At 48.8% G+C, this 288,358-nt stretch overlaps 1 protein-coding gene and 1 non-coding gene across 3 annotated transcripts; one reads left to right on the forward strand and one right to left on the reverse strand.

Annotated features, from left to right (window-relative positions):
• Positions 1 to 5,607: 5,607 nt before the first annotated feature.
• Positions 5,608 to 192,148, reverse strand: C15H10orf90 (chromosome 15 C10orf90 homolog). 2 transcript variants are annotated; one of them, XM_077105481.1, is made up of 10 exons: positions 191,909 to 192,148; positions 170,918 to 170,990; positions 69,998 to 70,089; positions 61,178 to 62,294; positions 30,113 to 30,403; positions 27,289 to 27,473; positions 25,055 to 25,232; positions 8,889 to 8,952; positions 5,732 to 5,831; positions 5,608 to 5,646 (listed from the first exon to the last, which is right to left on the reverse strand). In XM_077105481.1, exons 1-10 carry the CDS (start codon positions 192,146 to 192,148, stop codon positions 5,608 to 5,610), a joined length of 2,379 nt encoding a protein of 792 aa, XP_076961596.1. The 2 variants fall into 2 exon arrangements, with proteins under 2 accessions (XP_076961596.1, XP_076961597.1); XM_077105482.1 differs by lacking the exon at positions 30,113 to 30,403.
• LOC143638078 (U6 spliceosomal RNA) lies at positions 138,088 to 138,191 on the forward strand. The gene has a single exon (XR_013154537.1). It is a non-coding gene; the product is annotated as a U6 spliceosomal RNA (small nuclear RNA).
• Positions 192,149 to 288,358: the final 96,210 nt, after the last annotated feature.

Here is a 288,358-nt window from a genome sequence, read left to right on the forward strand (position 1 = left end):
GTAGAGGGCGGCACACGCCAAGCCTCCTGGGCTATAAGCCCAGACCCAGAAGTGCATTTACAAAAACCATTTCCCTGGGGTGGTTCTGAATCAAGTGGCATGTGGTAAGCACGCGACCAAAATGTTTTCTAAGCTCTTATTGTTAAAAAAAACATTTGGAGTGCACTCTGGGTTCCTCTCTGTTCAGGCTCTATCTTCTGTTTAGAGGTGGCTGACCTCTGAAGCCACTTTATGCATTGGGGCCCTGGGCAGAGGCGGAGTCCTCCTCCACTGCTAATTGAGAATCGGGCTGAAACACCTACATCTGAAACAAATGCCTTAACACAAACACATTTTACCCATCTAAATCAATTCCACTATCCTATAAATATTGACATTCACACAGCTCAATTTAATCCATGCAAAATACTTAATATCCATTGTAAAGAGCCAGGCTCAGCCTTGACAATGAAATATCACAGGCTACCAAAACAAACAAAAAAATCCTAGAGAAACAGCCTAAGTTATTTTGTCATTTTTTTACTTAATAAACATTTCTGCTAAGAAAGCAAGACCTAGTACTATAATTATGTCAGCAGATAATAATTAAACCTGGTCTCATTAGCCTTCTGGTATATTTTTAAACAAAAACAAAGACTCTCTGTGTATATTCGGAAGCTTTAATGTGAAGCACACACTTGGCTGGGCAGACCTGTCAAGAGGGCTACCACCATGAGTCCGTTTGGTGGCCGTTTGGTGTCCGCGTAGACCGTCAGGCTGGAGGAGCCACAGAGGCTTTAACACAGAAGCGTGGGTTTACGTGCACGAGTTGGCAGGGTGAACAGACACTTCCTTCTCTCTGGTTACTGGGCAGGTAAGCCTGTGGCCTGCTGATTTCCATGAAAGGACAACCCTCACCATGTGTGGTGAGCATGGGTGACAGCTGTGGCCTGTCCCCACGTCCATTTCAGCTGTGCCCCCCTTGCAGGCATGCTGGGAAGATGCTGAGACAGAAGAATGCCCCAAAGCCATCAAAGGGGCACTTTCTCTGTGTTTACTCTTGGTGCCATTTACTAAAAAACCATCTAGAGAAATTCATTTTGTTCCCTTGATGCTGTTTGGACCCTCAGCTTCTCTGACTTCCCTTTCAAGCACTGACAAGAATAACCAGCACTCTTTCCAGATGCCGGACCCCGGACAGGGTCTTTCTTTCCCTCCCGTCTCCTGCTCCCGGATATGCAAAGACCCGAGAGAAGGACCATGGCTGGAAGTCAGCTTTCCAGCAGCTCCGGCAGGTCAGGCGCGTGCAGCACGTGTGTACGTGTGTGTGTGTGTGTGTGTGTGTGTTTGTGTGTGTGTGTGTGTGAGAGAGAGAGAGAGAGAGAGTGAATAAGGAGAGGCAAGGAAAAAGTGGAAGGATTTGAATGTCCGGCCTCCCCCCTCCACGCACACCCCAGACAGCTACGTCAGGCAGTCTCCTGGGGTCTGAGGCTCAGGATCTGTGCCTGAGAACAACTTGAGAGAAGGCCCTGGATTCTCGGGGAGCCCTGCCAAAGCTGTTGCTCCATGTGGCTAAAACATCTGCCTGAGTGAAGGAGCTGCCACTCCCAGGCGAGCCATTGGGCCTGGGAGAAGGGGGGCAGGAACCTCCAGGAGCTTTCCGACAGCCCGGAAACGTCCCCACAGTGTGGGACAGACAAGAGTGGCCTGGAGGGACTTCCCAGACGATTCAGTTCCTGCAGCAGACTGCTTCAGCCAGTGACAGCCAACTCCGAGAGGTGCGGCAGAGCTGGACACTCACGGGCAAGTACTGATGAAAGCAGAGTCGAGGACCGTCCTGTGCACCATCTGCTGCTGCTGCTGCGCTCTCAGCTCAATCTCAGCTCAACAGCGCAATTCCTGCGCTGTCAGTGCGCACACTACCGCCCCCCACGCGAACCCACGGCAGATCACGTTTCTAACTCATTCTTACTCTCTAACCCAGAACACTCACGTACCGATGGTCAGAGCACCCCCCTCCACCCCTCCATGCTGGGCAGCTACATCCTGTCCCCAGTTCCCTGGCTCCTGTTGGCCTCTATCTAATGCGTCTCATACTCAGACTCTTGGTCATCTGATGCGCTCAGGGACCAGCTCCACTGCCGCGATTTTTCACTAAGTGCTGAAACGGGAGAACTGCTTGAGACATGGACTTTCCAAGCCACTCTCCCACGACTGCCTGTTTCACAAATAGCTCCTCCAAAGAGCCTTGTTCCGTCTGGGCAGGCATCTGCTGACTCACCCGGGCGCACACAACTTCCAGGAAGTTTGGCTGGCAGTGGACGCTGGCTGCAAAACCAAAGTGATTGTTTTTCCATTATTCCATTACCGGCTGGCAGAGAGGACACATAACCAAAATAGGAATTTCTGCTTCAACCTGAAGTCATGGTGACCACATGGAGACAGCCTGGTGCTGTCACCACTGGGACATCCCTGTGATTCCAATCTTACCTTGTCTAAGCTCAGCTGAAGGTCTTTAGCCCCAGCTACCTGCTGAATTGTTGAGGACCTCTTTCCATGCCAGAACCAAACATCCTCAGATGCAGATAAATCAATTCCAGAACAGAATTTGTTTATTGAAGTTAAAGTGGTAAATTCCATTCAGAATTTTTAAAATTTTACAAGTCTTTCCTGAAGTCTTTTAATGGTGACCAATTCCTAAGAGAAATATAAGGGATGGCTGTTTTGACTCCTCAGGCCTTTACTTCCATATTATTACATGATTATATTCTTGTTATAACCTAATTACAACAGAGAAGAAATGCTGGCACTAAAATTCACTTGTCAGCATTAAAAGCAATTTCTACAACAATGGGAAAAGTCAGTTCAATAGGAAACCAAACTTTTAACATCTCGCCTGCCCTAAGCTGGCTGTCCAGAGGCAAGACCAGCTCAAACCAGCTGTGTGTCTTCCTGGTGAACACGCCACCTCAGGCACTTGGTTAGGGGCTGTCCCCAGAAGCACATTTTTCAGTGTATTTAATCTCAGGTTGACTTGTCTTACTCTTGACTTTAGGACTCTACAACAGGTTTGCAAAGGAGGACAAGCTCTTTCGGGACTCTCTTTCAAAGTTGGTTCCCTCTAGGTATTTTTCTTTTAAAAATGTTAGTGGACATAAATTTATTTCTTGAAAAGTGTCACACGACAGTCTGTAAGTGGTTGGGTCCTGAGTTTAAACGGTTAGGGAAAGCTTCTCTGAAGGTACTCAATAAAAGCAAGAAAAGGTGAGTCTGCCACATTAGCTAGGAAAGACTGTCCTTAAATGTCATGGACTTAAAATGTTTGTTTTAAAAAGCACTTAAGAGGCAAACTTGAGTGTAGCATCCTGGGAGAGTCTAATAGTTCAAGGAAACAGAACTGACCTTACCGCGAGCTAGCTGTGTGGCTGAAATGATCCCCAGGGTGAGACGAGCACCAGCAGGGTGAGGCACCTTTGCCAAGCACCCGCTAGTACACGGGCTGCAGCTGCAGCCAGGCAGTGAGCTCTGTGGCCTCCAAGGCTCCTCACCCCGAGGGGTTCCGGGATGAACAGCCAGCGGCCTCTTGCTCCTCCTCCCAACTTTGCCCATGACGGACAAATATTCCCAGGTGTGCTCTGGGGCCAGGGTCCTGCCACACGCTCCACTCAGGTTTATTCACTCTGTTTCCATAGCAACCCTGGGAAGGAGGCACTATAATTCTCTGCATCTGGCAGTTGAGGAAACTGAAGCAAGGTTAAATGTCTTACTGTGCCAGCTCTTGATTGTATTCTGTCACCTCCAAATTCACCCTTTTTGCTTGCTCTTTTAAAATGGATCCAGGCCCTTTGAATGATCTCCCTTTGCCTGATAGCACAGTGGTAAGCCTTTTGGTAGGAAGTGCTAGAGAGATACTGCAGGACCGGAAGGCACTGCTTTCTGGGTCCTGCTTAGCTCCGCCAGGCCCCTGCAGTGCACTCACTGGCCTTCCTGAGCTGGTGGTAGAGCAGATGGCCACAGAGAAGACTGCTCCTTGTGCAGGTTTCTGGCAAGTTCCAGAAGGTGGATTTTCAGCAAGTTCCATCTCTACAGCAGCACAGAAACTTCTGTTATCTGCTGAACCACACCATTCCCTGTCACCGGGGGCAGGAGGGGACTCTAGAAGAGGTAGCACTACTCCTTTCACCTGATGTTCCTGTGCTCTTTGGAGGTGTCTTAACTTCTCATGGTGCCCGTCCTCTGTGTGGTCAATAAGTGCATTAAACTTTCTCAAACTGCCCTGTGGGTTCCTTCTTGGATCTTGGCTGATGCCCTTGCCGAAGGCTGCAGACCAGGTGCCGGGCTCCCGAGCCTTGCTCCTGCTATCATTGTCAGCCTCTCATGGATGGGAGGGAGGTCAAGCAGAGTGAGCATGGGCAGAGCAGAGCAGGAGGGTGTCGGGAGAGAACCCTGCGGTGCAGTTCTGAAGGCAGTAGGCTAGCGGACAGGGAATGGACAGGCATCCTATGTGCCATAGAGGGTAGGGCAGGGAGGCTGACACCATGGGAAAGGGACAGAGGGGTCCTGCTGCATCCTCAAAACTTCTCTCTCATTCCTGGGGATACTTCTGGTGAGTCTGGGGGGCTTAGGATCCTAAATCTTGCTCCCAGCAGTTTTCTCTTCTCTCTTGTACGAGGTCTCTGGGAGGCGATTTTCTCCCATGGGGCATCTGGAAGCCAAGGACTTCCATGGTAGCCAGAGGGGGCAGAGGAGGAGGGTGTCACCCTGGGGTGCCCACAAAGACATTTCACACATTGTTAACCTGTCGCCATTGTTCAATCCAGATCCGCAAAATTATTTTTGAATAATTGCATTTATTTCCTTTTTGCTGTAAAAACTAGCTTTTCTTAACTTCCTGAATACATTTATAAATACTGGACATTGTAAGTGTTTGGAAAAACAAATAGCAGAGTTGGAGCTGTTAGGCCACTTTACAAAACAGCTTTTGAGGAAGGGGTGCATGTGCAGAAAACACCGATGTTCCTACAGAGTTATCAGCTGATTCTGCCCTCAGCTTCCGGTGAAACAGACTCTAGCTAGGCCAGGTCAGGCGCTGTGGGGGGCTGGGGAGAGAGGGCAGCTGAGGGAGGCAGTCTGCTCTCTCTGCAGTCTCTGGCATTAGGGGTGCATGTTTTAAAACATGCTGTGAGGACCCCCATTTTGGATTTTGCAAGAATTGGCAGATGTTGGGATTTGTATATAAAAAGTGATGGATTTTGGTCCCAGAAATTTTATTAAAAAAAAAAAAAATCCCCCAGAGACCAAAACACACTTGAGTGTATAAGGCCCATCTGCTTGGCGGAAATGGCCGGAAGAAGCCCTAGACACACACACAAAAAAAAAAAAAAAAAAGAAGGGGACAAAGACTAGCGGGTTCCATGGAGTCAATATCCCTGCAAGACTGCTGACCTAGTTCCTCAGGTGTGCTGTTTGTTTGGGTCATTCAGAAAGTGATTCTTTCCTTTATGGAAAAAAAAAAAATCAAAAGTATAATACGTGTTTTCATGTTGTGAAGGTAATGCTAAGTTTAATGGCTTATCCAGTGTTTGAAGTCTTCCCAGGTCCAGGTTGTGGTCAGCAGGGCAGCCCAGGTCAGACTGCGTTCCTTTGAAGGAGCTGGTCCAGTAATTGCTGCAGAGATGGGGAAACAGAGATGTCAAGTGCATGTTCATGGCCCTAGGCCACACGCCTCATACCTGCTGGCACGAGCGGTTACCTTTTTGAAGACTTCAGCTCGGAGTCTGTTGCTCTGTAAGATAACCCTTTTCTTTTGCTCTTCTTTCTTCTTTTTAACTTCTGGCAAGTTATTATAGATTCTGAAACAGACACAGAGAACATTCTGGATGGTAGCAGAGCTTGTGTCTGGGCACAGAGCATCCTGCCTTGTCAAAGCCTCTGACACTTCAAAGAAAGACTAGGCACATGGCCTTCCTTCACATGGGGAGATGCCAACAGAAGGCTTCCCCACTGTCCCCAGAACAGCTCCACACTGGGGACAGCACCTCGTCTCTGTACTTGTAGGGCCTGTGCAACAGCCAAGCTGGAGGGGCCAGGTATTTCCTTGGAAGTCACTTCCCTTGTCCCTCCACCCTCAGGGGTAATTAAGTAACTTGTAAATCGGGGGATTCTAAACCTTCTGCTTTGCATTCTGAGTGTTATTCAAACTTGTCCCCCAAAACCTTTTTTTTTTTGCCACCCGATGATTGCCTTCTAGAGACTTGGAAGGCAGAACAGATAGAAGTGGCAGGAATCACAATGCTGGAACAAACATGCCAAAAGGTGTGTGTGCCTCTTCTTATGAGACTGCACATCTAATTAAGCTGTTTCCAAATACATCCTGGGCACAGTTATTGTGGCCTTCTCTTATGTTAAAGTGGGAGTTCCCAAGTTACAGGCAGGGCCCGCGGGACTCTTCTTCTTTCCTCTTTCCTAACAGAAACTCTTTACGTGCCCATGTCAACCAGTATTGCTTCTAGAACCCACCGACTAGCAGGGCCACTGCAGTCAGAGCTGCTGGTTGCCATACACATGGCACTTGGCTAAAATATCTCTTTTTCCTCTCATTCTCTTTTTCTCTCAAGGTCCAAAGCAAACTGCTCAATTATCAAAACTATAGGACAAAGTACAAAGATAATGATGATAACAGTGTCAGCAGGTGACATCTTAGTTACCGGGCACCAGGCTGACCCCTTGACATGAATAAACTCAACCCACACGACCACTGGAGGAGGCAGGTGGTGTCCCATTGTTGGAAAAATGAGGAACCCAGGCCCTCATTTACCTCATTTGGTGAAGCCCTGCTGCGGACTCACAGGGCTGGCACTCAGACCTCAGTCTCTGATCCGTACCCTCTACACAGCGCTCACCCAACTAGACAGAATAAAGCTGTGGTGAGTGGGGAAATGTTGGGAACACACATCCTTCGTGTATTCCTGAATACTCCAAACATGATTCCAGAAAGGAGCCCATCGGGGATCAGAAGGAAGCGCTATCATGTCCCAAATCTCCCCAGTGGAAAGTCCTTCAGATCCACGGACGTCGCTTCCTGACTCTGGCCATCCAAATCAGCTGAGGAGTTTAAAATTCACAGACCCCTCCTTGGTTGTTTCTGATTTAGTAGTTTTTCTTAAAAGAGATCCCCAAATACATCATGGTATACCCATCCCATGGGCCATACTCTGCCTAGAGTCAAAGCCACAAGGAAGACATTCTGAGTCTTCTGACATATTACACTGTGAGAAAAGCAAGCTGTGGAGACAACATGGTATGACACCATTGTGGTCAAACACCACGTAACTGTACGTGAACAAACAAGTCTACTTCAAGGTAGAGAGAAGGGAGACACAGCTGAGGTCTTTGCAGCAGATGGGCTGGGGCTGGGGAGGAGGCTGCGAGGGGAGCAGGAGTTGTGAGGGGACTTGAGCTTTATCTCCATTGTCTCACTTTTTTCCAACTGAAAATACAATTTAACAGTAAAATTAATAACAGAGAATGCAAAAACAAGGAAAGCTCCAGGTGAGCCAGGGCCAGCACCCAGCCAGGGCACGTCTCACAGAGCAGAGAGAAACAAGCTTGCTGAATCCTTTAGAGACCAGCAGGGAGAGCAGCGACCCGGGGGTGCAGCGTCACCAGCTCTCCTGTCTGCTTTGAGCCTCAGTTTCCTCCTAAGGATGGAGCAAGACTCTGCTTCCGACGCTGCTTTAAGATCTATTATTTTAGTTGCTTGATTTGCAAAACTCCATAGTAGTGGGTCGGGGTTGAGGATTGTGTGTGTGTGTGTGTGTGTGTGTGTGTGTGTGTATGTGCGCGTGCCTGCCCACGCACACGGGGAGGAATCTGGCTATACTTTTCCCCTGCTAAATCAAAAACTAGATGCTTTTGGCAGAAGGAACACACAACTTTGTGCTTCTGAAACAGCAAGACTTCAAACCCAGCAGCCTTTTATAAACCCTGGATAGAATGCTGTGAATCAGGCCTCTGATAGAAAGGTTCACCTTCTTGTTGCTTTCATTTCCTTATTGACAAATGTGTTCCCTGGGGACAATCAAAGTGGTCTAATTATCATGGGAAACAACAAAATCACAGTAAAAGCAGAGATTTGGGGCCGGAATGTATGTGGGGTTATTCTTTCTATCTCAGTGGTGTCTCTAAGTGCACTATCAGTTTGATTTAATTATTATAATCCCTCCTCGTGCCAGATGCTTTATTGAGCCCTGACGACTGTACTTGCATGAACATGGTCTGCACTGCTGAGCTTTAGCATTTTGGTTAAGCGGCCAGGTCTCTAGAAGAATGGCAGCTTTTGTGTGCACCAGGTTGGTGAGAATTAGTGGGAGTCTTGGCAAACAACCAGCCCAGCAGAACAGGGAGAATTCGCTGACCGGGGGCCGCCAAGCCTGCCAGGGCCAGAGCGCCAGGAAAGCCGGCTGGTGGCCCCTCCAAGGCCCCACTGGCTCCCACGCTCCAGCGGCTTCCAGCTTGGATCCTGTCTTTCAGGCTCTGGTGCTGTCAGGCCCTGGGAGAAACAGCGTCTCGCCTCCATGAAATCGCCTTTAGAGGTGCAGCAACACAGCTCCAGCCCACAGCTATGATGCCCGACAGTTCCAGCTCGGAGCCAGGGGATCTCTCAGAGACTAGTACTGGATTGGTCCAGAATCAAAGACCCACCCCTTTCTATGTTTCTCCAAGAGCAGATGAGCATTCAGAGGCACACTCCTGCCGCTGTGCTCAGTTAAACCAGTGTTTTCAGATTTGCAGCCAAGAGGACCTCAGACCTTAAACATGGACCTAGAAAGTGGCCTTACTGGTCAGCGCTATCAAGTCACCCCAACTCCCTCCCCAACTTCCTCCCATGTCACATAATAACCAGGTACCTTTTAGATCTCATATGCATCTCCTTCTCTGAAATGCACCTTTCTTTGGGTTTGAACAAGTTATCTGGAAAAAAAAAAAAGGCGGGGGGAAAGATGATTAATTACAGAAGGTACAGAGTTATCACACAGCTCTGGAGTGGTGGAGTCGGCACATTCCCTGGAACTGTCCTCTTCTAAGCCACAGCCTGTGACAAACTCTGCAGGGCTCACACCTATAAATGGCTGCGCTGACCACTGAGCGGCCAGCGAAGGCCCGAGGTGCAGTGTTAACCGCTCCTCTGGGTGCTTCCTGCAGCCACGGTCGTGGTTTTCTGGGGGATGTGCCTGGGTCCATGGCCATTCCACTCATTCCACTAGATTTTCGAGGCCCCTAAGGACAAGGAAATCACCCAGCTGCCCTAGACGTTTTGAGAGCAGGAGACCTCATCACACCTGCAGTCTTCCATCCGGGCTGCTCAGCCTCTGCCAGATGAAGACCACCGTCCCACTTTTCTAATGTCAGAAAAGTCATGGACAACACCGTAGCCCTATATCTCAGTGGCCTTTGATTAAGTGCAGAGTGGCAAAAAAACCACTGTGGTACTGCAATGTTCTTCAGTGTAAGAACACATCATGATCATCATGAGGTTTACATATGGCACACTGAAAAATGCTTTTTTTTTTTTTAACGGCATGTACTCTTTTGCAATAACGGAAAACAAGTCTGAAATGCCCAAGAGAGACTCAGCCCTATAGGCACACGTGCCTGGGGTGCTTGTGGTCTGGGGTAACCTGGGAAGCTGCCATGCTTCCTGGAGCACCCAGATGGACAAGCTCACTGCATCATTTGGCAGAAGCAGACAGGGGCCCAGTATCCTTGCTAAGCTGCAGAGTAGGCGTGGGATCCCTGGGATCCCGGTGAACCCCAAGGAGCCCTGGGCTGTATTTCCGTTCATTTCTCCCCATGCCCAGGACTTTCTCCCTTGCTCATCTGACCAGTGGAGCCACCAAAGACAGCTCCAGGACATACAGAATTTTCCCAGACTATGAAAGAAGGTGGGATCGAGACAGGGCCACTAGGGAACGCCTTCCCCTCTGAGCACAACAAGTATGTACAGTATGGAAAAAAGCACAGTGGCTGAGCTCACACCCTGCCCAGTGGTTTGAACATACGTTATGACCCCACTGCTCAAAGGAGAAATGGAGAAAAAAGAAAGAAATAGGAATATTCACAACTAGAGGAAACGTCACCCGTGTTTAAAAAGGCGGTGGACTCTCAGAGAAGGAGGAAGGTGACATTGCCACAGACTCCCACCCTAGCCTCCACTCTGGACAGGACCAGGCAGGGACAGGTGCTCGGGAAAATCCCAGAAAGGAGTGTCATCTAAGTCAGCTGGGGTCTTGGGTAAGCAAATACTTGAGAATCTAGGACTCCCGCTGAGGGACAAGAAACCTCGCAGGAAGACAGGCAGGTGGGATTGGGGTTCCCCAAGAACTACTCAAGATTAGGGTGAATTCAATGTAGACAGACAAGTGTCCTGAAGGGATTAAAAAAACATACAAATTTCATTTGATTTCACAACTCAGTGATAGGTGGCCTATTCTGGAAATTGAAATTTTCTTTTTTCTTTTCAGTTTGTTCTTTACAGTACCCATACCACAATTACGCTTTGGTTTTATTTCTAAGAAACAACAACAACAACAAAACCATGAGCCCCCTGCCCCCTGCAGAGTTTGACTCCTCTGTTAAGGAGCATTCCTTAGGAGTAAGGGAGATGAACAGCTGCCTGTGGTGTTAAAGCAGATCTGCTTGTTACCGCTTGTGGATGATCACAGGCGCTCTTCAGAACAGGAACTGAGCGGCGCACACTCAGAAGTGGCTGAGGGAGCCCGGGCCAGCAATCGCAGCCCTGTGGTGGGTGAAAGATGGCAGTGCTTGGCACAGAGTGCAGCCACGGGACTCATCTACCTTGGACAGGTAGAGAGAGAGCCGTAGGGCCGGGAGACATGAATGGAGATGACTCCAGGCTTTGGGGTGAGCAACACATTCATTTGACAATTGCTGAGTTTTAATCTCCTTGGTGCTAGGCAGTAGGGACACAAAGATGAATAAAACCCAGAGCTCAGAGCCTAGGTTGAAAGTCAGATTAACAGGGCCTTTCAGAGCCAGGGCCAAAGACACAGGGAGGGGAGCAGCCTCAGGGAGGAGTGGCCAGGTCCACCAGGCAGGAGGGGGACCTGGGGAGACTCCAGAGCACAAGACAACTAGAACCAAAAAGAGGGGCCCCCCCAGCAGCCTGAGGGGTTGGGTGTGGGAGGAAGGGGGCCAGGACCACTCCACCTGCCCGAGCCCCAGGGGTCTCATTTCATGGTATGGAAACCCACCCTGTGTGGTGTGCTCTGTTCAACCTTTCAGTGAAATCTCATCAATTCTTTCTTTTCTTTTTTTTTGAGAGATAGAGAGAGTTTTTTAATATTTATTTTTAGTTTTCGGTGGACACAACATCTTTATTTTATTTGTATGTGGTGCTGAGGATCAAACCCAGTGCCCCGCACAAGCCAGGCAAGCGCGCTACCGCTCGAGCCACATCCCCAGCCCCAATTCCCTTTTAATCTAAATTCTGCCTTAATGAAATGAAAGTAGCTGGAGAGAATAATTTTCAGCCTGCTTATGGGTCTTTTAGAGATCATCCTTAAAGCTTCTCACGTGAGACTACAGTCACACTTACCTCCTACTGTTATTCACATGGAGGGTGATTTTTATTTTTTTTTCCCTGAGAGAAGCCCTAAGTCACCTATTTATACATTTTTGGGAACTTTTTCTCCTGGGAAAAAAAAAAAAAATCCTTGCACCTGGCTCCTCCCTGGACACAAACCACAGGGCCTGCTGTCAGCCGACTCTGGTGAGGCCAGGCTTCCTTAAGCCTCTGCCTGCTTCCAAGTCAGCAGACAGCCAGGTACCGAGGGGACTCAGAGCCTCCGCGAGAGACTGCTGCTGAACAATCAAAGGCCCGACAGCCGTCATTCTCCAGAAACACGTGGTATGTCTTACATGTGGCATGTGGGTCTGCGAAGCGCGTGCACAGACAGGGACAGGTGGCCCTCACATTCAAACAGCTGTCGGAGGCACCAGGAAGCAGCAAGCATCCTCTGACAGCAGCTCTTCCTCCCTTGGAAACCTGTGTCCACGGCTCCACAGCAAAGCTTCGCTCTCTCCTGGGGCAGTGACCTTGATGATAATGGAGTCCACAGGAGGCTTTAGGGGGACACCCTCCCAGGGGCTTTGTTTTCTTTAGTCACTCTGAGCTCTCAGAGACACTTCTTCCCCTACCTTAGACACTCCAAAACCAAGACACCCGACTCAGCAGCTCCTGCAATGGCTTGGAGAAATGGGGGTGTTTTAGGGGGACCTGGGGATGTGTTTCTAAGACGGCTAGGCTGCTCATTGCACTGATTTCCAAGCAATAAGCAGCTGACTGTGCGGCTGCTAGGGTGACATTCGAATGTCAAGATTCAAATTCTGTTCTGTGCACTTGGTTTCAGTTCAGCTCTCTGCGTTGGAACCTCCAACAAGTCCGATGCAAGCAACAGCAGAGTGGTCTACCTTGGACTGAGGAGCTCTGAGGAACCTAAACAGGCACCCCACCACACACAGGCACCTCAAAGATGCACAGGTTGCTGCCTCTGATGGGCTCTTGTGCTGGATAAACACTCTCCTTTCTCTAAAATCACGTCCAGCTTCAGCAGAATCCTGTCCCTGCTTGATGGTCGCATGAAGTGAGCAGCTTGCTTCACAGGTCAAGAAGGCCAGTGCTGACCTTTACATGAAAACAATGGCGCGTGCCAGTTGCCATCCAGTCACAGGAGAGAGATGGGGGTGGGGGTCGTGGTGTGGAAATGCATGGAGGCTCTGACCCTTCTGGTGAAGGAATACAGACTTCAGAAATGAAAACTAACCCAGAGGGTCTCCAGAAATGGCCATTTCTTTTGCATACTCAGTTTAAGAAGCAAGGTGTGTGTGTACAGTGGTGATGGTGGGGGGGGGGGTGTCTGGGTAGGAAAGGGTGACCCATTCTCCTTGCAGAGAGCTCACCTCCTGCACACAGAGACCGTCCTTGGGCTTAGAGCCGAATCACTGCCTCAGGGCTCCCATGAAAAGATGGGGTACTAGGGAGCTACAGGATGGACTTGAGAAAGGGTCTTGTCCCTGAGAAGGGGCGGTGATAAGAGAGGCCACCATGAACACAGCAGCCCAGCAGCCAATGGCAGATCCTCCTTTGAAAGAACCTGGATGCAACATGGGCCAGACCACAGTAAGAGGGCAACCCAGACCCCACATCAAACACGCCTGTGAAAATGGTCGTTGGAGACACATGGCTGTGTCCCCTGACCTCTCCTGCCCTGTCTCTTGGACCAATGAGCACTGTCAGTGGCCCCCTGTTCTCTGCAGCTCCCCTGGGTCTAGACTTGGTTTATAGCTGCCTGTCCACCGACCGCTCTCCCCAAGTGGAAGGAGCTCCCAGAGGATGGGAGTCTCTTCTCTGTCCCTCCCCTGCCCAGCATCCCTACTCCTTCCACTCACACTCCGTCCTGTAGAGCCCGAGGTGCTTCTCATTTGTGTCTGTTGACCGGCTACTCCTCAATGGACCCAGTGAGGGACAGAAAGGTCCAAGGATCTCCATGGGTACCCTACACACACCCTGGGTACTGCCAGGGAAGGCAGCCTGCACCCAGGTCAGACTGATCACAAGTTCCATTCACGCTGGGGTCAGCAGGATCAGAGACTCTACACTAAACCAGATGCCTATTTAGGACCAAGACTCTCAAAGTAAACCCCACTGACGGGCTTCAATCCGTTATCAAAAAGTCACAAGTCCCCAGGAAGCCCTGCAGTGGTCAGCAAAGCACTACAGAGTATTTTGTACATAGAGAACACTGTTTTCTCAAAGGAAATCCAGCTGTGAAATGGTCAAGTTCATCTAGCCCTTAGGATTTACAGACCGCTCCCCCGCCACCCCCGCCAATTCTTAATGACCTCACTCAATATGGCAGGAACTTCAGTTTCTTACATAAGACAACTGAGAGCTAGCAAGCTAACATTAAGCTGGTATGATGCACATAGGTGATTCTTTGGGCTTGCCTGGTGTTGTGCCCCTGGTACAAGCTACTCGAGCTCTCTGGAGTCCTGGTCCTCCTCTACTTAGCTGGGGCACAGGATCTGCCTTAAAGGTTCAGTTTGTAGAGAGCACTCTATAAACTGGAAAGAAGCTGATGGCATTGACAAACAACCCAGTGTCACCCACAAGGGCACTGAACACAACATTCCCACAGGGATGACACTAGCCAGCACCACTCACCATGGGGACACTAATCAGAGCCACTACCTGAGTGCCCTGTCAATGAGGCAGCAGCATTCAGCATCACCTGCAACCTTGTGACACAGGTAGGTCTGTCCCACCCCAGGCCTTCTGCACCAGGCATTCTGGGTGTAGGCCAGCTGATTCTGATGTTCGCCCACAGCTGAGGACCACTGTGGCTTTGATAGAAGAAAATAAGAGAACCTGGGAGATAGCCCAGGCCTTCCTGGGTCGCACAGCCTTGAGGTTAAATTTGCATTTCAGATTAATAATGAAACTTTTTATGGTATCATCATGTCTCAACTATTGCATGAAACACATTTATGCAAAAATTATTTCTTGTTGGTCTGAAATGCAAATTTAACCTGGCATCCAAATTTTTCACTTGATAAATCTGGCAACCCTGTTTTGAGAGAGCCTCTCCATGCCACTGCCTCAGAGCATCAGGCCCTGGCCTTAGGCCTCCCATGTCACAGTGTGAGCGGTTGCATGGGAAGGCAAAGCTGGGGACAGCAGTTCTCTACCACTGCCATGAAGTTATCAGACTGACAGCTTCTTGCTCCTTCCCTTCATTTTGTCAGCTGAGAGGTAGGGCCAGGCTTTCCCCCACCTGATAGGATTCTCTCCTTTCTGTAGTTATTTCACACGGTGACATTTGTGATGCACTTTCCAAAAGGAACGTGACTGCCACTTCTTTTTCAGAAGACTAGGCACCAGCATAGTGGCACTGTCACAAGTTTCGGGGGTCAACAAGGAGACTGCTCGGGGCAGGACCAGTTGCTGGGTGAGCTTCCAGCCACAGATGGAAATAGGTTCCACACCACACCACACCTCCCAGGGGGCTCCTGGGTCCCTCAAGCCATCACTTTATGGCATTGCCAGAACAAAGCACAACAGGTAAAGAGGAAGACCACTTTCCCACAGTCCCAGATTTCTAGGGGAAAATGACAAATTAAAACTCCAGCTGGATTTTCTTTAGCAAAGCATGGTAGATATGTAAACAAAGAATCCTATAACAATGTCACAAAACAGGCTTTTGAGAATTAGATTAAAGCATCCCAAGGTAAAGGAAGCTTAGGGAAAACAAGGTTAAATGAATTTAAGCAGTTTACTTAGCTGCAGGACTCCTACGGAAGTATAAAACTCACTGGAAAAAGTATATACATAGTCAAAATCAGAATGTTCTTAATACTATCATGGTGGTATGTAAACAGCTTACATCTTCAGTAGAAAGGTTAAAAGACAAACTATTAAAAATAACCAACCAAAACAATTTAAAGGATCCACAATATAAAATATGTACACTGTGACATCAAAAACAAAAAAAGAATATGAGAGGTAAGAGGAGAAAAACTAGAGTTTTTGTATGAAATAAAGTTGAATTGTTATGAGCCGTTTTAGTTGTTTCATGAAAGACTCATGGTAACCCCAATCCAAATCCTCTAGTGGATATAAAAGATAAAGTAATCAATGCATTCCACTGCAAAATAATCATCACATCACAAAGGTAGGTAGCAAGAGAAGAAGAATGAAACAAAGGGGTTACAAAAATAAAAGAGGAAAAGAAAATAATAAAAAAACAGCAGTAGTAAGTCTTTACTTTTTAATAACTAACTTGAAATTAAACAGATTAAATCCTTCAAAAGATATGGGGTAGATTTTAAAAGATCTATAGCTACTTATAAGAGGTTTGCTGCAGCCTTAAGGACACACGTAAGCTGAAAGTAAAGGCAAGGGAAAGATAATCCATGCAATTGGAACCCAAAGAAAGCAGGAGGAGCTATTCCTATATAAGAGAAAAGAGACTTTCAATCAGAAACTGGAATAAGACAAAGTAGGTCATCATATAATGAAAACAGGGTCAATTCATCAATAGGATAGGACAATTATAAATATATATCTATCCAATATCAGAACACCTAAATATATCAGGTAAATAACAGCTCTGAAGGAAGATATAAAGAGCAATTCAGTAGTAGTAGGGGACTTCAATACCTCACTATCAACAATGGATAGATCATCCAGACAGAAATTCAAGATGGAAACATTAGACCTGAACTGCATTTTAGACCAAGTGGACCTAACAGACATATACAGAATGTTCCATCCAAAAGCATCAAATGCAGTTTCTTCTCAAGGACACACAGAACATTCTCCAGAATAGATTATATGTTGGTCCACAAAACAAGTCTAGCAAATTTAAGAAGGTTAAAATTTATCAAAGATCTTTTTTAGCCACAATGGTATTAAACTAAAAATTACTAACAGGAGGCATTTGGGGAAATTTCACAAGTATGTAGCTACTAAACAACATAGTCTGGAACAACCAATGGCTCAAAGAATAAATCAAAAGGAAAATTTAAAAATCCCCAAGATCAGCTGGGTGTGGTGGTGCACATCTGTAATATTAGTAGCTTGAGAGGCTGAGGCAGGAGAATTGCAAGTTCAAAGTCAACCTCAGCAACTTAACAAGGCCCTCAACAACTTAGAAAGACCATGTCTCAAAATAAAAATAAAAAAAGTACTGGAGATATGGCTCAGTGATAAAGCACATTTTGGTTCATTCCCCAGTACCAAAAGAAAAAAAAATCCCAACATAATAAAAAAATGGAAACAGCATACTAAAACTTATAGGATGCATCAAAGCAGTTCTGAGAGAGAAGTTTATAGCAATAAAATAAATTTATAGCACTAAACTAAAAAAAGAAGAAAGATCTCAATCAATATAATACTATGACTCAAGCAAGCAGAAAAATAAGAACAAGCTAAAGTCAAAGTTAATATAAAAAAGAAAATAACAAAGAATAGAGAAGAAATTAATGAAATAAAAACTACAAAGACAATAAAAAGATCAAATAAACTAGGAGTTCATTCTTGAAAAGAAAGAAAATTGACAAACATTTAGACTTAAGAACTAATACACTCCTTTTCAAACTCACCCCAAAAAAGTTGAAGAGAAGGAAGTACTTCCAACCCATTTTTATGAGGTCAGTATTACACTGATATCAAATCTAGACAAGGTTACTACAAGCAAAGAAAATTACAGGACAATGTCCATGAGGAACGTAAATGTAAAACTCCTCAACAAAATACTGGCAAACTGAGCTCAACAGCACATTAAAAGAATTATTCACCACTATCAAGTGGGATTTGTCTCTGAGAAATGAGAATGGTTCAACATATACCAACTAACAAATGTAATACACACCAAAGATCAAAAACCATAATCTGACAAATTTCAACATCCTTTTATGATTCAACAAATTTAACAAATTAGGTATAGAAAAGATGAGTCAACACACAAAGGTCAGATATGACAAGCCCAAGTTAACATCACGCTCAACAATCAGGACGAGGACAAGGATGACAACTGTGTTAATAAAATTTTCATAACTATGACCCAAATACCTGCCATAAACAAATTAAAGGAGGAAAGATTTATTTTGGCTCATGGTTTCAGAGGTTTCAGTCTGTGGTTGGCTGGCTCTATTGCTCTGGCCTGAGATGAAGCAAAACATCACGGTGAAGGGTGCAGCAGAGGAAAGTTGTTTGCTCTGTGGCCGCCAGGAAGTGAGCTACTTCTTCCAACTAGGCCCCAGAGACTACAGTTTCCACCACCTCCCAATCTTGCCATCAAATATGAATCATCCCTCGATGGATTAATCCATTGATGCGGTTAAAGCACTCATGATCCCATTTCTTCACAGAGGCTCCACCTCTGAACATTGCTGCATTGGAGACCAAGTCTTCACCACATGTGCCTTCGGGGGATATTTCAGATCCAGACTATAACATCTGCATTCTCACCACTTCGGTTCACTGTGATACTAGCCAGAGCAATTAGGTAAGAAAAAGAAATTCAAAGCATCTGAGTCAAAAAACAAGTAATTTTTTCTCTGTGTGCAGATATCATGATCTCATATCTAGAAATCCCCTAGAGATGTCACCAAAACCCCCAATAGATTAAAAAACAAATCCAGTACAGTCACAGAATTTAAAATGAATATATAAAAATTACGCTAATAATAAAATATCTGAAAAGGAAACCAAGAAAATAACCTCATTCTAACAGTTTCAAAAAACAAAATACTTAGGAATAAATTTAACAAGAACATGAATGATATGCACTATTAAACACTGATGAAAGAAAATTTCAATGATTTTTTTTATAGAAATAGGAAAAAAAAAAAAAAAAAGCTAAATTCACACAGAGTCACAAGAGACCCTGACTAGCCAAGGCCATCATGAGCAAAATAGTAAGGCTGGAGGCATCACACTGCCTGATTTCGAAATCTACTATAAATCTACAGTAATCCAAACAGCATATTACTGGCATAAAAAGAGACATAAACCAACGGGAGAGAATAGACAACTCAGAAACAAACCCACGCATTTATGAGCTTTGGCAAAAAAACATCAAGGACACACCATGGGAAAGGACAGTCTCTTCAATAAATAGTGTCAACACAGTCACATGCAGAAGAATAAAATGTAAAATTGCTAGAAGAAAACAGTGGGGAAGCTCCATGACATTGGTCTGGGCTGTGTGACCCCAAAAGCACAGGCCACAAAAGTAAACACTAGTAAAGGAGTTTTATCACATGAAAAACCTACAGACAAGAAAATGGCCAACAGGACAAAGTGACCAACTGTGGGACGGGAGGAAATGTTTGCAAGTCATACAACTGACAATGAGTCGATATTCAAAATGTAGGAAGAATTAAAAAAAAAAAATCTCAGTAGCAAGAAAACCACCTAATTAAAAAATGGGCAAAGGACCTGAGTAGACATTTCTCAAAAGACGTACAAGTGGATAGCAGTGATAAGAAGAAAGGTTAATGTTACTCAACTATAGAGAAATACAAATTGAAACCACAATACCAATTCACACCTGTCAGGGCGGCCATAGAAAAGCGTGGGCAGGGGGCTGAGGATGTGGCTCATTAAAAAAAAAAAAGAAAGAAAGAAAGAAAAGAAAAGCGAGGGCAAGAGAATGGAGGAAAGGAACCTAGGGACCTGTCACTGTGCATCTGCATCAGCACAGCCATCGTGGAAAATGTGATGGAGGTCCCTCAAAAAGTCAAATTAGAACTGCCGTACGACACAGCAGCCCCACTGCAGACACAAAGGAAATGAAGTCAGTATGTCAAAGAGGTATCTGTGTCCCTGTGTTCATCACAGCAGTGTTCACAATGCCCAAGTGTCCATCGACAAATAAATGGATAATGGGATGTGATGGGTGCCCCTCCCCACCACATACTGCAATACTATTTTGCTGTAAAGGAAGAAAGAAATCCAAGACACCATGGATGAATCTAGAGAACATCAGGTTTCAGTCAGAAGTCAGTTCTGAAGATCTATCACTCAGCATGGGGACGATGATTGATAATAAAGAATTATACTTGAAAATTGCAAAGAGAGGAGATCACCTCAAAAAATTAGTGAACAACTTCATGAAAGTCCTGGTTGCTCCGAGTCCAGGGCTTACCGGCATCTTAAAGAACTCCAAACTATAATAATTTATAGATGACTAATAACCTTCATGCTCTTGGCCAAGTGGATTTATATCCTCAGAGTACTGCAAGGCTTAGTACTTAACTGCTTTATGAAATACAAAACGAAACCATTTGGAAAATAAAATCAAAGCAATTGTGAAAAGCAGTCTCTTATAGGCAATTTCCTTACCGCTCTGCAGTTTGGCTTTTGCACCTTAAGCTACTTTAATCGGAAGTAACACTTTTCTTTGTTCTTTATTCTAATTCTAACCAATAGACATAAATTAGTCTTTTGTTCCCACGTTTCTTTTAAAGATGCAACACGTTGTTGCACAGTCACAGTGTCTGAAGGGCACTAGTGATAGTGTGCATGAGAAACAGTTTTTAAGTAACTCAGGCTTCCTGTTTTCTCTGTGGATGGATAAAATAAAAAAAAATTACTTTCATCTGATAAGTACATTTTGAAATTCCTTTGTGATTAATATTGGGAGTACTAACCACAAATATTTATTTAAATGTTTTATGGAAAAACATTCATGAGATGGGTTCAGGCGATCAGAAGGATGTTGCAGCCCCTGCTCAGCTGCTGCGTGATGAACGGCACATTTTTGTTACCATGATGACTTCTGCTGCCATCTCCTATCTGCTGGGTCACATTTCCAGCTAGATGCTCTGGGAATGCAAATTAATGTTAATACAAACTCCAGCCAGGAATCATCAGTGAAGGCAGCTCTCCTGGAGAAGGAAATTTGCAGTGCCTTCTGGAAAATTCCATTCCTCTACTGGTCCGTGATTTGAATGGCTCTGACTCGGCTCCCTTTGGGTAGTGTGGATAATGCAATTCAGATTAACTCAGTGTGATGTTCGAGGTGCAGTGGGGAGTCTCGGGGCCACTGGGCATGGTGCGTGCCCACTAGTGCTTTAATGCCACTAGTGCATTATTCCACTAGTGCCCACTAGTGCTCCAGCACACCCACAGGATCCTAATTCAAAGTGAAGAGGGAAAAAGGTGATTTACAAGAACATGAGCCATGAGTGAGCAAATGGCAGTGGGGTCGGGGTCAGGGAGGATGGGGACAGGGAGGGCTTCAGGGAGGAAGGGGACGCCCCTCAGGGGTTTTCTGCTCACCAGAGAGCCATGAAGAGCACCCGACAGGCAGATAGGAAAGTAGCCAGGCCACACGGACTTTGTCTGGGCACTGTTTGGCTTTCCATGTTGTTGCAGCAGTGAGCACAGGTAGAAGCAAAAAAATTCATCCCTAGCAAAAGCTCTCAGCTGAGAAGTGAAAGGCAGCGCAGGCCAGGTCATATGTCATAGGGAGCAGAGGAAATGGCCTAGGGGTAGGAGTCCAACGGAGGGGCTGGACTGGAGCAGGCCTGTGAGGTCAGGCAGGATGGTGGGATTCAGAGAGGTGGATTGGTTCCCTAAGTGTGAACGCTCCTGGGTTAAGAAAGAACAGCAAATGGGACCAACCAGGTGGGGCTGGGGTGGCAGGGTCAGGTGGGGAGGGGCCTGGCTCCAGGGAGGCTCTGAAGCTGGGTACCCATCTCAGCGGGAGATGGTTAGGGACAAGTTTGAGGAGTTGCAGTGGGCGTAGGGTGAAGCCACAAACATGCCAATGGGATGGTGAGGGCTGCCATCCACTGGCCACAGGCACTGAACCCTGCTGCCTGCAGGGGTTGTACCCCTTCTGTCTACAGGTGCTGGACCTCTTCTGCCTCAGGTGCTGAGCTTCCCACTGGCTTTCACACTGTCCTACTTTGGATTCCATCTGCAAGGCTGGCCTCTGAACATGACCCAATCCCTGGGCACTGTGGCAATGATGGAAGAGCCTTTTTATGGCCCCTAGGTAACTCTAGTGGACTGACCCGGTGGAGCCCAGGCTTGGGCACGAGAGGGGCCCTCATGTTGGAGACTTGGTCTTGTGAGAGGCTGAAAACAAAGCCCTCCGCCACCTTCCTCCTGTCCTCCATCTCAGCTCCCCTCCTCCAGGACTCAGCCACTGTGCCTTCTCCTGAGGACACCCTCACCCGTCCTCGGCTGCACCTGACCACATCTTGCCTCAGTTCTGAGTGAGGCAGTGGCACACCACCCAGAAGTGGTGTATGCAGTGTCCGCTAGCCTCCTGGGCCTCCCGTCCCTGGAGCTCTTTGTCCTCTGCATCTCCAGCCCCTGCCCCACAGATGAACTGAGCTCCCCTGGCACCTCTCACACTGTGCTTTCACCTCCTCGCCCAAGTGCACCATGACCCGCCTCGACCTTTCTACTCACCCGACTTCATGGAGGGCTCCTCCATCAGGAGCCGGCGACTGTGGCCAGGCCCTTCATAATGCTGCCTCCTGGTCCCTCTGTCATCCCCAATCATCCATGAACGTTCCCCTGCCCCACATAGGGACTTCTCACCCTCATCAACACACACACACACACACACACACACACACACACACACACACACACAGCAATTGACCCTGAACCTCAGAGCTGCTCAGAATTCATCTGTAAACCTGAAACACCTGCCCCCTGGTCTTGCCAGAATCATTCCTGCAAACTCAGGGACTTGCATCTCCTGGCTTTGGCAGCGGCTCGAGCTCCCACCTGAACCTCCGGGTCTGTCCCTGAGCCAAGTCTGCTGTGAGCCCTGATCAGAGGCAGGGAGCCCAGCACCAAAAGCAAGCCTGAGTCTTCTTAGCAGACGCCTTGACACGGCAGCCAACGCACGCTCACGCTATGATTTATTAACTAATTTAGCAAGTAAGAAAAACATCTGCATCTCGCTTTTATCATCCTGCCAGCAGACAGGCTGAAGACGAGATATGCACTGCAGACTTGTTTAACGGGCCCTTAAAAGTCCCCTCTCACTTGCCTGAGCTCACACGAGGCTCTGATTTCAGAAGATGTCTGACTTAACTGACCTGACGCAAGCAAACGTGAAAGCAAAGCTCTCATCACACCTAAGTACCTCGAGGATGACAGGCAGGAGTGGCCACAAACCCATGCTGGCCACGTCCCCTTGAGCACATTCCAGTCGCCAGGGCTGTCTTGGAATTTGGGGTGTAAAAAGGTGCCTCAGTTAGTTAACACCACTGATGGGGCTGGATCCCCTTTTTATTATACACAGCTTTAAGATTTTCATTTATAAGAAGATGAACTTGTGAGGATAATTGTTTTAGGGGAAACATCAAAGTTGATGGATGCTGAATTGTGACCCCCTCCCCCCGCCAAGAATACATCAGAGTCCAACCCCCACCCCCTGCCTCTCAGTGTGAACCAGCTGAGGCTAGATCTTGTTGTGACCTTCTTAGAAATCTGGTCCTTGCAGATAATAGTCAAATTGAGATGAGGTCATGCTGGGTTAGGTGGACCCCAGCCCCGTGAATGAGAAGAGGAAATCAGGACACCGGAGGAGGCCGGAAGAAGACAGAGGCAGAGAGGGGAGGGAGGGAGGTGCTCCCAGCCAAGGTCAAGCTGAGAGGGGGCCATGGGACCCTCCCCCGAGTCCCCAGAAGGAGCCACTCTCTAGACACTCGATTTGGACTTCTGGCCCCAGAATGAGTGTACACTTCTGTGGTCGTAAGCCACAGCAAGTACTCCTGATGACAAGATCACATCACCTGGGCACTCGGGACACTTGAAAGCCCCAGCCCAGAAGAGAAGGAACCCATCCTGGTACCTTCTAGGTTTGGGTCTGAGTTGTGCCCCGGCTGGAGCTCTTGGAAGGTAGTGGAAACTGTGATAAGCAGGCCTAGCAGGAGGGTTCAGGTCCCAAAGAAGGTGCCTTCAAAAGGGTAGAGCCCTGGTGATTCTTTCTCCCTTGTGCTTCCTGGCTGCTGGGCAGTGAGCAACTTTTCCTGCCACACACAATTCCACCATGATGTGCCACCTATCACAGGGCCAAAAGCACCGGGGCCAACCAACCATGGACTGAAACCTCCCAAACTGTGAGAAAACACAAACCTTTTCTGTTTTTAAGTTGACTTATCTTGGGTATTTGTTACAGTGATGGAAAGCTACCAAACACCACCACACTACACAAGTTTCCTTCTGCCCCGGCTCTCTGTTCCTTCCTACACAGAGTGAAGACACTTGGCTGAAAAGGAAGACCCTTAGATCCATTAGGTCCGTGAATGTGAGTAGGGTACACTCTAAAGTGATCTCATATTGTGTTTGTTGACATTAGCTTTGGTTGCATGACCATTTTCATCAAGCAGCATCATCAGAACTGGGGAGAGTGAGTGGCCATTCAGCATGGACACCACCACCCAGCCTGCCCAGAGCAAGCCCAGCACTGCAAGACAGGACACGCCCACTTGTGGCTGGCTCTCAGTCCTTGCAGCACCTTGAGAAGTCCGTGCCTGAACCCAGTTGCTCTTTGTGGAGCTGAGGCTAGACAGTCCTCTGCCAAGGACCATGGGAGCAGCAGGAATTCTATGATAACACCCTTTTCCCCCTGTCCCCCCAATGACCCTTATGGGACCTTGGTAATGTTTGCTAAGCTGCACTTTATTGAATATGGTCATTTCCCCAGAGGAATTTTATTTAGAATTTTACTCATGATTTCACCTCCTGGGGTCCAAAACATTTTCCTAGGAAGAGAGAACTCATTCCTTTGTCCAAAGGAATAAAACTGAGGTTTCTTCAGGCCTCCTGAGCCTAACATTTGGGTTGGCAGGCTGTGAAGTGTGTGCTCTAGTGTCCCCCACCCTCGCCTCATCTTGTCTTGTGATTCTGGCTGGTTTAATAGTCTGTTTATAAGGTCCATGAAAGAAGGACTGGGGTCAGTCTTGCCCACTGTGGTGTTCCCAGCTCCCTGCATGATGCTCGCCCAGAGAAGGTTCCTGATAACTCCTTCTCCCATGAGAGTGAGTGCCCTTCCTCCCAGGGCAGCTCGACCCTGGCCTCACAGTGCCCCTCGAGCTGGCCATCCCTTGTCTGAGCTCGCCGCAGGGAAGGGGTTTCAAGATGATGAATGTTGATGTAGACAAGCTGGAGTCGACCTCTGGCCCTGAGACGTGTTTTGCAATCTATGAAGGGCAAAGGGGATCTCTTGCAAACACGAGTTAGGAGCCAGGAATGTGAACTTGCTGTCCTGGCTGCTGTGGTGGTGTGGCTTCTTTCCCAGCTAGAGTGGTAAACTGTGTCCCATGATCTTTCTGAGGAGTGAGAGGCCCGCATGGAATCTCTCAAAATGGGCTGGTCCCAGAACAGGCTCCATGACGCCAAGGGTTGCTTCTGCACGTGTCAGTGGCATTGTTGGGAACCACCCTCCCAGGAGAAGGAGAAGGCCCCAGGGTCCCCTCCCCGTCTCCTCCATCCTCCCAGCCACCTGTGGCTCACCACTGAGAGGATGGGGAACGGTGAACTGCTTCTTGTTGGCGCGCACGGGGAGCCGGCTCTGCTTCTGCTCTGGGTGCCCCGTCTGCTGGGCCTTCCTCTGCTGCACCATGCGCTCCAGCTTTCTCAGCCGTTCTTGAGAGCGAGAAATGAACTGAGGCCTGTGGGCCTCCAGCGCTTCCTGGTGGGAACACAGAAAACGTTTCATTTTTAGGATAAGTGACATCAAAAGGCAACACGTCCATCGGTTTGGCCAAGAGAAGCCAATTAGAAGTGTGACGTTCAGAGACCAAAAGCCACAGGGCAAAAACATATCACAGTTTTCTGCCATGACCTCACATAAGAGGTACAGTTGTGTGGCCAACACGGGTCCTGGTGGTCAGTTCTGGCCAGCACCCAGAGCCCCGGTGCAGTGGCACCCAGCAGAAACTAGCGCCCAGATCATGAGAACAGCTGCCCCTTTCACTTCCACCACTCAAACCGCTCCTTGCCAACAGACCCAAATCTGAGTGCCCGGTGTCCCCCATTCCAGAGAGACATGGGTGGGGGCAGAATGCAAGCTCTGAGTCACTTGCTCCTGGTGGGGGTTGAAGCCTTTAAAGCCACAAACACACATCACCCATCCAACCAGGGGGAAATGGGCCTTTCGGGAGAGGCCATGACCGTGGCTGGGGGAAAGCAGCTCTCCCCCGGGTGGAAGTGCTGGGAGGGAATCTCTGCCTGTGCAGAATGGTCTCTGGGCTCCAGGATTGGTCAGAAGTCCTACCACGCCCTGTGAGCCCCGTGCCCCCACCTCCCTATGCTAAGCCACTCACACAGGTTTGCTGAAGAGACTGAGTGCCACCCTGCCAGACCTGGCTAGGCGCTCTCTGGGGACTTGTCCCTGGGAATCCCCACATTCCTTCTGGAAGGCAGCTGTGTTTATTCCCACTGGACAGATGCAAACACAGAGGTAGCTAGTAGCTTAGAAGATTGCATGGCGCCCCTCAGCTGTGCCAGTCCTGTGCTTTTTCCTGTGCCACCTATCCTGATGTAACTCCTGGTCTCTGAATGTCTCTGCTCAAACCGTCCCCCTGCCTGAGGCACCATGCACAGCCATGCCGCTGGCTGAGTTCTGTCCCTGCTAGTAAGCCCTGTTGGATCTTCGGGTTAGGCCTGAGCATCCCAGGGCCTCACAGGCCACCTTGTGCAATGATGAATCACACCTGCTTTTCTCCATGCGAGGCTGTGAGCCCTGGAAGGCCCCGGCATGTCCCACTGACAACACCTCTCTCACAGGCCCTGCCCCGAGCTCTGCAAAGGCTCTCTGGGCATGCTGCTCTGACCCATCCTCCCCCACCCCACTGGAACTCAGGGCTCCCTGGGACAGGGCATGGTGGCTTCCATCTGTGTCACATATGTGTCCCTGGCAGCTGTGGCAGAAAAGGAGTCTCCTTGCCATATGCCAGCTGTGGCTGCTGGTGGGACAAGGCACCTGTCACTGGATGTACTGATGTCAGAGGAGGTCCCAGCTGGAGAGACGGCCCTGTGGACACCTTGCTGGCCCAAGAGTGGCCACTAGGCAGCTGACCTCCCACCTGAGGATAGCCCAGGAGCCTCAGGAAGCTTCAGGGCACCATGAACACTTGGCAGGGCCCACTGAGCCCCCAGGGTGCAGGAGCTGACCAGTGGAGCCATCTCCGCCTCTGCAGGGACAATCACAGCAGACCCAGCACCTGCCCTGGGGTGTGGCCGGCCATCAATACACCATGGCAGGTCTGAGTTCGTTTGCCCTCCTAATTTTTATAACTTAAAAAAAATGTGCACACACCATTTTTATAATTAGGAAACATCCAATCACATCATCTCTATCCTTCACGTCATGGCCACCTGTTTTTGGAAGCTTCCTTAATCTTTCAAAGTCTCATCGGAAGATGGGTTATTTAGGGACTCCTGCCTGCTGGGGGTCATTTGAGGATCAAAGGTGCTGAGGCCTATAAAGCGTCCTGTGTAAACTTTGAGCCCCTCTGTCATCGCTATGACCACTGTCACCGTGGATAGCATTTGATCCTGATTCTAACCTGTGGGGTCAGTGTCTCTAGATCCATTAATCAAACAGTGAAGCAGAGGCTCAGAAAGGTTAGGGAAACTGCCCAGTGTCCCACAGCCTCTAGGAACGGGGATCAGCTCCCAGCCTCAGAGGCCAGGGAAGGCCTCCCCGCCTGGCAGGAATCTGGCTGGACACACAGAGGCCTTACCTGCAAGGTCAAGGAGTTGCCAGGCGTTTGCTCGAGCTCAGAACCCTCTTCTGACAGGTCAAGGGTCTCTGCTCCCTGGGGGGCTGCTGGTGAGGGCGGCTCTGGTGAGGGCTCAGGCACAGTGGGGTCGTCACTCTTCTTACATTCTTTTATTTTTACAACCAGGTCACAGCACGTGTAATCTCCTAGGAGAAATTTAGAATTCCATTTAGAGGGCACCGACGACGGATTCTCGCCTGGCTCCTCAACACTATTAGACACAGAAGACAATTTTGAAAATAGAAACGCCGGTGGGTTATTAATGGTCCTCGTTAAGCCAACAAGATGAGGCCTCGTCACAGACCCTCCAGGCAGCACGGTGACGAGGAAGAACGTTCAGTCATCTCCACTTCACGACTGGCTAATTATGTCATGGAGGTACTTCCTGCTCCTGGTGTTTAGAAGGCCTTGCTCAAATTGAGAAGAAACGTTCCTGTTCTGGGCTTCCCGTTAAGTGTGCCCTGAACGTGGCCACAGTTGGGTTGCTTCAGGACAGCGTGTTCATCTGTCTCGTGGTTGCCGCGGTGATGATATGAGGACGGGGGACGGTGCTCGTTCACTCATCCTCCCCTTCATTTTCCACAGTCTGCTGCCGGCTTTACGTAAGTGATGGGAATGATTGCTCTCTCAGGGCTGGTTCCAGTCTCTTCCTGGGGCCATTTTGATTTTCCTTCGTGGAAACAGTCAGGAAATGGGTAGATTCCTCAGCACCTCAGGTAGGGCAGCCTCTGAGGGGGTAGGAGGGAGATTCGCAGCATTCACTGGCCCCTTCCTGACCAGCACTCGGCCTGGGACACACGAGGGATCTCTATCCTTAGCCCCCCCTTACCAAGCTCCCTCTGCTGCTCCGGCTGCACCCTCCCCACCCGACCACAGCCACACCACCCCTCGCCCTGGGCTCGGCAGCACCTTCCTGACCTCCCACCTCTACCTTCCAACCTCCAGGGCGCCTTCTCCCTCTCCAGGCAGAGCCCTCTCCTCCTGCCTGACTCCGCTGTGGGGAGCGGAGGGGACCACCTTACGCCCACCCAGCAGCATGAGCCAGGAGGTGGGGTCAGAAGATGCGGTTTAACCCCACCCGCCTGAGGCTCTCCAGGGGCTGGACCACGTCCTACTCAGTCTCCATCTGCCCAGAGCTCCATGCCGGGTGCTTAAAAGGAGTTGGCCCTTCTAGGAGAGGTGAGGTGGCCTCAGGAGTCTCACCTGGCCACCAGATACAGCTCATACAAACCAGGCTGTCACTGTCACTTCATCCTCTGTGGCAGGACTAGCTGTACTGTCCACTCAAAATCCATCAACATTCCCTACTCCCTATAGCCCAAGCTGACTGGACCTTCGGGCCTTTATCTCCTGAGTGTCCACCTCACTGAGATTCTCTCCCAACACCACTCCATTGGAGGCTCCCACACCATCTGTCCTTTGCTCTCGTCCTACTGGAGGACTTCCCCATGGCCCTTCCACTTTAGGAGTGACAACTAGGTCCAGTTGGCTGAGAGCTACCACTCAGCCGCGAGGCTGGCCCCCTCCCACATGCCCCCTAGGCCTTGCTGACAGGGTGTTCTCCAGCTCACGGGAAAGCCACAGGCCTCTGGCTCCCTCTCCACTGTTGTCCCGTCCTAGTAGTCCTCTCTTCCTCGCTGCTCATCATAAGACCTGTCTGTCAGATGCAGAAGGTCTCCACCACAGTACCCTTCCACCCAGGGACCCTCTGCTGCCCTTTCCTGTTGGGTCTCGGCTCAGCCTTGCCCTGCTCCTATCCACCCTCTCTGCTCCTGAGACGGTACCTTTAGAGGGAATCTCGCCGTGTCTTCTCCCTGCAGGGCCTCAGTCCTACCTTCAGTCCAGACCCCCTTGGTGGGTTCAGAAGGGTCTTCTGACCTGACCCATGGGACCCTCGATGACCACACCAGGCCCCGGCCCTGCACATGGCACCTGTGCATGCCCCTTGCCGCTCCAGTGTTAGCCCTTGCCTTTCCTCAGCTCCGGGGGCGTGAGCCTCCCCTGCCTGCGGTGCCCTCTGCCCTCGGGTCTGATTTTTAAATCTCCAAGGTTTCAGGGAAGGCTTCACCTTCTCTTCAAAACCATTTTTGAGGGGAAGACGCTTCTGCCCAGACCGTCCCTGAGTGCCAGGGCCGTCCTCGGCTTCCTCTGGTTCACCCCTCAGACGCAGCCCTGCTGCCGACCTTTCCACCTAGGATTGAGAGTCTGGAGTGGACACACTGACCCCAGAGCCTGGTATGCAGTGGCTGTTTAATAATTGCTTCTGTGATGGGCTAATGAGGGAAGAGTTAGGGATTAATTTAGGTTCCGAGTGACATAATTTTTTATTAATTATAATCAAGCCTCTTTCTTTCTGCCCTTTCTGTAGTTGTTTGAGAACATCTTTAGAGTAACAGGAAACCCTGCTCTTATGCTGACGTAACAGGCACCGCAGACCATCTCATCACACGCTTGTGTCTCTTTATACATCGTCGTTCTCTGCACATTCAGGTGGCCAGCAGCTCAACCGCCCCAGAGACTGCACCTGTGTCCTACTGGGTTCCCTCCTCTGAGAGGCCGCGAACAGGACCTGCCTTGAGGGCATGGAGGTCCCTGTGCTCATATTGATAAGTGTCACATGGCCACACCCCTACACCGTGGTCCCTGCCCGTGAATCATCCGGGGCCTGGGTTAGTCTGGCGGGCAGGCTGTCTCCCCAGCAGCCATTTCTTAGCAAAGCCAGGGAGCCTGCGCTGCCTCCCACGAGCATCAAGAAGGGACCCCCTGGACCGCCCCTGCTCCTTACCTTCGGGAAGCCCTCTTTCTATCTGAGCACCATTGTCTTCCTGCAGAGATGGCCTTGCCTCTTGCAAGGGGCACAGAAACCCAGGCATAGGGACTTTGGGACTCAGGAGGCTTGGATGTTGTCTCTCTCTGGGCTCAAAAAGGTTGCTAGACTCACAGTCATCGCTTGGTGGCCTGTCCCCATCGGGAGGGAAAGGTTTAATGGGCTTCTGTTCCTCTGGGGGAGCAGACAATGACACACACGCTGCTCCGTGCTGCTCCTTGGTGCTTCCAGAATATACTTTTGTTTCTACTAAAAATAAAATGAAAGTTGTGCTCAAAATATCGGACAAGACCACATCTGAAGTACTGAGGTCTACTGCCCCCAGCTCTGGAAACGGCGGAGAGCTTTGCAGCTTTGCAGGGCCCCATGGGAGGTTTAGCACCTCGACTGTGGGGCCAAAGTACCTGGGTTCAAATCCCATCTCTGCACTACCCAGCCTCCACTATAATGTAGGTAATAATAAATTAATAATATTAAATGGTATTCATTTAATTCTTTACATCGCTCACTTTATATAATAAAATGTAATATTTATATAGTTTACTTGTACATATCAAAAATATCAACTATTAAAGTGGAGGTACTAATATAATAATAATGCACGTGACGTGTTTGGTTCAGTACCAGCATTTAATAAGCCCTGTTATCGTTACCATTGCAGGAATGCTGAGGCCAGGCAAGGTCCTGGGGCCAGCATAGAGGTCGACCTGCCTCATCAGATCACTGCACAGTCCGCAGGCAGTGGGCCCACAGGCATGCCCAGCGTGCTGCCTGCCTCTGCGCCGTGGCGGCAGAGCTGGACACTGCCTCGCACCCACCAGCAGTGGACGGGGTCAGTAAATCGTGTGTGACATGCTTCACAGCAGTTAAAAAGAATGAGTCCATGCGGAATGATCTCTGTGACAAAAGTCGTTAGAGGACTCTCGCTCTGTTCCCTCCAGTCCCTTCTCCACAGTAAAGAAAGGGGCACAACCCCCCGCTCTGGCAACAGCAGGAGCTTCCAGCAAGGCCTTGGTGCTGCAGAGCCTCCCGGCCCGTCCGCCTGAGCCTCTGCGTCCCAGCTGAGGGAATCCACTTCTGGTGAGGCCAGGCCCTCAGCCTGTGAAAAGCACAAAGACTTTGGGACCAAGCCCCCACCCCCAGCACCCTCCTGGCTCTGGGGTCCAGCCCAGGAGAGTCAACTTGGCAGTTCAAGGTCTGATTCACCCAGGGGGTAAACTGGGTTTTCCATGTTCTTCTGAACAAACAAAATGTAGTGACGTTCGGACCAGGTTCCAGGGGGGGGTTGATACATTGAAAGGATTAAAAAGTACATAATAAAATAATAAACGAGAAAAGACCATTGTTATTAGATCCTGTCATTTGGAGAGGAGACTTATCCACTAGTGGCAAAGTTGTACTTTGCTAAATTGTACGTAAATAGCTTTCCAAACTTTTACCTCACAAGTCATCAATTCTATTTAAGTAAAAAACAAGGAGGCAGAAAAAAAGCCCTAAAACAGTCATTCCTTTCTGCACGGCCTCTTTTGATTCGAAGCTCTCCTAAAGAATCCAGAAACAAATTAGCTATCAGGGATGAGAGACTGAGTCTGGCTGATGGCATAGATCCATCTTGTGTTTGGTTCTTTAAGCTGGTGTGTTTATTCACAGACTCATGGACATAAATCTCTTCCACCTGTGTATCACCTATTGACCTTTTCATCTGTCATCTGTCTGTTGTAGTCTGGATCCTAAATGGCCCCCAAAGCCCTTGTACTAAAGCCCCAGCTGGTGCCACTGGAAGTGGTGGGACCTCAAGCAGTGGCCTCCGCTCTCCTCCACCCCAGCCCGGAGGTGAATGGTCTGCTCCCCCATGAGCTCTCACTAGGATGTGCTGCCCACCCCGCACTCAGGGCCCCAACACCAGGGATCCACCCAACTGTGGACTGCAGCCGCCCACACTGTGAGCCAGACCAGCTCTCCCCCCCGGCGCTGACTGCTGGGGTCTCTGCCCTGACGGAGACTGCCGCTGTGGTGGGTCCATGCACATTCTCCTGGGAGTGGCCCTGTGTGTGGCAGATGTTCCCCTAGCGGCTCAAGAGCGCTAAACCAATGGCAGAAAGTAGAATGGAGTTCACTTACTGGAGGAAAGAAAAACATGCTGCCAAGGAAGAGCTTTCCCACAGCCTTTTGATTGGGCCTCTTTTTGTGGACTCTGAAATGCAGAGCCGGAGGGTGTCGGCAGGCGGGCCTTCACAGGGTGAGCATGAGACCCGTCTCCGCCCTCTTTAGTCGTGCCCTGCGTTTTAAACCACCTCGCCCCAGGGAAGACCCGCGGCCACTGTGGGCTCTGAAGTGGCCTGTGTCCGGCATTTCTATTTCTCCACTAAAGCTTTGTGCCTCCTTCCTGGGTCTGGCGTGTGGCAGAGCAGCGGTAGCACAAATTTCCTTAAGAGTAATGTTCTCATGTTCCTTTTCCTAAAGTCAGTTGAGAGTCCACAGCTCCACCATCCACAACCTTGCCTATCCCAGAATTGAGCTGTGGACCAGGGTGAAAGAAAACCAATGAAAATGTTCTGTCCGACAGTTACGAATGGCTTCTACCAATTTCATATCCTTGACTCACAGAAGAGACCCTTGAACCATAATGTGGGGCCTGTCTATGCTTTCCTCAATGAAAAACGCACTGTATTTCCAATGTCAAGTTAACAGGGAACCCACACGAGCCACCTCCTAGGCGAAACGTTACCCAGGCTTCGGACATAACCTCTGAGCCCCTCCTGGGTGACACACCTGAGTCAAACATGACTTTACTGACTTCTTTTGTCTTCAGGACTTCTTAATCAAGATGCTCTTCTTACCAAAATCCTGAATAGCAATCACAAAGCCAGTTGTTTTCAGGTAAGGATGTCACTGTGTCTATTAGACAAAAGCTCCAGCAGAGAGTTCAACAGATTGGCTGAGCCATAGTGTCTTTGGGAGCACATGGATACGATTCTGGGGAAGGTATTGTAAGCCATGTCCTGAACAAGGGGGCTGACCCAGGTGAGCATCAGGAAGGCAGGTTCATGCACATTCTCCCGGGAGTGGCTCTGTGTGCGACGCTCAATGGCCCAAGGCAGGTAACTGTCACATAGAGCTCACTTTAGAATCATGGGTACACAAATCATGTGTGGTAGGTATGCTGACTGGCAGGAATAGGATCAGGAGAGTGGGCCACTCCAGATTTACTGCTCTTAACCTTGACCTGTTCAACTGAGGGCCTTGGGGATAGGTTTTAATGCAGGACATTTTCCACAGTCAAAAGCACATCCTAAGCCAACCCAAGCAGCAGGGCAGGTGTGGGAGAGCAAGCCCCTCAGCAATCCATCATCCAAACCAGCTGAGACCAGGCGTGGACCTGGGGTAGATGAGGCCCAGCAGCCAGTGCAGGCCTTTGGAGCAGCGTGAGAATGAATGGGCCTTCCTCAGCACTCTACCTGCCCCACCAGAAAGTGTCTCTGGAATAAACCACTTTTATAGAACAGGCACTCTCCTGCTTCTTTCCCGGAATGAAGGAGACCCACAGACCTTTGGTGGCCTTCAAGGAGCCCTTCTTGAGCCCCTGGCCCACCACGGGCACAGTTCTAACAACGTGGTACTTTAGTTCACATTAAGCCAGAATGTGCTGAATGGTTGCCAAGAAGGACCAGCACAGCTGCAAAAGAAGAGCAAGAAAACCATGAATAGTAGACACACACGCCCAGAGAGGACAGCTGACCGGGACACTCAATGGCCCAAGGCAAGTAAACGTCATATAGAACTCACTTTAGAATCATGTGTACACAAGTCAGTTTAAATTTTGTTAAAGGTGTTGAAGATGAAACGACATCTCTATAGAACATTCATCCTGGTAGAGAAAGATTATCTCCTGAGGTTTTAGGGGCTCAGCTTTGCGCAGATTGCTGCCTTCTTGAAGCAGATTTCAACCATCCAACTAACCAAAGAGGCATTTCTGAACAAAGCAGGCCTCGTTGAATCTAAGACATATCCCTCCCTCCCCAAGTTCAATGCTGCTGGTGGTGATATTCCCCTTTGAAAGCTGGATTGCCTTACAACTAACTGCCTGTTTCTTAGTCATGCAGTAATTGAAGCTTGTGTGTGTGTCTCTGGGCATTAACATAAACACTGATTCCTGAACTTAACTGCAGGTGGGCCTCAAGATCTCCTAAAAGTTCCAGTGCTATCTGTCTCTACCCTGGGTAGCCCTAGGCTGCTCTCTACCCCCACAGCCTTTTAAAGCCCGCCGTCTGCATTACATAGAGCTAACCATGTCGCCTTCCTTCTTCACCTGTTTCTTCTCCGTCAGCAAACCCCAGAACTGTAGCATTAAACTGGAAACCAAATACGTGGGCTTGATGGAGTGGGTGTCAATCAGATAGAAGCCTGCTCTGAGTGACACCTGTGGGTGAATGGATGGAGGACTCTCTCTTTTAGTAGGACTTTGCCGTCCCTTCTTTTGGCACTGGGACATAAGAGTGCTGCAGTGGCAGGCTGGGAAGTCTACTGCATGGTGCATGCGCATGGATGGACACAGAAGTCACCAAAGAGGAAGGAAGGTAGGAACAACCGGAACTCAATAAGCACATATTATGGTTTGGATCTCAAATGTCCTGAAAGGCTTGGTCACCATCTTTAAAAGATGGGGCCTCGTGGAAGGAAGTCAGGTCACAGGTCCATGCCTAGAAGGAGGTTTCGTGACCCGGCCTCTTCCACTCTCTCTCTCCTTCCTGGCCGCCATGATGGTAGCAGCTTCGCCCCTCCACATGCTCCACTGTGATGTGCTCTCTCACCCTCAGACCAGCAGCCAATCAACCACGGACTGAAGCCTCTGAAACCGTGAGCCAAAATAAATCTTTCCTCCTTTGAAGTCATTTTTATCGCAGGTATTTTGTTACAGTGAAAGACAGTTGACTAACACAATGCGCAGCTTCCTAGCAAGTTTATTCTTCTTCTCCTTTCAAAGGAGAGAGACAACCTGAAACACCTTCAATTCCAACACATGGAAAACGAAATGAAAGAAAGCAGAGTTAGCTGGTGGCCTCTGGAGAGACAAGTCAGGGAGACAGAACGTGGTGATAGGTGCAAGGCTGGTCCCATTCTCTCTGCTTTCTTTCTTTCTTTAACTGGTGGAGGCATCCTCTTTTGGCTGCAGGTTAAAACAATTCCTCGTGTGAACGCGGGTCTCCCTTTGGTACCAAAACACAGCACTCCACCCAGCCTTGGGTTCAAAGTCGACATAATCGTTTCAGCATACTTCTGTTCAGCTCCTCCGGAGCAGCCCTGCAGCCGGGCAGGAAGGAAGGAGCGGGAGGAGTCGGACAGGGTAAACAGCTCCGGCAGAGGCACCAAAGCAAGCTGCCAGCCTCAGGGTCCCAGAGACCATCCACACGGCAAGGCAGAGCTGGGGCTGGCGCCACTGGGAAGAGGAAAGATGAACAAAACGGGACCCCGAAGGCCAACCTGGAAGTCAGCCGGGAAGGACGAAGGGCGTCCAGAGACAAAGCGCACCATGATCGATCGAGTCCTCCCCTCACAGGAAACAAGACTTCCTGCAGACGCCAGCCCTTCCTAGACAGCAAAGACTGCTTCTGCTATCAACATCAGCCGCTTCCTGAAGAGCAGACCTGACGGGGAGAGGAGCGGTGACCAGGAAGACGGACTTGTAGAAAGCAGTAGCCGTCACTGGTGGTCTATGAAAGAGCTCCCCCGCTGGAAGCCAGGGAAGACGGCTGGGAAGGGGAGCTGTGTCCAGATGGCCACAGGGCATTAGGACACAAATGCGCAAGGCCGGTGGGCAGTCAGAGAAGGGGGGAGCCCAATGTCCTCGTGAAGGTTGTTCTGGGGTCGAGTTTCAAGATACCACGTGGGGAACTGACTGCGACTCTCACAGTAAGATTCAGGCGTGCAGTTGCTGCAAAGTAGGAACACATGTTTCCCCCAACCCAGAGAATATCCAGAGAGGATGCTGGGTAACTGTCAAGGGCTGATTTTCCAATGATGTCTTTAGAGGTTTCAGCGTGAGGAACAAAAGTCTTACAGCAAACATATTTAGATAGCAGAAATAACACAACACAACACACACACACACACACACACACACACCTGTTTTCTAGCAACAGGATGACACCCACTACATTGCGAAAGATGGTCAAGAAACACGTTCCAGGTCACTGTTAGCTTGCATCTTTCAACCTTCCACTTCAGACATAATCCCAGGCTACCAATTTTCCCACAATCCTTTTTCTCAAAGCCTGACTCAAGACCCTGAAGTATAAGAAGTGTTTTAAGCATTTCTCAAAACTTGAAAAAATTTAATGATCACTTCAGATGTGATCAAGTTTTGAGACATATCTCTATTAAAGAGATAGATCTTTAATAAGTTTATTAGGGTTTGGATGTGAGGTATCCTGCAAAAGCTCACATGTAAGACAATACAAGAAGTTTCCAAGGAGAAATGATTGGGTTATAAGAGTCTTGACCCAATCAATGATTTAATCCTCTGATAGGGATTAACTGAGTGGTAACTGAAGTGATGGGGTATGGCTGGAGGACGTGGGAGTGGGGGCGTGGCTTTGGGGAGATATTTGTATCTGGAGAATGGAGTCTCTTTCTGCTTCCTGAACACTGTGACGTGAGCTGCTTCCCTCTGCCACACACTCCGCCATGATATTTGAGCCGTGAGGAATGGAGCCGGCTGTCTATGGACTAAGACCTCTGAAACTGTGAGCCCCCTAGTAAACTTTTCCTCCTCTATAGTTGTTCTGGTCAGATCCTTTAGTCACAGTATCAAATAAACAAACAAACAAACCGACTAGAACAAAATTGTAAAAGGAATAAATGATTACTGTAAAAATTATTTGAACTACAGAAAAGTATGCAAAAATTAAAACACCGGGCTTTGGGTTTGGCTCAGTGGTCATGCACGTGCCCAGCATCACAGACAACAACAAAGATTTAAAATGCTGACAGCGTGACACTGTCCAAATGCCCTAGGGCACATTTCCAGTGAATTCACGTGTGGCCTTCTGCACTTCTTAATTTCCACTTTGGAGGCAGCTGACTACAGAACAGGACTGCCCTCCTCCATGCCCAGTGACAGGCACATGTCCACCAAGGTGTGGCCACCGGGAGGGAGGAGGGTGGCTTACTGCTGCTGACAGCCACTCTTTCCCTCTTGCCTGAGGATTTCAGAGCATTCATCTCCCCTCTGCTTTTGTTTTCCCGGATGCTCTGCACAACTACCAAGCAGGAAATGCTGCACGTTGAAGCTGATCAAAATAAGCTGATCTCCCAGGTGTCAGAGGGAGGAGTAGAGGAGAATGTTGGTCAGGATCCTGCAGAGTGACTGTCTGCTCAGGGCTAGAGTCGCATCCTTGAATCACTGTGTATGTGTGTGTGTGTGTGTGTGTGTGTGTACACATGCATGGTGTGTGTGTGTGTGTACACGCACATGCACGGTGTGGTGTGTGTGTGCACATATATGGTGTGTGTGTGCATGGTGTATGTGTTTGTGCATATGCATGATGTGTGTGTGTGTGTACATGCTGAAGAAGGTGGGGCTTCCAATTCAGACTTTCACTGTGCTACCTGGAAATCCAGAGTTTTCAGTATTTCAGGGAAGAGAAAGAGGGTTGGATATTGGTCTCTGTGGTTCTCTTGAGGAAACATCAACATCTTTATCTTCAATTTGACAACTCTTTGTTGAGTGCCTACTATATGCCAGGCTCAATTACGGGGTACTTAGGATGCAGCAGTGAAAACTCAACATTCTTGTCCTCATGAATTCTACAACCAATAACTGTCACCTCCATAGTTAGAGTCTCACCTCCACTCCGACGATTCCACAGATACCCAGTGTCCACCACCTCCAACCCATCTCAGCTGGAATGTATCTACACCTAGTACTGCATCATCTTGAACTAGTAAATTAAACCTCCTACACGCTGATTACAACTACGAAATCTCCTCCCTCACACACTGTTACTCAGCATCATGGAGACTTTAAGTCCCACCACCTCTGTGGCAGACACAGCTGATTGCCTCTCTATAAACATCCTCGTTTTCTTTCCTTTAACTTAGAAAATCCTCCTTTGGTTCAAGATGGCAACGTAGGTCTGCCATGCCTGCCCACCTCTACATTTCTTCCATTCTTTCTTGTAGTTCCAAGCCACTTACTGTTGAGTGTCTAGTTGCTCAGCACAAAACACAGTCCTAACCGGTGAGGGACAGGCCTGGAAAGCTATGGTAATGGTAACATAATCAGGTTCACATGGGGGTTTGTTAAAAAACACTGACCCCTGAGTGCACCCCAAGTTTCCAGTTCAGCAGATTTATTAGAGTGGAGCCCAGAACGTGTGCTTGAGTGCCTGGTACTGCTGATGCTACTGTTCTAGTAATCACACTTGAGAATCACCAGTCTAACTTATGTAGCAGGTAAGAAATAAAAGAACAAAAGCAAATAAATACCAGTGGCTTGGCACTGCTAATAAAAATGTATAAACCAGCAGCTCTAACAGCACCTGGGAACTTGTGAGAGCTGCAGAATCCCAGCCCCACCTCCTACCACCAGGGACAGGATCTGCATTGAAGCCCATCCCCGGGTGGCTCCCAGGCGTGCCTGAGTCTGAGGTGCAGCACAAGCTACCTGACCGGGGTGGGCCCCAAAGCAGGAGGCTCTGCTCATCAGTCACTTGGGATGGTGACACCTGTCCCCAGGACCACAGAGGCTGGGAGAAGGAACACAGGCTGCACTGGCCCACCAACACAACACTCATACGTGGCTCACGTTGCTCAGAACTTCCTTGGCCAAAGATGTGATGTCAGAGATGGAGGTGTGCAATCCAGCCCATGAGAGAGCAGAATGTGGGACATAGTCCAGTCTCCACAGTCCTCCCAGCTCCCCTTCCTTTCCTCCCTGCCCCCAACTACATGCAGGCCAGGGACTAAGAAAATGTAGAAAGGTTTAAGTATCAGTGTAATCACTAGAATAAAACCACAAAGCTTGTAAAATACATGTGTGTGTGTGTGTGCATATGTGTGTAGAAATACAGATACAGGAAAGCTGAAAATACATACCTTAGAGAGAAATAGAGTAAATATGACAAAATACAAATATTGCAATTAAAGCATTAGAGAGGATCAACACCAGTCATGCCAATAAATGAAAAAGGACCAACCTCACTTTTTAAAAGAAAAAGACTGACATGACAGTCAGCAGGGGGCTTTGACTGTGGCTGACAAAACCACACAAACTTCCTGCTGGCTCCTGTAATGGGCCTCACTTGGACTCATCATGGCTCAGCGTTCCTGTCCTATCAGGCAAAGGCAAGCTGCACAGATGCAAGGAGGAGGGGTCAGGCCAGTGGGCAGTGATGGCCTGGCCATAGAATGCTTGGACATCACTGATCTGCACTTGGCCAGACAAGGTGGCTCCTGCCAGCGGCCAACTCCAACTGTGGCATGAGGATGCTGTCCTTGTTCCAAGTAGTCCAACTCACCAAACCACAAACAAATCCAATATGCAGGAGCCAGGGGACAGAGCCCAGCAAGATCTTACAGGTGAGAACATGGTCCAGCAGACGTAGAAAAGAGAATCTAGAAAGTCACAAGACACCTCGAGTGAAGCTGCAGTTTGTGGGCAGCCTGGGAGGCTGCAGCTAAGCAGTGATGGTGGGCCAGTAAGATGGACTGAGGCCTTGCCCACCCCACAGCGGGCAGACACCTGGATAGTCCACAGGCGGCCAGCCTTGACCTATAGACAACGTCCACCCTCTCTGCACGTCGGCTCAGCAACACAAGCTTGCACACCACGCACCTCCAGCTGCCTGGACTGCCTCCAGCTCAGCTCCGTCCTTGTTCTGTCTGGACAGCTGTTTTCTAGTAATAATCTGAGCATATGATCTGCCTCTCCCTTTCATGCACAGCGAGCGTCACATGGGTGTCCTGGTTAAACTGAAGAATCATCACTAAATGAGGACGGAACTCACCCTCAACTCAGGGTCACAGGGCTTAAGCCAGAAACCGGTGGACTGTGCTGCGTTAAGGAGGAAATGAAAATTTGAAATGTTCAATATACATGACCAAGGACAAAGCCAAGAAGCGTGCACTGTTAACAGGGCGCTGTAAGGGCTCTGGCAGCAGATCCCCCTCCTGATACCATGTTTGATACATCTTCAACTAGCAGCATTTTCAGGAAACGGACTCTGGCGGATCTGGGTTGGTGCTCTGAAGGGCTGGGGCTGGAAGGGCACACACCTGCCCGACATGTCCCCTCCCTGCCTCTCTGGTCAGTCTGTTTCCCCGCCATCATCCAGACCTTCTCCATTACAAGATCTGGAAACCCCATTTGGGGAAGACGGAAATACCTCAGAGGGAAAGGAAGTGAATTCCAAGGCCCTGGAGCCCCATGGAGAAGGCCCTGGCTCCCCGGCTCAGGCTGCCGGCCGCTGGACGCACTTCCCAGCCAGGCCCACAGCATTTTCTGGTTCTCTCTGACACTTCTCATAAACTTCAGTCCCGTCAGGCCCAACTCAGCTGGAAACTCGGGGCCCGCGTGCGTCCCCCCAGGAATGCCGTCCCCGCTGAAGGGCTGATTTTGAGAATCAGAACTGGAGATGCTCCCCGGGGGCCTCTGAAGAGGAGCACATGCCACATGGAAATAGCAACCAGGAATAAATCAAGTGAGAGAGGAGGCTGACTCAGCTCGGGCTGCAGTCAGGAAGCAAAGAGAGACACGGAGCAGGCTGGTCTTCCCTGCCCCCCTCTCCCGGGACACCAGCTTACACACTCAATGTCCTTTCATTCCTGTTCCCTCCCCAAATGACCATCATTTCCCAATGAAATAAACAGGTGGCATCACAACAGACGCCCGGCTTCCTAATCACTCCCATTCAATGCAGACTTCCCGCGTTACTTATTTCTCTTCACTGAGAGCGATTCATAAGCAACAAAGCGTGTTTCTTTTATGGTCTTGCCTCATGAGACCACTTAGGGTATGGAAAAATGGAAATGTTTAACTGTTTTTAAAAAGCTACTGTAAAAGCATTTCCCTTATGCCCTAAAGAAGGAGAGATTTCTTTGTGAAAACTAATGTCACCATCTTATTGCAAAAAAAAAAAAAAAAAAATCATCATTTTGGAATAAGGTGGAGAAGACAGAAACCACTGGTGAGGAAAGGCCTTCTCTAAGCAGATGGTTGCAGAAGAGGGTGGGGAGAGGCACAAGGTGGCTTGAGCTGTACCCTGGCTAGCTGTGTAATGACCGCTAGGAGAAGAAACCGAACATGGCTGAGTGTTATCTTATATAGACGGCACTACTACTGGCATCCAGTGACTCGGAATGACTGAAGGACGTGACTTCTATCTTCATACCTCAGCACCATCCCCCACCCTACCCACTTATGTTTATCAGAATATTCTAGAAGTTCACATAATTAAGGAAGAGGTGAATCTACTTCTAACTCCCTGACCATCCTGGTCAAGTTGTCCAGAGCTTCTCTTGGGACAGCAAGTGTGCTATGTTTCACACCAATGAGCCTACTTCGTCTATGCTCTCTGGGAGCCCTCTTTGTGTCCTCTCTTGATTCCTTGCAAAGGACTTCTGGGTCAGGCTGTAAAATTATTGCAGCCTCCTTTAGAATGAGAGTTTTTAGGTCACAGGCCCTTAGGTTGCACTGGTGCTTGTTGTCTTAAGAAAAAACTTTATAAAGGTTGTACTAACAGCTTATGTGTGGGCATTAGGGGAAGCAGGGCTGGGGTACAAGGGAGCTCTTGGTATTATTTTTTGCCCCATTTCTGTAAATGTAAACTTATTTCAAATGGTCATCTTGATAGGTTTTTAAAAGTCCCCCACAAAAGAAGCAAGAAGTATTGTGTACAGTGAAAGCTGTTTCTTAGCAGCTCTATAAAACGACTATGTGTCCATACACCAGGAACAGCATAAACACATTCCTAACGCCACATTCGTAAGACACCAGGTGATGCAAGTGTGGTCCACAGTGCCCATTACTCTGCTAAGGAGCAGAGAGGGTGTGCCAGCTGCTCAGAGCCCCGCAAGTGCAGCCTCTGGCCCCTCCTGCATATCCCCACCTAGAGCCTTGACCCACACCCTCCCAGGGGGGTTCACATCCTACAGTCACAGCTGGCTGAATGTGCAACGTGACATCGTTCCAGCAAGACAGAAGGTGCTAGAAAGAAGGTGGAATACAGGCCCAGAGACTTGATACCCACACCTACCTGGTCCTGCCACCCACCAGCTATGCGACCATAGGGCCACCCAACCCATGCAGTTTCAAGTGACTCATTCACAATGAGATAACACCACCTGCTCTGGGAGGAGGAAATGGAACCACGTGAAACTCAAAAACGATGATGCACTAAGCAAAGATGAAGCTACACTATAATCCACAGCCCTGGGGTGGCCTGTATCTAATGTCTAATTTTAAATCTGTGACCCTTAAGTGATTTGGATAAATTTTGTCCTTGATTTCAAATTTTAGGGAAAAAAACATACATACAATAAGCCCAGAGAGGCAGAAAGACAGTTTGCTAAACCCTTGACCCATGTCTCACCCCCTTGCCCCAAACTTTCCACTTTGCCAAATTTACTGGACGAAGGCCAGCTGAAGGTCAATGTAAGGTAGGGGTGTGACCCTCTTATGTGGTGTCACGAGAGTCGTCTTTTGGGTAGAGCACACCAAACCATATTCTGGGTCTGAGAGGCTCTTGGGGAGAGGGCTGTGCCTATTCAACTCGCTGACCATGTTTTTGCCCCTTGAAATGCCAGCTCTCTCCGTGAGTCATGTCACCTGGGGAGCAGGTGAGTGAGAAGGATATGGAGTTGGAAAGAACTAAAGAAGACCTGCAAACTCAAGGCTGCAGAGTGTGCAACAAGAGCCTCTGCCCCTGCCTGCTCCTGGCTGGATGGGCTCCTTTTGGTAAATTACTTTAAAGCTTCCCACCTTCAAAGATGCCCCTGAGCACGTTAGATCTTTACAATGGGGGTGGGCTGTTAGATAGACTCGAGCCAAACTTCTGCCTCACCTAGCTCCAAGGAATGATAGACGTGGTGTCCACGGTCAAGGTGTGAGTAGAGATCTTTGGACCCTCTATTATAAGGCTGCAAGCTCTCAGAAAGGCCCGCCTTACTCTAAGAAGCAACATCCTGCTATGCCCCCATGGACCCTACTCAAGTGTGGGCTGATGAATCTGAAATCAAAGTCCCCTCAATGGCCAAGTCCTGCACCCCCAGCTTTGCCCTGGATTCGGGCAGGAGAATGCACTAAGAGGGGCCATGGGTCTGAAATGCATGAGGTCTCTCCACAGCACTGCAGAGCTTGCCCGGTTCAGACCTAGAGGACTCAGAGCTGGACCAGGGAGGGCACCACCGAGCTCCCATGAGTCCCTGGTCCTCAGGACCACTCACAAGTGTGGGAGCCCAACTCACCCCAACCAGGGACCCAGGCCGCAGTGTGCACAGCAGCCTGCTCTTATTTATACACTCGGGGATCACGCTTTTCCTCCACAAAGATGCTGTTCTTCCATTAAGGCTGATGGCAGTCATGTGGCCCAACTGAAGGCACTTCACTTTCCAGATTTTCTAAAAATAAATCACAGGGAAGGAAAACATGTGTATCCTCTCTATTTGGGATTGCAAAAACACAAGCAAACGGGACTAGAGAGACTCGCTGCCCCGGAGATCCAGTTCCATCCTGACGAAGGGGTCAGGTCCGGCACTTGTCATTAGACGGTGTGGACACGGGACAAGGAAATCGGACTCGACTAGACAGTGTGGACACGGGACAAGGAAATCAGACTCGACTTGTGACAGGAACACGGTTCAGCAATGCCCTTTGCATCCCTGAATAAACTCATCCCATCCTGTCTTGGGTGGCCAGGACACTGAAGATGTGCTCTGCCAACTCAGCTACAGAACTGCTCTGCATTAAGGGTCCAAAGAAGAGATGCATTCCTGAAAAGCTCACGCTACAGAAAGTCTCTGAAAAGAGAATTTTTAAAATGACTTTCATTATTCACTTGTGATGATGTATGCCAAGGGTAAGAAGAAAGTGCCTCTGGGCTATAGTAATATCAGACACAAACATCCTTCTCTAGTGACAGGTTTAAGGAAAAGGTGGTGACAGCACCAACACCAATCAGAACACCCACACCGCTGGGGGGCAACTCAAGGGGTCACAAAATGGCAACACGGAAAATGAGTTGTTGGGCTGAATAAGTAATTTCTGAATTTGGCTTTAATATGTCAATTTTCCTCTTTCCCATCCTTGAACTTGCAGGCACCTTTGGTCTTGGCCTCACCTCTGCACCCAACTTGGTCAAGTGCTGGGGAACATTCAGGCACATTAGTCTCTGCCTGGCAGTGAAGGTTGTCCCCAGGGACTGGAGAGCAGTTTGTTCAGAGTATTTGAAAATGATCAGTGAAGGATCAGGCGGGGCCTGGGCTAACCCCCACATCCCTTAGTTCAGTGACTTGTTTTCCTCCAAATCCAGGCATTTCCTCAACTCCGGCCTTCCCCAGCTCTCCATGGAATTGACCAGCGAGTGCTGCCCATGGCACCTGACACCTGGGACCACCACGCACCAGCTACATGCATCACACTCACCTGGTCACCCTCTGGCCCTGCTGGCTTTACTGCCTCACCTGAGATCTGGAAAAAATTAAGTCACATCACAGAGTCACAGACTCCTCCCTCCATGATCTGGCCTCTGCCAGCTGCCTGAGCTTGGAGGGCTCCTCCCCAGCCCCTCTGTGCTCCAGCCCCCTGGCCCTGGTCCTGAGCCCTGAATGCTCCAGGTCCTTTCTTACCTCATGTCAGGACTTTGCCCAGCTGTACCTCCTGTCTAAAAATGCTCCTCCTCTCCAAGGCAGGCTCCCTCTTGCCCTGAAGACTTTGGCTGGAATATCACTTATTTAGAGGAGCCTTCCTGGGCCACTCCATTTACAGAAGCCAGCAAGGAGTCACCCAATGCCATGGGCCAATTCAGAGGTCTGCAGAAATTCCCGCCACCACTTGAGACTCCTCGGGTGGAAGCGAGTGTCTGTCTGTTGTCCATCTCTAGCTCAGTAGCCAGCTCCATGGGGTGGGGACCTTGATTGCTTACTGCAGTGCTGAGCACCTGAATGACACCTGCACTCAATCAGCACCTGTCAAGTGACTCGCATCATCACCGAACTGACAGCTTGTGATTTGGGCAAGGGCGTTTAGCTCCTGAGGAGCCATGCAAGTCCTGAAGACTCACTCGCCTATTGCACAGCAGATAATGAGGAGACCCAGATCAGATATTGGAGGAGATGTCCACCTAAGGATCCCGAGCAGCCAGACCACCGTGAACTGTCCTGAGATCACCAGACTGACGTCATCCTTGGACACCTTCCCATGCCACCCCCCATTTACCTTAAAAAAAAGAGCCCGAGGACCCCCAGAGAGCCCCCCACTTTCACGATGGCTCGCAGTCTCCCTTGCTTTCTAAGTAAACCTCTGTGCGTCAATATCTTTTGCATCTAGAAAGTCTTTTCTGGGAGTTGGTCAAGGACCCTGTCATCCTGAGTTGAGGTCCCCCTCTCTAGGAGCTCCTCAAATCCCCTCCAAGGATAGGAGAAATGGGGTCCCAAGTAACCTGGCCCAATGGGCGCTTGGCATGAGCAGCAATTCAAACATGCAGACGTCATTCCAGCCATTTGTCACGGACATCAGTTCCCACCCATTTCCACTCTGAAACTTTTATCAAGCAGGTGGCAAGTTGGACCCGTTCCCACTTGGCCCCCTCTCTCTGGACGCTGCCTTAGCAGAAGCACTGATGAGTAGAGGATTAGACAACAGCCAGGTGCAGCGTGAGCACACAGAAGCCGGGACCCCGAATGCTCGGCGGCAGAGACCACTGACTGCCCAGCTCGCTAGTGGCTGTCGTGTGGCTTCTCCCTGGATTTGAAATTGCACATTTTCCCTTTCTGACAAGGCCACCAGCCCAGCCCCGTGAGGGCAATTTTCAAAGGAAGGAGCAGCAGCTTCACAGGCCAGACGGCCAGCCGGGTGTCACCAGGGAAACGGCGGCTCAGCCTCATCTGCGTGAGAAGGATTTCCTACCAGGAAAAAAACACTCCAAACTTCAGGGGGATTTTTTTCCTGCTGGAAAAGGAGTTAAGCGACAAGTCTGTTTGGGGGACACTTCACTTTAGGGTCCTGCACCCAGTGGCATTAGGTGCTTCCTGAATATGATGTAACATTTGGAAATCTGATGCATTTTTAAGTAATTAATTTCTGAGAGATATTGCTGAGTGAAGTAACAGTGCGAGACAGTTATGGAATGTGAATTATGTCTCCACGAATTAGAGTGTTTTAAACATATAAAAGCTGTTAGTTATAAATAAGTTATATATAAACTCATATATACTCATTTATAAGTTATAAATACATCTTTAAGAAAGCAAGACTGCTCACCACAGCCATAGGCATGTGGCCGGCAGGTCCTGCGGGAGACAGGGACAGCTGGGAGTCATGTGGTACCAAGCTGAAAGCGTTTCGTGTTTCGCAGGTGGCGCCTGAGTGAATCCTGCTCTGCACTTGGCATTCCGGTCTTTGCTAGTCTTTGGACTTGTGCTCTAATTTCTTTTGGTTGAGAAACTAATTCAACTCAGCTGCAGAGACGCCAGTCTGTGTGCTTTAAGTTTCATAATGTAATTAACGATTCACATCCAATTACATCATGTTAAAAAGGCTCTCCCAATCCTTTCTCCACTAATCCCGGTCTCAGTGCCTCCGGTGCGGACTTGATGAATGCTCGGGAGGAAAGCAGAAAGCTCATTTGCAAGCACCGAGAGCTGAGCTTGAAATCATCAGTGGTATTTTAGCCTCGCCAAGGTTGTGTGAAAATGCATGCACGCTTTTGGGCTGTGACTGGCGATCACAGGATGTAGTTTCATAAGGAAATAGTAAGAAAGGAGGAGTACAACTTCAGAATAAGACACCAGCCTTCACTCTACAAACACACATACCAAGCGGATGGCAGGAATTGCAGTCCTCTGTCCTGGAGAAACTGAGTGAGGCCTGAAATCTTTGGTGTGGAAGTGCCCCCTCCCCCCGCAGGGGTCCTGAACGTCCGTCCCATTAGAACATCCTCTTCACAACCAGTGGGCCCCCAGGACCCAAGAACAGGTTCTGCTTATGAATCTCCAAGACTTTTTGCCTTTCTACATCTCCTGGGATAGCTCAGCATAGGGGTTGGATACCCCAGGGAACATTCTTTGGCTCATTTTGCTAATGTGGTTGCTGTGACCCCTCTCTCCCTCTCTCCTTTTCTCCTTGTTCTCTCCTCTCTCTCCTCTGTACATCTCAGGACAGAGAAAGTTATCTTATTCTTCACTGTCTCACCAAGCCACCCAGTAGCTCATATGCATACTGTACTCAATAAAACCATAAAAGAAGTTATTTTTCCATTCCCAGTTTCTTCATGCTTGTGTCAATTTCCTCTAATCCATCCTGATTTTCAATTGTCACAGCTTCCCCATTCTCTAAAGACAAGTGAGAATGCAATGGTGGAAATGTAAGGCAAAAGTTCATGGTGACTTGGGGTTCACCGTGCATTGGCCCAAGTGGTGCAGGCTAACCACCCTGGTTCTTAGTGTCACGAGAGTGAGGACATCAAAGTTTCCTTTTCTTAGGAGGAAAATCCTAACTCTCAAATAGCTGAAGGGGATGTGAGATAGAAGACAATTTCCATAGGAGGAAATAAATGAGGTCAATAAGCAAATGAGAAATCCTGCCTTGTTTGAGATTTGAAAATGCACAAAAATAAGGTGCTAATTTCGGCTCTGAAATTAGCAAAATGTAAAAATGTATATACTCAATTGCAGAGGTTGCAGGGAGATATAAACTTGACAGACCAATTGTGTGCACGCTAACCAATGTTTTGCAAGTGCAGGAAATTCAGGCTTACCCCTGAAGGCTAGGGTCTGACTCTCCTGACCCAAACTGAACCTTGGAGATCAAGTCACTTCAGTGGGTCAAAGCATTGGAGTATGTTTTATGAGCCCCCTAAAAGCCAATGATAATATAACATTCAAAGTCTATACAACGTGCAAACCATTACCTAACCACTCTCCTTCCAGGAATATAGCTTAAGAACATGAGTAGGCATGGTCAAAGTTTTATACGTACAGATATGCAGTCAGCATTACTTAAGGAGGTGAAAAATTAAAGTTAACTGCTCAACATCAGGGAGATAGTTAAAAAGTTGACATATCTAGATGATATGAACATTAACTATGTCACATATTTATGGAGAACTTTTAACAGCAATGGAAATAGGTCACTGATTTGGGACTTGATAAAAACTGTGAACAATGTTAGAAAAATCCTAACTAGGTCAGACACACTTCTTAAACAAAGAATAGACAGTGCGCAATGAACTGGATATTCATATCTGCTCCCAGCCCGACCCAAAAGCTTGGATCCCAGTGTGGTGACACCAAAGAGCAGGTCCTGGGGGAGGTGACAAAGCCACAAGGGTGGAGGCCTCATGAAGAGGCACTGCATGCACCTCTACAGAAAATTAATAGTGCAATAGTGACACTTCATCAAGCAATTTAATTAAAAAAACTCAAATGTTCTAACTTAAAAAAAAATGGCTGGCCAATGTTCAAAACTCTAATAGAAAATAAATTCATGAGATCAATTGTTTCCTGCAATATGGTGAGCCAGATAGCCCACTCTCTCGTGCTATAAAGCAATTAAAAACCTTGGAAATAAGCATCAAAACATTTTAAATATATGGCTCAGCTTGCAAGAAAGTAAGGAAGCCCTCAGAGGTTAAGAAGAAAACTGGAGAAGAATCCGGCTGCTGTGGGGGGCTACTGCTGATTTCTGGGCACCTGGAGTTTGAGATTTAAGGTCAAACAGATGCCAGGACACAAAGTCTGGGACTTGAAAATGTGGAAAGTCACACTGGAAACTTGTGCATACAGGCACAACTCACCCTCAGTTGGTCCTCCATCAGCTCCATGCCACGGCTTGCACAATCTGCAGACTATGCTCAGCCACAAGCTGAAAATTTACCACAATGTGAGCACAGGAGACCTTTCTGGAGGCCTTGATCCTCAGTCTAGAGAATAACCAGTAAGCATGGTCTGGGAATCACAGTGATGTACACATATTTTATATGTGTGCATGTGTATGTGCATGTGTGGGTTTATGTGCGTGTGTGTGTGTGTGTGTGTAAATTTTTATTGAGCTCATCATAGTCAAAGAATTGAAAAATGTGAAAGGTTAAGAGAAAGGAAAATAGAATGAGGAAGTATAAACATATCTACTTAGAGTCCTGGAGGGAGAAAACAGGAAATGAGGAAAGGAAAGAAAGAAATGTGTAGGAAGTGTGCAGAACCAATAGACACAGTGACCACTGTGTTCCAGAAACACAACAGACCTTGAACACAATAGAAAGAAACCCACATCCAACTACATCACAGTGCCAAACACAAGGAACTCACACACTGCCCAAACAAAAGTATGAGGGTTAGCAACTAAACTTAGAGTTGCCTTCACCATAGCAACAGTGGAGGCCAAAGTCACCAGGATAAGATTTTCAAAGGACGGAGGGGAAATAACTCTCCACATAGAACAGCACACCGTGTCAGGGCTCCTTTCAAGAATGTGGAGAAATAAACGTGTTTTCAGAATCTCTATCTTCCCTCAGCCCTGAACCAATTGGAGACAGTTTATCACCCAAAGTCCCTCCATTACATGAACCATGGAAAAACCATCAAAAGTGACATGTGAAATATGTACTTCAGGGACATGGAAATCGGTAACTGATACTAGGAAATGAGACCTGTGTGCATAAAGGAGAAGAGAGCAAAGGTAATGGCAAGACGAGGTCACTCTACAGACCTGTGAAACTGACCTTCAAATTGCAGGACTCAAAACAGAGAGGCAGGGAGGACGAAAGCACAAGAGGGCAGTAGTGCATCTGCTCCAGGGGACGAGAGTGACCGAGTTCCAAGACCAAACCGCTGGAAGGATGACAGAAACACTGAGGAACCTTGGGCTTTGCTAAGTTCACAAGTTCCAATTCCTGGCTGGTCACTCCAATAATAGAAGAGCACAATTTCCAATGACCAGGGACAGAGAGTAGGATGAGGACAAACTGACTGGACACAAGGCAATTAGAGGGTGAGAAGACAAAGGGACAAGACGACACAAACCTGATGAGCCCGACAGGAACACGTTGGAATAACTAGGAAGGGCCTACATTTTCTACCTAAATAAGAATTGTTCATGAAATTTCCCCCAAATAATGGTGATCATCATCTTGCCCTATCAGATATTAAAGCTCATCATGAAGATATAACAAAATGAAGTGATACAGATGAGTATGTGCAGAAAATATTTCAAACTGAAGGAAAAATGAAAATGATACATATCCAAATTAGAAGGAAATTGAGCTTAAAATGGTTATGTGAAAACACTTGATATGAGCATTTGATCCAAGCTTTTTCCGGAGAGGCTAACAAAAATAAAATAAAATGTGGGGTCAGGTCAAAGTAAATACAATGTAAATAAAATGTAAATAAAAAATTCAAAAGCAGAAATCAATATATAGGTTGAGTAGTCAGATCTTGGACCTTTATGGATTTTAGAATGTTTGCATATACACAATAAGAAATACTAGAGATGAGATCCAAGTCTAAACTCAAAATTCATTTATGTTTCACATACACCTTATAGGTACATAGTTTGAAGATAATTTTATACAGTATTTTAAATAATCTGTGCACAAAACAAAGGGTCACAGTGTGAGATTTTCCTCTTGCAGAGTCATATTAATGCTAAAAAAATTTTCAGATTTTGGAAAATTCTAGATTTTGAGTTTTTTGAATCAGGGATGATCAACCTCATGGTAAATTGACAAGATTAGAAAATATCAGTAAAACAAAGCTTGGGTTTTGGGAAAAAATATATCAATAAAATGGACAACCCTCTAGTTAGAATGATAAGAATTAAAGAAAAGGCACTAACTACCAATAAATTAGAGGACATCACTAGAGATCCAAGGATCATAAGAAAATACTGAAACAACTTTATGCCAATAATTCAAACAACTTTGATGAAATGGCAAATTCCTTGAAAGACACAAATTGTCAAAACAGACTTAAGAAACAGAAACCCTTATGGTCACACTGCAAGAAAAGAGATTGAATTCATCATTAAAAACTTCCCCACAAAGAAAACTTCAGCCGAGAAACCTTCACTGTTAATTTCAACCAAATACTTTAGAAGCAAAACCACAAAATCTCTTTCAGAGTCAAAGGAGAAAATACTCCCCGGTTCATTTTATAAAGCTGATGTTTTCCTGGTACTCAAACCAAAAACATTTCAAAAGAAAACTGTAGACCAATATTTATCTAACAGATAAAATGAAAAACAGATTCCTGGAAAATATTACTAAAGATGATCCAGTGATATATTTGTTTTTTAAAAGTATAATATATTCTAATCATTTAACATAAAAATCAACGTAACTCCCCGTGTTCATAAAACAAACTAGAAAAAAAACCCTATTATTATCCCAGTGGATGAATAAAAGGAATTGTCAATATTCAGCACTCATGCACAACAAAGGCTGTCATCCAATCAGCAACAGAAACAATATCAATACAAAACGCAAACAACCTGCGTAAAAACTGGACAAAGAACTTGAACAGATACTTCTCCAAAGATTTTCAATGGCCAACATCACTAGGGAATCACTAGGGAAATGGAAATCAAAACCACAATGAGACACCACTGCATACCAATTAGAATGGATATTATCAAAATACAAAATAAAGTGCCAGCGATGATGTGTGGAAAACGGAAACCTTTGTGGATTGCAAAGGTTTGCAATGGGGTGTACCATCGTGCAGATGCTGCAGAAAACAGCTTGACAGCTCCTCAAATCACTACTAACAAAATTAACCTGATTCGCAATCCTGCCCCTGGGTATACAGCCAGGGAACTGAAAGCAGGCATGGAACACCGTGCAGACTGAGGACTCTTCACGATAGTCTAAGGTCAGAGCAAACCAGGTGTCCCCTCAGCAGATGGTGCAGAAATGCAACATGCAAGATACCTGGGACAGAGCATTGCCAGCCTACAAAGAAGGGAGTCGTGTCCTACCACAACATGGACGAGCCTCGAGGGCAACATGCTAAGGTGGACTGCGCGTGTCCAAAGGCCAGATGTTGTGTGATGCCACTTACATGAGGCACCTGGAGCAGGCGAATCCACAGGGACAGGAGGGGGAATGCTGGCTGACGGGGAATGGAAGCTAGTGTCTAAAGAGGACAGAGTTTCAGTTTTGAATCTACCCGCCTACATATTTTTAGAATCTCTGTGGCCATGAAGAGGTAAGACAAAGGTGTTCCCTCTCATTACTTCCACTCACCGTCCACTGAGGTCTTACCTCATGCAAAAGGCAAGGGGAAAAAGGTGGACACCATCCGGTGGAGAAAGAATAAATAAAACCCTAATCATGCATAATATTGTTATATCTAGACAATCCTAAGGAATCCACAAAAACACTGCTCTATTTAATCGATTTTTAACAAAGTGGCAGAATTCCGGGTCACCATACAGAAATGGATTATGTATACTATATATTGATCATTATGTATATAAATATTCAATCAAAAAGTTGGAAATAAAATTTTGAAAAGTCAATACCATTCATTCATAGTAGCATTCAGAATGTAAATAAGGGTGAATATTACAAAATGCGTAAATGGTCTCTACACTGAGAACCATAAAACATTTCTGAGAGAAACTGAAGATACACGCAATGATGTGAAAGAATTTCAAAAGCATTTGCCCAAGTGAAAGAAACCTTACAAAAGGGTGTGCCCAACTGGCTTCAACTTACAGGGATTCTTGAATAGTGACAGAAGGAAGTCCCACGGGGCTGGGATTGTGGCTGGGAGAAGACTGACAGCAAAAGCGCCCCAAGTTTTTGGGGTGATTCTGCATCTCCCTCTGGTGTTGGTCACGCGACTATGTGTGTACAATGTGTGCACTTCAATGTGAGTAAATGATGTCTCCAAATAGCCTGTACAAAAAGAGTACAGGACCAGACTGAGAGGGTATTTCAATATAAAATCAAAATTTGAGCAAGCGTAATGGCAGCCAGAGACTGTCCTTGCCTGTCTCCTGCAGCGAAAAGACATGTCAAACGCCAAAAGCTCACAGAGAAGGGAAGTTAAAGAGTCCCCCTAACTTTCAAATCACAGATGGGAGCCGAGCAACTTTTTTTGATTCATATAATATTTAAATTGCATGAAAATTTCTACAAGGAAACGAATCTGAGAGCCAGGGCAATCCTCAGGTAAGCAAGAATTCAGGACGTGAGTGGCACTGCCAGCCAGCACCAACAGTCCCACTGGCGAACCATTTAGGAACACTGACTCCAGCCATGCACCACAGATCTCAGCAAGAGCACCAGCAACAGGGTAGGCTAGCCAAGTCCTTCCCAGGGCTGTCAGGGGAAAGGCCACAGGAAAAAGACCAAGGCCATAAAGAATCTGAATGCCAGAAATTGCCATGAACAGACACGATGACTAAGGGCGAGGTGGCACCCTGGGCTGAACTCTGGCACAGAGGGCATCAGTGGGAGCAGGGGTAAAATCTGAGTAGCGTCTGCAGTCACTGCAGAACTGGTTTCCCAGTTTAGATCAGTGGCTCTCAACGGGGCCCATGTTACTCCCGGAGCATCTGGCAATGTCTGGAGACCCTTCTGGCTGTACACCTCAAGGGCTGGGAAAGTGCGGCCGGCATCTACAGGTGGAGACGCCCTACAACCACAGGACAGCCCCACGCCAGGACCCGGCCAGCCCGAAACTGCACAGTGCCCAGGGAGAGAGCGTCTCAGTAGATGAACCATGGTTTAAAGAAGGAGGTCAGCGAGGCTGCTATGGGGACTCTCTTGGCTACCTTGGTGACTCTTCTGTTCGTCCAAAAATCACTTCAAAATTTGAGGTTTTAAAACTTACCATGAACAATTTAAAAATGTAAATATAAAAAGAATATTGTTACATAAGTAAAAATACAAATAAAAAGCTAAAGAAAAGTGAACAAAGAAAATAAAGGCAACTCATAAGAGAAGAAATGCAGATGTGAAATAAACTCAGAAAGTTGGACCTCTGTGAAGAAGTACAGACTAACATATCATAAATGCCGACTTTTACTCATCAGAATGGTCTAGAAATGTTAGCAAGGCCAGTACCCAGGGTTTGTGTATGTTTAGGGAAGCTGGTATCTAGGTAGAGACAGTATAACTCAGTGTCACTTGAAAATCTTCATTAAAAGGCCTTAAAGTTGTGCCGATCTTTTGATTAGAAATTCTAAGAATCTAGTTTTTAAAAATCACATGAAATGCCCACATTTCTCCCCAAGGATGTTTATCAACACTCTGTTATAAAAATGTAAAAATGGAAATGATCTGTTTTAACAAGTAGTTTTAAAAAAACATGTTTAGGAGACTGTGTGATGAGAACCTCTGTCACCACTAAATGACAAAGAGGGAAAGATAGACACGGAGCAAACCAGGATGCTTTCCATGGCCCCTTTTTTTGAAGAAAAAGAAAGGCACCAGGCCTGGTAGCACCTGCCTGTTATAGCTTAGGAGGCTGAGGCAGGAGGATCAAAAGCCAGCCTCGGCAACTTAGCAAGGCCTAAGCACTTAGTGAGACCCTGTCTCTAAAGAAAATATGAATTTTTATATTGCTCAGTGATTAAGAGCCCCTGGGTTAAGAAAGAAAGAAGGAAGGAAGGAAGGAAGGAAGGAAGGAAGGAAGGAAGGAAGGAAGGAAGGGAAAAGAAAAGAAAAGAAAAGAAAAGAAAAGAAAGAAAGAAAGAAAGAAAGAAAGAAAGAAAGAAAGAAAGAAAGAAAGAAAGAAGGAGGGAGGGAGGGAGGAAGGAGGGAGGGAGGGAGGGGGCAGGCTTACGGGCAGGGAGGGAGGGGGAAGGGAGGGGAAGGGAGGAAGGAAGAAAGAACAAATAAATTTGATGTACTCAAGGGAAAATATAAGAAGCCAACTGGTGAAGGTATAATAAATAGTGACATTTCCCTGAGAGTTATAGTTAATTATCACTTTTATCTTTTTACTTAATTATATTTTAATTTCTACAAAGCACATGGTTTACTTTTTCAATAAGGAAAAACAAAGAATGATAAAAGTGAAGAAATTAAGGAAGAAACCGATTCCATTTAAACCTGCTTCTTCAGGGGTGACGTTGAGCCTGACAGCCCTGCAGGCTTTGGGGCTGAGTCGCTCCTGATGGGTTTTGACAGAGTTAAACCTGCAGCAGGAATTCTCCCTGATACCTAGGGAGCCAGAGCGGCCCTCCCAGACTTCACCGGCGGGGTCTGCTCCACTGTTCACAGTGGCTCTATTTCTGCATTGAAATGGTGCACTCGGTCTCCGGGTGGCCCAGGAGAGGACGCCAGAGAAACCTCTTTTCACTGTCTGCGTAGGCCACCTGATCAAACCTAAATACATTCCACCACAGGCAAAAATGAGTGAGCTTCTATCTCCCTCACACACCAGAGCATCAGTGTTGAGCACGCCCCTGAGGCGCCGTCCACTTTACCTGCAGTGACACACACGTGTATCTACATCCGACAGGAGAAATAGACCCATCACAACACGAAAAATGTTTCTGCATTTAACAAACTACTCTGAAAACCCAGTTTAAGATGAATTCATGAGCCCCTCTGCCAGCTCCATTCTTCTCTTGTTCTCCACAGACATTAACACAAAAGAAAGACATTTAAGATCATTGAGGGGGAAGAAAAAAAAAAAAAGCCAGCCAAAGAAATCAAACACACCATCCACATCTCGCAGGCTTTCCTGCTTCCTGAGTCATCTGTGCCTTGAATACTTTCCCTTACAGAATTCATCACGGACCACCACTTCCTCTTCCCCTGACTGTGTCTGAACTGACTTCCTGTAGACAGGGAGAGGATCCTCCAGAGGAATGATGATTACAAAACAGTATTGAGTCCATTAAAAGCTCCAGCTGGGGCTGGGGTTGTGGCTCAGCCGTAGAGCACTCGCCTAGCACATGCAAGGCCCTGGGTTCGAGCCTGAGCACCACATAAAAATAAAATAAAGGTACTGTGTCCACTACAAAAAAGCAGCAGCAGCAGCAGCAGCAGCTCAAACTGCCCACGGCTGCTCGTGGGAATTGCCTGGTAAAGGACACGGTGGATTGAAATCACATGGCCCCAAACCCATGGTGCTTCCTCTAGGCTACCCTGATTTCCACTGACTCGGCATTACCTATTTTAACAGATCAAACTGTTGAATCAGGACTTGAATTTACTTCTCTTCATCTCTCTCACCAACAATGGCTTTCTCCAAACCACTGGAGAGACATGGAGCGGGTTACTCAGAAAAAAGGGGAGGCCCTGTCTCCAAAGAGCTCACTGGGATGGTTTTAAGTCTTTATATACTTTAGACTCTAGGGAAGGATCTGAAAGCATATTTATGATCCTGGAGAAAATGCCCCAATGTCATTAAGACTTAGCATGAGTTAAATAAACAAAATTTTCAAAAAAAAAGAAACCTTTCAAAATATTTTTGCAACATTGCTCACATGTTTTTTTCTTCTCTATCATTACATTTGGCCACCTGCAGGATAATAAAGTTGTTCCATGACAATCCTTGATTATTCTGGTTGAGTTTCTGAGGGGAAACAATATTTTGAGAGTTTGCCCTTTGGCTTTCAAACCAAGGGAGGCGTCTCCAGTTCTCCCTTGACTTCACCACCTCCCTCTTCTGGGGGACTCTCACCCGGCTCCCACCCTTCCTTGCCAGAGAGGTGGTAGGAGTGAGCACCAAGACAGGTGGTCTGACGAAGAAGAGACAGAGAGCTTAGGTGTCCCCAATGCCTCATCAGGGGCTCTGTTGTCATCAGTGTGACCTGTCATCTGGCACCCCCGTCCTAAGCACCTTCTCTGAGCTCTGTGGCACTCGCCAACCTGCCTCTGCCCTCTGGGAACACAGAGCCTAGAGAGGAGAAACGGCTTCATGGAACAGCAACTGCAGCTCAGGAAGGGGCTGGGACCCACCAGGGGGCACGTCTGGGGTTCACCTCGGCACTGCGGCCCTGCAGCACCAGAGGCCAGCCCAATGCCTGATACTACGGCTGACCCAACAAATGGCAGCTGAGTGAGGAAAGGCGGTCCAGGTGGGACTCTGGACTGGAGCTAGCAGTAGGTGCCAGGCTGAGCATGTGCCCCATCCTTTTAGTGACAATGACAAGTGGCATTAGTAGCAGCAGTGGCTGATCTTGTTGCTGTCAGGAAGAGGTAGGAGGCTGATGTCAAGGTGGAAACAGGAGGGATCTCCATTTAGGAGACAGGAAAAGAATCAGAGAGAACCAGGAAGGTGCTGGCCAGAAGTGGTGGGAGACCCCGGGGGAAAAAGGGATGGGAGGCTAAGGACAGAGAGCCCCTCCCTTCAAGTTGAGCTTGGCTCCTTCACCACATCCTGAGAATCACCCTAAAAATCTGGCTCATCTGACAGCTACTGTGGTGTGTGTGTGTGTGTGTGTGTGTGTGTGTGTGTGTGTGTGTAAACAGACTACAAGAGAAGGATTTAAGAGGTCAACTGGCCCACCTCTCTTACTCCACAGAGGAACAAATAGAGGCTTCACAGGCAAGTGGCCTGCCCAGAAATACCTAGAGAAGTGGCCTTCAGCAGGGTGGCATGCTTTTTCTGAAAAAGCCCATACAGTAAATGTTTGAGGCTTTGTGGGCAGAACCATTTGGGTCAGTATTGCTTATCCCCTAGAGCAGTCAGAGAACAGAATTCCAGCTGGGAAGGATTTCTAAGTGGATAAATCTTGACTGCTCCAAATGACTTATTACATTTTATAAAAAATTCACTTGTAGCTCACTGGCCACCAAATGCTGGTACTCCTTGTGTCCCTGAGCACTCTTCAAACCTTCCACAGTGACAGTGGCACTGGGCCCACCCTCTGGAGTCACCAACACCCTGACCACTCTGTGCAGGGCTCCCAAAGACAGGGCCCTGCAGGGGCCAGACACACGCAGCTCGACACTTGACAGACACGTGGATTTGGGCAAATCATTTGCTCTTTGAGGCTCATTTGTCTCATCTGCAAAATAGGGATAATTACCCTCCCTTTACAGAATGGTTTGAATGAGTCAAAGCCACGGATGACGCCCAGGGCTGGCACCTAGGGTTTTCACAACATATGCTGTGCTTATGCCTAAGATGGTGACAATAATGATGATAAGATGTTCCTTTACTATCAAGGCAGAGATTGCACAAGACCCACCTCCATGTGCCAGCAGGATGCTCACAGCACCTAGGGGATGAGCAGAGAGAACAAATTCCTAAACCTCAGGGCCAGAAGAGAATGGTCCCCAGGTGTCTAGTGGAACCACAGGGCTGTCTGCATGGCACAAAGCCTTGGGGAGTGTCTCAGTTCCCCTAATCATGGTCATCTTCTGGGTGCATGTCCTGGAGGCTCATCAAGACACACTCTGCAAGACTTTCTGCCCAGTGCCATGATGATGAGATAAAATCGCCCAGCCTGTTGGTGGAATCTCCTAGGTGGCACCTATGAAGCAGCTGAACACCAGTTACCAGGGCCAAGAAAAGGCCCTGCTCAGGAGGCGTTTTCAATCCTTCAGATAAAAAGAATCAGATTCAGTGACTATGATACACAAAGATGGCTAATAACATGTGTCACCATGGGAGGCCATCAAGGATGCCTTGGACGAAATTCTGGTTTCAGGAAGGAAAATACAAATAGTTCCTCTGAGCTTTAATGAGCTTGGCCAGGGTCCGAAAGCACTTGCATGAAGGCTAAAAAAGCTTTAAGACTTAATGTCAGCACACTCGCCTTGGAAACTCTGTGTAGGTCAGGCCGGGACAGATGGTGGTCTTCAGAGTCACAAGTTGTGCTGGTAACTTTCAAGCAAGAATTCTACAGGGTGGACCAAGTTCTTTTTTGTCCTCTGAGAAAATAAGTTTCCGAGTGAGAACATTCTCAAACTCAAGGGTGTGTGCACACTTTTGTTAGGTGTTGGGGGCACGTGTCCCAGTGGTGGGCCCCAAGACTCTGTAGCTTTGGACATTATGAAGGAGGGGCCCGGAGGCACATGGGGTCTCTTCCCCTCAGAGTTGCCACCTCCAGCAAATAGAGAAAAAATTCTTTAAGCTTGAAGATCTTCAAGAACACATAGCCCACCTCCTGCTCTTGTTACCCAGGGAGTAAGTACTGCTGGTCCAGCCCACTGAGCCAGGAAACGGGAGACTGACAACTCTCAAAGAAGGAACCCACAGCTCCCCTGGCCTCTGTGAATCTCTCCTTACATGGCAGAATGAGGCCACACAACTTAGAGCCATTCAAGTGCCCCCAGAAGTGTATCTTCAGGATATGCAGTTATTCTGAGAGATGTCGGTCCATGGGAAACAGAGTTAACTCACACGATTTGCTAAGAAAACCTCCTGGAGAACCAACCATTTCACAAAGTCATGATCAAAACCTCTGCACCAAAGCCAGAAATAAGTGGGGGATTGTCTCTGCTCTTGCTCCTCTGCCCTGAGATGAATGCTGGAGATCTGGCTCCGGTTATTTTTAAAGATCCTTTGGTGAAAAGTGCTATAAATCTAAATTATTATTTCCCATCATGAGACACACTACGAGACAAGGATGTGCTTCCACCGGGGCAGCACGTGACGGTGCAGGTTGTCTATTTCTGGAATCTTCATCAATAAGGAAGATGAAGTGCTTAGCACGAGCAATTTCTTTAAATACTAAAGTGGGTTTATCTTTGGAACATGGACAGCGGCATGCATTCTCCTTCTTGCAGTAAGTCTGTAAGACTCAGAGGCATTTCAACGGTTTAATCGATCTGAAAGCCATGTCAAAATTGCTTTTAAAAATCTCTGAGCATTCAATATATACACACTTGTTAAAATTAATTACATCATTTAACATTTCTACACACATTATAGTTCTAAATGTTTTACAGTCATTTTTTTATTAATTAATAAAGCTTTAATGGATAAAATTTGCACCGTAAAATTATTATGCATATGCTGCATTTTTAATTTTATTATTACTATCTTTAAATAGTTAGCCAAGTGGAAAGTCACTAATTCATAAACCAGTCTCTCTCTCTCTCAAGAAGTAAAGCTAAAAATCAGAAGTTTGCATAAGAGAGAAAGAAATCTGGCCAATTTCCTTCAAAATAGACTTGCTTCTTCCCTTGATCTCCCAAAGAAAGGGGAAGGATCTCAGGGAAGTCCACCTCAAGCATCCTGCCTGGCCTTGGAAACAGCAATGAATCCAGCCAAGTTACCCCAGAAGATGCACCTGGGACTGAAATCGCTTTTGCTTCTGTTTGGCAAGGAGATTCTCTGGCTTCCTCATTTAGAAAATGTCCCATAGTTACCCGCCCCCTCCCCACACACACTCCATCTTGGGGCTTTGTGGTCTGGGTTTTTATGATATTTATGAAGTTAATTCATAAATATCATCTATGTAATGGAACAGTAAAAAGTGCAGAATTCTAGACACTCCCAAATATGCAGGTGTTTAACTCCAGAGAATAAAACATCTAGGCGTGGATGGTATTTTATTCTTTTCTCCTTACTTTGGAAGGTGGAGCAGGCATGGTCTGAATTAGCTTCCTTTGGGGGCCACTCCCTATTCTTTGCATGTATCCTGGCACTATTGTTAGCAACAAGAATTTGAGGAGAGGTGTCTCATATCTACAAAAGTCTCATCTAAAAAAACCCTATCCTCTTAGATGTCAAAGATGAGCTGTATCAGTTGCCACCTTGGTGCAGAGGGGTCAAAGCCAATCCTACTGCCAAACACCTCTGAGACTAAGTGATGTAGAAGCAGCTCACTTAATATCCCCCAGGCAGGGCGTTCATACCCCAGGCTCTCCTGCAGAGGGCAGCACCACTCACCTGCCTTGTAACTCCAGCCAGGAATGTGAATGGCCAGTTGCTCCGCGTGACTGCTGGTGCAAGGAGCCGCGTGGTCCTCTTTCCCTTTTCTCACAGTGTCCAGGTTAGTCCCAACATCTGCAAGTTCTATATTTTCCGAGAGAGGAGAGCTACTCCAAGGACATGTGCCCGTCCCCAGGTGCACCCGCCCCAACGATAGGTTTTCCTTGGAGTGACCTTCCTGTAAAGCTGGGTTCCAGGGTGGGCTTTGGAGGTCCGGGTTTCCCTCTGCGAGCTCCTGCCTCAGGCCTCTGCTCATTGGCTCTCCGTTAGCTGGGCCGTCTACTCCATCTGCTGTTAACCCGTGGGAACTACAACTGAGGTTGAGGGACAGGACGGATCTGTGCACTTTGGGGCTTGCAATTTGAGGTTGCTCAACAGGGACCGACAGAGACCTGTCCAAGTGGTAGATGGAATTCTGACACTGCCGAGACATCTGGAGGTGGACACAGGAACTGAAGGCCAGGGGGGTCTTTCCCGATGGCGGAGGGTCGGCAGAACACCCGCTCCCTTTGTGGTCTACGTGGGTGACCCAGGACTCGTTTCCCGCACACAGCCGGGCCCGGGCCTCGGGAACCTTCAGCCTCGTCACCGAGCCGTTTCTGGGGCACTCTGCGCAGTCAAAAGGTCCGTGGTGCTGATGTGGCTGGGCACCGTCAGTCACGGCCGATGGGACCCCGAGCAGAGCATCCTCGGCCCTGCACCGGGGACACGGCGACTCCCCAACAGCGCCCCACACCAGGGCACTGGCTGCTGGGCGAACACGCCGGGCGGTGATGGTGATGGACGCGAACCCCTTGCGGAGGCCTCGGTCGGCAGTGGGCAGCAGTTCAGCTTCCGATCCTCGCTCGTCTGACCGTCTGTGGACCCCCAGCTTGCCGGGCAGTAACGCCAAGGCCCTGTGGATGCTGACTCTGCTGCGGTTCGTGGACGCTGGCTTGGGGGGACAGGCTCGAGGTTGAGCGATCGCACACGGCAGGGGTAAGGCGGCCCCGGGTTCTCTTGGTGTATTCTCATCAATCAGCTGCGAAATCACTACGGATGAAATCATTCTTGAGTTTTGCGATGCCGAAGCCTCCTGCAAATAGAAAAGATCCCGATTGTTCAAGTAGTTCACTGTGATTCAGACAGGACTCCCCAGGGCCACGGCTCCGGTTCTCCCCCACAGAAACTCACTGCACACTCGTGCCCTGTCTGAGCGCTTACGAGGGTGGGAAACCCAGATCTGTTTACCAAAAAGCTACATGTTCTGCCAATGCTAGCCCGATGGGGCTTGCTTTTCTCAGTGGGGTGTCTAGGCTTAGTTTATTTAAGCGTGAACTCTGTCAGTGGAGATGGTGAGATTTTGAGAGTCAACTCTACCAGACCCAAGAATCTGCAGATCCGAGTTAACAGACTCAGTGAAGAGGGAAGACCACATTCTGGAGTTGGGCTGTGTGGGGCTTGGGGTGCAGGTTTTGAGGGTGATGGGTCAGCACTGAGGCATGGAAACTGCAAGAGAGATTACAGGGAGCTCCTGCCCACCTCCAGCTCTCGCACTGTCCTCCACCTTTGCTGGTTTAGACACTAATTCAGTAATTCACTAATTCACTAATCTCTCCCTGCTGCTTGGAATCACAGGTGCCTGAATGCACAATAAGAAGATGGAAAGCAAATGACCAAGCTCTGACAATTGCCCAGACCAACACTGTGATAATCAGGTGATTTCACTTATCAGAGAGAGGAGAGCTACTCCAAGGACATGTGCCAGTCCCCAGGTGCACCTGCCCCAATGATAGGTTTTTCCTAGGAGTGACTTTCTTGTAAAGCTGTGTTCCAGTGTGGGCTTTGGAGGTCCGGGTTTCCCTCTGCGAGCTCCTGCCTCAGGCCTCTGCTCATTGGCTCTCTGTTTACTGACGTTTTGCATTTCAACACAAGCATGGGTTTTTGTCCACTGTTTTAAAATGTATCAAGGCATTTCATGCTTTCTACTCAACAGATCGTAAGTCCTAACAATAAGTCACTGGTGTGTACAAAACTAGGTGCTATGATTTTGTGTGAGTGTGTGTGCACGCCTATGCATGCCATGATTTTTAACAAAGCACCTAAGCAGGCTGAGATCAGGAAGAAGCATCTCTTCTGTCCTCATTTGGTTTCTTCATGTTTATTTACAAAGCACTGCAAAAAATGGCATGGCAGTCTGACCATACCCTAGCACTTAGTGAATGCACACAGAGTCCTGAGCAACTTGACATTGTTACATGTGCTTAAAATGAACCCTTGAAAGAAACTGCATAAGGCCAGAAATACTGGTAACTACTAAGTTCCCACTGCTTGTAGAGAATCTTTTTTGCCTTGGAGACCGAAGGCATAACTGTGGTGGTTAGTACATAAAGCAGCAGTTCCCAAGATTCTAACATGCATGAGAATCACCAGCAGTCTTATTTATAATTGCAGGTTCCCCAGCTCAGAGATTCTGATTTGTGGGTTGTGGGTGGAGCCCAGGCATCTTCATCGCAACCCAAGTCTTGAAGATTCTTATGTAGAGTAATCTGGGGAGCACAGAGTGAGTGGAGAGGCTGCTAATCACGTCAAGAGATCACTTTTTGGATGGGGAAGGACCCGATTCTGGTGAGAGGAGGAGAGCTTTTGCCTAGGATGTGGTAAGTCATCAGGGTAGCAGTTTTGTTCAGGGCAGGATTAATTTTCTCAAATAATTGACAGTCCTCCTCTAGTTGGACCTTGGATCCTGCATGTCCACACATCTACCAGAGGTCCCTCATGTGTGATCTTGGCAACCCCAGGGGTAAGGGAAGACAGTCATAGGCTGCTCTTCACAGCGTCTTGACCACCTTATGAACACTTACATTTCTAAAGATGTGTGAGAGGTTGCAAATTCAAAAGACAGGAAACGGGCAAATAAAGAATAGACAGAAAAGTCATTTAGAATCTTCATTATTTAAAAAATAAAAAATATTTCTGGCTCTAAGACAAGAAGGAGGATATATATCTCTCTCTCTTTGAGTCTCACTGCGACTCCCTGCTTCAAGGCTGCACCTTGTGGGTCCCTTGAGGGGGTCTCTAAGGCCTGGCTCCTGGGAGCCATTGTGGGTAGGGCCTCTCCCCAGCACTTCTGAAACCACACTGCAAGACCCCAATGGCTAGCCTCATCCCCAAGTACAGTAGAGCCCCTGAGAGAGGGGGCTTTAGGAGAAGAGCAAGAATCAGTGTTTCTTTAAGCCCTCAGCATGATTCCAGCTTCTGATTCTGCAGCACTCCCACCCCCTCTCCAGAGCACCTTTCTTGGGGCCGTGGTTTACATACAGAAAACTGAAGCGCACCTGGGCTGACTTGACAGTACACAGTCCCTCCCATTTTAGTTAAATTTAGCTCTGATAATAATTGTTCCTGTGCACCCCACGAAGTGCATAATCATACCCAGTGGGAACTCCTTTGACATTGGTCTTTAGAGAAAAAAGCAAAAACTGATCTTAGAAACTGCAGCATTGATCTTAAGTTTCCCAAAGTTTAGACCAGTGATTACCTGCATAATAAAACACCTTGGGAGGGGGCTGCAGATTTGGGGGCGCCAACCCACCTAGCCTAGGTTGAATCAGGACCTATCATAAGGATAAGGGCCGTAATGTAATGTGTATTCTAACAGCTCTCAGGGGTTCTTCCACGTGAATCTGCGGAAAAGAGGCTGAAATTACTTAGGCCACCTGGCTCCCAACCAGAGCCAGGGGCCCTCGGATGACTACCTTGCTTTCCACAGCTCTGGGGGGCGGGGGGGGGTGCGCCCTGTGCAACACCTGTGGACAGAGCCCTCCTTGCACTGCAGTCTCCTCCCATATCAAGGTGTGTTGCTAAGGATGAGCAGATGTCATCTCAGCTTGGTTGCTAAGGATAAACAGACATCATCTCAGCTTGGAGCCAGGACAGAAAAGACCTGACTGTTGATGCCAGCCTGTCCCCACTCTTGAGCTGAGTCAGAGAGCTCCCCAGGGGTGCGCTGCTGAAGGCTGGGCTGCTCAAGTTCAGGCCTGAGGGTTACCCTGGAGGACCCGGGAGGACTGAATCAGGAGTGAGCCACATATCATTCTCTGGGACTTGGCCAATGTGACTGATTTTTACTCCATCAAAAGAAAGAGGAGAAAGCAGTAATGAACAGTGTGAATTTGAACCAATTTCTGAAGCTCTAAAGTCCTTCACTATGTCAGGGTGACGCTGATGACAGCCCAATTTCAAAGAAAAAAAAAAAAAAAACTATTTGCCCTCTCTTCTCACAGGGAAGGTGTGGATAGCAGAAAAGACCCCAGGTAGAAAGGAAGTGCCTCTTACAACCCAGGGAACTTCCTTTCCCATGACTCAGCAGAAGCCAGAGTGAGTGATCTAAGCAAACCTAGTGGAGGGAGGTGGCAGCCCTGCAAAGCTACGCTGTAACCCAGAGAGGGGCGCGATGGGTGTGTTGGGGTTCATCTGAATGGCACTACTTCGGCACATATCCAATACACGGAAATGTTATCACTGGGAATGTTGAGTTAGTCTGCTTTTAGGTGCCAAATCTGTTATCCATAGCGTACAGTCATGGTTAGACCATTTGTTTAGTTACTCCTTTGAAAAATACTTATAGCATCAACTACATGCCAGGTGCCGTGCTGGGCCCTGGGGAGACTCCTGGTCTCATGGAGTTAACAGCCTGGAGGTGACATGGAACAAGAGATCAAATATCAGGGCAGAGTATTTCCAGGATTTAGACTTCACTTTGTTTGACAAGAGCCCCAGAAAATAAATTGAGAGAAATTAAAAAGGAAACATTGGACTCTTTGCTCTTAAATATATATGCTCCTCTTATAACTCTTAGTCACCACATTCCTATTTTCTTGTTGAGATGCATTAAATAATCAAAGATAATATCCAACCACCTAAAACTTTTACTGGTTTGCTAGGGGTGCTATAGCAACACTCCCAGTCTTGTGGTCTAAATGGCAGCAATTTATTGTCTCACAGTCTGGAGACTGGGAGTCCAACACCGAGGTGCCTGCAGGGCTTTTCTAAGGCCTGTCTCTTTGGCTTGCAGATGCTGTCCCCTCCCAGTGTCCTCATACCATCTTCCCCCTGTACTTGGGTCCCATTCTTCCTCTATCTATCTATCTATCTATCTATCTATCTATCTCTCGGCAATACCAAGAATTGAACCCAGGTCCTTGCACAGGTTAGGCAAGTGCTCTACCACTGAGCTATACCCCAGCTCTTTTCTTTAAGGACCATCAGTCATTTTGGGTTCAGGCCCATCCAATTGGCCTCATTTTAACTTAATTATCCCTTCAAAAACTCCAATCACCAAATACAATCACTTTCTGAGTTGCTGGGGGTTAGAACCTGGAGAACTGGGAGGAGGGGTCTGATTCAGCCCATCAGAAAATAGAACACATCATTTTGAGTCTGGGAAATTAAAGAGACGAGAAAGAGTGGTTGATGTTCCTAAGTCACCTGCTACTTTGAAAACTGGGCAAATTTAAAAAGTAGTCCCATCTTTTATAGCAAGCACCTTCCCAAATCAAGCTATTTCAGGGTGACACTCCATCTGCTTTTTAGATTGGGTTAACTAAACGTGGCTCTGTAGAGAGATTTCTTTCATCTAGAATAAAGTTAACTGATGTAAGGTTTGAATTGAAAGGACGAAGAAAATCATCTCATATTTAAAGTAGCACATTCAAGGTTGGAGACAGGTCAGATGAATAGTCAGGTTTAATGTCTTGCTTCCTCAGCAAACCATGCATTGCCTGACCATCACTGACCAACACAGCTCTACATTTTCTTTCTCATAGATGCTGTTTTAAGTATTGATTTTTTTTAATGTCTCAAACATGATTTTGTAGAGCTGGTAACTGCTTTCATAGTTTTATGCTTTTTATTGACCGCTTTTAACTTTATATTTATGCCATAAGGCATATTACTAAGAAGGGCAACATTTCATAAATTGAAATAAGAAAGAGATAAGAGGTGGGTGATCAGAGAAATCAGATCCTGAGGCACTGGAGTGAGGATGCCTCTATTCCTGTAGCAATTTATTTCTCCAAAAGATAAGCATCTAATCCGATCTGTACCTTTGAAATCTGTATTTTTCTCCACGACACAATTCTTTCCTTTTCCACTGCTGCTCTGCAACCTACAATGTCTTTCCCATATAGATTCTCTGGATACGTCTCCCCACAGGTACTCTACAGCAGTTACCCCCACACCTGCTGCAAACTGGCTCGGCCCTGCAGGGTGGACCTAGAATCATACTAGGTAATTCAGCAACCTAGCAGCATTTCATCCAGAATGTAAGAGCGTTTCAGATGAGTGTGTCCACTCTGGTAAGAAGCAATGGGGAAACACAAATTTGAGATGAATGGAAAAATCCAAGCTCTCCTCACTCCTCACGGTGAACATCATCTTTCCATGCAGTTACTACAAACTAAAAACTGCATGATAGACAGCAATGGAAAGCTGTGAGAATTCCACCCCCCCCCAATATTTTCATTGTGGTACAAACACAATTTACCATCTTAACCATGTTTAAGTGTGTATTTATTTTGGTGGCAGCCATCACTATACTCATGTCCAGAAATCTTTTTATCTTATAAAGCTAAAACTTGTATGTGTTAAACAAAAACTCTCCAATCCCTCCACATCACAGGTCCTGGAAAATGTCAAGAATAATGTCTCTTAAAAGGGGGAGGCAGGGGTAAATCCTGCAACTTACAGCTAGCGTCAATTAAAAATAAAAATTATCAATAATTTAAAGGCCATGGAAAATTGTTTTGCAATAAAAGACAGCTATGGAAATCTATATATATTATAGTCTCAGACTTTTGTCAAAACAAACATGGGGAAAATAAGGAAATGTCATACACACATATATTTTCTTATTTATGTATGTCTGTATTTTCCTAAGTTTGCAGAGTTGTCATTTTATTACCAGGAAAAGTTAAAAAATTTTTAGAAGACGACTGGTCTCCATATTTCACTCCTTTTAAATAAGCACTTGGCAGAAGAGGTGCCTTCCTCTCATTGCCGTGGCTCCGATGCGTTGTGGAAGGGAAAGCCATCAATCTTGCGCAGGCTCTGGAGAGAGGCAGAGACTGATGGCACTTGCCCAGGCAGGGCATCTGCTGGTGTGTTCTATCATCCCACAGCCGCCTTCTGACATGCACAGGCATAAGCTTTAAAGGCTCAAAGTTAGGAGGGAAACTTGAAAGTCACACTACCCATCAAATTAGATGATCCAGGTCATTCCAGGGTAGGCGTTTAGAAGGCATGGTTTCCGTGACCCAGCTGGGTCATGGATGACCCTGTGCCAGTTCAAGTGTGTGCTCCAGGGATCCAGCCCCATGGCTCCAAAGAGCTACATCATCATTAATGACCAGAAGCTGATGCATTTTGACACCAACAAGAAAATACTAAAATCTGCCAGCCCGATGTGAAAGGCAGGTGGGAAAGATGATCAGCTGGCATCTTTCTTTTAATAAAAGAGCAAAAATCCATCTCAGCAGTGCCCCTGCCCACCCTCGATCCCGCCCCTCCCAGCCAGCATCTCTTCCCAGCCCGGCTCTCAAGGATCTGCTGCTCCTCCTCCTCATTTTCCTTCCTCAGTCGGGGATCCTGCTCCTGTTCCCAGGAAACAAGTCAATGGCAGTGGCACGTTTACATTCTGAGACGGTGAGCTCAGCGCTTCCTGCAGGAAGACTTTCATGTCCATGACTAAATATCAGGACCCAAGTAGCATCCTTTTTCCATACTGTGGGATTTGGGCCCCTTGGTCCCTGAGGGACATGTCGAGCTTTATTAAATGCAGAGCTAAACCAAAGTAATATTTGAGCCAAGTATTTTGGGGAAAAAAAACATTTTAACAAATATATTTATTAGTTGAATCTGCGATCATAGGATGATTTTATAATTCTTTTTCTCTTAGAATTACAAAAAGTTGGCAACAGAGAATCAATTTGTGACAGCAGATGTCTTGTAAACTGTAACACCTGGGACAGGTCTCTAAGGTGAGACCATGCATACTTTTATGTTCTGTTAACAGGAGGAACAAGCTTTCCTATGTGACAATCTTGCAGAGCAAGTTAAGAACAGAAGCCCCGGAGCCAAACAGCTTAGGAGAACAAGATTTGGGACAAGTTAAATGGTGAAGCTTCGTTTTTCTCATCTGCAAAATGGGTACAACACTGTCTGCCTCCCAGTGTTGGCAGAGGGATTAAGTGAGTCAGTTGATTAGATGGTGTGGCATGTGATAAGGTGACAATATTAACCACTGTGTGCAGAGTTCTTTGTTCTTTGGAATCTGAAATGTTTTGTTGTCTAAATATGACCCCGAATTTTCTTTCTTGCTTCACACCACTGACACGTTCTGTAGTTAAAACAACCTATACCAGCCTGTTAGATTTCAAAGCCTCTCTTCCTGATCTCAAAAAAAATGGTAGACAGAATAATATCCCAATATACACACACACTCTCTCTCTCTCTCTTTAACACACTAGTTTTGCTTTAAAATTGAGGTCAATCACCACATTCTTTTATGATACCACCAACTTAAAAGTTGTTGGTGAAGATTATAAAGGATTATTAAATACACAGTGTCTACACTCATGTAGCAATTCTCAGTCTTTGGTGGTTAACTATTGTGCTGCATTAATAATTCAAGTTTAGATTAAACAAAACTAAAATGCAGACACATCTCCAGGAGGCCAGTGACCACGTTTCATGGTCAAGTGGGCTTGGCTGACAGCTCCAGTAACCAACATGTGTTACCTTGGGGAAGTCCGGTTTCCTCTCTAGAACATCTGATTGGAGATTCCGAAGGGCAATTGGATTGTTAGGACTGCAGTGGTTGTCCCTTGGTCCTAGACAAAAGAAGATAATATTGCTACATTTAGTGCATGTAAGGATAAAATGGAATATATAACTTTAACTTTACCATAAAATTTAATGTGCCCTACTATTTTATACTAGCCCACAGTGAATCTAATACATTCCAACCCATGAGAAAGTTTTGTATTTTTCCCTCATGTATCCATCTCCTTTCCATTTACAATCTCACAGTCCATTATTATTTGGCTTGTTAGACTGCAAGATTTCTTCCTCACACAGCTGTTTGTGTTTCGTAGATTCAATAACAATTGAATCAGAATAACTCTATCACGTCCTCCAGCATCCTGAGGTTATGGCCAGCAGAAGAGAAAATCACACCTCCAGATTGCCCAGCACCACTGGAGTTCACAAGGAAGAAAAATCCTGGCGATCCAGGAGACTGAGGCAGGAGGATTGTGAGTTCAAAGCCAGCCTCAACAACTTAGTGAGACCCTAAGCAATTCAGCAAGAGTCTGTCTCTAAATAAAACATGTTAAAAAGGAGGTGGGGTGGGGTGGGGTGGGGTGGGAATGTGGCTTACTGGTTAAATGCCCCTAGGTTCAATCCTTGGTACCAAAAAAGAAAAAAAAAAAAGGTAGAAATACAAGACCAACCTCCATCCAATCTCTTAATGCCACCATAATTGCAGGGGCCAAGTGACACACACACACTGCTATTAAAACCCTTCTAGGGCATCTGCAGATGACTTTGGAGAGTGCCATGAGATGTGTGTGCAACCCCACAAGCATTTCTACCAGGACAGCTCAACATGGATGCAACTCCAAAGCTTCTCAGCCTAAACTTCCTTTCCCATAAATCTGCACTCCTGACTCATGCAGCCCTGAGTAGACACGGGGGTGGGGGGCGCTGAGTAGACATGGAGGGGAGCACTCTGGAAGAGAAGTCAGATTTCCAACTCTGCTGGGACCTCAGGCGAGACAGAGCCAACCTTAGCTGCCCACCCTGAGCAACAACAACCCAGAAGATGTCACTCAATGTTGGCCAGACTGCTCCTGTGGGAGTGTGAGCCAAACAGGAAGCCCCATGCAGGGAGGAGTCTGGGCAGGGCCCTGGAGGCCCAGTCCCCACACTCCATGGTCATCTTTTGCCTCCACAAGGAGAAAGTGGTTGTTCAGAAGGCTACAAGGATGGCCTCCAACTGCTGGTGCCGGCATGAGGAAGAGGAGGTTCAGGGAGTGGCCTCTACACTGGAGCCCTACATCAGGAGCTGGGGTGGTCACATGCACCTGTAAACACAGCTCCTGGGAGGCTGAGACAGAGGACTGCAAAATGGAAGTCAGCCTGGACATCAAGGCGAGACCCCATGACCAAAAAAGAGAAGGTTTTAGACAGAATTTAAAGCATTTTATGGAAAAAAATGATATGCTATAGCATTTTCAAGTTGGTAGGTTTGCTAAGGGGTCAGGTCGTGGATGGAGAGAATTGTTCCATTCAAAACCTGGCTGACTCACTTTGTCCTTGGGTCTGTCAGTGCTAGCCTAGATGTGTAGTTACTGTTCCATCTGTGGCTGCCAGGGAGGGATGGAGACAGTCATCCAGGAGGATGTGTCCAGATTGCTTTCGTGAAAAGCACACGTAAGGTCTCAGGGATTCCTGTGCACAGTCCCTGTGTCTTGAACTGGCAGTAAAGCTGAAGGAGACAGAAACCATCTGGCTCTGGTTTTGTGCCATTGTGCATGGGTAAGGACTTCAGAGTCTGCACAGCCTTTGGGCCCAGACAGGTCTGGGTCTGATCCAGCTTAGACCTGAGCTGACCTTCAGTAAATGAGCTATGTGCCCTCTCTGAGCCTCTTCATCCATAAAATGCAAACAATAACACTGCCTACAAAAATGCAGCCTGTCCCTCAGTGTGCTGAGGGAACCATTTGAAAGCTCTGGGCAGAGATGGGGCACGAGGCCAATGTTCCATGAAGGGCACCAGTTGCAGGTGTTAATGTTCACGGTCAGGGCAGCCCTCCCAGGGCACAAGTAGTCACGTGTGTGGCTTTGGGCAAGTTAAAATCAAGCCTAGTTCCTCGCACTGAAGTGTAGATAGTGACGGTGTCTCCATCATATGTTACTGAGAATGATTAAGTGAAGCAACCGACCGGCCCCGGGTGCCATGTGCAGAACCTAACATTGTGCAGTGAGCACTCGCTACTGGGACGCAATTCATCAGGAGCAGAGAGGAAGGAAACAGCCACACTCAGTTAGTTCATCAGGAGCCATGTGCCACACTCAGTTAGTTCATCAGGAGCCATGTGTGTGTCCTGTGGCTGCTGGAACCAGCGATCACAGCACACGGGCATGGTCCTGCAGTGCTGCAGATCGGAAGCCCAACAGAGGTCCCACCAGCTAATATCAAGGTGTCAACAGGGCCGTACTCCTTTCTGAAGGCTCCAAGGGGATCCTCTTCCCTGCCATCAGCTGCCACGTCCTCCAGCCTCTGTTTCCACTGTGGCAACCCCTTCTCTGCCTCGGCTCTCCTTCCTCCCCGTAATGAGGACTGCGGATCTGATGGGGCCCACCTGATAATCCAGGTACCCTCTCCATCTCAAGGTTGTTGACCCCATCACATCTGCCCTTTGGTCACAGAAGGTCATGTATTCACAGTTCCCAGGACTAGGACACACGATATCTTTGAAGATTTTTCTCGCCCACCACAGTCTGATTGGGGAGATTCAGGTAGATGCATTGGTTGGAATGTGGGGTCTTTAAAATAACGTTCATATAGCAATATGAAGAAGCACTTAGAATGTAAAGTTTATGGAAAGGAATCGAAAGCCTATGAACCACATGGTGTCAACATTAAAAAAAAAAAAAAAGTGTGGGGGAACCTACAAAAACAGTAAAATGGTCACTGCAAGAAATCGCCCTGGTTGAAACGAACTGGCAGCAGGTGCAGACCCTGAGCAGTGCAGGATAAATACCAGTAATAATAATACTGTAACCCAAGTTCAAATGAGAGCTGTGTGATTTGTATAATTCACTTAACCCCATTGATATGGTTTCCCACCTATGAAATGGAGATAGGGAGCTGGCGCTGTTGTACCCGGCTCAGTCCCCTGTGCTGGGGGCCGCTGCTCTTAGGAGGTCACCATCAGTATCTCCTGGCTCCCCCTCCTCTGAGAATGATTCTGAACTGTGGACAACAGCCACTGTGACTCTTTGAGGTGCAAAAAGCCCTAACGGGTATCTGCTCTAGAACATACACCAAAGGCCAGAGGCTGGGCCCTTTTCCTCCCTGTGAAGCCTCCCTCACCTGCCCGTGGGCTGTTCCTGAAGGGGCGTCCCCACACCCAAATGCCCTCAGTCTCTGTCACAGGCCCTGCTTTCTGGAAACCAACCCGAGGACATCAACAAAGCCGGCTGGGAGGAAGTGAGGCAGTATGGGCTGCGAAGCCTCGGGCTGAGAGGCAAAGGTGGGAGATGCTCTTTCCTCCCTGGGACTCTAACAGGAAGTCACAGCTTTACTGCCCAAGGCACCTTCCAGGGATCTTCCAGCCAAGCAACTGGGAGTGTGTGTGTGTGTGTGGGGGGGGGGGGGGCGGCGCAGGGAGAAGACACTTAAATGGCCTTGTCCCTATGTGAATTTAGACAAAAGTAGAAGGGGGCAGGAGGAGGGGACAGAGCCCCAGCAGAGGTCCAAGGGAAACATGGCAATGTCTCAAGGTCAAGATTCCCGCAAACATCCAGGAAAACCCAGCCTATGTGGAGATGAGCCAGCGGCGCACAGAGGAAGCCCAGACTGTCGCCCAGGCCGGGGGCTGTCTCCACAGAGCCCGCAGACAAGCACCACCGGGTACTGCCTAATGACCAATCCATCAAGGACCTGCGGATGCCGAGCTCGGAGCCCACTTCCCTCCAAGCTGAGCCACTGGTGTCAGAAGCCTGAGGGGCCAGCGTGGCCTGCCCACGTTTCTAGTCTTAGAGCAACCAAGGATCACTCTGGAGTTTTCACTCTACCTTTAATAACATCCCTTTTTTCTTTTGTAAAACAGATGTTTCTCCAGAGAATGACTCTTCAAATTTGAATTCAATCAGTCATCTCTGTGAGGTGTGATGCTGTTGACTCCCCGGAGCCTCTGGAGATTCTTTTATCTCTGACTTAGAGAACATGGTGGATTCCTGTCTGCCTGCCTCTGGCCTGCTAAGTCCTGCTTGTTCTGGTGGCGTCTCCCTGACAGCTGCCCATCTGGGCAGACCGACTCTGTGCACAGCCCTCGGACTGGTGCCTCCCAGTCACCTCCAACTCGGCTCTTCAAGGGGGAACAAAGCCCCCTTTCTTCTTCCTCCTCCTGGGTCCATCACCTTGGGGAGCCACCGCCACCTGTCCACTGCTCACAAGGCCAACAGAGTCCCCTCTGCTCCCCTCCCTGTCCTCCCTGCAATGCCCACCTGAAGAGGAGGCTGGTTTTGTGTTGAGGAGAAGGTCTGCTCATGGTATCAGTGACCTCCCCATGCTGCCTGGTCTTAGCAAGGTCACAATCAGTCTGGTGACCCAGCAGCTGCATCTCCTGGCAGGTTTGTCAACCCCCTTGACATGGCCAGTTTGTGACCTTGTGGGGGTCACCTGCTCCCTCAAAAACTCTTATGCAAGAAAACATTTTGCCCCCAGAACAGGGCCCATGAAACACACAAAACCCAGGAACATGTGTTCCCAGGATGGGAACCTTATAACAAGCTACCTCCCCATGGCCGCACTCCTCCTTCCCCACTCACACAGTATGAAGTTTCCTCCTCTGGCAAGGACTTCCTGATACACCCCCACCTGCAGCCCCCAAGCTGTACTGGGGCCTGCACTGTCTCCTGGGGCTGCCACAACTAATTACCACAAGCCAGTGGCTTGTAGCCCCAGGGATTTATTCTCTCAGTTCTAGGGCTGGATATTAAGTCAAGGTGTCAGCAGGCTCAAACTCCCTCTGGGGGCTCTAGGGAGGGGCCTTACTTGCCTCCCAGCTGCTGGTGGTTGCCGACATGAGTGCTCCTCGGCTGGTGGAAGCCTCACTTAGGTCCCATGGGTGCACTTGCCTGGAAACCTCTCTCCTAGACACTGGTTGTGAGCTTTAATAAGGTCTGGTCTCATCCTAACTTGATAACATCTGCAAAGACTCTTCCTCTCCATGAGGTCACACTCACAAGCGAGCTAGCTAGGCCTCACACAGCCTCTGGGCAACACAATTCAACCACGCCAGCACCCGAGGTGTCCTTGCCCCAGGTGTCCTTGTCCTTGGTCTTTAGAGGACAATCTCATCCTAGACCACATCTCATCCTCCTCCCTTCCCGGGCCAGCACGGTAGCCAGCCAGCTGAAGGCACTTGGGTTGAGGATGAATATGTTATTTATATCTGGATATCTGCAGGGGAATCAGAACATACCTTTCTCATACAGTTTGAATATATTCCATTGATGTTTCAAAGCCATTTTAGACAGATTCAAAGGCCTTTAAATGACAAGGCTGTGTTTCATAAACAAACAAACAAAAAGCAGCCGCAGTTTACATCTGTAACTACGCTTGGAATGGGCCAGGCCCCACCCTTCCACCCTGGGCCACAGGGCCTCAAGCTTCCAGGTGTGACGAGGTCACCGGAATGTTTGCATGGCAACCAGAGGGGCACGGGCCGCCCAGGTGCCCCTGCTTGGCAGCAGGAAGAGCAACCTCCACTCAGGCATGCAGAGGAGGCTTCTCTGACAGGCCACTCAAGCTCACGTGAGCCTCAGCGTGGGCCAAGGAGCTGCCCGGGCACTGCCTGCTCTCAGAGGAGCGTCTCTCTTCCCACCTGGCCACGCTGCTTTGGTTTCCATGTATTTTGATGATGCTGGTTCCCTTGTCCGGCAGCAGTTTAGTTGGTCTGAAATCATTAGTGTACCCAGACAACAACCCGATGCTGAACCGTTCAACCCACTTGCTAGCATTGTTGACAAGCAAGTTTAAGTCGCTGGGCAACGTGACCAATGGTCTAGTCACCGTGCGAGCATCACGAATGATCAGTTTTCACACAATCTAAAAAAAAATCTTTGACACTAAGTTATAATGAATATTGTCTTATGATTTATATGCAACTAAATTTGAGGTGACTTACACAGTAGTCACCCTGTTATCTCAGGGCATATATCCCAAGACCCCCAAGTAGAGCCCAAAACTGTACACAGCACCTAACTACAGATATTATGCTTTTTCCTATATGGATATTGATAATAAAGTACAGTTTATAAACCAGGCACAGTAGGAGACTGGTAAAAATAATTGATAATAACAAGGAACAATTATATATATATATATATATATATATATATATATATATATATATAAACAAAACTTTTAAAACCTGTGAATTATTTCAGGCATTTGCTCCTCTATGAAAAAGGAAGACTGACATACACTTTGAGGGCCTGGGAAATATTAAATGTATAAACCAAGGTTTTCACAGGCTCCTTTAGTGGGAAGCTTTCACACAGTGGGCTTCACATAGTGGGCCCTCCAAAAAGTAGAATGCATTAATATCCAGTTTCACATATAAACTTCATCTCTCCCAGAACATTATGGTGTGTAATACACGCGTTTTAAAAGCCTGTGTGCTGGATTTTGCAGCCCCCAAGGGCTCTAGCTGATGGAGGCCCCTGGAACCCAAGGCACAGTCCCCCTGGCTCCTGGGGTCAGGGCAGCATCCTGCCTGCTCCCACTTGGCTGGAGCATGGGTCTCCTCTGGGGACAGGCAAGCCCCCAGATTAAGGACTGTGGGCAACCCAGCATGCTGAGGCACCTGGAGCCCGGAGCAGCTGCAGGGCCTGTTCCCGCAGGCGTCCTCGTCACCACGCCCCTGCCCTGGTGCAGCCAGGAGTCCCTGAGAGCCTCGTCCATGAGGCCCTACATCAGGTGCCTGGGGTCAGTGATGAAGGCAGCACAGAGGTCTGTCCTCTGGAGAGCTCACAGCCTGATGGGGGAACAAGACAAAAGTCTTTGCAACACAACGTGGACTTGATCATTTCCTCTCGGGGGTGGGTAAAGTACACAGGATGCAAAATGTGCCACTCAGTCATCGTCAAATGTCTGGTTCAGTGGCACTGAACGCTCACTGTAGTGCACTGTCACCATCCACCTCCAGAACCTTCTCCACCTTGCAAAACTGAAACTCTGTCCCCACTAAACAATAGCCCTCATCCCCACCTCCCCATCGGTGATGCGAGGAGCTGCAGGGCTCTGCCCGGCTCTGCCATGGGGTCCTGTCCTGCCATGGCCAGGCCAGGGGGTAGGGGACTTGGAGAGAGGGGGTGTGGGGCAGCATGGGGGTCTCCACTTGAGCTTGCTTTTCATTAAGTGGAAAGTGGCGTTGTGCATTGGGGGGGCACTTTCGTCTGAACAAGAATCATTATTGCTGTATTGTTTGCCACTGCAAGAAGGTGCTGGTAGGAAATTGGGCCAAAAAGAGGGAACCCCCACCCCGAATTCAGCCCAAGCGAGACCAGGCTGCAACAGGATGCCATGGTCAGACTCAGTGGCCGGGCCACTTTCTGCAGGATGAGCAAGGGTGACTATCTGGTGCTCATTCAGGGCTGTGGGATAACCAGCTCACCTGGGAGAAAAGTGGGACAGCCTGGGATCCTCTTGCAAATGAGGCCACAGTGAGAGCCCAGCTGTAAATCCACATGTCCAGTGGGGCCCGAGAACTCATTGGCTCAGGGTTCATTATGGAAACAAGATGACAAAATATTCTCCTAAGATGCAGGATGGATTTCCTATGCAAGTGCAATGTGACCCTGACTGTGGGACTGTGAGCCTCCTATGTCTCCTCTGTTCACAGTAGTGAGTCTGGAGCCTGGAGCTGGAGCCTCGGAGACGCACAATTACAGGCTCCTGCATGAGCGGGAGCCATGAGGCTGGCCTAGCATCTGAAAGCCCAGATTGTCAATCTCTCATTATAAGAGCCACTGCACATCGGGGTCCAGGGACGGTCACTGTCGTGGACCAGAGCTGAGAGCCCAGCATCAGAGAAACATCTCAACCTGGAGGTGCCCACCCACTCTGCCATTAGCCAGTATCCCCACTTAGAAACCCAAAGGGGCCTCTCTACAACACTCTTAGCAGCTCATCAGCGGAGCGAGACGATTAGACCCAGGCTCTGTTCTCCCCTGGGGGGTTTTCGTCCTGAGTTCTTGGGGCTTTGGTTGTTGTTATTGTCACTGAATGTAACCAAGCTCTCAGCACTTCCTGGGCCCTGCTCCCTGCCTCCTGCATACAGAACTCACCTGCGCAAGAACCAAGGAAGCCATCCCCTTAAATGTGCAGGCAGCCAAGGACCCAAGGCTGCCTGAAATCCCCAGGTATCCACACCTACCCCAGTGCAGAAAGGGGACAGAGGCTTAGGTAGGGGAAAGGGCTTCCCAAGAAGCCACAGCTGGGAAGGGGCAGAGGCAGCCTCGCTCCAGCAGTCTGACCAAGGCCGCAGATCTACGACGGTCTGGTTCTCCTCTGACCACATCCCTCCCTGCAGGGCTGAGCTACTCTCTCCCCATCCCTGATGGAGCTTTATTGAAATGTAATGGACATAGCATCAAGGATCTCTGTAAAGGGTACAATTCGGTGGTTCCAGAACATTTTAATCATCCCTAAAACATGCCCCACACCTATTTATTCCCTTCAACCCTCTTGCCCCAGTTTCTGGAATTCACTAACACACTTCTTCTCTGTGTGTTCTCCTGTGCTGGGCATTTCAGATAATGAGATTCTGTGACATGCAGCCTTCTGGGCTGGGCTTGCTTTACTTATGATCATGTTCATGAAGTCCATCCATGTGTAGCACACATCGGGATTTTGTTCTTTATCATAGCCAAATAATATTCCATGTATGGACATGCATATATTGAGCCTTTGTCACCTGATAGGATCAGGGTGATTCCCACTTTTTGGTGATGATGGATAATGACACTATGGATACTTAGGTACAAGTTCTTGTGTGGAAAAACACATGTGTACCTAGGAGTGGAACTGCTGAGGCACGTGGCAACTCCATATTTAAACTTCTGATGAGCTGCCCAACTGTTTTCAAAAGGAACTGCAGCATTCTGAATTCCCAGTTGTGTATGAGGAATTCAGATCTGGCCGACACTTGGCTTTGCCCACATTTTTGATCACGGTCATCCTGGTGGATGTGATGTGATATCTGCTTGCAGTTTTGGCTTTTGTTGGTTGGTTTGTTTGAGTATGTGTCTGTGTTTTAAGGACACAAACACTAGGCCACATCCCCAGCCCATTTTTTGTTTTTTATTTTGAGACAGGGTCTCACTAAGTTGCTTAGGGCCTCTCCAAGTTACTGAGGCTGGCTTTGAAGTGGCAATCCTCCTACATCAGCCTGCAGAGCCTCTGGGATGACAGGGGTCACCACCACGCCCAGCCCTTTGTGGTTTTGATTTGCATTCCCTAATGATCAATCCCATCCAGTGTCTTTCCATGTGCTTATTGGCTATTTATCTTCTTTGGACAAATGTCTATTTCCGATCCTTTCCTCATTTCAAAAGTTTGTCTTTTCACAGAAGCTCCAGAGAAAGATGCCTAATGATGCCTCCCCACCCACCCCACCCCGGCCCAATGGGCACAGGAACCAGGGAAAGACAGCATTTCATAGCCATGTGCTTGGACCAATAGAGGCTTCGAAGACTAAGAAAATATTCTTGAGCTTGAACCTAGCTTGACCACCTACAAAGTTTTGACAAGTGTATGAATCATCTAACTTCCCTATGCCTCAGTTTCCCCATCTGCTAAACAGGGATCATGACACTTTTTATTGGAGCTAAGAGATGTGACCCATAGAGAGCCCTGAGCACACTACCGGGCGTGTTGGAAGCACAAGTCATTTATTTATTTCTGCATCTACTGTCTACACAGCATCTAGACACTGAGGTTGCAGCAATGAGCAAACAGGGCAGAAAAATCTCTGCCTTCATGGAGCTTATATGCAGCTTAACATTCTCAAAACAGTTAACGATGCTAATTATTATTATGATTTAACACTTTTGCTCCTAGTTGCAAAATAAGTAGCCGCTCATCAGAAACTAGAATGACAAGATAACAGAAGTTGCACTAATGAGCTTTATAGAGAAATGAAGCATTAGCGTCAGTAACTGTACTCTCTGCCAGCTCCGGGGTGAGAACTGAGCGCAGACTCAGAACCAGAGCCACTCCACCTGTAATCCCAGCTACTCAGGAGGCTCAGGCCAAAGGGTTGCCGGTTCAAGGCCAGCCTTAGGGATTTGGCAAGATCCAGTCACAAGATAAGAAATAAAAAGGGCTGGATCAGTGGGAGAGTTACAGTCCTGGGAAGAAAGACACAGAAATGGGGATTTAGTATAAAGCTGAAGGAAAAGGCAGCGTATTGCCTCAGAAGGAACACAAGGGACTGGCCGAGAAGAACTAGGATCTGGAAAGAAGCCCTCAGACAAGTGGAGACATGGAAAAGCAGGGAGGCAGCAGGACACCAGTGGATGTTCCCCAAAAAACCAAACCAAACACAATGTGTCGTGCCAGGACAAGCAGCTATGATCCTGAAATCCCAGACCGAATGCCTACTCCCAACCAAACCCCCACATCAGCTGCAAATACCCTTCAATCTCAAATGTGAAAGCAAAACTTGAAAAACTTCCAACAGAATAAAATAGCTGATATTCACACAACCCTGAGAAGGAAGGGTGCCTCGAGGGTGATCCCACAGCATCTAAGGATTTTGTTTGGGTGCTTTCTGATGGTGAGTGGATTCCATGAGGAGAGGGGGTCAGCCACAGATGGTACGTCTGGGCCCCACGGAGCAGGCTGACGCAAAACTGATGTAAAACTCCTGTAAATTAATCTGAAGAAGACCAGCAACCAGTGGAAAAGAGACAAAGACTAGACAGGTTGATCAAAAGAGAAATAGTAAAGAGGGAAATGCAAAGTGAGATCACCACTGGAGGCTGTTTCATACCTACCAGGTTTGCAAAAAAAAAAAAAAAAAAAAAAAAACAACCATGCGATACCCTGGAGAGGACACGGCACCTGGGGCTTCTGCTCATGGCCACTGTGAAAGTCAGTGGTAAGCAGGGGATGGGACACCCACCAATCCAGCGAGTCTCAAAAACCAGCACTCCATGGATTGTAAGAGGGACCATTTGTTTAAAGTATCGCCAAAGAATTTAAAAAGCTGCAAATTATATGCGAAGATGTCATTGACTTTACTTATTCTGAATTCAGGTATATTAAATATAAAATTTAAAAAATACATCTTAAACAAAATGAACACAGTATGTGCATTTAAAAAATTCCTGCACATTTGCACTGGGATATACAAGACTGTTCCTAGCATCATTGCTTTTAATGGGATTTAAAAAAAAAGAAATGAGAAACAACCAAAATGTTTTTTTAGCAGGAGAATCTACATGTAAGTTGGGAGCTATTCATTCCTCTATCAAGAATGAAAATGAACAAACTGGAGGTAGGCATATTAATGAGGATAACACAAAAGCAAATCGGAATAAGAACAGAAATCAATGAAAAAGTCATAGAAAAAAAAAATCAACCAAGTAAAAAATCTGGTTCTTAAAAACTGTCAACAAAATTGATCAAGAAAAAGAATTTAAAACCCACAAACAGCCATTGTTAGGAAGGCAAAGGGTGGCAGCATCATGAAGCCTTCAGACGAAAAGAGGCTGATGAGATATGCTATGCATTATTTCTATGTAAATAAGTTCAACGGCGTAGGAAAATAGATGCTAATTGCTTAAAAAATACCCCTTACCAAAATGACACAAAATGAATCAGAAAGTCTTCTAAGTCCTGTATCTGTTAAAGGAATTGATTTGATATCAAAGGCCTTCCTTTTCCAGCCCAAGAGGACTCCCGATGGCTTCCCAGGAGGTGGAAATGAGGCTGGAGGGAAGGAGGTAGAAGACAGTGCACTGAGCCAGGAGCCGCAGGCACACGTAGGAAATGGGGGTTCTGCAAACATTTGATAAGAAACAGGTCGGCTGCAGAACCCTGGGAAGCAGGAGGCCAGCCTGACTCTAAGAGCAGAACCTGGTAAAGACATACAAGGAGAATAGCATCAAGAGGAAAAGACAGCTCAAGCATCTCCCCAACGCAGACCAACAGCCCCAACGGTGATTTTGGCCCCCAGGAGGCATTTCTTGGCTGTCACCACATGGGACAGGGCGCTGTTGGCACAGAGGGGGTCACGGCCAGGATGCTGCGAACGTCCTAGACACACAACAGAGGCCCCGGATGCCGACAGTTCTGCAGATGAGTGGTCCTGACAGACGCACAGAAATTCTTAACAAAAAATATCAGACAGAATCCGACAGTACCTAATCGGGTCCGCTCACGCTGGCCAGGTCCTTTTCCTCGGGAACAGCGCTGGGACGGCCGGATATCCTACTGGGAGAAAGGACGCCAGAGAACTCCACCTCCTACAAGCTGACTGGAGGCGAATCGCTGACTGACCCAGCCTGGAGCCAAAGCTCTCAGAAGACAGCGCGGCAGGACAGCCTCGGGAACCATGGGGGGCAGAGCTCTCCTCCGCCATACTCAGAAAGGAACAGCCACAATGGAAAAATTAAAGATGATTTGAATCCATCACAGTTAGGAATGGTCACCAGGAGAGAGGGAGAAGGCGAACCACAGGGCAAAGCCATCCGTCCCTGAAGGGACAGCCATCTGGGATATTTGACAAGTGACTCACAGCCAGACAACCCAACACACAAGGGAGTTAGGAGCACCCCACTCCTCCGGAGGGGCTGCACCCAGGCACCCCACAGCGCACTGGCCCTGCTCCTGCAGGACTGGCTCTGGGTGGGGACAGGCTTCCTTCCACCTCCCAGGGAGTGTCCCTGGGCCTCAGCTCCTTCCTCCCAGCCCAGCCTCTTGTCCCCTCCACTGGTGGCTCTGTGCTTCCAGGAGGCCGCCTTCCTGGCCAGTGGCTGCTGTCCCATCTGCATCTTCATCCCACGCCCATCCCTCGGTCCCCAGAAGCCATGGGGCAAACAGCACTCCTCCTCTCTGAGCTTTGGCCTGGGGGCTTTACAGGGCTTGATCAAGGTGGGAAGTGGGGTCTGGATCATGGGAAGAGGGAAGGTTGTGTGCAGGCAAGTGCCACCACCCATGTCACTCAGTGCTCTGGCCGTGGACTGAGTTCTGGGGTGCGCCCTGAGCGTCACAGGCAACACGCTCACCCTTAGGTCTCTTCCCAGCCGCGGTGTGCACAGTTAGCTCTGGGAACTCCAGCTCAAGGGCACAGCTTTCCCTGTCCTCTGAGCACAGACAGAATCCGACAGCACCTAATGGGGTCCGCTCACGATTGCGAGCCCTTCTCAGTTCAAGGGGAGTCTGCGGATCAGTTCAGAACATTTCCTTCCAGAAGCTTTGTCCCCAGACAAAACATGCCATTTATTCTGGGTCCCAGCCCACCTTGTGCTGTGGGGATTGGGGTTGCTCCCTGGATGGAGGTGTAGGGCCCCCACCTTGTGCCCCCAGAGCCGAATCCTGGCACAGCAGACCAGGTAGCAGCGTGAGCTCAGACACTGGAGGACGTGGCCCCCACTCCGACTTCAGCAGGGAGCCTCTGACCTGTTTGCCGTCTGTGGACTGAGGGTGCCCAGCACACGGCCTTTCTGGAATGCCTACTGCTTGGAAAGCTCTTGGGCAGGTGCAGGGCACATGGCAGAAGCAGTAGCCACTGCCAACAGGGAAGAGAGAATTTAAGGTTTGCTGAGCTGGGCTGCATGACCACGCTGGGTCTTGGAGGACGGCCAATCCGAGTGCTCAGATGGTGTCTTTCCTTTGAGACCAGGACCCCCGAGGGAGCTGTGGCCAGAGTAGACCAGAACCAAACTGCAGGTCCTTCCAAGAGGAGGAGGAGGACAGTCAAGAAGGCCTGGTGAGAGAGGAACTACCAGCCCCAGGCCAGCCCAGGCCACCTCAGGCTGTCTTTCGCCCTGTTACCAGCTCCTCAGGAAGACCCTGCATGGCATGGCCAGGATGAGGGTCCCAGCCCTCCCTGAGGCAGGGGGCTTGGCTGCTGGTGCCCCTGGTCCAGATGCTCACATTCTGGGCTTCCACATGAGCCTCAGAACTCATGCATTTCATGGCCAGCTGCTCCTCTGATTCCGTCACTTGAGAATTTCTGGACACTTGTGCCGTCTCATTTTCTCTGGTGCCAACGTCTGTCTTTCTTTGCAGGGCCTGCTCTGACCTTCATGACTTTCCCCTCCAGTTCTCTGAGTCCTTAGGCTCTGTCCCAAAGCTGTCCTGCCAGGCAAAGGCTGCTGCAGTGTGTGGGAGACACGGTTCCCCCTTTCACAGGTGAATCGATGTCATATACCAAGACCAGGGAGCACTTGCCACTCTCTGGGAGGTCGATGGGCCAGCTCTCCTAAACCTCTCACTTCCAGAGGAAGATGAAGAGGCACCGGGGGCCCTGCGACCTCCGTCTTTCTACTAGGATGTCAAAGGCCCAGACAGGAGCTCTGGGCTTATTGGCTCGTCCTGCTTTTCCCTCCCCTTCAGCAAGTTGAAAAATGGGGAGCAACCTGTGGGGCTGGACATGCTCAGAAAGCTCCTGTCCGCCCTGCATCCACCCGCAGAGGGAGGCAATGTGCGGGGTCTCCGCTTGCGCTCCCCCTGCCAGCCTCTGCAGATGTCAGTCGCCCCATCAGCCTGGTCCCCTGGGAGCCACTGCCGGCCTGGCTCCTGGAAGGAGCCGAGAGAGGGGCGGCTGCTCAGGGCATCTGAGACCCACTCCTGGAAGAACCACGGATTATCACTGTGGCCCTGGGAAATCGTAAAACAGGTTCCCAAATGTATTGCTGCATTCTTAATAGATTCCTCTTACAAGACTGTAAAGCATGAAGCCGCACGCAGAGCTCTATCAATCAAGAGCATTGTTGGAAATTTCTGGGTGCAAAGGAAATTGTGAGAAAAGTATTCACAATTTAAAGCCATGGCAGCAGAGATTCTGAGATATATATATATTTATATGATATATATTGCAAGCAAAAATGGTAATTTTTTTTTTTTCGTTTTTCTTTAATTTATCTTGGATCTTCCTGTTGGAAATAAATGTGTAGAAAATATGGCCATTTCTTTCCTGGGTGACAGAGAAGCATTCTCCTTCTGCCTAGTCAGTCAGGCCTCTCCCTCCAGAACTTTCTCATCAGTGAGCACAGCATGAATAACAATGAGCCATAAACCCCGTGGGAGGCAGAGCTGCCCTTGAACTTGCAGCACCTGACCACTCGGCTGGGTCCACGTCAGGAGCAGGAGCTAGCGACCTGGCCAGCAGAAGCTCCCTCCAGGAACGAGCCAAGCCTTCACCACCGAGAGTCATCATGACAGCTGGGGCAGAACCTCCATTTGTACTGAAGTTTCCTCTATTAGACTGGAATAAAGAGACAGCACCCTACAGGGCCATGGGGTACAGGAGGGCCACGGCTGGAAGAGGTCATATCCACAGGCTCACGTTATGAGTTTCCCAAAGGGCCTGGGTAGTGGGGTACTCCATGGGAATCCATGGGCCTCCTCGGTCGGGAACAGTGAGTTCCAGTGGGGGATACAGATGTCTCCCCTCTGGGTGGAAGCTTTTCCTAGGACTTTGACCTTGGGGAAGGGCAGGTGGTGGGAGCAGGAGGCAGGGCCCAACTGGAAAGCCCTTCCTGTCTCAGCAAGACAGGGACGACTCCTACTGCTGCTCTCAGCAATCAGCCCTGGCCTTGCTGCTGTCCAGGGCCTCAGGGAAGAGCAAAGAGCCCAATGGCTCTCATCTGAGCGCCTGGTGGCTGGGAGGAGCTTGGCTACACCCCACCTAGTCCTCATGGTTGCCCTGTTCAGTGGGGGTGGGGGGATATGGCCTCCAGGTTAAAGAAAAGGAACCCCACACTCCCATCAGCTGAGGGACTCACTGAGAGGGAGGAATTCAAGCCAGACTTGCCACCACCAAACCCACGGCCCCCCACACTATGCTGGGAGACCCCACATCACACACCAGTGAGCAAGGCTGTAGTTGTGCTTTTACACACAAGACTGCTCTTGGATCCATCCACAGCCCTGCCTGCATCTGATAAAAGCATCTCCTGTTCAAAGGAGCCCTGAAAATCCCCCAGGGAGAGGCCTGGCCCGGGTGGGAGGCTAGGGGTACTTTGTTGTGCAAACCTGGTATTTTCCTAAAACTCAAGGCTACTGAGGTCTGGATTTGGCAATTCAGTCACTGCCCTGCCTCTGCCTAGGAACCTGCCATAGGAACACCTGAGATTAAACAAACCCAGGAAAGTAAAAATAAAGAGGACTGTAAGTGGGTTTCCCGTTTATCTTCTTTTCCAACAAAAGATAACGGGTAATTGCTTTTTTATCACTCGCACTTGAAATTTGAAAGTAAAGAAGGAGCGAGGAGGCAGAGGCGAGGCTCCATATCAGCCCACGCTCTGCAGCGCAGATCCTCAAGGTCCACTTCTGCCGAGGACCTACGTCAAGTCCCTGATGCTCTAACACAATTCAATAAGGAACACGGCCAAGGTACAACAAAGAAATGTCAACCACATCATTTCCAAGAGGAGGGCTTCCTGTTCTGATCACACGCATAAATCCACCTGCCCTGGAAAGAAGGAGCAGTAAATCGCCATCGATTCTCTAATGTAGCCTTTACCTAAGAAGGGATGCTTGGACAAGGGGAATGACGAGGTCTGTGGCCTTCCCCAGACAGGAGTGCTATTACCTATTAATCCAGCCTCCCAAACCCCTGCTGGTCACCTGGCTGCCCTGAAACAGAACAACTCAAATGGACATGGCTCCTGCCTCAAGCTGCTGAGGCCGCCAGTCCTTGGAGGGCTGACCAGGGTGACACATAGTAAGTTCGTGTCTGAGCCGAACAGAGTGTTTCCCTCCAGTGTTGAAAGCCTTGGATTCCACACTGCCTGGCTTGACAGACATGAACTCTCTCCTGTCTACCAAATTCTCAGGGAGCTCAAGAAATTCTGCAGTCTAGCAGAGCATTGTGTCTAGAGGCGATTCCCCAGATTTTAATGCATGGTTGGAAATTTGAAATTGAAAATGCTTATAAAATGTTGTTATGGGTTGACTCAAGTCCCCTCAGAATTCCTACCTTCAAATCCTACCTAACTTGCAGCACCTCAGCACTTGCAGACCTTACTTGGAGAGAGGAACTTAACAGAGGTGATCCAGTTAAAATGAGGCTATTAGGGTGGAGCCTAATCCAATATGTCTATGGTATAATAAAGGTATAAAGGGAAGATCTGGAGGCAGGTCCACATACAGGGAGAACATGGCATGAAGATGCCTGCAGAGATTTGGTGACACTTCTATAAGCCCAGGAGCCCCCGACAGGCAGTAAGCCACCAGAAGCCAGGGGAGAGGAATGCAAAAAATCCAATCCTGCTGTCACCTTTCTCAGATTTCTGGCTCCAGAACCAGGAGTCAACACATTTCTGATGGTCAAACCACCTAATTTTTTGTGGAACTTTGTCACAGCATCCCTGGGACCACTTAAACAAAGATGTTCCCATTGCCATGAGTGGTTCTAGGTGGTCCGTTCCCTTTCTCTGTTAGTTATTTAACAAATAAGGAAGCTGTGGTTGGGAGAAGTCAGTAACTAGGTGCACGTTCCGAAGCTTCCAAACACAGAGTAAGGATTCAAACCCAGGTGGGAGTGTCTGGAAGCCCATGGTCTCCACCTGTGCCCTCTCCTCTGCCTCCTCAAGAGGCAGCCTCCAGCATGCACAGTGAGGTGGTTCTTCCAAAGCAAATGCAGCAAAACCACCTGCTAACCAGGCCCAGGCGGCCCAAGGCCATGGCACTACAAAATAGTTCATATGTTGACGGAGGCATGTGGCCAGCTGAGCTGGAGCCAGGAGCTGGTCCTTGGCTGACGGGCAAGAGATTCCCACTGCAGAAAACTGAGCCTGGAGCTCAGTCAGTTTTGAAGTTGATTAAACCTCCACAGCTCCAAGGAGAAAGAAGCTGGAGGCAGCCGCTGGGTCCCAGCATTGAGCAGCACAGCAAGGAGGGACCTTCAACCCCGATGCCTCGGGGGACACGTGGGAAGTCCTTCTTACATGGGGAATATTCAGCAGCCCTGCTGTACTTTGGAATAGTGCATTTAGCAGGAAAAGCAAACCCATTGTGAATGGAGGGAAACATCCTCACCATGGTTCTGTTCTGCAGCAGAGGAGAAGCAGAATTTCTATAGAAGGCCCACAAACGTGTGTGTGCGCGTGTGCACAGGCATGCACCTGAGTGCGTGGCTGTGTATGAGTGTAAGGATTCTTGTTAGCAAAGCCTCTGGTACTGTACTGTATGCCGGCACAAAAGAGGAGGACCCCTCTTTCAAGAAGGACCCCATCAGGTAGTGCTGTTTAAAATGTGAGCCCATATAAATAAATGCATTTTAGTTCACACAGACCTTCAGTCAAATTATGAAAATAAATTCATTCCATTACCATAGTATGAATGTGCTATGGTCTGAATAGGAAGTGTCCCCTGAAAGCTCATGTGCAGGAATGTTCAGAGGTGAAATGATGAGATGCTGAGAGCTGTAATCTAATCAGTGGGTTAATCCACTGGATAGATTAATGTAATTAAAACAGATTACTGGGTGGTAATTATAAGCAGGGGTTGGGGGCATGGAGGAGAAAGTAGGTCACTAGGGCATGCCCTTGGAAGTTACAATTTTGTCCCTGGCTCCTCTCTGTTCCCTGGCTGCCACGAGCTGAGAAGTTTCCCTCCACCACACCCTTCCACCATCATGCGCTCCCTCATCTCAGGCCCCAAGAAATGGAATTGCCTAACCACGGATTAAGAAGACCTCCAAAACCTAAGCCCAAAGTTAACTTTTCCTCCTCTAAGTAGTTCTTCTCAGATATTCTGGTCACTATGAAGAAAAGCTGATTAACCCAGAATAAAATGGGCAAATATTAAAATCTAGAATAAAATGTAAAATAGAGCAAAAGAAGTATAATGCTCATTTTGTGATTTCTACAAACTGGGCAAAATTTCAAAAACCAATATATTCTGAAAATTTTACAAATTCGCTTTTTTCCAGCATATAGTTATTAAACATGTTACATGACCCATGGATTTTTCACCATTTCACCTAAGCAATGAGTTTCCTGTGCTGAAGTATTAAGTTCCAAATGATACCATGTGAGCAGCCGGGAACTGAGCAAGCGTTCCCAGGTCTAGGGGTGAGACAGGCAGTGAGAGGAGAGGAAGGGTTGGAGGTGATACCCACAGGGCTTCCGAGGACGGCTGTCCACCCAGAACAACTAGAGCCATCCACAGTAGGGAGTGTAACCGGAGTGAAATCGACCTCCAAGAAGCCACGAACAACAGTAATGAAGAGCACCAACACTCAATCAGAAAATGCCAGATGAAGAGAAATGCAATAATAACAAACTGCCTAGCATCTGGGCACACGGCTAACACCGACGAGCAGTACCCATGTCAAGGGTGTCATAAAACTGGAAATTAAGGACCACGTACCTGGGGAAGCACGACAGGTCCCTGGGTGCAAAAGCAAAAGTTATGAAGATCATTCTGTCCAGATTCTTCTCTGAAATTTCTTACTTCCTCCAGAATGTGACAATCAGATTCATGAATTTATATGGACGGAAGAAGAAGGCAGAAGAACAGCTAGGACAATTTTAATGGCAGACAATGAGAGAGGGATGTTGCCACCCTGCAAATCACAGCTTAGTCTACAGCGTCTTAATGACAATAATGTGGTCTTGGCACAGAAAAAGATGGGTGGATCAGAAGAACAAAACAGAGAGTGATTTCTAAGAATGCGTGTTTTTAAGAATTTAGTTTACAAAAGACGTTTCAAACCAAAGGAAATAGTTCAGCATGTAATATTTGTAGTCCATTGTGGAATAAAATAACGTAATGGTCTTTACTGAAAACCATACACAAAACTAAATTTAAGATGAACTAAAATTGCAGCTCACGCCTATAATCCCATTGGTTCAGGAGACTGAGACAGGAGGATCCTGAGTTCAAAGACAGCCTTAGCCAAAAAGCGAGGTGACAAACAACTCAGTGAGACCCTGTCTCTAAATAAAATACAAAACAGGGCTGGGGAATGTGGCTCCACAGTTGAATTCCCCTGAGTTCAATTCCTGGTACCTCCCTTCCAAAAAAAAAAGTGAAAATTTTACAAACAAAAGAACATTTTTGGAAATATTGAAAGTCTTTCTAAAGAAGTCAAAATACACAGAAGGCATACAATTGGACTATAAAATAATGAGTAACTTTTATACAACAAATGTTATTTCATAAAAACATTATAAGATGAGCAATAGACCAGAAGAAAATATTAATATCCAGCCTATAAAAGTAATTCCTGGGCTAGGGTTGTGGCTCAGTGGTAGACCACTTGCCTAGCATGTGTGAGGACCTGGGTTCAATCCTCAGCACTATATAAAAATGAATAAAATAAAGGTATTGTGTCCAATTACAACTAAAAAATTATATATTAAAAAAAGCAATTCCCTTGGTCCTTTTAGAAGGAAACACTTAAGTTACAAATTATTTGAATATGTACTTCACTGGAAAATAAATATGAGATAATATTTATTAAAAAGACACTAAAGCTATTTAGCAATTTGGAGAAATATAAATGAAAACAATAATCTGAAGAAAATGTATTAAAAGCATATCTAGTCATCAGAGCACATTATCAAGAAATTAAAAAGGTAATTTACCGAATGGAAGAAAACATTTGCAAATGATGTATCTCTAGGGTTTAACATCCAGAATACATAAAGAACTCTTACAATGCAATTATAAAAAGGTAAGCAATTTGATTTAAATATGGGCAAAGAACCTCAACAGAAATTCACCACAAAGATATTCAAATGGCCAACAAGCACATGAAAAGATGTTCAAGTCATTAGTCATTAGGGACCTTAAATCAAAACTGTAATGGGAAACCGCTTGACTCCCACTAGGAGGTTATCATGATAACAAAACAAAACAGAAAATAACAAGTGTTGGTGAGAATGTAGGGAAAGGAAAACACACCCATTGCCGGTGTCATGGAGGAATACGGTGCAGATTGCTGCTGTGGAAAAGAGTTTGGCAGTTCCTGGAAAAGTTAAATACAGAATCACCCTATGACCACATGACGTAGACACAGACCCCAAATAACAGACAGCAGGCACTAGACAAACGCTCTTACAAAAATGTTCTTACCAGCACTGTTCACAAGAGCCAAAAGGAGCCGACCCCAAATGCCCATTGACGGATGAATAGATACACAGATTGTCACACACACACACACACAGACACACACACACACAGAGACACACACACACACACACACACACATACCAGAATGCAGATCAGACAAAAAGGAATGGAGTGCTGGTGTGTGCCTCAGTGTGCACAGCCCTCAAGAACCTCTTCCCGAAAGGTGGAAGGCAGACAGAGGCTATGCGCTGCAGATTCCTTTTATATGAAATGTCACAACAGGCAAATCCGTGGAGGTGGGAAGCAGATTCGTGGTGTCCAGGGACTGGGGAGCAGGGCAGGACTGTTCAAAGGTTATGGGCTTTCTTTTGGGGCAACGGGAGGTTGGGGAGATAGGCAGCAGTGGTGGATGGCCACACTGTGGGTGTACTAAACACCCCTGGGTGCTGGATTTACAATGACTAATTTCATGCCTATGAATTTTACATCAATTAAAGAGGCAATGGTGAGGGACTCGTCTTTCTCTTAACTTGGTGCACACGCACACACGCGGACACACACACGTCCGTGTGGATCTGAGTGGAGCTGTCGGTGGCCTCTTCCCATGCTGCTGGCTCAGGTGCCGCTGGGCAGAGCCCTGGAGAGTCTGGCACTGTCTGTCAAAACCTGAAATGCACACGCCCTGTGACCTGGGGACTTCTCTTCTAGGATTCAATGCCACACGTATCTCAAGACAGGCAGACAGATATGTCCACTTGTTTTATTTGTTTATAGAATGAAACAAATTGAAGCTAAAAATCTGGCAACTGTGTGCTCCTGGTTACCTTGAGATCCCCAAAGAAAAACCTGAAGAACAGTTGGTCTCTAATTGCCCTTGAACACCCCTTAAATCACCCATAAATCACACATGCGGTTCCTGTAAACAAGTCCACCCAGCCATAAAGGTGTATGCACAGAGTAATTTATACCACGATGTGTAATGTGCAGCTCCACAATGTGGCTGTAATAAACTTAAATCACTCAAGTGCCACCCTGCTTGGACACGACACCACATCCACACACTAAGACCTGCAGCTCTGCCTTTGATGCAGGGCCAACCTGCTCTGTTCTTTTATCTGAAAAATGGGGATGATTCCCACACCTGCCTCAAAGGCCCCTTCAGAGGATGCGATGAGTTAATTCAGGTAAGCATACGGCAGCCCACCCGGCACACCTCACGTGCCCTGAATGTGGGGTGTCATCGAGCCCTCAGGGTTGACGTGTGGGCGGGGCAGTTTGATAATTTACCATGTTTCTATGATCCAAGGCAAAGAGGACTGTGCCGCTGTGGGCATAGGGTGCAGAGGGTGCAGGGAAGGGTGACGGTGGGCAGGCCTCCCCCCAGTGCCCTAGGCAGGCCAGTGGCTTACGGCTGAGGCCAGCAGCTAACATGCTTCCCCTCTGGTGGCCACAGACCCAGAGACTCCCTGCCTGTGTTATCTACCATTAACACATATGCTTAAGAGTTCCCTGTGTTTGTTCTCTGGAAAATAAACTGTTGGAGGGAAAAATCAATTTTCATTAGCCGTGCCATTACTTTCAAGAAAATCCTTTCTCAAACAGAAGTGGGAAGGGTATTCTGAAAGCTGATACCAGTTGACCTTCCCCGAAGGACTCTGCTGCTTCTGGGGCTCCCTTCAGGCCGTCTTCTCCCGGGCCACTCACCAGGGACACAAGAGTCCGCATCAGAAGCAGGGAGGTGCCACAAGGTGGAAAGCGGACAGGTGGGGCTGGGACATGGGAGAGCCCCCTCCCCAGGGGTGGTCCTGATAATTTGGCTGATGCAACTCAATTCATCCCAGGCCTGATGTTGCCAATTTTTTTAAATTTTTAAAAATTTAAAAATATTTTTCAATTTTTTAAAAGAAACTCTGTTTCTTGAGCAATCTTCTAACTCTTTAATACTGTCAGTGGATTCAAAATGAATGACAAAAACTCTTTGAACCCAACCAAATCCCTCCAAGGGATGAGCCTGGCTCAAGGGCTTCTGCTGGTGATGTATGGACCTCAAATTTCCCTTACGATTTGAAACCTGCTGCCCACAGAGCGTGGCTGAGGTGTCATAGGAGAGCAGTCTGTTGTCTACAGATCTTGCCAAGCCACTCGGGGGTGCCACCATCCCCCTCCATCAGTGACTTGCCCTGCCCCAATGGTGCTCCAGGCCACATCCCCCCACCGGGGCGTCACTAGAAATAACACTAAAAATAAGTTGTGAAACATACCCTCCAGAAAGCCCCTGGGGAGAGCCTTGTGCTCCTCTCCGTTAAGCATCAACAATTAGTGATATTGGCGTTTCTGCTTTGTCAGCGGAGCTTTTAGAAAGATTACCTTAAATAAAAATAAAGAAGAATAATGGAATTAGGTGGAAAGGAACTACAAAGCCGCCACACAGTGCTGGAGCAGAATCGATTTTCCCTAAGTGAGCTGAGGGAGTACCGCATGATACAGGGCCTGGGAGAGTCACTCCGAAGCCACGCTTTCCCGGGGGGTGACTGTCCCTGCCTTGGCCTACCCATCTCCCTGCGCCAGCCACCAAAGGGGCGAGACCTCTGCTGGCCTCTGGTTCTCCGGCATTGCTCCCTCCTTCCTGATCAGCCTGGGTAGGAGGGCTGCTGTTGAAGCCAATCCCCATCCCTGGCGCGGGCAGAACGATTGGTAACCACCATCATTTCCAAGACAAGCGCAGGCACGTGCCAGCATCCCTGCAGAAAGCAAGCGACTTGTACTCCAGCCAAGATCCTGTGGGCGGCACCCAACCCACGCTTCCCAACGACCTCCTTCGGCTTGGGTGCCTCGTCACTCAGCTCGTCACCTCTCTCACCCAGAGGCTCAGGGGACAGGAGGGGTGACTGCATTCAGTTAGTCTCTGTACCTCTGTGATTCAACCAGTCTCAGTTTGAAAATGTCTGAAGCCTGTCCTGAATACAGAGAGACAGTTTCCCTGTGTTATTCCCGGTACATCACAGGGCGACAACCCTTTACACGGCGTGTATACTACCAGGTGTTAGGCGTAATCTGGAGATGACTATAGAGTCATAGGATGCAGGAACGCTTGTGGGTTATAGGAAATGAACCCCCCAAGGGGCGAGCATGGGTGGATTGGGGATCTGCGGGATGCTGGAAACTTCTCCCACAGATGCCAAGGGATGCTGGACCACAGAAACTCCCACTTTCCAAAATATGAAGCCAGCTGGTCTCCAAGAGGCTGAACCCTCTCCTCAGAGCCCCTGCCACTTTAATTACTTATTCCTGCCTTTTTATTATGCTAAGCACAGCACCAGGGTCTAAAGGCCTGGCCCAGTGGACTGCAAGCTCCACTTTCATGGGTGACTGGGAAAGAAATCTTTAAAATCATCCTTTTTCTTACCAGTGTTGCCGTGGCTATTTCAGGCTCAACTCTGTGCATGGCCTATGATCCCGAGATGGTTTCAGAGCCCAGAGCAGAAACCCTTACAGTATTTAAATAGTGCTCTCATGATATTTAAACAGCCATCTCTCTCCTCTTCTCCCTGTGGCAAATCCATTCTCTGGAAATCCTCAGGTCAAGTGAGAGTGATGCAGGCTCCCTGCACGGCCAGCCTCCCTATATGCACAGCCTCGCTGATGGCCAGCCTCTCTATGTGGACAGCCTCCCTGCACGGACAGCCTCCCTATATGGACAGCCTCCCTGCACGGCCAGCCTCTCTAATATGGACAGCCCCTCTGCACAGCCAGCCTCCCTATATGGCCACCCGCCCTTGCACAGCATTTTTCCTGCTTTGGCACCCTCAGCATGGGATGCCCCCCCCCCGCCCCGCTGCCCACAGGTGCGGTTTCCCAGCTCTTTCAGGCCCCCGAAGGTGTAGAAGGCAGAGGGAAGCTGCTCATGGGGAAGGGTGTCTGGGAGTGAGGGGCGCTGCAGAGCTGGCAGGGTCCACCTGGTGAGCTAGAGGCCAGTGTCACAGGGCTGTGCCACTTGGTGAAAATTCACTAGTCTGTACATATTTGACTTCAGTTCTTTTGTGTATGAATGTGCACTTCAATACAGATTATTTAACAAATAGGAAAAAAAAAAACAGAGACTTAGAGACAAACTTTAAAAAAAAAATTAAGATAGCTCCAATGACTTCAAGTCATGGGTGACTCTGCTCCGGGGGGCTTCATCGCATGGTGCAAAAATGTCCAGACCATAACTGAAAATATCACTTCTCATAACAAGAAGCAGGAATATCTCAAAGTGAATGAAAACAGAGACCATCAATAGATGTCTACACAGAGATGACAAATACGCAGGAATTACCTGAGAGGATATTAAAAGAGCCACGATAAAGATGCTTCAGCAAGCAGTTCCAACTGCATGGGAAGCAAAGCAGAGGAACAGCTCAGCAAAGACATAAAGCCTTTGCAAAGAAGTGAAAAACATCAGACCCAAGGGAAGAAAATATTACAGTCAAAAATACAATCACAAGGCAAATGCTCACCATGGAGGGGACGGAGGGAAGAATCAGTAAGCAAGAGGACAGAACCACATCCCCACACTAACGACAGGGAGAAAATGGGCTGGGAGGAAAGATGGAACACGAGGAGCTGAGAGACTAATAAAAGGTCTAACATGCATGTCATCAGAGGGGAACAGGGTAGAAATGGAAAAATGCTGAAGAAATCATGGCTGAAGTTTTCTCAAATTTGACAACAGACCTAAATCTACAATATGCAAACTCAGCCAACCCCAAAGATCATAAACAAGCAAGAAATTCCACACTAAAATCATCAGAATCAAGCTTTTAAAAGGCCAAAGAAAAGCTTTGAAAGTGTCAGGTAAAAAAAAAAAAACACATCTTATCACAGGGGGAAAAGCCATTTCCTTGATGGTGGGATTCCCATCAGAAACTGGGAAGATAGAAGAAATACACAGTGATTTTTCAAGTGCTAAATCAAAGAATTGTCAATCAAGAATCCCACGCTCAGTGAAATACACTCAGAAATGAAGAGGAAGTCAAACCTTCTCAGATGAAAAGGAAAAAAGAAAAACCAAGAGAATTTGTGACCTGCAGACTTACCCTATGACCAGGGCTAAGTGCAGTTGTCTACACTGGACGGGAAAGGCAGAAGGAGGAATTCTGAGGTGTGGGAAGAAAGAACCCTGCAGACAGAGTCTGGGGCGCTCCACGGCTTTCCTCCTGCTCCGAGTTCTGTGAATTATGTTGTGAGGTTAAAGCAAAATTAATAACACTGTCTGATGTGGTTTTAAGTGAATTTAGACAAAGTATTTCAAATAATTAATAGATAAGGGAAAGTGAAGTGTCTGTGCTTGGCTTGAAGTGTTAAAATGCCTGTTTATGGACGTCAATAAGCTGTTAGTGTGTATGACACCTAGGAAAGCATGAGTTACAGAAAGCTACATGAAGACATATTCAAAAACACTACAGTTAAGTTATAAAAGAATTATTTAAAAATGTTCCAGTAACCCACAGGAAGGCAGAATAAAAAAGAAATCTTTTGAAATGAAAAACAGAACAGCAGACAACCATAAATAAAATGGCTTACTTAGGCCGCATAGATTGGTAATTATATTAAATGTAAATTGGATAATTTTACAAATTAAAAGAGACAGCTTAGCAAAGTAGATGACCAAGCATGACCCAACAATTTGCTGCCTGTAAGAAGCTCATTTCAAAGATGACAACACATCCAGGTTGAGAGTAAAAGGAGAGAAACATTCAAATACTAATCAAAGAAAGATAAGGGCATACTTATATCAGATGAAGTCCATTTCAGAGCAAACAAAATTCCCAGAGTAAGAAAAAGACATTATGTAAGAGTAAAAGGATCTATTTAGCAAGAAGACATAGAAATCATAAATGTGCATGTTCCAAAATATAGGGCTGAAAAATATGTGAAGTAAAACCGATACTAAGATAATTAATAGGAAAATCTGAGTCACATTTAGAGACTTCAAAATCCCTCTGTCAATTATTGATAGAACTCGACAGAAAATCTGCAAGCATACAGAAAACTTCAACAACATAATTGATTAACATGATTTAATCAACATTCACAGAATACTGTACCCAAGCGTAGTATTGACTCCAATTCTACATAATTCCTTCCTAGTAAAAAAATAACAATATATCCCAGTTTATTTTATGAATCTTCTATTATCCAAATACCAAAATCAGATAAAACAATACAAAAGAAGAAAACTACAAGCTATTATATCTCAGGAATGTGGACACAAAGTTCTTTAACAAAATATTAGTAAGTAGAATTTCGTTAATATGTGAAAAAAAAAACAGTATGCTATAACCAAGATAGGTTTATTACAGAAATTCAAGGTTAGAAAAGTATTCAAAAATCAACATTTAAAAAGATAAAAATAACCATGTGATCCTATCAGTAGGGAAAAATCATTTAACAAAATTTGACATACCTTCATGACAAAAACTCTCAGAAAAATCTGCAAAATATACCAAAAAAACAACAAGTACCATTATGCCTGATAAAATTATACCTAATGGTAAAAGACTGAATGTATTTCCTGTGAGATCAGTAAGAGAGCAAGATGTCTTATTCTAGATGACATGGGAAGTTCTAGCCAATGAGATAAGGAAACAAAAACATACAGATCAAAAACAAAAGGAAGGAAGGAAGGAAGGAAGGAAGGAAGGAAGGAAGGAAGGAAGGAAGGAAGGAAGGAAGGAAGGAAGCTGAGATGTGGCTCAGAGATAGGGCACTTGCCTAGCATTAATTAGGCTCTGGAGTCAATCCTCAGCACTACAAAGAAAAAAATAAAATTGCCCCTATTTGCAGACGACATGACTCTGTACATGGAATATTTCATGGAATATCCTTGTGAATTCCAAGGATTCACAAATAGTTCTTAGAACTAATAAGTGAGTCAAATGGTGTTGCAAGATGTAGAGTAAACATAGAAAAACACTGGATTTTCATATAATGACAATGAATTTATGAACACAAAAAAATGTTCAATTATAGTATTACTTAAAATTGCTCAAAAGAATGAAATACTTGGGTAGAAATCTAACAAAATATGTACCTTTTTTTGTGTTCAAAACTACACAACACTGAGGAAAGAAATCAAAGATCTAAACAAGTGAACAGACATTCCTCATCACAAAATGGAAGACTGGACATGGTAAGGATGTCAGCTCCTCCCAAATGGATATAGAGGTTCAACATAATTTCTATCAAAATCTCAACGAGATTTTTCTTAGATATAGACAAGATGTTTCTAAAATTTATATGAAAATGCAATGGTATTAGAATGACTAAAATAATTTCATAGAAGAATAGAATAAAGTGGAATAAACCAGACCACCTGATTTCGAGATGGATCATACAGTTTCAGTAATCATTGCTATGACTGAGGCAGGCACATCTGTTAGATCTGGATTAGAGCAGAAACCCCAGAAACAGCCTGACACAGACGGCACCAACCGACTCTCAACAAAGGCGCCCAAGCACTTCAGTGGAGGAAGCAGACATTTCAACCATCGAAAGCAACTTCACATACACAGGCCAAAAAGCCTCTGGGCCCAAGTCTCACAGCTTCATAACTCAAAATGGGTGACAAACCATTTTTGCATTTCGTAAAATGTAGATATATATGTATAAATATATATATAAATACATTATCTATAAAGAAAACATTGGAAGAAACTTCAAGATCTAAGGATAGGCCAGGAATTCTTAGAAGTGAGACCAAAAAGATGATCCGTAAAAGGAGAAATTAACAACTGGACTCAATCAAAGTCAAAACTTTTTACTCCTTGAAAGCCCCTGTCCAGAGGATGAAAGCTACAGGTGAGAGGAATACCTGGCAATCCCGTGTCTGACACAGGGCTGGTATTTAGAATACATAAAGAACTCTCAAAGCTCAAGAGTAAGGTAAAAATCCAGTTAGAAAACAGGCAGAAGCCGTGAAGGTGGGCTTCACTGAAGAAGACAGAAACGGCAGTAAGCACAGGAAGAGACGTTCCGCATCCAGAGCCCACGGGAGACGCAAGTTAAGACCCCAGTGAGACCCCACCACAAGCTCTCAGAACAGCGAACTGAAGTATCAACAGCACGGAACACCGGCCAAGACGCAGGGAAACAGAGTGCGTCAACCGTAGACGGTGAGAATTTAAAGTCACACAGGACTGTGGGAAAGAGGGTGGCAGCTTCTGGAAAAGCTAAACGTGAAGCTACCGTGTGACCCAGCCATCGCAGTCCAGGACACTCGTCCCAGGGAAACGAGGCTTGAGTTCACACAGACGCCTGCGTCTGACAACAGGAGGGCGACTGGAGGGCACCCGGGGCCTCAGGGATGGATGACCAAGCAAACTGAGGTCCAGCCAGGTCCTCACAACAGAATGAACTATTGACACAGGCGCTCCCTGATGAACCTGCCCGGGACGGTGCTGGTGAAAAGCCAACTCGAAGCCTACGTAGTCTACGACTCCATTTAGGCAACATTTTTGACGTGGTAAATGACAGAAATGGAGAACACGTAGTTGCTGGAGTGTGGAAGAAGCAGGAGCAAGAGGAAGGTGTGTGTGACTAGAGCAGGGACCCTGGTGCCGATGGAGGTGGGCCAGGCCTTGAGCATGCCGATGGCACATCCTGCTGAGATACTGCACTGCAGCTTCCCAAGAGCCTCCCGTGGTGGGGGCGGGGGATAAGGTAAAGGGCTGTGAGCCAGCTCTGCGTTGTTTCTTAAAACTGCATAGAAGCCTACAACGGTCTCAAGTGTGTAAAATGTTAAATTTTAAACCGTTCCAATGCCATGATCTTCTCAACGCTGGAATGAATCTGCTCCTCCTCTGTGTTTTCTCCTTCTTGGGGTACTAGGGTGAACAGAGAGGGGAGGGAGGAGCCAGATGGACCCAGGTGTAAGTCCTTGTTCTTCATATCCCAGCTTCAAAACCTTGAACATGCCATTCATCCCTCTAATCCTTAATTCTCCCAAAGGAGGACAACCGGATTTACTTTGAAGGGCTGCCCTGGGGTTAGGGAGAGCATTTACAATGTGTGCTTAGGGTGCCAAGCAAATAATAAATGCTTAAATAAATAACTGCTTCTACTGCTCCCTTCCCCCTGCCCCACCATGCAGACTCATCCTCCTTGCTGTCGGGATATGGGTTCTCATGCTGGATTGGAAATCCCTTAAACAGTGCACTGGGCTTTACTCGATTGCTTCTCCTCCAGGATATGCAGTTTTCATGTGGCAGATGTCTGGTGAACGCAGTTGGATTGAGTCCATGGAATACAGTAGTGTATAAGGAGGACATGGGCAAAAGAACTGAAGGCAGAAAAACTGAAAACTAATAAAGAAAATGAAAAGAATCTCATTAAACGAAATCCACTAGGATCTCAGAGACCCCAGGCGTGCGATCCCAGTACTAGAGACAATTACTCTAAATTCACACCCTAGGTCACAGGCGGCATCAGAGGTCATGTCATATAATGCCTCTTAAAGACAGAGGGGAGCAGAAACCACAGTTTACAGGATCAAGTCCCAAACTGTTTTCCTTCCTAACAAGGAGGCCGTGTGCCCTTGCCAACCATAACCTGGAAAGATCTGCACGATAGCAAGGGACACAGCCTCAAAAAGTGCAGCACCACAACAGCAACGCCTGTGACTGAGTTCATTGCAACAGGACCCACTGCCCTCTCAAGGCACGTCCGGGCACCTTCCAGTTTCCAATCTCTGGAGACAAAGCAGAATTTACTAGAAACAGTTAAGGACCTGGAAGAACTCAGCAGTCCAAACACCAGTGTGGGTGGAGAAGCTTGAGGTGGAGGGTGCTCCAGTTCAGCTGATCTCTAACCGAAGGCACTCCAGGTCTGCCAGCTTGGAAGAGCTTTTCTAAGGGATTCTTCCTCACTCATAAGTTCCTAGGGAGCAGGGGGTTGCACCTCTAATCCACTGCTGTTCCTAATCCACGCCTGGAACCACACAGTAAACACTCCATAAATCCTTGCTGAAGGAAGGAAGGGTTTGCCTGTGCTCGGGGTGCTGACTGGAGCCATAACAGGGTCCACTTTTGCCTGTGTTAAACTCAGACCCGGGACTGAAGGCTCCTCACTGGTCCAGAATCTCCTCCCACAACACCCAAGCAAAGTGACGGCACTAGAATGGGCAGTCTCGGTCAAGGACGTCCTCCCGACGGGCGGAAGAGGACAGGACCGTGGTCTCCACACCGGAGCCATCTCTGCCAAGGTGGAACCCGGCTCCACCTTCCCAGGCTGCCAGACCCAAAGAAGGCTCTTCTCCAGGTCACACCTCAGCCGCGATCACGTCTCCTTCAGAGCCAGTGGGGAGAGAACCTGAGGCCAGGCTGAGCTCTGGTGGGAGGAGCTGGCTTGCAAAGGACTCACCTGAGGTGCAGCACCCCCCACTCCCCCGCAGTCTGATTGTCCACTCAACAGGCTTTCCCTGCCACCTTGTCACTCGGTTCACTCAGCATGGGGTGAGTCTTAGCAGAGGATGAAGCGCCAAGGCACAGCTTGCTACACAGCCAGGGAAGGCACGGAATCTCACTGAGCCTCAGTTCCTCGTGGCAGAGATGAAGTCAGTACCCTTATCTCAGGGTGACCGTGAGAGCTGAATGCAGGAAACACGTCAAACACCCTGCCTCCCACTGCAAGGCGGGGTGGGGGTGGGGGTGGGGAAGAACCCACATCTGCTGGGGAAGGATGAGGAGCCCTGATCCCTGCCTCACACCATAACCACAAACCCATTCCAGAGAAATCACAGGCCCAAGTGAGAAAGGTCAAACTGTGATGCTTCTAGAAGAAAACAGGAGAATATATATCTTCATGGGTTTGGGGCATGCAAATATTTTTTTTAAAAAGAACAGCAAAAAGCTCTGGTTTTAATAGATAAGATGAATAAATCTGACTTTAGAGAAATCAAGAATATTCATCAAAGGGCACCATTAAGAGAATGAAATATTAAGCCATACATGGAGAAAAGAAATGTATATCTTATGTCCTAAATATTTTAAGAACTCCTAAATAAATAAGGAAAAGATAAAAAGCATGATTCAAAAACTGGTCAAAGGACTTTAAAAGGCATTTCATTAAAAAGGGTACCTAGTGCCCTCCCCGCCCATGAACAGATACCCAATCCCATTAGCCATAAGAATAACCAGAGTGAAAAACAAAGAGCTAAACTAAAATGCTCAACAATGTCAGTGTTAAGGGGACACAGGACAGCCACGGCTCTCACGTAACGCGGGCGGAGGGTGGAGTTGGACAGCCACCTTGAAAACTGCTGGGCCTTATCCACAGCATAAACCCCAGGCTGGTGCATGCTGCAGCCATCCTATCTCCAGGCCTTTACGCAGGAGAAGTGATTGACACACCCACTGAAGACACACACAAGAGTGTTTATGTTGGCTTTGTTTATAAAGCCAAAGAGCAGAAAGGACCCAGATATCCACCATCAGTAGGACAGGGAATAGTGGTATAATCGTACAATGAAATATTTTGCATTGTACAATGTAATATCTGTACAATGGAATATTTCTGAAAAAGAATGTGAGGTCATCACACACACATGAGGACAGGGGGGATCCCAGATACGAAGCAAAGCAAAGGAAGCCAGGCCCCGGGGGACACGCCTCAGGATTCTGTTCCCATCCAGTCTAGGGGCAAAAGTAATCTATTGCAACAGAAGTCAGAATGGGGGCATTAATGAGGCAGCTGGAGATGGAGTAAAAAAAAAGAAAGGAAAAGACACAATATACTGGACAGTCTAGCTAGATTTGGTGGTCATTGTAGGTTACAAACACGTAAAAATGCATCAAGCTACACACATTTGTATACATACTGTGCACATTTGTGATATCCCATTAAATATAATAAAAATCCATTAAGCACAGTGCAATACACTTAGTAATCACAAAAAAGTAAGCCCTCTATTGCTTTTGCTAATTTTGCTATCACAATGATAGCTTCCTCATCCAGCCCATCCCTGCTGCTAATTTTCTCTAGAAATGCTACAGAGGCTATACAATACGTGTTAAGCTAAAAATAACTTCTGTATTTAGTTTTGTCTCAGAAAATGTGTATGCAAGTCAAAGGCACTTTTATTTCAAATGACTACTCCTGCTGATTATACCTGGGCGAGATATTCAGCAAAATGAGAGCACAATCAAGCCAGCATCAAAACAGGAAAGAAATGCAGAGAGGAGACTGATTATCCGGTGCCTCGACCTGGGAACGCAGACCTTCTTACTTTGATCTCACAGCACTCACCTTCTTCAGGGATTTTCAAAACGCTCAAAAATCTCTGAATAGCCTCTTGTGGAGGAAGACGATCTGACTGTGGTCCACACAACAGAAGCAACTTCTCCTAAATGCTATCTGCACATCCTCAGTAGGATTTCACCTGAGAACCAGGCAATTAAATAAGGAAGGTTGGGTGGTGACAAAGCTGGTCCCACCTGAGCCATCAGCATTTCATTTCTTACTCATTCACCAGCTGACCTTGGGTTAACCTTGAATGTTTACAAGATGAGTGGATTGGGCTTTGGGGAAAAATGGAGTGGTAAATAAAATACAGAGGCATCCAAAAAAGAGCTTCAAAAAGGAAAAGGAACTGGAGAGGCTGACACATTCGCTTACAGGTCTCATCATACTAGGGTCACACCTGGTCAAGGTCACAGGTGAGTCAAAGCAAGTGGGATGGGCATCAGCTGAAAATGCCGGTAGGCGCTGGCAGGTGGACGTCCCTCTCTCTCCGTGAACACTTAGCTCATCTCAGAGGATGCTCATTGTTAGAAATAGACAGAAATTATCACGTTCCACAAAGATACCACTCTGTTGATGCCTGAGTCCATTTAACATTTCAACCTGCCCTAAAACTTCTGTTAAATTATACAATTTTGGTGAATGTCTGTGAGTTTGTGAAGTGAGTCAGTCTCCCGTTAATCAAAACGGGTGAAAGATATCTGGCTCAGCCCGCATTGCATCACAAATGAGTCTCCACTTTCTGATATCATCAGAACCAGCCGGTGGCCCGGGCAGAGCGGCCCTTGGTTGCTGCATTCCACAATGATAAGCTCACATGCTCTATCATGCAAAAGAACGGTGCCCACCATGTCATCCGCACAGCTGAAAATATCAACAGCAGGCACCATAGAGGTACTGGAACGTGAGGAGCAGGGACAGGGAGGGAGACGGGAGCCAGCGAGGTGCCATTACTCCCTTCAGGCTCAAAATAGAACACGGACGGTTTCCCCCCGTGGTTATCAAACCTCGACATTTTCAGAGGCTCCTCCAGCTGCAAACTCATGAAATGATCCTTGAAATTATATTACCAAGTGAAATTTTCCTTCATTGCTTATTTTGATATAATTTCAATAAACGTATAGTATGTGAAATTATTTCTTCATTTCATCCTGGTTCTGAAAATGAAATTCAATTTATGAACCAGTCTGTGGAACTCCAGCTGAGCACAACACACCAGCAGCTTACTGCTTGCTGGAGAACCAGGTTCCCCGCACAGAACAAATAACCCTTAAGGGGCACCGTGGCCTTCAAGTTCATGTCCGGAGGGTACAATCGTGGATTTGGGGTTCTTAAGCATGAATGACAACTCAGACACCCTGTTTCTTGGATCTGTTTTGTGATCTCTGAAAAGAAGGGGCAGGAAAGGTTCCTGCAGACATCATGAGGGCCCAACACCATGAACACCTCTGTGTACTATCACCGACTGTGACTCCAGACCAGACCTGGGAGAGAGCCCCCATCCTAAGCCTGAGGGCCAGGCAGTGCCCTGGGAGCTGGAGTCCTGCATAAGATAGAGGACAGTTGCTCCTAGGAAACATGTTAAAATGATGGTCTTGGGTAATGAGTTTTGGATGATTTTTTTAAAAAACTCAAAATATTTAAGACATATGGAGGTATAAAGCACAGCAGATTGCACACATTCACCATCCAACATGAGAAATAAATGTTACCAAAACACTTGAAGCCTCCAGTACCTTCCCCAATTGCATCTCTCTTCAGATAAACACATCCTGAGTTTGCTGTTTATCCTCTCTAGGTCTTAGGCATCTGTACTACTCCTCCAGCAACGTGAGGCATTGTTGTGCCTGTTGGTAAATGTTTGCAATGTTATTACACCACTGTTACACCCCACTAGAATTTTCTGGTTTTGCTTTTGAGATTCATTCGGATGAACTGCACTGAGTTCCCCTTCCCTGCTGTGTCATATGCGGAGACAACCTCTTGCTGCTCCTCCTCTTTCACTTTTTTCTCCCCACACCCCCAACTTCAGAACTATCTCTTTCTGGAAGGCATTACTATTACTCCCGGGGGAGAATAATGTTCTCATCCTCGGATGCCTGCCCCCCAATCCTCCAAGGTGCTCTCTGTGGGAATTGACAATGTGGAATCTGAAGCCTTCTCTCCCCAGCAGCCAATGGCCCAGCTGCTGTCTGTCCCTCCTGGCAGCCCTCCTGGCTCTCTGGCTCACAGGGAGGCCATCTCTCCCTGCTTGCACTGCAGAAATGCACCCACCCAGCCCTCTCCTCGCTTTCTTGTGGTCCAGCTCCACCTTTATTCATGCCAACTGCTGAAACCCCAGGCCAGGCTACCCTCATCTCCTATTATCTTACAAGCTTCATTAAGGACGAGAGGAGAGCAGCCTCGGGCTCCACGCCAGAGCATCTTTCTAAGACAGAAACTTGAGCCTTACCAAGCCCCCTCCTTCCCACTTTAAAGTCCTCCAGTGGCTTCTCATTGTCTTCAGGATGAAATCCAAACCCCAAAGCATGACATATAAGGCCTCCTGTAATCTGCTCCCTGTCCACCTGGCCAGAGAGCCCTGAAATCCCGCAGGGGGGCTGTGGCCACCGGACACCCAGTTGCCGCTCTCTATCTCCTTTCCTGCTTGGGCACAGGGCCAGCTACTAGTCCCTCCAGACTCCTCCAGGCCTACTCACAGGCCGTCCAGAGCCCTGCCCCATGTCCCTCAGCGTGCCCTCCTGTGGCTGGTGCTGGTGCTCTTCTCCTTTTATGCCACACGGAGGTGACCGCCAGGGAGCAGGGGCTCCGCCCACAGCTGGCAGTGAGGGGAAAGTGGAGAACTGTGCCAGGCCTCCTGGGGACCTGGGGAAGGGCCAGGAGCTCATTCCTGAATTACTGGAAAACGGTCGTCTGAAGATGGGCTTCTCCACATCACTGAAGCTCGTCCCTTTGGGCAGAAATGCTTGGTAATTGATATAGAAATGTTCCTTGATGTATCACCTGCTGGCCGGATTGGCCACCATCCCTGGTAGGCTGGAGGGCTGTCTAGGACCTCGCTCCCCTCGTGGTGCCATCTCCTGCTGCTGCGTATCGTGGGGTCACTTCTGGTCCCTTGCTTTCTGGAACCTTAGTGTAAGCAGCAGGACGTTTCCTACATTTTCTGCTGCCCATTAGCACCATCCACTTCCAAGGAGTGAAACCCACAGGGCTCCCCTGCCCTCAGGGCCCTGGGGCTCCCCTTCCTACTGACCTCCCTTCCTCCCTGACTTTGCTCTCAGAGCCCCCTGTCAGTCACCGGGGGCAGGTCCTGTGCTGGCACATGCCCCTGACAGTGCTGTTCAGGCTGCCACTGAGCACGGCCCTGGAGGCAGCAGGGAAAGGCATAGGGTCAGGTGGCCGCCCGTCCACCCACTACCCTGACTCTTCCTCCTCTCCGGTCCTTCTGCCCCAGAGCCAGACACAGCCCCTTGAAATGGTCACTAATGGCCAGTGTGGGTAGAACTGATCCAAAGATGGGCCCAGAGAAGTTGGATCATCTCCGCTAAACCCTCTGCTTAAAAACCAACCAACCTACCAAGAAGCCTCCACTAGTCCTTGGATGCGTTGACTTAGACTTAGCTGACTTAGATGATGTAGTTTCCATCGCTGTCACAGAACACTTGAGACTGAGAAATTTAAAAAGAAAAGAGTTTTATTTTGGCTCATGGTTCTGGAGGCTAAAAGGCCCAAGAGCCTGGCACTGGTGAGGGTCTCAGGTCACTTCAGTTCGTGACATCTGTGTGTCAAGTTCTAGCCCTGCGGGTGGCAGGCTTTCAATTCACAGTGTCCACTCTTCCTTACCAACGCCATCTCTTCACCCTTGTGCCACTGTCCCCTGAAATCTCCAAGAGGAAGCCACACAGAGAAGGAGACATTTCCCCTCTCGCCACACGGATGCACCGGCCAGCAGCATTATTCTCAGGATAAAACAAGCAGTACCCAGCCCGCCATTGAGCGTGGGTGAGATTAGCCAAAGGTTAAACCGCAGCAGCGATTAGAGCCTTCATCTTTAATTTCAGTATTTTCTTGCAAATGGAGGAAAACTGAAATTAATTTTCCACTTTACTTCTTTGGCAAAACTATTTTTCACTTTGCTGAACGTCCGAGGCACAGTGATAAATGGCACATAATAAGCTGCTGGCGTGCCCAGTGCATGGCTGGAGGCCCAGCGACTTCATCTCATGACACAGTCACGTGTCCGTCCCCACCACAGAGCCTCCCCATGGAGAGCGGCCCTGACTCCCAGAAGCCAACTGTGACACTGGAGGGCACAGGCTCCAACCCAGAGCGACCTCATTCGGGGGCATCACCAAAAAACAGAACTCAGCCCCGAGGAAGAGACCTTAGCTGGGCGTTTCTCTGGCAGTGGCTGGAGTACCAAAGGCACCCTCACAGGGGCAGCTGCTCCTCTGTCCCGGGGGTGGGTCTGCAGAGGGTTAAGTGCCATAGGCTCCGAGGGGAACGCTACCTGCGTGCGTCACAAGGATTCAACTCGGCTATGGCAGCAGCCGGGGACCCTATGTAAACCAAACGGGCGTGGCTGTGTTCCTCTGAGCTTAATTTCTGAAGAATGAAACGGGACTTCTGCTTAATTTCCTCATCACATAAGATGATGCTTCTTTTAACGTATTTTCACCAACGAGTCAAAAATGTAAAGAACGTTCTCAGCGTAGAGGTCTGGTGAAAATGGGCAGCAGGATTTCCTAGGACAAGGTTCCCAGGTCCTCCAGGTTCCATGTTCCAAGTGCACGGCACAAGCCCTTGAGGGGAACTCTCAGAGGTCATTTAAGATGCCAGCACCCTGCCACTGGCTTCTTCCCTGGCTTCTCTCAAAGAGGTGCTCAGACGGAACCAAACTTGGGTCAATGAGTGCAGCCAAATGTCGGGGAACGGCTGGGGGAGCCGGGAGATGATGTGGAGGAAGGAACCCTTGAAGCGCACTGAGAATATAATTCACGGCCTGCCGCGGGCTCCCGGGCGTGGGCCCTCACCCTCTAATTAATCTTAACGGCAGTGCCGCCTGCTTCTGCTCCCAGAACCGTGATGAGAATTCACCGCACATTCCATTCAAGCATACGCAAGGCTCGCTGGGAGAGGTTCCATGGTGATGAGACTGGCAGAGCGCGGTTGGCTGGGGCTCTGGCAGCGCAGGCGAGCGTGGGTGGGAAACTGTAAGCAATTGCATTTTGTCATCGCTACACAAGCTTCGGCGCAAGTCATTAAAATCGGGTTGTAGGACTGTGGAATTTCGGTGGCCCCGATGACAAAAATTTTTGCTCTGTTCCACAGGGAAGTGCCATGGGGCTTGGAGGTGATGGAGAAATGTCACCTCCTGGAACTGCAGCTGCAAATTAAACAAGGGGACTCTCAGAGAAACAAAGTCTACCACTCCAACAGAGCAGAGGGCAGGAACAGAGGCCGGGCAAGCTGCGGGCAGAGATGGGTGCCAGGCACAGAGGGGCCAGCCCACTGGCTGGCTCCCAGCCCCAGACTGGAGATTTCAGGGACCAGTGGCACGACGGGTGCTAAGCACCCATCAACACCTTCAGATAGGAATAGCAGGGAGATGGGAGAGGTGTCAATTTGGAAGACAAGTGAGAAAGAATCCCCCACTGGGAGCTGAATTAGGGAGGTAAAAGCTATAACCAGGAAGGTCCCAGTAATCAGAAAACAGTGGTGAGAGTAAACACCAAGGCCAGGCACGGAGCACTCATTTCTGGCAGCTGGAGAGGCAGAGGGGCCCCCTCCAGCTGAGGTGCTGACTGGCTCTGTCCCCTCTGCCCCACAGGATAGCCTGCCCAGAGGAAGGCACGTCCAGCAGCTGCCTGCCAGGGTGGTGCATCGGGGCCCTTGTTAGCCCAGCCAGAGGAGCTCTGGTGGGCGGTGGAGCAGCCCCCTCCCCTTCCCGCACACTCACACTGGCCTCTGCTGGCTTCCCAGGTCCACCTGGCTGTGCTGACCACCCTGCACCCTCCCCAGGCAGCACACAAGCCAAGTCCAAAGACCAGGCCCTGCCTGGGATGGATGGCCATCACTAACACTCCACGTGGTCTTCCTCCACCAAAACCAAACAGTTGCCGCAGGAGAGAAGCCCACGAAACACACAGGAGCAGAGGGACCTCTCAACAGAAGGGCTCATGTCCACGAGCAGCATGAGGCAGAGCACCCAGACAGGAATCTGGCTCTTCTTGCTACCTGAGCCACCCACGGGAGCCCGAGCAGCCTTGCGGACCTGCAGACGGCCCCATCTGTCAGATGGGCAGAGTCACCTGCTAGAAGCAATGAGTCCGTAGCTCGTGTCCCAGGAAAGGGGCTTCCGATTCTGCAGTCAGACCCACAGTCAGTCTCAGTGGGTCTCCATCATGTGGTTCCAGACAATGCCCCTCTAGCCTTCTGGAGCCCTGTGTTCCCCTGAGGGTCAGCAAGTCCTGGGAGCAAGTCCTATGGAGTTGCCCTCCCTCTCCCGGGGAGCAGGCAAGCTCTCAGGAGGGCCCTCCCTCTATGATTCACCAAATGTCCATTATCTCATCTGCCAAGGAGCCTGCTGTTTGCCAGCTCTGCAGACACTGACATTCCCAGTGGGTGGTGTCCGACTCTGGGGGCCCCTTGTGGGCCCTTGCAGGGCCGTGCCGTGGCCACTCCCACTGGCTATGAGGCAAGTGAGTGCCACTCTGCCCAGCACTGCACTGAGGGGCATCACCATGGGGCCTGGACACTGGCAGTGGTGAGAGGGTTTACACCAGAGGAAGCAGCGAATACCACAATCCCCTGCCCCAAGCTCCCTGTTGTCAGACTGACCTGCACACTGCTCACTGTCTGGGTGCAGCAGTGGACTCAGGGGAGAGAGCTCACCCAGTAACATCCAATGTGTGGCCCAACACAGAACCCAATCCACAGCATGCCTGTCACACGACGCCACTCATCTGGCACTGCAGAATGGCCCCAAGGCCCCAGCTCTCATCCCAAAGGCACTGAGCAATGGATCCTGGGCATCACAGTGGAGCCCTGCGTGACTTCAGCAAGGAGCAGGACTCCCAGATGGCCTGATGGGCACCTGTGGGCAAGAGAGGTCTGACCCCCCACAGGGAACTACTATTGGCACTCAGGACACACCCACACCCTCAAAATATTCAGTAGGAGACCAGAACATGCCACCCCAAAATAGACTTCAGAAAACTTCACTCTGGTTTTTCTAAGAAACTGCAGACTCAGGAATCGTTTTGAAAAAGCAACCTTTTGTTTAAAGTAAAAATTACACCTATTAAAAAAAAAAATAGTTGGAAACTCTCTGCAGTAGTAAAGGTACCTGTAACAGCAAGCGGTTTCTCCAGACGGCCCTGATGACCCAGGAGAGTGTCTGCAGAGGAAGGCAAGCCCTTTCCACTGTGCGTTCCCCACCCTCTCCCACACCCGCCTCCCAGCTTCCCCAGCACCTGTTCCCTTCCGTAGCTCAGTCACCTGGCCCTTCTTACAGCCTCAGGTTTCCTGGGACGCCCAGGTGGGCATGTTAAGTCAGATGGCTTTCCCCTGTTCATCTGTCTCGAGTCAATTCCATCTGGAACCCAGCCAAGGAACCCTTCTGGGCAGAGGGAAGCCACATCCCTCTCCCTAAACAATCACAGTCATGTCCCTGGAGGTCTCTCCTGAGGACTGCAGGAGACCGTCCCTGTGAAAATGTGAGACCAGCAGGAGGCACTGCCAGGCCCGGAAGATGGCTGTGATGGGCGGGCACCCTGCCAACACACTGCTGAGCCACCTGTGAGCTCAAACAGGGGAACAGTGCCAGGGTCGCCCTGCACCCAGACCTGGGCACTTTGGTCCACGGACGGAGAAGTTGGCTGTGAAGCAAGGACACGGGGAAGCGCCTCCTTACTCCTTCGCTGACACTCCAAGGTCGGCCAGAGGCAGCCCTGCTTTCAAGGGGCTCACAGTCTGGCACAGGCCGGGTGAGTTCAGGGCAAGGCCAGCACTGTGGCCGTCCTCTGTGTGGGGGCTGTCCTGTGTGGCGAGGCAGCCATGGCACCTGAGGGGACTGGACCAACGCTGCCTCTCTATCTGGGCCGGGCACGTGCGTGTCCTTTCCGCCCGCTCTGCCTGCGATCCCCACACAGCCCCTGAGATGGGTGTGGCCTTCCAAGGTGTCAGGCAATCTGCTGACCACAGGACACCAGGAAGCTAGACCCAATCCCCTGAGACCTGACACCCCTCATCGGGTGTTTTCCCCTCAGTAAAAAGGGGCTTCTGAACGTCCTCCTGCTCCTCTCTTTTCTGCCTCCCCTGTGGGAGCTGCAGCAGAGGGCCGTCGCTGAAGAACCCCAAGAAAAAGGTGCTTTCTCTGCTCAGGGTGGTCATTTCATGCCAACCCAGATTCACCTGGGGTGACCCTGAATGACTCAGTCGTGTGTCGCGGCAGTCCTGTGCAGTGGGGAGTGTCCAGCAGCCTCCCTGGCCTCTGCCCACTGGACACCAGCTGTCCTACACACACATACCATGGTTGTGACCACCAAAAATGTCCCCAGACATTACCAATGTCTCAAGTTTTCTCTGTTTGAGAACCACCTTCCAGGTAGCTGTCTGCTTCTGGGGGCTCCAGGGACAATTGTGGGGGCTTAGGACACACACCCCACATTCGTAGGAGCAGAGTGAGGGGTCTAAACCCTCAGGCCCTATGGATCTGTAGGCTCAGAAGAAGCGTTGGCAGGGACGGTCCTTTTCAAGATGAGCATGTTGGAATGGGTGGGTTTGTGACCATCCTTGTAAGGAGCAAGGATGAAGACCGAAGCGCCCAGATTTCAGCGAGCATAGCAGAGGGCCTGGAGCAGCACCCTGATCTGATTCCTAAGAGGCAGCAAAGCGGCCAGCCTGCAGCAGCAGAGGGGCAAAGCCTCCCCGGACCCCAGCCTCCTGCCACTCCACGCACAAGCCAGCGAGCAAAGGCTCGGCTCCCAGGGGGCCAGTCTGGTCCCAGGAAGACAGGTCTCATTGGCTTTCGTGTGCTGGGGACCCACCCAAAGCCTGGCTCTGGGTCACCACACCATCAGTATTGGCTGAAAACACTCCCTTGCTTAGAAAAGAAACTGGTCCCAAACCCAAGGTCTCGGAAGCTGTCAAGAGTGAGCCAAGAAGAGGAGGAGAAAAATCGTAATGATACTTAAAAGGCATCGCCCCAAGCACAGCAGATGTCACGTGTCTAGTCTTCAAGGTACCCACGAGCTAGGTATGAAGTGGTCCCACCATTGGAGTGACAGAGCTGGAAACCAGAGCCCATACCCCTAACCTCAAGCCAAATGGACTCTCCTGGGCAGAGGTGATGGGCAGGCAGTTCTCAATGGCAGAAGGGTGGCACCCAGGTGCCAAATCCAGAAGTGCACTACTGCCAGCCTCCACCTTTAACTCTGCATCGAGGGACTTCCACAGGCAGGAGGCCACGTGAGGACGTGCTCGTCTTCATCAGGAAGGAAGATGGAAACCAGGGCCACCTCCTTCTGACCGGGAATAGGTGTGCTAACCCCCTCGCTGTCCCCGCCTCCTCAAGGCATGTCATTAAGTGTGCAAACAAGGCCCCGAGTGGACTCAGGAACGGTGAGGAGTGAGACCGCAGGCCCGCGGTTTGATCTGTAGACTTCGGAACTCAGAGCAGTCCCTTTGCTGTCCCTGAAAGCGAGGCACTTACAGGAGCATCCCATCTGACACTCAGCAGTCCCCAGGTGGCTTAGGCACTTCAAAGCTCTGTGTCCTTTCAACAAACTGGCAACAGAAAGCAAAGGGATGAGAGAGCGGCCATCTGGGGCCAGCAAACTCCGTCCAGCAGGGAGGCCGAGTCTCCTGGCCTTTGATGTGGCTCCTCGGCCACCTCCTCTAACGCTTCCCAGGCTGACCCCAGCACCCTCCACTTCTCCTTTAGAAACTGAGCAAACAGAGGCTTTCGGAGCCGTGTCCTGTAGTGCAAGCCAGCGCTCCTGAGCAGCGTCCCCACCACTAAGGACACAAACCTCCTTCTCTGCTCATCATGTCATGGTCCAACAGAGCCATTTCCCCCTGCGGCTCTGTGTACTTTCAAACTAGCCTGTGGTCATTAGTTACTAATCCCCACATGGTGCTATGCGTGGCCCAGCCCAGAGCCCGGAGGAGGCTGCGAGTGGGACGCTGGAGCTGGAACAGCTGGGCTAGAACTCTAGCCCTGGCCGCTACGCAGGGATGACCATGGGAGATCATTTGGCCTTGTCCACCTTGGTTTTTTCACCATTTATTTACTTATTCTCAGGGCTGGGGGTTAAAGCCAGGGCCTTGTGCATGCAGGTCGCGTGCTCTGCCTCTGAGCCCCACTCCCAGCCCTGCTTCTTCCCCCTGTTAATATTCCTGCTCGATACCTAAGTGACGGGCTGCCAGCAGATCAAGGGAGCAGCTGTGGTTGGAAGACAGCAGGCTGACCTTGACCTTGTTGTTATTTTTTTAAGTCAACAAATATCCCCAGGGCCTGTCACATGTCAGACCCTGGCCAAATGCTGGAGTGTGTCCTGGGTCCTGTACCACAGGAAGGGCCCTGTCCTTCAGGAGACAGGAAAGAAGGACAAACAGCGCCTTTCAAGTGTCGATACATCCCAGGACGGAACCCCAAGGGCTAAGGGACACTAGGCAGCCCTGCTGCACTGGGCGGCAGTGGAAAGGGGAGAGGGCAGCAGCCACAGGAGAAGGGGAGACATGCCAGGCCCTGGGCAGACCCCATGAAGCCGGACCTGAGACGGGGTTGGTGAGCAGGGGTGGTGGCATCTGAGACCAGAAGTGCAGACCTTTCAAGAAAAGCATCTTTGCAGGTGTGTAGAGAGGGGCCAGTGTGGGCAACGCAGAGGCAGGGAGGCCAGCAAGGAGTCCTGCTTAGGAGGAGGGATGGCAGGACTTAATGATGGAGCATGAGGCGAAGAATGGAAGGGAAGGAGTTTTTAATGGTCTAGATTTCCCACTGAGGCAAAGACTGGGGACTTTAGGGAGCAGCATGGAAACCAGTAGAAATTTCCATTTAGACAGGTCTATGCTGAGACGTGTATTGTCCACCTGAGGACACCCCCCAATGGGACGGTTTCCGTGACTGTGACACAATACCTGAGACAAACAACTTACAGGAGGAAAACCATATGGGATCCTGTTTCAGAGTTTCATGGTCACTTGGCCCCAGTGTCTCTGGCCTGTGGGGAGGAGGACCTCCATGGAGGGGAGGGCACAGCAGAGCCAAGCTCTCTTCCATGGTGACCAGGAAGCAGAGAGAGTGAGGAAGAAAACATGGGGGGGGTGATATTCCCTTAAGGACGTGCCCCAGCAACCTGCTCTTCCAACTAGGCCCCCCTAAAGTTCTTACTACCTCCAGAATTGCAACAGCTGGGGACCAAGTCTTGAGGCCCTCGGGGTCCTTCCAGACCCACGGCATCACAAGTGTGGGGCTCAGAGGCCCTGGGGGGACACACCTGAGGGACCGGGCATGAAGAAGAGTGACACCCCCAGGAAGGGTGGCAGGAAGGTCCAGTCCAGGGCTGCGTCAGCTAAGGGGGGTGATGGGGGAGCAGATGGAAAAGCATGAGCAGGCGCCTAAAGGGGACAGCAGAGGCTCAGCAGCAGGCCACGCAACGGGGGGCCGCAGGCGGCGAGCCGGAGGGATGAGGCCACTGTTGGCCCTGGTGGGGCAAAGCCAGGCTGAGTGGTGAGGAGAGGACAGCGGTGTGCCACCAGGGGAGTGGACAGCCGGGCGGCACCTCAGCGGGGAGCGCCACCAGGAAGGTGCTTCTAAGATGGGGCAGTTTGGGTGCTGAAGGAACGATCCAGGAGAGAAGTAGAAGTGCTGTCCAGAAAGGGGATAAAGCAGGACAGCTGCCACCAGGGAGGGACGGGCAGACGGGGGGACAAGGCCACACCCGGGGACAGCAAACCCGCAGGCGGACTCCATTGCTGCATCACTGACACCACAAACTTGGCCCTAAGCCACACAAGCTGACCCTGGCACAGTTCTCGGGGCAGAGCCAGGCAGGACCCACCCTCGAGGTCCCCAAGGCTAAATGGAGCTGCCAGCCAGAGCGGCCGCTCCCCTGGGGCTCAGGGTGTTGGCAGGTGGGATTCAATTCCTTGTTGTTGTGGGACTGGGTGCCTTTGTCTTACATGCTGTGGGTCAGGGGTCACGTCAGTTCCTAGGGGCCTCAGTCCATAGCCCCTCCATCCTTAGCACCAGCAGAAGAATCCCTCGCACTGAACACTGAACGTCTGTGACCTTAGTTAGGAAGCCACTGGCTCCGCCCAGGGCTCACCTGATTAGCTCAGACCCACCCGGATAATCTTGCTTTTGATTAAATTCAGATTTGATGGATGAATGATTTTACCATGGGAGTGGTATCCCATCGCAGTCACAGGTTCTGCCTCTGCTTAGGAGGAGGTCATCACACAGAGTGTGAGCACTAGAGGGCCAGATCCTTACAATTGGGTGTGTGGAGAATGATAAGAATCTCCACAAGGGGAAAAGGTGGAGAAGGGAGAAGCAAATTCAAAAGCTTTGAGTGGGGAAGACAAGGGCCCCGTGGCCCCCAGTGCCCATTTCTCAGTGCCACATGAGACAAGCTCAACGGCCGAGGAACAGGAGGAAAGGGTACGTGAGGGCGGCAGAGTGAAGAGGAGGAGGTTGGGCCACCCCGAGGCCACATGGGCAGGAGGGGGGGGCAGGCCTGCTGGGTTGGGAATGTGCTAGGCCACCAGCAGGTGCCGGAACAGGTGCATGGCAAAGCCAGCAGGTACCAGCTTCACTCAAAGAGGGCTTTGCAAGAAGGGAGGGGAAAGTCTGAGGGCAGTAGTGGGGGCAGAGGGGCCTGAGGACATCTCTAACTCCAAACATGGCCACCAAGGACGAGTAGCCCAAGGGCACCCTCATGGAGCAGGCATGTGAACCTGCAGCTCCAGGGTCAGGGAACCTGTCCTTAGCACTGTACTGACACCCAAAGAGCAGCCCCTCCTGTGTCCCAACAAATTCCGGCCTCCTGTCTCCACTGGACACTACCAGTCGCCTTCAGCTGTCTTCCAGGGGAGCAGCTCAAGTTCCTCACAACCTGCCAGGTCCAGCTCAGCCCTTCCCAGGTCCTGTCCTCAGGGATCCTGTGGCCTAACAGGGACCAAGTACAGACCATGAGACACAGATAGGGCAAACAGGGGCCTGGACCAGGCAGTGCCACAACCTGTGGGTGTCTGTGGCTAATCTTTGCTAATGAGCATGACAAAATCTTCTCCAACCAAACAGCATTGAAAATGGCTCTTGAAATCATGCCCACTAGATCCAACCCTTGACGTGGCAAAACCAATACAGAAAGAACCCCCAAGTTCCAGAAGTATTTCTGAACCACGAAGAAGGCGAGTATGTATCACCTTCAAGCTTAAAAAGAAAGAGAGAAAGAGAAAGGTAACCTTCTTTTTAGCTGGTGACCCAGCACGTTGTAGGGTGGCTACACTAAATGATTCATTGTAATCCTTGCAAACCAGAGGCAACAGCACGCATCTAAAAGAAATATCTCTTTAAAAATTAAATAAAGCCAAACTCTCCAGGAGGGCTGGTGCTGTCCTCCTGGCCCAGCTCTGCGCTAATCACACTCTCCCACTTCATTGACTCAGGTTGCCACTGCACTCGCTCTCTTCTTTTAATTCCCCCATGCAGCACACTTTATGCCTGCAGACTCAGAAGCTCCTTAGGGCAGGGACTTCATTAAGGTTTGTGTCAATCAGTAGAGAGCCCCGTGCATTTATGCCCGACCTTCCTCTCCTCCTTCACTTCCCGCCCGCCCTGCCTGTTCTTTAAGTTGCAGGAGTCAAATGCATTTAAATGGACCCCAAGAAGTTAATATATTATTACCCCGCTAGCACAGTTTTATTTCATGGTTCCATAATATAATGCTCAATGATTCTTAAGCAATAAAAGGAGTTACTTTAAAACTTAATTAGGAGAATTTAGAGACTGTCTGGGGTTCTTCATGAATTTCTTAAAACTTTGGAATAGTAGACTGATATTCATAAGATTTATCTCCTGGAAATCCCAGAAAGGATTTTTTTTTTTTTTTTACATATTGCAAAATCATTCTCAAGGGTACTGTTTCTTTCAATATCACTGAAGGTAATTTGTGGAAAAGAAATAAAAAACCAAACAAGAATATCACCGTTCCTGTGAGAAGCAAATCCCGTATTTCTGTCCCATTTCTGGGTTCCTGGGAGAGGTCTGTAAGTCTCCTTCCCGTCTCCTTGGACCCACTGTACCTGGCTACACTTAGCCTCTGCCATGCTTCCAGGATCCACCACAGTCCCGCACAAACGTGATCACTCACACTCTGAGTCCTAACAGAAGGTTCTCCAAGATGCATCTCCCCCAGGCTCCCTGCAGCTTGGCCCCAGCAGCCACTTCCCTCCCTTCCCCTGGTCCACCCAAGCCCTTCCCAGGCCCAGGACTTTATCTATTTCCCTTAGAATAGATGCACTTGCCAGCCAGAGATTGGGAGGGAAATAAAAGTTGGGTTTGGTACCAGTTCATCCCTGTGCAGCAATTAGAAGGGACAGTCAGCCGAGCAGAGGAATTCAGACACTGACCTTGGCCCTTCTGGGGACATTGGCACTTCTTTATAAGTGAGCAATCCCTTTCCACAGAGAGGAATCCTACACTGGAATCTCATGGCAGGCCAAGGGGCAGGTGGGACTCACCAGGGCATCGGAGGACTGACCTGGAGCAGATGATGGGACTCACCTAGGACCCCTGCAGTCAGGAGCCTGGTGAGCCACAAAGCTCCAGTCCTCCAGGAGTCTGACACTAGGGAGGAGAGGAAGAAGGAGGCCCAGTGAATAATGAATGGCTTCCACCTCCCACTCTCAGCATTCCATTCAAAGGAGCCAGGGCTTCCTGGGGTGAGTACTTACTGCCTCAGGGACCATCCTGGAAGACCTGGGAAGGCGGGGCCTCCGCCCCTTTGCAGGATTGACCCTCCCCGGGACACCTGGCAAGGTGAATGCCCACCACAGGCCTCTAGCTAGCAGAGGCAAAGGGGTACCAACCACACACCACCACGTGGTGTGCGCGTGGCCCGGGCCTGTAGCTTCCTCAGAAAGCCATTGCCAGGTCCCTGCTGCAAGTCCCGCTGACGGGCAGACTCACAGCCTTCCAGGGAGGAAAGCCCTGACCTGGCGCGGGTTCTGGGTGCTCAGAAGCCTGAGCTGCAGAAACGACCCCGTAACCCCAACACCATCCTTGTAGGGCCCAGCCCAGCCTCTGTGGGTTTCCAGCCTCCAAGCTCTTCAGGAGCCTCTGCCTGGGGGTGCTCTGGAGCTTCCTGTCTCCAGGGAAGGGGGTCCCCCGCTTTCTAGGACCCCGGCCCAGCCCAGTCAGCACTGCTGTCCCTCATCTACTCCAGACCGCACCATCCTGAGGCAAGGAGTCACACTGAAACTGTTTCATAAGCCCAAAAAAACTCTCAACTTTGCCTTTTTTATCCTAATAAACAGTGTTCCTATTGTGAGGTTTGTTGGTGAATAAGGGAAGGTTCCCTCTGAGGCCCAGGAAGGAGAGGGAGATGCCATCTACAACCACCTTGATAAGACAGGAAGAGGAGACCAAGGCAGCAGCACTCGGAAAAAAGGTACAAAAGGCTCATTTTTTAGAGATGACTTGATTATGTGTATGGAAAACATAAATGAACTTAAAAAGTAGTGAGATTATAAGTAAACAAGAAGTTTCTGGGTATAAGAAAGCAGGATACAAATTTAATTCTATTTAATTTACTATCAATAAATAAAAAAAAAAAAATTTAAAGAATGATTTCTAATAGCACCGTAGAATCAAAAATCTAGGAATAAATCTAACAGAATCTACACAAGATATCTTGGGTAATTTTAATTATTGAGATCAAGAAGACAAATAATGGAGGGAGATAGAGAAGAACCTATATTTTAATGATGTTAATTTCCCCCAAAATTAACCCACAAATTAATATGCCAGCAAAATTCTAGCACAATTTTTTGACAAACTGAATCTAAGTTTCTTGTAAAACTTAGATTAGAAACTTACAAATCCCAGACAAGTTTGAAGAGCAGAGATGGAGGATTTACACTAACAAATATTAATTCATACTAAAGTCACAAAATTCAAGCCAGTATGGTGCTGTGGGAGGAGGGGGGAATGGCAGGAAATATGAGAAGGGTCCAGGAGCAGATGGTCCCCACGTCACGGCCCTCACCATTCACAAAAGCCAATTCCTGATGGACAGATCTTAAGGTAAAAGATTATATAAACAAATAAGTTTCCAGGAGAAAACTAAAACAATGGCCTCTTTACAATCCTGAAGTAAGCAAAATGTCATAAGAGAAAATAATCACCACCTTCATGAAGCATGAAAGATTAATAAATTGGACCTTGTTAAGAGCTCTGGAAAGAAAGAGACCTTTAAGGAAGTAAAAATGCAGTCCACACTGTGGGGAAAGATATCTATAGTATGTATATCTAGGAAAGAATTTGCACCCAGGAAATAGAAAGAAGTCCTACAAATTAGTTAGAAAAAGACAACACAATTCTAAATGGGCCAAGGACCTAAACAGACTTTACACAAGAGATATCCCAGTGGCTAATAATGGAAATGTGTTCGTCCTCATTAATCATCAGGGAAAGGCTCATTAAGACCAGGCGGAGAAGCCACTTTGCACCCATCAGAAGGGCTAAAGTCAAACAGCTGGGCAATGCCTGGTGTTGGCAAGGAGACGGAGCCACTGGAATCCTCACATGGTGCTGCTGGGAGTGTGAGTGAAATCCTGTCATAGAATTATCTGGAATGCTCTGTGACCCAGCAACTGGCTCCTAGGCACCAACTCAACAGAAAGGCTTGCCCGAAGACATATGTAAGAAAGTTCACAGCTTTGTACTGTTGTCCTGGAAATGGTTCAAATGCCCAGCAACGATAAATAAATTCTACATTTGCGCAAAGAAATTCTGCTTAGCAATGCGAATAAACGAACCAAAGTAACGTAAGCCTCTCACAGTCATAATGTGTGTGAAGGAAGCCAAAGGCAATACAACAACAACAAAAAACGTGTTGCATGATTCTATCACAAAATACCAACTGGGCCAACAGTCTGACCAGGAGAGAGTGACTGGAAAGAGATGCAGAGGAACTGTCTAGGTGCTGGTCATATTTTCCTTCTGAGTCCTGGTCGCATAGGTGTGGCCACGTGAAAATTCATGGAACTGTGTGCTATGTGCATTGTCCTATATAGATACTACACTTCAGTTTAAAAATCAGCTCTGCTCCTCCACACAGGTGTTAGGTGCTATTTGCCAAAGGGAAAGTGCACACACCTTATCCTTCTCTCAACAGAAGCACAGGCCACCAGGTCAGACTTATCAACACGCACACATGGGTGTTTTGGTGAGATTTCTTTCTGGAAAGGGTTCACAAATCTACATTTTTTTGATGCAATTTCTCACCGACCATATTTTATCAAACTCTGTCCAAATCAAAGCTGATTGAAACTTATAAAAAGTTTACCATGCATATATTACTCAAGGCTAGAGAAAAGACTTCAAAAACAAAAAGCACAAGTTTTCAGGAGCAGTCTCTGATTGAGATATCCACCATCATGATGTAACATTATATTGAGAAATATCTCATGTATAAACACATGTTGGTAAAGCAACAAAAAACCTCTGCTTCTTACTGAGCACTGTTGTGGCTGGTTTTCACCCTCGGTGCAGAGATTATTATCTCTGTTTTATAGGTGGAAAGCTGGCAGTCAAGCAATGGGTTCAGAAGCACAAATCCCTTCTAGGAAGCTGAGGGACAGGCCCTCTCAGAGGCCCCTGGGATGGTCTTACCCACAGGGTGAGCTATGGTCTTGGTGTGGAGGTGCCTCTCCTGGCCATGGGTTTCCTAAGGGGGCCCCTGTCGGTGAGAATGCTTCTGTTTCATGGCAGTCTCTGGAAGGGGACGAGAAATCTGTCCAGTGGGTGAGGTGGGCGCAGTAAAGACCAACCAACACGAGAGGGAAGGAGGCTTGAGGATTCTGGCTGCCCTGGCCTTGGGCTCTCTTTCTGAAACTTGGACCTTGTGTGATCTGGATCTTTTCCAAAGCTAAATTGGTTTCTCCCGCCACCATGGGGGAGCCACTAAGACCCGCTTTTCCTCTGCTCCTCCTTGGCAAAAACAAGTGTGCGTGTGCCTGCACTGTGTGTGCCGTGTGCCAGCAAGAGTGTGTGCAACATGTGGGCAGTGTGTGTACGTATGCATGTACATACCTGTGCCTGTTTGTGCAAGTGTGGGGAGTGTATATGTGTGTGAGTGTGCGGGTGCATGTTTTCTGGACAGATTTCTGTCTTTCCTTCCCTCAATGCGTCTCTCCCTCTGCCCCCAACAGGTGGCTAGTGACACTGTCGGTTTTCTCCTGTGTTCCTGGCCTGTTTTTTAGCAGTTGTGATTGACATTCACAGTTGCTACATGAAGCATTAATTTACCTTCACAAGGGAGAACTGCAGGTGTCCAACCAGAGAGCATGCACACAACTTGTCTGAGCAACAATCTCTTAGAGTAGTAGCTGTGCAGAGTGGAGACCCTGGGAACATGCATGGTTCCCTGCTGTTTGCTGAGCCAGGGCCTCAGCGATCCCAGATCTCTTATGCCTCTGCCTCACATGGCCCCTTTGCAAAACAGGACTAACAGGAACATTCATGCTGGGCCTTTTGTTCTGAAGAACTCAAGGGAGTTGCAAGAAAAAGCCACATTAGAGGGGGAATGGCAGCTCCGGAGTTGGACTAGCAAGCGGGAGCCAGGGGACAAGGGATGATCTGGCCCTGGGACCATTCTCCTGGGTTGGGATAGCCAGGAGAGGGCTGTAGAGAGCTTCCAGCTGGCGTGGTCCCCATGCCAGCAGCTCTAGCCATCAGCTTCTGGCCCCCCATCCCTGACAGCTGGGGGCACTCTGTGGGGCAGCCCTCTACCTTCCACCTTTCCACAGCTGCTAGGTAGTGCCCAAGGTGAACTGTTGCCCACATTCACCAGGGCTAAACGTAGAAGCTACACAGGCATCATATACGACCATGTAAATCATGCAGAGCACTGTCTTCTGATTTTTAAATTCTACACTCTCAGTGTAGAATCTCAAAGCAGAAACCAACTGTACTTCCCAGCCTACATTCTGCTGGAAGCAGCCATTGGACTCAGATGCATCCACCAGACATACTCCTGCAGACTGTGATTCAGGAGGAGCCCCAGGAGACCCGGGGCCCCCCTACTGGTGTGCAGAGCAGCAGCACAGGCTCTTAAGGGCAGTGTGATTCTGGAGTCAGCAGCTGTGGTGGAGCAGGGACACTGTCCTGCCAGGACAGAGCAGGAGGATGCAGCAGCCTGCGGGAACGGCGTCCCCCTGGCAGACCCAGCAGCTCCTCAGCCAGGGCCTCCCATGCTAGCCCGGGAACTCCTTCCTGGAGTCAGTCCACAACATCTCCTGGGCCTGCACAGATGCCCTTGACAAAGCCCTTGAACCTGCAGCAGGGGACATCATGCTCTGCAGCTAATCCCCTCGGCCTTCCCTATACAGCCTGCTGATGTGTGCAAAAGGGTTTAAAGACTAGGACTTCAGGAACCAGAAGCACAGGACTGTCTTCCCTGCTCCTCCTCCTCGACCACTGCACATGTTTGATGCCCAGTGTGCAGTCGCCTCCTTCCTCCACTCCCTAAGCGATCCCTTCTGGTTTCCTTTAGGCCCTTCCACAGTCCTCATGGAACCCGTGTGCCCTCGTTAAGCCTCCGTGGTGGGTAGGTGAGCAGGGAACACAGCTGTCCACATCTGCACCTGCTGAGGACACAGCTCTAACCGTGGAGGTGTCTGTGTGATCTTGGAGAAGAGAAGGAGGGAGCTGGCATTTCCAGATTCCCTTGGGTTGCTGAGGGAGGTGGGGCTCTGGTAAACAGATAACCATGCAACTGAAAGAGGAGAGTGCATCTTTCCATTCGGGTCTCTACCTCCTTCTTCCCATTAGGTCTCTTTATAATTATATTTACTTCCTGTTTTCTAATCATGAAAATGACACAATCCCGAGGCACAAGCAATAGCCTGTGTTACCTCCAAGCCATCGCAGGCTCAGCCAAAGCCTCCCACTGAAAGGTGTACTGGACTATTCACACCTTGAAAATATGTGCCACCACTCACGAGGAGGACGGTGCATCACAAAATCACAGATCCCGAGAAGGGTCCCCACGACAGTTCAGTCATCCTGCAGAGGGTTTCTCAGCCTCTGTGATGCTGTTGGAATTTGGGGCTGGGTATTTCCCAGCTGGGAGGGACGCCCTGTGCACACAGCATCCCTGTCCTCCATACACCCGTGTGACAACCAGAGATGTCTCCAGACATTGTCACATGGCCCCGGGGGACAAAACCACCTGCAGTTACGAACCAAACCATGACTCAGAGGCAGAAGCACAAACCATTCTGCTGAAACAAATGCAGGAAGCACTTCTGTGAGCGCCCACGCCAACACCGTAGCTCAAGAAAACGCGAGAGTGGGCCACTAAATCTCAGGGTAATTTTCTTTTATCTCTGAATGTTTCCAAGAAGGAAAGTGATTACAAATTCTAATATAAAGAACTCAATAGTCTCTCATCCTCAAAAGTCACCTCTCTCTACTTGGGATTTCATATTGAAAACAGATCCTAGGCTGCTAAAAGATCCCTCATCCAACTTAATATTTCAGGTTTAAAAGCTCTACTTGATATTCTTGAATTTCGAACTGTTTCATATTTATGAGGGTGAACGTTATCAGCTCTCTTCTTCCAATAATCACTTCCTGGCTGCTTCTGCTCAGACTTTAGATGGCAAGGGGCTGTTTTCTCAGTTGGAAGGAGAGGTGCTTGGTCCATGCCTGGCACAGTGGGGCTGCCCGCCCAAGCTGGCTCTGGCCCCAGCTTGCCACAGCTGGTCAGGGTTTCTGTGCTGCCCGTCAGCTCTGCCAGGGCTCAGAGACCACCAGGTCACGTTTTCAGCACCAAACAGGCTTCTTTGAAATGAGAAGTAAAACTGGACGATTCAGAGCCCTCCCATAGAGGGAAAAGAAGTCCAACGATCAGGGCCACCGACGCGCTGATCTGCCGCGTTGCCCAGCACACCCCCCGACAGCTCCCCCTGGAAGTGGGCTCTGGGAGTGTGAGCAGAGCCGTGCGCAGGTTCAGGGTGCATTTCATGGCCTGCGGGAGACCCCGGATGAAGCCAGCCTGCAGCTTCCAGCTCCGGGAGGCACCCTCCTGGAGAGGTCACCCCACATTCTGCCCCTCACCTGGGTGTTGGACAGCACGAGGGACCCATGCTGCCTCCTCCCAGAACACAGCCCACTGGAGAGTGGCCGATGCTTCTGGAACCCAGAGGTCAGGGGTGAGGAAGACCGCTGCTTTTCAGAATTTCAGACTTTTATTCAATGTTAGAAGTTTACCTTATTACTTTTCAGTGATTCGTTACGATTCTCACGGCTGTCTATCTCAATCCCCAAGTAACACCAGGTAGCATGTGTGTGTGTGTGTCCCTTGGGCACGGCTAATAAGCTTTCCCTCCCCCGCCCACACATACACACACAAGGAACCCCCACAGGTTGGTGAATACGGTCTGTGGACCTTGCAGAGACCCTGAAGGGCAGACACGCTGGGGGAGGTGCCTCTCCCTGCACTGTGGGTAGCATGGAGGGGCCCCTGCTGCAGACGGGATCTCAGGCTGGGGACCCAGCTGTTAGGGCAGAGATGGAGGCAGGAATTACTCTAATCCTTGAAGGCAGGATTTGGGTCTTGGAAAAGAACTGGGAGGGCAAAGGACTGAGAGGCAGTGTGTATGGGACAGGTGCAAAAGACTTGGACCACACCAAGGACTGCAGGAACTGGAGAGCAGATGGGAGAGCCCATGGGGTGAGAGCAGAGGGCATTCAGGGCCAGGTCAAGGCACTGGAGCCTGAAGCTGAGAGCTGCCGGTCCTGCAGATGGGCTCGGTAGCCACAGCATCTGTGTCAGCAGCTTCCCCAGGAACTAGACAGAAAGGCAGGTTCTCAGGTGACCCCTCCCCCGCCCCCCCTGCAGCACCACGGTGATTCTGATGCTTGCTAAAGTTCGGACTCGCCACTGTAAGCAAGAAGGAATCCTGAAAATTACCGAGCAGAGAAGCAACTTCACTGGCATAAGAATCCAGGCTGCTTGACCTCTTCCAGATACACACAATGTGACTGGCTAACTCAAAGTTGACATTGTTTCATGTCCTAATTCCAGAACTTTGAAGCCCGTCAGTGAGACTTTAAATATTCAACTGATGGCTTCAGGAACAGTTGTGCTGCTCTGACATTCACAATGTAGAAACAGCCTTCATAGACGGACACCACCCAGGTGTGATGACAAGAGCCACAGGACGCCTGTCCAGGCAGAAAGAGATGAGAGGACGCTGCCTTCCACCCGAACCTCAGCGTCCCTCACGCTGGTGCCACGGGAACTACCAGGGGGTTGCAGAGCCGGGACAGAGGGGGCTGCGAGGCTGACAGGAGAGCCCAGGCAAAACCTCAGAGTGCAACCGGTGCACGCGATGCCGCTGCCAGCCGGCCCAGGGTCATGCCGCTTCAGGTGAGCCTTCGTCACCTCACTTTGTTCACCAAATAACCTGGTGAGAAGCCAGGTCCCCCATCGTCACCCAGCCACTTTGAAAAGACCATCTCCATCCTTCTTGTTCCTGAAGGTCTCAGGTTTCATAGGGTCCCTCAGAATCGGCCTAGAGGACATTTTCTTAATCCCAGAAGTTCCGAGAAAGGAGTCATATCTGGAGGGTCAGAGGCTTGACAGACTTGCTAGGTCCCCGGACAAAAGGGAGGCAGCAGCCAGGAGAGCAATATCTGGGTTTAATGAGAAGAATCTTAAATTTCAAAGAAGCCATGACTGCTTCTCTGTGGCTTCCCGCTTCTCCCTGTCCCCATACCTTGGGTTCTAACCCTGGGGACCAAGGTTCAGCCTGAACAGGTTCTCAGAGACCTCCATAGGTCTCTGCTCCATCCAGAAAGGAGGCAACTGGGTCGTGGGTGTCCGAATGCTGGAGCCCGTCCAAGAGTGACATGATGGCTCCGCGTGCGGGCACGCTGTGGCAAAGCTGGGAAGCCTGCCCACCGGGAGCTCTCAGACCAGCAGTGACAGAATCCAATCTAAGATTTTCGATGGTGTCACAGGCCAGCACTGTCACAGCAGGGACACCTCAGGGCCTCAATCTTCCTGGCCATTTCTATATTTCACTACCTACCTGCATTTTAAAGCATGATGGGACCTGGGCATAAACACCTCTGACTTGGCCCCTCTCCTGATCCTCCGCAATGCCACAGAGGAGGTGGCTTCCATAGTAGGCACGTACTTCTCCAGGTTCTGGAGACTGGCAGCCTAAGGTCAGGGTGCCAGCATGGCTGGGTGTGGTGAGGGCACCTCCTATCTCTCAGATGTGTCCCCAGATGGCAGAGAGATGGAGGGCCCACCCACGTGTGCTCTTCTAACCTAATCACCACCCAGAGGCCCCTTCTTCAGTGCCATCGTCCTGGGGCCTCTCCACATATGAGGTTGCAGGGACGCCTGGCCTACCCTGGTGCCCTGCTGTAGCCCCAGGACGTGAGCTGCAGCTGCTCAGCTGATACAGTCTGACGGTTTGGAGATAATTCAGCAGTTTTGATATCAACTTTGTGTTTTCTCTCTGGTAAAATGATTGGTAGGCTCCGATCATGTCACAGATGGGTGAATAGTGGGCAGTTAGTTAAACTCTGAGCCTGGAGGGCTCCCTATGAAGCCCTGTTGAACTGCAGCCACGACAAGCCTTGCACACTCAACAGGACCCCACCCAGCCTGTGCTCACCCCGAACCCACACTCCTGGGCCCCCCGCAGGTGCCAAGAGGACACGGGGGGCTTTGTGGGTGGGAAGAGGGGGATGTGTGCTTGCTGCCAGACAGCCAGCCACCTGTGGCTACAGGGAAGGGTCCTTCTGGATGATGGGGACCGTGCTGCTTTCATCAGAGGTGTGTTACCTTAGATCTGTTTGTCCCCTACACACTGTGCTCTCTGCTGCCCGTGGTCTGGGCGTTGTGTTTCCAACTCTGCATTCTGTGATGCTGTCATGTCCGCACCCCAGGAGGAGCACGCAGGGAAGAGTCCACTGGAATGTGCAGGGAGGGAGGAAGGGCTGCAGGGCCTCGCCATGAACCATGGAGCAGAGGTCAAGTGGGCAGCGGAGAGCGAGCCACCCACCCGGGGAGACGGCTCGTGGGGCCACAGGAGCCAGAACAACCCACAGCTCCCCAAAAGAGCAGGTGAACATTACCCAAGGATGGGTAATCTCTAGTGCCGAAGGGAAAAGTCCCTCCAGCCGCATCCCTAAGTGACAAGAGCCAGCTGCCACACAACCTGGTTAGAGCTCGTTTCCTGGAGAAGCAAAATGCAGCCCAAACAGAGACCACATGTGTTTCTAGAGCGTGTGTGTAAAGGTGCAGAAAAGCGCTAACAGGAAACGCGTGACCATGTGAGCCGTGATCACCTGGGGAGGGGGGGCAAGCGCAGATGGGGAAGATGGCGCCTGAAGGGTGGGTGTCCTCCTGACGGCTTCGGTCACTTACTGCCATCAGCAGGCACGTCAGGACACCTCACCTGTGCTAGACCCACTCTAGACGCTGCATACGGGCCAGGAAGCAGTGCCTCTGGCTGGGACAGGAGGAGAGAGTGAAGACGTAGTAAGCCAGTCCAGGTAAGGACCACGCTGTGGGCAAAACTGAGGAGAAAACAGCAGGTGGAGCCGGAGAGGACCACGGCAGGAGCAACCAGGGCAGATTCAGAGAAAGAGTGCTCTCAGGGGTCTGCCGGAGCAAAGGTCCTGAGGCAGGGAGGCAGCTGCCTTTGAGGCTGATACGGTCAGAGAGTGATGGACTGAGAGGAGGCGGGACCTCGCAGGCCGCGCAGGGAGCTGGATGTTTCCTTAGTGAAACGGGAAGCCCGGGGGAGGTTAAGGTGGAGGAGAGACGTGACTGGGACATGAGGAAAGAGGACACTGTCTCTTGCTGAGGAAAAGACCGCCTGGTGCAGGGGACTCCAGTGGTCCGCGGAGGGTGGCGTGCTGTGGCAGGGGCAGGGGCACAGAAATGGCCTAAAGAGCTCTTGTTTTCAGGATCTGAAAACAAGGAGGATCTGCCAGGACTTCCAGATGAACTCCGTGGCGTGTGGGAAAGAGAAGGATTGCTGTCCCCACTGGACGAGTCCGCTGGTGGAGGGCGGTTTGTGGTTGGGACTGACTGGAGCGAGGTGGGTGGAGTGTGGGTGAGCCACGCTGGAGAGGGAGAGCGGAAGCCGTGAGCCAGGGGCTGCTTCACACTCGGGGGCAAGAGGTGTTGCCTGGACGGAGAAGTGGGCAGGTAAGTGGGTGGGGCTCACCAACACTCGGCACCTGCAAGGAGGCGCCATCACGGAAGACAGAGAAGGAAAAGGAATAGCAGGTGACGGAGCGGCCCCGGGGGACTGGAGCAGAGGGAGGCTGGGGAGGAAGAAAGAAATCTGCAGATGCTTCTGAGAGAGGGCACGTCTCCTGCCGAGGCGGTCACGGGACCACGCCACTGCCCTCCCTCGTGACCTTGGCCAATTCAGTCTCAGTGGTGGGAAGGACACAGCCCGGATCAGAGCAGACTGAGAAGAGACCGGGTCCTATGTGTGCACTTTAAAGTTTTCCACCAAAGTTCAAAATCTTTGAAAGAACAAAACCATGTGCAGGAAACAGGAAAAATGTTCTGCTCTCTAACAGCCACAGGAGGCTTCCCAGAGCCCTCTGTCCTTGCCCTGGAGCTGGGGGATTCAGCCCTTACTGTGTGTCCACCTGCCCTTAGGTTATCAGTTAGGTTGCAAGAATGCAGAGCCTTTGGAAGCCCAAGAAGATCATTAGACTGTCAGGCCACGTCTCAGAACGCGGGGGGTGGGGGGGATGTCCTAGTTGATACCCATAAAGCTGACCCCTGCTCCTCGTCGATCGATAGATTGGGCTCCCATGGAGACTCAAAATGTGCTTGCATTGCCTTTGGACAATGGTCACCCTCCTGACAAACCCATCGTTTATCTCCCCTGCAAGTGATAGCATCAGAAAAAGAAAATCTAAATCATTCAGCTTTACACGGTGCCCACTTTCAATACTTTAAGTGCTGGAGAGGCGAGAACCACAGGGAGGGACGCTGTGGAATCCCTGGCCACTGACCACCAGAAGCAGCACAGGGTGGATGGGGTGCAGGGAGGGGACTCACTGGCAGAGCAGATCTGGTCTGGACTCAGCTGGAAACTGGAACCTTCCCTGGGCCCCATCTCCCAGCTCCTGCTGTAGGGATTGGATGGATTCTAGGGTAATTAAGTATGAAACCCATTGTTCAAATGAAGCTGTATTGCACAGAACCCAGGAAGGCACAAATAAAAGCAGAGGGTGCGGGTTGGAGAGGGGCTCTGGGACACCTCTGTGCTAGTGTGGCACGTGTACCACGGGTGCCAGGGTCCATCCTGGTGCCTCTCGGTCCCCGAGCTCGGGGGTCTCTATATGTCAGAAAAAATGAACCTCAACCCTTACCCCACACCTAATGCAAATATTGATCTGAAATGGACCATAAACTTAAAATTGCAACTATAAACCTTAAATAATCAGGTAGGAGAAAATCTCCCTACCTGGGGGATGAAAGTCATCGTTGTCAGAATGCCAAAGGAAAAAAACTAATTGGACTTCATCAAAACGGATACGTCTGCTCCTTGAAAGAAACCATTAAGAAAACGAATGAAACATTTGCATTACATATATCTGGCAAAAAAAAAAAAAAATTGCACCATATTATAGAAAGAACTCTGATGACTCATTAAGAAGACAGATCAATTTTAAGAAATGAGTTAAATATTTAAACGCGTCACAAAGAAAGATACGGTAATTACAAATAAGCACGTGAAAAGATGTTCAATATCTCATTCATCAAGGAAATGCACATAAAACCTCAATAAGAGCTCATTAATCACCTACTAAAATGACCCAGACTGAAAACACAGACAACGTGAAGTGCTGACGAGAGCGTGGAGGGGAAACCCAAGCTTTCTTATGTCCTCACTGGGGAAAGTAAGTGAGAGTTCACTTTGGAGAGCATATTGGCAATTTCTCATAAGGTCAAACGTGTTCACCACACCACCCAGCAAATCTACCCCAGCACCCCGTCACCCCAACCTCACCACAAAAGAAAACCCATGTCCACAGGAAGAGTGGAGTGGGAATGTTCATGACTGCGTCAATACAGTAACGAACCATTCACATGATGGACTATTCCTCTAATGTCCCAGGCAGAGGAACAGGCTGCTCACGTAACCCACAGAGTGCTTGGGGACTTGTGTGGCTGGGCCAGAGTGGAGAGGTGTGTGGAGGCTGGAGAGGAGGCCAGCCCTGGTGACACATAGCCCTGTGGACCCGGCTAATAGTCCCGCGTTGTTCTTAGGGCAGCAAAAGGGCAGCGGCTGGCTAACTCGACCATATTTGCATATTTAAGAAAACAGCTGACTGCTGAGCAAAGAGAAAACAAGGAAAGAGAGAGTGGAGGTTGGGGAGGGCTGGGGAGGGAAGTGTGTGCCAGGGAGGGCTTTAGAGTGTGTCAAGGAACTCCATGACCGGTGGCCTTGGGGACGCCGTCCTATCTGTCCCTATGAATTTTCGTCTTCTTAGCAGCTGCTCTTCATTCTGGACTCTGTCACCCATCAAGGAGCACTTCCTTAGGCTTCTGATGGGAATCTACCCCTGTCACCCGAGTCACGGCTCCACATGTTGAAATGAGATGAGGCGACGAGAGCCAGGGAGCTGCCTCCCCACACTGACTAGGAGCAGTGCTCCCACAGCCCACGTGGCTGCACTCCTCCCTCCAGGGATACTGAGAGAGCTGGTCAGGTGCCCCGTGGGCACACCGATGGGCATTGCCCAAACTGCTGCTGTCAGCCATGGGGAAGGAAGAGCAGAGCAATGCCACCTGCTGGCCCCTGGAGAGCTCCAGGGACTAGCTGGGGTCAGCGTCCCTCATCCCCAGCCAGCGGCAGAGCCGGCCCATGCACAGGACACAAGCACCACTCGCCCCTGGCCACCTGGGGCTAGAAGGCCGCCCCCAGCAGAGCCGGCCTTCTGCCGCCCTGGGCAGCGGGCTCCAAATCCAGGTGTGTGAGTCCATCCGTGTGCTTTTCTTGGAAGAGGGGGAGAAACAGCGAGCCCCCTCCCGACACCTTTCTTCTGTTTTCATTTTCTAGATGTCTAATCATCTGACCACGCGGGAATTCACGTCTTTAATCCCCAAAAGGACAGAAAGTGGATATGGGGAGGAAAACGCGCCCTGTCCTCCAGCCAGGCGGCCCAGCGCAGTGTGATTTAAGCACCCATCAGGGCGGTGCCCACCCCCACCTGAGCTCTCCTGGGTTCTCACAGTCCTGTCTCCTCCTCTAGCAGACCTGCCACTGTGCCCCTCTTTCAGCACCGGGTCACCGGCTCAGCTGGTGAGTGGTCCTTGGGAGGGAAGCAGTCACCAGCTCCAGGGTGTGCCTGTTCTCGGTGGCATTTCTCAGGCGGTTTTAAGCAGACTGTCAAAACTGAGTGAAATGAGGGAGCTTGCTGGGACACGTTCCCCTCTCTGGCATAGGATGGGTGAGACCTGGGGGATCAAACCTCTGGGTTTTTCTTTCTTCTTTCCCCTCCCTCCTTTCTTCTCTTCCTTTCTCTTTTTTGCTTCCTTCCCTCTCTCTCCATCTCCTCCCTCCCCACTGCCTTCTCTCTTCCACACACACAGGAAGGATCTGCTGGTCCAGGAGGTCACCTGTCAGCTGGCTCCCCTTCCGGCACACCTTCCTGTGAGTATCCGTGCTGCAAACCCCTCACTTCCATAATCGAGAAACCTGAACGCATTCTGCCGGGGACACAGCCTCGGCTTCAGCCTGCCTGGTGTTCCCCAGTCCTGGCTCTTTCTGGAAAGACCTCCCCTGTGCGGGAAGCGGAGCCCCTCGTGTGCTGGAGGCAAGAACGCGGCCACACTGCAGTTCCACTGTTGAAAGACAAACTTGGCAACCTCCCAGAGTGCTTCACGGATGGAAGGGCAGACCCCAGGAGAGACTGGGGGCAGCGGCTGGGCAGGGCTGGGGCACTCTTCAGAGACCAAGGGACGCCGCTCCCATGTGCCTGCCCCAAGCCTGGTCGGTTTTGAAGTGTTTCACCCAGAGCAGCACACACAATTAGGTGGATTAGACAAATTGGTAACAAGGGATTTGGACACTAATCCCTGACAATTGTTAATATTAATTAAAGTGCTTCCTCCTCTCATTACGCAGCAAACACTATTTCACTAAGGGAAGGGAAGAGAGGGCACTTTGGTGGGTGGCGTTTGGTTTTTGGTCTCCTGCAGGAAGGTACTGGGTTGGTAGGAGACCACCTTTGACCCTGTGAAGCCAGGAGGAGGCGAGCAAGCCCTGCTCTTCCCTCCGCTTCGTCAGCCGCTGTCCTCCCTGGCACACGGTAAGTTCTAAGACGTAGATATCTGTCTTTCTCTCAAGAATGTTATTATAGGCCACTGCAGTTAAGTGACTTAGGCAGAGAGGGTTCAGTAAGGTGGACAGGCTCCTGTGCATGTGTGTGCATGTGTGTGCATGTGTGTGTGCAGGTGGTGCTTGGCCAAGAGGCCTCCAGGAGGCCCACGGGCTGGGACAGCAGCTGAGCCCCGTTGCCCAGGCTGCACAGGTCTGGCTGCCGGGAGAAGTTACTGAAAGCCTCCGGGGCAAGGGTGCCATGGGTTCTCTTGGCCAGTCAAATGGAAACGTCCCTGCACCTGCCGTGTGCAGAAGCCTTGCTGTGTGCAGAGAGGAGGGTCTCAGGGACAAACACAGGCTGCGAGAAGGTCAGGGTAACCCACGGCTGAGCAAGTGAAGCCAACCACAAGCAACACTCGGGAGCTTCACAGAGGAGCAGCCCCAGCCCCGCCGCAGAGCCAGGGCTCTTCAAACTGCACTGAAGACACCTATGCCCTTTCCGCTCAGGAAATTCTGATTGGATGGAAACTTCTGATTGCACTACAGACCTAGCTGCACCAAGACGGAATGTGTGTGTGCACATGTGTGTGTGTGCTCTCAGGCATCTGTATGGGCATGTGTGTGCAGAGCATGCATGTGTGTGCAAGTACATTCCACAGAATGATAAGACAGAAGAGAGGGCCTGTGTGTGTGTGTGTGTGTGTGTGTGTGTGTGTGTGTGTGTGAGATGGAGCTGGGAGGCAGAGAGACAGAGGCTGTTTCCCCGGACATGTGTGTATATGTGTGTGTGTGTACATGTGTGTGAGTTTCCTCAGGAATGTGTGTGTATACATGCCTGCACCCTCGCAGGTGTGTGTGTTTGCATGCCCGTGCAGGCATGAGAGTATGTGTGGAGGTGGGTGCTTCCCCAGGTGCACATGTGTGGGGTCTCCTCAGGCACAGGTTTGAGTGAGGGCAGCTTTACTTTGATTAAGGGACACCAGGACAGGACTGTGTTTTCTTAATCTTTCCCAGAGTGCCTTATGTGATGCTTCACCTCAAACAACCACTTTTCCAGCCTCTGGTTGCTTTTTGGTACTTAAGCACCGATTATCTCACTCGACTTACGTGGCTTACATTACTTTACTTGAATAAGGTGACTTCTCTGGTGACACCCCAGAATTCAGGTACCAGATGAGGTCTCTTGCTCATCTGGTATCAGATGAGGTACCAGAAGGGACGCTGCTGCTCCAGGACCCGGGCATAGCTCTCCGTGCTCAGCTCAGTTGCCCCCACGCTCACTCTCTAGCCTGGACCCCAAAGAACCCCAAGTCACCTTCCTGGAATGACGGATCCAGGCTGAGACCCAGGATGCTGAGGTCACGTGGCCCGTCACCCGTGGGTGTGGCATTCCTTGCGCTTGCTGGCGTGCTAGGGAGCAGGCCAGCACAGGAGGCTCTGCCCTGACCACTCGCTCATCTGCTGCTGACTCAACTCCAAGTGCTGCCCAGGGCTGGGAGGTCGACCGCCGCCAGGCCAGAGCCTCCCTAGGAAAGGGCGGGGACGTTCAAGCAGCCACTCTCCACCTGCTGTGGGAGGGTCCTCTTGAAGCCAGCTCCTCCCGAGGGGGCCCGGGATCCAGCTCCAGGAAGAGGGTTCCTCAACCCTCTGCTCATTCTTCAGTGCGAGCCCTTCTGAAGAATCCCGTCTCCAAACAGAGACGTGGTGTGATCTGAACACCTCTTCCTGGGCTGTGAGCTACAGTTGGGGTGCTGGGTGCCACCAGGAGATTCTTCCCTTAACCAGGGGAAGCCGCCCCAACAGGGCCGCTGTGAGTCTAGGGACAGGGTTCCAGTCACTGATGCTGGCAATGGGGGGGGGGGGTGCTATGGCTCTGAGTGTCCAAGGAAACCTTACCTCACTCCCACAGGGAGAGGGGAGATTCACGGAGACCCCACGATCACCCAGCTGGGAAGGGGCTCAGCCTGGATCTGCACAGCTAAGCCCAGTCCTCTGGGAACACCTCAGGGCCCAGAGCACCCAGCCCTTAGATGAGAGCCGTGCGTGCCCAGGGACACTCAGAGCAGGGGCTGCATTTCTCACCTGCACAGAGCCCACATCAACAAAAGTGTTTGAAATGCGGTCTGCAAGTGCAAACGTCCCTGGTAGAGGCGACTGAACTTAACAGCAGGACAGGCCTTCTGAGCGACAATGTGTCACAGCTAGCTTGCGGGGTCTTGGTTGTCCTTAGTTCCGCAAAGAGAAATAATGAGGCAGGGGGGCCGGTCTCTGCCTTGATGAGGCACAGTGGTATCTATTCACCCTGTTGCGGCAATACATCCCTAGAGGGTAGTTTTCAAATACCAGGAAAACACATGGGTGAGGGGAATATGGTGATGCAGTTCCACAGAATGACAAGACAGAAGAGAGGGCCTGAGTGTGTGTGTGTGTGTGTGTGTGTGTGTGTGCGCGCGTGTGTGTGCGCGTGTGTGTGTGTGTGCGCGTGATGGAGCCGGGAGGCAGAGAGACGGAGGTGGGAGGAGAGGGCAGTGGGGAGGGCTCCATCCTGGAGGTGAGACCTGGAAGCCACCCAGGGAGTCCGATGTCACAGGTGAATAGTAAACTGGTGAGCCACTGAAGTCCCCAGGCCTCAGTTTCCTGGGAAAGGGGCTAACGGTTGACCCTGGCTCCCAGGCCAGCGGGGAGACGGAGTGTGTCCGTACATACAGCGCTGAAGACAGCCCGACTCCCCGCCACTCTCAGATGTATCAACCCTTTGTGTCTAGGGAAGGGGTCTCACATAACTTCCAGGCCTAACAGCCCTCCCAGGGGTGTTGCTGAACCAGCAGAAAAGTTAGGATTTGGGGGATGTGGTGCAGGTGAGGAAGGAGCGGCCACCAAAGACAACTTGACTTTGGAGATTGCTGCAGGGTGAGTTCACCCAGAGTGCGCGGGCACAGAGAGGTGCGGGCCGGACCCCCTGGAGAAGGGACGCTGCTGCTACAGGACCCAGGCACAGCTCTCCATGCTCAGCTCCTTCACGCTCCTCCAGAAGCACTGATTTGGAGAAATCATGTGGCCACGAATCCTCTGGTGGCCACCTGAGCCTGACCTTCCACCCGACTGGCCCTGGGAACTTCTGCGTCCCCCGAGCGTCACCTGAGAGCCCTCTCCTAAGCCATGTTCCAGACAAGGAAGGGAGGGAGCCAGGGAGGGAGGCAGGGCCCCCCGGTGATTCCTCCCATGTTTTTGTCTGAGTTGTCTGCCCATCTTGGCTCCTCAATTTCTTTCTCAGACTTGATCTTTGGTTGAAGGAAAAAAAATACGATCCCATATGAATGTGCTTTTCCAAAAGATAGAGTGGAAATCGCTCGAGCTCCCGCACACTAGATGACCCAGGGACCCAGAATCGCACACGTGGGCACTGGGTCTTCCCCGCCCCAGACCACCACCAAAATGGAGGGGATTGTTTCCCTAGGAAGTCACAGACATTGGTTTTTACCACTGCTCTCAACATCCTAAGAGTCAGACAAGCTGAAGCCCCTCTAATAGGCGCAGATCTTACTGGGGTAACAATTTACCAACACTTCCCTGCGAGCTCCACCAGCTTGAGTGTCTATAGCCACGTGGATCTGTTTTAATAAGAGCTGACAGTTTAATCAGGTGAGATGCGGCCCGTGTTCACGATAGAGCACTTTTCCATTAATGGGATTTGGGCCCCGCGTCCCTGCATGGAATGTAGGCATTTCACTCCCTCTGCACTTTCGAACGGGTGCCACACGAGGAAGTCTCAGGAAACAGCTGTAACCAGCTGCAGAAGATAACTACGACAACACAGATCACTCACACCCAGAGAACTCAATCCAAACTGAGAATGTTCCATTTCAGACACACCCGTCCTCTGTGTCTTCAGTCACTCAAGTCACCTAAGGGTCACTTCTAGCCCTGTGAGGAGAGAAACGAAATGTCACTCTGAAAAGGCCTTCCTAGAATTCTAAAGAGAGCCAGAGTTGGACCAAAAGTCATGAATATGAGTGACTGTCCACCCTCCAAGAAGCACACGCTTCAGGGTGACACCCGAAGACCACGTGAAGCTGGTCCCAGTGCTAGCCCAGGACCCTCAGCTGAGAGGCACCAACCTGGGCCCGGGGGCGCTGCAGACCAAAACCCCGCAGGCTGCAGAGTGAGTTCCCCGGGACTGGTGGAGAGGAACTGTCCCCTGTAGAGCCCTGAGGAGGAGGAGCCTATATAAGTAGACCAGGGAAGACATGAAGAAGAGGGGGAAAGATGGGAGAATCCCCCACCTTCAGCCCCGGAGAAGGTGCTGACCATCCCATGAAGCCAAGGAGAAGGGTGCACTCTGAGGTGTCCTGCTGGGGCCTGCTGGGCACCTGTGCTGAGCGATGGAGGTGCTGAGCCGCCCCCAGCGGGGCTGGCACCTGGCACCACCAGACTGGAGGCTCAGCAAGAGCCTTGGATTTGGAAATCGGCACCCCAGAGTGGAGAAGCAACCAGAGGTCTGGGAAAAGCAGCTCCTCACCGATCAGGAGGCCAGAGAGAGGGTCCAGAGGGAGACCTGAAGATAACCAACAGGAACTGGATTTGAGCACTCAGAAAGACCAAAATGTGATCTTCAAATTCAGAAGTCCCGCCCATGAATTGAAGGAGAGGGAGACCCAAATTGGTAACCTTGAAATTAAGTGGACGAAGAGCTTATCCGACACGCAGTTCAGAGACCACACAGCTGATGTCCCAGCATTTTGTGTCCCGGGGACTCAGGCGTGCTCAAGAGTTCAGCCACAGTGTGTGAGCGATTTTCTGCACAGCAGAATACCTGTTGTGACTGCAAGTGTGATGGTGTCCTTTGAGATGTGAAACATTAAGAAGATGAGTAACAGAGCTCGCTTTGGCAGCACATACACTAGAATTGGAATGACACAGAGGACATTAGCAAGGCCCCTGCATGAGGATGACACACCTTCGTGAAGTTTCCATATTTTTACTTTCATGCTAAGTGAAGTAAGCCAACCCCCAAAACCAAAGGCCGAATGTTCTCTCTGATGTGTGGATGCTAACCCACATTCAGGGGAGTGGGGAAAACAGAAGTTCATGGGATTAGACCAAGGGGAAGGAGGGGAAGGGACGGGGGTGGGAATGGGACAGACAGTAGAATGAATCGGACACACTATCCTGTGTTCATATGTGAATCCAGGACCCGTGTAGCTCACATCTCCTACAACCACAGAATGGGAAGTCACACTCCATGTGTGTACAAGTGTCAATGTACATTCTACTGTCATGGATAACTAAAAAGATCAAATCAAAATTTTTTTCAAAGATGAATAATGTCACCCATGTAGACTACAATTTGTATAATAAATCATTTTGATGTTGCAACACGGTGGGAGAAAACAGGTGCGGCCCACTGCCATGGCACCACGGCCAGCGCTGGTCCTCGGGAGTGACAGCCTCCTCCGGCTCTGGAGCAGCAGCCCTGAAGCTCTCTGAACTTCCTGAGAGGTGTCTCGCCTTCCATCCCAGCTCCCTCCAGCCTGGGCCAACCTGCTCAGCACCCCCTGGTTTGTTCTCCTACAAATCCTCTCACTCTTTACATGGTCAGGCTGCAAATGTCCCAGTCTTTCTGTTCTGCGTCTCTTAGTTATAAATCCCACCCCTGAGTCATTCTGCTCCTTTTGTATCTTACTGTATACAGTCTGAAGCAGCCGCACAGCTCCTCAGGGTTTTCCTTAGAAATTCTTCCCACCAGATGTCCTAGTTCATCACTCTTGAATTCTACCTTCCACAGTGCAGGGCCCAGGACGTGGTTCTGTTGGGTTCTTGGCAATTGTATGATAAGAATGGCCTTCACTCCCATGTCCCATGCCTTGTTCCTCATTTCTGTTTAAACCTCATTGGAATGCCCTGTCCTCTCCATATTTCCAAAATTCTGATCACAACCACTGAAGGGATTGCTGAAGTATCAGACTTTCAGAATCACCTTTAGTTCTCCATTCAGGTCAATCTAGGCTTTTCCTAGCTGTCCCTTCAAATTTGTCCACCTCTACCCATTACCCAAAGGCAAAGACACTTCCACACGGTCGGGTATCTGTTGGAGCAACCTCATTCCCCCGTACCGTATTTCTGTCCCCATCTGTTTTGGGTTGCTGTGACAGAATACCACTGACTGGGAAATTCATAAAGAAAAGAAATTTGCTTCTTGCAGTTTTGGAGGTCAGGAAGTTCAAGGTCAAGGTGCAGGCCTCTGGCAAGGACTTTCCCACCGCATCAGCCCATGGTGGAGGGGGAAGGGCAATAAGCAGGACAGAGCAAGGCAGTGGGGGGGGGGACTCACTCTTAAAGAACCCACTGATACAATAACTAACCCACTCCCACCACAGTGACACCTGTCCACTCCCGAGGGCCCTCCCAACTGCTGCTGGAGATCAAGTATCCAACACATAAACTCTAGGGGACACATTCCAGCTGTGGCGCCTTTGACCCTTAAGGACTCCACAGGGTGGACATTATCAAGGTGTGCTCTGCCCCGCCCAGCTGACGTCTGCACTGATAGGTAAGGTGATGGCGGGTAAGGCCTGACCCTTTACCAGGACTCCAGGCAGCGGCACCCCCGTCCCTAGGGGTCATTGTGCTCTTTACCACCACACACTCAGGATAAAACAAAAGAAAAACTGCCAACTTCCCTCAACAGTATTCCTGATGATGCAAGAAAAATTGTTAGATTTTATTCCACAGCTACCCTTGAGTCCTTGCCATCTCACTCCCGTGTGACGAAATGGAAAGTTCACGCAGGTCGCAGCACGCTGACTTCTTTGATGAAAAACTCTTGTGGAATGGCTCACTGATGAGCTACAGCCCTAACTAGCTCCCATTTCCACGGACTGCCACTCCGCTGTGGGAGTATGGGGGCAGACAGACCCCGGGCATCAGACCTGGGTGTCTGGCCAACATGTTTCCCAAAACAAATAAAAGTGAGCCTGACATTAAAGAAAACATCTGATACTCTTAGTTGTCAGTGATCCAACTTGAACTTTCAAGTAAAATTAGAATTTTGAAACTTCATGTACACTTCCTGGAGCCTGACAGCTTCTCAGTAATTAGGGACTTTTCTGATGAGTTCGGAAAGATTCATGAACTCTTGTTTTTGTTGTAAAATACAAAGTGTCAACATTTTGGAAATCTTCGTAACTCAGGAAATCAGTATTTCCCAAATCACCAATGCAGGGCCTTACCAAATCACACATGGATAAAAGATTCATTCACAGTGTCAGATCTACCAATGGGTTTTAAGGTAACAAATTAAGAGAGTGTCACTAATGTGGCTTCACATTTGATATTACAGCTAACATTTAAGAAGATACCGCTTGCCACTTCATGCCAAGTGAAATAAGCCAATCTCCAAAAGACCTGTACTGTACAATTCCACTTATGCAAGGTCCTTAGAGTGGTCAGCACTGTGGACATAGGAGGAGAGTGGTGGTCGCCTGGGCTGGGTGAGAGAGGAAGGGCTCAGTGCTTCGTGGAGACAGTTTCAGTCTTACGAGGAGAAAGCACTGGACGGATGGGGAAGGGTTGCCTAGCACCCTAACAGTGGTTACAACGGCCCATTTCATGTGAACTGCTTTTTACCACCAAAAAAAAAAACTAGAAAAAGAAAACACCCCTTATCGAATTTTACTGTAGTATGAAATAAGAATATCCAAAATTTCCTGAAAAGACAGTCACACTATCCTTCCTCTTCCAACTACATATGTGTGCGCTGATTTTCTTCATATAATTCAACCCAGGAAACCATGGTTACACAGTGCAAGAAGAGGCAGATACGAGAACTCAGTTATTTCTGTGATCTAGACATTAGAGAGGTGTGTAGAATTGTCACACAGTGCCAGACATCTCATGATGTTTGAACAAAAATATTACTATTTGATAAAAAGCCTTTTTTCAACTTATATAGAATTTTAACCTGCTTATGATTAATAGCAATAAGTTCAATGTTTTATTTTAAGTGAGCCAATGAATTAATATTCTCATTTTTCTTCATTTAACTCCTACTTCAGATAAATGGATAGACACTGACCACATGAACTCAAACTGTTTTGGGTCCCCAGTGACTTTAAAGAGGACTCAGAACTTAGAGAACATTGGCTTAAAAATTGCTGTCTGCAACTCAGGGCTGTGTGACCTTGGGCAAGAGTTTTAGTCCTTTCCTCCACTTCAAAACGGGGGTGACAATGACACAGGTCGCCTTAGTCCTTTAGTGCAGCACCTGGTTGACAGTGTGCCATGGGGGAGAGTGGGGGCGGGGCCAGTGTAGGGTGGTGACCAGGGCCCCCTGCGAGGGCAGCATGTGAGTGGAGACCAGAGGGACAGGGTCACAGCAGACACCAGCCATGACAGCCCAGGGCTGTTGCTCAGCAGGAGCAAGGGCCCCCACCTGGGCTGAGATGAGGCAGGAGCGTGTGACTGACATGAGCCGAGCCCCATCCAGGGATCACAGACCTGCCCTGCCAGGACCACTGACCTCACGTTGACCTCCCCCTGTCCAGGCAGTGTCATCCTGGGTCTGCTCCTCCTCAGCACCTCAAGACCTCCAGCGTCTGGCTGAGAACAGTCCCCTTCGTCACGTTGAACATTCTGCCTGTTTTCTGTGTGGCCACCACTCCAGATTCACCCCACCTCTGCCCGTCAGTGACCAGCCCTGGCAGGTTGACCTATAGGGGCCACGTCCATGGGCTCCCCTGCCCCTGGCTTCCCATTGTGTTCACCTGGGGAGGGGACCCTGGGTCAGGTTCAGGAGGGAGGGAATCAGGTATCTGTTCCCGGGCTCCTCTGCTGGCCCCTGGGCTGGCCGAGTCCAGGTGCCATGGGCTGTCCCTCTGTTCCTCCTTGCCTCCCGCCCTCTAGGCTCTGAAACCTGGCCTTCTGTGCAGACCTTTGACAGGAGCCTGGGGGCTGGGCATCATCCCCCCCAACAGCTTCTAAACGGCCCCATTTTAAACATAAAGTTCCGCAGAGTGCGTTCTATCTCCTTCCAGACCTCAGCCACGGGAAGGCCTCGGGGAGGGCAGACGCCTCCTTTGTCCTCCAGGGAGGAGAAGAGGCCCAGAACACAGGGGGCACTCATTAAACGGTCACTGGATGAATGAATGAAACACGGATTCTCATTGCAGTTCTCTCCACATATTAAATCAAAAGCTTCAAAACACTTTAGGATGGGAATTAATTGCCTCCCCTAGTCATTATTTAATCCATAGCTGTAATCAGACCTCCCCTCACCCAGAGGCACACGCAGGACAAGGCAGCAGTGGGGCAGCGCAGAGGAGGCCCACGTGGGAACTCAGCCACAGTCCCCAGATCAGGTCCTGCGCCTGGAGGAGCTGGGGGACTACTCTGGATTCTGTTTCCTTTCCTTGTTTTCACTTGTCTTTTATTTCTACTGAGGCTATTTTTAAGTATAGCAACTTGAATTAGATGTAATTTACATATAATTCACCCATTTAAAGTGCATAAATCAATGGTTTTTAGTGTTTTCAGTTATTCAACCACTGCCACTATCTGGATGTAGAATATATTCATAACTCCAAGAAAAAACTCCCTACCATCAGCAGGCATTTCCCAATTCCCACTTCCCCCACCCTAGGCAGCACTAAGCTCTTTTCTAGCTCTATGGATTCCCCTACTCTGGACATTTTATAGAAATGGAATCATAAATGTGTAGTCCGCTGCCTCCGGCTTCTTTTGCTTTAACGTAATGTTCTTGAGATTCATCCGTGTAGTGGCAGAGGTCAGGACTCCATTCCTTTTTATTGCCAGATAATATTCTATTGTATGAATAGAACTCATTTTATTGATCCATTTATCAGTTGATAGATGTCTGATTCATTCCCACTTCTTGGCTCTTATGAATAATGCCGCTGCGAACATTTGTGTACAAGTTTTATGTGGACATATGTTTTCATTTCTCTTGGGTAGAACTGCCGGGTCACATGGTAACTCCAGGTTTATCCTTTTGAGGAACTGCCAGATGATTTCCCAAAGCAGCTGCCCTATTTACATTCCCACTAGCCTTGCCTGAGGATTCGCATTTCCTCTCCCTGCCAGCTCCTGTTGTTATGTGTCTTTTCACTAAGGCTCTCTGCTCATCCTTACACATTCCTAAGGCAGGGTTTCTACTAGAGGAGCTTCCATCCACTCTCTGAACTCCCCACTCTAGGGGCCACATGGTGAAGGGAACCTTCTAGAACTCTTTCCCTAACACCTGACCATTTCTGGAGTTCTCTTTGGGCTCTCAAGACCCAGAGCAGTAGTGGTCCCAAGTAGCACATGTGGAACTCGGACAAACTCTACACACAGATCCTGCATGCTCTAGAGCTGTCCTGTCCAATGTGGTCACCACCAGGCATATGTGATTAGAAAAGCTGAATTAATTAAAATGAGACTAAATTAAGCATTCAGTTGCTCAGTCACACCAGACACATTTCAAGTGCTCCGTAGTCACACGTGGCTCTTGGCTTCCACACCGAATGATCAGAAGATGAAACCACTTCTGTCATCGTAGAAGTTTCCACTGGACAACACGGAAAGGCACATCATAAAGACACATCATCCGCCTGTGAGCGACACTCATCGAATGGCTTTGTCTCCAGACCCCTCCACTCGGGTCCCCCATCTCTCCCTGCCCCCCTCCGCTCTCTCTCTCTCTCACACACACATACACACACACACACACACACACATACACACATACACACACACACACACACACACACACACACACACACACCCATTTTGCCAGTCATCCAGAGGAGCTCAGAATTCTTGGGGATGCTGGATGAAACGGAGACAGTAGAGTTTGTTTGTTTTATTCTTAAAGCAGAAATGCAGAAAGTTAGACCTCTGCATTCACAACAGCACTGTCTTTGGACTCTAGACTTCTCAGGGGACTACAGTGTTTGCTAACAGTTCAACAGCATTTAAGCTACTCCTTTCATTCCTCAGAGTCCAACCACCCAAACCTCAAGGTCTGGAATAAGACACGGTAAACACCTAACATGACCTGTTCTGGGGAGGACTGCCAACACTCGTGCATTTCTAAAAAGAGAATGTGCTGCATATGTGCTATTAATAATTAGCAGTCAATTAACACTTTTTTTTTGCTTCCAGCATGTTAGAAATGTTAACTGAGTCATTTATAGGAGAAAAACTTGCCCTAACAGCAGAAATGGTGTGTTACATACTAAAGCAGAGCCGGCCTTGAGTTCTGGGGGCGGTACCCAGTGAGGCATGCCAAGCGCTGGACTCCACACACCCTTGATCCTTATTATTCAGAAAACACACTCACTTACACCTTGAACAGAAGGCAAACACCTTCCCATTAGCATCTAAGATATTATGGGCACTAATCTATAAAATTATGATTCTACACTTCTGCCACAAGTTAAATGATATCCAAAGACCAAAGCTACAGATGACCATTTTACTCCACTGACACAAATGTTTTCAATTACAAACTCAAATCTGAAAAACTGTATGAAGCAACTTAAAAGTCAGATTCTACACAGAGATTTTTTTCCCCTATTTACATTACTATACACAAATGAGCTCTGGCCAGGGCTGGTTTTAAAAAGGCAACCAACAACTTTTTCAAACAGGATGGATCAAATTCATAAGGAACCACCTTTACCCCCTCCAGAGGAAGCTGGGAGACCAAGGGCTCTGTGGACACTGGTGTCACTCCTCGTCCTTCAAGATCCATGTTCTATTCTTCATGAATACAGAGGGCCACCTGTTCCACCACCCTTCTCCTCTCCCTGGGTTGCGGGTAGGACGTCAGGAAAAGGCAGTGGGGTAGCACAGCAGGTTCGAGGGAAGATGTGAAATGTGAAGGGACAGAGTGAGACCACAGCGATTACTACACGGAGCCCCCGGGACACCCCTGGTCTAAGTCAAGGGCTTATCATCCCTGCCTTACCGAGAAAGCCACAGAGATTGAACAACTCACCCAAGGCCACCAGGGTGGGACAAGAATAAAAGCTCTGTGACATCATGTCTTTGCTCTGTGGACTCAGAGACAGGCATACGGAAGCTCATGGAAGTGTGCCTCTCTTCCTGCTGAATCTGGAAGCTAAGCGAAGTCAGGTTACCTCTGCCCTCCCAGGCTGTGGGCCGAGGTTGTCACGCAGGTAGAGATGGGGAGCCAGGCATCCCGCTGAAGAGACCAGCCACCCCATGCTGAGGGTGCTCCTCAGCGAGGCCAAATCCCCCCATGGCCTCCTGCCCTGGGCTTGGGCTTTCAACACCAGAGAAGGTTCATGAAACCTGAGGGGTGACATGAATGGAAAGGACATCACTAGGGGACCTCAGTGCCATCCTTCTAGTAGGTGTGACAGAACTAGAAGGAACAGCAGCATCAGCGTCACACTGTGACAGCATCCGAGAGTATCTGTGGAACAGCAGCAGCAACACCCCTTCCTCTCTGCCAGCTCTGGGCTCGGCTGAGTGTCAGCTGGCACTCGGGCAGTGTCAGGCAACACGTGCTCATTCCTTATGCCTGTGCACTGCGGGGTGCTTCTTCGGCTCTGGCTGGGTTGACTGAGGCTAGGTGGTCAAGAGCAGCCTCCCTGAGATGTCTGGTCCACAGCTGGGATGCTGGGCTTCTCTGCATGTGCTCAGCTGAGACCCTCCAGAAGGCCAGCAGAGGGGCTTCTCACACCTCTGCTTACTTCTTGTTTGCTAATGTCCCTCTGGCCAAAGCAAGTCACGTGGTCCAGCACAGGGGCAGGGGGAGGAACTGCCCAGGGGTATAGCTACAAGGCATCAACCAGCTGCTGTTTCTATAACAATCCATCCTTGGCTTGTGCGGTCCTGGGACCATAAATCAGAAAAGTCCATCTCTTCTGTTGAATGTTGTATGAAGAACACTGCGATAGCGCTATAATCTCAATTATTATACTTATTAGTAATATTTCATAATATGACATCAGAAAACTTCATCTTGGTAAAAGATGCCTTTGGAGCAAGGCTGTAAGAATATAAACTCTAAATAAAATGACCTGATTCAGCTAATACTTCTAATTTCCATATATTTTACTGGCTAATTTCAAATCCCTATGTTTTAATACCCTTAAGTTTCCTTCAGTTATTCAGTAAATGTCTTTTTCTAGCACCTGAGATATATAAGACATTGTAGAGACCAAAGATGGAGTAAGGGATGTGATTTCTGTCCCTCTAGAGAGACAAAGTCTGTATTTAGAACACTACGAAACTTGCCCTGAACAGAAAGAAAGGCACACGGAAGGTGAGAGAGAGAGAGAGAGAGAGAGAGAGAGAGAGAGAGAGAGAGAGAAATCCAAAGGCTCCAGGTCAGGCTCTGCACACCTACACTGATACCCCATGGTTAAAGTGTCATGAAATCCCTACGCACTTTCCACCCAGTTCTAATGTGGCCATATGCCAGGGCCTTCCCGTCAGGCTGCCACCTTCTCTATTGGCATCCAAGATCTTGGCATCTGCCATAGGAGCCTTCTGAGCTCCTGCACTGTTAATCAGGAAGTGTCCCTGGGATGGCCAGATGTGAGGCTGATCGACATCTCTGCACACAAACGAGCACTGTGTCTGCTGGACCACTGGCCAGTGACATGCCCGGTGCCCCTGGCCGCTGGTATTGTGGTCCACCAGGTCCCTGCTCCTCCTCTCGGGGTGGACTTGTCTTCTGAGAGTTTTCTCTAACCTAGGGGTGGGATAAACTACTTTCGCAAGCAGGCATCCAGATGGGTTAGCCTCACACATAAACCAGGGACTTTTGAACTTATTAATCAAAACTTGGTCTCCACCTGGGCTTCCTTCCTTTCCTGCAGGGCCCTCTTCCAACACACAGCAGGTGAACCATGTCCAGCAGCCCCAGGGGAGTGGTCTTTGGGACTCCCCTAAGGAATCTGATGAATGTAGGGGTAGTAGGTAGGGGAGAAGTGTGCCAGTTAGTCTTCAAATATGATTGCACCTATCCCCTGAATCCCCCAGAGATCCCTCTTGTGGCGGGTGTATGTCCATGTAAGAGGTAGAGGCTGAGCTGGGCCGTGGGAGAGTTTAAGAGAAGAAAGGCCTAGGCAAAGGCACTAAGGACAGCCATGCACAGATCACCCGGAGCCCCCAGCACCCTCCTGGCCAGCAGCATGGTGACACTTTGTCCACTAACTTGACTCTGAGGTCAGAAGGAAGGCTTTCGGGTGTGCGAGCCTCGTCTTCCTGGTCTTTACAATCCATCTCCTTCACTGACAGCTAGTCACAGTTCAAGCCAAGCTTGTGGCAATTTATGCAACTTGAAGAGCAAAACCTTGTGATCCTTGCCCTTTATCAGTCGGATCCTAACTGAATCTGAGGCAGGAAGAAAAATAGCAGCAAGTCTCCTCTCCTGGACCCAGTGACCTTCAGTGTCCTTGCAAAGCAGAGCCTGCAACACTGACAGGGACCTACCTTCTTGCTTCCTGCACCTCCCCTGATCTACTCGCTGGTTTAATCTAACACGGATGACGACATCCACGGGGCACAGAAATCCCTGGACTGTATTTCTACTGAATCTATCAGAAAACCAAACCGACTCAGTTTCTGCCCTGAGAAACTTCCTCCAGATTCTCATAACCCAAAGAGACACGAAATGAAAAAACACGCTGTGCCCAGTTAAAAACTGCCAATTTCTCTCCATGTGCTGGGCCAATTTTCTTTGACCTGATCTCCTCTTTAGCTTCCCCAAACCATTCTAGCTACCAACCCCCAACCCCAACCGAGAAAATTTCAAGGGTCTGGTCTCATTTGGTCTCCAACCAGAGAGTGCCAAAAGACCAGAGCTTGATCCTTTGCCCGGGGCACCAGTGAGAAGAATATTCTACTTACGAACTAGCAAAAATGAGCATCATGGCGTGTCAAGGGTCTCAGGGCAAGACACCACCACCCACCTGAGTATCATTGTAAGATACTGTGACATCCTACCCATCATGCCTGGCTTGGGCCCAAACAACTGGGCCGTCCTGGCTTGGGGTCTTAGGCTACTCTAGCCCAGAGCCATCTTCTTAGCAGGTGTGTACATCACGGGGGGGTATTCAGTCTTTGGGCACGCACCTCAGACACACAAAACTCCCCAATCAATTCTCTGCAGAAGCAGCATTCGCCCACACTCTACCTCATTTGCTAGGGAGGCTTCTCAGGTCTTTGCTATGCAAGAGTTCTGTGTCCCGGGTTCCTCTCTCACATAGGATGTCCCAGGAGGATCTTCTCCATCATAGTGCTTATCTCTACAGCAAAAAGCAACCACCGCCACAGCTCTCCTCTGTCCTACCCTGGGTTTGCTATTATGAGCATAGATTATACAGTCAGAGAGAGGTGGGGGGGAGGATCATCAGTCACAAAATCCATGAGCAATAAATGTTAACGTATGCCAATTTTTATTCAGAACTGGCGGTGCGCCATGGCTGATGCTTAATATTTATTGAGTGCCCATAATGGACGAGGCCCCTTCTGACCCTCTTGTGGAACAATCCTCCATAAGGACAGAAAATGCTTTCCTAAGGGAATAAGCCTCTCTCACTGTGAGGCTTAGGAGGGAATCTTAGAGTCAGAAGTAATTTTATTACCATATTTCATCAAATTGAAGGTGCCTTTCAATCTCACAATCTTATATTGATGCATTACTATTTTCTAGACCCATGAAAGGAAGACACTACCATTAATTGTGAAGTGTTACGCATGATAGGATGCGTCTCAATTTCAGAGACGTTAAAATGCAACAACATGTGCATGTTGGAATCAATGAGACATGCTGTTGTGATCTGGCTTTGCCCTTGACCTTGGCACAAAGGCTCTGAACCACTGGTGTGGGCGCTGAACATTCTTACTGAAAACTCTAAGACAGAAGCCCTGAACTCCCACAAGCCCTTGTTATATTTGAATCAACCCTGTTCTATAGAAACCCTTGATCCTGCCGCCACCACTTTAATTTATACTTGTTTGATTTTCCACTTACTTGGATATAAGCTAGGCCTCTCCTTCCTTATTTTAAATAAAATTCTGCATTTGCTTAACAACAGCGAGCACTGTAAGTCCAACCTCTATTTCTTTTCTTTGACTGCTACATACACAAGGGAACGTATCACAAGTGTTCAACTATGTAATTTTAACAAAGGGAGCTCATCTGGGGAATCACCTCTCAGATTTGAAAAAAAAAAAAAAAAAAAGTCTGCAGCCCCTTAGGTCTCTGGCCTCCTTCTCAACGCCAGTTAACCAATTTGACTTTGGTCAGAACTGGTGCTTCATCTGCCTGGAGAGCCCAGTGCATTGTCCTCTGCATCAGGCTCCCCTGCTTAATGTCACATGCCCACCTTGCATGCATGAGTGGTGGCACTCTGTCCCACTAGGTGCTAAAAGGTCAGCTGTCTCCCTTGTGATGGACTTGGGGGTTGTTTCCTATTAACGCCACCCTGGAAATGCAGCCACGGACATTCTAGTATGTCATGGGGCCCACAGGCGTGCACCCAGCTGGGAACGGAGAAGGATTGAACACCTGGTCGCAGGCCCACACACATGCTCAGCTTGGGTCCCCACCACTCGGTGGTTTCCCAGAGCCCCTGTGCCACTTCTTACGGCTACTAGCAATGTGTCCACATTGCCCAAAGCCCCCGAATCTCCAAAAGCACCCGGCTGCATCCCCTGCGTTTTGCCCATTCTCGTGGTGATATCTCATTATAGCTTTAACCTCCGTTTCCCTAAGGACAAGTGAACTTGAGAACCTCTCCATAGATTTATTGGCCGTTGAATATGCTCTTTAGTGAGGACCTGTTCCAGTCTTTGGTGCTTTTAAAACTAATTTTGTTTTCTTATTGAGTTTTAGAAATTCCTTATATGCTCTGGATACTGACTCTAAAGCCTTTGTGCTACACCCCCCTACACACACATATGTTTGGATAGCTATCTATTATCTCTGACACCCCGTGGTTCATGTTTTAATCATCTTACATAATGAATTTTGATGAGCAGGAGTCCTTGATTTCAATTTAATTTTAAAATAATTCAACTCAAAACCTTTTTCCTCTATGGGTAGTTTAGTGTTTTACATCCCCCTCCTCCCATATCTGAGAACATTTCCCCACATCATCTCCTAAAGCCTGATTACTTTCACCTTTACGTTGACGTCTACATTTCCCTCTGGAATTGAATTTTTGTGCAAATTCCCAACAGGTTCAGGACCATTTTCCCGACTTTGGTGGCCCTGTGCTGGACCCCAGATGACCACACATGCAGGTCTGTCTCTGGGTTATCTATTTCTACACTCTCTTGATTACATTAGCTTTATTGTCTTAATTAACAGTAAGAATATGTTAATTATTAAGCAGCCACTTGGGTGATTCGTCACCTCTGTGTCAAAAGAACACAGTCCACTGAAATCAAGGAATTTCAAATTAATTCAGCAACTTTATCTGCATTCCTTCAACCCCGTCTCTTCTTCCTTCTGCTCCTTCAAGGCTTCTATTTTCCACCTCAGAACCCAGAAAAAAATAAAAGACCCTCCCTGGAGAGTGAGGGAGACAAAGTCAACATTCAGAACCTTTTTTTCCTGGCCAGGTATTTGCTTCTGTCATGTTTGGTTTTCAACTTACAAAAGGCAGCAGAACAGCTCATACATATTAGTGGATAGTAGGGGGGAGGTGATCTCCATTCTCAACTAACTCTTGTATTCTGGCTGGTTTTTATTGTATACATGCTATTAGTCATCAATTTCTAATGGTCATAAGCACTATAGGGTATTTGCATTATTGCAACTGCTTCATAATTTCCATTTAGATGAATACAATATTTGATTGAATATATAACCAAAATTTACATAATCTTTTCCCTACTATCAAATTTTCAGTTGCTCCTTTTTCTCTGAATAAATAACACTGCACTGAACATCTTTAAGTATATGAATTCTTTTTTTCCCAATGGATTTTACGAGTTGACAGGGCCACTGGCAATATTCAATTTTAATACATAAATGGTGAATTAATTTGCATTTTAATGAGGTTGAAGATTCCTCAGTGTTTTTCTAGTTCCGTCTCCTTGTTCATCCCTTGCACATTCACAGAGCAGGGTCTTAATATTTTCCTTACCAAGCTGTAGTATGCTCCACCAATGACCAAAATAGTAGCTATTTGCATTTGCTAGACCTCGTGACCCTGCAGTGCAAGGATAGTGTGGGGTTTATCTTCACGATGTCAGTGGTTGGCATGTGACTGGCACATAGTGTGCTTAACATTTGTGAGTGAATGAAGTCGTATTAGTTTCAAGTACTCTTCCCTGGATATTGTTACCATCTGTGCCTCGTGCATAGAAGGAACTGATGAGTGTTGATTGTTTATTATGATAATGATGACATATGGTATATTTATTTTTAGTGGCATTTGTCATGAATAAGAGTCCCTAAATTGGTTATTTCAGTCTAACAGTCTTATGGATTGTTTTTCTGAGACATTCCATTTATTCTTGATATTAATAAAAATTCCTCAGTATGATTAATGTAGTATAAATATAGAAACTTTAGAGAGAATTCCCGACTTTGCTTTCACCCATCAATACACACTCTTCCTGCTTGGCAATTACTTTGCATTTCAGCAACACCAGGTGAGAAGTGCTGTCTCCTGCTTCATGACCTTGGAACAAGCTGCTCTCCGCCTTGTGGAGATGGGCTCTCTGCCTGCCCATCCCTACTAGCTGGCTTACCCCCAGAACCTTAGACTCCCAGATTAGCCTGCACACCTGGCCTAGCCCTCTGTGGGCTGGCACACCCAAGCCTGACCCCACCATGGCACTTGATGTTAATTAGAATTCTTTTGCTGGTTCCCACCCTTCACTGGTGAATCTATTCGCTGAGACACAGGAGCAATCCAAGATCTTCTGCGCATGATTGAAATAAACTCCACCGTCCATCAACCGCTGCAGTTCAACCAATGAACAATTTTATCAAAAAGGAGATGCTGGCCTCTCTGTGCCAGCCACTGGTGAGCTCTCCTCTCTCTCCCCTGAGACCCAGGCAAATCCTCAGATTTTTAAGCCTTGGTACTCTGTGGCAATGGTTTGCAACTAGGGTGGCACCTACTCTCCAGGAATTACCTACCAATGTCCAGAGATATTTTTGGCTTTCATCACTGGAGGGAGGAGGTGCTATTGGTGGTCAAAAGCTAGGGATGCAGAAAGTGTACAGCGCCTAGGACAGCAACTTTATCTGCATTCCTTCAACCCTGTCTCTTCTTCTTCCCAAAGAAATAGACTCCTTTCCAATGACTGCCAGTCCCTGGTTCTCTTTCCCTACCACTGAGCAGTCTCCACCCCTCAGAAGACTGAGTGTCAGGGTTGGGGTCGGGGTGCAGAACTCCTAGATGCAGCCACGGGCCTGGCTCTGCAGTGCCAACCACACTGCAGTCAAAGCTGCACCCGTTCCTGTAATGCAGACACCTAACAACCCTTCAGATACACACTCAACGTCAATTATTGAATTTCCAAGTGCAAGCTCATATTTTCATACATACTTCTCATTGCCACAAATTAAGTAGCAATATTGGAAAGTCTCACATGAAATATTAACAATATGATTTGATTTCAGAATGTTCTGTGCAGCTGGCCTCCACAGGAAACAGGAAAGTTAGAGGAACAGCACTGCCCAATACCTCTGGACCAACCCTGCCTGGCCAGTGGCTCCAAGATGTGTCGCATGAGCTTGCAGTTGGATGTCACTGCAGACCTCTGGGGAGCATTTTTAAAATGCAAAGAGAGTATGCCCCACCCTGCTCTAAACCTTCCCCGGCTGCTGGTGACCACAGGACCCCCAGCCCCAGTGTTGTCCTGACCACTTCTCTCTTGTTCATCAGCTCCAGACTGCCCTCTACACACATGGGGCCGGGGGAGGTGGGGTGTGTGGTCCTCTCCAAATTTCAGCCCAGCTCACTTCTTCCCATCACTCAGGCCCCTCAATGTCCGTGTCCAAGGGCCTTCCCCAAGCACCTGTGAGGCGGTGCACCCCATCCACTCTACCCTTGTACATGCTTTTATGTTTTCTTTTTTGCAGGGCTCACCCAGGAAATGAACTCCATGGTCCATCAACCGCTGCAGTTCAACCAATGAACAATGTTATCAAGAAGGAGATGCTGGCCTCTCTCTACTCTTTAAAACCCCTGCTAGCCACGGGTGAGCTCTCCTTGCTCTTCTCCCCTGCGACCCAGGCAAATCCTCAGATTTTTAAGCCATAGTACTCTGTGACAGTGGTTCTCAACTAGGGTGGCACCTACTCTCTGGAGTTCATCTTCCAATGTAAACCTGACAGTTTACATCTTTATTTGTCTGTCTCCACAGCAGGTTGAAAACTCCACGCATCAGTCCCAGCACCGAGAGTGGTTTCTAGAACATGGTGGATATTTATTGAATCTGGTGAATGAGTGACCCCGTCATTGCATTTGGGGATCTATCCCCATAATGCAGAGGCACAAGGGACTTTACTGACCAACTCGGCAAGGAGGCCCAGAAGTCTCCCAGGGAGTCTGCCAAGGGCCAGTGCTGCAGGGAGACTGCCGGTAACAAGATACTTTTTTTGTTTTAATTTTGTTTTGTTTGTTTTCCACTCAAAAGTCTTGGCAGAAGCTGCCTGTGGCTAACCTAAGCCAGTGGGATTTGGGGAGTTCATAGAAATGTTAAGAAGACTAAAAACCACTCGGGCACCTGGTAGAAACTCAGGGGGCTCCTGAGAACTAATCGGCAGGAGTCGGGAATGGTTGCCACAGCCAAACCCACAAGCCTGGGGGTCTCCTTCTGTTATTTTCACCTCATGTTACTCATGAGGGTCTAAGTCCCCAGAAAGAGCATCCATGGGTCACATTTTAGATACATACTGAATATTCAGAGCAGGAAGAGAAAAGGGCTGGCAGGAAAAGACACCATGCAGAAGGTGCCTGAGGCCTATGGGAGGGGGCGGGCACCGGTCCACACCCAGCAAGGCAGTGCGCTGTGGGCAGAGCTGGCCTAGAAAGGACTCGGTGCCCTGGCAGGAAGAGCGATGGACTCTGGGCAGCCAAAGATAGACAAATACCCCTCGGCCCTTGCCCTCCGAGAGCCATCCCTGGAACCATGGATCCTGTTTAGTGACCTGAAGCTGGGCCAATTCAGGTAGCTGAGCTGAGGAGGGCACCTCTGGGGACCCTGGGATCCCCCGGGCATGCTTTGGTCTTGGAAGCCGAGAGATTACACTGTAGCAGGCCTTATCATCTCCCACCACCAGCCTCAGAGTCCAGCAAGAACAGGCATTCAGGAAATGTCTGGGGCCCTCAAATCCGAGCAGCACTTCCCAACGCATGGCATGGGGACACCTGTCTTGCAAAATGCCTGTCATCCAAAGGCCGTGCAGGTTGGCAGAGCTTGTGTACATGTGCCCATCAGCACACCAAGGATGCTAAACCCTCAGCCAAGGAAGCAGCTGGTCCCAGTACCCAGTGTTACCTCCCAAACCGATTAGACCAAGGGACATTTTAACACAATAGACAACGATTTAGCATCCGGCTTCAGTGACATCCAGTGGAACAAGCTTAGGAAACATGGCCCAGGGGACAGAACTCTTCCAGGGAGTGTGTCCCCCACCCCCTTCTCATATCTGGTGGGTCTGGCATACCAGGAGAATCTGGGGGGCAGAAGGGGGGCAGCACTGCTGGGTAGAACCAGCACACACTCAAGTTGGCTGAGCTCACTTCTCAGTGATTCTTTCATTGTTCTAGAACATTCTCTCCATGTTCTTTCATGGTAGTCAAAAGGGATTAAATGAGCTGGAACCCACTCTGTTCCTTCCGGTGGCTCATTGGAGTTTGTAGTATAATCTCTAATTTCTATAGTGGGTGATTCTGAGATTAGAGACCTTCCAGGGAATGTGAGGCTCCTTCACAAAACCTGGGAAGGCTCAGGTGCCTTCCTCTACCTGGGAAGGACCCACACCCTTAGAGTAAAATTGGCTGATCATGGAAGCTGGCCATGACCTCAAAAGCCTGTCCATCCCTCATCCCAGAGGATCCTGGACGGCCTTGTTCCTGTATAATGACTTGTGACTCTACAGTCCTGCAGGGCCACTTGCCTCCCAGAACTCCCAGTTGTCCTGGCAAGAAGGAAGGGAAAGAGGCCATCTGGCTGCTCAACTGCTGACCATAGCCATTACATGGATTCTGCATGCTTGGCATCCGTGCAGGGACCCAGGAGCCTGTTCCCTTGCCTGGTATGTGACAGGCTCATTATTGTGATAACAAAACCTTACCATGGCTTCAGTCCCTCCAGTTTCAGACAGGATTACTGCATCTTTGATATCACCATTAAAATGGATCAGTCAGGGGACTGTGATTGATCCCTGAACTATTGTGCGGGGCTGTTGAGAGTGCTAAAATATGCCTTGAGCAGAAACACTGAATCACAGGGATCAATAACTGGAGCTATAAGGGTGTGATCGCTGCAGGTCCTGGGTAGGCCGTGCTGGCAATTAAAGAAACGGTGGACTTCAAAAGTGCCTCACCAGGAGCGCGTGACCTTGCTTTTTTTAGTGAAATTCTAGGTTTCCTTAGGGCTGTCAAACCTTCCAAATTCTTCTCTCGGCAAGGACATTTCCGTCCAGCAGCTACGTCGGCTGTCACGACAAAGGCCATTTTGCTCAATTTAATTAAGACTTGGAATCCAGGTCAGCCACATAGGAGTGGTGACTTTTTTAAAAATCATGGAGGTAACTGGTTATTTTAATTCTTAAAATAAATTTAAACTTTCATGCTTATAAGAATAGCCTGCCTCCCGAGTGCCCAGAGAAACCTCCTGGGCTTCCTGCTGGTGAGACAGCCGGCAGCCACCCAGTGCCCTGCGAGTGGGTCCTAGGAAACCCCGCAATGGGGCCTCTTCTTGGTTGCCTCTGTGTGGCTCAGGCCTCCCGCCCAGAAGCCATTTCAGAGTTTTTTTGTTTGTTTGTTTTTTTAAAAAGAGGCAAGGCATGAGCAAGGGGAGATCCACTATTAGAGAAAAGTCACCCCTAGTTCATGTCCACCTTCCGGCAATTAGAAGTGGCCGAGGCTAGCAGACAGATTGTGCACTTCTACTTCTCTGGTCCCCGCAGCAGAGAAACGCAGGCCCAGCTGCGGGCACAGCTGATTTCATGTCGCAGTGAATTTACCTGGCATGAGCTGCAGGAGTTTTCTCCGAATATGAGGCCAGTTGGTCTCTTTGTCAAAAATAGGACAGGTCTCTTGGACAAATGCATGGAATTATTCCCAATCTGTAAAGCATAAGTCTGCTCCTGCTGTGGAGATGCCTCCTCTGTGACGTGTGAAAGCTCCTTCCGTGGGCACTGGAGAGTCCCAGATTCCAGCTCCCCCGCCCCCAGGTGCGTCATTTATCTTCTGTGACTCAGTTTTCTTTTGGTCAAATCTGACAAGCGTGTCTCTAAAGATCTCTGTTGCCTTGACATTCTTGGGATCTCGAAAGCTCCATTTGGAAATTCAAAATGCCAAAGAGATATCTTATTTATTGGTGTACTTTTTTCAAAGTCTCTCTCAAAGTGAGCACCCATTAAATACTGCATGGGTGGATGGAAGGGGGGAGGTGGGGGTGGGAGGATGGATGAATGGATGAATGGAGGGTGCAGGAGGGAGGGAGGAAGGGATGGAGTTGGGTGACTGGTTGCTATGCCTCTTGCTATTAAACAGTCCTTTGAGAATTCCAGGACTTCTCATAGGCCTCTGCTTGAGCTTTGACTGTCCCTGGAATGTCATGCAGAGCCCAGGGGAAGGTGCCGACCTGCTAAAGGTCACCTCCGGTGTGCAGAGGTACTCCTCTGGCTTTGCTTCCCAGTGGTTGGAACAGTTGAAACAGAGGACTGGTTTTGCCAAGTGGACAGTTCTGACCGCTTGGGCATCTCTCTGGATACTAGAATGTCTGTCTGTCCTTCATCCGGTCCCTAAAGCCTCTCTGAGGACGTGGTTCACGACCCACCCTGCTGCTCCACTTTACCCTCAGTCAGGACTGCACCTGGCCATTCCAGGCCACTGCAGAGGGACTGGGCTCTGGGATGTGCCTGCTATATTTCTTCAAGTCACCTTGCTAGTTTTGTGCAACACCCCCCCCCCCCCAATTGCTGTGCAGATAGCCATTTGATCCACCCCGTGACACACCCAGGCACTTATACAGACCTTCTAATGGCCCTTCTGTAAGAATCTGGGGCCTTAAAAGGACTTCCTGTGACACTGCCAATGGCCAAATTAAGATTCCAAACACAAGCTGCTGTTCCATGCAATTACATCCCCCTCAGAACTGGAAGGCAGAAGCAGCCTTCAAATGTGGCATTTAGGGCCCTAACTGCTCGTGAATGATGAAGGCTGATTTCTGCAGCATTAATCTACCGTCATTGACCTCTTGCTGCATTAATTGTGAAGGGTGAAAACTTTTATGAAGGCAGCTTCTTAAATGCTAATTTCATCTTTTTGGAGAGGGAACAAGAAGCCCAGCTCATCCTAATAGGGTGACACAGACACACTCCCTCCAGCCAAGATTCCTCTTGAGCAGCATCTGATGGACACATTCTAATGATGGGAAAGCAGCTGGCTGGAGACCAGACCTTGGGCACCCTTCAGAGAATCCCCAGCCTCCTGCATGACACTTCTCAATTACCTAGAAATGCCCATGTGGGGACAAATGGCAGGTTCTGAAATCAAGAGCAGGGGACGGAGCTTCCAGCTGCCTAGCAGAGGCAGACATCTGAAGGGGTCTAGCCATGCAGTGACTTACAAGGGGGGACGTTTTCCATGCACTTTAAAATTCCACGTCTTTAAAATTTTAATTAAACTTATCAGAAAAATGGATGCTCACAGGTATAAGCAGCCATTTGCAGAAAAAAATGGGCTTATGCATCATCCGAGTTGTGATAATATGGGCTAATATATAAAATATCCATGCTTCCTGTTCTGGGTGCATAGGACATCCCTCCCAATAGTAAATCCGCATGCATACTTGGTAATCATTGCAGACAGGAGCCACCGACCCTGCAAAGCTCTGTCCATAGGAGGAGCAGGCAGAGTGGGGGCCGGGGGATGCCAGCTGCCAGGAAAGCTGAACACGGTGGGGTCTCCAGACCCCCAAGACTGCCTAGAACCTTACTGCAGGCCAGCCTTCCTCTGCATTCACCAACTTCTCTTTTGACTTGCAAATATGCCTCAGAGCTTTCTCCTACATTATCTAGAAGACATTGTTCATATTTCTTTCCTCTTAAAATCCAGATAATAAAAATCGTGGCCGCCTGCATGTGCACTATGTGCTGGGCCCAGTGCCAGCACACCCTCACTTACTCCTGTCTGAATGACTCAGGGGCTATCATGCCCTGTTCCAATAACTGAAAGCAGAAGGTGGAAAGCTGAACTCCCTGCACCGCCACTTAACCGGCCGCCCCTCTGCCCTCCTGCAGGCAGCAACCCTGGACCAGACCTCTGCCACAGCTGAAGGTGCTGCTGGAGAGGGCACAGGGGACCCTGAGGTGGTCACTCTGCAAATGAGCTGACGAGGGTGAGGGTGCAGAGACAGAGGAGGTGAGGGGACCCAGGCAGGGCGACGAGAAGTGGCAGAGGGACCTGGGGCTGGAGATGGTAGGAGCCAGCGAGATCACAGAGGGGCAGAGAAGGCAAGGACAGGAGGAGCTTCTGCCCGGCAGCTCTCGGGGCCTGTGGAACGCCTGGCCCGATCCCATCAAGGAGCACCACAAGCCACCACCGTGCTCTCCTAGGTACCAGAGCCCCTAGGAGGCACGGTGACACGGCTTCCAGGCAGATGCTTGCGACAGCCCACGCAGGCTTGGTCTGCACCTGACGCTAAGTTGTCCTGAGACTCTGCAGGTCTCGGTCCCCCTGACTCTGGGCTGAAGACAAGAAGCCACACCTCCTGGACCTGGAGGTGGGTGGGGTGTGAGGACGCAGGCGGCGAGGTCCCCAATTCTTCCACCCCCCACCGCGCAGCCTGTGGATGCTCTGTCCAACACCTGCTGAGTGTACCTGTTCTTGGCGGCCACCACCCTGGGCGTCACCCTCCCTCTGGGCAGCTGCGGCAGGCCTTTTGCGAGGCTCCCTGCATTCACTCCTGTCCCGTGATTCCTGTCAGCAAGGGCTCCACAGGGGGTGGAGGACCAGGAACTTGGGACTTGAGACAAAAGTCCCAAACTAAGGGGTATCTGCTTTGGGTCAGGAATGTCGAACAGAAGTTTGCCATCCAAGGAGCAAGGCAGAATGGGAAGTGTGTTGGGCCAAGGAAGCAGCATGTGCAAAGGTCCGGAGCAAGGGAAGGGCCTGGCACACTCGCGGAGCTAAGTTGCCCTGACTCTGTCCAGTCCGCCTAGAGGGTGCAGCCGTGTTGTCCTTGTCATTTATATTCCACTTCTTAAACAGGGTTGCCCAAATTATACAGGTGTCAGGCCTCACAATGCCTGTCCCCCACCAGCACATATGAGTGGCCTTCTCACAGAGCAGCACAAATCCTGTAACTTCTGCCCCTGAGACCCTTTGACCGCTTCTCCTGCACAAAACAGGGACCTGCCTGTTCCCTTGCCCCTTGCCAGTCACCTTCCCTGCCATCCCCCTTCTGTAGGATCAAGCCACACGAGTTTCCTTCTCACTCCACGAGTGTGCCAGGCCCTTCCCTTGCTCGGGACATTTGCACATGCTGCTTCCTTGGCCCAACACAATTCCCATCCGGCTCCTTGGGTGACAAACTTCTGTTCCACATTCCTGACCCAAAGCAGATACCCCCAAGTGTTGGACCTTTTGTCTCCTTGTGGCAACAATTTGCTTACTGTCCTTTCACTTGATTTCTGTCTGTTCTGAACCAGGACTGAGGTCCCCTTGATGCTCTGTTCAGCACTACACACTTAGTGCCCAGGGGCTACTGGCATGTAGTAAGTGTCCGCTGAAAGGGAACCACTACCTGATTCACCCGACTCTTCCTTCCCAGGCTCTGAGACCAGAGAACTTCTTGGAGGGGAAGGACTTGAACGCCAAGGGGCTGAGTCCTGGCCCAGCGGGCAGAGACAGCGGCAGCGGCACAGGAAGGAGTGGCTTGAAGGAGCCACGAGGCACACCTTCCTCTGCAGGGGAAAGACCAAGTGCCAGAGCAAAGGGGTGAGGGCAGCAAGGCAGACACTGACCTTGTCGAATGGCCACGGGTGCCCCATAGGCTGGAGCACGGTGGCCTTGGGGAACAGCCCCAGAGTCCTGTGACTTCATCAGGGAAGGGATGAGACTGGCCTAGAAAAGCGCCCTGTCTCCAGACGCCATGCCAGCGGTCCCACAGGCCATGTGTGACTGGCAGGTTCAGGCTCAGGCCTTCCAGGGCTCCTTGGGGTTCATGTGCTGGGCCACAGCCGTGGGTTGAGTCCTGACACGGAGCTGGGCCCGGGGCTGCCGGGACATCTGTGGTGGCATGGTGCCTCGGGTGGGGAGGGGGTATCTCTGAGCCTCACTGTGTACCAGGCACAGACCCAGCACAGACCTCGGAATGGGAACGAGGCCTCTACCTTAGGGAGAAAAACTGCAGCAGCCTGTGAGCTACTTTTCTGAGTCCCCTGTTGCTCCTCTGCTAAGGGGGACAGCTGTAGTTTCCAGGTGGGTGACTGTGGACAACAGCTCAGACCCTTGCGATGCCCAGTGGACTGCAGGGTGTGGCGCTGGTCCCCATAAATGCAGGCTGCCTGGTGGCCACAGAGGGCTGCAGAGCTGTCACTCTCCACACCCCCAGGTCTCTACCCCTCTCACAGAACTTTCCGCTGTTCCCAGAGATGTGGGGGCTCTTCTCTCATCTCTAGGGAGCTGGTATTAGGCCCCCTTGGCCTGGACTGGGCGTATGTGTTCCCACTTTTGCTCTTGGCCCTGTCAGCACCTTGGAACATTCTCAGACCCCTAGATTGGGCAGAGGACCACCCCAGCTGGCAGCTCGCTGATCCCAAACACAGGAAGAGACCACCACCCACTGCCAGCTCACCTTGGGGCTGCTGGGATACTGACTGCTCTATAAGCCACGAGGCTCGAGGTGGTTTGGTCTGGGGTGTTCTGGGTCCACAGATACCTGAACCTCACAAGTACTAGCCCTGCCGAGTCTTCTGACCAAATGTCACCTTGGGGTCTGACTGGGGCCTGCTGCCCTCTCTGGATGCACCCCTGCCCCAGCCCCACATGCCAAAACCCTTCCTGGGCTCTGATGGCATTTCCCACTGTCCCTCCACCCACTGCCCAGAGCCCATGAGGCAGGAGCTTTGGCAACAGGTGTGAGCAGTGGAGAAGAGGGGCTGGGTGGGGTGCTGGGCCCACGGTTCCCCAGAGAGGGCCTGCAGAGATCAAGGTGGGGAGGCGCACAGAGCAGCCAGGTCACCCAACACCTGCGGGCATGGTGCACAGGCTGGGACACACCTGACCAGGGTGCTGAGGTCCCCACTGCAGGTCCTGGCCAGGGAGGATGTGGGGCAGGAGGCTGTGTGGGGAGCTGGCAGAGGACAGGAGCCCCGCTGAGGTGAGGCTGCTGGGAGAGTGAGGAAGGAGGCCGGGGAAGGCCCAGGAAGGAGGGGCTTGAAGGACCCACAAGGCCTGAGGACAGACCTGAGAGCTGGGACAGGCCTGCATCACTGCGAGGGGAAAGCTGCGTGGCAGGCCTGGACCGAGGTCTCCAGGTCATCCCCAGGTCCCCAGCGTGGCCTTCCACTGTGTGCCCCACCTCTACCCACACCCTCCTACCTCCCCCAACAGACAGCACAAACTGTGTGCTTCTGAAAAGAAAATAATAAGATAGAGCACCTGCAGACAGCTGTATTTTTTTACCGGTGGTGGGTGGGGGGGATTAACATGCAAAGCTAATTTAAAAATCAAAGATCAGGTTTAATCACTAATCCCTGATATCAAAAATGGCAGTGAGTCTCAAAGGTCAATTGTTGCCCAAGGTCACAGAATCAGCAGTAGAAGAACTGAGGTTTCACCAGGCAGACTCCTGGGCCTTCTCTAGACAAGAGTGTCACCCTTTGACACAGATGCCTCCCAGCTCACAGTCCCCAGTCCCCAGTCCCAGACCTCAGCCCAGGGGCGGCTTCTGGAAGGGAGGTAGGAGCCCAGGGCTGCAGGTCCTCAAAGCCCCAGGCGCCGGTCTCCCTCTCTAACCACCCTCATAGATCCTCTCCTAAATCCCATAAAAAGAACAGAGCAGCCATCAGGGAGCCACGTGGAGCTGAGAGAGTGGGGAGCTGGACCCCAGCCAGTGCCCGTGGGAAGGATCCGGAAGAAAGGGCAACGCTCGGGTCATGACAGCAAAGCCATTTAATACCGGAAGAGGAAGAATTCTAAAAGGCAGGCTTATTATAGGATATTACTGAGTCTGTCCCATCTTGCAGTTAAAACCCAAAGCACATTTCTTCCTCTTCCGATATTCCTGGGGTGGGGGCGGCCCTCCACCCTGAGGACCCAGCCAGAGCAGTACATCAACTCTGGCTCCAGGCACTAAGACCATCACACTCAGCCATAAAATAAAGTGGACCTGGGATTTAGGAAATCCAGTGCACACCAGTAAGGAAGGAGGATACCTCTGGATTAAAATGGATGGTCCTGGTAATAACCTATTCATTTCACGGGCCCCAGGTTAACCACAAGAAATCTCAATGTTTAGAGAGAAAGCAGTGGGCTTTTACTCCAGCCATGCCCGTCCCCCTTCCACTTCTGTGAGGACAGATTTCAAACCATGGGGCGGGGGGGGGGGGGGGCCCTGGGTGGCACCCCCTGCCCAGGGGCACACTCAACTGCCTTGTGCCAGAGCTCCTCTGAGTCTGTGTGTTTTATAAATGGGCTTCTCGTAAGAGTCTGGCCGAAGAAAGACTTTCATTTAAAAATAACATGAACTGCTTTAGGGAGACTCAGGGCCCTGTGATCCGTGCTGACCCCGAATGGTCAAGGTAGTCGGTGGAAAATAGAAACTTCACAGCTGAATCTGAAAATATGATTCAGGAGTTCCGCTCAGCACAGAGGTCAAACACAGCCTTGTCGGAAGGCAGCCTGGGGAGAAAGATCTGGGAGGTTTTATAAGCACAAGGCCTCCCCGTGTGCCTGAGATCGACAGGTGACATGAAGCCTGGGCTCGTCAGGAAGCAGTGGCACTTGTGAAGAGGCCAGAGTGCACCCGTCTCCTACTCCAACGCAACGGTTTGCGTGGGACATGTGACATCCTCTTACCCCCGGGAAGCTGCAGAGGGGCATTGGTCCTAATTTTCTGCTTATGGCAATTATCAGCTCTCACGCTCATCACAAGCCCTCCGCTAGGCACGGGCCTCCCTGCCTACTGCCTGTCACCAAGCGCTGGCCCAGGCAAGCCATCAGCAACCACAGAGAGAGGGGGACAGAGAGCCCAGTCCTGACCAGCAAGAGGGGAAGTGGGTGGGGGGCGATTTGTTCAGAACAAGATTCTTCAAGAAAGGTCTTGTGGCCAAGGTGCTGGTGTGGTGCCGAGAGGTAAAGCAAGCAGTGAGCAGCCCAGGTGCGCCCAGGGAGGGTAACGTTGGGCTTCACGTGGCTGTTGCTTCACTCGGTGTCCGTGTCCTCTCTGCTGTCACAGTCCAGCTGCCAGATAAGGATCCCTTCTGCTCTGGGACACTGGACATTAACATGGCACCGCGTGACAGCACAGTGGGCTCCCCCAGTGTGCCGCGTTCCGTGTGCCACCTCTGTGGCTCTGATTCATGCACATCATCTTTTTGGATGTGCTTGCTAGGGCGTGACAGTGGCCCATGACGGCGGCTCATTTGGACATGATCATATAAGCATGCAACATAATTTCTCCCATTTCAGCCCCTGCTTCCTCCTCCCCTCCTCCCTCCATCTGTTCCCTCCCTCTGTTTCTCTTCTCTTTTTTTTTTATTGGTGCTTTGTAGAGTTGCATAAAGGTGGAACTCACTGTGGGGCTCTCACATGTGTACACGGCGCGGCTTAGACCATTTCATCTGCAGTTTCTGCTTTTCCCTCCCTCCTCCCTCCCCTTCAGCCCTCCTCCTCTACAGTGCTGACCTCCCTTCTGTTTTCGTGGAACCCTCCCTGCCACACACACTTTCTCCCCTTATTTCTCTCCAGCTTCTGCATATGAGAGAAACATTCCACCCTTGACTCTCTGGGTCTGGCTTCTTTCACTGACCATGATGGCCTCCAGTTCCACCCATTACCAGCACATGCCATCATCTCCTTCTTCTTGAGGGCTGAGTAAAACTCCACTGGATATTCTGTAAAAGCCCTTTCCTCAGCCAGCCGGGCAACTGCCACAGACCCACTTGTGACCAACTGACTTTTCTCCAGGCCTGCTTGGCAGGCTGCACAGCAGGGCCAGTAGCATCTGGGGACGTGCCTTTCATTCTCAGGACACCTGGCTGAGGCTCAGCAGGGGACCAGATTCACTCAGGAGAAGGAGCAGGCCGCCGAGCTCGGGCGGGCTGCACAGGTGTCCAGGGGGCATGGAGCAGAGGAGCAGGGGGCGATTCACGCACAGGGCCCGGGTCTCGGGGCCTTTGGGACCTCTTATTTCCAGGGCAACTGGAAGACATGGAAGGGCATGGCCTGAGGAGGTCCGTCCACCCCACGTCCATCTCAGGGTCCAACTTTCCCACACCTGGATCAGGCCCTGTGACCAAGTCCTCAAGTGCACACGAGGCAGGAACTGTACTCACACGCCTCCGCGGAAGCGATGGAGTCCACCGGATGCACTGCTGTGGGACACGAAGCCACACAGACTGGAAACCTTCAGCTGGGCTCTATGCTCAGCACACGATTCCACCAACTGTCCGTTAAGTTGGTTATGTGCTGGGTGACGGGCAAAGAGGAAGCTGGAGGCCAGTCTCAGGGAAGAGGAGGCCCTCATGGCTACACACACCGGTGAGGGCAAACCCGGGGGGGAGGCCCGCGGGGGCTCAGCAGCATTCAGGAGGAGACTGGGCACAAGGGCTCCTCATAGGGAGTGGGGGGACTCGCTCATCACGGGGTGTCCTGGTCTGCTTTCCCTGAATGTCCTCCTCGGCAGGCACAATATGCCCGCGTGAGCCTCTTCCCGTCTCCACAGGAAGGACGGAGTGCGCTTTATTCTTCTGTGGTCAGAGAAGCGGTGCCAGCCTCTCCTCCTCCACTCTCCAGAGCAGGGTAAACGTGGGCAGAGGAAGCACCCAGCAGACCCACAGTGGCCACCACAGGGAACCTTTGTCCCTCTGGACAAAAGAGGCTGAGTCCTGGGTCGGGAGCCTGAAGCACGGGATAGATTCCTGGGGAAACCCCAGCCCTGAGGCCATCCCTGCCTGGCTCTGGGCCTCTGCCACACCATCGGGCGCCCTCCTGCCCTGTGGGCTGGCCCTGGGGTCAGGAAGACCCCTGTCACAGAAATGGCTCCAAGAAGCTGCTCGGTTCAAACTCTGCCACCCTAGCCAGGAAACCACTTCTCACACTGACACCTGAACTTGGGGATGTACTGAGGAGGGCAACCAGGTCCCGTCCTCAGAGCCCCCCCGCCATGGAGAGAAGGAGGAGGGGTAGGGCCATGGCCCAGCAGCACCAGGACTCTGATGGCAGGGCAGAGGCGGGGCGGGGCGCGAATCTGAGGAAGCTTCTGGCAAAGGGTGGCTTTAACAATGACAATCCACAGGGGGCGGGCAGACAGAGGAGCCTCTGGACAAGGAGAGAGGGGGGGGGGGGGAGGCAGCGAGATCGAGATCCGGAGAGAAGTCTAGAAGCACAGGCCTGAGGCGTGCTCTGCCCGGGCGCTTCTGCTTCATCCTCTGAGGACGGCTATGACCTTGGACCAGAGAAGCTGCACTGATTCAAGACACTGTCCTAAATTGCTCAGGAGATGCATTCTCCCCTGGGCAGCAAGGAGTCTAGGGAAGGGGCAGGAGGAACGAAGAGCCATCAAACAGCCTTGGTATGAAAAAACGATAAATCCACGCACCTCAGCTCCAGCACCTGAGCCTTCATAAAAGCCAGGCTTTAGGGAGGGCCAGCGGACGCATGTCCCTCCTCTTCTCCTCTAGAGAGAAACCGCATTCCCAAGCCACTTCTGGAAGAGGGACGCGGCTCTGCTCACCCTCAGGCCAGGTGCTCTGCTTCAGGAAAACAGGGCAATGATCCTCAAAGCAGGACCAGGGGTGTGTGTTCTATTGGAAAAAATAACTGATTCAACGCCAACCCCAACGAAACGATTGCTAGGGGACAGCGAAGCCTGCTCTTGCAAAAGCTAGAATAAGGGAACTGTTATCCAGGTTTTAAATGAAATGTAATTACGTTATCCCTCCCATCCATCAAAGGCCCACCCTTTAAAAACTGCCATTTGTAAAGGTCGGGCTTAACTGATCAGGAGGAAGAAAATTTCATGCTGTCCCTCTTCCCTCCTGAGCCAAGCCAGTCAGTAATTAAAAATTCCAAGAGGCCTTCATCAATCCCCATGACCTGCATTTCTGCTAACCCGTTTCCCTGGACATGGCCCCAGTGAGGCACCTGACTCACAAATCACCCTGAGTCCGGCATCCAGCAGTCTCCTCTGCAGACAGGTAGCACAGTGGTGTGGGAATGGCAAACAGAATCTTTTTATAAAGTGTAGAATCGGAATTTGAAAGGGACTTTCTACCTTCCTCTGACTTTAAAAACAGATGTGAGTTTGGGTAGAAATAGTCATCTAGATTTTCTTCTCCCTTAGTGTTCCTCCGCATTCAGATCCTATTAATCACAGTAAACTGAAATTTTACACAAGCCAACAGATTTCAAAGGCCTCGCCAAGAGGGCTGTTCAACCATAAGAAATCAGCTCCCCACCCTGCCCAGTCTGGAAATTCCAAGGACTGAGGCAGCAAATAGTTGCATGGTACAAATGGAGGACGTAAAACCAAAACCTGGAGACGGCATTTCCTGCAGACTCCTGCCTGAGCATGGCGCGTGCTATTTGGACCCCGGACCCCACTGCTGCAGCCCCTCCAACAGAGCCTGCTGCCTCATGGAGACCAAGAATCCCGAGCCCTCCCTGTGTCCGGGAGAACTGAGGAATGAGGAAGTGGAAGAACAGTCCTAAAGAAAACCTGACCAACGGGGAAGTCCACAGTGGCACAACCAAGGCCGGGCCAGGTCAGTGGTTCCCAGGACAACACTCTTCCTCCTGCGCCACACGTGTGGGCCCCTTCAGGGTTTGAGCCTCACCTTCTTCCCAGCTTACGTGTCCTCTCCTGTGGTCATCTCAGCTGACCTTGGGGTTCCTCAGACCACCCACCTGTACATGACCATCACATCCAGACCTCCGAACCTGCCCTGTCTCCCAGCCTCCCACCAGACCCAACCGCTTCCTGGATACTGGAGCCGGGGCCTCACTGCCCTCTCACAGGAAGTAGCTAAACTCCACACGTTCCAGACCACCCACCAGCACCCCCCTTTACCCCATCACCCCTACATCCTGCATTCCCTGCCCCATCATTGAACATCTTTAACTTGTCCCTTATCCCAACAGCTGGTAAGTAATTAGGTCACTTCCTGGTGCTCCACCCTGTCCTGGCTGGACCCCTGTCCTCCCCTGCCTGGATCAGGTCATGGACTCCAACACCTTAAAATAGTTAATGGTCTCTTGGCCTGCTCAGTAAATACAGAGGGGAAATAAATAAATAAGGCCGCTAATTTACTTGGGCTCCCCACCAACTGAAGGCTTTCTAACAACACCAGCTGTGTGAGCAGCCCGGGGGCTTCCTTAAAACAGTTCCACCCTGGGGCTTGCCACGCATCAGCCCACATGGAGAGGAGGAGGAGGGTTTCAAACATCAGCATGGCAACGTAGCTGCAGGAATGACCTCTGCAGCGCCCGCTGACCTTGAGGCACCCTAAGCCTACTCACTCCTTCGGGGACAAGGGCCTGGCCCTTGGTGCCCTTGTGGGGGAGCTGCCCTGCCAGGTAGTCATCCACATGCTGGGTCCACGGAAGCCATGCGCCCACTATTGGCCTTGTCTCCGAGGTAACAATGTCAGGATGGAGCAGCTCGGGACGAAGGTCCACGCTCCTGCTGCTAAGGTCCCTGTTCCTCCACGTCTGCATCCAGCGGATCTTCCTCCCTCGACATTCACTGATTTCCTGACAACTTTCCTTTTGTCTGTGATAATGGGTTTCTGGTCCTTGACACCCAGGATTTGACCTAAACTCTGCTCCTGGGTTTCCCAAAGTCCCAAGAAGGCTGAGCAAGACCTCGTCCTGTGCCTTTTCACAAGTGTGGGAGCAGAGTGCCTTGGTTTGTGCCCCTCCAGGGCTGTGCAGAAAGTGGACTGCCTCTGCAGCCGCGTGGAGAGGCGGAACCTCCAAGAGGTGTCAGTTCGCCAGGCTCCACCCACGTGAGCGGATCAGTGCTGCCCCCGCAGGGGTGGGACAGTTATGGCAGGAGTGGGTTCCTAACAAAAACTCCTGAGTTTGGCCTCTCTCCCTCTCTCTCCCCACCTTGTGCAGTCGCACCACGTGATGGCTTCTACCAGGTTATGAGGCACAAGAAGGCTCTCACCATGTGCAGCTCCTCCACTGTGGACGTCTCCAGCTCCAGAACTGCGTCAAATGAACCCCATTGTTTGTAATGTGCCAGGATGTGGTGTCCCGGTGCAGCCGGAAGCAGACTGAGATGGCAGACCAGATTCCTAATGCAAAGTCCTTGTGCATTTCTCGGGAGGAAGCTGGGCCACCATAGGCACAGAGGCCCAGGAGGCTGCTCTGACCCATGCTCTAGAAGAGGTGAGGCAGGACTCCTCCCTCTCGGCTTCAGTCCTGCTCCTCTGGGCCCTCTTCTTTGCTGGGCCTTGCCTTAGATTGCTGAGTCCAATAACAGCGCAGAGTTCCACTGAGCCCAGTTCTATCCAGACTCCTGCCAACCCGGCTTAGGGAGCATCCCTCAGACCGGTTAAGCCCCGCACCTTAGCTAGCAAGTTGTTCTTAGTAATGTCCATCCACTGGGTGCCTCCCCTGCCCTGTGGCTACACATGCCAGCCGCCTTTACTGTATCCAGAGTTGAGCGTAGCTCCCTATGCAAGTCTCTCTCCCCTGCTGTAACAACTCGAATAAAATCTGTCTTGTCTCTTAACAAGTGCCAGAGCAACTTCTAATAGGCAGAAACAACCCTAGAGAAAGATGCCCTGGGCACAAGAGGGCTCCGTGGAAAGTCCACCCCAGGGAAAGCATGGTGCCATGCAGTAGGGTTCCTTGCCTTGCCCAGGGACACCCGGAGTTCAGGACAGCTTTCCACTGGACAACACTGGCAGGTTTTTTTTTAAAATGCCAGGAAACTTTTCTCCCTCCCCACCCAGGGTTGCTTGGGCACACTTCCTGTACTCTGGGTCACTAACCCTAGCCTGGGAACAGCACGGACTTGGCTCCTGAGTGATTCACCTGCTGATCTCCCCTGGAGCAGCACCCACTGTGCAGGTGCCCAAGGCCAATTTGATGTGGCCCAGTCCTGAGATAAAGAGGAGCAACATGGCCTCATCTCAGTCACCAGGTCTGATTGCTCTTGCAGCCCCCTTGATTGTTCTAGGAAAACTCATCACTCTCTCCTGGTCCCCAGGCTCCCTGCAGGGTGCAGAGCCAGACAGGCTTCCAGGGCTGCTTTTGCTGAGCCAGGCAAGCAGCCCAGTGCAGCCATACTCCTGCCACAGACGGTGGGGGGCTAGGTTTTTCAAAGGGTCCACACTAAATACCTGCCACCATAAAAGACTAAGCTACAAACCACGCTTGGGGCTTCCAGGGAGGATTAAATAGGAAAGTTGCTTTCAAATATTTTTGTCTTCAGTTGGCTATGCCAGTTATGGAAAGAAATTCAGTTTCTGAACATCTTTGATATAGGCAGGTGGTGGCAGGTAATGAAAAGATATAAACGTAAATGTGTGTGTGCGTACAAATGTATATGTACACACACATACAATATGTGTGTGTGTGTGTGTGTGTGTGTATACACCCAAACATACATAGATATTTTTCATCTACAACTCATCTGCCACGTGCAAGAATCAAAATGAGGATTAAAGACTAAAATTTGCCACAGTAAAACATTCTTTTAGAATTGATTTTTGCAGTGAATTGAACATTCTATTAATCCAGTACTCCACAGTACCATCAGAACATTTGACCCGAATCCATGTGACTTCTAATAAAAAGGGGATGGAGGAAACTTGTTTTCACATAATTTATGTTAACAAACTTAATAAAAGTTATGAACCGTAACCATCTCACCTAGTGTTTTTACAGTTTAATAGCTATGAATTGAAGCTTCATAAAAAACTGATTTATGAACGCACAGCCACCATGCCCCAACTGCAAAAAAGTCCACTGCGCTGGGAGAAGCCCACACTCACCCCTGGAACTGCCGGTTCCAGGAGGAGCCCGCCTGGGCCCACCTGACCCCCACGCCCCTGTCAGGAGTATCCCAGGTACCACCAGAGGAACTGACAGTCCTTACCCATCGTCTGCTTCCCTGTGGACACTGGTCTACAGCCAGGGTGGAAAGGTAAACCATTTCAAACCTTGTGGTGCCACTGAGCTATCATCCCATGTTTGGAAAGGACCCAGGCTCCAAAGTACATTTCATTATTAATAAAAATAGAGAGAGGACAATGGGGGCCCCAGCGGAGCCCAGCTCTTTACCTTCGTACAGAAGACTTTCACCTCTTTCCCGGGAAGATTGATCTTTAGGGGATGAGAAAACCCGGCTGTGGATCTGGAAAATAAATAGAGACCATCCCCAGTTTAATATTTTTATTTGCCAGATATATAATCATCAATAATATACATTATTAAAAAAAAAAAAACAGGAACACCCATAGACTCTCTCCTTTCCCCCAAGAAAGAACATGTAATGAATACATATTTCCACTTTCTCCTGAGTTAACTCTGTCAATGAATAAAAGATAAGTATCTGGTGATTTCCAGGAGGGAGGGAGGAAAGGAGAAAAGCTGTAATCAGCCAGCATTGATTCTGCCGTGGATTTTGTTAGCAGATCAAAAAAACCACATCTAATGTTTCTGGTCTCGCCCATCCCAGGGCTGAATGGGTGTTGAGCTAAAACCGAATGTTCAATAAATATTGATAAATCAATTAACCACAAGCAATTAAATTTCAGGAATTAGCCTGTAAGGCCCAATGAAAATAAGATTAATTTAGACAAAAATATTCTGCTATCTACACTTGTGATCAGCTGATTCTCTCTGCTGAAAGGCAAAGATTTATTCTGCAAATCTGTCGTGCTTGCTGTGAGTCTTTGGGCTCTGATCTGAGTGGCAATGGAGCTCCAGAGCCTCTGGGGCCCTGGGGCCCTCCCACACCCTGTGCCTCTGGCCCCTCAGAGCACCCTACGACCTCACCCCAGGGAACATGGCTAACAGGGTCCACAGCAACTGGGCGTGATTGGCAGGGCACCCCCAGCCCAGCTCAGTCCTGAGCCCAGGTTCCCTTCTTAGCCCCCAGGCGAGGTAAGCTCACTTCTCCTTCTTGGCCCCTCCACCCAGCTCCTGGGCAATCTCTTCTGGGACGGCAGGGATGGGGGAAGCTCTAGCCATACAGCTCTTGTGTCCCAGAGAGAAGGTTGGCCCCCTGACCCCATGGGGACAGACAGAATGTGCGGGATGTGGAAGGGGCTGGGCTGAGCTCGGAGGGTTCACTGTTCCTGCCACTCCCCAGCGCCCTGTCCCGGGCCTCACCCTCCTGCTCTCAGCAGCAGAGAAGCACTGAGGGTCCTGGGACTCCACTGTGCCGGCGGCTGGGCTCAGTGCTCTGGGTTGCAGCACCTCGCTGAGCTCTCATGGCTGATAGAAAGACCTGCTCCCATGAGCCCTGCTGTGACAGCCCAGACAGCTAGGCTTCAGCGGACCAGCAGGACAAGGTCACCCAGCTGGGCTGAGATGAAGCTGGGACACGGAGCTGGCCAGGCAGACCCAGAGCACCGAGCTTTCAGTCCCATTCCAAATACTGTTGTTATTACTGTTACGTCTCGGGGGTCACCCCTTGGCTAGCTGGCCGGACCTGCCAGCACTCACGTAACCGGCTTACATCCACGCGTCCTTCTCAAATTTGGCATAGACAGGCCGCAGGAAATACCAGAGAACACATGAAGAATTTTTCAGGGAGGAAAAAAGAGTGTCATGGCATTGGAGAGCAGCTGGCATATAACATGAGCCCCAATTTTGACAGCAGAAGAGAGTCCCAGCCCCACTGCCTGGACGGAATGCAGTCTGCAGGTCTGCAGTCGTGGGAAGTGGAAGGGGCAGGGGAAGCGGCCGGGGAGCTCCTGCTGTGCTTATGGGCTGCTCTTATGGGCTCTTTTGAGGAAGACTGCTGTGCACACTTCTCCTGTAGCTGCGTCAAATCCAGCAGTTACTGACCTGGGAGGGGGGCTTCCCAGAATTAATTTCCACTCACTTACTTCCTATGTGTTCTGCAACCTCTGGTCAAGAGCCCCAGTCCCACTGCCGGCAGGGAACACTGGAGGGGGCTGGTTGGGACTGCAGACAGGTGGTCTCTCTCTCTCTCTCTCTCTCCCTGTGGCCCCAGAGTTCCCAGTGGATGCAAGTTGATGAGGGCCCATGGCCTTCTGCAAATACCAGGCTTCTCCAAAGCTGAGAACCATCTTCTGATGCTTCAGGCTCTGGATCTCTGAAGTTCCCAGTGATGGGTGATTCAGGGCACAGTTCAACCCCAGCTCTGTGGGAAAACTTGCTTCCGGCGGTGGCTCTTTGTCATCCCTTCATGCTGAAGAGCACAACTCTTCACCATCCTTACGATAGTTTCAGGAGGGACCTGGTGTCTCCCCTGCTAATCCTGTGGATGACTGGGCACCTGTCTCCTGGCCACACGCCATGCGTGAACTTCCCCTCACCTTGACTGTACACACGCTTACCCCACTACAGGGCCTTTGCACATGTCATTACATTGTGCAACCTGCTGGGAGCCATCAGCCAAGTAGGTATGACAATTTCCTTGCCAGCGTACCCCCATGTTTCTTTAGTGGAAGGACTCATGGAAATAGGACATTTTGCAGGACATTGCATGTAAGGTGACCTTGCTCAAGGACCAGGGCGATCCGTGTTTAGGGTGTTCCCCCTTTAGAATAGGGTGTATCCTGCTGCTGAGTTCCTCTTGAGTTCTTAGGGTCAGACAGTATATTTTGGGAGACAGAAGCCCATGTGGAGTGAATTTGGGCAGAGTGTGGATTTGGGCAGAGAACGTGGATTCCCCCAGAACGTGTTTGTAGACGGCTGGTTGTGAGTTCGGGAACAAAGAATTGCTGTTTGAATCTACAAGCTGTGTGGTGGCTCGTGATTTGTGCCCAGCCAGAGACTGCGACAGCAACCTGTTTCCCTGGTCTTTCCCTGGGTCTCAGCTCCCATGTGAGTCTCTCCTGACACCACATTCAGAACCAGGGCAAGTTCTTATTTACAGGCTTTTTCACAGTGACATTCTTTTTCCATCAGAGAACGTGCCTCGGATTGTAAGTACAATGATGTGAATCTGCAGTCGAGGCCCACTCCTCCCCCCCACTAGAACCCCTGTTGGAGCAGAAGCAGTTACACTGTCCTCGCCAAGGACTCCCAGCTCCTGATATAGGGCGGGACACATGGGGAGCCCTTAGTAAATATTTGTTGGAAAAAAATAAAGGAATGAATGAGTAAATAAATACATGAATAAATAAAAGCAAAGCCTCTTACGTAGGGAACATCATGCCCAGAGCCCCCTGGAGCCCACCACCCTGGCTTCTGGAACTCTGTACCACCCAGGGTCCAACACTTCCACCCATGTCCAGCTCTTTCCCAGCCCTCCTTCTTACATTTTATTTTGAGTCAGGGTCTTGCTAAGTTGCCAAGGCAGTTTTGAGCTCGCAATCCTCCTGCCTCAGTGAGCGCCTTTCCATACATACCAGGCCCCCTCCTTCCTTTCTCCTTCCCACCAGCAGCGAAGCCACAGTCTCTGCCCACCCCTGCTCAATCCTCAGCTTGCCAAGGTCTGAAATGAGCCACCCTGAGCCCCAACCCTGAGGCTCCTCTTGCTCTGCTCCCAGGTGCCACTCGGCTGCTAGCTCCAATGGACGGCTTCTACTAACAGCTATTGTGAATTGAGCTGCTATTAACTTTGATGTGGCTGTGTCCCTGTGGTATGCTGTGGTATTTTAAGTCCTTTGGGTATATGCTGAGGAGTGGGATAGCTGGGTCAAATGGTGGTTCCACTCCAGGTTTTCTGAGGAATCTCCATACAGCTTTCCAAAGTGGTTGCACCAATTTGCAGTCCCACCAGCAATGTATACCTTTTCCCCAACCTTTACTGTTACTGTATTTTTGATAATTGCCATTCTGATTAGAGTGAGAAGAAATCTCAGTGTAGTTTTAATTTGCACTTCTCTAATTGCTAGAGGTGTTGAATATTTTTTCATATATTTGTTGACTGATCATATTTCTTCTATAAAGTATCTATTTAGTTCTATGCCCATTTATTGATTGGGTGGTTGTTGTTGTTGTTGTTGTTGTTGTTGTTATTATTATTATTATTATTATTATTATTATTTTGGTGTTAAGGTTTTGGAGTTTTCTATATATCCTGGAGATTACTGCTCTATCTGAGGTGCTGGTGGTACAGATTTTCCCCCATTCTCTTCATGTTATAAAGAACTTCACTCCAATCTCTGGTGAGGATATAAACAGAGTGACCTTGGTTCTAAAGGAAGAGAACATACACATAAAGCATTGGAAGACCTCCACCTTGCAGTGGGCATGTGACCTACCCTGTGTACTCCCCTGTTCGGAGGGATGCATGGTCCTCCACTGTACCCCAGCCTGCCACCAGTAAGGAGGGAGTAAGAAAATGTCCTCCAAGTTCTTTCTCTGGGACTGGTTAACAGAGCTGGGGGCATTGGCAATCCTAGGTTGAAGTCCATCTCAGGTGCCCAGCCCAGCAGCTATGATGGACAGACTCAGTGAATGCTTGCGGAAAAAAGGAGGAGGGGAAGGAAAGAAAGAAGGAGGAAGGGAAGGGAGGGGCAGAGGGAAGGAGGAGGGGTACAGGGTGGACACCCGCCCCTGGCCTGCAATGCCTGGAGTTTGTGTGTCACTCTTCCAACAAGCAGGAATACTGGCTCCCACAAACCAGGTATTGCTCTAGCTGCTGCAGTGCACAGCACAAAGGGAGCTCCTGATCACCCCAGGCCACTTCCTGAGTGATCAAGTGACTTCTAACTCACTCCTTTCAAGCCTGTCAGCATTACATCTCTGAAGCATGGCATGTCACTTAGTGAAAGAACAGTAATCTACCAAAGCCACACAATGGGGAAAAGATACAGCCTCTTTTCAGCTGCCAGTGGCCCAGGGCCTGTTCAGCCCGAGGTCACAGGAGGAGCCCTCAGGGCTTGCAGGAACCACCTCAGGCATCCTCTGGACACTCTGAGGGGGGCAAAAAGCTGCCAGCTCCAAGTACAGTTGGGAGGTTGAGGGGCAGAGAGGCTAAGCACCGGGTCCACAGCTACACACACCCAGTGAGCAAGAAAAGGAGCCCAGACTGGAATCCGGGCACAAGGCTCCCGCCTTGGGACAGAAAACCACAACTAGGAAGGACCAAGCCCCTTACAAAGACCTGAGGCACTTTAGTAGCACGGGACACTCTTGGTGGCAAAGCCCCTTAGTAAGTTTTGATTCTCCCAAAGTCCATGAGAAGCAGCCTGGACACAGAGTTCTTCTATTTTTTTTTAATTATTGTAAAAAATAAAACTAGGGCCCAGAGAGGGTAAAAGATGCAAGTGTCCAGGAACAAGAAGACAATGGCTCTGTCTTGTACACCGCCCCCCTTGGCCTTTCCCACGGCACCGCCTGCCCCTCACCGAGCAGGGCATTTCCTCCTAGTGCCACTCCACAGGAGTTCTGGGGTCAGACTTGGTGGCTACTAGGACAACAATGACATCTCTTGGACGGAGCGTCTCGGGTACCGTAACGGGGAACCGCGTGTGAGACTTGGTGCTCTCTGGAGCGGCTTCCGCATTCTCTAACTTCATCTCCCAGAACCTGCCAGAGCAACTGGGCTCCAAAGAACATTCATGTCCTAGTTCAGCTGCTCTATGGTTTCTGGCCCTCTCTTCAAGATGCTTCACTCTGGATCCACAGCTCTTTATCTGCAATTCTAAAACGCACAGGACTCTGAAATCCAAGGATCCAAGGATTTTTCTCCCTGTGTTTGTAGCAAATTAATCTGACAGCAAAACCTTAACTGAGCTAACCTGAGGCTATTTATAATATTAATTTATTCCATTTAGTGTGAATATTCATAAATTTTATTGCAAAAACATCAGTGAGCTTAATTACAGGTGCCACCTCAGATCCCACTGGAGATATTGCACAGACTCATCTTGGTAAAATCTAAAGGGCTACTATTGAATCCTGTTCAGTCTACAGAGTTTAGCATGCAGGATTGCAGATCAGTATGATGGGCATTTGATGAACACTTGTCACCAGACCCAGGCCTTAGATTTTCCCCATGCTCCCTCAGTCAGTCCTGATAGAGCCCCAAAACATGGGTGTCCCCTGAATGTTACAGATAGAGACACTAGTCACTTACTCTGAAGCACGGATCTGCTAAACCCAGAGCCAGAGAAGCCGCATCTTGATTAAAATTCTACCACTTTACCCCTCACACTGCAGTACTTGGGCTTCCTCCCCAACTAGTGTGAGTATGTGTGCATGTTTGTATAAGTGTGCAAGTGTATGCATTTGCCTGGTCAAGGTCGAGAAATTTCCTGGGTTCCTTAGATCACTGGGCTAGCAAATCAGGAACTGAAACTTCATATACCCAGGAAAGAAGAAAGGAGAGAAAATAGCTCTCTCCTACAGGGCTACACAGAGCTCTGCTGCCAAGACCACCAGTCCCTGAAAATCTGCTCTCTGGACGCATGCACGGTTCACAGGGAAATGAGAGATCTCAAATCTACTTGTATCCCAGGGAGCCAAAGGGTGGATTTGGGGCTGGGTCTTCTGTTGAGAACAATGATCTGCATTGTTGGAATCCAATGAAAACAAGGCTATCTCTTTTCAGCACCCAGATGCCTTCTCCTGGGGATGCAGGAGGTTCCACAAGGGGGCAGACAGCTCATGGGTAGATGGGTCCACGTTGGACGGCTATTAGTACAGACTCTTTGGGGAATGGTGCACACCTTCCAACACCAATCTGGATGCATGACTGATCTTTGCCAGTGCTACGCATTTGTTTTCAATCTTCTGAACTCTCTTCTGCAACGATAATTAATGTCAGACAGTGTATTTTCAGGTTAATGCAACCCTGCACCTCTAATAACTCAAAACGGAGATTTATCTCTCCACCATGACTCCCTCTTCATGCTTCAGCTCTTCGTGTTTACATCTGGTTTAACTTTTTCTAATCTAAAATAAATCAGCATGAAAAGCATTAGATTTTTCATTTAGATTCTCAATTGCTTTTTATTACTGAGATAATGTCCCTTATCTGATTGCAAACGGTGGGATTGTTCCCTTGTTAGGATCTGAATGAGGATGCCACAGTTCAGTCTTTCCGACTCTCCTTGTTCTCCTTCACTCTTGTTTTCAAGGGTAGTGAGTATCTGCTGGGGTTCTGATTGGAACAAATCCACCTGTGAAGAGGCTATACTACTCCCATCATTCCTTCTCTTGAGAGGTCCACCGCGAGTTCTCTCTTCAGTTTCCCCCAGGGTAACCCCAGGACCACAGCACCCCGTCTGACTGCAGGTACAAAGGAGGCCACAAGAATGAGGCACTTGGCTGGAGGGTCTGTGCAAGTCTCAGGCATGGGGAGGGGACAGTGACTCCCAAATGTGGGCATGTTAGTTACCCAGTTATAAAGCCAAAATTTACCCAACTGGTCTGTGTATCAGAGAGGTAGGGGTACATCAGAGAGGTGGGTGTATATCAGAGAGGTAGGTATATATCAGAGAGGTTGGGGTACATCAGAGAGGTGGGTGTCCCCTAACTTCTTAAGTGTTCCTTCCAGCATGTTCTGTCATGTTTCCTACCATTTGCAAAATGTCCAGAAACTGAGTCTGTTCCCTGGACCACGTGGAATCTTTCCCTGGTGATTGTTCACCGTGGCCTCCCACTTTCCCTCCATCAGAGTCCTGCACAGTGTGAGCTACATGCTAAAGTCCCCTTGACTTTGGAACCCCTCAGCAAGTTGGGAGAATTCAATAGCTCACTCAGCTCTACAACTTTAACTCGAAGGTTGTTTTTCTTCTTTCAAAGCAATGCAAACAGAAAGAAAAACATCACCCAGAAGGACGAAGGTGCTCCGGTCCCTTGGCTCACCCACTCCCACACAGCTTCTCCCTGGCCCAGGGCAAAAGACTTAAGATTCTACACGATATATATATATATATAAAATTCATACTGGTGGCTGCATTTTGTGACTTTTTTTTTTCTCAACCAGACTGACAGCAACCTAAAAGGTGCCCTCTATACTTGACTGTCACATCTTCTCAGACCTGGGGGAGCCGCTGACTTCTGCTAATTGCCGGATAACCTGATCTGGTCCTCAATGGCTCTGTCACCGCTGCACCACAGAGTGCTAAATGCTTCATAAGCATCCTGCGATCTCCATGGCAACTCTAGGAGGAAGGGTCTACTCCAGTCTCATCTTCAGGGCAAGGAAGAGTATCCTTGGTATTATTATTCATAAGAACAGCAGCTGTCTGTGATCAACAGCTAAGCGTAAGAGGCTAAGCACGCACACTAAGCACTTTCCACAGGCGACCTTTATCTGTGCCCACAGCAGCACTTGAGGAAGGTACCTTGAGGCTCCATTTGATATAGAAGCTACTGACATTGGAGAAGGCACAAATTCACGGAAAGTCACCAAGTTAAAATTGGCAGATCCAGCTATACCTGCATCAGGGACCAAGCTGTCAGCCCTTCGCTGCCTCAAGAGAACATTACGGATTTAACTGAGATGTTCATACTCATAAGAGAAACCCATCACAGCACAAAACCCTGCACACATAGGACATTCCAGAACAGCAGCAGGTGGATCAGCGGGTGCCAGGGGCTAGGTTGGGAGGGCTCCCAGGGTACAGGGTGCAAGGGAACCTCTGAGGTTGGTGAAAATGTCGTAGATGGCGATTGGGTACTGGTTATACCACCATTTGCACCTGCCAGAAGAAAATGAGCTGCTCCTTTTAAATGTATGAATATTTATGAACGTAAATTTTACCTTAATAAGGCTGACTTTTTAAAACACCAATTTAGCTTAGAGTTGCACTTCAACAAGCCCATAGTACAAGAAATAAGACCCAGGAACTGCCCTCGGGGATCTCAGAGATCTCAGGGATCTCGCCATCTGGTGCGAGAGAGCCCACACAGAGATGGTCTCACGCACTTATTGTGTTCTTGAAGCACAAGCAAGGGCAGGGCTAGCTTCATGGTGTGGAACTTGTGTATTTGCGCAGGTGGCCCATGTACTTGGATTAATGTCCCCATCTTGAATGGTTTTTTTTATTGTGGTAAAATATGCTTAACAAAAAATTCACCATGTTAACCATTTCTGTGATCACACCACTGTCCACCTGCAGAACTCCTCATCTTCCTGAATGGAACCTCTATACCCATTAAATAGTAGCCCCCACCCCCTCCCACAACATATAGCCTCCCTTCTTTCTGTCTGTGAAATTGACCATTCTGGATGCCTTATGTGAGTAGAGTTCAATAACCTCTGTCTTTATGTCAGGGTCTTTGACCCTGCAGAGTGTCCTCAGGTCCCTCGTGTTGTAGGTAGGTTAGTACTTCCTGCTGATGGTGTCCTTTGACACATGCTTCTCTTTAATCTGGATGAAGTCTAACTTACTGGGTTTTTTTCTGCTGTGGGCCTACACCTTTGGCATTGCCATCTTGAATTTTTGATAATTTTGCCTTTGAACTTGAAGTGCAGTAGGACCGCAGAGGGAACACACGCCACCTGTGTGCTCACTGATTTCCTTGCTGCCCCTGGACATCAGGTGTCCTTCAATCATCGAGACCAGGTGAGCCCACCAAGGCTGGGAGTCAGGCAAGAGCCACAGGGAATGGGGCATCATCAGGTGGCCTCCAAGATGAATACCCAGGAACAGTGGCCGCCCCAGGCCTGGCCTTCCTGGACATAGGCCCACTTCAACGCAGGAAGGAGGCAGGAGCTGGGAAGCACCAGTGGCCCAGCAGCCCTATCTTGCCCTTCTTACCCTTGTCACCTCCTGGGGTCAGCCAGCCACTGTGATGAAGTGGTAAGAGGGCAGGAAGGGGAGATCCTGCAGCCCAGAGCTGCCGCTCCTCAGCAAGCCCAAAGCAGACAGTGCCACCAGACGTGGTTAGATCCAGGAAGGAAATAAAGCAGGTGAGCTGGGGTTTGCAGTGCTTATTATGCCTTAAGAATGAAATACACATATGCTCAATGAGCTAAAAAACACAAATTATGTCATTTTGGCAATTCCACATATGAGCTAAATGCTTCTTTATTTGTGTTAAAAAATCAGCATTGCACCATATAAAGATGAACAGTAGAACGCAGTAGTAATACAAAACTCTAATTTTTCTCTACCGAGATCACCATTAAGTAGAAAATTTAAAACACCATGAAAAATCAAGAGAAAGAAAGAATATGTAGAATGAGAAAGATTTATATTTTAATACCTTTAGAGACAGTTTTCCTGAGTTTTTCTTTGAACAAGGAGACCCACATTTTTATTTTGCAATAGGCCCCACTAATTTGGTAGACAAATGTGGATAAGTGGACGTCATGGGGGACCTTTTTCATGGAGAGCCTTTGTATTTTGTTCCTGTTCTCCTGGCTCAGCCATGTGCCCACATGGGGAGCTCACAAAGCTTCCTTCCTCACAACCAAGAGTGCGGACTTCAGCACACCGCATTCCCAGGCTCTCCTGGGACCCTCTTTGCATGTCCATGTCCATCTCCAAGACCCAGTCCCCTCCCACACCTGAGCCAGCCCATCAGGCTGCCTCTCAGGAACTGCAGAGCAAGGCTAGGTGGCAAACAGGGCCAGCGCCCAGAAGCCAGCTATATCCAGACTCATCAGCCAGGAGTCAAGCACATTTGCAGCTAAAACAATGATTTTCTTAACTTTAAGTAAATACGGGACTAAATCCAAGGCATCTGGGTCCTGGTGCAGACAAATCCCCTGGGTGCCTGTGTGCTGGCCTGGCTAGAGCCTGCTGGGCAGGGAGTGGCTTCTTGCTTTAGCTACAAAAGTGTGAACAATTTGCTGTCTACTTTGAGAAATTTTTTCCCTGATTTGCTTTCAAACCTATTTGCTTCTCTGATATATTATTTCTAAATCCTGGCTTTTCCCCAAGATTCTCATTTTTTGGAGCCGCCTCAAAGTCCTTTTTGGATGGAGAGGGGATATAAATTAGACTCACAAAGAGGAAAGGAAATTATTTCACCACTTAGAATTTGATTAATGAAAAGAATGATAAAACAAGTGACCTCCAATTTGTGGCTTTGCTTGGGCAAGCTAGAGATGGTATCTGTCCATCCACCCATCCATCAGTCCCGAAAATGAGTGCCTCTGCAGGGACCCTAAAGAGCCCCGAACCAAAGGAAGATCTCCCCCCTCACAATGTCATCAGCCACCACGCACCTGGCTTCATGTTCCCATCTGAGACGCCATGTGCTTTTTTAATCCTTCATTCATAACACACCCCAAATGTCTACTGCAAGCCAACCTGGTGCCAGGAGCACATGGTGAGATAAAGCAGCTCAGCAGCACCTTTCCCAAGAGCTCTTAGAGGACCCAACAAGGCACCTTCAATCCCACCGCCTCCTGTTAGTTCCTTTTCTCCACAGATACACAAATTAGGGAAACACTTGGTAAGCAGAGAATGCAGACGATTCCCAGGAGTTCCAGTTTTGGTGTAGGTGCCCTTCCCTGAGTGTGCACAGAAGTTGTGAATAGAATGGGCTTTCACTGGTGGCAGAGTTTTGCAGACATAATTAAGGTTGCTAATCAGTTGACATTGATTCATTCAAAAGGAAATGATATCAGGTGGGCGGACCTAATCAGGAGAGCCTTCTAAAGAAGGAAGAGGGATTCAAAGCAGCAGAAAGTCTTTGGATGACCTTAACCAGGCAAAAGAACATGGCATACATGACCCGTGCTGGAGCCACGGGGCAAGGACCTAAGGGTAGCCTCTAGCAAGAGTGGTCTCTGACAGCAGGAAAAAGACACATCATTGCCACAACAAGAAACTGAATTCCTCCAGTGACCAGCCATCTTGGAAGAGGACCCTGAGCCTCATGTGAGAGCCGAGCCTTGGCCAGCACTTGATTCAGCCTAGAGAGAATTCCTCTCAGCCGAAAAGCCATCAGACCCACACCAGGACTTCTGACCTACAACACTGCGAAATAATAAATGGCTATAGTTGTTCTCTGCTAAGCATGTGATCCGTTGTTATGCAGCAAAAGAAAACAAACACATATTGGGTTTTCCAGTTGTGGTTCCTCTGTGGCCAGTCAGACCTGAAGCCATCTGTGATCCTGCACCATACTGACATCTGCCCAGAGATAAGAAGCTGCCTCGGCTGAACAGTGCAGGGAGGCCATAGGCAACAAGCCCCCAGGCTGGAGCTCCTGAGTGACAGCCCTGTGCATGTCACCTGGGGATGCATGTGACTGATGAGCAGTGCTTTTACATATATTCCTCTCATTTTGGAAAGATTTAAGCCATTATCTCTCTCTTCTCCCCACCCGCTTCCACTCTAAGACTCTAATCATGTATGAATCTAACCTCTTAATATTGGCCCATATGCCACCCAAGCTGTTTTCTCTCTATCTCCCTTTCTGCTCATTCTCATCCGCTATCACTCCAATCCAGTAAAAAATAAAAATAAAAAAGTCCATTTTAAATGATGTCCTTTTTTCCTCCTATAGATCTTCTATTTGGTTTTCTCCGTATACATATTATCTATTTCTCTCTCCATTATGGTGAAGTCTCCCTTTAAATCCTGAAATTTAAAGGAAAAAAATGTATATTTATAATAGCTTTTAAAAGGTTCTTACTTTATAATTTTATCATTTCTGTAATTAATGAATCTGCTTCTATTTACAATCATATTTTCTGGATTCCTTGAGTCATATTTTCTGGACTCTTTAAATGTCTAGTAATTTTTCACTGGATACCAGGCATTGTGAAAATTTATATATTGGTCTCTGAATTTTGGCATAGTTCTATAAAGAGTATTGTACTTTGTTTTGCTAACCAGTTAAACTACAGGAGGAACGGCTTGGTTCTTTGAACAGCTGATTTTTATATTGCTATGGGATGAGCCTGAAGGGGCTTTTCCTCTGGGTCTAGTTTAGTCACTTCCAAGCAGGATCCACTGAAGACTCTCCTAACTTGCCCCTGAATTCCGTGTGGTCCTAGTGGTGGGCGACTTAGATGATCCATGACCCTAAAAAGGTGCTGAGAACGGTTCACGCAACAGCCCCTGGGAGCTGTTCCTTGCTGGTGAGCTCTTCTGGGTCTAGCCTTGCAGCGTCTCATTCACAACACACAGACTCAATTTCAGCCGGACTCAAGGACATGGGAAGCAATCTCGCTATGCCTGGCTTCCTCCGCTCAGGAACTGTGCCCCCAAATTCCAGCAGCAGCCCTATCTCCTCGGTTCAGAGACTACAGAGTTCTAGGGGCTCTGCTGTCCTGTGCTACCACCGAGAAGTTGCCATTCTTTCTGCCTGAAGTGTCGTCCCCTGCCAGGGCCTTTCCCCATTTTACGCTCTTCCTGTGGAGCAGGGACCCTTCCAATCTCATGTGAAGGATGTGCCCAAGCACCCTTCTTGCTGAGCCCTCTTCCACAGCTCCATGGAGATACTGGCTGCACCCGCCAGAGGAACACCAGGGCTAGGAGCTGTGCCTGCAAACCCTGTGTCCCAGCCCCTGGAACAAAGTAAGATTTGATATGTAACTTTCATCAGGAGTTCCCTCTTTAATGCCACTTCTCTTCAGGGAAGGCACAGAACGTGGCACTGCAGGAGCAGAGTGGCGGGACCCATGCTGGAGGAGGCGCTCAGTGGCAAAGCCAGGGAAGGGCTACATCTGGTGCGCTCGCCTCTTGATCCTGGCGTGGCTGGGTCCCTTGTCTACACGGCAGGATTTTCTCCTTCTCCCTCCTTCCCCAGCACAGGCACATGGCACAGACTCAGAGTAGAAGCAGTGAGGCCCAATCCCTCCTCTGCCACTCCTGACACTGTCACTGAGCAGCCTGCCTCATTGCTCAGGGACTCATAGAATTTTCTCTTTGTAAAAATAGGGCTAGGTTGGTCTCTGTGTCCTCTATTCTCTGCAGTTGGTCTACCAGTCTATGTTGGTGCCAATGCCATGCAGTTTTTGTTACTATGGCTCTGTAGTATAGTTTAAGGTCTGGTGTAGTGATGCCACCTGCTTCACTCTTCCTGCTAAGGATGGCTTTAGCTATTCTGGGTGTCTTATTTTTCCAGATGAATTTCATGACTGCTTTTTCAATTTCTATGAGGAATGTCATTGGGATTTTGATTAGAATTGCATTAAATCTATCAACTGCTTTTAGTAGTATGGTCATTTTGACAATATTAATTCTACCCATCCAAAAGCAAGGTAGATCTTTCCATCTTCTAAGGTCTTCATTGATTTATTTCTTTAGGGTTCTGTAGTTTTCATTGCATAGCTCTTTCACCTCTTTCATTAAGTTGATTCCCAAGTTTTTTGTTTGTTTGGTTGGTTGGTTGGTTTTTTTTTAAGCTATTGTAAATGGGTAGTTTTCCTCATCTCTCTTTCAGGGGATTTGTCACTGATATACAGAAATGCCTTTGATTTATGGGTGTTGATTTTAAATCCTGCTACTTTGCTGAATTCATTTTCTAGTTCTAGAAGTTTTTTGGTGGAACTTTTTGGGTCTTCTGGGTATAGAATCATATTGTCAGCAAATAGTGCTAATTTGTGTTTTTCTTTACCTATCCATATCCCTTTAATTTCTTTTGTCTGTCTAGTTGCTCTGGCCAATGTTTCAAGAACCATGTTAAATAGAAGTGGTGAAAGAGGCCATCCTTGTCTTGTTCCAGTTTTTAGAGGGAATGCTTTCAATTTTTCTCCATTTAGAATGATGTTGGCCTGGGGCTTAGCATAGACAATCTTTACAATATTCAGATATGTCCCTATTATCCCTAACAGACACTTCTCAGAATATGATATACAATCAATCAACAAATATATAAAAATACGTTCACCATCTCTAGCAATTAGAGAAATGCAAATCAAAACTGCTCTAAGATTTCATCTCACTCCAGTCAGAATGGCAGCTATTATGAAGATAAATAATAAGCATTGGCGAGGATGTGGGGAAAAAGGTACACTCATACACTGCTGGTGGGACTGCAAATTGGGGCAGCCAATATGGAAAGCACTATGGAGATTCCTTGGAAAACTGGGAGTGGAACCACCATTTGATCCAGCTGTCCCACTCCTTGGTCTATACCCAAAGGACTTAAAACAGCACACTACAGGGACACAGCTACTTCAATGTTTATAGCAGCACAATTCACAATAGCGAAACTGTGGAACCAGATGCTCTTCAGTAGACGAATGGATAAATAAAAACAGTGGCATATATACACAAGGGAATATTACTCAGCAACAAAAGAGAATAAAATCATAGCATTTGCAGGTGAATGGATGGAGTTGGAGAAGATAACGCTAAGTGAAGTTGGCTAATCTCAAAAAAATAAATGCCAAATGTTTTCTCTGATATAAGGAGGCTGATTCATAGTGGGGTAGGGAGGGGGAGCATGGGAGGAATAGATGAACTCTAGATAGGGCAGAGGGGTGGGAGGGGAAGGGAGGGGGCAGGGGGTTAGAAATGATGGTAGAATGTGATGGACATCATTATACACAGTACCTGTATGAAGACACCAATTGGTGTGAATATACTTTGTATACAACCAGGAAAAAAAAGCAACATTAAAAATAATTTGCTATCAGCATTAAAAAAAAAAAAATAGGGCTGGTGAGTCTCACGCAGCTGTGGAGAGATCAATGCGGCCCTTCAGGGACCAGCCAACACCAGCCTCCTTTGTTCCCTCTCTTCCCCTCAGTGATCCTTGCACACCCTGGTCCTGGACTCTGGCCCTCAGCTCTGACGGGGACCTGCCCCCACCCCCAACCCTTTCACACACCAGCCTTCCTGGCGTGGCAGTTCACACCAGCTTCTTTCTCACTCCCCTCTGGGCTCATGGGCTTGCAAAATATTGATCTGGAGCATCAGATAAGGGTTTCGGACCTGCATGAAATTGGGTTTCATATTAAAAACAGATTTTTAGGGTGGGGCTCTAGCTCAGTGGTAAAGAGCTTGCCCAGCATGTGCAAGGCCCTGAGATCCATCCCCAGCACCACACAACAAGACACTTAGCTTTCAGGACCCTGATCCTCCCAGAGCCCAAGAGTCTGCATTTTTAGAAAGTTCTCCTCAGTGATCTAGAATATACTGAGGTGTGAGGGTCATTCAACCCTCCCTAGGTGGCAAAACCCCTCGTAAATCCCCTTGTAGGAGATCAGAGAGGGGACCAACTTGCATCAGAAAGGCCTGTTCATGCCCTGGGCTTTGTCCTGGCTTCATTGTGCAGGAATCAGAGAGGTATGAACTCGTCTCTCCGAGAATCTCCTGTCGGTGGCAGAATTGGCAGCTGACCACAGGGGAGCTCTCAGCGGACACTGTGCATTGAACTCAGGGCCAACTTGTAACTCACCTCTGAGGTAACTCACCTCTGGATTCCATAACACATGGGGATGTCCCCAGGCCAGGCCGCTCGCAGCCCGGATCACCTGCCTCCTGGAGTGTGGAGATGAAGACCCAGGGGCTGTGGGGCTGCTCACATGGCACCCATAAGGCACGCGTCACAGCTTGCCCAGGCCCAGGGGCCATCTCCATGCCATGGCTCTGTGGCAGGGATGCTGCCTTCATTCTGGCTTACTCCTTCAGATAGACTTTCTCTGTGATCCCTGAACAACCCTGTAAGGTAGATGTCACCATCGTTCTCGTGAACATGAGTGAAACTAAGCTCAGAGAGGACAAGGAAACCGCTAAGTCATTCACTCATCAGGACCCCAGAGGGTCTCAGTCCAGCACACTCTCCTTCAATCTTGATCTTCCTGAAAAGTGGCCATGACGTCCCCACCAGTGCCCAATGACCCCGTGCAGATCCACCAAAATGATGTCACAAGCCTTGGCTGCAAACACCCTGGGTCGAGGCACACTTCACCTACCACAGAACAGGGCATGAGGTTGCAGGCTTCAACATGAACATCACCCCCTGTGCTCCTAATTCCAGACCTGACCTTTCCCACCTTTCTGGACATCAGCCTCTGACAGCAGACAACTGAGAGACAGCTGAGGCATGGGGACTCACAGATTATTACTTTATCCCCTTTCACCTCTAGAACTTCCCCTCCTGTCATTGGATAGAGGCTACCAGAAATTGCCAGTCCAAGCTACCGGCCATTGCCAAGGGAGGTCGGGCTGTGGAGGCTTCTAGAAGGAGCATGAAGCACTTGCGGACAGAAGGCAAGGCCCAGGATGTGGCAGAGACTCATGGAGACCCTCATTTTGAGACAGGTTTCTCCCAGCTCAGCTCTTTCCAGGGGGCCAGGTCTTCAGTGCAGACCGGTCACCAGCACACCCCAGCAACATCCCTTGAAGACCAGGACTTCAGGAAGAAAAGTGAGACTCGGGGGACTTTGATTTGGCTGAAGCTCTTCAGCTTGGTTGGAAAATAGGTAAAATTGTTTTGTACCTTTCGATAACTGGCAGGAGAAAGGCAATGTTTGGTTTTCCTCCTCTTTCTTCATTCCCTGAATCAAGTTACCTTGAAGCCCAAACACTTAAAACTTGAGCACTCTCCTGTCACAAAACCCAAACCGGCTCCCAGCCACTCACAGGCCATCATCAAAGCCGGAGTGGGGTGTCCCAGCCCTGGGAGAACATCAGAGTCACTGGGCAGACATCTATTTCCAAGACGGAGTAGCCAGGCAGGAGCTGGGCACAGGGTTCCTGGACACTGGCCAACAAGCTGCACAGGACCGTGACCCCTGAGAGGGGAGATGGTGGGGGGTGGCCCAACAACGGTCCCCAACTGGAGCAGTTTCCACGCTCTGGGAGGGAAGCTCCAGAGACCCAGGGGCCTCTCTGAGCAGGGGTGGCAGAGACAGGAACCAGGTTACCATGCTTTGTGAAGAGCAAGGAACTGCGAGGAAAGAGGACCAGCAGTCGACAGGGACCCCAGGGGTCTTTGGATAACTGCTGACCTGCACCTGCTTGAGAGATAACTACCTGAAGTCAGGAAGAAACAAAGAATAAAAGCTTCTAGAAAGCGGTAGTTCAGACAATCGGACCCCACACAGAGCTGGAAAGAGTTCACGTCCCCACCAGCCCAAGTGCAGATTGACCACACCGGGGGCATCAGGTAGACTCCTCAGAAGGGTCGCGTCTTAATAGCAGAGCTAATTTAGGCCGAGCCCCAACACCGTGGATCATCCTCGGCTGGAGGGAGGGAGCTGCCCTGCACCTTGGCAGGGTGTCAACAGCATCTCCGGTCTCCACTGCTGGAGCCAGGGGCATCTCCCCCCAAGGTATCCCAACCCTAACTGCTTCCAGACATTAACCAATATCCCCATGGGGGGGCTCAGAATCATCCACCAGTCTGACCACTGCTCTGAACCTCAGCAGGACCGGGCTGATGCCAAGAGCTTGACCTCCAGCCAGAACAAAGTTCAACACCATTCACAGGAATACAACTAAATCAAGATACAACCCAGCAGAAGTCACAGTGTATCAAATCCAATTTTAAAACTGCCTGGTCTGCAAAAGAGCAAGGCAAGACAGCCCAGGTCAGGAGGAAAATCCCTCAGTAGAAACAGGTATTTCAATGACAGAGACCATGGAATGAGCAGAGCTCGACCTCGGAGAGGCAGGGCCAAATCATGACCTCCAAGTACAAAAGCTTTCCCTGGTTCACCTCAAGATTCAGCATGTTACAGGCCATCGCCTATCAGAAGACAGATGGCCTTGGCTTGCAAGCCCCAGCCTGTGCCTACGGTCACAGCATCTCTGCAGTCAGCTCAGAGCCGCTCACCCGTTCTGGGGAGACACAAGCATATCACGAACTCTCCGTGGCTCCCTCCTCAAGCTGGTGAAAACGCCCTGCTCTGCTTCCCAGGGAGCCTGGGAACATGCCCACGCTTGCCCCGGGGACAGCAGGCAGAGCTCAAGTGCGGGCCTAATCCGTGACCCAGTTATGGCTTTGTTGATGTCTGAAATTCATATGCAGAGGGAGAACTGCCCTTCGCACACCATGTTCCTGTTAGTAGGGGGCATTTTAGAGTCGCTGAGAGCGGGGCTTCGCAAATGTGAGCACAAGACTCCCTAGCATCTTGTCTGCTTCCCGCCCCAGCTACCTCCTAGCAAGCAACTTTTCTCCTGGCTCCTGCTGCAGGCAGTGGAAGGAAGAGCGTGGTGGGGGAGCGTCCCAGGGCCGCAGTTACTCTGCCAGTCCCAAGTGAGAGGAGGATTCTCCAGGCATTCACATCAGGCTGTGGTTTTAGAAAAACCTATCTATAGACCTTGCTCTCAACTCAAGCAAATCTGCAGATTCTCATGGGGAGAATTTGAAATCTGTGAGGTTTTCACGGGAACAAGTCTCCCCAACTCACTTTTCACGGGAAATCAATTAGATTAAAGAAACAAGTTCATCCCAGTGAACCTGCTCATTCCTCACCCCATTGGATACTGCGTGGTGAAGCCCAGGGCAGGTTAAGCATGGGCCTCTGAGCTGATGGAAGAGGAGTCACTGGGCCAAGTCCAAGGGAAGCACCCAGAGGCTGTTAATTGGGTTCACTCATCTGTTCAACTTGGGAAATTGAGCAAGGAGGTTTGCTTCTTCCTGGTTTCCTCAATCTAAATGCTGTTGACATGCCCCAGTGGGAATAAGAAGACTAGTTCAAAGAATATGGAATAATTTAAATTCTGAAATGTTTGCTACTAAAAGTTGAGCAAAGCTCCAGATTCAGAGGCACAGATCCTATCCGATGGTTTTCACATGGGCCTGTCCCAGAACCCGGAAGCAGACCCCGCAGGGACCACCACTCACACCACAGACAGTGAAAGCAGCCAGTGGTTGGGTCTGTTGTGCGGGAGGGGCCTGGACTCATCTCACACTGGTGGCTCCACTGTGGACTGTGAAGGATTAAGCCACAGAAAAAATGTAGCTGTGACAATCAGTGTATTCCAGTATTTTACGACCTCCTTTCGAGGTGCACATCATCACCTTCAGTGTGGCTGTAATATTGAGAAAATAGATGAAGTTTATGCATGAAAAAAAAATGGGAAAGCAAGACAAGGTTTCAAGTAGAGCCATGAACACTGTTGTAAAATGCATGAAACGATGATTCAACAAGTTTTTTCCTCTCTGGAGGACTGAAAAATAACCTCAGTAAAAATTATAGAAAGATAAAATCCTGTCCCCATCTGATTAATTACTTGTGAATAATAACATCTCTGGTTTCTCTCAATTATATTCTAATTGCACACCTTTTGCTCTGGTTGATTGGGCAATGAAGTAATGAACAACTATTACTGAATTTAATTAACACCATTATTTCTGTGGCCTTTCCATCTCTGTTGTGAACATGGAAATTCAGACTCCCGGGGCTGGGGCTGGAAGAAGCCTGCCATGAACCCTGCTAAACCTGTTCCTTCCACATTGAGCTGGCTCCTTTCTGCCAAGCATGGGTAACAAAAGATCTGAAGTATTTGCCAGCATTCATGAGAAGGCTCTCCTAATAACGGCATCAATATTCAGAAAGGTTAGCTTTTCATAAAGCGTTAGCAATTTGCATGTTGCATTTATCAAAAGAGATGGGCAACTGAGCTACCTAGGAGTCAATTACAATGTCATTCATAATTTATTCCATGTACAATAAAGAGCTGATCAGATTTCATGTGTGTTTATTTTCTGAAGATAACTGCTTGTGGCTGATACCAGTTGCAGAATACAAATATATTTTAGAGTAATGTGTCTATTTCACTTGGACGTTTTAAGTCTCCAAACTTCTCCTTTTTACAACAGAGTTTCTATGCTTGGAAATGAGAGCTCACCCTCAAAAAATAGAAGTCTATCCCAGACTCATCTCATTTTAACTGGATCAAGCAAGCCATACAGATTCTCCCAAATAACCAATCAGGAAACAAATAGGAATTTGTTTTTAAGACAGGGCTTACAGAGCTAAGAATTCCTAGCTCACAGAGTGCCCGGCAGTTTCTAAATGTGGATACGATGACCCACTGCAGAAGCCTTTGGAGAGCTATTAAATGTTTGTAAATGCAGACGATTGCCATGTGTAACTTACATTCATCTAATATGCACCCCCCAAACCACCACCAAGTTGCAAAAACTGGAATAAATTAAAAAATAAAAAATTCTTCTCCAAATCCCCTGGGAAAGACTACAACATATGAGATTAACGTATTAGACCAGATCAACACCTGCGCTGTCCGAGGACACACAGCAGCTGCATCTCTTGGTGCGCAGACAGCTCCCCACCCAGTCCAGCCGTACCTCATATCTGCTGCCTGGCTGCTCAGCCGTCTTCAGGCCTTGACACAAGTGGATGATACAAACTTTGGCTCTTCTCTGGGAGGGAAACCAGTTACTCTTCACCAAATCCATGACCATCACATGGTTTTTCAACTCTGTACTAAACATCTTTATTTGAAAAGTCTGATCAGCAGCCGTTCCCGCATGGCCAGCAGCGAGCCCCTCCGGAGGAGAGGTGCTGGGTGTCCCAGAATGCAGCATGACACTCGGAATCTTGTGACTTCAGTGAGCTGGCCTGGCAAACACAATTTTCTTTGTTTCATCCAGGTATTGAGTGCAGCAGGAGGGGTTTGGGAAGCGCCTGCTGGGACATCTCTGCATTTCCCCTCCACAGCTGCGCTTCCGAGATCCTGTGGCGAGAGTGACCGAACGTGGACGCAGAAACCTCGCAGGTGATCTTTACATGCCACAAAAACCTTCTCAGGCTGCGATCTGACCAACTCCAGTCTCACCTCACGCCTGAGCCCTTGGGTCACTCTGTCTTCTCTGATTTCAAAGAAACATTTTTCTTTGCCGCTGCATTCAAGTTCTGAACGCAGAATTTGCCTGGTTACCAAGAGGCTCAATGTGCTTTTCCGTCTCTAGGCCCTTAAATCCAAATAAATTATTTACAGAGCTCCGTACAAAGGAACCAGGAGGGATAATTGCAGCTTTTCAGAATTCCTACTTTTTCTGGCCAGGACTGAAAGGAAAAAGTACACACTGCCTACTGACACAAAGAGTGTCCTCAGCCCTGGAGAAGATAAGAGACACATTCAAGGCATAGAGAGAGCTCCCGGCACACAAGAGACGGCTGCGCGTGGGCACGGGAACCCAGTGCAAGTGCGAGAGGCTGCACTAGCTCCGTGGGGCTGTGGTCCTTCCAACATGGACGGCTACTGGCGGGCTGAGCCTCGGTTTCCCCAGGAAGAATGGCAGAATAAAAATGCGCTGTCTGCCACCCACAGGGCTGGTGCTGAGATGTGGTGAGCTGTAAATAAGGAAAGACCACGTGTAACAGAGTCGCCATGGACGGTTCTCCAGGTACGGTAGCACATATTCTCCCCAAATTATTTTGCACAGCTCTCTTGCAGCACATATCATATAGTGCAATGTGGCATGGTGGTAAAAATGATTGGAGTCTGAATTTCAAATCATTCAGAAATGCAGAGCAAGACGCACGTCCCACTTTTTATGTTGCATGTGTGGGTGCCTTATCTATTCAGCTAGTATTTTAGAGGTGAAAATGAGAAGTCTGGATCAAGGGTGTACACCAGGAGGAAGCAGATGACAAGCACTAAAATGGTTTCAACTCTTCTCTGAAGGCTACTTCCTTTTGGCTTTCTGCAAAGATGAACCCCTTGAAAACTCAATTCACCTGCCCGTATCGCAAGCCATGGGGGAGGCTGATGAAGGGCCTGGACAGCTTTGCTGGAAGTGGACCTGCAGATCCTTCCCAGCACCTTACTCCTTTCCTGCTGTGCTCTACAAATCAGCTCAACTAGGACTTGGGCAATGGCAAGCTAAACCTCCACCTTCAGAGGCAACAGAGATGTTGAATCTGAAAGTAAAACATGGAAAAGATAGAGGAGACTTCAGAGGCCATTACAGCCAGGTGCTTCATCTGAGTGTGAAGACAGACAGACCATAGAGATTAAACGTGGGCCAAATTCAGAGCGGTATTCCCTGTTACTTCAACAGAACACGCCCGCTTCTGCCCGTGGTTCTCCTAAGGACATCAATGCCAGTGTCAAGGCCCAGCGGGGGGCAGTTTGGTGCACTGAGAACCATGCAGGAAACTCCCCAGTGAGCTACACTATGGAGGTCCATCTCGGACTTGGACGCTCTGGTAAAGATGGCCAGGGAAGAAATGCGGGCAATGAAGAAAATAAACAAGGACCTCAAAGAAAGAGGGACTCTGTCTCCTGTTTAGGCCTATGAGGGCCAGTGCCTGGGCTCCCAAGTCACCATCTGAACCAGCTCATGGTGGTGGCTCTGTTCCCAGAACCCTGCAGGTCTGATAGCACCACCACACCCATGCTGAAGGACCCTCGGCAGGTGGAGGCCACCAGGACTGCCCACCAGCTCTCCAAGACCAGGCAGGAGAGGTTTGCTGAGGGTTGACTGACTGACTGACTGTGTGTGAAGGCCACGTGTCACAGGCTGTCCAGAGGTTCCAGAGTCACCAAGGCTCTGGGTGACTTTTCCCTCTCCCTGGACTGTAAGTGGCTGGACGTTAACTGGCCAATGTGGCCACAAGAGGAAACTGCAGCATGACCTTGGGAAGGCCACCAGAATTCTTGGCCACAGGGCTGGATAGAAGCCTTGGGATCATAAGCCAACCCCCTCATACAGGGAAGAAATGGAAGTCCGGAGGGAGGGAAGTTTGGCTAAGGGGTCAGCAGGCTGGAAAGGGCCCAGATGGGTAGCTGGGGACGGGTGTGCACACAGGCCCCAGGACACTAGCATGTGGTGTGGACACGGCCTCTCCCCTCCAGCTTTAGTCCCTCTTAGCCACAAGCCCACGGCCATTCTGATGCCCTGGAGCTGAGGTACCTGCCCAGACCGCGAGCAGACGTTCGTCAGGAAAGAGCAGCTCCCCACCTGGGGCAGCCCTCCTCCGGCCCAGCAGGGCGGTGCCCTCCACAGTCCACTCACTGTGCCTCGTGAAGCCGGTCTCTGACTTAGGAGAGCCGAGCTCCCTCTCACAGCGCCCCCTCGGGTGCTGTGCGAGCTCTCCTTGACCCGGGCGCCCCGTCCGTACCACAGGAGACTGACCTAGCTTCTGTGGTGGGCTGCCATGAGGACTCAGGAGCTGGCACAATGCGGTGCGTGGAACAGAGCCTGGCACGGTGTGTGCCATCGCCCAAGGGGGGCAGAGACCTCAGAAACAATAACAGCTGGAAGCATCGTTTTGATACTTAAAAGAAAAGATTGCTAAGGACAAAGAGGAACTGCCCTCATCTCCAGGACCCCCTGTGCAGGCAGTGGCACCCAGAAGTGGGCAGGGGGCCAGCCTTGATTTCCTCAAATGAGAAGCAGAGATAGCGCCTGAGGAGACTGCTGTGGGCAGGAGGTAGCTGCTGTATGGGAAATGGTTTTATAAATAATGTATCTTTAAAGTCTTTCAGACGCAGATTTTTAATGCCAGCACCAAAAGACAGCAGGGAACCTTCTGTTGCAGGAATGCACCCTGAGCTAGGTCCCTCCCACTCATAGGACCCAAAGTCAGTCTCCGCTAGTCACGGAGCCGAGGGAGCCAGGCAACGCCCTGCCACTGCGACCCCTGACTCTGCTCAAGGACATGGAATACTTTGTGGTGTGCTCAGAGCCCTGTCCTTGGAACCCTCCCCTGCCTCCTTCCCAACGTCCCCTAAACCCCCATGGGAGCTGGCCTATCTTACACCACTGCATGTCCCACTGGATGGCCAGGGGTGGACATCTGGCTCAAATGGGGCTAGTTAGACTCTGTCCTCATGTGGCCTAGCTGTCTGCATGCCCCCCAAATTCACATATTAAAGCCCTGACCTCTGTGTGAGAGATGGGCCTTCAGGAGGTGATGAGGCTTAAATCACCTGGTACACTGACCTCAGACTTCCAGCCTCCAAAATATGAGAAACATTCACCAAGCACCTAAACCCCAAGTCATGGCATTTTCTCACGGCAGCCCAAGCTGGCTGAGACAGTCCCGGAGGACCTTAACGCTGGCTTCACTTGACTGACCTAGGGAGGGACACCCAGCCCACAAGAGGCCAGTCCAAGGCTCTCCTGGAGCACCTGGATCCTGGGACAGCACAGGTATCGGAGGCCGGCTCTATGAGATGGCACGTGTTGAGGACTGTTGGTGCAGGTGGCAGCTGTCACAGAGAGGCAGCAGCCAGAGATGGGAGCACTGATGGTGCTAAAGCCCTGGCTCCTGCCCAACCTCATCCTGTCTGGGGTTGGTGAGAGATCCTGGTGCTTTAGAACCCTTTCCCCAGAAGACGTAAGTGACTTGACTGGGGTTCTATACTCGCAACAAGAGAGAGTGGGCTACTCTTTGAAAACCCACACATTAAAAGGATACAGAGTGCTTCTGAGCCAGGCCCTGGCAGATGTCACAGACCTAGGGATGAAAGGGGCCCTCCATATCCATGAGGTTCACTGCTCTGCAGTGGGACCGAGGCCTTGGTCAGCCAACACAGGAGCAGGTGCACCCCTGAGAAGGAGGCCCCCAGAATCCCTAGGAGAAGGGATGTGGCGAGGGATCTGGACTGGTGACTGGCTGGCAGCTGAACTCTACGGTTGGCATTGCAGGGCCAAAGACAACTCTCGACGTCCCCCTCCACTCTCGTCACACATCTCGTCCTCAAGCACTCAGGGCTGAGGATGGGAAGGCCGAAGTCACTGCTTGTTGCAAACAACTTCCTGGGTCCTCTGCTGTTCTTTTTCTAAAACAAGTAACTCAGTCAACTATAACAGTGAGACCTCTGATCTTGTTAACATCCCGCGGATGATCCTATTTAATTTCCTTTAAACTGGTCCCTGGGGTGACAGGCGGAAACTAGCATGGTCCATGATTACCATCCAATGATACCAAATCTACACCAGTGCACCTTGAAATGTGTTTACTGCTGAAATACACGGAGAATGAGTCCATCCCTCCCCCTTGCTCCTGGTACAACACGCGGGGCTGAAGGATAGGCATTGAAGTATTTAAATAATGAATTATTCAAAAAGAAAAGGAACTGCAGGTACCTGATGCCAGAAATTCATGCCTGTGAATTCTTAATCTGTTCTCCAATGGGATTAGCATTTACGACTGTGAAGGATGTCCTAATTATGCAGCTTCAGAGTTGATTTTCTGCAGGGCCTACGCACATCTAAAAAGCATTAGGCAACAATAAAAACAGATGACTATGAATTTCGGAATTCATAATTTAGTTTCCCTTTTGGGGGGAAATGACATTTTTATTTATGGGCACTTCACTCATCAGGTGGCTCCTGAAGTTCTTCTTCCTCCGAGGCCCACTGCTCACCGCCCGTGCATCTGATCACCTTGTGAGGAAGCAGACAGGATGGTGCAGCCACTCCCTGTCCCACGTGTCCGCGCGGCTCCGGCACAGGAATAAGGCAAGAGGACCAAGGACCACGTGGCTCGTGACAGGATCTGTGCTGTCAGCCAGGCGAAGCTCCATGATCCCATCCTCTCGCCACCCGTCTCAGCACGGCTCAGTCACAGCCTGGATGTGCCGGGAAAGACACTATCCCTTCAAGTCACCGGAGGCTCCGTGAATTCTCATTCAATGGATGGAAGGAAATTAAAAAGGATCCATAATCTCACATGTGTACCTATCTCTGTTCTGTAATCAGAAAACGTTTTTCTACTTCTTGTACAATGTTCAGAAACCATGCCGATTTGATATTTGGGAGTTGGGGGGCGGGCACAGGAGAAGCTGGAGCAGGAACCTGGCAATCTCGCCCCATTTACCCAGGATATTCACCTGTTCCCCACCTGGGCAGGCAATCGGTAATCATTTATTTAGCACCCACTGGTGTCCAGAGCTGTGCCAACACTCCAATAAAATATTCAAAGCCACTTCTAATGTTGCCGAAAACCAAAGTGACTTGCAGGCAGGGAGAAATATCTCTCTCCTTCAAACCCACAGGGAGAAGTGAGTTATTTGAAGACAACAAATGGTATTTTCCTGTTTTCCCTCCAACATCTCCAGCAGATTTTGAATAAAGAAAGCCAATGACTTTGTTAGAAGCCATGCTTGATTCTGTAGCATGTATGCTGGCAAGCAGGAGGCGGGTTAGGGTTGACATTTTAAAGGAACATCAAGCTCAATGTCCTCTTTATGTGCTTGAGCAATGTAACCCACAAGGAAAACCTAGTGTGCCCGCCACCTGCCTCTGCCCTCCATGAGAAGCCGCTGGGCCTTCTCGGTTGGCACACACAGGGCAGCTCTCCTGTTGCAGGCCAGCTAAGGCACCAAAGGACAGAGACCTACAGCTGCGGCCTGAAAGTAGACTCGCTACTTTTTTTCATATTTACATCATGAAAACGTTCACATCATTCCCAGCCACATTTTCTTAATTGGGTGAATTAGTTTTTCAATGAATTGTGCTAAACAAATTCTTGAAATGGTATATTTACTAGCAAAACAGGGAAGCAGCAGGCCTAGCCCAGAGGACAAAGCAGTTACTGCCAACCTGGACTCTCTCTTTCCCCATGGGACAGCGGGGGGTTGGGGGGATGACTTGGGTGGCCTCCAGACCCCCACCACAGTGCAGGGACGGCAGTGGGAGGTGAGGACCTTCCCCATGCCCCCACCTCTGAGCCAGGGCCACATCCCGTGGCAGGCAGCTCAGCTGTGGCTTGGGGGGCTCCCTTGAGGCCCTGAGGGTCCACCTGACATTCTTCAACATTATGAGGTGGGAGGGACACATGGGACTCACTGGGTCATCCTCAAAAACAAGAGTAAGGATAGGTATGAACAGAATCCTGCTTTCCCACCACTTCCATGTAAATGATTATGTCATTAAGTAAGAAAGTAAAGAAAACTGAAATTAAAACACACACACACACACACACACACACATATCCATACAAGTAGATATACAATAGTCTGCATGTGGTTCCTGAACATGACATAGGAACACTTCCTATAATTGTAAGTAGGAAAGTTCTAGCAATCCCAGCTGTCTGGGAATGAATGATAGGAGAGGCTTGTAAAGTGTGGCCTGCAGGCCAGACGTGGCCCACTGCCCATCACTGTAAATAACGTATTGGTCCACGGCCCTGGCTGCTCGTGGGCGTGTTGCCTATGCTTCCTACATTCTTCCAAAGATGGAAGGTTGATTGGTACAGCACAGACCATGGCCTCCAAAGTCTGAAGTATTTACTACTTGACCCTTGACACGCAACATTTCCATTGCCTGCAGTGAGACCATCTGATGAACAGATTCTTCATACATATCAGTTGACCATAGCAAGGAGACATTCCCAGGGTTCACTAACCCTGCCTGTGGGTGCTTCTGAAACTAGGCACTCCCAGGCCCCACCTGGCCCCTGCATCTCAATCTCCAGGTGAAAGGTGTGGCAGGTAGGTTTAGGAAACGAATCTGTTCCCAGCACCTCGGTAATAACCTCCGGCCTTCCCTCAACCTGTTTTCTTTTCCAGGGTTGCTCCAGTGAGGGCCTGGCTTAGTGACAAGATGCAATTGTCACTCACATTCTGCAGCTGAGGACGTGAAGCTCCTGTGCTATGTGCTGGTAAGCGAGGGAGCCAGGGCTTGGATGAAGAGGCAGAACCTCCTCCACAAGCCCCTGACCACTCTTCGCAGCCTCTAAGATCTTCAGCCCCACAGAATCTCAAATAAATTGGGAAAATAACCCTCAAAGACAGCCAGCTTTTTCATGCATAGTCTGGCAAATGCACACCCTTCAGGGTTTTTACAGCCAGGGCAAGAGGAATGTGTATTCTGGGAACCAGGCCTGGCACAGGTGGGCAAGGTCACGTGTTCAACCATCCAATAAACATGGAGGGCAGAACCAGGTAAGACAGGGCGGTGACCAAGAACAAGACAGAGTGGCCCCTGCCCTGAGGAAGAGGTTTGTGGGGACAGTGACCCAGATAATTCCATGAGCACTCACTTGTCTTGGGACTTGTCAACCACTCTCCACCTGGACTCCTCCTGCATATCTGCTTGGCTTCTTCCTTTGAGTTCCAAGTCCACTCAGATGCGGTCTTCCCAGAGGGACCTTTCCTGCCTGGTACCTGCCAACTCTCCTACCTGCTTGGGCCTGCTTTGGGTTGCCTCTTCTTCCACATGCACACTGGGTGCCGTCTTCTGACCCCCTGACCCCCTGAACATGAACTCCAGGAGAGCAGCGCGCGCTCTGGCTCTCCATCCTCGCTTCCTCCCCTTCGGCCCTGACCTCACTCCCTCCCCTCCTCCTTCCCTTCCTTCTTTTTCATTAGTGAAGCATGAATGAAGGACAGGGTTCTGCCAGGGCACATATAAGAACATGGGTACTGGGGCTGTTATCCCCAGGGAAGGAATTACAGGGACAGACAGGCCCCACAATACTGGGAAGTGAATGGGTTTGTGTGACGTGTGCGTGTGGCACCTGGGCCACATGGGGACCCTTACGTGCTGTATGGGATGTATCCTATGGGGTCATCCAATCTTCAACCCCAGGCCCTGCCTGTTTTGTGCAGGCTTTGGCTGGCTTTGTGCAGGACACCTTGGCCACTGGGGCATGGGGTTTGATGGCTCTCAGAGGACAGGCCTGAGATGCACCTCACAAGGCTCAAAGGAGGGCCTATGGATGGAGTATGTGACCCTTGAGGTGGCCAGCACACTGGGCTCCTTGCCTTTGTCATTTATCTTTCCTGGGTCCAGGCCCTTGGCCTCTGGTCCTCTCCCGTCCCTGGGCCATGCTTCCTAGGTCAGCTGCTGCTGCAAGGGTTTTTAAGGTCTGCTCTCAGAAGAACCTGGCTGAGCCAAAATTCCAACTTGCCCCTATGTCTCCCCATTGAATAGCCATCCCACCCTTGACCTTGAACTCTAGTCCCCCAACACTTTGATAGGACCCTGTCTGTTCTTGGTGGGGTGAGATTCAGAATCTCCACCAGGTGGGCCTACATGGCTGGCAGTGCCTCCTTCGTAATAGAATCCTGAGAAACAGTTGGTGACTGTGGTAGTACCACTGCACACGCAAAAGGAGCCGCTCCCCTGCACAGGGACGTTGCTAAAGCTCATGTTGGCCCTTCTCATGGACTTAAATGCCACTCAAGCAGTTGGTTTGACTATGGCTTGGGAAATTCCATGGTCAGGCCTGCAGGTGAGTGACTGCCCAATGCTCGGGCACAGCTGCAAGTCACAGAGGCTGATGACAATGTATAGGCCTCTCTTTGGTTCTGAACAGTCTTCAAATTGGGTATGAACCTGCGGAACTGTCACCAAGGGGTTCTTTAACACGTGTCTAAATAGTTATCTTCTGCTATATTCAAAAAGTGAGGAAGCCACTGGGTAAATGTGAACATAGCTGTTTGGGCCTGAACAACAGAGTAAATGAGTGAGAGCGGGTTCCTCCTCCTGCTGCTTCTCTGAAGTTTTGCTGGAGCCTTGGCCCAAGCCCTGCCCATCACAAGGCAGGACACAGCAAATGCTTGAGTGGAATCTCGCTACAAGGAGACCAACAGGCATCTGTCCAGTAAGGTCAGGTGTAGCCTAGAATAGCACCCAGCCCTGCCAAGCAGACTCCATCCCTGTGCTGCCCAGGAGCCAACGCACACCAAGAACCCCACAGTGCTCTGCTGAGTGCCCGAGGGCAAGGCCGGCTGGATGAGTCTGCCCTGTGTTGTGTCCAGCGCACACTGTCACTTTCCCACTTCCTGTGTCGGGCACCAGGCTTGGGGCGGGGCCACCTGCCTGTGCCGTCTGTTCTCTCCCCTCTCATGTGGCCTCCATGGCCTCAGCCTTGCTGGGCAGCTCTGCTGGTCTGTGTTCCCAGCCAGCTCATTGCCAAGGGGAAGTGGGCCTCGGATCCCATTTCCCTGCCTGCCTGCCGACCACAGAGGGCTCCCTCCTCGGGTTTCCAGGACACTTTCTCTAACCAGGCTTCTGTCTCCCCAATCCTGAGCCTGCACTGGCCACAGTTTCTCTGTTCCTCTCCCAACTGTTACAATTCAAATAGGATGGCAGCCTTGTTCTGAGGCAAAGAAAACAGACGTCCATGGGAGAATTGACGTGCATTGAGGAATACAGGGCCAGCCCAGGCGAGCAGCCTTGACCCAGAGTGAGAGCAGAAAACCTTGTTTTATTTTGCTTTAATAGAGAAATCATATTATTAGCCACCTGCAAGAACTGAATAATTTTTAAAGTTACAGCTTAAGTTCACTGAAGAAGAAGATGCCAGCCCTTCCCACATCGTAACTGGCAAAGGAATTATTTGGAGTCCAGTGCCCAAGTCCTCTGGGCAACTCTTGGTGGGACCTGGCCTGCAAATCTGGCATCTCCCTCGGGCTCCGACCCTGTCCCATCCCTGCAGTTGCACCTCAGTGAGGTGGAATTCCTTCTCCGCTCTTGTTTTCATGCCAGGGACGTTCTCTGAAACACCCTACTCCTGCAGCTCCATGCTGGCACGGTGCCATGAAGCTGACTTGAAGCCCAGCCACAGGAGACAAAGAACAGGAGGCAGCGACAACTCTGCGCATTCACTTGGCGCAAAGAGAAGAGCCGTGCCCGGGAGCCCAGGCGTCCCTGTTCCTCTCACGCTAGGCCCCACAGTGGCCGCGATTTCTTCCTGTCTCGCCCGTCTCTATTAGTAGATACAGGGACATTTGTAGGTTTTCTTGTATCTCAGTCAGTTGTGTTCACAGGATGCTTCCTACGCTGTGATCTTTAATCTGATTAATAGGCTTAAGCCCTGTTCTTACTTCCTCTTGTCTTGTCCCGCTACGTTCTATCAATCAAGTCACCATGTACAAAGTAGCCAAATGAACAGCAGGTTATTCTTCCCCAGCACACATATCCTGGTTTCATTTATCTTCCTGCTGCTCTGTTGCCTCATTGCTTTGAAGGATTACATGCAAATTCACATGTGTTAAATTAGAAAAATATGCAACCTGGTAAGAGGGAGTTATCGTGTGCATGAAAGACGACCACCTGACAGCTGCGGAAGCCCTCGGGAAGCACGAAGTCCCGGCTGCCTTGCCATGCACAGCCCACATCTCCTGGGAAAAGTAACAGTGGGCAAGAATGTTCTAGCTCAGGTCACACTTGCAATACTCAAAAGGATCTGGATTTAAATAAATAAATAAATAGACCTAGGAGTAAGTTATACCCTACAGTTACCATGCTTGCAGAAATATGAGTTACTTGAAAAGGTGGCTCCAAGTGTAAGTTGTTGCCATGTTTTATTTTTTTTGTTAGTTCTAATTTTTTATATTTTTATTGGTGCATTATAGTTGTACATAATGGTGGGATTTGTCATCACATAGTCACACATGCGCACAATATGACAATATAACTTGACCAATATCACTCCCAGAATGTCCCCTTCCTTCCCTTCCTCCCCCTGTACCTTTCCTCTACTCCACTGGTCTCCCTTTGGTTTTCATGAGATCTCCCCCACCCACCTACACATCTTTCTTTTCCTTTTTCCTCTTTAACTTCCACACATGCAAGAAAATGTATGATCCTAGGCTTCCTAACTTTAGCTTATTACGCTTATCAAAATGTTCAAGTTCCATTTGTATTTCTGCAAATAACATAATTCCATTCTTTTATGACTAAATAAAATTCTATTGTGTGTGTGTTTGTGTGTGTGTGTGTATACACACACACACATATATATATATACACCACAATTTTTTTATTCATTGATCCACTGTTGAGAACCTAGGATGACTGGCTCCTGGGAATTGTGCTGCTATATACATGTGTGTGCATGTATTATTGTAGTAAGATGCCTTTGATCTTCAGGGTGAATACTGAGAAGTGGTATGCCTGGGTCTTCCGATGGTTATGTGTCTAGTCTACTGAGAAACCTCCATACTGATTTCCATAGTGGCTGTACTAATTTACAAACCCACCAAGACTGCCAGAGGGCTCCCTTTTCTCCACATCCTCTCCAGCCTTCATTGTTATTTGCATTCTCAATGACGCCATTCTGACTCTATGAGAGGAAATCTCACAGTGATTTTGACTTGTGTTTCCCTGGTTGCTAATGCTGTTGAACATTGCTTCAGGTTTATTGCCATTTGCATTTATTCTTTTGAGAAGTGTCTGTTCATTTGGCCATTTATTAATTACTTCTTTGGGGGTTAGTGTTTTTTGAGTTCTTTATATATTCTGCATACCAATCCTCTGTCAGAAGAGCAGCTAGCAAAGATTTTCTCCATTCTGTAGGCTCTCTCTTCACATTCTTAATTGTTTCCTTTGCTGTGCAGATGCTTTTTAATTTGAGGCCACCCACTTATTAACTCTTGGTTGCCATGTTTTCTTAAGAAGGTTCTAGCTGACTGACAGTTTGCCTCCTCCTAGGAGTGGCCCCTTAATTCACAAACCCTGAGTACCACACGATGGGGTAAGGTCAGGAGGTGTGATTCACACTTGGCCGATCAAATGGTCTCCAAAGACCTTTGTAAGGAGGGACAGAGAGACTGAGTCAATTCATGCTGAGACCAGTTGGGAAGGAGCTTAAATTGAGGCCTGCCATCTGGGGCCTAGCGGTCAGAACCACGCGTGTGGGGGTCGGAGAGGGTTGGCGGTGGAGAAAATGATATGAAGAGGGAAATGTCGGAGAAACGTCACCCATGGTAGCCAGGCCTCCCAGTGCGCTTCTGATCTCACCTAAGTCCTGCAGAGCTTGCAGCTACATGAGGAGGCTACTGTCCCTTGTAGACAAGCCCTGGCCCTGGTGGGGGGGCCCTGGGGGAAGCTTGTGATAAACAGCTTTTTGATTCTGTGAACAAACCCAACACAAACAATGTGAAGAAACTAAGGCTTATCACAGCGAACGGCTTCAGAGTTTCAGCCCAGCTCTGCTGGCTCAGCGGCTCTGCGTCTGAGTGAGGCAGAAGAGCATGGCGAAGGAAAGCTCTCAGCTCAGGGCAGCCAGAAAGCAGAGAGTCAAAGAGGAAAGTGTCAAGGGCAGATTACCGCCCCCAAGGGCACACCTAAGGGGACGTACTTCCCAACCATCTACCACCTCCCAGGTAGTTCATCCAGCTTTTGATGGATTAATCCACTGATGAAGACAGAGCCCTCATGATACAACGCTTCTCCAAAGCCCCACCTGAACATCATTGCCCCAGGAGCCAAGTCTTTAACACAAGGGACAATTCAGATCCAAACCACGACAGTGCGTGACAGTGCCTCGGATGTTGCAGCCCTTGCCAGGACACACGGGAGGAGGCTTCACCTGGTGCAGCACAAGTACCCCGTGGCCCTTCTCCACCACCTCTCAACAGCAGAGGCTTCTCCCAGTGGCCAACTTGACTTGCACCCCTCCTTTCCTCTTTTCTAGTTCACCAGCTGTTCATAAAAGGCCTCTGGGGATGGCGTCAGGGACATGTGCCAATCGCCTTCTGAGAAGAAGGCCAAGTCCTCTGCTGGGACTTTCCAAGGCTTAGCATACTCCTGCTTCAGTTGTCGCTAACAGAAGTTTCAGGTTCAAAGGAACTTTAAATTAGAGGAGCCCATGGCCCAAATTTAGAAGCTAGTCCTGATCTTAATATCCTATTCAATTTGCAACAATCTCATCTTTATATTTGTTTAAGAAAAGAATCCCCATCCTTCTGCTGGGCCTCAGAGGACGAGCATAGGCCCAGGAAATAATCTCAGAGAGCTTGCAGTCGAGTGGAGATTTATGCTTAGTAGGTCGGGTTTCTTGAGGTTACAAGTGACAGAAAGCCACCTACACCAGGCTGGACAAAGAGGGCAACTCACTTAATGAAGGAACCAAGGATCCACTGGGAGCGTAAGACCAACAGGACTCCCCTTCGGGGCGCTCCCTCTGCCCACACCACATACTTGTCAATAAATGGGAAGGTAATGTCTAAGTTACAGCGTCAGGGATCTTATACTTCCCATTTCTCAGGGAATTGTAGAGAATGAGGCAAGAATCTCCGTTAACTTCCCTCCTTGCCTGACAGATGCCCCCCCGAGGACCACAACACAGGGCAGCCCTAGACCACACGATCCGTTACCTAAGGTGGGAAGAAATGGAAGACTGGGAAGAAGAGGGGGAAAGAAAAATATGGAAATTCTGAGTGACTGGGAAGGTCTTCCAGGCATCTTTCAGTTTAACAGATACAGTCTTTCCTCATAAAACCAGAGGTATATTCAACCTCCCTCCCGACCCCCCAGGACAGTGACTGGAAATTATCTTAAAGAAAGAGCAGAAAGGAAGTCAAACCTCTTGAATTCCCAACCGCTGTATGATCCATAAGACATTTAAATGCAGCATCTAGAGCTAGGAAACAGGCAGATATTCCCAGTGCCTGGGTCTGGAGTCGGAACATCTCCATAGACTCAAGAATGGATTTTAAATCACTCAAACTGAAAAGTCTCTGGAATTAGCATATAAAAAAGGTGAGCTTTCTGAAATCAAGAGACCTGGAACTGATGCCAATCTGTAGATCAGAAGCAGAAAAGCCCGGGAGACACAGAACAGACCCACCTGCACCAACCCCAGCTAAGGGGGAAGAGAGGGCGGAAGAAAAAAGCTGAAACAACAAAAAAGGCATCTTTTAAAAAAGAGAAAACAACTGAAATGTCTAAGCAAAAAAAAAAAAAAAAGCAAATAATAAATTGTCAGTTTGTACACACTCAGAAAGCTGGATCAGGGGAGGCCCTCCGTTTGGGGCGGCCATGAGGCAACTTGCTCTGACCGCGTTTCTGTAATGAGTATGCATTACTCTTTATTAAAGTAATTTCAGGAACATTTTGAAAAATGACTTCTGGGCTGGCTCAGCAAGGTACACGGAAGGTCAGCCTGGAGACTGGGGCAGGTGAGGTGGCCAGCACGCAGGGCTGGACTAAGGGGGGCAGCTCTTCATGTACCCTCACACCCATCCCGTGACCCCCATCCAACACCCCATCTAGTCAAGGGTGGAACAGGCACAGGAAAGGGAGGGATTTGCCAGGGTCACTGCCACGGGGTGCACTGGCTCCTGCTGCCCCTGAGCTGGCCCTCCGAACCTCCATCCAAGCCCATCTGTCCAGATAAGATGGCCCACTCCAACTGCCACAAAACAGCTCCCTCAGTTCTCAGATGGGTCCTAGAGTAGGTACGGAAATCAAGTTTCAAAAATGTCAGGCAGCTAGATCACAGTCACCCACAGGTAGGGGCAGAGCACAGGCCACCCTCCTCTTGTGATACGGTGGTCACACCCCTGTGACCAGGAGGGCTCGGACTCCAACTCTGCTCTTCCCACTCCTGGCCAGGGGTTTTCCAGAAATCTGATAGCACCTTCAACAGCTAACCCTGAAGTATTATCTGGGTGCTGATCACCGGGATCTAAAGACAAGTAGGGTCCAAGAAGGAATGCAGATTCCACCAGGATAGCCGTGCCCACACTCACAGGGGGTGTGGCAATGTAGTGTGGGATTTTAAGTCTCCCTTGGGAGAGCCAGGAGCGTGCCAGAGAGGCCAGGCGGTGAGGAAAGGAACCTGTGAAGAGCAGGCAAATCAGAGCAGATTCTGCTCTCAAATGGAGGCCAAGCCCCCCAGAGTCCTGACCTGGGCACAAGCAGGAGGTTCAGTTTACCATGGCACCCAAGGGTGCATCCTTCCTTGTACCTCCCGTCCTCCCCTGGGATCCGGGTAACACCCTGTTTATTTGAACTTCTTCCATCTGTCTCTGTGTCACAGGCTGCGTGCCCTGAGCAATGCCAAGGAGAGGAACAAGCTCGAGAGACCCAGTGTTCCACAGGTGTTCACCCCGAGTCTCCAACTTGGCGTCGCAGAAGGGCCAACTGTAGCTGTCACTCAGTGATGCTGAGTCAGATTGACCCACAGCCCACCGTGAGGGAACGGTGGACAGAGGGAGAGCCGGGGAAGATGGAGGAGTGCCCTGATTTCAACCACCAGTGCCGGGTTCTCTACCCTCTGCATCTTCTGCCCTCTTTCCAAAGCAACCGTCATTAATATTAGACTTGCTGAACTTCACACCCGGAACTGGCCTTGGAGCTGGCTGCTTCCTCTATGGGACACAGAGGAAAGGAACGTGTAAGGCGCAATGTGGTGTCTGGGTGCCCTCTGGTCCTCCCTTTAAGGGTGAGGGCAGAGTTCACGTACTGTGAAGCCAGCAGGAACCCTACATTCAGAAGTCCCTAGAGCTCCATTCCCAGGGTGTGGTTTGCTCTGTGAAGCAGAGGATGAGAGCCTCAATTTCTTTTCAGTAAATAGGAACAAGGGGCATGACAAATATCACTCCTGTTTTATTGAAAAGAAAACAAGAATCTTTTTTTTTTTCCTTAGTGGTGCTGGAGATTGAACCCAGGTCCTTGTGCATGCGAGGCAAGGAAACCAAGAATCTTTGTCAAGCCACAGAATGAAGTAAGGCGCTCACTCCAATGTGCCAGTTAGGAGACTGCAAAGAACTACCTCTGTAACTTTTTGTGAATCTACTTCTCAAGTCATTTGCTATGAGAGTTATTTAGCAATAGTTTGTATTTAATAACTGATGAAGTCAGCTGGCACTTCAAATCTAATCAAACCAAACGCACAATCTTTAGGCCCCAGAAACTCTGGGAAACAAAGAGTTTCACAAATCAACAGTGTTATGGCCACCTGGTGAATTGCTTTTAGCCAACACCAGGCTTAGGCCAAGTAATCAGTGGACCGCTGGGGGCTGCTCCTACCCAGGCATCTGAGCGATGGGCCTGGCCAGTCTCATTGAGCCGGGTGGTGCCCACCCACACGCAGCTGGGGAGGAGGCTCGTGTCCAGCCCTGGGAGCACTGTGCTAATGGACCCTGCACTTCCAGCCTGAGGGAAAGCAGAAGTAGAGATGAGCCAGAGAGGAACTTCCTCGGGCTTCATCAAGAGCTCCTCATCATTTGAAAGCTTGTTGTTTAATAACTGCCAGGGATCTAGGAGGTGATTTAAAAACCATTTCATAGATCTGAGAACATCACCAAGAAAACAAATCCCAGGGCCAGAGAGTTTCTCCCTACAAATGAAGCATTTCCACCCCGTATCCATCAGGAAGCTTTGGTGCAATCTGCCTGCCTTTTCCTGCGGTTCCTACCTACATTCAAATATTATAAGAAGCCGGTCCTCTTATCAAAAACAAATGAGCTGGGAGTGGTGCATGATCCCAGCTGGTTGGGAGGCGGAGGCAGGAGGATTGCACATTTGAGATCCTGAATAAAAAGTTGAAAAACCTGGGGATGTGATCAACCCTAGTACGCTCAAAAATAAAAATTAAAAAAAAAAAAAAAAAACAGGAGCTAGCAAAGGCCCTAATCAATGTGTCCTAATCTGAAAAGAGAAAGTAGACAGAGGGTGAAGGGCCCACCGGGGCCTCCCCTTCTCCCTTCCCCAGGGGAGACTCAGGTGCTGCTCTCCAGAGAGGATGGGAGGTGCTCTAGGCCACCACTCCCACTTTCAGTGTCCCCAGGCTTCGCCAGGACCTGCCTTCACAGACACCTGCTCCTATGGCTCCCTAAACCCAGAACCTCCCCTGCGCACAGCAAGGCCCCTGTTCTCCTTCGGGTGCCATCTCAGCACTAATAACGGTCCCCCCTCACTCCTGTGAGGACCAAGGCTTGGGAGAAGTCCCTGAACACCCCCCTCCCCCCCCCCCCCGTGGCTGGGAATTCCTCTTCTTTCTGGATGTGAGGTATCCAGGAGAGGAAACGTGAGCCCCTAAGGGCGTCAGTGAGTCCCAGTAGCCGCCTGCAATGAGCTTGACCCCTCTGTGCTGAGTCTCCGTCGGAGGCCAGCAGCTGTTTCTCCCATGGAATCCGAGGAGCCTGGGAGTCGGGAGGGTAAGCCTTTGGAATACTTGCAAGCACTGAAGATTTGATGCCATTAACCTGCTGAGCCTAATAAAAGAAAACCCTCTTCAAAGGAGGTGACACAAATATTTATATGAAGGGGGAAAGATACATCCCTCAGGAACCAGGCAGGAAACACGTGTAAAAATGTGATCAGGGAGAGAGAGATCGGCTATAGCACATTCATCTGTGTCGAGCTCTTCAGAACAATGAACACAAGGACAGACCCACCATCGGGGCCACCTCCCCAGGCCCCCACTCCTGGGGCTCATGCCCCACAAGTTCTGACTGCAGGACCCTGGCACTGTCTGGAGAAGTGGGGTAAGGGGCCAGAGGACCCTCACAGGCAGCCCCCCTCCTCAGAGGTGATGTGGCTCCCGTGATTTAGTGAAGCCAAGTGCCCTGGAGCTCCCAGCCCTGCTGCCAACCATGGGGAGTACTGAGGCCAGATGCAGGCAGGGACACTGGAGCAGCTGTGACCTCTATCAGCTGAGACCCAAGTTTACAATGGGGGGAGGGATTTTGCAGTCCTGCCCACCCCCCCCCCCCCCAGGGACAGTTGACAATGTCTGGAGATGTTTGCAGGCAGAGGGAGTCACAACTGGCATCGGGTAGCAGAGGCCAGGGATTCAGCTGATATCCTACAATGTCCAGGGCAGTCCCCACCACAAAATATGTCCAGCCCCACCTGTCGCTAGATCTGAGACAGCCACCTGAGCCACGCAGCAGTCACAGAAGATTTCTATGCTGCGCTAGCCCATGGCCAAGTGCTCCACCTCCAGAATGCCTTCTTAGAATTCCAGAACTAGTTCTGCACCTGCATCTTTGGTCCCAGCCACTCGGGAGGCTGAGGTAGGAGGATCACTTGAGCCCAGGAGTTTGAGACCAGACTGAGTGACAGAGCAAGGCCGTGTATCAGAAAAAAAGGAAAACCAAAAAGGATTCGAGCTCTACTTCAAGTTGTGTGTGTGCCCCATTCACAGTCACACCAGGAACAGTGACCTGAGGTACAGACGGCCACCTCATTTTATGTTGGGGGAAGAAACCCTAAATAAAACCAGTTTAGGGAAAATAAATTATTCTCTCTTCTTGCAATGAATCTTTGAGAACTTCCCACTGACTAAACAGTGGTCATTACCCTTTGAAAGATGTCTTCTCTTTTGTCTAATTCAAGCTAGCCGTTTTTCATGTAAAATGCAAGCTAACTGGGAAATCACATTTCTACTCCTCTATGATACAGATTAGAGAGATGAAGAAAAATCTGCCACAAACAAGAGAAAAAGCCATGAATCAGATGGCGAGCAGCCTGCAGGAGGCCAATCTGCTTGAGAGCAAGCTCGGAATGGCACCTGTGGCTCCAGAGCTCTGCTCCTCCATCTCAGACACACGACAGTCATGTGGGAAGCTTAAGCCACACCTGACCTTAAGCTGCATCTTCACCTCCGACTCTGAGTGTATCATTAGGGCTGCATGAGAATCCCCTGGAGGACTGGTCAGTGTCCAGTGTAGGATGTGGAGTCTGCCAATTTGCATAGTCCCCTGGTGCCCCAGAGACCACACACTGAGATCCAGAGCTGCCAGGGAGGGACCTCAGCCTCCCCAGGTTGCAACCCACAAGGAGCACCAGGATTCCAGTTGCTCAGGGCTGCCTCCACCCAGGGAGGCGGGGAGGAGAAACACAGTGAGGTAGGTCCTTTGTGCCCCCTGTTTTATACAGAACCCATGAAATCCTGAAAATGAGCTTCTTGAACAAACAGAGCCCCCAAAGGCTCAGATGTGAGACGATGGGAGAAAGTTCAGAGGTAAGATCACGGGGTCATGAGAGCCTTGACCCAATCACTGCATTGATCCCCAGTATGGATTAACCGGACGGTAACCACGGGCAGGTGGGGTGTAGCTGGGGCTGTGGGTGTCTGGGGATATAACATGGGGTTTATATTTTGACCCTGCTGAGCAGAGCTCATGCTGGTTTCCTCCTCCACAGCCTTCCACCGTGATGTCCTGCCTTATATCAGGCTCGGAGCTGTGGAGTGGGCTCTCTATGGACGGAGAGCCCGGAGACCATGACACCAAATGAACCTTTCCTCCTCTGACCTTGTTCTGGTTAGGGCTTTGGATCACAGCCCTGAAAAGCCTGGCTAAAACAGAAGAGCAAGGTTGACATCAGCAGTCGCACGCCATGGTGAGCCCCTGGGCCCCCCTGGCGGGATGTGAAGGGCACAGGGATTCTGCGGTATTCTTCCCCCCAGCCCACGCCTTCCACCTAATAATGAGAAAACATCAGAGAAGCTCAAACTGGGAGCCATCCCGTGACACACCTGGTGTGCTCTTCCAAATGCCACGGTCAGGTCAGGGATGTGAGGGCGGGCGGAGGAAGCCCAGACTGGAGGAGACCCAGGGGTCTTAAGGACCATGTGCCATCGGGGTCCTGATTCCAAATAACTGGGTGGCTTCATGATTCACCAGGGCCAGTTTCTCAGTGTTGATCCATGGGCCTTGATAACATAGATCCCCGCTGGGGGAACCGGGTGGAGGGCACAGAGGTCTCCTGCCTTCACAGCTCAGCTGACGCTTCCTCACCTCACTCCATACCCAGGACTTATCCGAGAGGCAAGAGTGAGGACCCGCCAACCCTCTCTAGTTCTCCTCGGCTGGGAGGAAAGTCACCGCAAGCATGAGGCGGGGGCCCAACAGGACTAGCGGCAGTGTGCAAAAGCGTTTCAATTTCTGTAGCAAGGTACTTGTTTATTAGGAAAAATGACAGCTGATATGTGACTGGGACCATATTGAGGAAATGTTACAAAATGACGTAATTAGTGAAATACAGATATTATGCAAAAAAATTGTGCACCCCTGCCTAGGAGCACATGGTGAACCTCAGTTCACGAAACAGACTGAAACAAAATATCCTGAGTGCCTAGTGTTCCCCTTCATGTTTGTGCTCCATTTTCAAATAACTGGCTTTTTTGAGCCCAACTTTCTTATCTTAAACACACGCGGAAGTTTAAAGGAATATCAGCAATAAGCTTTAAACAACCTACTGGTGATTTCAGTTTCTTCTTGAGACTTTCATGCTGTTTTGCAATCGCAAAGAGTATTATATATGCATTTCTGTTTTGTAAGAGAGGAAAAAATTACTAAAATACACACACACAAAAGCACAAAAACAACTATGATCGAGATACACAGAAAACAAATCACATCTGCAAAGGCCACATGATTCGGAACCGTTAATGAAGTTCCCTGAGTTGACATTCCAAAGTGATAAACTGTATAAATATGAAAGCCTGGTGGTCCAACAAGATGCGGAGAGATATCTGCTCTCCTGTTCTCTACGGGACAGACTGGTTTCTCTTGCCTTCATGTCTCAGGTTATGCAGTTTTGAATCTAAGACTGAATAGCACAATGTGAAGGGTCTATCTTAGAGATTAAATAATAACCAAATGGCAGCTCCATGTCTGGCCACAGCAGAGTGACTGGTGTCAGGTCCCCCTCCTCTCTACCAACCACCACTGTGGACTAAATGCTAGTGCCCCACCCCCAGTGTGGCAGCCTGAGCCCAGTGTGATGGCAGGTGGGGGAGGGGCCTTTGAGGGGGAGGTAATGAGGGTTAGAGGAGGTCATGGGGGTGGGGACCTATGGTGGGATTGGTGTTCTTAGAAGAGACATCAGAGAACTTGCCCCCCCACCCAAAGCAGAGGTCCTGCTAAAAATCCCCCCTTTCCTGTTTCCTTCTATCTACTCCAGCATCACTTGCATTTTGGGAAGTTAGAAAAAGGCAAAGGAAGAGAGGCTCCCCTGGAGCCTCAGAAGGATCACAGCCCTGCCAACACCCCGACATCAGCCCCACGAGTCCCTTTCTGACCTATGACAATAATACAGCAGTATTGCCCAAGCGGCCGAGCTATGGTCATTTGTGACACAGTCATAGGAAAATCACCCAGGATGGTGCACAACACGCAGGAACGAACCCAGGACTCTGTATAAATGGACATGAGTGTCCCATCTCACCATTAGCCTTTCCTCTGTCTCTGAATCCCCACACCCACTTCCCTCCTCCCCATCCCCTGTCCTTACTCCACTCCTCCTCCAATCTGTCTGCCTGCCAATCTCCTACTCTTCTATCAAGCCCCTGCTCAGTGGTCACCTCCACACCAGAGCCCTCTCTGCCTCATTCCTGTCCCACCCACAGCTCCAGGCCATGCAGAAAGGAGCAGCCACACAGTATATTGCTCCCTGAGCATCATGAGCTTGTGTTTGCACAGCCCTCCCCAGAACCAACCCCATGAAGGCAAGGACAGCATCTTGGTTACCTTCCTCTCCCCAGGACCTGGCTCTGACTAGACACCTTATAAATATGGCCCTAACAGAACAGAGTGAAACTGAACAGAAGCACACGACACGGCCCAGGCTGCAGGCTGCCGCCATCTGTACAAATCATGGACCAACAAATTAGAGGCAGCATGAGGTCAAGAGGCTGCTCTGCCATCAGGTCACCTGGGCACCCTCCCAGCTCTGCCACTAGCTGTGTCCCCATCAGCAAGTTTCTGGATGTCTCTGTGCCTCTGTGTCCTGATTTGTAATGCTGGGGTTGAGGAAAGAGAGAATCTATCTTTCAGAGCTGCCAGGATAAATTTCAACAATTAAGTATTCGATAAATGCTACAGACCAGGAGTTGTCGCTTATGAAAGGACGTCTCCTGTTTTACCAAAGTCCAAACATGACACAAGTTTCAGCTTTGGCTAATGAAGAAAAATGCTTTCATGGCCATAAAGGTCTTCACTGCTACTTGCAAAAGTCAGCCTCCTGTACCCTTTCTAGACCCTCTTCTCCATCACACCTCAGCCCTGCGTGCTCCTGTCTCTGGATGTTTGTCTCAGGGGTGGAGACTCCTAGAACGTAATGCTCAGGGAGATAGCAAGCAATCAGCACATCATTCCTAAAACTGAGCAGCCTGAGGGGCAAGCTGAGGCCAAGACCACAGATGACTGAGGGAGTGTGCCAAGATCCAGATGCTGCACCCTGTGCTCTCGCGCACATACACAGTGCAACGATTTTGACTCTGGGGTGGGACCAGGCTTAGAGATCTGCCCTTCCAAGCTCCCCATGCAACTCTGATGTGCCAAGTATCTGTGGAGCACTTTTGGGAAAACCCACATCATGAGCCTCGTGATCCTTCTCGCTGAGTGTCTTGGTAGAACTCATCCAGGAAGCCAAACTGCCAAGGAACCCCTGACCCCCACCTGATGCCTGCAGAGGACAGTGGTGCCTTTGCCTGCCCACATCTGTCCCCTCTTTTTGTGTAAGCAGCCACATATGGCCATTAAGACTCACCCCTCCAACAGGGGACATGGTGATGGTGGAGTTGTGAGCCCCAGCCCCCTGGTGCTGCTCCATCTGAGAGTGGGGCCCAGCAGAGGCCACCCCTTCCCTCCTGTCCCTAAGCCCTCACCCTCTGCTCTCCCTCGCCCGTGAGCTGCCCCTCACCTTCCAGGCAAATCCCTTTGTCTGATGCCAGCTGCTGTCGGCTCTGGCTTCCCCTGCTTGCAAACAAACACCTGAGGTGATGAGACCGGGGATCTGTGACCTGGCCCCCCGCTGGCCACATGGGCAGGAATGTGACAGGTGTTTGCCAAGAGAGCTTCCCAGCAAGGGCTGCATCCAAACCGGGAATGAAAAAAAAAAAAAAAATCTGTGTTTTTCCCCGGGTCTCTACAATAACAGCCATCAATATTCAAGCTGCTTTCAGATGACTGAACATGAAAGAGCAGCCTCGAAGGCAAGGACCTCGGCCTCTCGAGCAGCATTTGAAGGGGATGAAAAGCCCCCGGAACGCTGGAGTGAGTGCGACGAGCGGCAGCGAGAGAAAAGTAAAGAGCAGAAGGTGGTCTCCCGGTGACTTCCCCGGGCTGCAGGCACACTGGAAACCCAGACTTCCGGGCCACATGCGGACTCCTGTAGAGCCGCAGATGCCTCCCCAGAGACTGCAGGGGGGACACCGGATGCAGCAGAGCCCCAGTCCCTGCCATGGGCACCAGGTGGCCTTGAACCCTGTGGGGGAAGGGTGCAGGCCCCCTCCTCAGTCACCCACAGAACTCGGCGAGTCTGGTGGACCAGGAGGCAGCCTTTCCTGGACCAAGGTCAGGAAACAGTCTGGTTGCACAGGCACATCCTTCCTGAGCCCCTTCTGCCCACCAGACGCGTTCCTGGGGCCTGGGACGGCAGCTGAGGAAACCAGTGCATCCTGCCTGCCCGTTCCCAGCCACTAGGGTGGTGATGAGGGCAAAAGGAAGAGAAATAACAAGTGTCGTGAGGATGTAGGGAGACGGGACTCCACACAGTGCTCGCAGGGAAGTAAGGCAGGCCCCTCAACACGGTCAACACGGAGTCACCGCGACGCGGCGATTCCACTCAGGTACATGACTAACGGAGTGAAAAGCAGGGTTCAGACAGGAGATCGTCCATGAAGGTGGACAGCAGCACTGTCTGCAATGGCCAAAGGCGGAAACACCAAGCGCTTACCGACGAACGCACGGGTCCAGTGTGGTCTAGCCACACAGCGGACACTGCTTGGTGGTAAGAAAAGAGTGAAGTGCTGACACGTCCCGGCACGGCTGGCATGCCAGTCAGCCTCTCATCCTGGAGGCCAAAATACCTAAGAATAGTTGAGAGGGGGAGGATGTATTTTGGCTCCTGGTTTCGGGATTCAGCCAGCCCATGGTTGGCCGGTCCCATTCCTCTGGGTCTGAAGTGAGGCAGAACATCATGGCAGAAAGCTTAGGCCAAGCTGCTCATCTCATGGCCACCAGGAAGCAGAGAGAGAGAAGATGGGGAGGGCAGAAAGAAGATCAGCCATTGCAGGGCTGCCCCCAGTGACCTACTTCCCTCAGCTAGCTCCCACCTCCCAGTAGTCCATTCAGCCATCAGTGGATTAATCCATTAAATGGATTAATCCACTGATGAGGTCAGAGCCCTCATGATCCCATCATTGCCTGAAAGCTCACCTCTGAACCGTGCTTCCCACACGTGAGCTTCTGGGGGACAGTGCAGATCCCAAGCCTGAACAGATGGCCTTGCCAGCAGGCCACGGGTAAGAATCCAGACATGAAAGGCCACATGCTGTAGCACTCCATTCATAGGGACTCCCAGAAGAGGCAAATCCATAAAGGCAGAAGGAGATTAGGGTTGCCCAGAGCTGCCGAGGAGGGGCGAAGGGCTTGGGGTGGGGGACTCTTAACAGACCATTCGAACCTTCTGCAAATAGAGGTGGCAGCTGTGGCACATTACAAATGCACTGAATGCTCCGGAATCCTGCACCTTAAAATGGGCAAAGTGGTGACTTTTATGCTGTAGTATGTTACTAGCCGGAGCTTACACCTTAAAGGGAAAAGTAAAAAAAGAAGCTTAACAATGACAATCCATGCGGTAAAGGCATCCGTGAGGAAGGCTGCGTGAGGAAGGCCACAGAAAAGGGGTTTATAACTCGGATGTGGGAAGGGTGTCAGCAAGACAGGCCTCCTGGAGGAGTCAGCCAGCCTGGGGCATGATCCAGGGAGGAGGCGAGGAGAAGGCTGTGGGAGGAGAGGCTGAGGAGGGGGCAGGGGCAGAGGCGGGGGACCCAGCACTCTCAGCAACTTCAAGGACATTCAGAGATGCAGAGTGAGGGGGGGATGTGTGGGGGGGCAAGTCAGCTGGGGTCTGCACACCCTCTGGGGGGAGGTCTAACCAAGGTCGCTGATGGTACTTCCCCAGCTGACCTTGGTGCAGAGGGGGAAACATCTGGGACAGTGGCCTCAGGCAACAGCCCTGCAGGGCCCAGCCCTGGGGCCTGTCCTCCCCCCACAAGGTTCCCCTCTCTGCCTTTCTGCCCTGTGAGCTTAGGGGTCTGTCTCCTCACACCCCTGTCCAGGGACTGCACACTCCTGTCGCGACTCTGGATAGTGGAAGTAAGGAGACCTGGCTTCTAAGATCAGGCAAGTGCTCAGGCTCCCCAGGACTGCTGCCCTGGGTACAATCCAGCTCTGTAAAGCAGCCGCACTGTTAGGTAGTTAGTCAGCCAGGAACAAGTGGGCAGGTGGTGAAGGGAACTGGGAAACACCAGACACAAACGTCAGAGTCCATGTCACCAGATGGGGAATCACAGAGATCCTTATTAAAATAGGCAGACGTCTGGGAAGTGGAAACTGGTTCCCCAGACCTCCCCCGGCCACCACTGACTACAACCCCTTAAGAGAACCCTGGTTTCAAGATTATGTCACCACCCTCTGCTTATGACCAGGTCATCACCAAAACCATGTCACACACAAAGAAAACTTGCTGAGGACTAAACCAAAGGTAACTGCCCCCTGAGGGTTTATGAAAGTAGAACAAGAACAAAGGACCCAAGAGCCTTAAAACCCCAGATTCTCTAAGAGCCACGCCGCCCTGCCTGAGCTGAACTCTCACTCTTCCTAACAAACTCCTGATGGCTACTTTGTTCAAATTAATTGAAATCTTTTTGGTGGGATCTGCAAGAACCAATGGCTGCAAATTCCCGCGGTCACTTTGGCTGGGGGTCCTCTACAACACCACTCAGCTTGGGAAGAAGCTGCAGCTCTCAGGAGCTCACAGCCAGGGATTATGAAAGGCTGTTTCTGGGCACTCAGATCCAGATGGCCTCAAAGTGCTAACAGAGCTCCCTAGGTCAGAGGTCACAAGCAACTTCTCTGCCTTTCCTGCCTGGGGTGGCAAGAAAATTGGCTCTTTAGGTCCTCTCCTGAATTATGCATCTTATATCTATACGAGAAGTTTTGAAATGAAAGATGAAAACAGACTCTCATTTTTTTTTCATTTTGGTTAAACTAACCTTACTAACTCTATCTTAAAGGCAATGAATTTAGGGAAATATAAAAATACTGGCTAAGATGAAAAGATCATTCATTCAAAATATCATTGAGACATTTTCTTTCAAAAAAAAAAAGTCAAGGGGTTGGTTAGAGCTTAGACCTGGAAGAAGCAGCACAACTATAAAGCTCAGGAATAGCCTACGTCAATCCAGGCCCCCAGAAGGCAGACAGGAGTAGATGATACTTGCAATCAAGACTTCCTTAGGGGGCCAGGCACAGTGGCCCATGCCTGTAACCCCAGTGGCTCAGCGGGCAGAGGCCTGAAGATCACAAGTTCAAAGCCAGCGTCAGAAATTTAGCAAGGCCCTCCGTACTTAGCAAGACCCTGCCTCAAAATTAAAATAAAAAGGGATGAGGATGTGGCTCAGTGTAAAGCAACCTGGGTTCAATCTCTGGTACCAATAAATAAATAAGACTTTATTGGGGAAAATGCCATGTGACAGAAAATCAAGGAGGAGCTGAGAAAAGGGACAGTCATCAGTCATAAGGCACGTGAAGGACTAGGAGTGAGAAGTTCCAGCCTAGGGGACTTCAGGCAAAGCCACCAGGGAGCCCTGGAGCTGAGGCCAGCTGGTAGAAGATGCCTGTGTCTCTCAGGAATGGGTCCCCTTATGTGCTGGAGACTCTCAGTCCTGCTGGGAGCATGCCAGGGACAGACTGGCCTCGGCACAAAGGCAGTGATAGATGTCAGAGCTCAGCACTGAGGAACAGGTCAATCATGCTCCCAGTAATTGGATTTTGCAAGTTTTATTTCATGCCCACCATGTCATGGATTTGGAAGCAGTTCAGAGCTACCAAGGAAGAGAGAATTATGGGGCAAAGATTCCAGAAAAAAAAGAATTTTAGAGAGGAAAGCTGGCCGCCACTGGGTGCTGTTACTCTGGAGGCATTTTCCAATCCTGGATTGGAAACGAAGCTAAAAATCTTGTGTAGAGCTCAATGAGGCGCTGCATAGAGGGCCACTGCAGAGGGACCAAGCCAGCCAAGTTCTGGTGGTCAGTTGGGAGCCCTCAAGAATATGAACCTCTTTTTCCTCAACATCAGCTGGATTCTGGGGCAACACAAAATTTAAGCTAAAATACAGGCAGAAACTTGTGAAAGTAGTCTCTGACACCTACCTGTAAGTACGACTGCCTGGAGACAGACAGACAGACACACACACACACACACACACACACACACACGATTACAGTTGCATGAAACAAATAATTATATTCAGGACTTTCCAAGTAAAGACACCTTGCAGGATACACTTGGATCTTAACAAAGCAAGAAAAATAAACAAAAAAATCCTATAGAGTCAGAGATTAATCAAAATAGGCAGTCTTCCTAAGACCACAAACCCTGAACTCAGTACAGACCTTGATCCCATCGTAGTCCTTGGCCACAGTCCTCTTTCAATCAGAGGAAAGGATCAAGTCCTATCTAGAAGAAATCAAAACCATTTGAGGTCTCTAGATTTAAAAATTACTAGGCACACCAAAAGAAAAAGCCTCATGACAAAAAAACAAGTGAAATAACACCAATCTGTATGCAGGATCCAGACAGTAAGATTAGTTGACAAAATCTATAGAATAACTATGATTAAAAAGTTTATAATAATAAAAATAGATAATGAACATGATAATGGAGATGATTTTAACATAGAACTATAATCTACAATAAAATTAAATAAGTGAATAACATTTGAAATGAGGAACTCATTAGTTGGACTTATCAGCACATTTAATATTGCAGAATACAAGATTATTGAACTGCACTGAGCAATTTCAATAGCGCATATCCAAACTGAAGCACAGAAAGGAAAAAAAAATGGAAAGCAGCGTAAAGGAACATTTAAGGCGGGGGAGGGGGGATAGTAGAGGATAGGAAAGGCAGCAGAATACAACAGACACTAGTATGGCAATATGTAAATCAATGGATGTGCAACTAATGTGATTCTGCAATCTGTATACGGGGTAAAAATGGGAGTTCATATCCCACTTGAATCAAAGTGTGAAATATGATATATCAAGAACTATGTAATGTTTTGAACAACCAACAATAAAAATTAATTTAAAAAAAAGGAACATTTAAGTATTGAGACATGGTTAAAATATCTAATACCTGAATAACTCATGAACTTAAAATAACAGGAAAAAATAATGGGAGAGCGCAATATTGGAAGACAGAATGCCAGAGAATATTCTGAAACTGATGAAAACACTGAAACACACACTTAAGATATTCTGCATAAATATTAAGGAAGCCATAACAAGACATGTTACAGTAACACTGATAAAAATCAAAAATAGAAAGTCATACACCCAGTTCAGAACAGGAAAAAAATTTCCTTCAGAAGACCAACAAAACATCTTACAGCTGAACTGTCAACAGATGCTTGGTACCAATAGAAAAACAAGGTTTTTGTAAGGAAATACTGCCAACCTGAAATTTTAAACTCAGGAAAACATTTTCAAAGTTAAAGGAGAAATAAAGGCTGTTTCAGAAAAATAAAACCTGTGAAAATGAGCTGCAAAACCTCATTTAAAGAAATACTAAAAGGGCTGGGCCTGGTGGCACACACTGGTGATCCCAGAAGCTCGGCAGGCTGAGACAAGAGGATCAAAAGTTCAAAGTCAGCTTCAACAACTTAGCGAAGCCTAAGCAACTTGGTCAAAAATAAAAAAGGAGCCGGGCATGGAGGCACACACCTGTAATCCCAGTGGCTCAGGAGGCTAAGATAGGAGGATCGTGAGTTCAAAGCCAACTACAGCAATGGTGAGGCACTTAGCAACTCAGTGAGATCCTGTCTCTAAATAAAATACAAAATAAGACTGGGGATGTGACTCAGTGGTAGAGCACTCGCCTACCACATGTGAGGCACTGGGTTTGATCCTCAGCACCACATAAAGATAAACAAATAAAATAAAGGCATATTGTCCATCTACAACTACAAAAAAAAATTTTTTTAAAGAAATAAAGGGCAGACTAGCAGTCACTGGAGTCCAGGAAGGGGAGGGGAGAGAGGCACGGAGAGAAGTTGTATAGCAGGTACCAAAACACAATTAAACAGGAGGAATGAGTTCTTGTGTTCTATAGCACAATAGGGTGACTATAGTTAACAATGATGTATTTTAAACTTTATAAAGAACTGGAAAAAAGGAGTTTGAAGGTGCCCAACAAGGAAATAATAAATGTTAGGGAGACAGAAATGCTAATTACCTTAATTTGATAGTAACCAAAGTATTCACATATCAAACTATCATACTGCATCCCATAAATATGTGCAGCTAATTAATCAATAAATCGATAAATAAAAGAGATGCTCTGTAACTTGTTAGCCCCACTCATCATGGGAACAAACAACTAGAAAACACAATCTTTGAAGCCAAGACCGAGCCCTCACCAGACACCAGATCTGCTGGTGGCTTGATCTTAGACTTCCCAGATAATAAACTAAAAAGCATTGTCACATCCCAGCCTTCAGAACTGTAAGCAATAAATTTCTGTTGTATATAAATTCTCTAGTCAAAAGCATCTGTGATAGCAAGCCAAATGAACCAAGACAGATGATGTCATTCCACTAATATCAAAGCAGAATTTCAGGCATAAAACATACAAATAAAGAGGAACATTTCATATTGATACAACAATATCACAAATCTAAACATATATGCACCCAATTACTGATGATAGTCATTAAAAATTAAAATAATTTTTAATTAATTTTTTAAATTATTTTAATTTTTAAGAATTTTAGTGGATGCATTTTATGGTATATGAATTAGATCTCAATAAGCTCTTTTTAAAAATTCAAATATCATTTATGGAAAATACTATTAGCAAACTCATAATAAAAGGATAGCTTCTTAGTCCTATAGAGATTCACAGCAAAAATCACATCATATTTAATGGTGAATTATCAGAATTTTTCTTTTGACATTGGAAACAAGATAAATATGTTCACTGTTGCTACTTCATTGACTCTGGAAAAGAGTTTCTGACTAGTGAAGTAAGGCAAAACAAGGAACAAAATGCATGAGTGTTGGAAATGAAGAGAGTTGCATGTGGACAATAATCAAATGCATCCACAGGTAGACGATGAAGATTAGTGAGTGCAGTTAGCATGGTGTCTAGATATAAGGTAAATATACAAAAAATCATTTCCATATATGAGAAATGTGGTAATAGAAAATGAAATTTAAGAGATTTCTATTTATAACTTCACAAAACTTTAAATGCTAATAAATATTTTTTAAATGTGAAAACCCTCTAGAAATTTTAAAATAATACTGAGCTACATTAAGAACTGAATTCTAATTTTATAAATTGAGAGACCTAATAGTTCTCTCAAGTTGACATATATTTAATGTAGTCTCAATCATAATTCTACCATTTTTGTGAGCACCTACAAACTGAATCTAGAAAGTATATGAAAAAGGATAAAGAACAAACAGAGAAAATCCTAAAGGGGAAAAACAAAGTAGGGGATTCACATTCAAGAAACTAAGCTGTATTATAAAGTGATAGTGATTAAAAGAGTATTGTCCCCAAAACAGACAAACAGGCCAATGGGAAGGAAGAGTCAGAACCAGTCCTACACCTAGGGGCACTAATGCTGTTTTGCCATAGGAAAGGAATGCCCTTTTCAATAAAGGATACAGGGTCAATTGGGTATGCATATGCATTAAAATTTAAAACTTCTATTAAATCGATAGACAACACTAAAAAATTAAAGCTACAGAGTGGGCAAGCATATATGTTTAAGCCAGCATCCATAATCTCTCCAAAAACTCATGAGGTCGGAGGGAAAGGGAGAGAAAAGGGAAAGTGCATGGAAATGGAAGGAGACCCTCATTGTTATACAAAATTACATATAAGGGGTTGTGAGGGGAATGGGAAAAAAATAAGGAGAGAAACGAATTACAGTAGATGGGGTAGAGAGAGAAGATGGGAGGGGAGGGGAGGGGGGATAGTAGAGGATAGGAAAGGTAGCAGAATACAACAGTTACTATTATGGCATTATGTAAAAATGTGGATGTGTAACCCATGTGATTCTGCAATCTTTGTAATGTTTTGAATAACCAATTAAAAAAAAAGAATGTCTACAAATCAGTAAGACAATCTAATTTAAAAATAGTCAAATCACAAAAAAAGCGAACATCCAAATAGCTAAGAAGATTAGGCAAAGGAATTTAATTTCCCTAGTTATGGTTTAGATATGAGGTCACCACCAAAAGTTCATGTGTGAGATAATGCAAGGTTTAGCAGTAAACCTTGGAGTGTGAAAGTAATAACCTAATCTATGTGTTATCCCAGTAGGGATTGACCGGTGGGACTGGAGACAGAGAGGATGTAGCTGGAGGAGGTGGGCTAAGGGCCTGCCTAAGGGTTTTCTATTTTGTCTCAATCATAGAAAGTATGTCTCCCCTCCCCCTCCCCCTCCCCCTCCCCCTCCCCCTCTCCCTCTCCTAGGGAGATATAGTGAGTAGCTCTCCCCCACCACTCTCCTCCCCCATGATGTTCTGTCTCACCTCGGGCCCAGAGACTTCTGAAACTGTGAGCTACAAATAAACTTTCTCCTCTATTTGTTCTTGTCAGGTCTCTTGGTCACAGACCAAAACACCAGTCATCTGGGAAAGGCCAGTGAACACCACACTACATACCAATACACAGCTGTGAAATGCTTCAAATGAGAAGGTCGAGGTCAGAGATGCACAGCAACTGTACACTCATGCGCTGCACGTGGACTGTAACCATTTCTGCAGTTTTGGAAAACTAGCCAAATCTTCCAAAGATAAATAAAAACAATAGATCTGTTATATGATCACAGTTTTATTCCAAATTAAATATCCAAAACAAAAATGCCTACATGCTTTTAGTAAACACAAGTACATTCACGCAGCACCTAGTAGCAGGGATGAATCTTAAGAAATGTGCCATCGGGGATGTTGTGCAAACCTCATGCAGCGTGCCCACACAAACTGAGACGGCTCTGATGTCACTAGGCATGTGATCTCACGGGACCACACAGTCACCCGTGCAGTCTGGCTTGACCCAGACCGTCACGGCACGCATGGCTGTGCTAGATCACTCAAGGTAGTGCATTTCACAGTGGTCCAAGTGAAAAACAATCCAAAGATCTACCTACAGCAGAACAGATCAATAAACTATGGCACGTACTGTATTGTCTGTTACCACCTTAAAATGAATGATCTACAGCTACATTAAACAGCATCAAGGAATCTTGCAAAATGATTTCTTGGGTTAAAGAAATAAGAAACAAAAATACCACCGCAGTGTTTTCAAATGTGCCCACTCAGTTCTTTGGTTCTCCCTTGGAAAAAGAAGGCCCTGGTTCCTCTCCCCTTGAGTGTGGGCTGGATTAACCAACGAGAGGAGATCTTCCACTCTCACTCTGTGCAGAGGAGAGCCACCACGCCACACCAAAGCTCAGGCCACAGCACCCAGTCAGAGGCTCTGCAAGGAGAGAGACCTCACAAAGGGCCCTGAGGTGTCGGGTGCCAAGCAAGGCCTTCCCTAGCCGACAGAATGCACCTGGTTTATTGCCCAAAGAAGGACAGAGAGAGCAGAGCACCAGCAGATGCTGGCCAGGACTCCTGACCACCAGGTTTCAAGAGTGAATGAGTTTTTAACTGTGTGAAGCCACAGGTGTTGAGGTAGCTCTCGATACAGTGAGGGAGGACCAAAACAGGGCTTCGTGGGCATGGCCGGGCTCCAGCAGTCCCCCACTTCTTAGCCTGGTGAGATCGTTTTGTGAACACACACAGAGCATCTGTACCCTTAGACACTTTTCTGTACATTAGACTTAAAAACAAAAAACAAAACAGCTACCCCCCAAAACTATTTCTAAATCTACATATTTATTTATTTATGTATTTATTTATTCATTCATTCATTTATTACCCAGGGTTTCAAAGTCCTGTCAAGGAATATTTGACATCAGAGCAGTGGATAGAGAGAGGCTTTGGATAGTAGGTAGAAAGGGGACCACTAGAGTGACCAGCTATCCCGGTTTGCCCAGGACTGTCCTAAGGCTAGCTCTGGGCAGCCTCTCGGTTCCTGGAAAACAGAGTCTGGGTGAGGCAGAGGCTAAGCATGCTGCCCTTCGGGCCGTGGGAAGGATGTTGGTCGAATTCTAGAAACTGTGGGTTAAGTGGACATGGGATCTGGACATTATTTCTGCATTTAAAGAATCAATATGGACAATAGCTTAGTCTATTTCATTAATGATCCTCCCCCCTTGTCCCCTAAGTTGACATAACTGACCTCTCCAGTCACAACTGTGGCCTACAACCTCAGTGACTGGGGAGGCCGTCCTGCTGACCCCGGGGCCACTGTTGCCCACCAGCCCAACACTCAACTGCCCCTGAACACTTGAACCTGGCCTCCTATGAGTTCTTCCAGCTGCTCCCCTGACTAGCCGAGTCTCTGGCAGATGACCTAGACGGCTCAGCCAAAGCTCTGTGGGTGGCTCCGGTGGATGGCCAGGACACCACTGACTCTGGCCTTCCTAGAGGGAGGCAGAGTTTCCACCAGGGCAGCCGCGTTCCCAAGGGACTTGAAGAGGAGAGGCTCGTTCACCTTGGAGGCTGGCAATGGCAGTTTGCACGAAGGGGACAAAAGCTACAGGGCTCGGGCAGTGACCTCAGTAGATGCAGCCAAGCTTCACAGATGGTCCAGGGAGAGCAGCTGCAGAAAGATGGTCAGTTATCATCAGGGACGCCCAGACCAGACTCTCAGCACCCGGCAGGTTTTCAGGGAGCGCTGGAGACCGTGAGAGGGGAGCCATGGTAGTCCACACTCCCTCCTGGACACACGAAGACTTCGCCGGGTTTACAAGTTACACAGACCATTGTCATCAGGCCCCTGGGTCCCAGCCTAAGTCCCTTGGAGAAGATTGTGGCTCCCAGAAAGGGGAGCTGGGTCTTTCCCCTCCTGAAACTCCAGCCAGCATTGGGCACTGGCCAGGCCTGTTGGACACCAGGCCTGCTGCTCATCTGACCCTGTGGCACGTGATTCCAGTTTTGATAGTTCCAGCGGAGTCCAGCTGTTTTCCTGAGGGAAATATGAAGACATAACCTATAGGCTAGGTGAGCTCAGCAGGTAAGAGAGTATGGCCCAACAAACTCCCTGAGGTTCACAACCTTAGTGATCCTGTACCTGGTGAGCCGGTCACCTCTAGGGAACACTGACACTCTGATGTGGGGAGCCAGGGACCCCTGACGGATGGGTATCACAGCCAGAGGCTTCTCAGAGTTCAGGAAGGAAGGAGGGAAGCTGGTTTCTTGGCACAAGAGCATGCTCCCTGTGAAAAGACTTCTCTGGCAAGCCATCTGAGCAGTTAGAAATGATGCCACCTGGCCACCCTTTAATCCTTAAGTCTCAGTGGCACAGGTAGTGACAGCCAAGGGCGTGGTGAGGTCCACAGAATATTTGTCTCTGTGAGAGCTGCAGGCGGTCAGGATGCCCTCCGTACTGTCCTGATGCTGTTGGTCACATTTTAAAATGTTCTATGACATGCTTTGGGGATGGCCAAATCCAGGTATGTACTTTGCTTAAGGTCACCTTTGCAAAATGAGTGAGAGTAGCAAAACGTACACCTGGTTTTGAACTCACGGTGTGGTAGGCTGCAATACTCACCCCACCCAAGGGCCGAGAATCCCCACAGTACTGCTACTAAAACCAAAATCAGAAAACTGTGGTCACTGTCACCAGAAACGAGACCAACGTACACAGAGGGAAATTCCCCTGAAGCCCCCTCCAACTTTTTGATCCCAGGTAGAAGCACTGCTAACTATTGCTGTGTATCTTTTAACTAAGCATTTATAAGCATCTAACTCTGCATGTAGAAATGTATAGGATGTTTATTGCCTAAACATTATGTCTATTTGTCTACAGCTTGCTTTTTTTTTTTTTTTTGATCTTTTCTTTTTCTTTTTCTTAGAAGAACTTGCCACATCAGCATGCACAGGGTAAAGCACCAAGAATGATAACTGCTTAGTAGAAAGTTACCTTTATCATGGCTTTAAAAGGCAAGGTCATCGGAACAGTAAAGCAACAGTGTGGCAAAATAGCACCCAGCTCCGAGAATCCACTTTCCCTGTCTGTGCCTCAGTTTCCTGCCTGGTACAAAAATAATCAGTCATCCATCCCCTGCCTACACCCCAGGGTAGTCGTGAGGACAGATCAGACCTCGTGTGGGGCTGCGCTGTGAGGTGTACAGTACAGAGAACAAATGTCAGCAATTACTCCACAAGAAACTTCAAAGGGACTGGTGTCCTCACAGATGGGCTGGGCAGGCCCGAGCCGCAGCCTGCCTGCTTCTGTTCCCTGTGTATAGAAATCACACTGCTGTTTTGTCCCCAGCACTGTTTAACAGGCACCAATCCTCCTGATTGCAGAGAGAACAAGCGCAGGCTCAGCCAGGCATACAAATTACCCGGCTTCTTAATATATTCAGAGCATGTACCTCAGCATTAATTTAAAGTCATTCATTGCACTTCTTATCAGGGTAAAGGACATCGGTGCATTTTAGTGTTATCTTGAAGTTAATTTGAGGCTTTAAATATTTAAGTGTTTGATAACTTGTAGTCTGGGAGGATGGAACACCAAGAGAGCGTGGATCGTATTTATTTATCTCTGGGTTCGATACAGGGGCCCTCCCCGACATAACACTGACTTTAAAAAAAGTCCTTTTAAAAATTTATTTTCAGTCTATCGATACTTTCAAAATGAAGATGCTTTAATCCAAGGGGCAAAGAAATGACTTTTGCAAGGTTTCCTACCGCGTGGAAGATGTGGGGTGGAGCAAACGCTCAGTGACCTACAGCTCATGCAGGGATGTGTTTTGTGACATGAGCTCTTGGCACCTGGAACCAGCCCTGGGGCCCTTGCACTGCATTCACCCACGGCAGCCTTACCATGCCACAGATGTGCTCCTTGTGTAGAAGGCACGCACGCGTGTGCATTTTCCAGGGTTAGGATGAGCACCTGACACCCGCCTCATTCCTCAGTCACACAGCCCTTGCACCTCTCAGCATCCACACATTCGCTCACTCTTTCCCGAGAGGGCCGCAGGTGACCACAGGGCCTGGCAGGTAGAGTTGTCTGTGTTCCAACCCCACCCTCTCCTTCACTCTTCACCAAGGTCAAAATGTCTGACCTTGGGCAAGCATCTCCTCCACTTAAAGCAAAATGGAGATGTTTCAGAAGCACCTATTTCAGGTCCCTTTTGAGGACTAATTACATACACAAGAGCACAGAGCACAGAGCCAGGCTTGTGGAAACGCACTGAACACCATGCCCTGCTGGTGTGCAAGGCTCATGGGCGTGCCATGGTGAGGAAGGATGGGCTACACCTGCAGCTTGGAGCCCACATGACATCTAATTGAAGCCACAGCCCGCAAAAGACGCTTCAGAATACAGAGTCTGTGGCATTTGGAGCAGTGTAGAGAGATGTACAGCAGGAGGGGGACCCAGAAGACACAGCTGAGAGGCCTCCCCGGAACAGAAGCAAGCTGGGCATAACCAGCACCTCGAGCAGGGGACAGGGATCTGCAGACGGAACTCGCATCGGAAACACGAGCGGGCACAGTTTGTGCACATTGGCAAACACTGCCCCAAGCCCTGGAAAGATAGATGGGGCCAGAGAAGGTGGCATCTTCAAATGCCAACGAGGACCTGAGTTCTGGCTAGAGTGGAAATGGGCCACTCTGTGTCCTGCAGCAGTCAGTGACGTAATCGGAGCTGGGTTCTGTGGAGGGCAATCCGGCAGCAGTGTGAAGAACAACTGAGAAGAAAAATCTAGAAACAGGAGACCAGGTGGACTCTCACAGGGACACTCACTGATACATGGTCACTGAGGGGTTGGTTAAGTAAATGACGGCCTGTGCTCATCTGTCCACAGGTTCCTTCCCAGCGGCCTCTGAGCAGGAGACGAGTAAGCACATCGGGCTCAAAGGACAAACTTAAAAGATCAATTTATAACCACGCCAATGAAAATCAGGAAAATGTGACTCTCTAGTGGGAAACCCAGCCTCAGCGATTCAGCGTCAGGAACACTTTTCATCTGTCACTGTTCCGTTGTGGTTTTAACTTCACTGCTGTTGTAATCTCCTTGGTATTTAATTAACCACGGATTTGACGTGGGAGTTGTGCTCAAGCCAGCACCAGGAGGATGCCCTACCGTGTTTGTGTGTGTGTAGCCTCCATCACTGATGGTGCCCACATGTGTAACCCCAGGCCAGACGTCTGTCCAGAATGCCAGGCGTGCATCCCCGCTGCCCACTCTGTCTCTCCACCTGCACGCAGTGAGTGTCTTGGCCTCAAAATGTCCAGCCCTGAACTCCAGGTTTCCTGCCCCAAGCCTATTCCTCCTGCAGTGTCCACAGTTCCATTGAACAAGAGCAACATCGTCCCCACTGTGGGGCAAAAAGACGTGGGGTCACGCCTGTCCCTTCTCTCTCTCTCCCCCATCCCGTGTGCACTCAGTCAGCTGGTCCTCCTGGATCTCCCTTCACAGCTCTCTCATGACCCATCCACTGTGCGCGGCCTCCATCATGGACACCCAGGGCCAAGCCACACTCGTCTTTCCTGAGTGATTGCAAAGGCTTCCTGCTGGCCCCAGGCTCTGTCCTTTACCTCTGCCATGCTTTGGACATGCTTTAAGTGTGTCCCCCTCCTCCAAGGGTCCCTGTGCTGACAGCTTGGTCCTCAGTGGGATGATGTTGAAAGGTTGTGTGACCTTTAAGAGCAGGGAACCAGTGAGAGATTCTCAGGTTCTTCTCATGGGACCCAGTCAGTCCCTGGTGTCTTGGTCTGGCCTCACGTCTTTCATGTGATCTCTCCTCTCTTACATCTCTGCCATTCACCTGAGACCTTCTCCAGAACTAAGCTAATACCATCTCCATGTCCTCGAACCTCCAGAAATGGGAGATCAATGTACCCCATTTCTCTTTAAAGCACCCAGGCTCATGCATTTCACTGAGGTAATGGAAAATAGAGGAAAACACCTTACAACCCTTCAGAATTGCAGGTCAGATCAAGTGAGAGAGTCTTCACCCCAAACCTCTCAAAGTCTTGACTTTCTATACAAAGTTCTTGCATTGGCTTACAGGATCCATGACCTAGCGCTGGGTTGCATTTTTAAATTTTAACTGATTTTTTCTTAAATGTATGACATAAAGTTAACCATTGTAACCATTTTTAGGCACACAGTTCAGCAGAGGCAAGAACATTCATCTTGTGACTCAATCTCTAGCATATTTTCATCTTGCAAATCTGTGACTCCCTCGCAAAGTCACTCCCCCTTTTGCCCTGTCCCAGCCCCTGGAAAGCCCCATCCTTCCTGTCTCTGTGAATCTGACTGCATCGTCACCCACTATACGTGGAACCATATGGTATTTGTCACTTTGAGATTGGCTCGCTTCACTTGGCCCCAGCCTGCCTTTTTAAATCCATCCACTCTCCCCGCCTTGCTGCATCCACACCTGCCACGCGGCCCTCCGGCATCCCAGGCTCACCACGCACACCTCTGCCTTGGGCTGTGCTGGAGCCGGCACCCACTCAGTGTGACTCACAGAGAGATTCTGAGCATCTCTCTGCTGGTGCACATTCAGTGACCGTGTGTTGGTGGCTAGAATCAGCCGCAGTGGGCACATTCATACTGTGGGAGCTGGCAAATGTAGAATAGAAGGACTTTTGTTTTTTCCAGCGAGCTGGTTCTTATTCATTTGCCAGCACACCACGGCTTTGCCCGCGACCATCGTGCCCGATGTGCTCACTTAGCTCTTGGCTTCCTTGATGTCTGTGCCCAAACGTGCCCTCACTAGGGGTCCTCACTGACCACACCGTGTAACCCAGGGCTCTACATGCCCCCCTTCCCTCCCTCCACTGTTCTCTGGCCGACATACGATGTACTCAAGTTCACCTGCTTACTGCGCCTCTCCCTCCCAGATTTCCAGCTCCATGGAGACAAAGACTTTGTTTTATTTCTTCCTAGCCAAGAACAGTCCTGGCACACTGACAACACTCAATAAATATTTGCTGAATGAATATGTATATTTTCTGTTCTTTTTTTAATATTTATTTTTTAGTTGTAGTTGGACACCATATCTTTAACTTATTTATTTATTTTTATGTGGTACTGAGGATCTAACCCAGGGCCTCACCCGTGCTAGGCGAGCGCTCCACCACTGAGCCACAACCCCAGCCCGAATATGTATATTTTCCATGGATCATTCCATGTATGTCTTATTTTTTGCAGTTAATTGTTTAATGCATTGAAATGTTACAAAGCAAAAGAGTAAGACAGATGTGTATATGTGTAAAAAGATGCACATATGTATACAGATATAAAAGGATATCTAAGATTTAAAGAGAATGTTGCTAAAAGTCAGAATAATTTATATAACATGTATATATGTATATTCATATTTACAAAAATGTATAGGAAAATTTAGAAGGTCTTCACATTTTTACGTTATGTTCTTTTAGAAAATGCATTTTTTTAAAAAAAAAGAACCATTGCTTTGGTTTTTCTGCATTTCAAATCTATAAAGTGATTTTACAGTTTTGAGTTCCATGAAGAGAGATGAGTCATATTCATCAGGACGTCTTTAGTTTACTAGAAATTTCCTGGTCAACAGTAGGTGTTCAAAGATGCTATGAAGTGAGCCAGGTGCTATGACACCTACCGGTGATTCTGTCCTTTCTGAAGGCTGAGGCAGGATGGCAAGTTGGAGGCTAGCCTGGGAACTTAGTGAGTCCTAGTCTCAAAAAAGAGAAAGGGCTGGGGATGTAGCTCAGTGTTAGAGCATCCCTGGATTCAATCCTCAGTACTACAAAAAATAAAAATTAAGAAATGCTACAGGGTGGTTCGGTTGCTCTAAGTGGATGGATTCCAGTGAGAGCTCGTTAGCACACATGCAGATCCACAAGGAATGGTGGGTGCAATGGTGCAGGATCCACAGTGGGGATAGAACAGCCAGCACCTTGGCAGGTGAGAGACCCAGGGGCCAGCAGGGAAGCGAGGTGATTGCTGATGAGCAGTGGGGGCCATGCTGAGTTCCCACCTTGGGCCACCCTGTGCTGTTTCTGGGAACAAGGGGATGAGCACAGCATTGTGCAACCTGGCCCTGCAGACTGTGGCACTTAGAGCTGATGCATAGACAAGAGATGCACTTGGACAGATAAAGAAGATGCTTCCTTGGAGAAGTGTTCTGGCACCTACCGGCCCAGAAGGTAGCTGGCACTGCAAGCCTGTGTGCTTGGCTCGGGTCATGCCCACACTGGGCTCTCCCCAGCCGGACCAGCTGATGCTTAGCACTGACAAAGTGACCACCATATTGAATCCCAATTGAGGGTTCAAGGCTGTTAGCTTGGAAAGGTTTCTCTTAGAAGCTAAGTAAGTTTACTTCCCGAGCAATGAATAAGATGAGACACGGACGCTGACACTTTTCTTCTTGGGAGATCAAACTATTTGCTCTCATCCTGGGTCCCTGATGGTGTCCTATTACACACACCATTATCTCCACACTCAATTAGGGGACATTTGTCTTCTATTTTAAGGAATCATGACAACTCATTATAGAAAAGAAAAAAAAAAGATCAGGCACATTTCATTATGGATTTTCCCTCAATTAGTTAGTGATCTCACTGAGTTAATATGCAAAATAATGTAGTTCTTTCTTCTGGCCAGGCTTTTCATTGGGTTTTTTGAGTCTTAGGAAGTAGATATGGAAATAAAACCAAGTGATGCATGATTAAAAGAAAAAGTACACATCACTGCATTTTAAAGGCTTCTCAAACCTACTGTTTAAGCCATGATAACTTGGTGAAAACAAAGAACTTCCTTCCCACTGTTTGCAGTTAATTTTTTCGTTCTAGAAATGTGATGGATATGACAGGTAAAGTTTTTAGATTAATACCAAAAAAAAAAAAAAAGCTTAATTCTGCAACTAACTATCTGGGTGACTTAAAGCAAATCACACTAACTTTATAACCTCTCTACTGCTCACTCCTTCTGTAAAAATGGAACAATAACCCCTCACAGGCTACCGTGAGGGTGAATAATGTACTTTATAAAATCTTCACAACAAATTCCAGCCAAAGCTTTATGACTTGTGTTTATTGGTTAAAGTAGAATTTTGGTTGTATGTTATTAAAAGTGTGTCTTAAGCTTTTTAAAACTAGTGATTGCCTACATTTTCCTGTAACTCCTGCTAAATAACATGCTTAAAAAAAAAAAAAGTTATCATGTGAATCCTATTTCCTTTCCCCATTGGCCTTAGCCAATCATTACCTCCTCTGCTCCCAAACTGTTCTGTAAGTCCCTCCATCCACCATGAGAATAGTCCTGCATGATCCTGGTATTTATCACCTCCATGGTCAATTTTAAGATAGTTTATATTCTTTAGAGGAAATAACACGTAAATAAAATGAAAAGGCAAGAATCTATCAAGCAGAAGCATAAAAGTCTATTTTTGAGCCTGCAGTCTCTCTAGGTTGTTTGATGGTTAATTGAATGTGCAAACCCCACTTGCCAACACATTCCACGGAGGGTCCTGCTCACCCTGAGCAGAGTGTTTCCATTCATCCAGCTGTGCTCCACCGCCGAGCAGCCTGGCATTGACGAAGCCGGCAGAAAACTGTGGGGAGGACCCTGTCATCAGTGCCAGGGACATGGAGGATGACAAGGCTTTGATGCTTGGGGCATAGGCACCCTGCACATGTCTCCACGGGACACAAAGCACCAGCCTGTTTTCATTTCACCTCTCTCGTTTCTCTCCACGTTTCTTCCTTTTTTGTTTTTTTGTTTTGTTTTGGTTTGTTTTTTTTCCTCCCTCCAAAGTCTTTATCCTCCAAAATCCCAGAGGCCGAGGGGACAGGGAGGGAGACAGGGAAGGAAATGCGGTAGGATCCTGAGCTTTCCCACCATCCCGACATTTTGACTTCATCATCACAGTGACCTTTAGATTTTCTCTTTTCCCACCCAGGTCTCCATGTGCACCTGAGTTTCTCTTCTGAAAGGCTGCCGTGCATCGGTAAACAAAGTTTAAATCACCCACACATTGGCACAACGTTCATCCCTCTCATCCTGGGATTTATGGTAAATGAAGGTGAGGATTAAAATTCAGGTCCTTCTACCAGTGCTTCCTTTAATGAGAAAAAAAAACAATTGGGTTTGAAGTAGATTAACTTGTCTGGTGCCACCAGAACAAGGCACCCAGCAGAGGCAATGCAGCGCTCAGCCATCGCAGGGGCTGGAGGGTTCAGGTGGTTGGGCAGTCAGTGGCCCACAGACCCTTGTGTCTCTGTCGGTCAAACCCAAAGCTCCTGAATGCCAAAGGCTTCTTCTCACTCTTGGGTCTGTCCCACATTACGCACGATCACAGGATTTGAAACCTTAGGAAACATCCAGATTCCCAAGCCCTATGGTACATGAGAACCACCTGGGAGTTGCTCTAAATTCAAATCCACAGGCTTCTTCTCTACAAAGTCCCCTGGGTCTCGGGACAGGCAAGGAGCACCAGAGCTTGCTGCCGAACAGGTCCTGCACTGAGGCTGGTGCAGGGGCCTAGGGCAAGCACAGGCAAACCCTGAGTCACAGGGTGGTGTTTTCCAGCTGGGGTGCCCTTTACCCACTCTCTGGCCTTTGGCGTTATCGGTGCCTCAGAAACACTCCACACATTTTGGGTATCAAGAGGAGAACCCCAACAGGAAAAGGACTCCCTGACACAAGTCCTCCCCGGGTTTTGAGCATCTTCACTACTTCGTAGGCCGCAGACTCCATGGTACAGGACTTGACAGGCTGGATTGATGTCACACCCATCTATTCATTTCCTCCACATACCATTTCCCTGCTAGTCCTTCAGAACAGAGCCAGACCTCGTTTTAGTAAATGGAGTGACGTCACTTGGTTTTGCCTCCAAGTCTGGCATCTTGAAGATGGCTTTGGATGTTTGGGAACATCTGAAAAAGAACACAGTCGGCAACCCCAGAACACAGCCCCAGCGCAGCTGATCACTGGGAGGAACCAGGCCTACAACCCTGGAGGGTCCTGGCTCAAAAGCAGGGAATCCTCTTGCTTAGGGTCACAAAAATTTCCCAAGTGAATATGATCAGCCATTAACATCAACATCAAACTAATGATGGAAGTTACAATTATTATAAAAGTTCATTTAAACTACATTGAGTTTAACAAACCCGAGTGGGGCTTTGTTTATCATTCATTCAAATTTCCTGAGCTCCCACTGCGCTGGGAGAGCACCTGGTATTAACGGATGCATTAATATCCCACCCGCACCCAGAGGGAGTCGCTTGTCATCTCTGCTGGTTGCTGACTTCTCCCGTGGGAGGCTTAAGGCTGTGGGTTTCAATCACCAGCCTCTGGACCTCTTTCCCATAGTGACTCCTGCATTTGACACATCCTGAAAAGAAAGTACGTGCGTCTGGGAGGGCCGGTGGCAATCTAGTTAGTAAAGGAAGGGCTCTCGGTTTCAAAAAGCCCATCACATTGCCTCTTGTCTGAAATTTTCCTGGCATTCTTGACCAAAGACCTAAAAGGAGGAGAGATTAGTACAGTGGCCATGATCCCGCCAACATCTCGAGATGGAGACACAGGACTGGCTTCCCAGGCTGCTCTTTAATTACGCACACACTTACGCTCTGGACGAGGAGGGATCCCTGCTGCTTCTTCTGAACGCAGGACCCCGTTGGTCCCGGGCTCCAGGAGTTGTCGCTCCTCTTAGGGGAATGACAATCAGCCCTCAAATGACAGGCCCAGAGATCGCAGATCTGTGAGCCCTTCACTGAAGTCAGATGCCTGGGGTGGGAGAGACACTTCTCACCAATCCCACTGACAGCGGTCTGGCTAGAGGCTGTTGTCTTTGTCACCCGGGGGACCCTCCATAAGGGAAGCTCCTGAAGCAGATCAGAGGGGCCAAGTGCAATCTGCTCAGTGGAGACAGCCCCCATTAGTGTATCCGGCTTGAACATATCTGCCCGCAAATTGAGCCTCTCCAACGGGATTTTACTAAATCAGCATTTATCCTATTTACATAATCCACTACTTGGGGCTTTCCAAGGACCTGGGATTTAGCAAGAAACTGTTCTAGGGTGTTAAAAAGGGACCCCAACAAAGGAAAATGTTGAGGTCACCTTCATCTTTGGTACCTACAGGCCTTTCCTTATGGCTAATGAATCTGCTGCACAACGTAGGTAGGTTGGTGGGTGGAAAGAGGATATAGGGGATTTGTACAGTCACACGATACACACTCAATTGTCTGGGAGGAGCAGAGATAAAGGAAATAAGGGAAACTGGCCTGTTTGGGACAGTGGCAAGCTCTGTAGGGAAGCCCTCCTTCAAAAGGAGCCCCTGATATGCCACGTATGACAGCAGACTGGGGCTCCGTGGGTTTCCAGCTTCCCCCACAGAGTAGAAATGTGCTCTATAGGTAAAAGCCACTGTATTTTTCTTACTCAGCTTAATGTAAACATATAGTTTAAAAATCAAAAACTTAGGGGCTGAGGTTGTGGCTCAGCAGTAAAGTGCTTGCCTCGCACGTGCAAGACCCTGGGTTCAATCCTTAGCACTACATAAAATAAGTGAAATAAAGGTATCATGTCCAACTACAACTAAAAAAAAATAAACATTTTTTTAAAAAAATCATAACCTTAAAATAATAGCAGTCCTTGCTCCAGCCCTCTCCAAATATCATCCCTATTCTTGTTAAACATTTTCTACTCTCCTTTCTGGGGGGTGTTTTCTTCCATATTACTAAAAATTTGGTTGCTATTTCCTCATCTGCTTACTCAAACATTACTACCTATTCTCTGCCTTCATGGAGGTGGTTTGCAGTTGGTGGGTAGCTCTTATGGTACCCAACCTTCCCAGCAGTCATGTCCCCCTCTCGGGCCAGGTCACAGCCCTTGTCCTCTGTATCTCTGTGGCTGGAGGTGACGTCTTTGAGGGCTCCCTTGTTGGTCTGTATTCTGCTCTCTCACTTGATTGGGAATTGGGCTGGTTTGGATTTCTCATTGCAAACCACAGTCCTTCAGAGTTTCAAAGGCACCCTCTGATTTCCAAGGTTGCCATAGATACGTCTGATATCGTCTGACTCATGTTCCTTTGTGTGCATTCTGGTTTTGTCTCAGCAAGCCCAGGGATCTTCTTTTTGTGTGCAGTATTCTGTCATTTCATGGTGACACAGAGAGATGTCAGACTACGTGCGTCTGAGGCCTGACAACATCATCTGTGGCCATGATGTCTTGGACATGGCCCTTGACCTCGCTGTACCCCTGTAAGTGGGGATAAGGAAACCCTCCCTGCAAAGGGGGTGTGGGACTGAGGAGGCGACACACACTGCCCTTAGAATAGCACTGGGCAGGTAGCGAGCCATCAACCAACACTGCGCTATGACCACAGATGCTGTGGTCATGGATCCTTGTTCTGGTTGGTCCCTCTATCAGGCTGGTTCGTGCTGTCCAGTCCCATTTACTGTGTAACGGCCTCCTGCATCTTCCACCTTCATTTTTCACGGAACTCCTCCTGGGCAGATGTTGGACTCCTGGGTTCATCCTTCCTGCCCCCATGTTTTCATATTTTCTGTTTCTCTTTATTTTTTATTTTTCTACCTTCTGAGATTTTTCCTGTGTCTTTATTTTCCACTGAAGTTACTGATGGGTATTGTAATTGCAATTTCCAAGAGCTCACTCTATTTCCCTGATGGTTCCTTTGCCACTTGCAATTTGGTCTTGGTTTCTGGAAGCGCTATGTCCTCTTATCTCTCCAAGAATAAGAAATCAACTTTCATTGAAATTGGTTTCTGAGTCTTAGGATCCCATTTCCTCAGGGTTCCTTTCTTCTACTTATGTGTTTTGTTCTCTCATTTTCCTGGTGGAGACTCTCTTCCTCAAAGCACTGACCCTCCCTGGCCACTGATTCATATCCAGAAGGAGGTCCTCAAAGGCTGAGTGAGCTGCAGACCTGCAGGCTGTGCCTTCTGACCAGGAAACTGGCCCAGGTGATCAGGCGGCCCTACCTGGGGACACAGACTGCCTTGACCCGGGTCTCCTGGTCTGACACTCGGGTGCTTCTCCCAGCACCACCTCACAGTCTCATCAAGGCGGAGGCTCTTTGCTGTGTTAAGTCAGTTTCCACTTCTTCACCCACTTTCTGCCTTCAGAAAACTAAAAAGTCCCATTTTTAAAAGTTGCCAACCAATTCAAACTTCTTCTATTCTTTGGCACTGGTTAGGGGCAAAAACCACGTCAGAGGTGGCAAGCAGGCCCTTTCCCAGTTGTTAACCCAGGACAAGGCAGGGTTTCCTAAACGGTGGAATGCCTCATCCTACTCCACCCAAATAAAAGTGAGAAAAGATCAATTTGCTGGAGCTACCCAGCTCAGAGGCCTTGTGGGTGGGGCCAGGAACCTGCGTTTGACAAGTGGTCCTGGGAGGTTCCAGTGCAGATGGCCTGGACTTTGCCCCATGATTATGAACAGTACTCACAGGACAGACACCAGGAGCTGGAGGCCCAGCCCCTGAGGCCAGGGACTGCTCACCTGTGTATATACAACCCCGCCCCTGGGGTCCTAGTTATTCTCTCACAGTCAGCAATTATGTACTGAGAGTCCCCTAGACATTGCCCTGAAGGTTCTTGTGCATGGTGAGCTGTAAGATACAGCCAGAGATCCATGGATTCCGTCTGGGCAGGCAGGAGGGAGTCTAGTCAATAATGTGCTTGACCCTGCACTGGGAGAACTTCTTAGTAAAAGCAAAAATAAACTCAACATCTGACCATCTGACCGCACCCTTTGTACAGGTGACTCAGCAGGCAGCTCACCCCACAGGGAGGGAGGGAGACCACCACCCAGCTAGAGGAAGGAGTCACACCAGGTGACAGAAGCCCGTGGAGCAGGACACTGGATATGATTTCCAGAGGGGGCTGGAGTGGCAGGCAGTGGAGGCAGAGCAAGGGTTTCTGAGCAGGGAAGCTGCTTAGGACTTCCAGAGACTGGAGACACAGGGAAGAAGGACAAAGGGTTCTGCCAGAGGGGCTCTCCGACCTTGTGGGGACCCTCGGGCTGCTGCCCATCTCCCTGAGCTGCCCAATGCCTGGAACAATCCTCTGAACAGGCCAGCCTGAGACCCAGGCCTTTGTGGGGCCAGAGAAGTCCCACTGTCAACTCACTTTCCCCAAGGACCAGAGGGCATGAAGCCCTGAGCACCACCCAGCCAGCTGATTCTAGACAGAGGGACTAACTCCTTCCTCTCTGTAGCTCAGCCTCTTTATCTTCCGAGTGCCTGTGAGCCTGTTCAAGTCCAGGCCCAGCTATCTTCCCCGTAATGTACGTCTTTTCTCCCCAATGACATGTTCGCTCCGAGCACAGACTGTCTTCATCATTTCTGCCTGCCCAGCAGTGAGCACGGTGGGGCCCTGAGTGGGTGCTCTACACGTGGTTTTTATTCACACACTATTAACCTGATCAGATATTTAACTGACTGCCTTGGGGTTGAGCTTTTCCATTGGTCTTGGCGCCATCTTGGGAAGCCATTTCACACCATTGGAAATGTTACATCAGCAGATCCATGATCACAGAATGTGGCTGTGTCAGATTATGTGGGCTTCTTATTAGGTATGGCAGAGACAATGTTTGATGCTGATTGTCCACTGGAAGAAGAAGGAATACTCATTGCTGTTTTAAATAAGTGGAGTGTATGTTCTATAAAAACTCACAAGAGCAGAGTGTGACTTGAAAAGTATCCTGGTTGATATGAAATAACAGAACTGGTGTGTGCAGTATGGGGACACACACATGTGTGTGTCACCCAGGAGACTGCACCAAAGAAGATGAAAGAAACCATAACCTCTTCCTAGATGAACTAACTTCTTTAATGTGTGGTGGGGGACCATGGTGAGGCCACCTCCGCTCAATTCCTTGTATAGAATCTGAGATCTGTAACAGGGAAAGGGGAGTTGGAGATGCTGTTGCATAGTTTTCATAACCTCTGGATATGAGTAAAGGGAACACACTCCTTGGTCCCTCCCCATGGCCAGCCCACACTCCCTCCCCAGAGCTGCACAGGCTGACAGCAGCTAGGCATCACCCCGGGAGAGCAGAACCAGCCTTCCTGGCCCAGGCGCTCTGTGACCACAACTTCACTTGGTTGTCATTTTCTCAGCATTAAGACTTTGTATTCTTCAAAACTCCTGTTGAAAATAAACTGGGGCTGTCTTGATAATACCTAGTACTAGTCAAACACACACTACATCCTGTAGCTCCATGCAAGGGTACTTGTGAGACTGTGTCCTCCACAGTCTTGAATGTGATACAAGAAACTGAAGACTTCCCAAAAAGTCCACCAATAAAAACCTGCCCAGTGAGCTCTGCTGTGCAGAGGAACTCTATGCAGCACTCAGAATGGTCCTATCCCTTGGAAGGACGCCCACGAAGGGTTGCTGGGGAAGACCATTACAGAGAGTACACAGACAGCTTGGTTTAAAAAATAAGAGTATGTATCAGTATAAATGGACTATGTAGAAGCAATGTTAGAAGTATGTTGGTTTCTACGCATGGAAGGATACACAGAAACGACCCCAAGGAAAAGTCAATGACAGGGAGAGGGGCGGTGAAGGAGGATAATTTCAGTTTTTATTAAAATGGGCAAATACTGCGATTTGGCAAAATCCTCAACCTCTATTAAGTTCACATCCCTGTGGGAGGTGATCATTCCATTCACCACCTGGTAGCCTGGCTGAAGCCTAGGGGCTAGGAAGGGCCAGAACTGAGAAGAGCCACGGGAGTGCATCCGTTCAGGCCCAACCTTTCAGATGAGGAAACCAAGACCCTGAAAGAAGAACAACTTTCACAGGAATTCAGACGGCAAAGATGCCCTGCCCAGGACAACTACATACCCCACTACAGAGCATGCCCAGGGCCAGGCCCACCACCTGTGGAGTGCTGCTGGCGTCCTTGCTCCTGTTTGGGGGGACCGTCACACATCCCTGGCCAGCTTCAGCCGTCTGCTACCCTCACACAGAGTATGAAAACACTGGACCAAACTACAAAGGTACCGGCCCAAGACTCAGCCCGTGGCCCCCCTCGGGTCATGCATAACTCACTTTATATTTTTCAACATCAGGGCCTCTGTTTAGAAAAATTGAAAGCCAGGCACTTTGGGGAAGTTGATACTAGAGATAAAAGTGCTTCCCGTTACATAATGAAATATTTCCTGTTTCCCATCCCGAGCCAAGCTCTCCTTCAAGTTGATGGAGCTGCCGACCGGCACCCAAAGGCTGCGTCAACCAGAATCCACAAGGGCGGGAGGCCCGGGATCTGCTGACCCTTCTCTGACACTACTTATTATATTTTAGTGTTGGAATCAATTGAACGGCGGGTTCTAAAGAGAACAACTGAATACATTTGTGCTTGGGGAAAAGGCAGCCTCAGCGCTCACCATCCATCACTGTTAGTGGGAAGGGGAAATGCCGGAGAGTGGCTGGTTTTCTTTCAACTGCAGTGTGCCAGCAGAGCACATAAGGATTCCATAAGACGCAGCAACCACTGTGATTTATCCCCATGAGGCAGTGTCTGAGCCCAAGGAGAATGTAAATCTCAGTGAAATCACCTTCTCTGTTGGGAGTGCGAATGGGGCCATTTGTCCTCCAGGTACCAACCACATAAGGGCTACAGTGCCCCCTGGTGGTAGCTGATTTTTTTCTGCACTGCGCAGCCCTGTTTCTATTTGCCCCCATGGAGGCTGTTCAGAGCACCCCTAGCTAGATGGCTTGGGGAAATGGGGAGATGCACTGGACTACATGCACTGCCCTGAGGAAGAGCGTCTGAAGTTGAAAGCAAAGCCATCAACAATAAAAAGTATGGTGGGACTGACTGGCAGATGCAGGACTCCCACATGTCCTGCTGCAGATGGGCATCTGACCAACAAGGCAAGAGCTCTACAAAGTTCCGGTGGCCTCCTCTCCAGATCTGCTGGAAAACTGTGATGAAATGTCCTACCAAAAAGAAAAAGCAGGCTGGGCACAGGAGCACACTTGCAATCCCAGCTCCTCTGGAGGTTGAGGCGGAGAGAATCACAAGTTCAAGGCCAGCCTGGACAACTGGGCAAGATTCCAGTTTTTTTAAAAGGGCTGGGGATGTAGTTCAGTGGTGAGGCCCTGGATTCCATTCCTAGTACCAGAAAAAAAAAAAATCCCTGAGGAGAAGGGGTGACGGAGGAGGAGAAGAGGAGCACCATCCCGTGGAAGACCAAAGCCCGGGAATCAAAGAAGCTGGGCTGGGACCTGGCTCAGCCACTTGTGGGTTGAGCGACAGGGACAAGACATTTAGCTTCTACAGTTTTCCAGTTTGCTCATCTGTGAAGGTGGGGAGGAGGAGTTCCTGCTTTGAGGTCATCACCCAAACAAGACAATAAGCATCATGGCCCAGGGCAAGGTCTGGCAGGGTGCAAACAGTCCCAAGCCGGAACAGTGGCTGAAAGTGGGCCACAGCCCCACAGGCAGATTCAGATTCTTGAACCACAGATGTGCATGATAAGGTCATGCCCCTTCCCACTAATGATGAGGCCTAAAAATAGGAAGACTCTGATATGAGCAATCGTACATGTTTTATTTTTTTTCCATTTCCAAATTCTGCACTGCTTCCTGTACCTCATGCTAAAGTTAACAGACCCCTATGGCTCTTTTTAGAAATCGCTTACAAATTAATTTCCAGGCAGTGAATTCCTATTTTGGACAAGCCTACTTGCTCAAATTGATGCAAAGTATTTCAAGAAATCGAAACCATCCACCATTTACCCACCAATTTTATTTTAAGGTGCAAAGAGGCAAAGGTTTTCTATGAGTCATCTGTTTGAACGCTGAGCTCCTAGGCATAAAACTCATTGTAGCATCACACAAAACATACCAATGGTCTGTAGCTGGGGGGTGTGGTAGTTAAACAATCTGCACATTAATAACTGGATAGACACTCATACATATACACATGCCTGCACACACACATGCACACACTCACGATTACGTGTAAAACTAGTGAAATCCTATTAAGCTCTGTGTCTTTCACAGACATTAACTCCCTGGATGTGACACTACAGTGCAGTTACACAGGCTGCTCCCATTGGGGAAACATGGTGAGGGGAATGTGGGATTTCCCTGTACATTGTCTATGATGAATAAGGAACCTATAACTATTTCAAAATAAAAACTTCAGGGTTGGGGCTGCAGCTCAGTGGCAGAGTGCTAGTCTGGCATGTGTGAGGCTTTGGGTTTGATCCTTAGCACCACATAAAAATAAACAAATAAAATAAAGGCATTCTGTCTGTCTACAACGCAAAAAAAAAAAATTGTAAATAACAGCACCAATGCATTTGCTTAATCCTACAATTACTCATAGGTACAAAATTTATTATGTTTTGAGATAATAAGACATCAAGAGTAAGCTGTGAACATAATTTATGATCATTTTATTACTTTCTATGTTCAAAAACAATGTTTTCCTCCATCTTCCATATTCCTTTAACTTTTAGCTGAAAAGCACTTTTAATTTTCACCATATTGAAATCAAGATGCACCTTGGCGAGGTCTGGCAGAGATGGAGGTGGGAAGGGAACCACAGTTAAGTTGTGGTGCTGATGAAGATTCTCCTCTTCAGCAACCTCTAGTCAGGCCTGCTGAGCCCTCTCCTTGACTTGGGCTCAACCTTAGCCCACAGAGACTGGACAGCCCCTCGCAGTCTCTACTCCCTCGGATGACCTTCGCTCCTTTAAAGTACCTGCTTGAGAAAACCCAAGGCTGCCAAAAGAATTGGCTGTTGATGCCAGCCAGTGCCTGTGGGCAGGGCCTGCCTGTGTCTGTGGGAGCTAGAACCCGAACTCTGATCACCTCCATCAACAGACACAGCCAGCCCACGGGCATATGCACTGACAGACCTTGGTAACCTTTTCACTGCTGGACTCCGCTAAGTCACCACATCCCTCTCCTCCACTCCCTCTTTCTCTGTCTGAAAAGCCCAACACTTGTTTGCAAGTCCAGGTTGGTTTCAGTTCACACTGGGCGTTTTCCCCCACCCCAATAGCTATTGCTGATTAAGGTCTATCTTTACCACATTGGTGTCCTGCTTTGTCATAGAGAGTACATGAAACAATGATGCACTTCAATTGATGGCATCCTGGATTAATGGCATGTCATGAATGTGACAGTCCTGAGTACTGTTTACCCAATCAAAATTGCCTACTCTCCTCCTGAACTAAGTGTAGGGCTGCCCTGGAAGTTCGGTATGCCTGTGGGATTGATTTTGGCTAACAAAATGTTAGCAGAAACAATGCTCCTTAAAATGGAACATTTTAAATATCTGTGAGCTACATGGCCTTCAGCTGCCGACATGGTCAGCAATGTTCCAGGTGCTGGGCGTTTGGTCAACCCATGTGTTAAAGGGAGGGAAATGTGCAGAAAAGGCCTAGTACCCAGGACAAACATGAAACATGAGCAAGAAACTAAACTATAAGCACCCAGAACCACTCAGATTCAGGACATGTTGTTACTGCAGCACAACTTGATCTATCCTACCTAATAAAGAGATGATCAATGTGGACCATTTTCCCTTAGATGGTTAATTCTTATTTGTCATAGTAATTAATTATGTTCTATCAAATCCCTGGAAATGCTGATTTAATGAATACTGAATCATCACCCCTCAGGGAAACACAAGCCAGCCTCTGGTCATGACATTTTCATCAAGTAATTAATGCATGCCCTTGTTTTATGGGCAATATATTTAAAGACACCTCACTTAATATGTACTGTTGACTCATTAACACAACCCACGGCACTACGACTCCAGGCCTGCACAAAGCTGATTGGAGGAACGTATTTTTTTCTTTTATTTTTAATTTGTTCTAATTAGTAAAGGTATTTTTTTTTTTTCTTAAGGGAACCCAGTCTCTTTGGTTTGGGAACTCTAGACCACACTTCAACTCAGCACATGAACTCCTTAAACAGCCAGATCACCAACATAAAGAACAACAATGTAAAACCCACAGCACAAAACAGACCACACAAAAGGCACTGGTTTGCAATATAAGAACGAACCAAGACAGCACAGCCAGGCCTGTCCGGCCTCAGCGAGGCATGTGGACTTTGGACAACTCAATGCTAAGTGGCTGTGTGCATGCCTGTGTCTGTGAAAGACCTCGGGAGCACACTCGGATTGATTTGGGGTTACAAATAAATCTTAAGGAGGTGAATTTGCAAGTTCTGCTTGTGTGCATCACGAGGTCTGCTGTACCAGAAGTTCACCAGATTCAACCCCAGGGCGGCTGAGGCTTGCAGAGAATTGAAAGATTTTATTTCCATGGCACAACTAGCATAGGATTGTGTTTTTCCCAGTGTCGACATTTGCACCAAACAACAGCAAGTCAAACTGCTAGTGCCCAGTGACTAATGACAGCCGCATTGTCCACCTGCACAGCTTGACCTTGGGCTCTATACCCCTTGCACTCACAGAAAGAAAAAAAAAGCCAGTTTCAATCAAGAATGTTCTTGACGAAACGGTGAAATTAATAACATTTATGTCTCCCTATAAAAGTGCGTCTTTTAGTATCCCTCATGACAGTCTTGGGGAGAGTATGTAAATACTTGTGCTATCTAATGCAGTGACATTGTTGTCGCGCATAAAAGATCGTGTGCAATTATTTGCCTTGTGCCCGGAACCAACCAGTTTTCCATGAAACACTGTTTTTGCTTGAAAGAAGTTCTGACAAACTACGGTCATTCAGACGTGGGTAATTGGCAGACCTTTTCTCAGGAGTGAATGAGCTGAACCTGTCACTTCAAGGAAAACAATTGATATCATTTGTTGCCAAAGATAAAATTCAAGCTTTCAAGTGAAAATTAGATTTTGGAAAACACGTATACGCTGCCATGAGCTGGACAGCTTTTCAATATTTAAATACTTTCTCGTGTACTTGGTGCTGACTTTAACAAATATTTTTTGATAGCGTCTAACGAAATGTGTCAACATTTGTTAGCGCAGCCCAACTTAGGAAACAAATATGCTCCAAGTGGCTAGTTCATGATGTTACGAAAATCATGCCTGGGTAGAAGATCCATTCCAAGTACAAGATAGGAGAATGGCTTTTCTAGAACAAAGGGTGAAAATCTCAATGACGTCATTCCACGTTTGACATTGTAACGAACTTTTGAGAAATTATTACTGTCCACTTTTGATATGGTGGGAAGCAGGATATATCAACAACTATGGGAACCGCCATCCCTTTCCCAACTACCTGCCTGGGCCAGCTTTCCTCCTGGGATCCACAAAACATCCCATCCAAGGCAGAAGGAAACGGGAGGTGCAGCTACCCGCCATCCAGCCAAACGTTAGAGATTTGCAAAACTGTCAAATAATAACACTCTTCTCGCTGTGGTTTTCTTGAAAATAGAGTTTTCCTTAACAGGAATTTTCAAAGAAAATAAAGCAATGGAGGAGGAGGAGAAGGACCAAGAAAGTAAAAACCAAACACCAAGGCCAGTGGCAAACTCTACTTCAAGTCTCTCTCTTTTTCTTAAGAGTTAGTTGTAATCAATGCATTGTTTGTGTTAACAAGTAATGGCTTGTTATGTTATTGTTAAATTAATAAAGTTAATAAATGCTTTTAATGTTTCAGGGGTAAGTTCTAAAATGGTGCATCTCAGGAGATAGAACAAAAGATGGGCGCGGTGGCACACGGCTGTAACCCCAGTGGCTTGGGAGGCTGAGGCAGGAGGATCGTGAGTTCAAAGCCAGCCTCAGCCAAAATGAGGCACTAAGCAATTCAGTGAGACCCTGTCTCTAAATAAAATGCAAAGTAGGTCTGGGGGTGTGGCTCACTGGTTGGGTACCCCTGAGTTCAATACTTGGTACTCCTCCCCCCCCCCAAAAAAAAGAAGATGTAACAAAAACCAGCAAAAGTTTTTTGGGGTTCTCAATGTTTTTGTTGTTTTTTGTTGTTGTTGTTTTGGTTTTGTTTTTTTTTGGTACTTGGGACTGAAAACAGGGGCCCTTTTACCACTGAGCTACATAACCAGCCCTTTTAATTTTTTTATTTTGCCAAGTTGCTTAGGGCCTTGCTAAGTTGCTGACGCTAGCCTTGAACCTGGATCCTGGGATTACTGACTTGCACACGGGGTAGGTTCTCAATACCAGGACTCTTGGGAACTGCTATGCATGGCACATCCTGCTTCAGGAACATTGACCATGGCCATTGCCTGAGGCCCCTTCTCCGGACACACTATCCCCAAGCAGGCTGGAGGGAGGATGGGTGCAGGCAGAACTGGAGCCCTGAAGGCGAATTCTCAGTCCTCCAGATCCCTTGCTAACTGGGCTGTCCTCATCTGCACCACAACAGCACAGCTGTGATCTTCACAAAGCGGCAGACTCTACAAAGCTTTGACATATGTCCTAAGGGCCGTTGCTTAGCACCTTGCTGTTGTTGAGGCTGTCTTTGAAGTCTCTGATCCTCCTATCTCAGCCTCCTGAGCCACTGAGATTACAAGCATGCACCACGGTGCCCTGTCAAGTCTTTTATTTTTACAAAATGAAGAGTTACCCAAGAAATACATTTCTAAATTGGGAGTTCTTAAACAGAATCAAGCCAGCACTAGAGTTCACAGAGGGCTCTGCCCAGCATTTTGCTTGACAGCATCTCTCCTATGTCCTGAGTAACAAGCCCTGGGAATTTCCAGGGACGATGCTTTGTCACTAATGCGCGGTCAGCATTCCTGAGCTGTGACTTAGACTTGCTGCTGCTATTCCATTTTAATTAGAAATCTTTATTAGTTTGACTTCGTCATTATCACCTTAATTTCTTGCAAGCTATTTGCTTTGTTATGTAATGAGATGCCTATTAGTATCCATAGCATTTTTGGCCCATAATTTTCCGGTGCCTGGATTTAGCACAATGTGCAATGGTACAACTATGAACGCTTCAGACTCCTATTGCTGAGATTTGTGAGACATTATTAGAGGTAATTATACAATGATTTAAAAGTCACACATATTATTTTGTCATCACATAAATAATCCCCTCAGAATGTCTTTGGACAGGGAGATATCATGGTTGACAGGTTTTCTTCAACTGAGAAGTTGAGCCGATTAGAGCCATGACCTTTGTGTCTCAAATAACTGGTGTGGAAATGTTTAAGATACAGTGATTTGTGCACAGGCTGATAATTCCCAAATCAAAATCTCTAGTGCATGATGTTCCGTAAGCTCTGGTCCCAGGAACTCGACTTACTCATCTTTTTCAAAAGGGAGGCCATCCTCCTCTCCCCACACCAAACCAGCTCCTGCAGCCCTCTGCACCAGCTCTCCACAAGCCCACACTTCCTCTTCACCAGGCCAGTCCCAGGTCCTGTCTGTTCAGCCTCCACTAAACCACCCCCTGCAGGCCCTGCCTCCTGAGGCTCCCCCAGGGCAGCCACCATGCTCACCTGCATTTCCCCAGCTTTGCTCTCAGGCTCCCGGTTCTTCCTGGTGCAGGAAAAGAGCTCACGCAGGATTCCTCTCATTTTCCCTTTCTTCTTCCTCTCTGGCTGCTCTGGATCTAGGAGGCTGCCTTAGCAGGACTCTGTCAGAAGGTCGGCTGGACCTCCAGCTTTGGCAACGGAGCTGTTCAACAGAGATAGACTATTATACTGTGTGCCTGTGCAAACATGTAACAGCAAATCCCATTCTTGTGTATAATTATAACACACCGCTGCCCGTGGTGGCTCACGCCTGTAATCCCAGCCACTTGAGAGACTGAGACAGAAGGATCATGAGTTCAAAGCCAGCCTCAGCAACTTAGTGAGACCCTAAGAAACTCAGAGAGATTCTGTCTCTAAATAAAAGGTAAAATAAAAGGGCTGTGTGTGTAGCTCCATGGTTAAGTGCCAGGTACAAAAAAAAAAAAAAAATTATAATGCACCAATGAGAAGGAAAAATAAAATAAAAAGGAAAAAGAAATAGGTGAAGTTAATTTTAATGATATATATTTTTTAAATCAATGCATCTAAAATATTACCATACCCATGTGTAATCAATATTTTAAAAGCACTTAATTGGTGAAATATTTACGAGCTTTTCCACATACGTCTGTGAGCCAGCTGGTAGGCTGCACTCACAGCCCGTCTCCGTCCAGATGAGCCACAGGTCAAGTGCACAGTGGCTACGTGAGATGGATGGCCACCACACTGGGCGGCTCAGAGCAGGAGGTCAGCGGCAGGAGAAAGTGAGGCCAGAGTTCATGGCCTGACCCGCAGGTCACTGTGGGCTGGTCCCATTACGGCTCCTATCCTGCAGCCTCTGGCCTCCAGGCCCAGTGAACTGACCCGTGTCCTAGGGCTGCCATCAGGAAGCGCCACCAACGGGGCGGGGCGGGGGGGGGGGGTGCTGAAAGCCACAGGGACTATTCTGGGGAGGATCTGCTCTGCCCTCGCTCAGCCTCTGCTGTTGCTGGCAGTCCTCGGTGACTCTCGGCTCGTAGACCCATCCCGCCAGCTTCGGCCTCCTTCACCCTGAAGCCTTCTCTCTGCTTAGCTACTTCTTATGAGGACATCTGCCACATTAGATTAAGGGGCCTGCCTAACCCCAGTATCACCACACTGATTACGTTTGCAGCACCCTCACCTCCAAATAAGGCTGTACTCTGAGGCTCCGAGAAGGGCTGCAATGACGGGGGAAGACTATCCAACCCAGTGCACCCTGTGTCTGCACCTCCTCTGAGCAAAGCACAGGTAAGTCCTACGACCCTGCTGTTTCCACAGGTCTGAGATCCGGGCTTCAGCAAGGGGCAGACTCACTGTCACAGAGCTGCACAGGGAGGTGGCTGTGTGACAGTGGAGGCAGAGACTGGAGTGATGCATCTACAAGCCAAGGACAGCTGGCAACACCAGAGTCAGAGATGGGGGGGGGTGGGAGGGAGGGAGAGGGGCATGGAGTAGATTCTTCCCTACCATGGGTTAGATGTGAGGTGTCTCCCAAAAGCTCATGAGCTTATGTGTGAGACAACGCAAAAAAGTTTAGAGGTGAATGATAGGGCAATGCGAGCCTTAACCTAGTCAGTGAATTAATACACTGATAGGGATCAACTGGGTGGTAAGTATAAGAGGTGGGGTGTGGCTGGAGGAGGTGGGTCACTGGGGGCAGGTCTTTGGGGCTGATACTTTGGCCCCGTAAGCAGAGCTCTTCTTCCTGAGCTGTTTCCCTGCACCACCCCTTTCTACCATGATGATCTTCCTCACCTCAGGCCCAAAGCAGTGGAGTCGACCAACTGGGGACTGAGACGTCTGAAACGGTGATCCCCAAATAAACTTTTCCTCCTCGAATTGTGCTTGTCAGATCTTTTGGTCACAGCACCAAAAAAGCTGACTAACCCTTCCCTGTGACTTTAGAGAGAGCTGGGCCCCACCAACAGCCTGGGGCTCCCGGGCTCTGCTCTTCTGTTGTTCAGTCTGTCGTGAACCAACCAGCACTATTTTGCTCAGAGACCCCTTGATGTTTCAGTACCTCACATGGAAGGTGTACAGCATGTCTGGCCTCTGCTCCCCACACTGACAGCTCCTCTTCTTCCAGGTTCTCCTAGTAAATCCTCCTTATTTGTTCCCCTAAATAAATTTCACAAGCTAGTTTACCTCCAGCTAGCATAGCAACTAATGATATTCTTTCTGCGTTATTATGAACAGAGAATTTTTTTTTTTTGTATTATCTCTGTTCCTTTAGAGCCATTGAGATCTTCTTTGTAGGATAAGCTTTGGTCAACTTTTTAATTGTCCCCTGTGTCCTTTAAAAGAAGGTGTCTCACATTGTTGAGATTTCTATATATGCCTTTTTGATTATGCTAATGAGTTCTTCTATATTCTTACTAATTTTTTGGCCATGGGACACCTTCAATTGAGAGAACTGGATGAAGACTAATATTAATGTATTGGACTCCTTCTCCTTGAATCTCTTCCTGACTCTGCTGCATGGGAGATGGGACACCGTAAGTGCCTTCTTGCCTCTCACCTACTCTGTGATCTGAACCGCATATTCCAGGTACCACGTTTCCTTCCTTGCATTTATCCTTCGTTGCCTTTTTACTTTATTGAGGCATTATTTAGCATTGCATAAGTTTGTCCCTTCTTTAATTGTTAACCTTTGTGGCTCTCTTCATATATCTCTTATACAGAGCACAGTGTTGGATTTTTCTTTGTTGGCCAAACTGTGAAAATTTTTCTTTTACTAGGGTAATCAAAGTTGCATTTATTATAATAATGTTTTATTTCTGGCACACTATCTTTGTCTATAGACATAAATATATATGCCCCATGCATGCATATACATGTATATTGAAATATAATACACACACACACACACACACACACATATACATATATATGTAATAGTCTTTCAGTGTTTGGTCTTTTGGGTTATCTTTTTGTTTTTTGTCTTTCATGATTTAGGAAGGTTTGCATTTTTGTACAAATGATGACCTCTATATCAATTGTAGTCATCTTATAATAGTTTCTCTCCTTGTGTTTTTTATCTATTTTTACCTATTAAAATTAGATAGCAATCTCTTCTCTGCACTTTATTTCTTTTCCCTACCTTCTAACTTAAAACACTCCCATGCTACTCCTAGGTATGACCAATAAGGCCATCGATGATCTGTTCTTCATAAGCTCTTCCCATTTTCGATATTTGCATAGTGTCAACATGGTGCAGTCATTCTGCACCATGTTTTCCCTGATGACCTGAATTTACCTATGTAGATTTATCACCCGCAGGCCTTCTGCCAACACCCTCCAGTCACCTGAGCTGTAGGGAAAGCTCTCCACCAGAGCAAGGCTCATGGCAACCACAGCCCTGGGTTCCTGCGTATTCATGATAGTCTACCTGTGCTCTTTACTCTTTTACTCTTTTTATCCACACATGTTAGTTACACAGAGTGGTGCATTTCGCTGTGGCTTATTCACAGATACATATAACACATGTGACGGGTCGGTTTCGGTCCTATAACCCTCCTCCCACCCACATATCCACTTCCCTTGCCCAGTGGTCTCCTTCTCCTTTTATGACATCTCATTTTCCTGTTTTTGTTTCACCCTCTAGTTTTGATATAAGAGAAAACATGCAGCCCTTGACTTTCTAAATCTGGCTTATTTCAGTAAACATGATGCTCTCCAAATCCATCCATTTTCCTGCAAATGGCATAATTTTATTTTTCTTTATGACTGAATAAAATTCCATTATGCATATGTACCACATTTTCTTTATCCACTCATCTGTTGACAGACGCCTAGGCTGAATCCATAACTTGACTATGTAAATGGTGCCGTAATAATTGTGAGTATGCATCAGTTTCTAAAGTATATTAACTTTAATTTGTTTTGAATAAATAACAAGGGCTGATAGAGAACACTGAAGAAAGAAAATGAAGAGGACACTAGAAGCTGGAAAGATCTCCCATGTTCATGGATACACAGAATTAATTTAGTTAAAATGGTCATATTACCAAAAGCAACATATTCAATGCAAACCCCATCAAAATACCAATAACATTTTTCATAAAACTAGGGAAAAAATTCTAAAATTCACATAGAAGAACAAAAGACTCCAAATAGCCAAAACAATCCTGGCCAAAAAAAAAAAAAAGAATCAATGCTGAAGGCATTCCAATACCCAATTTCTAATTATCCTACAGGGCCATAATAACAAGAACAGCATGGTACTACCATAAAAAACAGGCCTGCAGACCGAAGAATAAAATGCAAGACAGACAAACCCACACAGATTCAATCAACTGATTCTAGACAAAGGTGCCAAAAACATGTTGGAGAAAAGACAGCCCCTTTACCAAATGGTGCTGGGGAAATTGATATGCGTGTGGAGAAGAATGAAACTGTATCCCCCTCTCTCCCTGAACAAAGTCACATCAAAATGGATCAAAGACCTTCCACGTAAGACCAGAAGGCTTGCAACTGTTAGAAGGAAACACTCCACATACAGGCACAGGCCATGACTTCATGAGCAGACTCCACAGCTCAGGAAATAGACCACAAACTGAGAATAGATGGCACCAAATTTTTAAAGCTTCTGCACAGCAAAGGAAACAATTAACGGAGTGAAGACACAGCCTACAGAATGGGAGCGAATCTTTGCCAGCTACTCTCCCAACAGAGGATCGACGTCCAGAATATGGAAGGAACTCAAAAACTCCAACACCAAAAAACCCACAGATAACCCATTCAACAAAGGGGCAGATGAACTAAGCAGATACTTCTCTAAAGAAGAAGTACAAGTGGCCAACAATTATGTTTAAAAACATTCAACAACTGCCACAGTCTGGCTGGGCACAAATCACCAAGCTGCCACAAAGCACCTGTATGTTCAAACAGGAAACTTTATTGCCTGAACTCCACCAGCACTCCCCACGCACACCACCCACACGGCCCTCTCAGGCACACCACACTAACCGGAACTCCCTCCACCGGAACTTCACCAACCGAGGGCAAACTCCCCAGGAATCCAAAGTGGTGGGTGTCTATATACAATTGAATACGCAACCTGTTTCAATCCAGCGTCAACCATTACTTCTGTCAAAATGCCAGGGGCCATTCCAACTCGGCTGTGGCTCTCAACAAACAACACTTTGGGCCACCATCTCACTCTAGTCAGAATTGCAGCCACCAAGACCGCAGATAACACTAACTGCTGGGGAGCATGCAGGGGGAGAACTCTTACATAAAGTTGGTGGAATGTAAATTAGTACAGTCCCTATGAAAATCAGTATGGCCATTCCTCAAAAACTAAAAACTGCCTTTACCCTTGTAAGGACAGTCTGGCTAGAAATAATCCTTGTCTCACAGTCTTTCCTTGAGCATCTGAAGTGTGCACTCCGTTGTCTTCTAGCAGGAGTTTTTGCTGCTAAAAAGCCTGAGTACCATGTGTGTTTCCCTTCCCTTTCATCTGAATGTCCAAGGATGTTTTTCCTGTTATTTTACTAAAACGTATTTATTAAAAGTCCCAAAGGTTTTACTAGAATATAGCTACTCTGTGTCGATGTGGGGATATTATTTGCCCTTTTCCATTTTTAGTTTAAAGTAATTTTCAGGTAAGCAATTTTTATGAGACTACAACCCTCTGGATGCATTGCGAGGCCCCTTTTAGAATCTTAGGCGGGACCACACTAGTGCTAGGCCCTGGTGCTGAGTCTTCCTAACAAACACCTTGGTGAGGCCACTCAAGTTAGCAATTCTAATTTCCCTAGTTCAGTGAGCTACTATTCACTAAGCAGCCCCTGCCCCGGGGAATTCCTCTAAACCGCCTGCACCCTGAGTTATACCAAGAGGCCCTTATGGCTAGGGTCTGTCTGTTATTGCGCACCAAGCATTTAAACAGTAGGAGCATAATACATTCCTGGAAGGGCTGGTGGCCCGCACCCCGACAGACATCCTCTCTCAGGTTTGTCTTTGGGCATCTTTAAGCAGGGGCCCAAGCCAGTGGCTGTGGACTCCGTGGGTCAGTGTGTCCAGCACTGTGCTGGTTACACACAGAGGGCCAGGGAAGGGGAGTGGATGACCTGGAGAAATGTCTAAACAGGGTCATCGTCTGCCCGTCATCACCAACAGATACCAAGGCTGATCCCAGGACAAACTCTCTGGATGAAGCCCACAGGTGAGGCCAAGCGTCAAGGTGGGGGGAAAAACAGGGTCTGGGCATTTCTGAGACATGCTTAAAGCCACTGGCTCCACCCACGTGAAACAATAGATTCCTTCCATGCAGAGCTGCTCGGTGTTGGGTTTTGTCATTCACATCCTTGGCCTTAAGTGGCACATGGTCTGGTTTTCCTTTCTATGAGTTTACCACCTTCTGTGTGGGCTCCATGATTTCCCAACTTCCTGCCTTTGTTTAAGTGAATCTATCCATCAGGAATATCCCAGCATTCCAGATTCTCTACATTTTTCCTGTTTTAGGTCAAAAGGTATCTTCTCCATAACAAATTCCATGAAGTATTCAAAGATGAGTCATAGATCACCTGCTTACTCTCCAGAGGTCTAAGAGAACAATGTTTTTGTGTCACCCTGGCAACTGACCTATAACTTTGAGATTGTTTTTAATTTTATTTTAAATTAGTCATTAAAAAATCTTTTAAACTTGCGGATGCAGTGGCACACACCTGTAATCCCAGTCTCGGAGGCTGAGGCAGGAGGATCACAAATTCAAAGCCAGCCTCAGCAAAAACAAGGCACTAAGCTACTCAGTGAGACCCTGTCTCTAAATAAAATACAACACAGGGCTGGGGATGTGGCTCAGCGGTCAAGTGTCCCGGAGTTCAATCCTTGGTACCCACCCCCAAAAAAAACTTTTAAGCTCTTTGGTAAACTTATCATCAGTAGAGGAAATTTCCCAACAGTATTATAAATACACTCTTCCTCTCAAGGTTGGTTTGAAAGACCCTAAATATGGGCACTCTTTCGGACAAGGAAGACAGGCCCCTCATCAAGTGGACAAAAGCCCCCAGGATTCGTCCCAGGTCCTGGCACACAGTAGGTCCTCTGTGGATGCTTCCTGAATAAGAGTCCAGGGACGAAATCTTCAGGCAGCCCTCCACGCCCTGGTTGCACATGGAAATCCACAAGGCATTTTCCTCTTGGTTTTATGAGATTTAAGAAAAGGTTGTTAGTGTTCTGGGGTCTGATCCCTCTGTTTAAATACTTAGGAGAATAAGAAAGAGATTTTCCATCAGCTGCAGAGCTGCTTCCTCGCTGCGTAGTGGGATAATTGAAGACCCATGCATGACCAATGGATTCCTCGTGAAGGGGACGGAGGCCCCAGGGGAGCCTGGCCTCACCGCACACTGACAGAGCAGCTGCCATTGTCAGAAAGCAGATTGGATCCACTCGGCTCCCAACGCCACCCGATGTCATCCCACGCCACCTGACGCCACCCCAATGTGGTGTTCAATACACCTCTGCACAACACATCTCCTTTCTGGCTCTGCGCTCGTCAGTGGGCACTATCTGTATCAGACGGTCACCTTGCTTGTCCCATATGTGAACAGTCCCCTGTGCGGTTGTAAAACCCACCCAGCACCATTTACAATGCTTCAGGAAACCCAAGTCCCACCCCTTGGGTAATTAGCAAGAGACCACACTCAGCTGGCTGCCAAGCTGCCCTGAGTCCAGCTCCACATAGGCCTGGCCTCCGACTGCTCTTCAAAAAGGTGCTGTCAAGGTGCCCCGTGGGGAAATCTCACCCCTTATCTCCTGTTTTGGAAAGAGAATTACATCAAGAATTCAAAAGAGCCCACTTCTGGCCCCAACACAGTGCCTGTACCACTCTGGTAAATCACGCAGGGTCCCAGGGCCCAGGCTGCTGGTCAGGCACATAGGTACCCCAAGAGCTGCCCCAGCTTCTTCCTCAATTATCTCAAGGTTCAGGGGTATGTGAAAAAACCATGGAAGTTAAAAAAGTTCCAGTTCATAAAAATTCTATCAGTGTTTAGATGCTGAAGCAGGAGTCATAGAGACAGGGGCGTAAGAACAGAAAGAAGGTAGAAGGGATGGAGGGGAATCCGGGCGGTCTGCAGCTGGGCTGGGGTGGCGACCCCTCCCCTGACAAGGCTGGCCCTCCCGGCAGAGGTGGTGGAACCAGGCGTGGGGCTGGATAGGGCCCCTTCTGTCATCCAGGCACCCACTAGTTCCACCCACAGCTCCCAGATCACATTGTGGTGCTGGGTGGCATTAGGTTCAGCAGAGAGGAACATCTGTTGGACTAGTCTCAGGGAGCTTCATTTCTCTGCCCAACTAGGAAGAAGGCCCTTTTGCCCTGGAGCCCACATATTATGCAGCCAGTTTTGATCTGAGACCTTTGAAGTCAGAGAAGATAAAGAGATAATAAGAAGGCTGTGACATCAGTGGGCCATCGGTGACATGCCCCATGTCTAAATCAGTAGACAGTCAGGGAGAGTCACTTGCTGTATGGGAAAAGTCACGTACTTGCTGGGAAGATGATTCAAGTGACCACTTTCCCCCTGTAAGTCAGCCTCTGAAGGCTCTTGGGAAACTTGCCCAAGTCTAGAGGAGGGAGCAGGAGCATTTCCCTTCAACGAAAGGTTTCCATGTGGAATCAGCAGACCAATTAAAAATCATAATATGCAAATGTCTCTGGCATTTATGCTCATAAATATGTTTACAAATACTCCAGGGCAGCCTGTCTTGACTGCAAATTACGCAGCTGCTAGACTCCTGGAGCATTTCTCAAAATTCTCCTCTAGAAAATGACATTCATGGCCATAAACAGTTCACATCCACAATTTGCAAGTTTCCTTAAGTGGGATCTCTTGGTGAGGGACCCTCTTCCCTTCACACCTGAGAAAGCCATCCTCGGCTAATTAGAAAAGCAGGAAAACTACGCCTTGCCGGCAAGTGCCTACGCTGCAGGAACCCGAGGGTGCAGCCACAATATTTGTCTTGTGACTCATCCTGGCTTTGACAGTTTGACTATAATAATTATCACTTTCTTAGGAAACATTTAATGAAGATAATAGGATGATCTTGCGCGCTGCTGCACTTTCTCCTCGAGCCTTTGGGATCCACCGCATTCAGGGCGGAAGTGAAAGTGAACCTGAGGTTGAGCTGACTCGGGCTGTGTCTTGTGGGTTGGAAAAACGTGCTTTAGGCCGCAGCACTGTCACCAGCAGGTGTGCCGAGTTTATCCTTCCTGGGAATGCCCCACAAGCTGTCCTCCTTCCCGGGGCGACTTGGGACTCATTGACAAAAGCTGTGCCTCTGCTGCTCTGCGTTGGGGTCCAGGAGAAGCCGAGGGAGGAGAAAGCCAGAAGCAGAGGCCCGGGGCCTGCAGCAGACAAGTGCAGCTGCTGCCCTTTGAGCTGGACGGCTTCTGGCTCCAGCCTCCCTGCAGGCCCACCACCAACAGATGCCTCACTTGTGGAAATCTTGAGAAGGGGCATCACCGCCCGCCCAGGCCAGCCTGGCAGAGGTTGGCTCCTGTCCAAGCAGAGCGCTTGCTGAGTCAGCAGAGGGAGGTGGTGACCTGCCTAGGAGCCCCCTCGTTCAGCCACCAGCCTCCTAAAGGAAAATATTTCCCCCTGGAAACTTGCCCCTGTGGTTTGGTTTTTCAAGTGACTTGAAAGGTCACCTGTGGCTTCCACCTCAGTCCACACAAGGAGCTTCCTGCTAGCAAGGCTATGAGTCCTAAAGAGGAAATGGGGTACCTCCCAGTGGGGACTGTCCCCGGCTGTTCCTCAGGACAGGCTACAAGCTGGGCCGAGGCCCTGCACTCCCGCAGGAGCCTGGGACAACAGGACTGCGGGCATTTTCTTCCCTGGGAAACGGTACTTGCACTCGCTCACGGGTCCTCGTCCTCATTTTCCAACTCAACCATTAGATGTCCTGTGAGCACCAACTGGGCCCAGGGTACAGACCCAGAGGCAGTCTTGCTCAAGTGCGAATCTTCCCCTTCAGCAAGGCATCAAGGCATGGCCAAAGGAAGGGGAAATAGAGAAACTCACCTGAGAGCAGAGACACTCAGTAACCAACCGGAGATGGCCCAGGGCAGTAACTCAGAGGACAAGGCTGAGCCCACCTCTGGAAGGCCTGATTCACCACCCACAGGTAAATTCTAAAACCACCTCCTCTGGTCATCTGGGTGATTCCTCACTCTGGGCCCTGGGAGACAACCCCCAAACCGATTTCGTTCCAGAACCACATAATGCACAGCGCAGGAGAGCTGGGTCACAGTGGCTTTTGTAAACCTACGTGGAGAGAAATTAGCTGAGGATGGCTTCCTTTTCCATGTGTGCCCAGTCTTCTTGCTTCACCTTTGATGCCGTCTTTTCCTCAGTTCTGGGGAAACAAGTCAAGGTTCCTTCCAGTATCCACAGAGCAGGAGACTACTCAAAAGGAAGGAGTCTGCAGAAGTGTGGCCTCGGGGTGCCAGGCACCCTGTGTGGCCATGCCAGGTGCTGTGACTGGGGAGCTGCCAGCTCTGCAGGGTGTTCCAAGCAAGGCAGCGTTCCTCTGCTGAGTGAGGGTTGAGCCTGCCTTGGTCACTTTGTCTCCCTGCAGACTGTTCCAGACCCTCAGGTCAGACTTCTGGCCTAGGATTCTGGTGACCTCCCATTATATAAAATGAGATGTCATTGAAGAGACTCAAGTCCTACAGCATGGCTTAGAAAAGCCACCTTTGCCTAAAGCAGTGGCTCTTCACCGAGGCCTGCAGATGCCCAGTGGGCAACGGAGAGCAGGCTAAAGCTGGCACCTCTGCCTTCATTTGTATCTGTCTCTTTATTGCCTTACACCTGTGACCTGCTCGGCTGTTCATCTAAAAACTGGTAATAAAGTTATGAGCTGGAAATTTACCTAATCTATCCAGGTCCCCTTCAAGACTCAGGCGAGACTGCAACATCCTTTCAGACCCTGGAGTGGCACCTGAAAGTCTCCAGTGGCTGCCCTACACTTTCCAGGAACAGCAGAGTCACATCACCTCATGACGAGACTGTCCCCCTCATGGACACCAAATTGCCCCCTCCCAGGATCGCAGGTCTGAGAGATGAACATGCTGAGGAGCAGGGGGAGACAGCCCCTCAAGGGTGAGGACCGCTGCAGGCCCAGGGCCGAGATCAGGATGGGAGGCCACCGCAGGAGCAAGGCAGCTTGGCTGTGCAGAACGCCGCCCGCCCAGCTCCTCCTCCATTTAAACCTATGCCCCTGCCAGGCCCAGGACAGGGCTGGGACACTGGCTGTCACCCTGCCTTCCCAATATGGCCATATTAGTTAAAGTTCCTTTCCTGCCTCTCACTGTGACTTTTTTTCATTTGGTTTTGGGGGTAAGTGGACCTCATTTGTTGAGCCGCCATTGGACCTCTGGCCCAGAACTGTTAACATTCCCATATAAAATGGTGTCTTATACCAAATACAACATAAATCCTGCATGAATGGCTGTTTTACAAAATTGATTAAGGAATAAAGACTAAGAAAAGGAGTCTGTACATGTTCAGTACAGACACAATTTTTTAAAAATGTTTGCTATCCAAGGATGGTTAAATCCACACATGTGGAACCTGGGGGCACAGAGGGCCAACTGAATACTTTGCGGTTCTGCGGAGCCATGTGTGTGTGTTCTCAGAGCAGTTGTGGGGCATGAGGATAGATGTTGAGGCCTACAAGAGGGACACACAGGCCCATTTGTCAGCCTGGATGGCAGGTGGATTTAAGACCGGGTCACCCAGCTTAGAGAAAAGTTGTTCCCCTCTGTGGCTGGTGGCGGGCAAATCAATGGTCAAAAGAGATTAAACCTTGAAAGGCTTCAGGATAAGAATTCAGGGCAAAGAATGTCCTCCTAGTCTTGGGATCTGGGAGAGTTTTTCTTGCACACCGCAGCAAGCAGGAGCCCACGTGGAACCCAGATTGGAGAGGACCTGTGCCTTGCAAGTAGACGTTCATCAACATTATTCAGGAAGTTGGAATCCACTCTTGGCTGTGCTGTGACGTTACTGAATCCAGGTCTGTTTACTCACTCCTCAAAGAGAACAAGTTTGTAGAGATAAGAAAAAAAGATTCATTCAATAAGCCAGCAAGCCAAGAAGACGGTGGCCTTGTGTCCTAAAATGTAAGGCATCTTGATTCAGCACAAGCACTTAGCTCCTTTTTATCGTTAGGCAAAGAGGATGGAAGAGGGTTCCAGTTGGGAAAGGAGAGATGACAGGAGTCTTCTAGGCCTGCTCCGTGGTCTGCAATGGGAGATTGCAAAACCTGGTGGTTGGCAATCTGTTGATCACCAAGCCCCCATAAACCTTGAAATTATCTTAGTTCCTCTCTTATCTTGGCATCTTCAACCTTGAAGGGGAGGAGGGAGATTAGGACATCAAACCTGTGCTGCTCTTTTCAAGCCTGCATTCCTCAAATGACGGACATGTCCTAGAGAGCTGGGCAGGAACAGCCTGACCCAGAGGTTGAGGCGCAGAGGAGGGGACAGAGAAGGAAGGCCAAGGCCAGGCTTCTCACTCAGTCTCCCTCACCTATCAGCCCTCACACAGGCCCAGGTGAGGACTCCAGGCCTCTTCAAAAGCAGCCTTTAGGTCCCTGAAAGTGACCCAGGCAACCGTCACCACCATCAAAACCTACCCCAGGTGACTTCTCCACCGCAGCTGGAGGGAGACTAGCAATGTATCCCTCAGCTGTGGGACCTCCAAATTGGGGACTGTGAAGCCCGTGGAAAGTAGCCACAAGCAAGAGGAGCTCCAGGGTTTATTTAGGTTCCCCTCCGTCTCAGGAGCCCAGAGGAAAGGCAAAGCATTAGCTTCCTACTGACTCTGAAACAACTTGCCACAAGTGAGTGGCTTCAAACAACACGAACTTGCTCCTGCCCTCAGCATTGCAGAAGCCCAGCAGAGTGGGGCCTGGGAGAGGCTCTGTCACCTCCCCAGAGCCTCCCACTCACCTGGCCTCAAGGCTGCTTTACTGCAGCCCCCACTTCCTTCCTGCTCTCCCGGACCCTGGTGAGAGCTTGGGACCCACCAGATAATCCAGGGAACATCCTGCCCCTCCACAAGAGTCTTTTGACCCCATCTTTTTAAGATAACTATTTTCAATTAAGAATTAGTCATTTTCTAGCAGAAGATGACACAAATATTGTCTGGGTCATACTTATACTAAAAATTGTTTCTTATTTACCTGACATTCTGATTTAACTGGGAGTCCTTTACTTTTATTTGCTAAATCTCACAGAAATAGGTTGACAGCAGCTGGGGAAGAAGCCTCCTGGGAGACAGTGGCCTTCGATGGAGCCACCAGAGGGTTTTGTACTACAAATTACATTGCACTCAGGATTCGCCAGTTTTATAAATTATAATCATAGTTCCCTTAACCCTTCTTATTTCCACATGGATAGTTTTCTGATCTTAATTTTATTGCCTTGTCTAGCATAGGCTTTTCTGCATTTTTAAAATTTGTCCAGATTAACTCAAATACACAATATATATTTCAAAAACGTGATTCCAACCAACATATCTATGAAATTGTCATTCTCGTGAAGCGAAGATACCACCTGTTGCTTCCACAAACAGACATGTGGCCCACCAAACTCATGATGGAATCCTTGGCTGTTAGAATTCCTCTTAGATGCCACAAAGACCCAGCTAGTGCTAATAAGCGGTAATATTCCTCATGCATCAGAAAATTCCCAAGTCTTTTATAAAATGCAGCTTTTATAAAATGGAATAACTCTTCAAACAGCATTATAGCCTGTGCATTTAAAACAGTTTTTATCAAACTGATACAGCATGTAGTCTGTCCAAGGCAGTGGATAAACTGAAGTCAGAGCAAACCCAGAGAGGCTTTGACGTCGTTTCTGAGAGGTGTATTCTTGCTTCAGTTGCACAATCACCTGGACTATTAGACCAACCCTGTCTGACAGAAGTAATGTTAGCCATGTACATAATCACAAATTATCTGGCATCCATGTTAAAAATTATAAAGAGGTAACATTAATTTTAAGGGAGTTTTTCTACCCAATATATTCAAAGTATTATCCTTACAACCTATGATCAATATAAATTATATTTATGAGATAACATTCCATTTTCCTCTTCCTACCAAGTCTCCAACATGCAGGCTGTCTGTCACCCTTACTGCCCATTTCCAGTACTCAGTAGCCACATGTGGCTGGTGGGTTCTGCTCTGGACAGCGCAGCCTGGACCAGACCAAACAGCCAGCCAGCGCAGAGCTCTCCAAGCCTGTCGGACGGGGTGCTGATGGACCCTGCCAGGGTATTTCTGAGTCTTCCTAACTATCAGGATGCTGTTTTTCAAATCCAAAATAGTCACCCCGTTTTTTTTCCATTGTCATTTCTTCAAACATAGAAGATGTGCACACAAAGGCAATTAATTGCAATCAAGCAATTAAGAGAAAACTATATGTTAATTTATTCCTTTACACCTACAGGAAGAGAGAGACAATAAATTCAACAGCCCAAAGCTGAGGACCGGAAAAGTAAGCTTTCTAAAAAAGAACAAGTTTCCAACCTGCCTCACGTGGAACGTGACCTTCAATCCTGCAAAGAAGAGCAGTGGTATTTTAAGGCTTTCAGGGAAAAAGAAGTCTGGGATCCCAAGGGGCCCTGAACCCCTGAGAAATGAGCTCAGATGAACCCCTGATCTCCCTGGACAATGTGTCTGCGGAAAAGAGAGCAGGCTGCGGGGGAAGGAGATATGGCCTACAGACCCTGCGCTCATGACCAGGGCTGGTCCTCCCAGGAGTGAGATGCCACCATCAGGCACAAGGGCGTCTCAAGGTCACAGCTGGGAACAGCAACTCCTTTAATCACAGAAAATCTGTTGTCCCGGGAGACTCACCCCTGGGTTCTCACCAGGGCTGTGTTCTGGTATCAGCAGGGAGGAAGCCAGGGCCAGGATAAACTGAAGTCAGAGCAAACCCAGAGATGTGCTCCATGTGGCCCCGAGGTGTGCATCCGCATGGGAACTCACTGAAGTGCCAGCCAAACGCCCCGTGTCTGCAGCTCACACACTCCGATTTTGAGGTTTAGTAAAAATACTTTAAGAGCTGCACTTACTTCCTCAGATGCAAGCTCAGGGCGTGAGCGTTTTCACCATGCATGAGACCACTGTGGACAGACCTCACGCTGAAGCTGCCAGAACTCCTGCAGTGTCCAGTGCACCGTGGAGTAGAGAACCCACTGCCTTCTGCCCGCGCAGGTCCTCTCCCCACTCTGGAGGACATTTGGCCTCACTTTCCATGGTTCCTACCAAGAAAACTGCAACACCGACTGAGCCACCAACAATACTCTGAGTTCAGGCCTAGGAGGGCCCAGTGTGGGCAGGGGAGGGCAGGGCAGTGCAGACACCAGCACGGCGGCCATGCGCTGACTTCCGCTCTGTGTGGGCTGCCTGCTGCTAACAGGTGCGCTAGATCTCCGTCGTCACCTGGAAGGGACGTCTCAGCCACAGGGCTCTTCAGGCCAATATGCCACCTCCTCCATGCCAGATAAAGGTCAGGTATCCAACCATGGAACCTAATAACGTAAATACACATACTCCTCTTGGAGGACGTCTTTAAAGGGAGATGCTTGGAAGAGGAAGTGGAGAGACACTATGCACCGTCTCCAGGCCTCTTCTAGGGGCAACATAGCGTCCAAAGCTCTCGGATCCTGGAACTTCCCTGGGCTGCCATTTTGGGGGCAGGGATAGGGTCTCAGCCTCACACTAGGGGACACTCCTGCCTCCCTGTAAACTGACTCGAAATCCTCAACTTGGGGGATGAAAGAAGCTTACTTACTTTATTTTCTCCCCAGAGACTCTGAGGAGAATCAACACTCTAGACTGCTCCCACTGCTACCCACAGTGCCCCAAAGTCACCCTGGTGACTCTGACATGGAGCTCCTGCTCTTCTCAGGGAGCATACCCAGCCTTTGCAGGCACGGAGTCCAGACTCAGAGAACAACCTAAGTCAGAGCAACAACAGACGTGATCCAGGACCTGCAGCATCAGCATCAGCTACAGAGTCACAGGGTCCAGCCCAGACCTGCAGGATCAGCTTGAGCAACCTCAGGACAAGGGACCTCGCTGGAATCTAAGAGCACTGGACCCAGGCAGGGCAAGACTCATGGCTCCTATTTCTTAAAAAACACTAGACCCCAATAAAATCAGCTCCCCCCCCCCAAAAAAAAAAAAACCTAAAGCAAATGTTCTTTCTTTCTATTCATTCATTCATCCAAGCCTTAGTTGGAAACCACTGTGCATTACTAAGCCAGACCCGAAGACATCAGGCAGAGCTCACCCTGCACGTGCTCAGTAACGACTGCACAGCAGTGTGAATGATAACTAAAAATCATTAAAATGGAAGATAATTACAAGGTAAGCTAATAGAAAAACACACAAAGATTGTCTGAAAAAAAAATAAGAATCAGGATTAGACTCAGAAATAACACAAACGTTGGAGTGGAAATGTAAAATAACTGGAATTCCTTAAGGACTCTAACAGAAACGACAGACAGCATTCCAAAACAGATGGTAAATGATACCAGGCAGAAATTCTAAGGAAAAAATCAAAAATAAATGAAGAAAATGAAAAACAAAAAAACATCGTGGTAAAATGAAGATTGTTTTTGATGGACCCATCAGAAGACAGGACATGGTAAAGGAAGGAATTGGTGAGCCTGAAAATGGGTGGGCAGGGATTTCCAAAGAGACACAAAGAATGAAAACCAAACAAGCAGAACCGCTGAGAGATGGGAAGTTCCGAGGCCTGACAGACCCAACACACAGGGAAGAAGAGAGAGGGGATCTGAAGGAGCCAAGAACTTCCTAGGGTTAACCACAGATCAACATCTCACCCAAAGGACATCAGACGTACGACATTTAGACCCGAAAAGACCAGGCCTCAAGAGAAGTCAGAGGGAGGGAAAGACACCCCCCCCCCAAGGAAGAATGAGAGTATGATGGAGTGGACACAATCACAGACCGTCCAAGCCACAGGGAGTCGGGTGGAAACTGTCCACTGAGAGGCAGGGCACCACTAATGTAGCATTTTATATTCAGACAAACTGTCCTTTTTAAGTGAAAGAAAAAACAAGCTTTTCACACAAACACAAATAGGGAATTTATCAGCAGAAGATACATCGTCAAAGGAATGTTAAGGTTTTTTTTTTTTTCAGGCAGAAGGAAAAGATATAGGTTAAAAACTTAGATCTACACAGAGAAAGGAAACGCAGTGGAAGAAAACTGAAGGTAAAATAAAATCTTTTCTTTTTCCTATTCTTAATTCATCTAAAAGATAACTATGTAACATAGTATAGTGATAATCATTGTACTCTGTCTGTTAGGGGACAGACAGACACAGATGGTGGGAACTGAGTTAAGAAAATGCTACAAAACGGGCCCACTGTGACGACCCTCACATGCTTTCTTCACCAAGAAGCAACTGACCTGTAGTCCTGCCTGGCCCAAGTGGACAGAATAGGTCTCATTCCTCAGCAAACTACCCGTTAACTGCAGGAGACCAGTTCCTAAAACTCTGGGAGATAAAAATAGTTCCTCCTAACCATAAAATCTGTAATCCAATTAGAACTAGTCAGCATGGGCCAAGGTGACCTAGCACTGCCCTGAGTTTGGGGACCAGGCAGGAAGCCTGGCTCTCACCACTGGAGGGACCCTTCGTTGTAATACTCTCAGGCCTGATATTTGGCCTGATATCCTTGCATTTTGAACTGCCAGGTCCTATTTGTCATGTCACACCTTAAAGTCGTAAAATTACCAATGGTCTTAACCTTTGGACCTACTTACCATGTGGTGGGACAAGACCGCGAATATCCAACCCAACGTACGAAAATCTATAAAGGTTGGTGCCTTATATAAAATAGACCAGCGTCAAAAGGCGGGGCATGTGATGAAAAAATCAGACCCAATTATGAAATGAAATGATAAGAAGATGATGATGAAGAACCAATGACTGGGAAGAGGGTTGATGCCCCTCCCCTCCTGTCAGCCTCTCTGGAAACCTGATTCACCAAGCCCACCTACCCATTAGATCTTAAACAGCGGAGTCTGTAGTCCAGGAGTCTGCAGGCCCCATCCTGAAACTAACTAAACTCTGGCTTTCAAGGCCAGAGATTCAACAGATGCCGGTGAAAAGAGTCTTTCTTTTTTATACTTTCTGAACTCTGTGGGAATGTAGCCACATCACTTAATTACTAGGCCGATGAACTGCTGTCTAAATTAGAACCTCTAGGCTTAGCTCTTAGGCTTAGTTCTTAGTTCTAGTTCTTAGTTCTTAGTTCCCTCCTAGGGAGGTAACTCAAGTCATCTTGGGTTGTGCCACCTGTGGCCACTTCATGATAACACAAGTGTTTTACTGTCTCAGTTGCGCATCTATGAACTACTTATTGTAAAATTCTTATGCATGGTCTTTGTTCACGTAAGCCAAGTGTTCGAACCCACTAACGTTGTAATGATTAAGGAAATGACATCAAACTTCCTAAAAAAAGCCCCATGTAACCTCAGCTCAGGGCCCAGAATTTCAGAGCACTGGCTCCCCTGGGTTGCCCAGTGTAAGTAAACCTGAGTCCTCCACCCCTCCAAGTGGTGCCTGGTCTCTTGCTGAGCGTGATTCCCAGAACAAGTACAGCAAATCAACAAACGAAATGATGACCGCAATGTCCGAGGATGGGAGGGAAGACTTGGGGATTCTCCTCTACCAGACTTCATTCCTCCTACAGTAAAATAATTTTAGTTGAAGTTACATTTAGATCAGATTGTGAACTCCTAGAGCAACTATGACTTTTTTTTTTTCAAAAAAGAAGTGTAACTGATACCTTGAGAGAGTAGACAAAATGGCACCACAAAAATGCTCACATAAACTCAGAGAAGGGAGAAAGGAAGCCCCTAGCAATGAACACAAAACAGTCGCGAACAAGGCAGACATTCTGGGGCTTGGATCTGGAAGGTCCCCAGGGCAGCTCAGAGCTGGGCCTTTGGGAAGTGACTGCATCATGAGGGCTCCGACCCCCACAGCGCATTAGTGGCTGGGGAGTCGTCATTGATGACATTACAGGGAGGTGGTGATAACTTTAGGAGTGGGGACCTGGTGGGAGGTAGGTTACTGGGGTGTGTCCTTGAAGGATATATCTTGTCCCCAGTCTTTCCCCTCCCCCTCTCTCTCCTTGGCTGCCTCAGCTGAGCAGATTTCCTCCTCTTCAGGCCCAAATCAATGGAGCCAGCAAGCTGTGAACTGAGACCTCGGAAACTGGCTTTGCTCCTCAAAGTTGTTTTTCTCAGGTACTTTGTCGCAGCAACAGAAGTCAACACAGATCAAATACATCAATGGTAAAAATGATTATGCATGATCTAAATACTATAAAAGATAGAGACGGTCAGAAGGGTTAAAAAAAAAGATGCCAATGTACGTGGTCTACTTAAAACAGAATTTAGATATAATGTAGAAGAGTGGACAGAACAGACCACGCTGATACTACTCTAAAGAAAGCTACAGTGAACTGGGGGCAGTGGCCACATGTTACTCCCAGTGACTCAGGAGGCAGAGGCTCCAGGATCACCAAGTTCAAGGTCACACGGGAAACTTAGACTCTGTCTTTAAATTAAAAAGAGCTAGGAGTATAATCTCAGTGGCAGAGCATCCTCCCTGGGCTCAGCCACCAGTAGGAAAAAACAAGAGTTTCAAGAAAGCTAGGGCAGTTATGTGAATTCCAGATACGGAAGATATTTTAATGTAACAATAAATGGTCCAACTCTTTAAGAAGACGTAACAGTCCCATGCAGGCACATACTTAACAACAGAGCACCAAAACCCGCGAGACAAAAACTGGTAAAAGGATTGGAGGAATGCGATTTCACGAGTATATAAAATATAAAATTGGAGAAATATAAATTCACTGCTACAGTTGAAGATTTCAACACTTCCCCATCAGCAATTAATAGATCAAAGAGAAAATCAATAAGAATATAACAGACCTAACCAAAGGATTGACTCAATCTAACTTCCATTTATAGAATTTTCAGTTCAACAGCAACAGAATGAATATACATTCTTCTCATGCTCACATGAAATATTCACCAAGATCAACCACTTTCTGGAACAAACCCACACCTTAATAAATTTAAAAGAATGGAAACTCATGCAAAGTATGTTTTCAGGTCACAAAGGTATTAAGCCAGAAATCAGTAACAGCAAGATAGCTGGAAATCCCAAAATATTTAAAAATTAAGCAACATGCTTCTAAATAATTCATGAGTTCCAGAGGAAGTATTGAGAAAATTTTTTAAATATCTGAACTGAGTAAAAATGAGTGTATTCTTTATCAAAATTTGTGGAATGCAGTAAAAGCAGTGTTTTAAAGGAAAATACAAAGCATTAAAGGCATGTATTAGAAAAGAAAAAAGCTACAATGTGAGTAATCTGACCTTCCAGATCAGTGATTAGTGATTAAAGCAAGGGAAGGAAAAGAAAAAATATAGCAGGAATCACTAAAATTAAAGACAGGAAGTCAATAAAGAAAAAAACTATAAAATCAAAACTGGCTCTTTGACAAGATCAATACAATTTATAAAACTCTAGTCATGCTAAACAAAAAAAATAAAAAGACAAAAATTACCAGTTTTATAAATGGTAAGTTTCATTACAACTGATTCCATGGATACTAAAAGAAGGTCAAGGGGAGACTAGGATCAACTCTCTGCCCACTATCTGATAATTCAGATGAAATGGACCCATCCCTTAAAAGATACAAAGTACCAAAGCTCTCACAAAGCTCAATAAATAACCTGAATAGCCCCACGTCTTTCAAGGAAATTGAATCAATAATGAATAAAGGGACGTCCTGGGGAATGCGTTAAATAATTTTTTATGCATGTAAGTATATGACCCAAAGAACCCCATTCTTATGTATAATCAGAATGACTAACAAAAAAATTAAAATCAATAACCTTCCCCCCCCCAAAAGCACCTATTCAGATAGTTTCACAGATAAGTTTACCAAACATTTGAGGGAGAAGTAATGTCAATTGTCCACATTATCTTTCAGAAAATAAAAGCACAGAGATTACTTTCTAATTTATTCTATGAGACCAACATAATCCTAATTTTAAAAAATCATACAAAGACTTTACAAGAAAAGAAGATTACTGTCCAATATGTCTCACAAACACAGGCTCAAAAAATTAGCAAACTGAGTCCAACCACATCTTAGAGAAGTCTATTCCACAACCAAATGGAATTTTTCCAGGTTATACAAAACTGGCTTAACATTGAAAAACCAATTGGTGTACCCCATGCATCAATAGACTAAACAAAAACCCATCTGTTTATAGCAACATACAAAGAAAAGACACCTGACAAAATCCAATACCCATTTCTGATTTTTTTTAATATTTATTATTTTGTTGTAGTTGGTCACAATACCTTTATTTTATTTATTTTTATGTGGTGCTGAGGATCGAACTCAGGGCCTCGAATGTGCTAGGGAAACGCTCCACCACTGAGCCACAACCCCAGCCCCCCCCCATTTCTGATTTTTAGAAATATTAATTCTCAACAAACTGGGAATAGAAGGGAATGTCCTCCTTTGATAATAAAGCCTACAGATAATAACTTGCCTAAAAGGACACTTTGTGACTTTAACCAGGAACAGCTCAAAATAGATATTCACATATAGAATAGTTTTAGATATGTGTATACATTTGGGTAAGTACACACAGCTGTATCTGCTGCTCTGTCAGCTGAGAAGACACCTCTCTATCAACCAGCATAGTCAGCACCCAGACTATGGCTTCTACTACCATTCTCCATTGGAAGGAAACACGGCTCAGGAAATTCACAAGAGTGAGCCTCAAGGATCCTGTAGGTTCAGAAGATCCAGAAGGGGCTAAGAGAAAACAGAGCCGGATGTGGTGGCACAGGCCTGTAATCTCAGTGGCTTCAGAGGCTGAGGCAGGAGGATCACAAGTTCAAGGCCAGCCTGAGCAACTTAGTGAGGCCCTAAGCAACTTAGCAACTTAACTGTTTTAAAATAAAAAGGGCTGGGGATGTTTCTCAGTGGTTAATCACCCCTGGGTTCATTCCCTGGTACCAAAGAAAGAAAAGGAAGAAGGGAGGGAGGGAGGGAGGGAGGAGGGGAATAAAGCATAAGAAAAGAAAGAAAAAAACTAGCATTTGTCAAAGGATCACAAAAGCCAAATGAAAGATCACCTAGTGGCATCTCTAAGCACCAAATTAGATAGAACGGCATTGGATTATGAACCAGTGTACAAAAGGAACACGTAGAGCTGCGCCAATGGAAAAGAATAGGCAACCCTTCCACCTGTGTGACTTCTGCAGACTCCACCCTTCAAGAGGGCAGTGGGACTCCTCACTCCTTCAGCGTGGACACCGGGGGTGAGTCCTCCTGCACCAGGGAAGGGAGGAGGACAGAGCGGAGAGACCCGACACCTGCAGCCAGGTGACCCAGCTCAGCACCAGGTATGTTCCCTTGACACCATGCAAGGAGAATCTCACCACCTCAAGAGCAGAGGGACTGTGTGTGGGATACGGGAGCTCCCTCTCCCAACTTTGTGATAGTTCTATAAATCTAAATAGTTCTTTTTAAAAGTCCCTTTAAAAAAATTCAAAGGGACAGGAAAAATACAGGTCAAAGTTGAAAGAACTCACAGAACACTGAAATCCAGGCAAGAAATTTGCAAAAAACAAAACAATAAAAATCTATCACCTTAACCGAGTCTGACAGAGTCGCGATCTCGTGTTCCTCATGATGCTGCCACTGCTCATCCGGGTCCTGGGCTAGACTGGCTTAATTATGTCAAATTCCAGGCAAGATGTCGACACCAACCACGCTACTCAAGAATCTGGTGCAGCGGGGCTAATTCCTTAATGGAATCAGGAGCTTGTTTTTTAAAATGCCAAATCAGAAACAAAAATCCAGACATGTGCCCGGCAAATGCACACCGAGTGGCAAATAGAGCCTCTGACATTTGCTATTAATTTGTGGTGTTCTCATAACTAAACTGGGCAGTTTGAGGCACACCCGGGAAGAAAGAGAAATAATAAAACGGACCTAAGGAGATTATCAACAGAGCCAGAAAATAACAAAATGAAATTCCAGCTGAATAAAAGCCAGGTAGCGCATCCAGGGGAAAATAATCCCAAAGACAGATCATCAGAGGGAATGAGATGCTTAAAACACCAAAAGGAAATCCATCAGTGAGGGCAGATTAGACTGGAGTCTGCAAGGAAAGTGGTGGGGGAGTGGCCGTGGGGTGGACAGGAGGCTGAGGTCCTGGCTCCGAAGGACCACCAGCAGGCATTCAGCCTCCTGCTGGGTAAGGTCAGGTCTCTGGTGGTCCAGGAAGTTGGGTAGGATGAGTGTGGTACTGGCTTGTCCCAGAGAAGGTTCCCAGACTCTCAGAATTCCTGCCCAACGAGCTGGTTGCTGCTCATTTCCTGCAAGAATTCACCACTGAGCCAAGTCACAATGAGCGGTGCCACATGAGAGCTGACAAGGACTTTTAAAATTCACTGTCCACAAGTTTTATGACTCATACTAATGGGGGCATTAGAAATCATTGGTAGGTGACATGGCTGGCGTCATTATTCTCAAAATGTAAAAATAACTAATAGCAATCACTTACCACATGCCAGGCACTGAACTTTCTTTCTTTTCTATTCTTTTTTTTTATTCTCTTTTCTTTTTTTCCCCTTGCAGTGCTGGTGCTGGGACCCAGGGCCTCTCACAGACCCCTGCAAGTGTTCCCAGAGCTACACCCCCAGCCCTTTTTGTTTTGATCTCACTAAGTGGCCCAGGCTGGCCTTGAACCTACAACACCCCTACCTCAGCATCCAAGTAGCTGGGATCACAGGTGCGCACTGCCGCAGCTGGCTAGGGCTGAGCATCTTGCATGCATGGTCTCCCTTCATGCTCACAACATCCCGTGAGGGAACTGTTATCACCATCATTTTAGAAACGAGGAAGGTGAGGCAAGGAAGGGCAGGCATGTGCTGGCCGAGCCAGGGCAGTGACCAGAGCTGCAGGTCCCCGAGCCTGTGCTCCTGAACCACAGAAGAGCCTGCAGCAGACGGGCAAGTTTTCCAGGGAGGACCCGCTAAATCCCAGGGTCACATGCAGCGGTTTCAAGTCCTGAGTTGTGGTCATACTGCAAGGGGTACGTCCCAGGAGCTTTGATTCCTTGAGTCCATGAAGGGCGCGCTCCCCCACCTCTCAGAGATCTGATTAGCAGTTCTCGGCCTGTTCTGAACTCAATCGTATCACAGGGCTGGCACTTAGGAGCCCCCAGAAGCCCTTCATTTGCTATTGCCCCACACGGTTGCATGGCAGCCCCACTGCCCGTGAGCTGCTCTCTGCTCCAGAGAGAGAGATTGTGCCAAGTCCTCTGGCCCCGCCAATCAGAGGGCATTCCCAGCACCTGGCAGCAAACTGGTGGTGCCAACCAGATGCCAGCTCAACTCATCCTTCTTGGGCATCAGGACTCGTTCACGGGGGCTCTGGGAACCGCCCCTTTGCTAGGACAGCAACCCCTTCAGGCGAGAAGTTTCCACGTCACTCTGGAAACAGATTCCGCCCCTGCTCCACACAGGACTGGCCAGAGAACGCGGTGGGGAGCACAGCGTTCTGCACCTCCTTCCACTAGAGCAGAAGGTCCTCAGGTGAGGCAGCATGCCAGGAACAGAAGGCAGAATGCTAGGGGAAGAGTCAGGTCCCGGCAACCAGAGAAAGAAGGAAAAGCAGCAGCAGGAGGTCAGTGAGCTTTGAGGCAGCCCTAAGGATGCCTTGGCTTGGATAGCACCTGAGATTTAAGTGATCACAGACGAAAGGCACAGGCACCACAGGGTTCCCCGTGGGCAGCCTGAGGGAGCAGAAATCAGGGTGGGGAAGTGCAGGCCCCAGGCCAGGGCCTGTCAGCTCTGCCTCAGGTATTGGGCAGAGGCAGGGAGAGAAGGTCAGCCCTGGCCTGCACAGCTTGAGAGCAAGTCCAGGTCCAAGGTGCATCAGGAGAGCCGCCAGAGAGGCAAGGGCCAGGACTTGCATCTCTGCTCATCCACACCAGGTGGAACCCTCACCAGGTGGACTCTGTCCTGAGCAGTCGCTCAGCAGAGCATGAGAAGCCAGGATGTGCCAGAACCACCACCACCCCCTTGGGTAACTCTCAGGAATGTTAGGAAGCTCCTTCCCCAAACTCTGAGGCCAACTGTGCAAAAGATCCTGCACAAAAGTCAGGGTGAACTAACTCCAGCAGAGGTTCCCACTTTAGAGTGACTCAGCAGAGTCCTGAATCCAGCTGGAGGGGCTGTTGCAGAAGGTGGAACTATCTCCGTGGCAGAGTCATGCAACGTGACAAAGAGGAGGACCGCTCAGCCTCAACTCCACTCTGCCCTTAAACTCGCGTCACCTGCAGTGCAGGGTACTTTCGAGAGTACTGGGGATTTAACAGACTAAAACAAAAGTGCTTATTTTTTAGTGACATTTCTAAATGGTAGATGTTGGGTGCAGAGCAGGCTGAACTGTGTGGTCTGCAGAGCAGGCTGAACAGATGTTGGCTGCAAGATAGCCCACGCACTCAAAACCCCCTCTATCTGGTCCTTTATCACCTGTTTGCCTCAAGTCTGAACATTTAACCCTGCTCAAGGCTGAACACTTAACCCCCACTTGGGCCAACAGACCCAGAGGCCCCATTAGATTTGGGCTATAAAAACTCCCTCCTGCCAGGCCCCTCTCTCTTGCTCTCTCTCTCTCTCTTGCTTTCTCTGTCTCTCTCCTGCGTGCGCTTCCTCTCTCTCCCTCCCCCCCCCTCCTTTCTTTTCTCTTTGTTGCACTGCTGCAATAAAGATCTTTAGGTTGCTCCGAGTGTTGTGGTCACTTTTCTTTCAGTAGATGCCACTCATGCCTCCTTTACAGAATCATCATGAAGTTACATAAGGTCATGCACCGATGGGGATGATCTCTCAATGGTGAAAGAAAAATAATCCCCAGGGTGGTGCTAATCCCCATAGCTGGGACCCAACAAACGAGGGGGCTGGTGGTCAGACCCCTCCGTCGGAAAACTGACCTGGTGCATTCTCACTGCCCCCAGACACTCCCACCTCCCAGGGTCCTCCAAAGCCATCCTAAGGCATGCTAGGAGCTGGCCTCAAAAGAGTTCCAAGGGGCTGGGTTATAGAGCGCTTGCCTCTCACCTGTGAGGCACTAGGTTCAATCCTCAGCACCACATAAAATAAATCATAAAGATATTTTAGAATTTAAAAAGAGAGACACAGAGAGAGAGAGAGAGCGCGCGCCAGAAATCGTTCCTCGCCAACCACAAGAAAGGAAATTGAAACTGGCTCTTTGCCCATTACCTGTACACTCTTTTGAGTAGCCTTCCTTTGCAGATGCCTCCATTTACACCCCATAGGTTTTAAACAAAGACAATTAAATGATTCTTTCAAGGCAAAGACCAACTGGTGTGATGGAAAATTATAGCCAGGCACAAGCTTCTAATTGAGATCTGTAACTTACCCAACAGACCCCGCACCTGCTGCCAATGCCAAAACCGCAGATTCGATTTTCACCTTCAAATGCGGTAACTAAAGAGCGGAAGGGCCCCAAGCGAGCCCAGAAGATGATCTCGCCCAACAGTCTTTCAGGTCTGTGCCCTCACTTTCCAGCACAGGCACCTCCCTGCGATGGAGCTTCAAGGCCGTCAGCTCCCCTCTGGACCACAGGCAGCCCAAAGCCCTGGCAAGGAAGCTCTGGAGAAGGAGAGCCTGTCTGCAGCACAGGACTCTCCAGCCACACCTTCCTGCTTGCTTCCTTCAAGAAATGCTGGGCCCGGAACGCACAGCTCCAAGAGAAGAGCTCAGGCAAGTCGAGGCCCAGCCAACCAAAGGCAGATGGGCGTGAGGACTTGCCCCAGGCCACAGCGCCCCCACCCCAGCTCCTCCTCCACAGCCCAGTCCTGCCTCTTCCTGAACCTGCTGCTCACACCTTCTCCTGATGACAGTGGAGGGCTTCACCTGGGCCCTGCACGCCTGAGGAACTGCAGGGCCAGGAAACCCTGCCCCCACCAGCGCCTCTGTGTTCCAGGAAGCAGCTCACTGCACAGAGCCCTCTGTCCACAGGACTTGGGCGAGACTCACACAGGCCCCTTTGCTTTCCTATGGCAAAGCCAGACACAGGACACTCCCTGCAAATTCCAATTCTGTGTCTCCTTGACATTGAGCGGACTACCCCCACTGACTGATCAGCACCAAGTGACCACTACCTTGACCAAACTGTCATCAGGCTACTCTACCAGGGCCCCTGAAACATGGTTAGTCCTTGAGCATTGGAAAAACAATCAGCCCTGAGCATCAGCTGCCTGCAGGAAGGCATTCCTGATCCACCCACTTGGTCCTACTCTTCCACGCCCAGTCTTTCTGTTCACTCCTCCCCACAGGAAAAGTACTTTGCTGCCTGATTTTGGAGAGCTTGCAGGTCTTCTGGTTGGAGAGCTGTTGTTATTGCAATGCCCCCTCCCTCTTCCGTCTCTAGAGTCCCTGTCCTAGTCTGTTGGGGTTGCTATAGCAAAAGATCATTAGTTGGGTGGCTTACAAACAGCAGCAATGGGTTCCCCACAGTTCTGGAGACTGGAAGTCCTGGGTGGAGGTGCCAGCAGATTCCGTGTCCGGTGAAGGCCCCTTTCCTGTTCACGGCCAGCCCTTCTCATGTGTCCTGACACAGCAGAGCCATGGGCTGGCTGGCAGGAGCCTCTCTTCAGGCCATGAATTTCTATTCCCAAGGACTCTGACTAAGTTGAGATTTCTGATCCATCACTGCCAACCCCAGTCTTTCTCCATCGCGTTTTTTGATTCTTGATGACCTGGAAATATGCAGTATGATTTTCCTGACTCAGCTCACCTCCCCCTAGACCCTTCCCGGCCCCTGTGTCCTTCCTCCAGGTCAGCCCAGTGGAAAGTGGATGGGGAGCATCACCCAGGGAGCCTGACCAACTGCATTCAAACTGCTGCGTCCCTGCCCTGGCCACCCGCCCTCCCTCGAGTCCTTGACCTTGCAGGGCTGAGTGTTGCTGCTCTTTGAAGTTCTGTGGAAGGTGCCTCTGCCTCGGAGGAGAAGGGGGACGGGCAGCAAGCCACGGCCTACAAGCAGGTTCCTTCCCCCTCCAGCCCCTGGCAAGCTGGTGACCAGCACTCTGGCCTGTGTCATGGCCTGGATATGGGGTGTCCCCCAAGAGTTCCTGTGCTAAAGCCAGAGGTGAGATTGGACTACAGGAGCTGTGGCCTCACCCGTGGATTCATCATTTGATGAGTTAATCATTTCAAAGGACCCCTGTACTGGGCGGTGACTACAGGCAGGTGGGCCATGGCTGGAGGCAGTGGGTCACTCGGAGCTTGTCCTTGGGGATTATATCTTGGCCCCTGGTTTCTCCCCTCCCCCCTCTCCCCCTCCCCCTCCCTCAGAGGTGAGCTGCTCTCCCCCACCACACCCTTCCTCCTCCTCCTTGCTCTCCTCACTGGGGGCCGGAGTGATGGACTTAGGCAAGTGTGGACTGAACCTCTGAAATGGTGAGCCAAGAGGAGCTTCTCCTCCTGAGTTGTGCTGGTCAGGGTTTGATCACAGTGATGAAAACCAACACCCCCTGCTAGAAGGGGAGCGGCAGAGCCACCCTCAAGAGCCCAGGCTCTGCCAAGGAGGAAAACCAGCCAGGTCAGCTCTGAGCAGCTGCACTTCACGACCCTGGCTAGTGGTTCCCACGCGGCCTCGGCGGTCATAACAAGGGTCTCTTGTCTCTATTTCCTGTGTACTTACCAGAGCTGAGGCTGCAGGAGCTCATTAAAATATCCACTTCCAAAATTGTTTTTGGTTGGCGCCTCCTGGACTCATGGTGGTGGCTGAATAAATGCACTGAGTGTGCGAATCTTCCCAGCAGGAGCTCTGTGGGCAGGAAGATGCTCTGGGGCACACAAAGGTGACCCCTCATCTTAGGCCAAAGCCCAGAAAGCTGGAGGGCCTCACGATAACCAGGGTCTCAGTTTTGCCCCACCCCCCAGCACTTAAGCCTTGTTTTTATTTTCCTTTTGATAAATTTGAATTTGCATAACTCTACTTTTATCAGGCAAATCATTCAAATGCACATTTTCTGTTGTCCCCTGGGCCCATCAAGCCCACTGACTCATCACCTGCTGACCTCAAGGTTGGGACACTCTGGGGCTCCTGTGGACACTGTCTTTTGTGACTTCAAGTCAGGTCTCCTGTCTCCTCGGCTGGTGACTTGGCTGTGAAACTCAAGGTCCTGGCCAGCCAGGAAATCCCTCAGCCACTTCTCAGCGGAGCTCGGCCTCAGGTCTGGGGAGGAAGAATCCTCCAGATTCTCCAGAAGTTCATTCAAAGTCCAAGGCACAAAAGCCTCATTGATTTAACTTTAAAAGCACAGTTTTCCTCTCTGTTTTATACTTCTAGGGAATTCTAAGAAAATATGGTCCCAAAAAATGCACATAAGAGCACTGACTGAATACCAAAAAATTGAACACAATTAGATGTCTAGCAATCTGGTACCAGTATGTCAGGGGTTTTTAGCCGCCCCCCTTCCCTCCTGACCTGTGGGAGAGATTGGGGGAGGACGCCCCGACCAGGACAGGCCAAGAAAGGTAAAGGTCGACTGCCGCCTACACCCAGCCCTCCCTCCCCAAGGACTCAGGAGGGCCAGGGAGAACAGCCAAAGCAGGATCTCGTTGAATGAGAAAATACACACAGCTGATATCATGCACAGGAGCCAGTCAGGGTAAAGGTCAGCAGGGTGGGGAGAGTTTACATCTACACCCATCCTACAGGCAGTAAAGGGAGATGTGAGCTGTCCTGGAGGGCAGGGGGTTCTGAGCCCATCCTAGAGGTGGTCTTCTTCATCACAACCCCTGGCAATGCCTTCTGGCTAATCCTTAGGTGCTCTCTTAGCCGCCTGTGGCCCCAGGACTGGGAAGTGGATAGCAGCCAGCAAGTTAGGTTTCCTCTTTTCTGATGCAACATGCCCCTCGTTACATCATGCCCTACACCAGTACACAGCTCCAACCAGTGGTAAACTATATAGCCACTATAAACAGTAGACATGCTCTACTCAGACACACACTTATAGGATATTAATGAGCACACATTCTTAAGACGGGAAAGTGTTATCTGCTGAGAGCCACAGCTGAGTTGGGATGGCGCCAGAAGGAGTGGTTAAGAGGTGACACCAGCGAGCCATTAAGATGATAATGAAGTTAAGGATGATCCTGGATTGAAACAGGCTGTGTATTCAATTGTATACAGACCCCTGCTGTCCGCCTCAGGCACCCGCTACTTTGGAGCTCTCTCGGGGATTCCTGGGGAGTTCCCATGTGGGTGAAGTTCCGGTGGAGGGAGTTCCGGTTGGGGTGTGGTGTTCCTGGAAGGGCTCCTTAGGTGGCATTTGGGGGAGTTCAGAAATAAAGTTTGTTCCTGCTTGAGTGGCTCATGATTCGTGGCCAGCCAGACGGCGGCAGTTATCCTGGGTCCCATTTGCATGGTCCCACCCAGGGTCCTGGCTGCTCATTCAAGGAGCACCCTGTTATGCCACCAAGCTTTGGTTACCTGGTCACCTGCTGCCCCAGGCTCCCAGCAAGGGCTGGGCATGGGATTGGGCCCCATTGCTCCAGCCCCTGGGTCCACATCCAGCCCACATGGGCCTTGGCACCTCCCACCACTTCCAGACCCCAGGAGACCCTGAGCCATTAAGTGGGCTGCTCAGAGGCACCTACAGAGGCTGATGTCAGCACAGAAATGCCAGGAGTGATGTCCTGAGGGCAAAATCAGAGCAAAGGACAGAGACCAGAAAGCTAAGAACTGCTCCCTTCCACCCCCGACAGCCTGTTCCCAGACACAGGGTCCCACAGGGCCTCTCCAAAGCCGCCAGCCTCCTTCCCTTCCTGCCTCCTTCCCTTCCTCACTGCTGCTTGAAGTTCTAGCAAATCAGCGAGGCACCTGGGCTGAAAGAATAAAGCTCTAACCAGTGCTGCATGGATGGGTACGTACACCCGTGTGACACACAGAGACAGACGTAGTGGTCATGGGTGATTTCTTACTTTCATTTTTACATATTTAAATTTTTCTTAATTTTAATAATGGATATGATTACACTTATAATTTTTAAAGTTCATGAGTGTTTTCCACTGAAAATTCTACCCACCCCTGTGAGGCTAGCCAGCTGCCCAGCTGGTGGACCAGTCTATGAGGTGGCCCTCATGTCTGACCCAGTGAAGTTCTGGGATCCCCAAAGCCCTGGGGTCAGAGAACCCTCTGGAAGGACTCACAGAACACTTTCACCACTGTTACAGGAAGAGATCAGCCAAGGGTCAGTGAGGAAAAGGACCAGTGAGGAGCTTCCCTTGTCCTCTCCCTGTGGACTGCCGGACACTGTCACTCTCCAGCCATCGGTGTGTCACACGGCGCACAAAGCATTGCCAGCCAGGTGCCCACCCCAGCTCCCCGTCCGGAGGGTTTACTGGGGCTTCACCAGGTAGGTTCCACTGATGGTCTGTGAGAGTCCTCAGAGGTCAACTCCAAGTCCCCGTCTGACATCACAGGGTTCCCTGGATGGCCCCAGGCGACCTGACCTCCACACCGGCCTGAGGTCTTCAAGGCTTGGAGGCTGAGGGCAGGGACCTTCCTCCTTGGGAGAGGTCAAGTTCTACCCTGTGGAATTCCTTGGCGGTGCCCGTGGCCTTCCTCGCAAAGTCGATCCTTTGCCATTCTCTTACAGATCTGGTCTCTGGGGTTCCTGGCTCCTTCCCCCCTGCCGCTCCTCCTGCCGTCGCAGTCTGCTGTTTGTCCCTGCGAGGCCTAGGCTCCTCACGGAGGAGCTGGCGATCCCAGGCCCTGCTCCTTGCGCTGCAGGGCTGCACCCATAGCACCTTCTCCCATCTCAGAGGCAGCCGCCCTCGTGAGGGGATCGCTTTAAAATTACTGTTTTTGGGGGGAATAACACCAGAAATAAAATCAGTTCTGGAGATGGGAGTTAAAGCATCTAATAAACTTTAAAAAGTGGAACTTTGGTATAGAGTGAAGCATGAAATGTCAGACAGGCAGCACTTCATGTCTATGCTGGGACGACTGTATTCTCCTCTAGAAAGTCAGTTCCTGAGTCATTCAGCAAGACGGCCTGCCTCAGCCCCCACACTGAGATAAAGGGAAACCTTCTTAGTGATCTTTGAGAAAACTGCTAACTCGTGAAGTGATAAGATGCAGATAAAACAACCATCGATGGACCTATGACTTATTTATTTGATAAAGATGCCTTGGTTGTGTTTATAGATTGTTTGTTTATGGTTTTAATGAATGATATTTGCACATATTTATGAGGTACAGTGTGACCAAGTCGGGGTCATCAGCATAGCCATCATCGTACACTGGAATCCTTTCTTTGTAAAGAGCACATCCAATCATGTCTCCTGTTTCACGCAGCTCATGCCTTATCACTGGTGACCGTCCCCAGGGCTGCTGGCCGCCCCCCAGCTCTGGTAACCACTAGCCCACTCTCAGCTGTATTTTGGAATCCATGTATAAGGGAGGTTGTGTGGTATCTTTCTGTCCCCACCTTATTTCACTTAATGTGATGTCCTCCACGTCCATCCATGTTGTCCCAAGTGACCGACCCCTGCTATTTCATGGCTGCACCGTGTTCCGTACTGCGTAGGCCACACGTGGTCTTCATCCATTCACCCTCCATGAACCAGGGGCTGATTCCACATCCCAGCTTTGGTGGCAGTCAAGGTGGGGACACAGGTGTCCCCTGTGTGCTGACTTCTTCCTTTGGACCTGTGCCCAGTGGGGGATTGCAGGTCCGTGCAGTAGCTGTTCTCAGCTCTGCTCTCCAGAGGCTGTGGCTACTCCAGCTCCCACCATGGTGTGCAGGAGCCTCCTCCACCGGGTCCTCGCCAGGTCTGTCCTTGTTGTCTCCCGGACAGCGGCCATTCTAACCCGCAGGAGGCAGTGTCGCCTTGGGATTTTGCCTCCGTGTCGTTAGGGCTGTAGTTTGCATCTGGAGTGTCCCCAAAGGCCCCTGTGTTGAAGTCACGGTGGCCCCTGTGGCGCTATTGGGAGCTGGTGAACTTGAGGAGGTGGGACCTCGTGGGAGGAAGTTAGGTCCCTGAGGTTGTGCCCCTGACAGAGATGTTGGGACCCCAGCCCCTTCCTCCAGGGGTCTTTGCTTCCTGGCTACCGTGAAGTGAAGGGGCTCCTCCCGCCACAGCCGCCTCCATTACGTATGAGAAGCCACAGAGGCGAGTAACCGCGGACTGAAACCGTGATGGTGGACAGCTGACCAATGGAGTGGCGTTGAGCATTTTTTTCATACGTGTGTTGGCTGTTTGTATGTTTTGTGAAAAACATCTATTCAGATGTGAGAGGTGGGTTTTAAGTTAACAAAACCCTTCCCAACCCAAACCCTTTCCAAAAAACTTATTTACTCCTTTTAACAATTCTATCGTTAATATTAGAAATGTCTTCCATTTAGAGGTGTGGAAACTGTCCCAGGAAGGCTAAGTAGCTTCCCCAGGGTTGCACAGCTGTGCAGGGTGAGGCGAGGCTGTGCGTGTGACTGTGGGGAGGCGGTGGTGCCCCCGAGCGCCACCTCGAGACTCCAGGATCTGAGGCTGATTTGTTCTTTGCTATGTTCCCTATTATTAGCACAGTGCTTGATAGCTAATAGATACTCGACAAAGGTTTATTGTTAATTAATTAGGAGGATTCAATATTTTTGAATTTCCATTAATTAATTAATCACACAGAGGGTCTAACATGTGGAACACTTCATGGACATTTGAAGACATGAATTGTTTGTCAAAGGACTCCATAACGGGGAGACTGCTCTGTGGGTGACAGGGAAGGCAAATGAGTCAGAGACTGGGGAAGGGTCCACGGGAGCTCTGAGCGCCCTCTCCTTTTGGCCAATAAGGGCTGGCAGATGACTTTCTGGGGTGAATGTAGCTAAGATATAATTAAGTAAATCTGTTGAATTCTTAAGGGTTCGTTAATCAGTGCCCATGAGGCTTAAGATGAGAGAATCAGAGAATTTCAAAGAGGGAAGTGACCTTGGAGGTCACTAAATGTAGCTTTCTCATTTTGCCTGTGATTTTCATAAAAGGAAGCTAAGATGTAAGGCATCCGAGTGGTCAGCTATGACTATTGCTCCCGAGTGCAGAAATCGCCTCAGTTCCCTCCCCAGACCCCTCCTCAGGACAACCTGCTCTAGACCCACAGGCTCTCCTCAACCACTGGCCGGCCACAGGGACTTCCTTGCACCTCAAAGACATTGGAAGCCTGTTTCTCTCTGATCCTACGACCCAGTTCAGAGGGCTCCTCCATCATCAATCTTGTTTCAGCAGTTGTTCTGTGTCCCCAGGTGGGCACAGGGCTCAGCAATTACTCGAGCAGGGAATGGCTCGGAGCTCCAAGCTTGGGGCCCTGTGGTGCTCACCTGGTTCCGTGTCCCAGGCAGGCCAGCTCAGGGATGCGCCAGGACGGCCCCGGGAATGACTGTGTGCTCGCTTTCTCCTGCCGCAGAGGCCAAGACCCAACACTCCAGAGCAGGCGGCAGGCTCACTTCCCTGCCCAGCCCTCGCTAGCTGCCTCACAGGGGTAGTCACCCCACCTTCCTGCCCCTCTCCTCTGTAGGATGGGCTCATCACAGCACCTGCCCCAGGGGGTTGACCTGAGTTGGAGACTGGGGAACCCCTTAGAACAGTGGCCACCACACAGTGAGTGCTCAGTAGATGTTAGCAAACACAACTAGCGACTTCCTATTACTGGGCCTAGAATAAAACCCGGGTCACAGCACATGGTAGCTGCTGTTAGTTCCCCTGGCATCTAAAAATGCCGTCACTGCACTTCAGAATAGAGTCTTTCCAGCCTCCAGAAGGACGAGGAATTCAGAACAGGCTGTTGAAACTGCCCCTCCGACAGTCGTCCAGCGGCCAGGGAAGTGGTATGGAGGCTTATCTGTGCAGGAAAGCTGTGTCCTATAGCACAGGCCTCCAAAGTCCATAAAGTCGCTCGAGCCATTAAAACGCATCAGGGACCAATTCCACACTTGCTCCCAGCACCAAGAAGCGTAATTGTGTCGCTACTAATATCATCATTTCCATTTAGCAGAAAGAGTTCTCAGGTCATAAACACATCGGCTCTTCATGCCACTATGGCCAACTGCAATGAGCATAATAGAGACCTAATGACCCAGCCAGCTTAATCAAAGCAAGGAATCCTTTCTTCCAGAAGCTTCTGTCACATAAATCGTAGGATCTTAACTGAAACTTACAACACAGCCCGGACCCAAGGCCTCAATGTTCATTCACCTTCATGAAGTTCTTGGCTCTGAAGATTTCAAATCCACCGAGCCAACTACTTTGAATTCAGGAAAACGAGCTTCCTCGGGGCTAGGTCACCAGACAACATCAGTTATGCCGGGTAACAACCTCCCGTCCCCAGGGTCACGTTTCACAAATAGTGCACAAGGATTTTGCTTCTGACCTCAAAGTCTTAATCTTTCCCCTCATGTTAGATTCCAGACTCAGGCTCTTGTGGCCTGTGCTAAAATAACAAGGAGCCCAAATTTTACCCCTCTTTTTCCTATCATTATTGTATTTACTGCATGTTGGCAAGCGGTCTAAAGATCCGGGCCTGTCGCCAGCAGCAGGGTCTTTGGAGCCGACGGGCTCACCGTTGCTCTGTCTCCTCCCCTGACATTGGCTCTGACAGAACAGCTAAATCTGTGGCTGGGAGAAGGTCTCTGTGCTATGTTCCCAGGTCTGCATGGCACACACCTGCCACTGGGAGATAGAGACACAAGCCCTTGTGGAAGCAGCTGCCTCATCAGGGCCTTTGTGAAAAGAAACGAGACCATTTAATTCCATTGTGAAGTTGGGCTATGAAAGGTCACTGACTTCTTACTCCCAGGAGGGAAGTTTCTTTGCCAGAGACGTTCTTGATGTATTTCTGTCCTAATTTTATTTGAAGAGAATTCTTTTGCCCCTTTAGAAAGGTTCTTTCTTCCTTGGAAGAAAAGCAGCCCTGGTGTACAGTGCTATTCTTTCTAAGGAGAGGGGATGTCACTGTCACCCTGGAGTACCATAGGAACCTGAATTTCCTACAAATAAAATAATTACTAGAAGAATACAGTTGAATATCAAATGAATAGAGACATCCAGAGGTATCGGCCCCAACCGGCTACGTAAGTTATGGCCTTCACACGGTGGAATCACCAAAAGCTGTGGAAGCTGGGCATAGTGACCCGCAGTCCAGAGTCTCAGGAGGCTTAGGCAGGAGCATGGCGAGTTCAAGCGCACACAGCAACTTAGGGAGGCTCTATTTTAAAATGAAATAAAAAGGGCTGAAGATGTAGTGCTCAGTGATAGAGCACCCCTAGGTTCAATCCCTAGTGCAATAAAAAAGGGGTGGGGGACAGTCCCCATGCTGGTGCAGAATGTCCTGCAGGGCAATGTCTGTAAGGGGACAGAGAGGCCATGCGCAATGAGCAAAGCATGCTGGGGTGCTGTGGCCATGTGGCCAGGGACACGCTTCTTACTGCTCGCTCTGGGTCTTTTTATTGAGCTTCAGTATTTTACTGAGAAAGAGAAAGATTGATATTTTTTAAACAAAAGGTGATTCTACAGTTGTTAGAACAATTGTCATCCATATATAAAAAAATAATAAATCTCAACCTATATAAAGATTAGCTTACGATGAATCAAAGGCCTAAACATAAAAGACGAAATATAAAACTGGCGAGGAAAATACTGGAGGAAAAGCATTAAGACCTGAGGTTGGGTGAAGAGTTCCTAAAAATGACACCAAACGTTACTGATGGGAAGCAGATGAGTGGTGGCCCGAAGGACAGGTGAGAGGAAGGCATTGCTCTCAAGGGACAGGAGAGGGCGTCTTGGAGGGTTATGAAACTGTCCTGTATCCTGACTGCAAAACTGCAAGACCTACACCTGTGCAAACTCACAGAGCTACTCACCAATATAACAATGACTGTTAAACTGACAAAAAAAATTGAGTTCTAGCGTCTAAGAAGTGGTAGAAAAATTGGTAGAGCTAAGTTCCTGTTGTACTGTTCCTTTATTACATATGAAATGATAAAATAAGTCTAAATTGATTGTGACAAGTTAAAGACACATCATACAATACCTAGAGGAATCAATTTTAAAAAATTAAATAGACAAAGCAACCATTAGCCCAAAAAGGAACCAAAAGAAATGTTCTACTAACCTAAAAGAAAGAGGGAATGGAGAAATAGAGGAACAAAGAGCAAACAAGATGAGTGGAAAATCATACGCCACCACTCAGCTGTATTAACAGTTAAAGTAAATGTAAATGGATGAAAAACTAAAGAAGAAAAAATGTTCAGACTGGATTAAAAACTAAAACTACATTCTGTCAATGAAGGACACAATTTAATACAAAGACATGACTAGGTTGAAGTTAAAAAATCAAAACAAAGTAGACCATACAAACACTAATCTTAACAAAACTTGAGTGACTGTATTACCCAACACAATAGATAGCAAAGCAAGAAGAATCACTGAGAAAAGGTGAATTTTACGATTTTTAAAGTCGACATATCGGGGAGCCATGCTATATGTGAATGCCTAGGAACACAACTTCAAAACACAGGAAGAAAAACTGACTAAAATAGAGCAAGAGTAGACCAAGCCACAGTCGGAGTGTTGGAGATTCTAAGGCCCATCTCTAAGTAATTTGTGAGACCGTTTAGAAATACTTAGAGACATATGCACACATCTGTAGTCCCAGTTACCTGGGAAGCAGGAGCATCACGAGTTCGAAGCCAGCCTATGAAACTTAGCAAGACCCTGTCTCAAAATAAAATGTCTAAAAGGGCTGGGGGTAGAGCTCAGTGGTACTGTACTTGCCTAACCTGCATAAGTCCTGGGTTTGAGCCCCAGGACTGCAAGAAAAAAAAAAAAAAGCAACTTTTACTAGTACAAAGTTTCTGAATGACCACAAAACCTCCGACCTAATGGACATTTACGAAACCCTGCAGCTATAAAATAGGCACTTTTTATATGTTCATGGAACATCCCTGAGGATAGACCATATGCTAGGCTGTTAAAATAAGTCCCCACCAAGGCTCAGAAGATAGAGCCCTTGGCTCCCTTAGCTCAGGATCGTCCTCAGCCTACACTTGGCCTTAGATCAACACACACAGGGCCAAGGGCAGGGAGCATTTCTGCTGTGCCCCCTTCAAGCCTCCAAGACAGAGAACACGTGTCAGTTTAAGGGGAAATGTGAACCGCATCTCCCTCCTCATTTTCAACACTTCCTGGAGCATGTGAATGGAGCACGTTACTTGACATGGTACAGTGGAAACTTGGGCATTTTAGGACCACATGAAAGCAAAGACCTGTCCCCTCAGTAATTTATGAGTGCTGCAAATTGAGAGTAAGGGGAATGTTTGATGAAAGACATGGAGAAAACCTCTCTCTCCTCTTTCAGAGTCCCCCCAAACACCCCAAAGAATGAAAACTGGAAGAAAAACACCATCTTAAAAAGAATAAGGGAGGGGCTGGGGTTGTGGCTCAGAGGTAGGACGCTCGCCTAGCACTGCAGAGCACTGGGTTCGATCCTCAGCACCATGTAAAAATAAAATGAAGGTATTGTGTCCAACCACGACTAAAACTACATATCTATATCTATATATATGAATAGGGGATGAGCCACCACTCCTGAGCACAGAAGGATGCGCTCCCCGTGAAGAGCGCCACGAAACTGGGCCTCAGAGTGGGCGGCTGAGGAGGGGAGAGTCCACTCGGCCTCCAGGCAGTCGCTCGCGTCTCTGAAAGGCTCCTGTCCTGAGGGGCTGCTCTTTCCTTGGCCCTTGGCCAGATCTGGGAACAGGGTTGAACCGGAGAGGACCCTGACCAGGGGTCAGAAGAGGTCAAGGTCAAGGAGGAACCAAGGCAGACATCTCTTTCACCACTGAAGACATCCTATCTCCAGCGGGAGATGGACGGACGGGCCGCAGGGGCAGCCTCCTGGGCTCACAGGTTAAAAGGTTCCACGGCTTTCTGGTGGCTGAAAACGAGAAGGGTATTTCTTCATCTCCAAGAGACCAGAGGCAACCACCTCCTCTGATAAAAGAGATCAAAGAGGAAAGACGAAGATTTGAGATGATTATACAAGACGTCAAAGGAAGATAAGCCAGTTGAAAGATCTAAGAAAATTTGGAAGAGAAAAACAAAAACATTTGATGATTCAAAGTCTTATTGGAAACAATCAAAATCAGTACACAGGAACACAGGAGGGGCAAACAGATGCAAACAGTAAAATCAGCTGATCAGAGCCTGCCGTTCTGGTTGTACAGAGGCTCTCGTGCTGAGTGGCCCGCGGCTTTCATGTTTCTTACGGCACTTTTGAAGTCTGCAGAGAAGCTTTTTTTAAGTTTCAAGGCCCTG

The sequence above is a fragment of the Callospermophilus lateralis genome, chromosome 15 (assembly GCF_048772815.1).
Source record: "Callospermophilus lateralis isolate mCalLat2 chromosome 15, mCalLat2.hap1, whole genome shotgun sequence".
Classification (NCBI taxonomy): Eukaryota; Metazoa; Chordata; class Mammalia; order Rodentia; family Sciuridae; genus Callospermophilus; species Callospermophilus lateralis.

What these genes read in the sequence shown, in the direction of transcription:
- C15H10orf90 (XM_077105481.1), bottom strand. Translation starts at nt 192,148, where the DNA reads ATGCTGCATTCTGGGACACCCAGCACCTCTCCTCCGGAGGGGCTCGCT. An exon ending in AGAAAGAGGGCTTCCCGAAG is followed by an intron (nt 27,474 to 30,112) that starts GTAAGGAGCAGG and finishes AATTTCTCCTAG; the next exon opens with GAGATTACACGTGCTGTGAC. An exon ending in GAGCTGAAGTCTTCAAAAAG is followed by an intron (nt 5,647 to 5,731) that starts GTAACCGCTCGT and finishes CCATCTCTGCAG; the next exon opens with CAATTACTGGACCAGCTCCT.